General features: G+C 47.0%; 6 protein-coding genes and 2 long non-coding RNA genes across 18 annotated transcripts in view; 3 read left to right on the top strand and 5 right to left on the bottom strand.

Moving 5' to 3' along the window:
* Window positions 1-22,161, bottom strand: part of LOC125740264 (uncharacterized) — a 38,236-nt gene extending 16,075 nt beyond the window's left edge. Inside the window, exons 1-3 of one of the 2 annotated variants that reach the window (XR_007397492.1) lie at window positions 22,017-22,161; window positions 21,528-21,587; window positions 6,453-6,627 (exon numbers count right to left, since the gene is read on the bottom strand). This is a non-coding gene — a long non-coding RNA (uncharacterized LOC125740264). Of the gene's footprint in view, window positions 1-6,452; window positions 6,628-7,104; window positions 7,797-21,527; window positions 21,588-22,016 lie in introns of those variants that run through there. The other variant, XR_007397491.1, reaches the window with a different exon arrangement.
* Window positions 7,801-12,896, top strand: LOC125740266 (uncharacterized). Its single transcript, XR_007397493.1, has 3 exons — window positions 7,801-8,045; window positions 8,441-9,451; window positions 11,332-12,896. It is a non-coding gene; the product is annotated as an uncharacterized LOC125740266 (long non-coding RNA).
* Window positions 22,162-45,744: 23,583 nt separating the features above from the next.
* Window positions 45,745-48,230, top strand: LOC125740260 (frizzled-8-like). The gene has a single exon (XM_049011172.1). It carries the CDS (start codon window positions 46,183-46,185, stop codon window positions 47,920-47,922), a length of 1,740 nt encoding a protein of 579 aa, XP_048867129.1. The 5' UTR covers window positions 45,745-46,182; the 3' UTR covers window positions 47,923-48,230.
* A 3,146-nt stretch (window positions 48,231-51,376) lies between these two features.
* LOC125739802 (gap junction delta-4 protein-like) lies at window positions 51,377-53,613 on the bottom strand. The gene is made up of 2 exons (XM_049010261.1): window positions 53,136-53,613; window positions 51,377-52,395 (listed from the first exon to the last, which is right to left on the bottom strand). Exons 1-2 carry the CDS (start codon window positions 53,197-53,199, stop codon window positions 51,377-51,379), a joined length of 1,083 nt encoding a protein of 360 aa, XP_048866218.1. The 5' UTR covers window positions 53,200-53,613.
* Window positions 53,614-56,559: 2,946 nt separating this feature from the next.
* On the bottom strand, window positions 56,560-81,225 carry LOC125740262 (cyclin-Y-like). 2 transcript variants are annotated; one of them, XM_049011175.1, is made up of 11 exons: window positions 80,227-81,225; window positions 66,633-66,707; window positions 65,786-65,820; window positions 65,469-65,492; window positions 64,598-64,692; window positions 64,267-64,302; window positions 64,126-64,183; window positions 63,918-64,037; window positions 62,008-62,174; window positions 61,025-61,187; window positions 56,560-58,452 (listed from the first exon to the last, which is right to left on the bottom strand). In XM_049011175.1, exons 1-11 carry the CDS (start codon window positions 80,378-80,380, stop codon window positions 58,336-58,338), a joined length of 1,044 nt encoding a protein of 347 aa, XP_048867132.1. In that variant the 5' UTR covers window positions 80,381-81,225; the 3' UTR covers window positions 56,560-58,335. The 2 variants fall into 2 exon arrangements, with proteins under 2 accessions (XP_048867132.1, XP_048867133.1); XM_049011176.1 differs by lacking the exon at window positions 65,469-65,492 and having other exon boundaries at window positions 80,227-81,224.
* Window positions 81,226-83,149: 1,924 nt separating this feature from the next.
* LOC125740263 (cAMP-responsive element modulator-like) lies at window positions 83,150-97,235 on the bottom strand. 3 transcript variants are annotated; one of them, XM_049011177.1, is made up of 8 exons: window positions 96,169-97,235; window positions 92,653-92,770; window positions 91,528-91,674; window positions 91,139-91,236; window positions 89,278-89,417; window positions 88,795-88,983; window positions 85,236-85,395; window positions 83,150-84,708 (listed from the first exon to the last, which is right to left on the bottom strand). In XM_049011177.1, exons 2-8 carry the CDS (start codon window positions 92,758-92,760, stop codon window positions 84,564-84,566), a joined length of 987 nt encoding a protein of 328 aa, XP_048867134.1. In that variant the 5' UTR covers window positions 92,761-92,770; window positions 96,169-97,235; the 3' UTR covers window positions 83,150-84,563. The 3 variants fall into 3 exon arrangements, with proteins under 3 accessions (XP_048867134.1, XP_048867136.1, XP_048867135.1); XM_049011179.1 differs by lacking the exons at window positions 88,795-88,983; window positions 89,278-89,417; window positions 91,139-91,236; ... (1 more) ...; window positions 92,653-92,770; window positions 96,169-97,235 and adding an exon at window positions 86,849-87,312; XM_049011178.1 differs by lacking the exons at window positions 88,795-88,983; window positions 89,278-89,417; window positions 91,139-91,236; ... (1 more) ...; window positions 92,653-92,770; window positions 96,169-97,235 and adding an exon at window positions 86,845-87,301.
* A 16,702-nt stretch (window positions 97,236-113,937) lies between these two features.
* LOC125740259 (partitioning defective 3 homolog) lies at window positions 113,938-282,220 on the top strand. 4 transcript variants are annotated; one of them, XM_049011168.1, is made up of 24 exons: window positions 113,938-114,419; window positions 150,178-150,279; window positions 173,506-173,641; window positions 180,563-180,744; window positions 182,261-182,404; window positions 187,088-187,179; window positions 187,572-187,655; window positions 188,402-188,527; window positions 190,052-190,494; window positions 192,132-192,271; window positions 192,644-192,778; window positions 196,438-196,473; window positions 204,140-204,328; window positions 205,231-205,401; window positions 209,807-209,960; window positions 214,297-214,486; window positions 219,423-219,580; window positions 223,912-224,139; window positions 226,945-227,170; window positions 236,356-236,463; window positions 240,253-240,471; window positions 274,273-274,393; window positions 276,755-276,882; window positions 280,390-282,220. In XM_049011168.1, the coding sequence occupies exons 1-24, from the start codon at window positions 114,300-114,302 to the stop codon at window positions 280,796-280,798; spliced, it is 4,041 nt and encodes a 1,346-aa protein (XP_048867125.1). In that variant the 5' UTR covers window positions 113,938-114,299; the 3' UTR covers window positions 280,799-282,220. The 4 variants fall into 4 exon arrangements, with proteins under 4 accessions (XP_048867125.1, XP_048867127.1, XP_048867126.1 ...); XM_049011170.1 differs by lacking the exon at window positions 182,261-182,404; XM_049011169.1 differs by lacking the exon at window positions 196,438-196,473.
* On the bottom strand, window positions 196,483-199,307 carry LOC125740261 (uncharacterized). 4 transcript variants are annotated; one of them, XM_049011174.1, is made up of 5 exons: window positions 197,982-199,307; window positions 197,639-197,838; window positions 197,389-197,563; window positions 197,196-197,245; window positions 196,483-196,895 (listed from the first exon to the last, which is right to left on the bottom strand). In XM_049011174.1, exons 1-5 carry the CDS (start codon window positions 198,462-198,464, stop codon window positions 196,847-196,849), a joined length of 957 nt encoding a protein of 318 aa, XP_048867131.1. In that variant the 5' UTR covers window positions 198,465-199,307; the 3' UTR covers window positions 196,483-196,846. The 4 variants fall into 4 exon arrangements, 1 of the variants encoding a protein (XP_048867131.1); XR_007397488.1 differs by having other exon boundaries at window positions 196,483-197,245; window positions 197,539-197,838; XR_007397489.1 differs by lacking the exon at window positions 197,196-197,245 and having other exon boundaries at window positions 196,483-197,020; window positions 197,539-197,838.
* Window positions 282,221-288,358: the final 6,138 nt, after the last annotated feature.

Below are 288,358 nucleotides of genomic sequence, written 5' to 3'. Positions count from 1 at the left end.
CCTCATGCAGTCCTCTTCTCCAGCCCTCTTCTCCAGCCCTCTTCTCCGACCACAGGCTAATCTGCACCCTTGCTTATACTCCACCAATGCACAATACTGACCATACCAACAGCGGTTAAAGGAAATTAAGAATATAGCGGCGAGAGAACATTTTGGAGTGAAACCTCCTTTGCTGGGACCCTGGGTATTTATTTTGGTCTCCCGTGCATATCTTGTAAAGGTTCCAGGAAGTTTGCAGAAGCTTTCCCGTTGACTTCATGATATCCATGTCCTGGAAAAATATTAGCTACCCCTGAATCCAGGATAACCAAAATACCAAATCTCTCCAAACGCTCCTGCAAATGACTATCACAGAAACAGGTTCCGGAATCGGCACAGATCACTTCAGTGGCTCTGCTTTGCCATCATAATGAGCCACTTCGGAAATCAATCTATAACGTGATTAAGCATTGATCAGTTACAACTTTCCTTATTCGTTTCCTAAGAGTGGAAATGCAATATGTATGTGTTCTCATGCAGGACCGTAATCTATACCCCTGGACTCAAACAATAACATTCCAGGTCAGTCCGCCTTGACTGAACTCAGAATCTCCGAATTCTGAACGATATCCTAGAACTTAAAGGCGTTTTGCTTGGAAATCCTCCAGAGTAATTGTAAATTATAGGTTATATAAATCTGTTAAAAAAATTATTTTATCATAAAATTATGGCACATGTATAGTATTTCAAAATATGACCAGTGCAATATGATCGATGATTCCATTACCTGTATAATGCCTGTTCACACATTAATAAACACTAGACAAATTGGAGAACCTTTCCAAAATGTTATCACTACAAGTAAAACGAAGTACACCGTCTGTCCACCCATTCATAATTTTCCATAGTAACTTATCCGGCACATTATCATTATTAATCCATTTTCTATCCCGTGCGGCAAGCCTGGATCCTATCCTGGGAACCACAGGGCACACCCGGAATGGGATGCCTTTCCATCGCAGAGCATGTAATCATATACTACAGGCAGTTTTAGAGACACAAACTCTCCTAGCTGTTTTTGAACTATAGGAGGTGACCCACGCTAACATGGAGAGAACAGGCCCTGCAAAGCTTACTTTTATATTTAGTTTTTACATATTTGACACTGCAGGGCAAATCTGGACAAGAAACAAGAACTTAGGCTGGGGTGAAGGGATACCGAACGTCAGAGTAATGCTGCGATACCATCAGTTCCGAGCCTGGTGACCCGGTTACCGTACACAGACCCCCCCCGTCACCGGTCTACCTGTCAGGGCATGTAACAGCGTGTCACTCTCTGCACAGGGAGGCCGGAAAGTCTCTGTAGGCCAGTATATGTAGGGAAACTCCATCGGGCCGCAGGGCGTTTATTCCGTAAGCTGTATGTTTTGCCACCAGTCAGGACTGAAGTCTGAAATTGCACCCCTCATGACAAACTAAAATACTAAACAAACTCTGAAGAGCTCATTCAGGGTCCGCAGGAGGCCTGGAAGCAGAAAGCATAAGGCGACGTCCTGGATGGGAGGCCAATCCATCACTGAAACCAGGATTATGTTTGTATAACAAAATAAAACCTAGTGTTTCTTGTCCTTAGGGCAGCGTTTCCCAATCTGGCCCTCTTTATGGGAAATGTGGATAAAAATTAGCGCAGAGAAGCATATTTTCATCCTGCGAAGCATCTACATAATCAGAGGGTACAGCATGCGTCAGACATCCTAAATCTAAGTGGAAACACAGTGTTATCGATTTAAAACAAAAAATAAACCTGTGTAAATTGTAATAGGAAGAACTCCATTACCAGTTTGGAGTTTTTCATTAATATATAACAACTCACAGAGTGCAATCTAGTGTCTTATTGTTTAAATTTCACACCCTGTCCCCATCTGCCCGTTTTAGTACTGAAGTCAATAAATCAAGTGAAAATAGCTGATTATCAAAGCGGAATATCCAAACAGGAGCAGGACGGACAGAGACAGTGGGAAATGTGCATGTCTTTAATCTTCTCGCATTCGTGTCCGTCAACACGGAAATGTAATTATGATTTAATTCAGTCCGGCGCTGGTATCTTCATACTGCACTTGCATGAAAATAAGAAATTAGAGCATAAATTCGGATGGTTGCAGTATGTTTAATCTGTCAGGCCGCAAGCCCCATGCTGACTGATCACCAGATGCGACCAGCTTCCCTCAGCGGGACCGTGGAAGCTGATTTGGCGAGTGTGAGCCCCGACTCGCCTGTCAGTCGACCCCGAGATGTGTGGCCTGGACCGCTTGCTTATATAAATTTTCCTTGTGGGAGGAAAGCGGACATGTTTGCACATCGGCTGAAAGCAGCTCTTTAGGGCGTGAATTGTCAGGGAAGCCTAGTAGAGCTAGTTTGTCAGCAATGTGTGAACTTACTTTTCTACAGAAATCCCTTAGACGGTCACCAGCAGCCATCGTTTGCATTGATATTTTGAATGATCAGCAATCCTCCGTGGGCAAAAGTAATAACGCAGAACAATGAAAAAGAAAAGAAAAACTAGTATTTATATTTGCATTTAACACAGGATTGATTTATTTTATTTCCCACGCTTACTGGGAATTCCTTGTTCATGGGGCGGCATGGTGGTGCAGTGGTTAGCACTGCTGCCTCACACCTCTGGGACCCGGGTTCGAGTCTCCGCCTGGGTCACATGTGTGTGGAGTTTGCATGTTCCCCCCATGTAGTCCTGGGGTTTCCTCCAGGTACTCCGGTTTCCCCCCACAGTCCAAAAATATGCTGAGGCTAATTGGACTTGTTAAATTGCCTGTAGGTGTGCGTGTGTGAGTGAATGGTGTACGAGTGTGCCCTGCGATGGGCTGCCCCCCCATACTGGGTTGTTCCCTGCCTCATACCCATTGCTTCTGGGATAGGCTCCGGACCCCCCGCGACCCAGTAGGATAAGCGGTTTGGAAAATGGATGGATGGATGGATGGTTTGTTTTATTTTTATTTCATATGCATACAGTTTGTGACTTTTTTGATCATATATTATACATATAATTTATTTGGCATATAAGGTGTCGTAATCATTTGTAAGACTGACAAAAAAGATTGAAAATAGTGATCTATCTTTAAAATGATTTTGAATAGTTTAATCTACCCGGTAATTTTTTCATCTACCCATCCATGCTTGCTAACTTCTTATCTAATGCTGGGTGACCGTGAGCTTGGGGCCTAAACTCCGGACACCGTGGATGAGATGCCTGTCCAATGTAAACCATCAAGCACTTCATTGTTCTGAAAGAGTAAAAATGGTGAAGAAAGTCACTAGATGTGGAAGACTGATTCGTTTACATTACACATAGGCATTACATGTGCTTACAAACACTCCTCTTTTCCCAGTATGGCTATACCGCATGAGTCCACAATGTCAAAGCTGTAACGCTCTGCCACTTTTTTCCTCCCAAACACGGGCTCTTTGTTGTTTAGCTGTCGAAGTCTGTCCCCGAAAGTCTTGTAATTAAATCTCCCTGCTCTCATTATAACGCAGCTGCCCCGCAGTCGAGTCTCGGAGCCTGGCCTAAGCGCACGTACATTCCCGCCTCATACCACGAGCTGACACGCTCCGCGGGCCAACTACCCTGCCAGGACCGAGGTCCGCAAAAGAACAGTGGAGAATTACACATGAAAATAGCTCAAGAATTATATCATTAACACTTAGTCTGTTCACAGGTCCCTCGGAGACACAGAGGCAGGGTATTTATTCGGAATGAACTTTACGGGGAGAAGGCCAAGAGATTTGTAGGATTCCCTTTCATATTCTCACTTAATTGCTTGCATACGGCCAGATGAGGACGCGGTGCGTATCCGCTCCTCATTTTACGCGGATCTGCCAACTGAATCTGCTTCATGATCCAAGCTGAGGGGAAATCACAGTAGCGGTCGCTTGACCGACAGCGTTAGCACACAGTGTGCCCTGCCCCTAACTAATAGCTAGCTCGGGCAGGCAGCAGAACCAAACCGCTGATTTCCTGCCAGCCGCTCTCTAGATGAACCTCTTGGAGCCGACCGTAAACTACAGCATTCCCCTCTCATTTGTTTGGACGGACACACCACGGCATCTTAAGTAAAAATTACATACGACAGCGCATGCATGCAGTACATTGGATAAATCAAAACTCCACGAGATTGGGGCAGCTAAATTTATCATTGGCTGAGCTGCTCCAAGGCCACGCTGTGCTTCTGGCTTGTAAACTGCACTTGTAATTGGGTTACTAAGCCCAACTGTTGTTTTATATTTAGTTATGGAATTGTACTGTAGATGCTTAGTGTTTAGCAAGCTTGTTACCTGTATCCCAGCTGTATGTTTCACTAAAAGCATCCGTTCACCTTTACTTTGTTGATGCTTTTCTCCATAATGACATTCTGGTGAGGATCAGGGAGCCTCAGCTAACAGGGAACGTGCCCAGAACTTTAACCAACATTATGTGAAGGTCCTTTCAATGTTGGCAGAGAATGTTCTTGCTGCAACGTTAATGGCACATCATTTCCACGTTTAACATTTTAAACAAAAGTTCTGTCAGTGCCAGCTTGATAACATTATTACCGCAGCATCCTTTTAACACAATTGTTGTCGGTAAAATATAGTTTTATAATAGTGCCCTATTTGTATACTGCAAACACAGCACACAACCTTGGGTCCATGACCTTTGAGATGTAAAACAACAGTGACCCTCTGTTCTACCAGGCCCTTCCGCTATTACTTCATTATTACTCTTAGTTATAGCAGTGTGATAACATTCTGGGAACGTCAGGACGACTGGGCAGTTTGAACGTTTCCATACCTTAATTGTAACGTTCGGTATACATTCATAAAACAAAAAACATTATCAGCGGGGCCAGGCTTAGCAGGCGCCTTGGAGCTGTTGGGATTAAGACTCTTGCTCACGGACCCAGAAGTAATATGACAGGCTTTGAAGCCATGATGTTATGGTTCCTTAACCTGTTGATTCACACATCACTCCCGAGAGTGAGACACCTCTGCGGCCCGAGAGTGAGACAGCCCTGCTTCTGTACCTGCTGTATCTCTAAGATGACACTTCCTGATTTTACTTGCATATCTCGCATTCCCCCCCCCCCCCCCCCCCCATGCACAATCTCTCCTGCATCTGTGCAGATCCCTCTAGCAGCCTCGCTTATCTCTGCTCCAGGTATCTCGACACGTCTAGAAGTAAGAAACTTCACCCAACGAGAAACTTTGCGATCGTAGCCAGCAGGAGCCGACTGCGCGAGTGCCGGCCTCCGGGAGCTGCTCTGCACCAAGTCTTTCGCTTTGTCACCAACTGTACAGTTTGACAGCTTGCTTCAATTAACCTGCATAGATGATTTTACCATTTTAATCTTTAACAGCTTTTTAAATCTATTGTTTTCACTGTTATTTCACTGTTGTCCTGGCGTATAACTATCAGCCCAGCACTGATTTCCTAAAAGTAAAGAGCATTTGAACCCTAAAATATAATCTATCGGGACAGTGATTTATTTGAGTCTTGAGAATAACTTGGCTGAATGCGATATAACAGCACATCTAATTTTATCCATTTTAACATATTGCATTTTCCACTGAAATAAATGTGTGTGTGCGTGTGTGTGTGTGTGTGTGTGTTTCTACTTGTGCAGAAGGGTGGGGACCTTAAGTTAATATTTCATTTAATATTTGCAAATCTCCCCAAAGAGGAAAGGGTCACATGACATAAGGTCACATGACATGGCAAAGCTCCAATAGGGGGGAGAACTAATTATCCTTTTGATATTGCTCAGCTGCTCAAGGCCAGGAATCCCGCTGGAAAACAAAGCTTGGAAAATGAGCCTCTCTCCTATAGATTACAGTGCAAAAAAATATCAGGGCTAGGTGGAGCGAAATGGGCAGGGAGAAACAGCTGCGACATAAAGAAACAGTTAGCAGTGGAGGCAATATGTATGTATTAATATGTTCGGTATCATTCATTCGTGCTTGGCCAAGAAAACACTCAAGAAGCGGCTTAAGCTACGCTAACTGATGCGCTAATCTTACACATGAACGGCCCATGGATGCCATCATGTTGTATGAGATCCTGGGAAAATTAGTGACTCACGGGTGCATTGTTGCAGGCTAGTTAGCGTATAAATGCAAAGGTTTGGCTTGGAGCTAAAAGCAATTGAAAGGCACGACAGGAACCTGTTGCATCAGGATTAGTGATCTGTCAGCCAGGAAACGCCAAGGGTAACATGATAATCAGCAGCCCTGGAGTCCACAGGGCTTGGAGGGGGGAGCAGAGGGATAGGGGAGTTTGGCGTGTCTGATCGCAGTTGGTCTTTAATTTCACGGTCAAGCCGCTCTCGACAGCCAGCGCGGCTCGCATTCCCCCCCACCCCGGCCCGCTAAGCACGAGACCCAGAGGAGGTCGCGGCCCCCTGGATGAGACGCCCCATTACCTCAGCGAGCGTGCCGGCGGTCCACACGGAGCAGCCCCCGCCAAGCTCTGCAGCTGTCCCCCGCCCAGCTGGGAGGGCGTCCACCGGCGCCGAGGCTGCGAGACGGAGCCGCGGAGAATCACACGAGCGGGCCGACCTGCAGCTCGAGCGAGGGTCCCGTGAAACGCACCGATACCTGGAACATTGAGGCGATTTTGCAGGTGGCATCGTTCCAATATGGGACGCCCAGTAACTGAATCCCTCCTAGGCCATGCAGTAGAAGGAGGGCTCTGTGTGTTAGTTCATTACATGTAAAACTGTGATTTACACTAGTATCTGGGCATTCACTGGACGCTCAGCCAAGCTACACTTATGCTCAGTTGATTTCTTTGACAGCACATATATTTGTAATGTGTTGTGTTACACCTGGTATTGGACAAAAGCTTCTAGAGAATGAAAGTAATGTAAACATAGTATAAATTTCGCCGCATCACCTGAAGACACAGGAGAGCCAAGCAGACATAGTCGTATCATAATCATCAGAACTTTTGAGTTCATCGCGAGATTCATTTGAACTCATTGCTCCCCGGTTCACAGGTGCACTTCTTTAACTAAAATCTTGCCCCCCTCCCTGCATTGCCCATGTCCAAACCAGCAGTTGAGCTTCACCTACCGCCTCGGATTATTTTTAGAAGCAAAGATCGTCGTTTCCACGATTGCCCAAGTTGAAATTTCTGTGGGCCAGTTCAGTGCCATCCAAAGTCGCCCAAATGGGCATTACTGTTTTGTGGGAGGGCTGGAGTGATTTAAAAAAAACTAGCCCCAGCCCCCATCATCCCTGGTTCACACTTTCCACAAAGAGGCTTGTGTTCTGTACGCTTGGCTGAGCCGGCCTACCTGCACTCCAGCCACCCAGGGGAAGCATTTAATCACAGCTCCTCCGAGCATGGAGCGATAGGGGTTAAACTGTTTGAACTTGTCTTTTATCAACGTTTGCTTCTGTGAGGCCTTTCGCCCCAACACCGAGAACGAAGAAACAGCGCGACGGAACGAGATTAAATAAATATTTGCTGTTATGTCTCCGTCGGCTCACTGCTTCTAGCGTGACATGCGATGGGTGACCCCAGGAGGGGGGGGGCTGAGGTGCGTGTTTGTCTTTGCGAAATGCTTTGCTGACACACCGCTGTTGACATGTCCGCGTAAATATTTTTAAAACTGGATCCCGATTGGCTGAAAGTGGCACGAATCCTCTTGTTTGGATTGAGGTGATTTCCTCCCTCCGCCAGACACAATCGATACGTTATCTCGTTTCCGGAAACTTCCGGCAGAGCTGAAACGGAGCTGCCAAGTGGCGAAGAATAGGGGAATGGATACGATTCAGCATCTGGGTGGTGACATCATGATCCCTCAGCTTGTCAAATCCTGAAAAGAGCATGTTACCAGGGGAAAAGAGGGGGGGGTATAAGACACAATGGGATAGTTCCTTTTTACTGGCAATAAAAACAGTGAGTGATTTGTTGTTATAGATCCATTTATACGGAACAAATACTTCACTGCTAGCATAGTGCTCAAGGACTTGGACTTGTCACTCGTCGGGATCCCAGGAGAAGCCTGGTAACTGTACCCTTGTGAAATCTTTAAGCTTATGCAAATGAGCTGGTTAACTGGATACTGTGTAAAATCCTACCCTCTTGTATGTCACTAAGGATTGTTACAATTTCTTTCTTAACCTTGATTAAGTCAGAAAAAAATTAATTCAGAGCAGCATATAGCGAGATTATTTATGGGTGATAACTTCAAGATAACTTCAAGATAACTTCAAGGATACAGTCGGCGCTAAGATATCCGGATTTGCTTTTACGTGGCGTCGAAAAAGCAGGGTGGTTATCGCATGCAGCAGTATGTACTTCTGCAGTTTACTGAAACCAGAGATTTATTTCATCCTCCAGTATGGAAACAGAAGCACACGGCGGGTGAATTTATGGTTTGTTTATGTTGTTTTCTTCTAGGCTTTAAGGCTTTTTCCAGATTGTGAAAGCAAAAGGGAGCATGCGCCGCCCTGGTGGCGAACGGTGTAATTCCCCAACTCCATCGCTCAAACAAAATGTACGGTAATTCCAGCCTGTCACTCCTCTGCTACAGTTTGTACCTCAGCCCAGACAAAAACGACAGGAGCCTCCGTGTTATTTTCATATTTCCCCGTCTGTTCATCCCTTGGGAAAAGAACGACAGACACTCGGGTTGGGATTATTACACTAAATGCCCCATTGGTTGCCTTTCAAACAGAGAGACAAGACGCTAAAACGAAAAAAAAAAATATTTATGCAGGGAAATGTGCTATCTGGTTCGCCTGGTATCCTAGGAGGGTTTATAACAAATAAAAATGAGGAAAAATTTAAGAAGAATGTTTATCCTGTAAAAATGTTTTTGTTGATGACGTCGTTCTGTCGCCTGCAGCCTTCTTGGAGCTGCAGTAATTACATCTGTGTTTTTTTTAGCAGTTTATGGGATTGACGGACAGCTGTGGTCGCAGTGGATGCATGTAACTGCGGAGTTCAGGCTCCTGTTCGCCTCCATCTGCCGTGACTAAGAGCTGACTCCTCACGCCCCACACTTAGCCGCTTAGCATTTGTGTTTCATCAAAGACGTTCTGCAGTTAAAAATGTCCCTCTGTCTGTTCTCATGCCGTTTTCGCCGAGGTTAAAACCGTTTAGGAAACTGCCGTCTCGATGTGATGTCTGCTGGGTGTCCCTAACGTTGTCGGCGAGCGGACAGGGCCCGAAGATGATGGGGGCCGCTCGTAAAACGCTCCGGCAGCTGGCCGCAAACATCGCTTGGATCGGCGCTCATAGGACGCTCCACCCCAGACATGACATTCCCCCCTCCCTCTCCCCTCTTCCCAGCAGCCGTGTGGCTTTCAGAGCCAACTGGCCTGGAACAGGCTGAGCTTACCGGTAAAAATGGAAGCGAGGGCCAAAGTCAACACCCTCCCTTTCCTGTGAGACGGACGCAGCGGATTGGTACGCAGGACGATGCTGTTTACTTAGTGTCGCCTGAAGCCACGGTACACCCCCAGCTCCGGGGCCCGCCTGTGCAGGGGGGGGGGGGGGGGGGGGCGAGGAGGGAGCTTGGGGAAGCTAGTGCCGGGAGGCACAGGACGTCCGGTGAGCCTGCAACCTGTTAATTCTTCCTCATCCAGTACAGAGTTGTTTTTAGACAACTTTGCGGGCTACGGTCTACAGCATTGGTTGGCTGACAGGATGTGACATCATCGGAAGGTGCGCTGGAACATCAGGGGCCAAACAGAGTAACTTCCGTGTTCAGGATCTTTCCACAGAGTTTTGTAAATGAATCATAAACCCTCCGTCCATTTCTAGAGTTCCTTACCCACTATATTCTTGGCTTCTCGTTAATAAATAGTTTCATAAAATCTAACGTAAAAGCATGTACCTGATCAAATTAGTGGTGTGTGGTTCAGCAGGTTAGGATGCTGTGCGTATGACCAGAAGGTTGTTGGTTTGTGTCCTATAGCTGTCAGACTGATTTCTCTGTCAGGCCCTTGACTGTGACCCTTAACCCCAATTGGTGCATGGACTGCCTGACTGCCTCCCTACGTGGCTTTGGACAAAAATATCCACTAAATTAAATGTAAAAGATGTAAGACAAAGTAGTTAATAGCTCTGAAATGCTTCATACATATAGACTGAGGCTTTAATATACAGACACCTGTGCTTGACTAGTTTCCCAGCATCTTCCTCTATGCTACACACTTGTGTTTTGTGAATATGTTGTAACCCTGCTGGGAATTTTTGTTAGCTCTGTGAGGTTGGCATTCCCATGAGGGTGGGGCCAGCCATCTTCTCTTGCTTTCCCATAATTCTCTTCTTCCCCTCCTGGACCTCAGACTATGTGAGTTTTTTTTGTCTCTAAAATGGTGCCCTTAGACCTGCAATCTTAAACCGGATGACATTAATTAATTGCCATTGGCTGCGTGTAATTTGTCGCCACGTTTAGCTGATTAACTTCATGTCATGTGAAGTGTCCTGAAATAACAACGCTGGTCCTTTATAAAATATTATCTGATATATTTAATGGAACTGAGTGGAACTAAATTAAACCGGAGACCTTGCAATCGAATGGGCGGTTTTTCTTAATCTCTACTTAACCTCTCGCTCACGCTGGCGGAGAGTGGGCTTTACAAAGCAGGAACGCTTGTCTGATTCGGGCTGTTTTGAATTATAGTTAATAGGCTTTTTAATTTACTGTGAAGACGATTTAAGAATGTGGGGTATTAAGGGTCGAGCCGAGGTCTTTCTCGTACCCATGGGAAGAATCGCACATCAGGGTGGACCCCGGGAGGTAAACATTGGTTTAGCTTCATCGCACACCTGTTCCCGAGCGTCCGGCAGATCTGAGCATTACGCTACACGGTTCGGCGTCTCACATGGCTGTGAAATTGGCTCACCGTGCGGATTTGGGTGCCCGGTCCGCTTAGCCAGGAGGAGGTGCACGTATCAGTCTGTCACACCCGTGTTGTTTCAGGCGGAGGAGTGGAAACGCAATCCACAGCCGTAGCTGTACGGGGTGGTTTTTGTTTAAAATAAATTTCCAGGAGATCTGTTTCTAATTGGTTATTAATCAGAAATAACGATGATGAAGATGTTTTCCAAGGATATGAAAAATATCGAAAGCCTGCGGAGCTTCTTGGTTATGCGAAGTTGAAGCTATGCTTCCACTGTTATTATGACTCTTGACTCTGCTTTTTGCATTTAATAGCTATTTTATGCGCGTGTTTGATGGTGTAGAAATTTCAGTGCATTTATTTGGAGGTTTATCCTTCATCAAAGGGCTGAGCAGCTGTGGAAAATTAATTTGCTATCGGGTTTAATATTTCTAACAGGCAGCCCCCCGGCCAGCCGAGGTCCTTGAAGGGGAGCAATGGTTTCCTGCCACTCTGTTCTCCTGCATCCCAGTGCTTCCATGAATGAGATTTACTGCTCCTGTCAAAACTTCTGACGGATCCTTCAGGAGAAACAACCTTCTCGTGGATTCGCTCTTGTCACTCCTGGGGGGCTGTGCTTCCCACCGGCCCAGTAACATCTGCATCGCCACGAGATCACATCTCACTTTAACATCTTCCTGTCCGACTTCTTTAGCCTCCGTTGTAATAGCGGATGGGCCCTGATTGAATTTGTTTTTATTGTGTTGTCACTAATAAGTAGTATGTTCTGTGCATCTTGAAACACTGCTGGCCAGTTGCTCCAGTTAGATATAAGACTGACACTGGAAAAGCCCAAAGACACAGATGCATTTTCTGAAAAGATAAAGCGAAAACTACAAAAGAGGGTAAAATATTCCCCTCGGGTCCCAAAGAAATTCAGTCTTCTCGAAATCTCTGTGCACATCAGAAGTTTTCGGTAGTCAGATCGGATGTTCGTTTTAATGCCGCATTCTTTCAGCAAGTGGAGACCTGTTGGTCTTGGTTGCTTTTGGGCTGTTCAGCCTTCTCCTCCGAACGGTTTCATCGAACATCTGTTTATGGACTAAGTTCAGGAAATTAAGGCCCTTTCAGCAGTTCTCCTCGGCTCTGTGAAAATATAATATTGGGGCGAGGGCATTTATCTTGTAAGCGCTGAATATAGAAATAGTATTAATAAATCGATAGTAAGGGGCCGTGTAAAGACAGTTTTCGTGCTCCCTTGCAGCTGACCTCAGTGCAACTCGGAAGATTTATTGCTGAGGTTTTCGCGCCAAGTAAACGCTGCATTGGAGAGGACCGAAATTCTTGGAAAACTTGAAGGTGAATGAGGAAGAGGAGTCGCCGGCAGTAAGATGGACACTCAATCATCTCAACAATGGATATGCTATTGGGATGGCTGGAGACCCCAACAGGAAACAGGACATTGTGTCTTCTGCATGGTCACCAAGAGTCCGCGTTGACTTGACAGCCCTTAACACTAATAATAAAGGTTCATAGACAGGAACATAATTCCAGGATAAACAAGGATCCTGAAATGAGATCTATGGTTCCGTGGAACTGAAATGGAGTTCTGTGGCCACACAGTTATTTTCATTTCAGGAAACAAGATGGGTTCTGCTTGTTTGTTTGGGTCCGGCCAGCTGCTGTAACGGAAGACCCAAACATTCAGAGATGAAATCGGTTAATTACAGAGGAAGGGCTATAATCTAAGAGTTACTCAGTGCTTACGGAGGATCCCACTTTAGACTGTCCACTCTGCAGTGCAGTTTGGGAAAGGCTGATGCGTCATTTGTACCTTGGAATTTTCCAGAATGGTCCGGTTCCCCTTTGCCTTTGGTGAATGGGGAACAATCCTCACATGTAGTGAGTCATCTTTTCAACATGTACAAGCCACTTTGGTCCACTCGTTTAGTAAAATCATGAATATATGTGAAAAATTTCCATGGACTGTAGTGGATTAAGATTTCAATAGCAAGCTGCAAATTCCATTCACTCATACACAGTGGGTGGTGGGGGGCTGCAGCCTGTCATTATTATTATTATTATCATCATGATTATTATTATTATTTTATTATTATTATTATTGTAGTTGTTGTTACATTTCTATTCTACTATTGAAAGACTTTCACAAAAACAGACCAAATACTATGATGGGATCAGTTTTGGACACAGTTAACTTAAATGTTACCTTCGATAACTGCCAATCTGCTAACCAAGTTCAATTCATTAATGCTAAAACGATAAACCACAAAATTTGTTTTGCCAAAGCTAACGATGACCGCTAACCCATCCATCCATTTTCCAAGCCGCTTATCCTACTGGGTCGCGGGGGTCCAGAGCCTATCCCAGAAGCAATGGGCACGAGGCAGGGAACAACCCAGGATGGGGGGCCAGCCCATCGCAGGGCACATTCACACACCATGCACTCACACATGCACTCCTACGGGCAATTTAGCAAGTCCAATTAGCCTCAGCATGTCTTTGTACTGTGGGGGGAAACCGGAGTACCCGGAGGAAACCCAACAACGACATGGGGAGAACATGCAAACTCCACACACATGTGACCCAGGCGGAGTCTCAAACCCGGGTCCCAGAGGAGTGAGGCAACAGTGCTAACCACTGCACCACCATGCTGCCTCTGATTGCTAATCACTAACTCTTATTTAAATGAATTTTACCTCAGTTTTGGTTTGGGCTCTGAAACCCTTAAACAAATACCAAGTGAGCTAAAATTCTACTGTATTTTAGCAATTTAGCAGTTCCGCAGGGCTGGAGTGATTACCTGGGGATATGTAGGAATTGCACAGTTGGGGATAGTTGGATTCTGTCCAGATAACTTGTCATATTTAAGGTAGTCTGTGCTAAATGTAAATTAAAGATAATTTAAACTAAGGTACCTGAAGTCTGACAAGTTATCTGGCTAAGTAGGAAATACAGCTTTGTTGTACAGGCCCCATATTCTTTATTCACTTGCATTCAGCCCAGGCTACCTTAAATACGACGAGTTACCGACCAATCACATCTTGTGTTTACACGTAGTCAGCCAACAGCGTGCTAGATAGACTATTGCAGACATGCCCAGAACAGAAGAAATATGTGATTTAGAATTTAGAAATGTTTTTGACCATTAAACTTTCTTTACTTTACCTGTGAAAAAAATGTTTACAGTGTACAGTTAGTGGAACTGAATTTAGCGGAAACTGATTGGTCTGCAAAGTTGCTGAAAATGCTAATCTTCTAACGAAAAAGTTAGCTTCGCTAATTAGTGGATTAGCGGAACCCTGCCTACTGGTCACTTGATGAGACTCTGCTGAAATGATACCTTTCATGGACCATTTACACCATTTTTCTGGTCTCAACCTCTGCTCTCCTGTTTCCACTCTGGTCTCATCAGCGGGAGCAATTTTGGTGAATTTATGATCTTCTGAGGAGACTAATGCAACCAACCAGAATCATGTCTCAGATAAGTTACTTTCATGAACAAATCAACAAAAAAACACTGAGAATGTAATTTGGCTTTTTAAATATTTTGGTTGGTTTTTAATGGCTGAAGTCTGCTGAGGGATAGACAACACAATTTTTTTATCCTCAAAACAGACCACACATCATGGACAGAAGATGTGGACCACACAGCATGGACAGAAGATGTGGACCACACAGCATGGACCACACAAAGTGGACACGTAATATAGTCGAAAAAATTCCAAAAGGTGAAAAAGAGCATCTTCACAGCATCCTCTCAAATGGTGACTAATTCACAAGTCAAACACAAGGGAAGGTAACCGAGACGACAACCAGAATGTACTAATGGTGATTTCTTAAAGATTAAAAAAAGACACACGTTCATATGCTTGCTAGATTTGTTATCCGAGAAAATCAAACAAGCTTTTTTTCTTAGTTTTTTGGCTAAAAATCGACCAAAATTGTAAGCTACTCTGAAATACGAAAAATATTATACATATAATATCCTTTCATTTGAAATCAGTCTATTGCATGATTATGTATCTATCTTCCAATCACAGCCCAGTGTCTATCACAGGCTTTATGGAGCATGAGAAAAGGAAATGATTGGACAGAATGCCACCACATCTACCCAATAGACAATCCAATGGCATTAATTAGCCTAACCACTTGTGTTTCGATAATTGAAGAGAGTAAGAGTACCCAGGGGTAAGCCGTTCCATCCATGGGGACACGAAAGCACATAAAGGTACCATATTCCCATATATCTTCTGCAGAATTACGAGTGGGTATACTCACTCACTTCCCCATCCCCCCATGAGATGGAAAGGATAATAGTGGAGATAATTCATCCATCCATCCATTTTCCAAACCACTTATCTACTGGGTCGCGGGGGGTCCGGAGCCTATCCCGGAAGCAATGGGCACGAGGCAGGGAACAACCCAGGATGGGGGGCCAGCCCATCGCATGGCACATTCACACACCATTCACTCACCTCACACATGCACTCCTATGGACAGTTCTGTAACTCCAATTAGCCTCAGCATGTTTTTGGACTGTGGCGGGAAACCAGAGTACCCGGAGGAAACCCTACGACGACATGGGGAGAACATGCAAACTCCGCACACATGTGACCCAGGCGGAGACTCGAACCCGGGTCCCAGAGGTATGAGGCAACAGTGCTAACCACTGCACCACCATGCTGCCCCTAATAGTGGAGATAATCGTTCCATTATATTTAATATTTATATTAAGGTATTATTTATATTATTGACAACTGCATATTTATATGTGTTGTTTTCAAGAAGATCATGTCAAGAACATGACAATAAGAGACAACGTTTGTGTTTCCGTAATGGTAAATTTTTATTTCCTTTTGACAGGTTTTATTATCGGTGTCTGTTAGTTTAGGGGAGTTTTAATGCAGAACTTTTAAAGCAGAACACTGGCAAATGAAATGTCGTTGTTTGGGTGGTACCACTTTGCCACTTGCAAATGATAGTAACTCATTAATAAAAAGAAAACTGTGTTATAACTTGTTTAAAATTATCTATTAATAATTTACAAAGTGTTATAACCTAATTAATAACCTGCTTATAAACCATTCATAAAGCCTTTATATGGGTAGCCTTATTGTAAAGTGGCACCCTTTGGGTCGCCTTGGATCGGGTACGGGTTCTGCTGAGTACAGTTTGTTTTGATTTGATACACTCTGTGTGGGATGTAAAGGCTATGGGCTAGTGCCAGGTCTTAAATGGCACTGCTGAGGGCTGGGATCAGACCCACGGCACTAGCTTAATCAAAACAGGTTGAGCATATTTACTAACAATCTAAAAACCATCACAAACCAAGAGAGGCATTTCAAAACATGATCGTGGCTAATTTCAGGATATGCCCAGTGACTGAAATGCCATGTTTACTAGCCTACACCACTCCACGTTGCCTGAAATCTCTCAGGGTTTGTCTCCAGGGTTTGTCTCCGTATTTGATTATTCGTCATACTGAGTTCTTGCTTTGAAAGATGCTGTGTAGCTCTCGCTCCAATACTGCTTACATTTGTCACTGGATGTCAAAAAGCCAAAGCATCTTCATTGTCATCTACAGCTATAAAATTTATGGGTCACACACTGAGATAAAATTTTGATATCATGGGTCGTAGATGAAGAATAAATAGAATATATACAGTACATAGGACGTATTTAAACGTGACTTTTTGAAACATTGACATAAAACCTTAAACACTGTGTTTTTAACAGTATTTTTGTCTTATTTCATGTTCATGTCTGAATATGTCAATCTAGTGCAATATTTTCTATCTATCTATCTTTCTATCTATCTATCTATCTATCTATCTATCTATCTATCTAGCCATACTTAAGCCTTAAATGTGACGTCTATCTCTTTCTGGCGTGTCTTCTCAGCACCTACTCATCCAGTCAGGGTCACAGTCACATTCCAGAGGAGGTTAGCCGCTTAGCGACATATATTTGGGTTGTGGTAGGAAGCACGTGTCTGAAGGGGAGACTGTCAAAACTCCGCAAAGGGGGAAGAGACGGGAATGGATGTGAACCCACAACCCTGACTTTCTGCTGTGACAAGTTTACCCGCTGAGCTGCTGCAGTTTGTTTCATTCTCACTGTCAGCCCATCAGACATGGGAGTCCAGATGGAAAACGATCCAGAAGATGCTGTGAACAATGGTAGAGTGTTAATAATAATCAGTGCTCTCTGGTCTCACGCAGCGACTGTAAGATACACGCTCTGCCCCTGACACTCGTAATCTCACTCCAACATTTTGTTGAAACTTGAGAGCCCTGAGTATAATTTTAAATTTAATAACCGTGACATTTTTGGGGGTGGATGAAGCCATGCAAGCTGTGTTTATGAAAACTCCTACCCAATTAAACATATTATGTGTGTTTTCAGGTACAGTACGTTTGTCGGATATAAAATAAACTTTATTTAACTTTTATTTAACACAAACAATTCAGCAAAGCTACAAAAATCATTACACGTGCTACCTACATTTTGTTTGCTCAGTTTCATCGATTTGAATTTCGTTTCATTTCATCTTTAAATTGACATGGAAGGAATGTTCACAGTTGATTTCATTTCAATTGCTACCTGCCCCTTTGAAATCACTTTAAATCGGATGGATGCCCCATTGTTTTTGATTGTCATTATCCTCCTGCATCGGACACATGGACCGAAATGAAAACAAACAGCACAAAGTGGCTTTTCGCAAGAAGCTAATTATGATAAGTGCTTTAAAAGTAGGCCAGGTCTGCAGCTGGTTATTTGGTCTAGTCAGTCTTTTATGTTCAAGGTGACTTACGCAGCCTATAATTTTAAGTTGGATACTAAGGTATGGTATTTGTACTGAAGCAGTTCAGACGAATCTAGCACCAACCCATGACAGTAGGACCTCCTGGTATGATTTGAGACAAGTATGCACACACCATTTTATACCTGTAAATAAATTACCACTGTTTTCACAGGAAGTTAATAATGGGGGTAGTGTCTGAAAATGAGGTCTGAATGAATTACTCATTGCTTTAAAATCCTCCTTTGGACATTGTGGATTTCCGAGGTGACGGCTGACAGCATTTGGGGTAATTAGGAGTTAAGAATTCACTCTAAATGTAAATAAGTTGGTCTTTTATTGGGGGAGGTTTATTTGCCCTCCCGCTTAAACGCTGAGGGGGACGTGGGGTCGCACTCGTCATTAACCCTGCCCGCTTTCTCTGCCCATTTACGCGCTGGGAGTCGGGACCCCGGTAAGTCGGCGGAAGTGTGCCGAGGCAGCTGGGATTATCAGTTTGGCGCTCTATAATAAAGGTTCTGTTACAGATAGGGCGGGGTTTGGGGGCACGTGGCGAATCGGGCATCTCAAACGTGACGCACATATTTCACACGACTGCCTCTGAATGGCTCCGTGGGGGGGTGGAGGACCCCCTTGTAACTTGACAAGCAGTTACAAAAAATGGATGGATATATATATACAGTACAGGCCAAAAGTTTGGGCACACCTTCTCGTTCAATGTGTTGTCTTTATTTTCGTGACTGAAGGCATCAAAACTATGAATGAACACATGTGGAGTTATGTACTGCTTTGCACACTTGCTAAACACCTCTGGGAACTCCTTCAAGACTGTTGGAAAACCATTTCAGGTGACTACCTCTTGAAGCTCATCGGGAGAATGCCAAGAGTGTGCAAAGCAGTAATCAGAGCAAAGGGTGGCTATTTTGAAGAAACTAGAATATAAAATATGTTTTCAGTTATGTCACCTTTTTTTGTTAAGTACATAACTCCACTTGTGTTCATTCATAGTTTTGATGCCTTCAGTGAGAATCTACCAATGTAAATGGTCATGAAAATAAAGACAACACATTGAATGAGAAGGTGTGTCCAAACTTTTGGCCTGTACTATATATATATATATATATATATATATATATATATATATATATATATATATATATATATATATAAAAACATACACACAGCCTCACAAAGAATCTGACAGACAGATACACCCATACGGTACCAAGATGTCACACAACTCTGGAAAATTTCCACAATTTGACTTTCTGATAGAGTGGGGAATTCAGAAGCAGAACCCATAAAAGGTTGCACCTTTATGCTTCTGAAGGTCAAAAGTAATCTCCAGAACGATCTAGAGCCACATAACGTGTATCTTTTACCTGAGTATTAATCCATCATTCCATCTTCTACCCACTTATAGTGGTTCGCGTCACGGTGGGGCAGGGGTGGGGGGGGGGGGGGGCGTGGCACAGGGCATAAGGGAGGGGCACACCCTGCATGAGATGCCAGTCAAGCATCAATGATCGCTGCAATTCAGCGTACAAAGAGTTAAATTCCAGGATAATGAGAAATGCAGACATATCTCTGACACACAAAGTATCACTGCTTAAACTGAATGGCACGAGAAATATGTCTGCATTATTACCTGGGATAAATCTGAGCGCTTCTAACGCTTGTCAGAAACGTCATGCAGTGGATATGAAGCTAAGCTTATGCAGACGGCGCCAACTCAGGGTCCAAGACCTCAGACAAGTCCCGTCTGGGAGATAGCTATGTGACTTCCCTTATCTCCTCACCATCACGATTTTCCCATCAGGCATCCGAGGACATGAACCCGCTCGAGTCGAGGTGTTCATCACCATGAAATCCGGGTTTTGCTTTGCACAGCGAGCTTCCCAGTACAGCTGGGTTCCATCCTCTGTTGCTGATACTCGTAGTCTACTGAAAGCTGCATGCTATTTTTACTTTTTTTGTTTATGAAGGATGAATTTATTTTTAGTGTGTTAGGCTAAGTGCCTCAGCAGTAGATGGATGATTTACCAGCATCTTAAGGGCTCGAAGTCGTTGTGAACATTATTATTTTCCTTGAATGTTAGAAACTGCCCCTTTAATAACACCCCCCCCCCTCCCCAAGGGCTGAAAAGCCATTTTTCTCCGTAACTCTGAGGGGCTGGATGATCTGCTGTTGCCCTCGGGGGACCTTGTCTCCTCTGGTGAGGGAAGTCTTAACAAACCCTGCCAGGATTTGCATGTCCTTGCTTCCACTACAGCTGCAGCGCCAGCGGTGAGCGAGCGGGCCCGTGTTTCCGGACGAGGGCGCGGTGCGTGGGGCCAAGGTGTCTGAGATACCAGATCTGCTCATGTCGGCTCAGCTCAGCTTTGTTTATCTTTGAACAGCGATTCTCACATGGAATCTACAGCTGTACAGTACAAATGATTTGCAGAAATAAGAAATTAAAATACAGTTAAAAACATATGCACCCAAATGACCTGGACAGGAAACATATTGGCTAAAACAAAAAGGAATCGGTAGGACATATTTCTGAGGACCCCGAAGGCTGGCCTGGCTGTGCCTGTGCCAATCATGTCATAAATCATATATGATTCAATGTTTAGAGGCTCTTCATTGATAGAAGCGAGAGATAGATTGATAGAACTCATAGCACACAAAACAATGTTTATTAGAGATGTTTACTACCTGTATTCAGTCACAGGGCTTGAGCAGCACTGACTCTCCCTCCTGGAGCGTCCTGGGTTGTGTAGCCGCAACAGCCCTGTTAGCATGAGCCCCAGCAGAGCCGCCTCAGACATCGCGTAGTTCCTGCTCCTTCCCTTCTCATAAAGCCCCATTTAAGCACGCCTCGTTAGCACAGAACAGAACAGGCCCTGACGCCAATTTAAGAATTAAGTGGGGGTGGGGGCAAGGTGGCCGTGAGGCGTATTAAGTGTCCGCCCCGCGCCCCAGACTTCATGTAATCTCCCCCTGCTTTGGCCGCCTCGTCCCCTCAATCAGCAAATGGATGCGTAATCCACAATTTGTCAACGCGGCTGGACAATACCAGGAACCGGGCCTTTGAATGCAAATGGCGCGTACAAGCACACCATTGAGCACGCCAGGTGCTGGATTTAAATCATAACAAAAGGTGGAAGGCCCCCCCCACCCCCACCCCCGCTGCCATTGATTTGATGGCCAGGGTGCCCTTTTAGCGTAATTGCTGTCATCCACATTGAGGGCTGAAGGGTGGGCAGCTTTGTGTGACTTTTGTGTAGAGAAGGTCCTGGTTGGTGCTGTGGTTGGACCACAGTTTTTCAGTTAGAGTGATGTAGCTAAATCCTGGTTCTGCACCCGGAACTGGGTTTTTGTTGATTAACACGTCTTTCTAGCTAATGCTGTTTAGCATTGTGCTACGTTTGTTTACACTAGTAATCAGGCCAGGGGCCACATTGAGCGGCGTGGTGCGACGACAGACGACGACAGCGTCCCCCCCGAACCCCTTCTTCAAACATCAGCAGGTCGTGGGCCCCCGAGCACACAAAACCCTTGGGGTCAAAAGGAACCCCGTCCCGCCTGAAAGGGAGATGGTACCTGTCGGAAAAACTACCCCAACGAATGATTCCCCAAACCCCTTATGGAGTGAGGGTGTGCGTGTGCCAGCGGGCCGGGCCTGCCTGTCAGAGGAGGGGTGAAGGCTACACGCGCCACTACACAGGGTGTAGCGAGCCCTGTCTGTCTGAAACCCATCAGCAGGCACCACCCCACAGACACTGGTACTAAAATCCCAGAGACGGCGAGTTAACTCCACCCAGACCATTAAAAATAGAGACTGACCTTCAGTTTGACCTTGTCCTCGTCATATGATGAGAAATACCTTAATAAATCCAATACATCCTGCAATGGGAAGCAAAACCTTGACAATGTCTATGACACCACATAGACTTCATCCTCTGTTTATTCATTAAGTATTTTATATTTGTTTTTGTACTTAAAGCAGCCATCATAATGCTTTATCATTATAATGCGTTCATAAAGTATTATAAACTTGGCTATAGCTGTTTATAAAAAGGCACAACGCATTATAGCCATGTCTATTATGCATTATAAATGCTCTATGAAGCTCTCATCTATAATGCACTATAGCTACCTTCATAATGCATTATAATGGTCAGTATAAGAATTAAGGATACTTTGTACTGCATTATGAAGATATTTATAGTGCATTATAAATGAGCTTCATAATACATCATGAAGGTATCGTAATGCATTATATATGACCAATTTAATTTAAGTGTTACCATGTTTATTTATGAATTAACTCACCTGACGTCACCCTGAATGTGGTCCACCTGTTGGTATTTCCTGTCTGGGCTCAAAACGGCTTCCTATGGCATCGCAGAGAAGATCCTGGCGAGCTGTGGGCGATCTCAGCGTAGCTACTCTGCGATGGTGGGATGAGGAGGGGGCCAGCAGGGGCTGAACGAGATACAGCCCCCAGTCAGTCCGCTGGGCTACATCAGATCTGGCTGGGGGGGCTGGTTTATAAAAAACGAATGTTTATTTAGAGCTACCGTATGCGCTGCAGTCCGGGCCAAAGATTCTGCATCTGGCCCCACTCTTAAGCCCGCCCCCTCCCACCCCGGATTATTTACACCTCCCAATCAGCAGATGTTGATGCCATTAGGCTGCCAGTTAATTACCTTATCAGGGACGCCTATCTCCCAGGCTCAGGGACATACCAGAGATTCCCAAAGGCGGGCTGGGCTGGATGGAATCTTCCGGCAGGCCTTTGCGTACATGCAGAATGACTTAACCGCAAAACCGCTGTCGAGGCTTAAAGCGCCGGATTGACAAACCGAAGTAGCACAACAGCCCAGAGCGAGAAGCAGATGTTATGCTCTGCGACGGCCAGCAGTCTGAAGGAGCCAGATGTGGGAACGGACCCCAGAATCTGTCAGTCATCGTGCCGGGTCCTCCATTGCCAAAGAAGTGGGGAGCATCCCGTGGACCAGCTGATCAGCATGCCTCGTAACACACTGCGAGATCTGAAACATGCCGCAAATCATTCATACTTAAAAATACATTTATGAGCACAAGTAAGGAGCAATACTACTGATTTATAGCGGGACCAGCAACTGAACACCAGATGTAAATAAACACTGTTTACTATTTGAAACACACACACACACAGCATATATATACAGGATTGCCAACTCTCACTCTCACGCATCTTGCATGACGCTCTTCCAGACTCACACTCAGGCAAGAACTCTTACGGCAAGTCTATGCATACCATCCCATTATAAACCTAAAATTAGCTACAACAGAAGCGTCGGGTAGTTTGCAAACCCTACAGATTATTTACAAGGTACTAAAGCTCTTGCATACATGTAAATGTGTGTACAGACTTTGTCTGAAATTGAAAGTCTCACACCAGCCAGCTGACCAAAGTTGCCAACCCTGTATCTGTGAATGAATATTTATATTTATTGCCATTGAGCATTTTTACAATTTATTTAGCAGATGCTTTGGGTAAAGTGATGTACATTTTTAAGAAAGCAAGGTGCACTGGAGCAATGGGAGTTTCGTACCAGCTCACTGCGCCACATACCGCCCCCCAGGGTCAGGCACCAAATATAACGACACTCCGTCATTGCGTGTCACTGCATGTCACTGCAAATCCCAAACACACACACACACACACTGACTGTAACCTGCTTAATTCCTCCATATTAGTTTAGTAGCTATTCACTTCCCTGTGTTTCCCATAAGTGCTGGTCACAGCAGTGCTGCAGCCTGTGTCACTGAGCAAAGGAAGCGAGTCAGGGGGACCCTTCACAGGCTGTTCCTGAAGACAGAGTGTCCGCTAAAACTTACATACGCCGTGTATAAGCTGTACACATAATGTGCCACATCCAGAATACAGTACAGATACTGTGTATAAGATATATAATGTGCTAGCGTCACAGAAGAGAGAACATACATACCATAATGCAGCATATATACTAAAGCTAAAATAAAAATGAATATAATGTATGACCAGTTGTGAATGCATACATAGGTCTCATTTGTACAAACCTTTCCATATACGATTAAATCTGCCAAATCTCGTTTGATGTAATTAATGAAACTCCCATCGGGAGAGATGGTCTCAGGATGGATGGATGGACGGAAAGAAGATGAGAAAACGTTCATTGCAGATTCCGAGATCGGATTTGAGCAGTGCACGGCCTCCCCACCAACCCACCACTAATGCACCATATGCCAAAATGCTTCTGCCAGCGATTCCAAGTACCAGTCAGCGACTTTCATGCTGCATTTAGCCTGCAAGCGCATGCGGGCGCATAACCCTGCATCTCAGCTTTAATAAGCAGTACGGTCAGTGTAATGCTGCAGAATTACAGCACTAAACTGTCTTCTTCGATTACACCTAATCAGCTCAATTTACGCTAATCCATGCATAAAAATAGTCCTCCAAATTACAGTTGCATTTAATAGAATACGCGATGTTAAATTTTATTTTGACTGATAGTGTTGCATGTACAGTTTTTTTTGGGGGGTAAACGCTGGGTTTGTTGTTTAGCGTCGAATCGACATTAGCAGTGGGTGTCTCAGACCTCATTTTCGTTTGCATTGTAACATGTTGTCGCCGTGCTTTGCTCCATTTGTCACGCTTAAGTAGAACAAATGCGGATGAAAGTGGAAAAACAGATCGATAGTTCGTTCAATAACCCCCCTCCCACCCCCTTTTATGGATCGACGTGCACATTGGGTATTTCAGATTTACCCGCTTTTAGTCTGTTTTGTTTGTTGTTGTCATAGTTTATATTGACTTTACTTGGTTTCTCAAAATACTTTTTCCAAATCACATTCCTGACTGCGAATGAACTTGTAGCACTTCGCCGTCATGTTACATTTACAAAATGTCCTCTGCGAAGCAGTTCACGCATCCGTCTTCGGATAATAACTAGAATCAATTGAAATTATAGGCCTACAAATGCGGAAACACCGGTCACGTTTCTTCGTAGATTTAAATTATGGTGTGTTAGTGTGGCTTTTTGATTTTCCTCTTCCTGTAATAGAATCACGGTTCTTTTACGGCACAGGAAACCACCGATCGCTGCCGGTGGCAGAAAATCCCACAGCATAAAGTTCTTGATGACGGTTGTGGTAGACATGGGTTCAAACCCCGACGACGCTCCAAGCGAAGATCGATGATCGTGACGGCTGGGAAAGCTCTTATGCAAACAGTGCATCAAATTCCTCAAATGCCCGTTTACCCCAAAATAATAAAGGTGTAGGTCATGTCTGTGGGGATTATTCCACTACTCAGCAATCTAATCCCCATGCCACAGTACTTAGGGAAATATTTTGGGAAATAAATGAATTGCAGTGTGCGTGTGACCCGAGCAGTTGTACATTGCTGTACAGTGTCATCTGCAAAAGATGTTTGCCAGTTCTACAGGGGGTTGCTTTGCTGATGTGGGGTGGAGTTTCACAATAAATACCTGGTATGCCAGATCAACCTATCTCTCCTTCATCCACCATCCAGGCGTATAATGTAGAGTGGGGCTGTAATACTCACTCATGATCACCTAGACCTCTTGGCCGCAATGCCCAGGTACCTGGCCCTCTCAAGACCTCTCTCACTGGGTTCCTGTTGGTCCTTCTGCTTTGTGTCTCGTACCAAAAGCCACACTCATGATGCTTGCGGATTATAGAACACCCCCCAGCCTCAGTCTCAGCCCAGGTGGAAAGCCCCCCCCCCCCCCCCCCTCCCCATTTGCGCTGCGGACCGCTTCCATTGGTAACAGCAACGAGCCAGGACCTCCTCGCCAATCGCTGGTGTCAGCCACGCTGGAATTAGTCACTAGGCTGCATTTGGCGCAGGATGCATCTCTGTGTCCCGCTGGAGGTGTGGGACAGGCCAGGTCCTGCTGTGTTTGGAGAATAAAGAACGAGGGGGGATTTAGTGTAATATTTATAATGGACTTGTATTTATAGTGGACTTCACAGCCCTTGTGTGTGGAGTTTGTTCTCATGTTGGCACGTGCTTTCTCTCACAGCTGCCAGTCCGGCTAACCCGTCCCCGCACTTGCTTCCCGGTGCTGCCGCGGACTCCATCCGGTTGGATGGTCGGCAGAGGCATCTTCCCACAGACCGCCGAAGCCTGACTGGAGGGATGGATAAGGAAAGCCGCATTTCTGTACGAGTGCTTTCTGCGTGGATGAAGTTTGCTGCAGTTTTCTGGGCTCATATTCTTACCTTCTGTGAAACACATTACAAGCAGAAGTGATGGTAGTTTTCATTGGATGATGATGCTTCGATTTTAACCGTTGAAATGCCATTATGGACAGCATAGTGGCTGAGTGGGAAACATCCATCCATCCATTTTCCAAACCGCTTATCCTACTGGGTCGCGGGGGGTCCGGAGCCTATCCTGGAAGCAATGGGCACGAGGCAGGGAACAACCCAGGATGGGGGGCCAGCCCATCACAGGGCACACTCACACCCCATTCACTCACACATGCACACATGGGTAACATCATTGCCTTAATAATCCAGTGTTATGGACTTGATGGTCTTGATTCCCACACTGCTCTGTTTGTGTGGAGTGCGTGTGACTTTTCTATTTTGTGTGGGTTCCCTCTGTGCAGTGCACTTGTCCTCTTTGTTCCGTAGGATAAACTCCAGGCTTAACCTACCACAAAATCGATAAGCAAATATCAAGCACTTTCTCAACACACAGGATAACATATCAAGAAAATGTCTGTGGAAATTTGGAAATTTAACAAAAGTTCATTGTCGGATTGCATGAGGACTAAGTGAGTCTTGGCTCCCGATACCATAACACAGCGATGAAGAAGCCTGACTTTAGGTCATTGGCGATCGTGTCTGAGAATCAACAGAAAATGCTGGGAAACTTATGCTCCATTTGTGAAAGATAAACGAAAGCTTGTCCGAGATGCCGTACTGTTATATGCCTTTTTCCGTCTCCGTTTAGAACATTCATTCTTCATCCTGAAGCGGTAAGGAGGGTAGTTGTGGCTGCCCCTCCCCACGTGCCGGTGTGTTCTTGTTATATCTGAGGTCTGTGTGCCCGTCTCCGTCGGCGATATAATGAAAGTTGATTTACAGAGCAAAAGTAAGGCGACAACATTTCAGTTCGAAGGCGATGAAGCTCCTTAAACAGAGAATCCAGACGCTTCATTTTGTCTGTCAACAGTAACCCCGTTTCATTCCAGGAGGTTATCTTGGCTGTGGCTGCTTCCTCTGATTCATGGCGGATTTCGCAGATGACGTGCAACCGAGCGAACGCCTGCTTGTAGCACATCTGGCGATCTGGACTTGGGGTGGGGGTCCCCGGCGGCCCTAGGCAGCCGGTGGCGGCCCGGGGGGTCTTTTCCAAGGAGACTCCTGTGGCCCCCAGGCCGCACGCGGCGCGAGAGCAGCTGCCAGGGCCCCGTGCCGCTCAGCCCGTGCTTAACGAGCACTTCGGGTTCATCGCGTTAAAAGACAGAAGGCGGTCCTGGTCGATCAGAAACGTCCCAGGCCCACAGTCGGGTGAGAGAAGCGCGCATGGGGGTGGTCTGATCACTTAGGCATTTTAACAAACTGCAGAATAATACAGGATCTTTCATTAATTAAAAAAAAACAGATCAATATATTTGCGGTGAGTGCGGTTATAGTGTATTAGTGTTATTTTCCTCGGGTGGTTCAGTTTGGTCCATTCATAGTCTTGGTCGTTTTGTCAAGGTCATGGGAGGTGTGGCTCAGTGAGTCTGTTTGCTGTTTGTGAGTGGAAGGTTGCTGGTTCAAATCCCAGAGATTTTACCGATGTCACTCTCAGCAAAAATAGTAACTCAGTAGCCCCCATTCATTCCAGGGACTGGCTTCTCTCAGAAAGTGTGTCTTGCTATGGGTAAAATTATCCATCCATCCATTATCTGTAATTGCTTGTTCTATCCTAGGTCACAGGGGGTCCAGAGCTTATCCCAGAGGCTATGGGTGCAAGGCAGGATGGGGCACCAACCCATCACAGGGTTGATGAGAAATATCTGTTAATTAAATGGTTGTTAATATCAATCAAGGTGTCCCTGTCGAAGATCACAATGGCAACATTTCACAGCAATGTGGCTTCTGTCCCATAATAACCAGTACCCCTTCATCTGGCTTGCATTTCACATCAGCGGCCCGGTTTCGCTTGGGCTCCATATTGGTCCTGCAGAGGAACAAGCTGAAGCAAACCGCCGGAGAGCCGTGAAGCTGATCGGTTCCTCTCAAACGCCGCAGATCGTTTTCCAATCTGTGCCCAACCACCGGGGAGATTGGAAACAGCCGAGGAGCATAGAAGCTCCTTCAGACCCCCCCTCCCCCCCCCCCCCCAAAGACGTGGCCTGTGGAAGAAGCGGCAACATGTAGGACAGAAGGCTCATCCTACCTGGGAGTGTAGGAGAGGCCAGGTCTGAGCTATCGTCCTCTGTGCCGGGGGCTGGCGTGACAGACAGCTCTGTCACCACGCTCTAGGGCATTTGAATGCCTCCAAACAAGACCCCCCCCCCCCCACACCCCCCAGCCCCGACCCACCCACAGGTCAGAGTGGAAGCCGCCACCTCCGACCCCTGACTTCTTGGCCGGCAAACAATGAAAAGCCGCCCCCCTTTTTTGTCAACTAACGCTAATGGATAAGACAATATTTGGCGAGGGAGGGGGTGGATTTGGGCATGTGGATTTGCATTCAGGGGTTTTGGGGTTACTTTTTACAAAAGACTCCCAGCTATGTAGTGTGTGTTGTTTTTTGTTACTTTAGAAGTATGGGACTGAGGAGGAGGACGGGGACGAGGGAAGGTAATTTATGGCAGGTTTTTTTACATTTGCAATTGATTGTTTAGGAACCTTTTGATAACTTTTAATTATGAAACTTGTATTGGTTTCCCATCAGGGCCTTTTAGTGTGTTTCTATTGGAAGAGGAACCATCCTCTTCACAAGCCTGGAGGGTATAAGTGGAATGGTATATGTGGATGGATGGATGGATGGATGGATGGATGGATGGATGGAAAGAAGTATAGATAGAGGTATGTATGTATGGTTGGATGTATGTATGGTTGGATGGTTGGATGCACGGGTGGATGGATGGACTATGAGAGCAGTATTCCGGGTTGTGTTACATTCATTCCCTTGCATTGTTTGAGCTCTGTCTGGCCACATTGTCCCTCTGCCTTTGTTGCCGTGTGAAACGTAACCCCTCTCGGGGGCCAGATGGGATCATGGAAAGAGCAGCAGTCTCAGGCTTCTGATGCCAAATGTTCCCTTAAAGGGGGCAAGGAACTGGAAAAATACAGAGAGGGAAACCGACAGAAGCCCCTGGTCCTCACAGGGTGTTCTTCCCTCGCTCAGTTCATCAGCAGCTCCAAACCCATCATTTACTGCCACTTATCAGTGAAGCAATTTAATGGGTGAATACAAATGTGTGAGTAATAAAATCCCCTAACACTGTTTGTAAGCTGTCTATTTTGTTTTAGTTTAAAATTCATTTTTGGAAGTTTAGTCAATGCTTGTATTAAGTGTTTTTATCTAGAAGTAACAATTAATCAATTCCAGGGACTGTTGCTATAGAAACATGTTACCATCCACTAATGCCTGCTTCTTAGCCCTGTTACCCTCCACTAAGGTCTGTATATTAGCCCTGTTACCATCCACTGAGGTCTGTATATTAGCCCTGTTACCATCCACTGAGGTCTGTATATTAGCCCTGTTACCATCCGCTGATGCCTGCTTGTCAGTATTGTTACCATCCACTGAGGTCTGTATATTAGCCCTGTTACCATCCACTGAGGTCTGTATATTAGCCCTGTTACCATCCACTGAGGTCTGTATATTAGCCCTGTTACCATCCGCTGATGCCTGCTTGTCAGTCCTGTTACCATCCACGGAGGCCTGCTTGTCAGTCCTGTTACCATCCACTGAGGTTTGTATATTAGCTCCGTTACCATCCACTGAGGCCTGCTTGTCAGTCCTGTTACCATCCACGGAGGCCTGCTCGTTAGCCCAGTTGACATCCAATGACGCCTGGTCATTAGCCCTTGTTGTATCAACTGAGATGCAGTTATTAGCTTCGGCAGAGTCCACTGAGACTGGGTTGCTAGCTGGCTTTTACTAAGCCGATGAATATATTTAATTTAATTCATAATAATTATAAACCAAAGAAAAATGTCATTATTCATGTGGAAAATAACTTCCAAGTTCTAACAAGTTCAGTTGTCTTTTACATGATATGCTTTAAATACATGATATGAATTAATTATGTGAAGTGTATTCATTACACAATTAATTAAAATTTACAAGGAAAGGGACTTAAAAGTATCCACCAAGCTCATAATCCCTTAAAGTAAGACATGGGGCTTCCTTTTAATTAGCATTCTTGCCAAACGCGTAATACGAAACTTCAGATCTGCCTAAGTTTGCAAAGAACCCCAGAAATACATTTCATGAAGCACATAGCCTCTGGGTAGCAGCAGACTGGTTCATACCAATTGTTTTGCTTCGCTGGCTTGTAAATGCACTATAATCAACTTGAATTAAACTGACTCCCACTTATTTGGCAATGTATCTGCTGGCTTCGTAAGTGTGTTGTGGTAGGGTGTCACACCGAGGTGTAATTTTAAGGATGGCAGGCAGGGGGCAGTGTGGCATTTACCTGACAGGTTAGCAGGGTCCTGTTCCTCTTCCCTTTAAGAAAGAGCAAGACACCAACTACCATTAGCTTCATGTCTGGGACTCTATTAAATTAAACTGCAGTGCTGGCTTCTTTGTCGTCTGCTTGTCATCATAGGCGTCTGCTAGCATTAGCTTATTGTCAGGACCTCAATTAAACTGTTTGGCAGCACTGCCGATGTCTTCAGTGTTCGTGATGCCTTTACACTATATAAATAAATGGACAAAATGGCGAGAGAAAACAAGGAAACAGCAAAGAATCCCTGTTTCCACAGAGCCGGTGCAAGGCCAAACGTCAACATAGTTCTCGCCCCGAGCCATATTGACTCCTAGGGGCCGGAAAGCAGCATATGGCTTCAGGCAATACCGTGGTCTGCCCGTCCGTGGCAAGGTTGAGGTAAGGAAGCCTAAAGCAGAAAGATAGGCTTCACGGCTTGGTTTGCACGAGGCAGGAACCTAGAGCATCCACTGGGGATCGGATGGGATCGGAGCGTGTTAGATTCTTTCAGCTCGCAGGCACTCTGGTCTATCTCTGCGTGCATTAAAATTTATCAATGAAGCGGGGTATCGGCTGGCTGATGGTGAGGCCGACTTTGCCCTGTCCCTCTCAGGATTTCTGCTAGCTGTCGGTGAGTCGAACTTTGCCCGGCCCCCGTGCAGAGTTTGTGCTGACTGTCGGAGGGTCAGACTTTGAACATTCCTGTGATAATTCCCAATTCTAAAACATGGGGCGAGCCTGTCACAGTTACCCTCATTCAGATCGCCGGGCCATCAGTGCATTTTGCTTCTGAAGCATGGGATGTTTATTATGCTTAAATTCTGGCAGTTATTTTAGGCTTATATCCACTGGCACCCAAGCATTCTTAACATGTGAACCATTCAGTTAAAGATCACTTGAAAAAAAAAAATATATATATATATTGTCTAGGCTCGATTCTGTGGTGGCTTCAGATTAAGTACGAAGCTCAGTCATTATCCGGGGTATCATTGTGTTTGATAACTGTGCAGATCTCTCTTTATTATCCTGTCGTTGCCATGGCAGAGTGACCCTTGGTCACAGTCCTCTATCTCGGACCACCTCCATCGATGCAGGTGCTACTGCGGTAATATTTAACACAACTGTATCATCCAAGTGAGGAGTGCTTATTTCTTTACAAGCTCCATACACAACCAATAAAAGGACTTTTGAGAGCCAGGAGATACACGAGAAATGTCAAGTGATAAATATGAGTATATGCAAGAGATACGCTCCTGAAATAAAACCCAGGAGACCCAGTTCATCCGAAAGTGGCACTCAAGGTATACAAAAAGCAAGTTTAAAAAACATAAAGAATGCAATATTCTCTTCCCTGAGGCTGAATATTTGACAGCATAGTTAAGAAGGTAACTTAATGTCCCCCATATTGACTGTCTGTATTAATATTTAACCAAGCACCCGGGACTTTGGCTGAGCTCTCTGGAGTGGATTTTTTTGCATGACGAATTGGTGAGGAGCCTAAAGCGAGGCGTTCGTGAACTGGCCCGGAGAGCACGGGGGCCTGGGTCTTGCTCGTGGGATATTTACTTTTATTCTTCCAAGGCTGACTCCTGTCTCAGCCTTTCCTAGCTTTTGTTAGTTGATTCAGAAATTACCCTGAGTGCATGAAGCATTCTTAAAGCACACAAATGTTATTAAATGTACTTATATATGGGTCATTATTTTAATTATACATCTGGTTTAGCAGGTCTTATTGACAGCAGCCTGCACGGAGCACCTGTATATAGAGTTGAACTTTGCCTGCAGGGGAGATCTAGGTAGGCTGGTTGCTCAGCAATAGTCAGCCTCTGATCTTTAACTCAGCGGTGTACTGTACCCTGTTTAAATAAGTAAAGCAATAAAAAATTAGAATGCATGAGGGTGCAGCCTGACTCTGTGCGTGAGGAGGAGGGTCTGTAAGCTCGCAGTCACAATCCCATGATGCCTTGGTGCTCCATAATTCCTGGGATTGGACGCGGATTCTGGCCAACCTGATTGGATTAGCAAGAAATGGAAAGATAGATGGAAAACCGAACATACCTGTATGCAAGTTGTGTTGAACACATGTTGATGCCTGCGGGGTGAAAATGGGATCAGAATTCCCCGGGAAATCGGTCCATAAAGGATTTTCTGTGTGTTTTTTCATTTTATTTGTTTTTTTTGTATCATTTCTAAACATTGTATCAGTTCAGTCAATGGCAGGGAATAAGCCCACTTGTATGCCGGAGAACCATGGCTGGGATCCAGTGACCTGGGCTTGTACATGGACTCTGCTGGTCGTGAGAGTTACAGGAGGCATCAGCCATAGTATTTCTGCTGCTGTAAACCTCATGCTGGCTTGAGTTTATTAGGGAGCTAAAAAGCAGGGCTTACAAATGAACTGCAGCAGGTTGTTGCACCCTTGTGCAGTACTTATATCGAACTGCTTATGTGACCGTCGAGCTGTGTAAGTAAGCAAGGTGAGTCACTCTGGCAGGGAAAAAACATGATGGCCAGTCAAAAGTTTCACATGATTCTTAAAGAAGTATATACTGTGTTTGAAACCACCTACTGTATACATTAACCAGTATATACTACAGTATATGATGTGTACTGTTATTCGTTGCAGTATCTAGTATTCATCGTGTTAATTTTGTAGCATGCTACATTGTCACATGACCTACTTGTGAGCTTTTTAACTATCAGAGAATACCATTTCGGACAGACAGTGTATAATTTAATAATTTAATTTGCACCACACGAAAATGTCTTACTTTTCATTAGTACACAATGAGGCACAGGCGACGAGGAGGAGAAAAGCTTCCATGTGAAACGTTTTTGGCTTCATTTGTGAATATGAAACAACTGTGAGTAAACAAGAGTCAATGGTTACTTTAGTTAAAGCATCGCATCTATTAAGCCGCGTTTGCATTGAAAGGACAGGTACATTGTTGAGGTGTGTAATTATTTACATGACTGAACAGAATTACAAAGGCGATCAGGGAAAACAACAAATTGCGAATAATGTTATATTTAAATAAATGCTTGCATGTCATACTATACGTACAATAAATAACATAACATGTACAACAGTATATACAGAAATAAGTACAAACAACTACACTCTACGCCGTCAAGTTTGCTACGTTTTCCAGTCAGGATGAGGTTGTGACATGCTTCCATGCTGCTTCACGGAATGCAGTAGGCAAGGTAGACCGGTGATATTCAGTATGACATCCAGGTATCTTTGATATACTGTAAATTTCATATTTTTCACATACTGCATAAAACATACAATTTCTTGGTCCAAATCAGTATATACTACTTATGTAGTATGTGGTTTCAAAAACAGCTGTAGTGTCATAGGAGCTGGGTGCGTGATAGGGGAAGCAAGGATTTGGGGGTGGTTTTTTTTCTTTGTGAGGGGGTGGCCATTGGGGGTGGGTCAGCAAGTGTCCGGAGGCGCGGGGGGGGGGGCAGCCCAGTATTCAGTGTTAATGGAAAAAGTATGTGCTGGGGAAATCTGCTTACATTAGGCCACATTAGCAGGACAAAGGCAGGGGGCGGCAGGGATGAATCAGGCCTGCCTGTTTGTCAACACACATCTGCTAATTATTTGCACAAGAGACTCTCCTAACAATCCCCGTCACCTGCACTTACGGGAGGAAACGTCGTCAAGCCTCCTTAAGGTAAAGAAGAAAGCAGCTAATTGGCCAAATCCCCTTCTGCCGCTCCACACAAAAAAACGCTACAGCCTGCAGCCAGCATCATTAACACCCCGTGTTACGCAACGAGCTCCAGTCACCTTCAGGGTGGGCTTCGATGTCAGACGGCCCTGAATTCACCGATTGTAAGACCCATCTTGGAAAGACCCTCGCCCACAACTCCCCCCTCCCCGTCCACCACTAAGAACCTCGGCTGTCAGTAAAACCGTGGGAGGTATTCAAATTTACTAATATTTAGAGCAGCTGTTTATGTACCGTACTGTGTTACACTGTTAGGGGGGCGGGCGTCTATGCCTATTTAAAAATATTGACGTAAAAGGAATCGCAGCACGATCCGTCATGTGAAGCCGGCAGTGCCTGAGTATGTAACTAACAAAACACATGTGTGTAATACAAGTGAGAAGATATAATCCATAGTTTATAGAGACATCCAGCCCCAAAGGACAACAAAGTGTGCTCCTGGTCAGCATTTCGTTTAAACGCCCGGGAGAGGGGCAAGCCATTGTGAGCATCTTGTACACTGAGACTGAGACTGATTCAGTTCACCCGCGGTAAGCAAATTAACGTCTGAATGGCAGCTTACCCATAAATTAATCCCCGGGGCTCCATTCAGTTTGCCGGACGCCACGCTTGTTACCCGCGAGATTGTTGGGAGTGTGCGTCAAGAGCTGAAGTGTGCGCGGGGCCGGCGTGTCGGTGAATGGCTGAAGCCGGCATTTCAATTTCCACATGTATGGGCCTGAAACCGTGACGACAATGTGCCCTCGAGATCGGAAAATAAGAACGAGGGGGAAAATTCCCCCCTGCGATCACCCGAAAGAAATTCAACGATGGAGAGGGAATCAGCCGTGAAGGCTAACTCTACATGATCCTGTGAGCGTATGCCAAAGATCACTAAATCCCAGCCAATGGTTCCTGGATTAGATGTAAAACTGAAGGTGCAAGGGTTAGTCTGACTGTACTTTTCTACCTCTACATAAATATCAAAGAGGGATATTGAGTCCTGAAATTTGTTTCTTTTTTTCCACTGTGACTGGATAAATCCCGTCCAAACACGGACATCTTGAAGGCAGCATGTCATCCAGAGCATGTCTTCAGAAGGACCATTCGACGTTTAATCCCTTTCACAAACCAAATGATTGTAACTCATTAATTTATTCATTCTTGTACAATCCTGGTCACTTCCTGTTTTCCACTGTACTTTGTGTTCCACTCTATGTTAATCTATTTTAAGGTAAAAAGGTATATAAAGATATAAATGTAAGATATATGTATATATTATTTATATATAATATATTATATTTAAATATAATATATGTATATATTTATATATATATATATATATATATATGATGCATGCAGTATAAGATAAATATATTTCATTATTATTATTTATACAATAATCATAGTCGATAGACAACCTTTCTTGTATTGAAGAAAATTTTACTAAAACTTAGTCTAAATTAATACTAAACATTAGTCTAAATTGTAATATGGAATTGAACAGAAACTGAATTTTTGAAGATTACATTTTTTGTTAAAGATTTTCACAATTTTTGCTGCTCTGTTTTTCATCATTTCTGTTTGATGTTTTGGAGAATCCTAAAGAGGAGTGAATATCCTGCAAAAGTCCCGGTCTGTGATAAACTGAACCCAAAATGATGCAGGAAGTGAATATGTTGAATGGAAAATCTCTTCCACTGGTGGAGGGTTAAGGGAGCTCTGCTTGTAGCCCTCGAGTCTGTAACAAAGGCTGGACTTCCTTCAGCCTATTCAGCCCTGAATCCTAAACACGTCCCCTCGATTAATCACCCTATTCTAAGCCCCACTAATTAGCCCGTGCATGCAGTGCATGCAGTGCACCCTGTGTTACTGTAAGACTGAAGGAAACACAGCTACAGCTCAGCTGCAAACCTTGTGCTGAAATTCTGAGAAGGACAGAGCAAAGGTTGTCATAGTTAGCATTAGCATGAGCGGGCCCACATAGGTATACCCTACATGTGTGTGTGTGTGTGTGTGTGTGTGTGTGTGTGTGTGTGTGTGTGTGTGCCCTACGATGGGTTGGTGCCCCATCCCGAGTTGTTCCAGGACATGCGGTTACAGAAAATGGATGGATGGATGGGTGGATGGATGGATATTCAAAGTTTCTTAACCAGATGCTAGAGGAAAAAAGAAAGATAAACACAGGGATGGATGGATGGATGGAGAAATGGAGATGTACGACTTGGGCACTAAGGTTTATAGACCCAAAGAGTGACATTGCAGCCCTAGGGGTTGGGGTGTGGACTCCTTGTGGTGGGAAGGTACAAAGAGAGGACCAGGAATGGGGGGGTGGGCTTCACTTCAGTGGTCTGCAGCACTCATAGACACCTAGACATGTGAGCTGCCTGCTGCAGCCCCTGCTGGGTCTCCTTCAGAAGGTTTGGTAGCTTCTGAGTTTTGCTGGCTGGAGTGAGCCATTCGTGACCCTGATTCCCTCCCCCTGTCATGTTCCCTCAATGCCGCTTCTGCGCTTTAGGATTGAGTTCAGTTACACGCCTGTCAATCCCCTCTCTCTGCTTCTACAGGGGTGGGGGGGGGGGGTGTGGTGAATACCACGGGTGCCCCGACAGGAAATCTCTCCAGGGAAGCAAATCCCCAGTCCATTACCGTCCATCAGGACCCTGTAGTCCATCCTTTTCATAAACACCCATCTCTGGAAGCCCTTTGTCTCCTAGAGCCCCCGCTTGACACAGGTTGCAACCTGGGGCCAGTTCTCTCCGGGCCGGTGTGATCAAATTTCCAGCAGTGGGAAGGGGTGGAGGTAGGCGTAGGTGTGCCCTCAGCCCCCCTCCCATCTCCTAAACCCACCACTGCTTACATCTGGCCACACATAAACTGAAATCCCCAGAACACCACATCCTTCCCCCCTCCCTCACTAAAACTTTAAAATAATTGCGTGGCGGGTGCTTGACTTGGGGGTCACACGGCCTTCCCAAGAAGGCAGCAGGTATTGAGGAGAGGGATGAATTAGTGGCATCCCGAAACCTCCGTGCTGAACACGTAGGAACATTTTTAAACAGACCTCCCGGCTAAACACGTTAAACACCAGTTCGTACACCAGAGACCATGCCACCCAAGATGAGAAACGCTCAGAGATCAACTTAAGCTCTCGGTGGCGGAAAAAAGCTCTGGGAGACTCTGTGTTTTGAGCGATTCCTTCTCTCATGTTCTCCAAGCAACCATTTTAACACAACACCCAAAAAAAAACATTTTTATGGAGATACGCAATCAGCAAGTCAAATTTATGAAAGACAAAATCGAGCAAACAAAAGAGGTGTGAGCACCATGGTAATGTGTAAGGGTGGGATGACACAGACCTCCGGCGATTACATGCATTTCGAACAGGGAGCCCAGCCTGCGAGGATGCAGGAAATGCGACGCCAGCAATGCGTCGATGCATCTCCAGCCCACTGACACATTGCTCCCGCATCAGTATTCAGCGTCCTCAGGAAATGCTGCATCGACACATTTCAAAGCCTCTCACGGCGGAGGTGATATTTTATTCAGCGTCGCAACCGAGCCACATCCTTGGACGGACTCTCCCGGATCGTGCCGTACCACTGACAACTGCGGATTCCTCCAGCAAGACTTTCCAGACTTCAGCTCACTGCAAGATTTGCTTTCACTGCTTCATACGGCTGAATAGCGTCTTAAATGTCAGGACTTAAGCTCTGATCCTGCGGTGAGACACCAGATGGAAAATCACCTGTCTTTGCATACAGGTAAAATATGAAACGGTGACCAGTGGATTTTATTGTGAAATATCTGTGCTCTTCTGTACTGCCTCCCAAAGAATAACCATGGTTGCTATGTAGCTATAGGGCTGGACTCCCAGACTCCCAACTCTTTTTGTGTTCCTTTTGTGCTCATAAATGTGCCCTAACCCCACAGTCCAAAGGCAATTAGGTCAGACAAATGTGTAATTCAGAATGTCCCTTAATCCCCGAATGTATGCATGTGCCCTGAAGTCCAGCATAGGGTGAAATAGAGTCAGTCCTCTGTATCCACAAGGCTTTGGTTCCAGGATCCCCCTGCTGATACCAGAATCCACACATGTCTTATACGCTTATATAAAAAAGCGTAGTATTTGCATATAACCTATGCACATCCTCCCTTATACTTTTAATCATCTCTAAATTAAGGGATGTAGATACATGTTTTTCTGTATTGTTGGGAATAATGACAAGGAAAAAGTCCAGAAGGAACCATCACAGTATATCACAGTAAAATATAACTACAAATCAGAAAATATAAATTCAAAAATAAATTAAATTCTCTCTCTCTCTCTCTCTCTCTCTCTCTCTCTCTCTCACACACACACACACACACACACACACACACACACACACACAGGTAATTATGTCTTTGTGGGGACTCTCCATTCATTTCTATGGGGAGAGCTCTAATCCCAACATGGCGACCTTAACCCTACCCAGCCCTAACCGTAACCATAAGTAACCAAACAAAATACGAGACTTTTGGCATTTTTACTTTTTCGATTGCATTCTCAGATCCTTACAGGGGACCTGAAATATGGTCCCTACAACATCAAAAGGAGATGTTTTTATTATAATGTGCAGAACGTTTGGTCCCCACAATGTAATATAAACATAATGCACACACACACACACACAGTGTTAACTCTGACACCCAACAACCCTTCACCTCACTGGAGTGGACGCAGTGTACTGCTTGATACATGGAAAATTCGAGTTTTGCTTTTTAGACCTTTCTGGATTCTTTTTTCTAACGTTTCCGGTAGAGCGGGCTGACAGTACACTTCTCTCTCCGCAGGAATCTTGCCGCCGTTCACTGCTCCATGTCTCCGTCAGCCTCCCCCAATGGATGCTGCTCGTGAGGATCACGCAGTAAAAGCAGGACAGTGAATGGGCTCCGGGTTCTCCACTGTGCAGCACGGCTTTGGTCTGTAAACGCAGCGTAAATAACCAGCGTTAGGTTTCTCGGTGTAGGAGTGAGGATGGTCCTTCACTGATCCACTGTGACCTTTATGCATCCATCCACATAAATGGGTAAACACTCTGTGATGCTGATTTTCTGACTGCCATTACAAGTCATACAATTGTAGCACTTTTGGATCCTAATTCAAACTCTTCTGGCACTAAGCCAGAGGCTATTTAACTTCCACACACACACTTTTTTACTTCTTGCCTTTTCTGTGTGGTACGAGAACGGACTCTATGCCGTGGGCCTCGGACATCTGCCTTGATGCACAGTTCGTGCTGCCCATGTGCCCTGGAGGAACTGAACAGCTCGGCGTTTTGGAATAACTTTGATTCAGAACATGATTGTAAAGATGCTTGGAGGTTCTTTGCCACATGTGACTGGCAGGGTGTTTGTTCGGGGTGTCTAGGGTCAGCACACCACCTCAGCTTGCTACAGTCTTTGTTTCAACCGCTTAAGACTGGTTCATACCTACTGCAGACGTGCCACCACAGGTGTGGCTGCTGTGACGTAATTTTAGACATGAAAGATGGGAGCAAGGACGACATTGGGAGGCCATGCACTGCTCGAAAATCAGAATAACGCGGATGGTCCGTTCCAAGATGCGAATGCACCTTAATCGTTCATTGGCCAGGGGGTGAATAGCAGAAAGGAAGGAAGGAGATTGTAAACAAAGATTGTATACGAACACCTTTTCTATCCTCTCTGAACAAGCTGAACACAAACATGGCTAGCGGACTCAAAGAATGCTATGCTATGTCATATACCTGTCCGTGTCCTTGCATACTATTCGTACCCGATGCACGGTTAGTTTCAGTAAAGTACTTATTTTAGATGCAGAAATACTCTGGTTAAGAACATGCAACTTAATGGACAAGTTATACTTACGAACAGATTATTATAAAGCCTATTATATAAAAAATGTAGGTTATATACAATGACTCATAACAACAAATGCACACACCGCTTTGAGACGTGAAAACATTAAGCATCGAATTGATTTAATTGACACTTTTTATTGATCCCCGTAGGGAAATTGTCTTTACGCCTCCCACAACTTGCTCTTTTTTCATAGAGGAAGTTGTCTGCGAAGGGCTGCCACCTGTAGCGGCGCCCAGGGAGCTGGGGGTTAAGGGCCTTGCTCAAGGACCCACAGGCTGAGGCTGGGTTTGAACCTGCGACCTTCTGATTACAGGCACACAGGCTTAGCCCACTGAGCCACACGCTGCCCCACATCTGCACTAGTTTGTCAGCCCGAGGTACAATACAGTACTGTGGGTAGCTACTTTTATTATCATTGCCTGTCCCCAGGTCACGACCTTGCATGCCACGTAGAAAAAACGAGCGGCTTTGCCCTTCAGCACTACCCCAGGCCTGCCGTCACAGTCTGTGAGTACAAGCACCCAGGAACGTGGACTGTCCGGCACTGGGGGGGGGGGCGCGGTGTGGCGCGACCGAATCGGCAAAAAGCACGAACCAGACCTTACTCAATTGCCTGTGTACTTACGACGTATTAAAGATCAGCTCTCACGATGTGCAGCTCATACATCATAATTCCAGACAGCTGAGAGCACTTAGCAGCTGCGAAGACGATTACGACACCAGAAAGGGGGGGGAAAGCCCTGTGTTTATTTATTTCCAAGTTCATTACGGCTGAGACCCTTTTTTCTCACACCGCCCATTCATTTCATTCCAAATCATAACCTCTGCAGTTTCTCCTGTCTGTCCAATTTCAGTTTGATGTAGAGTGTTTGAGTACTTCTGGCTGCTGGGTCCGTTTCCTGCGAGGTGTCGGAGTTCCTCTGATGCCAGCGTTTCTGTCTGAGTGATCGTGTTTACCTTGGCGGAAAGATCATTAAAACGACCGGGAGGAACGTAATTATAAACACGTCACGAATGTTTCCAGCCTGCACTGTGGAAATATCTCCTTCCATGGCAGTTTGTTAAGTTTGTTAACATTCAGAGAACAAGTAGCAATTCAGAGCGTAAACATAACACTCGACTCACTTCCAAAAATAAATTACAGAATGATAACAAGAACAGGCACGACTTCCTGTTTTACGGGGGGGGGAAGCCAGTGCATGACAGGGGCTTCTGGGATTTATGTCAAAGTCAGATATTTCAACCTTCCAAGAAAAACTCTGGGCAAATTGCTTGGAGAGAAACGCTGGAAATGCACTACACCTTAGTTTAATGTCAGCTTAATGTTTGTGTGCTTGTTAAATACAACCAACTCATCTAGATAAACCATCTATTATACAAACTTTACCTCTGACTAAACACAATGTCACAGAATGTCACAAAGCCTCCTATCTGGCATCTAGCTGTGACGAGCCAGCAGCACACAGCCGTGACAGCTTAGCGCTGCATTAGCGCCCAGTCGGGGGTCCACTTAGGCCACGCGCAGTGCACAGCTCACACTGACAAAGGTCCCCTAGAGTGTCCCCCCCCCCCAGTAGATTACTGGGGCGGGGGCCTGTTTGTCAAGGCAACGAGGTTGAGCTGAGGTAATTAAGGGGGGGGCTGGCGTCCCAGACGTCACCTGAAACTGATTATTAGCAGATTGATGGGGAATAAAAAAGGGGGGGGGGGGTGGCCTTGCAGTTTTTGGTGAGAACAAGGGCAGGAGTGAAGGATGGGATGGGGAGGGAACTTCAGGTAGAGTGTGACTCCGGTTGGAGGTGCAGTATAGAGTATGAACTGCAGTTGGTGGTGTAATGTAGAGTATGAACTGCAATTGGAGGTGTAATGTAGAGTATGAACTGCAGTTGGTGGTGTAATGTAGAGTATGAACTGCAATTGGAGGTGCAGTATAAAGTATGAACTGCAGTTGGAGGTGTAATGTAGAGTATGAACTCCAATTGGAGGTGCAATATAGAGTATGAACTGCAGTTGGTGCTGTAATATACAGTATGAACTCCAATTGGAGGTGCAGTATAGAGTATGAACTGCAATTGGAGGTGCAATATAGAGTATGAACTGCAATTGGAGGTGCAATATAGAGTATGAACTGCAGTTGGAGGTGTAATGTAGAGTATGAACTCCAATTGGAGGTGCAATATAGAGTATGAACTGCAGTTGGTGCTGTAATATACAGTATGAACTCCAATTGGAGGTGCAGTATAGAGTATGAACTGCAATTGGAGGTGCAATATAGAGTATGAACTGCAATTGGAGGTGCAATATAGAGTATGAACTGCAGTTGGTGCTGTAATATACAGTATGAACTCCAATTGGAGGTGCAGTATAGAGTATGAACTGCAATTGGAGGTGCAATATAGAGTATGAACTGCAATTGGAGGTGCAATATAGAGTATGAACTGCAGTTGGTGCTGTAATATACAGTATGAACTCCAATTGGAGGTGTAATGTAGAGTATGAACTGCAATTGGAGGTGCAATATAGAGTATGAACTGCAATTGGAGGTGCAATATAGAGTATGAACTGCAGTTGGTGCTGTAATATACAGTATGAACTCCAATTGGAGGTGCAGTATAGAGTATGAACTCCAAAATTAAAAATATGGATAGGAACATCTTCAGAAGTACGAGGATTGAATTTTTTTATTGACGTTGTGCTACAATAACAAACATCATGTTACTGACTCCCCAATCACAAACACTGAGTAAACAACATATAAACAAGTAAACTATATATAAAAGTAAACAAAATACATATAAAAGTAGTAAAACCTAAGAAAATTAATTAATTAAGAAGAGACAGAGTATGGCAAAGAATAATATATAATAGAGGGGTGACAAGTGACAATTTCTCAGAGCTTACTGCACATCAGACAGCCAGTTCCATAACACTGCAACATCCACCTATTGTACTGTAAGCAGGGTCACCGGAAAGGGGGGGAGGTGGGGGGGGGGGGGGGGGTCAGGAAGATTCCAATAGTCCCTGACTGACGGGTGCCTTAAAAATTTTCAAACATAATTGGATTGGTCTGGATTGGGGGCCTGAAATGAGACACTTTCATGGGGCCCAAGATCTCTAGCAGCGCCCACGACTACAAGTACAGGTAGCTATAAGAACTTAAATCCTCTGACTCGAACCTTCTATTAGTCTTTAGAGATCCTGTTCAGTCTTTTGTGTCGTTTTCAGAAAATGGTTCTATTTATACCTGCGGGAGTTTCCGGCTGCACGTTATTTAATAATCGATACTTGATATCAAACGGCTACGCGTCCCACACTTCTGCGTGCCTGTGGGAACTGCAGGGCAGGTGTGCAGGAGGCCGCATTCCTGCCGCGATTAAGGGCGTGTCAGCCACCGTGTAGCCAGCTGAAGGTAAACATCCTGATATGACACCTGGCCTTATCTCTGGCTATAAATCAGGCCTAATTACTCTGACCTCAATACACATACCGTTTCACACTGGGGGGTGGTTTAAGGCTAGTTTGCTATTTCATGCAGGTATTTCTCAAAAAAACCCATTTTGAAAGAATTTTGTTCTTAATATTATGTAATAATACAACAAACAGAAAAGACTTGCTTAAACATGATCTGATGATGACTCCCAGGTTAAGGGAATTAATGTAGCCTTAACCACCGGCGTCCTTAGGTCCGATCACTTGGGGCTGCAGCGCCGATTATTTTAAACTGAGCCCCGAGTATTTTAGCTCCGATGCCAAAACTTGACTTGAGCCTGTGATATTTTCAACAGCTAGAAAATCCCTTGACTACACGTAACAACAGATGTAGCAGCGATAAAATTATGAGGTTATTCTCTTCTGGCTGTGAATGTGTAACTGTCACTGCTGTTGTATCCTGTTGAATTCTGGGTATTTTTCTGCTATCATAATACAGCCGTTCATACTCTGTTAGTGGACCTTCTGGTAGATCGTCAGGTGTCTGCCATGGGGGTGGGCAAGGAGCATAAATGCCGTAGGTTTAAAATTTAGCATTACAGATGGAGCCGGTGGGGGCCTCCCCCGAGCCAGAAGCAGGAGTCCCACAGTACTTACGATAAACCAGCGCAGCCCGCAAACACCAGGAAAGGTCTGTTTTAGCCTCCAGTAAACCTGGGAAACGCCATTAAAAGAAATAAAATAATGAGCAATTAATTAAAAGTGGCATTTATGAAACCCCCACCACCAGCAAAGGAGAGCTACATACTAGCTAAACTCCGCGTTAATCCCATTTATTCATGTGCTTAAAAGTAACAAACCGTTAAGATCATGGGCTTCTTTAGGTCGGATCATTCAGCGCTATTGTCCCGAGTATTTTAGCCCTGATTGAAAACTTCGTTCTTTTTTTAAAAAAATAAAAAAATAAACATTTTTTAAAGTCAAACCTCAAGTAAACTTGACTCCCCTGGTCTTTTCAATATCTAGAAACTCCCCTTGGTACCTGCTACGTGTCCCCTGGTTCTGATACTGCAGGAGTCAGTCACATAGAAAACGCGCTGTAGTCTTAAACAGACAGTTGTAAATTACATTATTTTATAATAGACGGCATTAAGCATTAATAAGATTTTTTAAGAAGTAGCATCTGATATGTTCTGGTTTGGAGAGCCGATAACTGAAGCCGACACACGTCTCACACGTCGGAGACTCCAAGGAGGGGGGTGCAGTATGGGAGCAGATTTTTGCACAGATGCCGTAATTCCATTAGCGTCCTTTCGGAGTGGGAATGTCGGGGCTTCATGCAACCCGACTCCAAGAGATCTCAGCCATGAGGACAGTTGGCGACCGTAGGAGAGACGTATCACTCCGTTAATCAATACGTTTATACTGGCGGAGCGCTGGACGTCTGTCTGTTTGCCCGTGGCCCCGTGACCGGACACCTGTTCACTTTTCCACCTGGGAATTGGGAGTTGCAGGCGGGGTTTTTTTTTGTGTGGGGATGGGGGGTGTCAAACGACCCCTGTTGTGTAGCAATGGGCCAGTAAATAAACATTATTTTATAGAAATGCGTGCTTTGTGTGTGACTGTGAATGTAAGCCAGTCCCAGTATCTTTGTAGCATAGTTATCGATTAGGACTCACAGATAAAATTTCTGTCCGAAATTCTTATAGGATTTCCCCCCGGTATCCCAAACAGTATTAAAAATCCACTCAAACTCGCTACTAGAAGACAACAAACTTAACTGGCCACTCGCTGTCACTCCCCGTACTGAATGAAATATTTTTAAAGGCGGGGGCGTTTCTTTCTTTCTTTTTTTAACAAACTTCTTGTTTATGCACTGCAGTAATTACTCCCCCTACGTGAATCCCAATGCCCCGCGTTAAATGGATCATCAGCACCTCAATTAAAACAAACAGACCATTCTTAGGCAGACACAACCCCCACCATGTGCTAAACACAAAAAAATAACCGGCCGGGGGGGCTCCCTCCTCCCGATTGTTAAAAAAGGAGCATTTGGGCTTTAAATTCTGCAGATACAATTTATGCGTAAAGTATTTTAAGCTCGCTTGTAAACAGTGACTTTGCATACTTTTGGATACTCTAGTATCCAAAAAAATAATTGGTGATAATATTTCTGAAGGTGCCAAAGGACCCCCACGGTTCGTCGATAATTTTGAACACTGCAAAACGTTTAACTTAATTAGTTAAAGATTAGCGAATAGCCACAAAACAAACAAAGCCAAAGGAAACACCTTCCCGAGACACTTGGTTTGAGTTGCGTACCACGCCTCTCCGCTTCGCTGAGCCGGGAAGGGGGAGTGTTATCGCCGCCTCTTTTATAAATATTCAAACTACCGTCCTTCTTCAGTTTCACGCATGCTGTGGTCGGTGGTAGTGGCTGCGAATACGGCTGGTAAGACACAGGCAAAGCTGATGCGCGTACAGGCACCTGATCGCCTCTGAATTGTCCGCAAGCCGGCCAGAAGATGATCCCAGCTCGGAGTCCTCAGCCATTTTGACTGCACGTCTGTAGATCACGGTTTTGTTAGGCTGCCCTGCAACAAACTACACGCCGTGAGTAAACTGCTCGCAGATCCAAGCCGGAGAGAGATGTGTTTGCAAAGCGAAGCGTGAAGGGAGCCGGTTGACGCTTACCGTCGTTTAACCAGCGGACTGGAGATAGTATAAAGCATTGAAAGCATGGGGTATTACCTGTTTGGGATCTACCTGCTTCTTGTGCTGGCCATTTTACAAAGATCGATTTGGACCACAGCGAAGGAGATCACTTGCCAAGAAATATCTGTACCCCTGTGCAAAGGAATCGGTTACAACTACACCTACATGCCCAACCAGTTTAATCACGACACGCAAGATGAAGCCGGTCTGGAAGTGCACCAGTTCTGGCCTCTTGTGGAAATCCAGTGTTCTCCGGACCTGAAGTTCTTCCTTTGCAGCATGTATACGCCGATTTGTTTGGAGGACTACAAAAAACCTCTGCCGCCTTGCAGAAGCGTGTGCGAAAGAGCCCGGGCGGGGTGCGCACCGCTAATGAGGCAGTACGGCTTCCCCTGGCCGGACAGGATGAGATGCGACCTGCTGCCGGTGCAGGGCAATCCGGACAAGTTGTGCATGGACTACAACAGGAGCGAGACCACCACGGCGTCGCCGGTCGCGTCGAAGCCGACCAACTATCCGGCGAGACCGCTTAACCCCCGCAAAAACAAGCATGGACCAGGTCGACCCGGCGATAAGCTAAAAAGTCCGGTATCAGCCTGCCAGCCAGGGTGCCAGTGTCGCGCGCCTATGGTATCGTTGAGCAACGATCGCCATCCCCTTTACAGCCGCGTAAAGACTGGGGGGATCCCCAACTGTGCAATGCCTTGCCAAAATCCATATTTTACCCAGGAGGAGAGAACTTTCACTGCGTTTTGGATAGGATTGTGGTCAGTGCTGTGCTTTATTTCCACCTTCGCGACCGTCGCTACCTTTCTGATCGACATGGAGCGCTTCAAGTACCCGGAGAGACCCATCATATTCCTGTCTGCTTGCTACATGTTTGTGTCAGTCGGATATATCGTGCGGCTGATCGCCGGCCACGACCGAGTGGCGTGCGACCGGGACGGGGGCTTGGAGCACATCCTCTACGAGAGCACCGGCCCCGCACTCTGCACCGTCGTCTTTCTGCTGATCTATTTCTTCGGAATGGCCAGCTCGATCTGGTGGGTTATCCTGTCCCTCACTTGGTTCCTGGCCGCCGGCATGAAGTGGGGCAACGAGGCCATCGCTGGATACTCGCAATATTTCCACCTCGCTGCCTGGCTCGTACCGAGCATGAAGTCCATCGCTGTTCTGGCCCTGAGCTCAGTAGACGGGGACCCGGTGGCCGGTGTCTGTTATGTAGGCAATCAAAATCTGGATAACTTAAGGGGCTTCGTTCTGGCGCCGCTGGTCATATATTTATTTATTGGAACGATGTTCCTGTTGGCAGGATTTGTGTCTTTGTTTAGAATCCGGAGCGTTATTAAACAGGGAGGAACGAAAACGGACAAGCTGGAGAAGTTGATGATCCGGATAGGGGTTTTCACGGTGCTTTACACCGTACCGGCCACTGTTATAGTTGCATGTTACTTTTACGAGCAGCACAACCGCCTGAGCTGGGAGGTCAGCCACAACTGCTCCTGCCTGCCGGAGCAGAAGCCGCACTACGCCGTCTTCATGCTCAAGTATTTCATGTGCCTGCTGGTGGGAATCACGTCGGGGGCCTGGGTCTGGTCCGGAAAGACGCTGGAATCCTGGCGCAGTTTCTGCACCGGCTGCTGCTGGGGGAGCAAAGGCACCGGCGGCTCCATGTACAGCGATGTCAGTACGGGACTGACTTGGCGCTCGGGCACCGCGAGCTCCGTGTCCTTTCCCAAACAGATGCCCTTATCTCGGGTTTGACGAGAGCCACGTGCACAGACTTTTAAACACAAAGTGTGTTTTATTGCACCAAAAGTTTGGTGTCACTTTTCTTGGAGGATGCGCACATCTTTCTCTTTCGGACAAATGCGCACATTAATTTACGCAGACTGCTCTCAACGCGAATGATTCAAGCCAGCCTTAATGTCTTATACGGGTTTAATTCCAGATGTATTTATACGGGTCATGTATAAAATTGTATATTGTGTGAATATGGAAAATAACTGTACATTTGTATAAACCTTTTGTTAGGAAAACATTTTATTTTGAGAATAAAAGGCACACTATGAGTTGAGTTTTATGTCATTAATTACTATGCGTAAAACAATTACCGAGATTCTTGCTAAACAATCTTATGCCTGTAACTTGTGGGCCCGGTGTACTTACTCGATGTCTCGAAATACAAACTCCTTTAATGCCTTGACCTTTCACAAAAGAAACTAACGCCACTCTGAAGTTTACTGTCTGTTGAGAGAAAAGACTTAAGGTAGATCACAAAGTGCGGTTTTTCGTGGAAAGAGGGGAGGAGATGGGAGAGCGTCGGTGGCATTTCTGATTTTTGTGGGAACTAGGGAATGGTCAGAATATTGTGGTGCCACTTAGTCCCACAGACGTGGCCCATTTTTCTAATGGCCCATCTATGTCATAAAAGGATTTTTAGGACCAATAGGATATACTTATCTTTTGCTCACTCACACGTTAAAGATAAGTAGAAAGTTAACGCAGAAAGGACTAAGGTACCGTCAAAGTGCATCTATCAATTTTGATAACTGCAGTTTTAAATACGATTTATTACGGCTTTGGATTCTGAGGCTGAATTGCAGTCTCTTTTGGGGCAATGTATGTTATTGATTATCGAAAGACATGGGCGAAATCTGGTTGTGCTGTTGCCCGTTGATTTTTAAAACTGATGCGTTTTCCCCGTCCATGAAATTGATCATTTCTGGCCAATTTAAGGTACTCGTATAAAACGTGGGCGTTAAATTGATGTCCGTCCATCTATTTTCCAAACCGCTTATCCTACTGGGTCGCGGGGGGTCCGGAGCCTATACATGTTGAATCAGTCCGACACAATTCGGCAAAGTGTTTATAATTAAGACGTCGTTGCAAGGATATTGACTCTTCTACCTCCAGTTTATTGGTATTGATCAGTTTAATATGCAAACAAATGTTTAGAGTCAAGTGTCGCGTTTGCTTAGGTTGGACACTATTAGCCGATTGATTTATTCGGGATAGCGGTTAAACTAACTGGGCATCATAGTGGAAATTTTATACTCTACAAACTAGGCTGTTTTTTATCATATGAGTGATACTGGTTCTCGTCTTCACTGAAGTTTCATCTGGACGAAGATTTTTAAGAGAAAGGAATCATGCCCGCAGTCATACTGCCACCTAGCGGCAAAGGAGGATATTGCCACTAATTGTGCATAATTTAAAGTCTTCGGTGAGCATTTACCCAACAAACATGTGATATTGTTTTGGGGGTGGAATCCACTTACGTAGTAGCATTGGGACGTATTCGACTATCAAGCGAAAACTACTGTACAGAAAAACAATACATACGTTACAATCTCACCTCTAGTTCAGAATTTTATTTTATTGTAAACACTATGAAATACCAGTGAAAGTAACCGACTACTGCAACTCTTGTCGTTTCTGAGTTTGTGGCTGTGACTTTTTAATCGTTTATTCTTTGGACGAATCTTTTATTGGATTAATACCATTAAAAATAGAGAAATTGACATTAAGGAGAGAATGCGGTCGATTTTCGTCATTTTTGAAAGTGGGGAAGATTTCCAGTAAGTAATATGCTCTTCGGTTAGTAAGTCTTGCAGAATTGAACTTGAGGGTGATTTAACTATCCTGACCGGAAAGGTTGAACAGAAATGGCTTCCTCCGATCGTGCATCCTAAACCCGTTAATTTTCAGGGCAGCTTGTCAGCGTTGTGTCATGGCTGTACATCCAACAAGGCAGCTGGATACCTTCTGTGAAATCACCAAATTCAAGAAGTGAATCTGTGTTGTTACTGCACATAATCGGGGGGGGGAACTATTCTCATTCTGCACGTACTCTACGGGATGTTTAATCACTCCTATAGGGATGTAAATGAGAATGTTGCTATGATCAAACGGCAAGGTCTGTGCAACTTTCGGTCGGGAGTCCGAGTCACAGTAAGTAAAAAAAAAAAACAAGAGCACTCGGTGATCTTTAACAATGATTTATTCTGTAAAATATACTTAAACGGAATACAAAATTTGGAGTTGGAATATTCACGTTGTTTACAAACGGCGCATTATTATTAAGTAGAGCAGCAAGTATCCTAAAGATTACTAAACTTATCGTATGGGTAACTAAAACTGATAGGGCCTGCAACAAATGGGTAGGCGTGACATAGTCTGGTAACGTGTCGCATTTTTACGCAGCCTGTAAATGCAATATAAAACTGTGTAGTACGTTTTGCTCAGTGGACGTCCACGTAATTTGTTAGTTTTACGGAGTTTAGGGTAATTAAGAAATTTCCGCAACTCGTCTGACTGCGTCTTTGGGAGTGAAAATTCGGCACTGTCATTTACTGCTGAAATAATAAACGGGCGCAGTCATAGCAGATTCCAGCAATTTAAATGGTTTCCAGCGGAAACTATAATAGTACTTCAGCAAGAAGGAGGTTCAAAGTATGTTTGCAGTTGGGGGAAAAAAAAGCACTCCGTAAAACACTTGCAGCCATATTTGAATTAACATGGATACTGATCCGCATGGCGAAGTGAAATTTCATCACTTCGTGTATTAACGTGTCTGCTGGGTTCAGTCTTTATGTCACTGCATCTTCTGGGTTTTAATGACAAAAACCTGTTTTGTAAATGGCAACTGTATGCACTGATGGGATGACGCTCGTATAATTGGGCATCGCTGGTGTTCGTGCCCCAAACTGGGCGGTCTTTGGTGCCCTTGGTTTGGCTATAGTCAGTGTGCTTGATCCTTGAAAATACCTCCATGGTGTCATCAGCTTGGGGCAGTATCACATTCGATAACTCATTTGATGAGTATTTTAGGAAAGTAGAAAGAATGTGTGTGTAACGGATACTGTTCGGTGGTAGATGGACGGGGAACATAACCATGAGCTTCAGCCGACACACTTCTTCAGCCTCTGGGAACCTTACAGCTGTTCAGAGTCACTCTCAGAGCTTGTGTCTCTTCCATTTTACACAGCACTCTCAAGAATTTACTCTCTTAATCGTGACGCCACCTAGTGCTTGTATGTGACCTGCATCATAACCCATATTCCGGGTATGTGAATGTTACTGTCCACAGTAAGTCTGTTGCATTGTCATTTTAAGATATCAGGTGAATATGACTCCGGTTTGCCGACACCACACACGGTGAGTACACAAAGTCCAGGATCTTCATTGGTACACTGTGTTCTGCTCCCACTCTACCTCAAACCCAGGCTCTTCTCCCTGGTTTCTCACTGTTCTCTGACTTCAGGTCGTCCAACCGGTTGCCATGGAGCAGTCCGGAGCTGTCGGCTCCCCCTGGTGGCTGCCTTGTTAGTTTCAGGGGCAGCGGAGACCTCAGGTGTGGAGAGCACGCACGTTGCAGAGGCGGGGGCTCGACGCGGTTTCTGGAACAAAGTCTGACAGTGCTGCTGTCTCGCTCCGCCCCATCTTCTTCCAAGACGTGGATGTCTTGCTGGATGTCACTGTTGGCCAAGCTGGGCAAACTGTGGGAGATGGGTGAGATGTGGAGTTCCTCCAGGCACAAGGAGGCTCCCTCCTCCATGCTGTCGGAGCTGGCTACTGTCTCAGCCCCGCGCTGGAGGCTCACCAGCCACCTAATGGCGCAGATGAGGTCGGCGGCGGTCACGAGGAGGCACAGTGCGCTGACGGCCAGCATGAAGTTCAGCATGACGGTCTTCTCCGTGGGCTTGGAAACGTAGCACTCCACCATGGAGGTGCAGGGGCCCTCATGGCACAGGAAGCTTTTCGGGATGGAGAGACCGAACAGGAAATAGTGGCCCACACCAAAGGCCGCCTCCAGGGCGATCCGGGTCGACACGTGGATGGTGTACGCCAAGGTGAGAGCGCGGCACCTCCTTCCACCTGCCACCAGGGCGGCGCCATTTTCTGGCATGACTTTCTGGAAGATCTCCCGATTGACCCTGAACGACCGGGTCTCGCCGTCTTCCCCCGGAGTGTTGCTTGCGGAAGTGAGGCCTGACACCACCCTGTGAATGACGAAGACCACGTACAGGGCGTACGGTAGGCAGAGCGCGAGAACCTGCAGCAGCCAGAAGCGGAGCAGGGAAAGGGGGGCGAAGGCATCATAGCAGGCGGTGGAGCAGCCAGGCTGGATGGTGTTGCAGGCGAAGCTCTCGCGCTCGTCCTCGTACAGCGGGAAGCCGGTGAGCAGCAGCGTCAGGCCCCTCAGCAGGACCATCACCATCAGCCAGATCTTACCTGCAAGCCGACCCCAACACATTACAGCACATGGAGCACGTGAACATCCAGCTTCAGGGCTGGGACATGAGCTGCTTAACCTAACAGTGCTCAGCATTTCTATGGGTCTGGAGAGCTCAGTGTTTCACTCAAGTCAGTCAGTTAGGGTTATACTGCCCCACGAAGGCGAGATACAGTAACTGCATATTTTGTCAACATTTTGTCGTAACCGAAATCCAGTCTTTCAGCCTCTGTTTTATCTTATGACAAAATATCTTAGTTCAACTTAGGGGATTTTGTGCTTTTTTCCCCCCAAAACTATCACTTACCAACCTACTACACATACGGGTGGACAGTCGAAAAGCTTTGAAGTCTCTTTTCCCAGTTTCAGGCATCTTGCTTTGTGTGTTTGGTTTTCTAGATCAGTATAAGCATTGCTGAAGAGAGCCCACACAGCACATCGTAACCAATGAGGCAGCGGACAGTTTTCATCAGGTCAACAGTGAGGGCCTCGGACTCATATGTTAGAGTCGCTGGCACCGAGAGTGTCGTCCTATTGAATCAAACTGGCACTATTTATGAAAATGTCCAGTTTTCTGGATCAAAGTGTTCGCCAAACCATGAATTATTGTTGATGTCTTCGGCAGTTGATCTTTTTCTATTCATGCATTCTATCAGAGCGTGAGAATTACTGTATTCTGAAGTACCGATTGAGTGTAGCTTACAGTTCTGGAGTCAGGTTAGCTGCGTGTGACACCCACCTGCCAGAGAGACGTTGTGATTCAGCGCGATGAAGACCAACTCCACCGCGTTCCCCCTCCCCATCGCTGCGACGCACTTCCTCACCAAGAGAGGGGAACCAGGAGGACACCCACGTTGGCTCAGAGACGGAAGACCTGTGCTCACGTGTGGGGCGACAGTCCAGTACCAGACAGCCCGGCCCCCTGTCCCAATGTGAGCAGAGCAGCCCCTAGCATTGCTCCCCCCACCCCCCACCTTCCTCGAGGAACAACTGTTGTCAGACAACAGACATCAGCAGGAGGTGTGAGCTTCATTGTGTGCTATTCTTGCCTGGGGAGGCGCTGACAGGGAACATGCAGGTTGCCTTGGCATTGCTGGGATGTTTGAGTTGGCATCTTCTCACCCCCGCCCCTGTCATCTGTGCCAGGTGGGGATCAGCCCAGACCTGTAGCTTCATCACTTGGATGCTTCCAAGTTAAAAAGAAAATCTTTTGTCCAAGAAACTTGCAGAAAAAATTAGTACGTTGAGGAATAATGGTGTATAAGAAGTAGCAGCTGGTGTTTGGATTAATTATGTGCAATAGTGGGGGTCCTCAAGGGGGGCTGCTGCCTGTATTCTAATGCAGGTTGAAAACAGTATGGGTTAGAATGAAAACATTCTGGTGGGGGAGTGCCAGGTATAGGATTGAGAACCACTGCCTTAGAGTGATGAATTATTAGAGGTTGGTATTTCAGGTTCAGAAAGTACAAATCCAGACCAAGGTTTTGTTTCAACTGACCAGTTGAGTATAAAGGTTGGTTGAAACAAAACCTTGGTCTGGATTTTCACTGTGGACCTGAACTACCCATCCATCTTCCAAACTGCTTATCCCACTGGGTCGGGGGGGGGTCCCGGAGCCTATCCCGGAAGCAATGGGCATGAGTCAGGAAACAACCCAGGATGGAGGGCCAGCCCATCGCAGGGCACACTCACACACCATTCACGCACACCTACAGGCAATTTAGCAACTCCAATTAGTTTGCATGGGGAGAACATGGTGAGAGTCGAACCCGGGTCCCAGAGGTGTGACGCAATAGTGCTAACCACTGCACCACCATGCCACCCCCCTGAACCACCCATCTCTACAGATTAAGTGACTTGATGCTCATAATGAGGGGTGAGGCTGCAGTCAGCCTTTGTAATTACTGTAGACGATGCGGGGCGTTTGAAGTCAGAATAAAACTGACTTTCGATTAAAACACAAATGCCACAACACCTGTGCAAAATTTGGAAAATATTTTATTAAAATGTCATTTAGCATTCTTTCCCCTCAACCACATATCTGTTAAATCTCTGTCAGCGATGAGAGACACCTCCGACAAAACGGTCCCACTTGTACTTCGGTTGCGTGATGTTGCGGAACGCGGTACGTGAAACAGGAACGCTTCCCACGGAACACATGCGATTGCGAGTGGAGACAGAAGAGAGAATGAACAGACAGAAATACAAGTCACTGTACACAGTCAGTTATTCAATAAGAAAAGCTCAGTTTCTTGATTAAAATGTTTATTTCTTCTGCACGTTTGTGGACATTGTCTTGTGGGACGATCTGTAAAGTTGACGGGACATGCACTCCAGGTCTGAGAAAGAATGTAACTGGAACCATAGTCCATTCAACAGAAATAATGACCCCAAAAGCTGTTGAACTGTGTTTGGCAAGATGAACATATCCCAACTGCATCAGCAATCAAGGTAATCATATAAAAATTAACAAAAATTATTATAATAAACTATAGAATTTACATGTACAGCAGTCTCATTGACACAGGAAAGAACCAACACAACCAACAGTTAAACAGCCCCCCCCTTTCCCCCCACCCCCACCAAAACGCAATTCATTAAAAAATTCTTAAAAGAAAACTATTCAGAGGTAGAATCCAGTGCACAATTACAGCCCGACACTGGCAATGCAAGACTGTAAGACAGGGTTTATAATCTGAACATAAATAATATACATCTTCCTCCATGACTGGCATAGTGGCTCAGTGGGAGACCCCAGGGTGTTGTACTCTCCGGAAGAGAGTCCCATCCCTGCCTCAGCTTTGCGTCTGCAGTGCACATGCCTCCCGTCATCTTACGGGTTTCTTCTCTCCATGGCCTTTAGCTAGATGCCCTCCATTTTTGCCTTCAGTGTGTGTGACCGTGTTAGTGCGCCCACTGACGGCCTGACGTCCCATTCAGGGTGTCCGCCCCCCTCCCCGTACCCTGGGGCAGGCTGCAGACACGCCACCGTCCTGCGCTGGATACGCGCTTTTGGAGGGAGATGGATAGAACGACGCTTTCCTGCAGGCCACGTGCATCCATCTGTTGCTATAGTTACCTGTGAGCTACATCAATCGAGCCACTCATGCTTCGTATCATCATTCAATCAGCACCGGAATGACCAATTAGAGTAAATGCCAGTCGAGTTCCACCGTGGGGCAATAATATTGGGAAGGTCACAATACAACATGAAAAGACAGGACTGTTGACTCTGCAAAGGATGGTCAGGCCCCAAGCCTTTTGCAAATATCACCCCTGCTTGGATATTAAGACCGTTTCCCCAGTGTTCTGGCCTAGTCAGTCACTATATGGGAGTTTAAGCAGAAAGCTCCAGGAAGCTCAACTCTCAGTCCAACATCCTGCCCCTACCATTCCAACACTTGTCACTTCACACGTCAGTCAGTTAGCCACATGTGCTTTAAATAGACAGGGGAACCTCTATCTAACAGCACATCATAATACTGCTGTCATGATCGTTAAAATATCCATGTCGGCACAACACAAGCATGACCAGACTGTGATGCTAAGTAACCAGACATTAAGCTCATGGGAGTTTTACGTACACAAAAATATTCTGAGGGCACGAGGAAAAATGATTGGTTCAGAGAGGTAACTAATCAGATTATAGAGGTTTGTGGGTCCTAGCAACTAGAGGGCCGAGACATCTCATTGGTTGGACCCACCTCCTCTACAATCTGATTGGTCATCTCTCTGAGCCAATCATTTTCCTTCTGCCCTCAGAACAGTTTTGTGCAAGCAAAACTCAAATGACTATACACTTTGTATCAATATGATTAGGGAATGCTGAGAATCCACCTCCTTTGTGAATATTTTGATTATGATGTTTTGATACACTCATGAGAACTAGTTTGGTCTTTATGCATTTGATTCATGCTTTGTGACTCACTAAATGAAAAGAAACCAAAAATGACGAAGATGAAGCACAAACATATAAAATCGGAAACAGCTGTGGGAACCTATAAAAGGTTAATGTATTATTATAACAAAGCAGAAAATAGTTTTTCGAATTGCTAACTCGTTCTTAATTACCAAAATTTTCAATTATTTTTACAAATTTAAAATTGTTTGGTTTAAACATCGAGGAATATGTAACAGAATAGTTGCATCAGAGAACCAGATAATGATTTTCTTTAAATATTTAATAAATTAATATTTAACTTAATGTCCTTCAGAGCATTTCATATTTCATCACTTGGTACAAAACGAAGGCATTGCTTCTTATTTTTTTACAAACGGATGATGTTAATGCAGAAACCTGTTCAAACTCACGGGAACTCATGGTTGGCCCCTGACGTACTGATCGCCTGTCTGCATTTGTCCTTAAACTGGCTCAGTACTTAAGACCTTCACCAGCAAACGGCACTACAGTCTGTTTTTGTCTAGAAACATGTCTTTTGAACATACCTTTAGGCATCAGAAAACTCCCACACGTCACACGGAGCGTCTACGCTACGGCTGGCGTGGTATGGTCACATGATCAGCAACATGCACAATGATTGGCTCGAACCTCAGCTGCTACAGGTATTTCAGTGGCTTCACAACAGTTACTACTACAACCCAACTCAGGTCTTGAGGCTCCATATATTCTGTGGGTGGCTGTCCTGCCCATTTCTACACAGTTTAACTCCTACTTTTCCACCCATAAATAAACACATAGAGATTGCAGGCTGGGTTCTGGGTCACACATACAGTGCCCCCCCCCCCCCCCCCCACATGGGAGTGAACGGTGAGGAAGGCAATGTTTGACATTGACATGGTAACGGTGGTACTCTGTAAGCATGTGACGTGGACACAGGCAGCTGTTACGCGCCTCATTTTCACACAGTCCATGATCCCCAACCTCAAACCGCAATAAAAGAATGAAAACTGATGATAGATATGAAGTTTTGGCACCGTTTCTTTACTCTTTTCGCCATAGTAAAACCAGTCTGCAGTTATCAGAAGGACACATGACCGCAAATGCATGTCTGTTGGTGGAACAGGAATGTAAGGAATGTGTGTGTGGGGGGGGGGGTAATGTAGGTAATAATCTGCTGGCTGGAGATGCATGTGTCTACTGGTTCGATGAGGGATATCGCCACACTCGCACACAGAAGTGCATTATGGTCCACGAAGAAAGTCACCATAGACTGGCATCCTAGTCTTTGTCAGGGGCACTTAATGGAGGGTCTCCCTGGTGAAACTTGCCATGGAAACAGGAATAAAAGTCCAAAGGTTCCCCAGATAGTGGCCATTACCTGACAAGAACATCCAATCACCTCACTGGGATCAAACATCCATAACTTAAAGGGAAATAACTGAAAAGCTATAGGAAAAAGATTTTGAAAGCACCTTGAAATGCTTAGACCGCTTCATTTTAAAGAGGAACAATTCAGTTTGAAAAATGGTATCAGAGACTAAAATAGACCTTTTGTTGTTTAAAAGAAGGCGGGGGGGGGGGGGGGGGGGGAGGGACAAGCACTGGGACACCTGGAAAGACCCGCCCCTTCCTGTGCTTATGAGGGAAGTGGCTCAGACGAGCCAATCAAAACTCACGGGACCCGACCAGACAACCCTATTCATTGCTTCATCATTGGTAGCATTCTTTGTCCAATTTGCACATTCACTCAAAGTAACGGCAAGACATGGCGACCCAGGGAGGGGGGACGTAAGAAACAGAGTCAGAAAGAAACACACAATGACCCCACTTCTCTTCAGTGTCTTGTCTCTTCCAGGATCGTTGTAAGTTCCAAAAAGATCCTGGTAAGATCCCAGTAAGATCCCAGGTGGGACCAAACAGAGGCACTGTGGAGGCATCGACCCCAGACATTGAAAAAGGTGACCTGGGCAGGTCGTATGGGTCCGGTGGCTTCGGGGTGGGGTGGGGGGCGGGGACAGCCCCCCCCATCTTGGCACTGTTAGGATATGATGGCGGGGGCCCATCGGACGACGCTGAGGTGGTCTGCGCTCATTGACCTCTTCTTTGCCGCTTTCCGAGAGTCCCTGTACTTATCATCAGACAGCCGGGATATCGCCTAATGAAATACCGGTAAAATGACAAAAGAACACCAGCCTTAATGACACACAGTGGACAGATTTAAGTGACTTATATTTGCCACTAAAATATCTGGGAGATACACCTACCAATGACAAATTTATCAGAGTCAATCATCATATTCTACCTTATGGTAGGTCCAGAGTTGTCCCTCTGGAATCTACTAACCATCGCCATCTCATGCCCGTCCCGATAACTGGCCCCTTCCTTACTTTCATCCAATAACTGTTTCCTCTGCCTTCCTCTTTGTCTTTTTCCCAGCATCCTTCCGTCTTTCAGCAATCCCTCCCCCCTCAAAATTTGTCCCACCCATTTCCTCCGCCTCGTCTTCATTTCGTCGATCGACACTCTTTCCTCTCCTACCACATCAAAGACTTCATCATTTACCCTCCCATGCAGCCAACTTACTTTTCCTAATCCAGGGCAAACCCGCATCTCGAACGCTTCCAGTCTTTTAATATCTCCGCCCCTTAAAGTCCAAGTTTCACGCCCATACAAGAGTACGACGATTTTATCAAAATGATCCAAGATGAAAAATTTCATTAATCATGTTCCCAGCTTCTGCCATCTATACTGAACAAAAATATAAACGCAACACTCTTGTTTCTGCTCCCATTTTTCATGAGATGGACTTAAAGACCTACAATTCATTCCAGATACACAATATTACCATTTCTCTCAAACATTTCTCACAAATCAGTCTAAATGTGTGATAGTGAGCACTTCTGCTTTGCTGAGATAATCCATCCCACCTCACAGGTGTGCCACATCAAGATGCTGATCTGACATCATGGGTAGTGCACAGGTGTACCTTATACTGCCCACAATAAAAGGCCACCCTGGAATGTGCAGTTTTTTGCTTTATTGGGGGTCTGGGGACTCAGAACCGGTCAGTATCTGGTGTGACCACCATTTGCCTCATGCAATGCAACACATCTTCTTCGCATAGAGTTTATCAGATTGTCAATTGTGGCCTGTGGAATGTTGGTCCACTCCTCTTCAATGGCTGTGCGAAGTTGTTGGATATTAGTGGGAACTGGTACACGCTGTCGTATACGCCGGTCAAGCACATCCCAAACATGCTCAACGGGTGACATGTCCGGTGAGTATGCTGGCCATGCAAGAACTGGGACATTTTCAGCTTCCAAGAACTGTGTACAGATCCTTGCAACATGGGGCCGTGCATTATCTGTCTGAGTGGCTGGTCTCAGACGATCTTGGAGGTGAACCTGCTGGATGTGGAGGTCCTGGGCTGGTGTGGTTACACGTGGTCTGCGGTTGTGAGGCCGGTTGGATGTACTGCCATATTCTCTGAAACGCCTTTGGAGACGGCTTATGGTTGAGAAATGAACATTCAATGCACGAGCAACAGATCTGGTTGACATTCCTGCTGTCAGCATGCCAATTGCACGCTCCCTCAATGCTTGTGGCATCTGTGGCATTTTGCTGTGAGACAAAACTGCACATTCCAGGGTGGCCTTTTATTGTGGGCAGTATAAGGTACACCTGTGCACTACCCATGATGTCAGATCAGCATCTTGATGTGGCACACCTGTGAGGTGGGATGGATTATCTCAGCAAAGCAGAAGTGCTCACTATCACACATTTAGACTGATTTGTGAGAAATGTTTGAGAGAAATGGTAATATTGTGTATCTGGAATGAATTGTAGATCTTTAAGTCCATCTCATGAAAAATGGGAGCAAAAACAAAAGTGTTGCGTTTATATTTTTGTTCAGTGTATATGCTGAGTGTTTGGTTATAGTGGTGTTAAATAGTGTTATTATTTACATGTATCAATCTGCCATCAGTTATTGTTTTATTATATTATTTACTGTATTATGTACCAAAACTAGTTATTGTAATCTAAAGGGAACGTGGAAGTGAAAATTGCATTGTCAAATAGACATGGCAATAAAAGTTTGTAACTTGGGAAGGGGGACTAGCTTAAAGGCTTTGACAGGTTAATAAATTCCATGTGCAGTGTGTGCCTCACAGCCGGCTTGACCCCACGGGTCCTAAATGAGATCCTGACCTATGGACCCCTCATTCATCCAGAATCCACAGGCCTTGGCATGTGGACATTGCAGACATTTCTCCGGCTGCAGACACACGCAGCAACTGAGGCAACAAAGATAGCATGAGGGCGTATAATTACAGGGGTCAAGGGCACTGGAGGACGTGGGGCCAGCGCCGCACTTAGGAATGATAAACAGATACTGATCCAGTCACATGACTGGTCACGTGACATTTGTGTATGCATGTCTCACGTATGACTGCCACATGTTACATACTTCCCACTAATAAGAAGTGTGGGATGGTTAGAATCTTCCCTTCAAATACATGGATATCCCAAACTGGGAGCGTGAAAACCCATAGAGGGTTGTCATGGTGACACCTGTGCCAAGGTTTGTGTTCCTAAACCTCTCATTAACAACTTACATGGTTGGAACCATTCAGATGCTTTTGGGAAACGTAGCCCCTTAGGAAGCTTGAGAATAGAATGACCAATGACAGCAGACAGTGGAGCAAAGTGACAGCGGATTGGCTCACCTCCAGCTTCTGGGCCCTGTCCCGACTGAGTGGCTCCAAGGGGAAGCCCAGGTTGTTGGCTTCGGACAGCGAGCGCAGGTCAAAGTAATACTTGGCGTAGACGCTGGACGGGACGTTGATGTTGAACTGCAGCAGCTCCAGAAACTGCCGCTCCAGTTCATTCCTGGCGAGACGTTACCAGAGAAACAAGCGAAGAAACCTCTGGTGAAGCAAACTGACGATGGCTTTTAGATATTAATGCGTTAAATGGCAAATGCTGATAAAGGGTGTGGCTCACTGCCTTCTGCGGCAGAGTGATGCATCCGTGTATTAATGTATTAATGCAGGTATAAGTACACTAAGAAGCATGACGTGGTTTTCGACGGTCACCCGGCAAAACTGTGATGGCTCTTGGTCGATGTGGTTTGAAGACCTTGAGGATAGCTCTGCACTCAGCGAGGGGTTCAAGTGGGAAACAGGCCAGCTAAATTTGGATCCCAGCACGGGTCGACTAAACGCCTAGTCACTACTCACCCCCCCACACCAACGAGTTTGATCATGTGCCCCTGGACTGGATCTGCCCGATATTTCGGTGAGGTGTGAATTCCAATATCGCGCCATTTTAACACACACCTGTCTCCATGAGAGAGAGTAAACCTAGATTCCTAGTTTGAATCAATTTTTACTTTTTTTGATGTTTTTGTAATTAAAACAGAATTTATCTCTTCCTATCGAATAATCAACGAATGTAGGACAAAATGTCCTGCTGAACTGAGACTGATGGTTGGACACAGCATAGCAACCCTGCAACTAGAGTCATGTGACCTACACCAGCTGCGGACACCAGGAAAACACCAGCGTGTCCTTATGTGGTGAAAATTACGGTAACCCAGAATTGGAAAACAGCACAGCGATGGCACGCTGTCCAATGAGGGGTCTTTGGAATGATCTCCTTCAGCCGAGCCTCCTGGGGTTAATGGGCGGGGGTGGAGAGAGGGACCCACATGTCCTCCACGGTGATGTCCTTCAGGATCTGGCAGTAGTCCACGTTCCACACTGCCTGGTCGTCCCACACCTTGGAGGCCAGCAGGATGGCCCCCAGCACGATGCGTTTCCAGCTCCCGGGGCAGATGTCCATCTCTGCGTACGTCAGCAACCTCTCCAGGTAGACCTGGGCCGAGGGGGGGGAGAAACGGAGATCTCACTGCCACTGTGTCTCCACTAGAGCTGGGTAATTCAGGTCCAGAGAGTAAAAGTCCAGTCCGGGATTTTGTGTCAACCAACCAGTTGAATACTCTGTGACTGTGACTCTTTATGCGCGATTGGTTGGTTGAACTGGACAGGCTGCTGAGGGTCCTACTATCTGCACCTGATGTCAGCGACTCCAGCTCCATGCCCACCACAGAGCTAGCTTTCCTCACCAGCCTGTCCAGTCGGCCAGCATCCCTCTTCCTAGTGCTGCCTCCCTAACATACCACAGCATAGAAAAGGACACTGGCCATGACAGACTGGTAGAACATAAGCAGGAGTTTGCTGCAGACATTGACGGACCCCAGCCTCCTAAGGAAGTAGAGCCTGCTCTGCCCTTTCTTGTAAAGCGCTTCAGTATTATGTCTGTGTTGGTAAAAGTACAATATGATGTCAAAGTGCGTCAGCTTAGCAATTTCAGAATTTACACAACTTAATAATTAAAATATCAAAGTCTGCTTCTTTTTTTTTTTGGGGGGGGGGGGGGGGGGGGGGGTACACGCCCTCCTTATCCCTCCTGGTCCCTACATGCCTGTACCCAAGCATTTGTTGACTTGAACACTACCCCACCTTGTTTGGCTAATCAACGCATCAAGTTAATTAACCAATTAAGTTAATTAATTATGTGACCTGGTGGTAAAACTTAACAACAACATGGAACGGCTGAGGTGCCCCTGAGGAGAGGTTTGGGAACTGAAGCTGTGTTCATCTAGCCGTCCAACAAGGTATTTGATTTATTCATTTCTCATTTGATCCTTTTTTTATCATTTCTTCTTTTTACATATAAATTTGGTTTTTAAATAAATTCTTAATAACAATATGTGTGTCAATCGCCTGTATGCACTTTGAATAGCTTGAAATTGTTTGAAAGCAGCTATAGCTCTCTCTCTTTCTCTCTCTATCTCTCTCTCTTTCTCTCTCTCTCTATCTATATATAGATTGATTGATTGATTGATTGATTGAATTATCTGTACATATTCTGATGGTAAATATTGTTTAACTGGGCGAGTTACTGTGGACACACCACACTTTGCGATTTGCTTTTGCTTCTCAGTGTGTCAGCATCATACAAGATATCCTCATCTGGGCCAATCATACTGTTACAAGGGGTTTCTTCCTTTACTAATACACAGGTGCTTGGTACACAACCATTCACTCTCACCAGGTATACTGATGGTTTTTAAGACATATGAAGTGAATTGCGGATGGGAGGGCGGAACATCCACATGGACGCACCGATGTGACCCCCTACAATCAATACGCCCGGCTGCAGTGAAATAGCACGTTACACGCAATGGCACAATCACCCCCTAGTGGTTGAAGTTAACACAGTCACTTGTGATAGAAGCCATGGATTCAGGTCCGAGGCTATTTCAATACAACGTTGCATAATCAAAATGATGAATGGAGGGAAGATAACTTTACTGGCCAATACAGAGGGAGGCATTCTTTAAAATAACATAAAATTAAGTCTGCAAACTGTCAAGAAGAACTAAAACACTATAGTGTTTAATTTATAGCAGCTTTAATTCCAACCATAACTATCGGAGCAGTTTATTGGTATGTTTTCTGTTCTCTTTTGTGTTAATTGATCCAGAAATACGCTTGGCACAAACTAAATGAAGATATGACAGAGAAACAAGCCCCCGCCCCCCCGCCCGCTCACCAGGGTAACGATGGCGCATTCTGCCGTCAGCTGAGCCGAGCTGAACAGGGTCCGCACGAAGCGGTAAATCTGCTTCTGCTCCGGGTCGTGCTTGTCATAATCCGACGGCACTTCCGACTTCTGCAGGCGGAGATCCACATGAGTGCAGTACACTCCTATTAAGCGGTACCGATCCGCAGATGGGGGGGGGGGGGGCAGGGATAGTTACCGAGAGGGGGTGCAGTTTCTCGTCAAAGATGTCTAGCAGCGTCCTGTCGTCGGTATCTCTGGAAAAATAAGAAAAAAACACTGATGTGGTGCCATTGGAATTTCCAGAACACTGCACAGTGTGAGGGGGCGTCCATCTTACCTGTTCTTTATATGGTAATAAATCGCCAGTGCTACGCTGTAAAGAGACAAGCCCATTAGTGAGGATGGTTTACCTGGTCAGTGTTTACTTTCTTTTCAGTCAGTTAATCAGGGAGCATCTGTCGTTCGTGAGGCCGCATTCAAAAAGTAACGTCTGGGCCGTCAGCCTCGTCTAGTGTAGTAACGGCTTGTGGCCAGGAGGGGGCTCCACACAAATGCATGAGCACTGTCAGTGTTCTGAACCCTGGTCATCCTGCACAATTTTTTTCGAAACTAAACAGAAATAACGAGGTCAGGGTGTAGTTCCACATGCAGGAATGCACGGCACTCACCATTTAATAGTGTGTTTCAGGTTGGGCTGACTGACGGTGTTGTCATCCAGGAATATGGTGGAGCAGGAGCTGTATTTCCGTCTCGCTCGGCCGTGCTGCAGCGACAGAGACGCGCGTCAGTTTCGGATCCGGCTCCTACACTCAGCCAGGGTCCGGCCCACTTTGGTCAGGACGGACAAACCTCTCGCCACTCGTCACGGGAAGCGAGGTGGACCGGCTTCTGCCACTCTCCTCCTCTTTGTATTTCCTTTCCCTTTAGGAATAATAAGCCCCACCCCCCTCCCCCGGTGATGGCATGCTGTGGGGTACAAACATGTCTCAGGGGCCCAATGGAATGGCTCAGGGACAGGACTATCGATAGAGAGCTTTCCAACCCCTGCTAACTCGTGGGCCGGCACAGATGACGAGGGATGTAGATGTAAGAAAGGCGCATTTGGAGGTGGGGGAGGTGTTACTGTTTTTGATTTTCGCTCTATTGGGGTGACAGGGGGATAAGTGAGAGTCTGGTTTACAAACGAGCCCTTTAAGTTCTGCAGTGACAAGCCTCTGAGCACAAGGTTCCAGTCACGTGGGCCGTCACAACCCCCCTTCCATGGTCCCACCCGTTATTCAAACTCTTTCTTGTAGATCAGAGCTTCTCAACCTGGTCCTTGGGGACTCCCAGACAGTCCATGTTTTTGATCTACCAGGAGCTGGGAAGGAGCAAAGATGTAGAGTGCCTGGCGGGGAGGTGGGAGGGAACGAAAATGTGAACCAACTGGGGGTCCCCAAGGACTGGACTGAGAAACACTGTCATGGATCATCGAGATGTAAAATGATATAATTATGAGTCACACAAATGAAAAAGTAAATGTCATCTGTCGTACGTTACCTTAGCTTCCAAAATATGTGTTAACTGGCAAAACAATAAAGGATATAAAAAATGTACAGATCAGGGAATAGTTTTGTTTTTTTACATTTGAATATCAGATACGAAGTGCCTTGAAAAATGTAACCTTCAGGAGGGATAAAAATCTCTCATTATTGCTATAATTTAAGTGAGAAGAACACAAATAAACTATATAATAAATATAATACTATAAATAAAAGATACAAATCTATAGTTTGAAATAACTCAAACTATTGAAATTAACAGAACAGAATGTTAGTGATGAAATACTGTCGGGCTGAATCCAATCCTGCACTTACGTGATTCATGAAGAGACTTTTCCGCTTTTCCCGCACTGTAACAAGAGTAAAAACATGTCAGTTTTGCTAGATTTGGGGCCTGTATCACTAAGCGGGATTCATTGCGTAGTCAGATAACTTTAAAGTAATCTGGGCTAAATGTAAGTAAGCGGAGATAAAGTCCATTTATACTGCGGTGCCTTAAATCCAAGAAGTTATCTGGCCAACCAACAAATCCAACAAATGCTGCTGTGTGATACAGGACCCTGCTGGGGTGAAACGGTTACTATTTATGGCACTACATTTCCCAGAAGGCCACTGTATGAACTGAATCACTTGAGTAACAACTGACCAATCAGGGGACAGATCAGAAAGACAAGATCCAGGGCATCTGACTACATCCTGCTGAGTTCAGGGGTGAGTTTCCCGACCCCTTCTTAATGCTACGTCGTTCGCGAGTTCTGTGTTAAAATGTTCTACGTTAAGAAGGCTTTGGGAAACTCCAGAGCACTCTGCACAGTATGGGTACATTCTAAAATGACTTAAACAGGAAAACCAGAGGCCCATATCACAGCCATGATATGAAGTAAACCTACCTCACCAGTTTGGTTTCCTGGGAATGTAAGAACGTCAACGTCACAGCTTACCTTAGATCCTTGTGAGCAAAGAATTCCGTTCAGTATTCAGGTCACACCACCCTGACCACGCTGACACCCCGGCAGTTACTTACAGACTGCAAGTAACTGCCTACACGTTCTGTGTTTCTGTACCTCTCCTGTGTCCACTTTGGATAGAACAGGTTTGCGGGTTTCATGGAGCTGGGGGGGGAGGGGGATCCTGAAATGTTCCTAAAGTGTGACATACTCACCGTCCGTCTGCGACTTGCTGAGAAACAGGGTGCTGGCTCGTGGGTGGTCCGAAGGGTTGTACTCCATGTTCAGATCTGAGCAAAAAAACAAAGAGATGAATCCGTTTGCCTTCTAACTCTTACTTTGATCACCAACAAAACAAGAGAGCAACATTTCCTATCCGTGCATTTTTCGTTGCTGCTGAGACCGCCAATGGCCCTGGGGGCGGCATGTGGCTCAGTGAGTTCAGCATCTGTGGCTGTGATCAGAAGGTTGTGGGTTCAAGCCCGGCCAAACCAAATAGCCATGTGTCTTTGGGTCCGTGAGCAAGGCCCTTAATCTCGCCCCCCCCCCCCCCCTCAGCTCCATGGGTGCTGCTGCAGGTGGCTGACCCTCCCTGCCAAGCTTGCTTTCACCTACATCCATGTGTCATGAACGCAAGATGGCGTTGGTAAGAAGAGGATTTCCCCATGAAAATCAATGAAGTGTCATTATTATTATTATTATTATTATTATTATTAACATCAAGCTTCCTCATTACATTAATGGGAACTAAAACTCACTCAGCCCTCTTGTAACCCAGTGTAGAACTTTTATTGAATTTTCAAAACTCACTAACTCCATAGAAATTTCCTAAGTACATTTTGGAAGTTTGCTCTTCAGTTACTTTTAGGTTAATCCAGGCCTGTGGACACAGGCCACCATTATAATTGCAGTTCCTCAGTTCCACCACAAGGTAGCATATGTACTTTTTAAGAAAAATCCTTTTAAAAGAATGTATTTATACCATTTGGGACCTGTTGCATGACTGAAAGATACAATGCAAAATAGTTTCTACATCCCGTCTTGTGTGTGTGTGTATTGTTATGCAAACAATCAGCAGAACTGGGGAGTCCTATTGGACAAAATAAATTTTGGTAATGAGCATTCCTATTGGAAAAAATAAGTATACAGTACATAAAGAGCATCCCTATTGGACAAAATAAGTTCACATAAAGAGCATTCCTATTGGACAAAATAAGTTCACATAAAGAGCATTCCTATTGGACAATCATGACTTCTAGCTTAAGGTAACCCAGCTAACTAAGGTAAGGTAAATTAAGGTGATGTGCTACTCTGCTGTGCCAACACACAGGCAGGTCAAGAACCACTTCCGCTCAGACCCTCCCACTCACTGTGGTCCGTCACCACGGCAACGTGGGCCACTGGCTGCCACTGTCCAGGAAATGAAAGCACGCCTTGCTAGAAAGCCAACCTGGGTCTCACGTTCAGCTTCCGAGTTGGGGTTAGGATGGGACACGGTCGTCCACACTATGTCTATAAATAACACAGGGTCACACTGTGGTGAACACCTGGTGAACCATGTATGCACAGGCAAGACACATGGCCACACACAGAGAGCCCGGATATATACCCAAAACTATGACGACATAAGCCCTACTGTGGAGAAGCCCAAGGAAGTGTAATTACTACAGTTCATTTGCATTACAATGTAAATGAGCAGCTTGGCCCTCATGCCCGCCCTGGCCCGTGATGCAGAGATTTGCGTTTTCCCTCAGGCTGCGGGTGCGATGAGCCGAGTATCATCACAACCAGCCCAGGGTTTAGTGTGAAAACGTCAGCGAGGGATAAACCCGACAACCATCTGGCCACAGGGTGCTTGCTGCACAGTTTTTTTAGTCTGGGAAGGTTCACAATGTAAAGTAATTAGTGTTAATGACTGTCAGCGTGACCTCAATCCCCACCTGACAGCACGTCCGGTAGGGACCGGTACGTCGCTGTGAAGCGGATCTCAAGCCCGGCCACTAAGTCCCAGGACGCGAATTTGGAAAGCAGGTCTGACTATCCGAGTGGGAAATAAGATGGGAGCAGGGAGGAACACAAGCACTTATCTTTTTTTTTATGACAATGGGCAATAAAAGGATGACTTGGGGTTTCCCTACTGGGCGGCGGCAGGTGGGTAATTAGAAGCCGCTGCAAACAGCTGAATGTTCACCAGCACCGTTTAAGTGGGCAGTCAGGTCAGAGAGGCTAGTGTGTAAAACCAAGCCGAGGTCATTGCTGAAATGACGGCTTTAGTGGAGCTCGCTGAATTCCAATAGAAATCTTTCTGGATGATCTTCCACGGGACAGAGCTGATTGATCTGAGCTATCTAAGAATCAATGACCTGAACGAGTCTGACGTACACTAGGGCAGTGTGTGGCTCACTGTGCCTGTGATCAGAACATTATTGGTTCAAATCCCATGGCTGGCAGAAGGATGCCACAAGGCCCTTAATCCCAGTAACTCCAGGGACTGCCTGACCCTACTTTCTCAACTCTATGTCGCTTTAGATAAAAGCATTTGCTAAGTAAATGATAATGTATCGCATAAATGATAATGTATTGCATACCGTTCCTTAGCCACGTCCATTTGGTTCATTACAACCTTCATTTTTGGAATTCCAAACCTCAGTAACAGGCCAGCTATACTTTCAGAGTAACAATCCTTTGGACAGCTGCCATTTCCCCTGATCAGGTACCAGAGTCCACACAAAGTAGTCTTGCCATAGATCTTTAAATACATTCATCTTCCTTTTATCATTATTTAGGCTATATACTATTGCCTAGGTTTGTGTAAGGAAACACAATGACAAAATCGCCTGACAATGCATTTCTCAAGCGATGCAGGAGCATATTATGCAAACGCACTTTATAATATTTACGTCATTGATGCTACACAAAACATGTAATGTTGCTGAAATCCGGTTGGTTTAATCTTGTTGTTGTATAAGACATTCACCCGAAAAGCAAATCGCTGCTAGTGACTTCAGACCATCCGCTCACCCACGGCTTCACCGCCCATCAATCAACAGCTTTTACGGTCACCTAGGGCTGGACAGCGTATCCAATTTTCGCGGCATATCGACAAACGCGAAAGGAGATATAGGAAGACGCCACGCCGATTCATTCGTGAGGTGGCGCAGACCCACAAAACACAGCTACAATCAGACGTAACTTGGCTTAATGTCAGCAATGGTGGCTTAATGGTCATGGAATCGCACTTGTAATTGAAAGAACGCTGGTTCGAATCCCCGACCAACGAGGCACCACTGAGGTACCCTGAGCAAAGCACGGCTCCCCGGGTGCTGAATTAGCTGCCCCCTGCTATGTCACGACGTCACATACGGGTTAAATGCAGAGGACACATCACTAAATTCCTATTCTAAGCCTTTCAGGAGGTAGCTGACAGAGGTGAGGAGTAACTGCTACCCGTCTCATGTCATTTTAAAACATTAGCGAGTGGCTCACATGTTAAAATCATCATAATTTTCAATACTTGCTTTATTTTGTTGAAGGGACAGGTTTGCATTCACGCTGCATTTTATTTACCCAATTTTTTAAATAGACCTTCAAGAGTTTCTGAAGAGGATGTTTGAAAAAGACTATAAACTAGATCATTTGAAAGACTTTGATGGAGTTTTTACATTATCTATAATGTAATGCATCATACAAAGGCTATTAAGAGGTAAAAAAAACAGCCTAAATAGGTGGAACTGTCTCCTGCTGTCTCTCACATATAGATGTTATTCTGCACACATACAGATGACTGCATAATTCTCTTTGGAACAGCAATCGTATGCTTTTTATTTACTAATGTTGGCATAAGGTAGTGATTTCTGCATGCATTTTAATATGGGCTCATTTCACCTTAAAATCAAACTTTATGCATCAATTACTAATTAAAAAAAAAATTCCCTCCCCAATTTTTAAAAATATTTCCTACACTGCCTAGATGGAATGTATTTTACCAAAGATGGATCAGTCTTCTGTCTAGTCCATGACATTTCGATGATATACCTCCGCGTTCTTGACATGCTCCCCAAAGGTGGAGGAGGCAGATGAAGAGACAGCCCTGGATAGCAGGAGCTGCTACTGTAAAATGGGTTGGCGGGGGTCAAGGAGAACCCTGCTGAGTGTCTTGTTCTGTCATTTAAATGGATGACCAGCTAAACTCCCCGCTTTTGCCCAAAATTCAGTCTATACTACAGTTGGCATAAAAAGACAAAACTGAAGCTAAATACTTTCTACGATTATTGATCCATGTCGGGCTGAGACCCACATGCCGCTACGTGCAGTGCAGTTGGGCTGAGACCCGGACATGGCTACACGCAGTGCAGTCGGGCTGAGACCCACACGCCGCTACGTGCAGTGCAGTTGGGCTGAGACCCGGACATGGCTACACGCAGTGCAGTCGGGCTGAGACCCACACGCAGCTACGCGCAGTGCAGTCGGGCTGAGACCCACATGCGGCTACGCGCAATCCAATCACACCACTAGGAAAACTTTCACAGCAGAGCCATGTGATTTTACATCTTTCATCTTTCATCTTTGTGAGTTCACAGCAGGAGCGTCAAAAGGGGGGGGGGGCTAGGCCTTCATCAAGGAGGTCTGATGGAAAGGGCCCACATTATTTAAACTATCCATCCATCCATCCATCCATTTTCCAAACCACTTATCCTACTGGGTCGCGGGGGGTCCGGAGCCTATCTCGGAAGCAACCCAGGGAACAACCCAGGATGGGGGGCTAGCCCATTGCAGGGCACTTATTTAAACTAATTAATGTACATTTATTTGGGAAGGCTAAAAAACATTTTAGGTGGGGGGCTAAAGCCCTCCCAAAACATGCCTAACGGCTGCGGTTCACAGTGTGAATATGCAGTAATAATTTAATGACTAATGACGCTCTCGATTCCTGGCAGCAGACACATTGTCGCTCGCACTTTCAAAATCACTTTTTTCGTTCGTAATCCCCTGTGTAAGGCAACGTCTCAGCGCCTAATAACACAAACCATAGCGAATGCACCAGTAAGTGGAAACGCCGGCTTCTGCCCCGAAACGGCTGATTCTCGGAGAGAGACACGCTGTGCCTGTGAACTAGGGCAGGAGGGCGCGTGAACAGCCATGGGGGGTGGGGACAGACCCCAGATAGCTGCTGCGGTCAGATGTGAGCCGATACCAGCGCGGAAGAAAATTCACATTTGGCAGTAAAGGGAGGATCAGAGAGCAGGGTCAGCCAGTCACTGGAGCAGTTAGGGTTGAAGCCTTTGCTCAATGACATCAGTCTGCCTGCCACAGGACTCGAACCAGCAACCTTCCGATCAAGTTCTAACCCACAGAATCACACACCATCCCCATGCAATGCAGCTCTATCCCAACTTTCATCATGCTAATAAATATTTTTATTAGAGTAGATGTGTCCCATAATCCAAAATGGACCCCCCCCCCCCCCAAACAAAAAAATTGGATATTTCAGGACAAAGTTTCATAAACTCATCTCTGTACTGTCACAGAAGTGACACCCTAATTACTGTAGATGATCAATTAATTAACGCTCCGTTGCCTGATGGACCTGTCATAGAGTCCCTCCTGGATTCACTAGGAGGCGCTGTTTCCCATCGAAGGTCAATCTGGGTCGGCTGAAGACGTCCAAACATCATCATTATGGGCGATGCTGGATCTCCGGCGCTATGGCAACGAACGGTGAGTAATGGAGCCAGTGATGGCACACATGCATGCAGCTGCTTAATTTGGGACACCCGTATGCATTTTCTGCGTCCTACTCCACTTTGCGGTTTTATTTATTTTTTGGGGGGGGAGGGGGGGGCTAAATGCCCTAAATTCACACATTTGTTATTAGCAGAGAAAGTCTTTGGGGCAACAGGTTAAAATGTGGCTGCACATCTGCCCCCCCGCCGCCCCCATTGTCACGCGGGTGTCTGATACGGCAGCGAGTCACAGCTCAGGTCAAAGGTCACATTGCAGTGTGTTACTGTGCAAGTGGCGGGGGAGGGGGGCATTAACAGACATGCTTTCAAAGTGTGTGGTTAGTAAATCATTTACTATAAACCCCAATGTTAAAAGGGGGGGGGGGTAGAAACTGGGGCAGGGGGCACGGATGATGAGAGGCCTGCCTTCGCACCCGGGGAGAGTGTAGAGACCTATGGGAACCCGGCGATCCGGAAAGCCTGTGCTGAAGAGGCAGCTCGAATAACAGCGTGCCGAGCCAAGCTCCTGGACTGGAGAACGAGGTCATGCGATACAGGAAGCGGTCTGCTACGAGGGACGGTTTGAGGAACGGAGTAAGGGGAAACAGCAGACAAGTACACAGGTAAACAACAGTCACGGGTAAGGGGGCGGAGTCAAGGGTGGGGATCAGCTCTGATTGGCCAGAAGAAGAGGACACTTGAAGGGAGCAACTTCACTGAAGCTCTATAAATAAGCCAGTTAGCAATGTGAGCTTCACAGAGGTACGAACATCCTTTCAGGACCCGGGTGTGGCGGGGAAATAGTTACTGGGAAATGTTGGCATCTCACCTCAGACACCATCCTGTGTAAATTCTTGGTAAAGCAAAGCAGGGATACGGTGTTTCCAATGTGGCTAAATACAGTAACGTCTGTAACTGACAAACTGTCAACCACAACAGCATCGCTACACCCAGGCCCCTCCACATCCGCTATTCCCACGGCAACCGCCTCCCCACACATGACAATAAAGACCGCATCAACAGCATCAGTCTGAATGCCAGCGCAGCTTGAAAAAGGGACAATTACAAGCATGACAGTGACAACTTTACGCTGTGACTGTCGTCGTCTTAAGTACAAAAATAATGGTGTGCTGAGAGTGGGCGAATCACATGGAAAGATGGGAATAGCAGATTTTTATGCCTTAAAATAGCAGCTCAATGCCATTTAAACATTATCTGCTGTTCCGTAATGTTGAACTGTACCCGAAGAAAGGCTTTAGACATCCCTCAGAAGTTGATTCCCAGATCTGTCAGTCGTAGCTCTTTGGAGTTAGGAGGTCATTTCTAACCTTCCACTGCTGGTCATATAGATTCTGCAGAAGGAAGCTCATACCACAAGTCATTTGCTGTATGTGCGCAGTAAGGGAAGGATCTATGCGGAATCGGGCCTTATCTACCACGGAAGATCTCGCAGGTCCCAATACTCAGGACCAAAGGGTGCTATAGAAATGGTACAATCAGAGAGACAGTGAGCCATCTGTCTCTTTGACAGGATGATAGGTGCCTTTACTGATGTCATTCTACACAGAGACAAGTCACCAATAAAGACACCAAATCTGTCGCTTACTGGTAATCAGTCCATCCGTCCATCCATCCATCAGCACTTATTCAGTACACAGTGCCAGACAGACTCGATTCACTCCCAAGTATGGCCTTTTATGTATGTCAGTAAGTGGACCATTGTCAAGGTGTGTTAATCTAAGCATGTATCTACTCTTCTGGTACCAAGCAAGGAGTTTGAAACTGTGGTATTAGTGCTCTGTAGAAGTGGAAATGTCAGATCCAGAAAGTAAAAATCCAGGCCGCAATTTAGTTTGTTCAGCATAATCAGTCACAGTCACAGAACGCTCGACTTGTTGGTTGGAGCAAAATCACGGTCTGGATTTTTACTTTCTGGCTGTGAAATTTCCACCTCTGGTGTTCTGCAGACGCAGACAATAAAGAAATAAACCGGATTGCCACTCTTAAAATTTAGAGAAGCAGTTTTTGGCCCCAGAACTCTGATCTTGAAACTGCCCCTGATTAAATTACCACCCACCCCACCCCAAAATGAGAAGCACTGCAAACCGAGCATAGAGGCAGGGCGAGGCTGTCATCCGGGGAGCCCCCCCGCACTGACGCTGTTTAACATGCATGGTCGAAGTGGCGACAGATGTGAGGGAGACACTGGAGACGGGGGGTACCTCTCCCCAGGGGGAGGGGCACATGAAAGAGAAGGAGGGGGGCGTCCCAAATTGAGGAGATTTCAGCTGATGCCGCCTGAAATCCGGCATGGAAATCGGGGAGAGAGGCTGCTTTGTGGGGGAGGGATGCCAGTTCTGGGCTTAGAGGCGGCCAACAGAAAATAAATAAAACATTAAAATGTGCTGAAATCAGGCTGGAGGGGGACGGATGAGCTAATGAGGGCCCCAGTGCTAAAGGCTAGAGACCGACCCGCATGGCACGAGGATAGAGGAAGGGCGGTTCTGTGGCAGGCCACCCCGTTCACGCCCTCACTCTTTGTTCTCGCGTTTTACAGGATCCTGCTTACCTATCAGAGACCCCGCTGCTGGCTCTACTGCGGCTTCCCCTACACAGGGCAGGATATGACGTCACCTCTGACTCTGTTTGCGAGCCCGAGGCCGCATCCTCTGGCATGCCGCCCCTCCTGGAGGACGTCGCTGGCCAAATTAAGGGACAATGGCTTGTAGCATGCAGCACGCACCAGCTCCTTTCCTGTCCGGACCGCCAGACTGCGGAACAGCACAGCGGGCGAACCAGGACTATAGCAATGAGGAACAGGGATAGCTTTATATTTGTTACAGTTACAGTTGCTACAATTTAGCAACTCCTGCCCCACTCTGTTTATTCACACACACACACATTTATATTCACATCTTTGTGTGGACTGTCCATTCATTTCTGTGGGAAAAACCCTAATCCCAACAATGACGCCAACCCTTAACCCCAACCCAGGCCGAACCTTAACCATAAGTAACTTAACAAAATACAAGACTTTTGGCATTTTTACTTTCTTGATTGCCCCCCCCCCCCCCCCCCCCCACACACACACACACACACACAGTATCAGTATCTTTGTGGGAACCACATTCAATCTAAGCAAATTCGGGCCTTGTTTTCAGGATCTCATTTGAGCTGCTTAGACTCCATCTGAGAGCTGCTCAGAAACCAGCCATTTCCACAAATCGCTCGACAAACTGCTCACGCGTGCTGCGTGCCGCTGATAAGGTAATAACCTGCACCTCCACATCCCCCCTGACCTCCTCACACTCCTCCACCTGCAAGGAGGTCGGCTTTATCAAATCCCCCAACCTGAAAGGCCGGCCCCCCCGGTCCTTGCCTCATCCTGAACCGTCGTGTAGATTCAATCCCCTTACAAGTTTAACACCGTGCAGAACCTGACCTGCTGAAAGAGCAGAACATGCTGAAGCATAGCTGGGTGTCTCTCAAGCTCAGCGGCGCTGCCCTCGACTCCCCCTTACTCACTGAAACATCACATGACTGTGACAGTCCTGTCACGTGACTGGTGTGGGCCTGTGACTTTCGCACTTAAAATCAAGAACAGGAGACCTTTGGAACATAGTTTTCTTGTGGTTTGTCCCTGGTACACTTTGCAAAATGATGGTTTTCGTGCTCATTTGAGATGAAAAGACTAACACACAGGCCCTGCTCTCCTGGTAGACAAAGTCAGACACCCCCACTGTACACCCGCTCTCACACACTCACCCCCGCCATACCCTCAAACACTAACTCATTCCAAATAAAACGGACCGACTTCAAATACCTACAATGAGCAATAGTCTGCGCACAATCAGTCTATCTTCGCTTATCAAATCACGTAACTTCGCTAATCAAATCACGTACAGGCTGGCAGTGTAGCGGGGGCCTTATTGAGCACCTGGCTCCGTTCTCCACTGGTACAAATACGAAAACGACACAGTCGCTTTCCAGAGAAGGGGCCCCAGGCGAGTTAATGAGAGACGAGCCATACGGAAACCTTCAATTACATGGGGGCGCTGGTTTCAATCTCCTCCAATGCTGAGGCAGGGGGGACTGTTACATAATACATGAGAATGACAGAGCAGTGCATGCTGGGAGACGATCACGCGGGGTGGACGGCGGAACCCCGGGTGGACGAAGCTACACGTTTCCAAGTTAAAATGGGAACTTCTTACTCAGTATCTCATACTCTGGTTGATTTCTTGGGTGGATGGATGGATGGATGGATGGATGGGTACAAGCGGAGTAACAAAAATTTCCTAGCCAAGAAACTTAAGGTACGTCCAGCATCTCCATCCTCTTCTGGCCCTTACCCAGTTTGTAGTCATTCCTGTTGGCTTTGGCCCCAGATTCGGGGTCTTCAGGGGGATCTACCCTCCAGCACCTCACCAGAAATAAACGGCAATACACATGCCATCGGCACGGCACAGTACAGGGTTTTCTGGACCGGCGCTGGGCTGAGAAGAAGCACGAGCCCTCAGTGATCGGGGCTCCGCACATCTTCTGAAAGCCCCGGGTTCGAGGGACCTCCTTCTGGCTTCCTCACACGGCACTCTGTGGAGCCGCGCGGGTAAGCGCATCTTCCAACTGGATGAAGAACCGGCAGCTAATGCGATCATTCAACGGTTGTAAATTAACGACCAAATTAGCAGAGCACTCAAGCGGGCTCGTACGTTTCCCAAACAGCACAAAATCATTTCCAAAGGGGATCCCTCTGCCTGTTCCTCTGGTTACTGTGCACTCGCAGAACCTTCAACGCACATATAGGCATGAGCAGCAGAGGCTGAGCTGTAAAAATCGCTACTCTCTAAACGTTTAGCGCTGGCTAAAGCACGCGAGGGAGAAAGGCCCAGGTGCACCTCAGCCATGAATCATGTTCCCCCAGGTGGGGAGAGACATTCGGCGCACTGACGGCCCCTTTCCACCGAGAGGCGCTCCCAGATCGCCTGATATAATAATATCTCCACACATGCTGGTTATGTTCTGTTTCCTGGTGCTGAGGAGACTAAAGCCAGCAGATCCCAGCCAGATACTCCAGAGAGAAACAAGCTGGGCGTATCCCTTAAAACGTTGGCCAATCAGCTGCCCAGAGCTGAATCCCATGCATGGTGAGGATGTGAGGGGGAGGGGTGATTTAGAAGAGAACAGCAAACATTACTGTTCATCTTTGCTTAATCCCCAGGAAGAGTGTGAGCCGCGCATCTCCCAGAGCGACAGCAAACGTCACATCGCCCCTCAGTCATAATATTTGGTTTTCGGTCCATCTGAATGGCAAACCCCGGCAAATCTGTGCCAATTTATCGACGGTTCCTCCAGCTAAGAGATCGTGGTCGGTCACTGTAACCCGTACAATCAGATACAGGCCAGCGAGAGTGATACAGGACAGATCTTTCCATTCACATAAGAATGTCTGCTGTCCAGTACTGACATACAAAGATCAAGTTGTAAAAATAATGCAAAAAAACACTACAACACAGATTCACTGACGCTCTGACATCCCGCGTTAGTAAGAAGCCAGCCATGTCTGTAAGCCGTATCTAAAGTCGCTTAGTATACTGTGCTACTGATCCGTGTTTCATACGATACTCACTATCAAGAGTCCGTTATAGTGGAGTCCACCATCGTGATTTGCTGTCCGGCCAAGGAAACAAGATCTAAATCTGAGCACTGTTGTGTTCCACAGCCTTTGAGCCAAATCTCCACACCGATTCATCACATGACCTTGGAGACAGATCCCCATGCTGACTGATCACATGGTCCAGCGGTTAAATGTCCTCATCGATTTTTTTCCACATGCTCTTTCCTTGCTCCCGTAAGTTCTTCTTCCATAAGGAAGGTGATTTTTTTCCGTTGTTCTTCGAATGACGCTACAGATAATACTTTCTCTTGTATTCGGGTAGCCGGGCCGTGTACTTACACACACCATGTGTGTGTAGTGAGGGTGTAACCTGTGAGTACTTATGGATGACCTGAGTGTGTGTGTGTAGAAGTCTATGCCTGTGTATGCATGTATACTCAGAGTGACGCCACAGGACCTCAAATCATACAACCATGCAGAGTGAAACCAGTGCTACTCATATAAAACCAGTGCTACTCATATGAAACCAGTGGTACTAAACTACCATCCAGTTTGATGTCTCCATCATACCAATGCAGTGTTTCTCAAACCAGTTCTTGGGACCCCCAGACCCCCAGTTTTTTTTTTTTTTACGTTTTTGCTCCCTGGGACCATGTTGAGTAACACTTTACTAATACATCATAATACTATTGTTACTACATAATATTACATAATACTATTACTATATGATACTACTATTGACAATAATTTTATACAAAGGAGCATTATTAAATTTTTTTGATAACGACTATCTGAAGTGAAACACTCGCACATTGCAGTGCTCAGTGAGGGAGCCTGTTCTTGCTAACCCTAACCCTAACCCTAACCCTAACCCTAATCCTAACCCTAACCCTAACCCTAACCCTAACCCTAACACAGTCACATGGAAGCACTACGACTCTGAGCACCTTTAAGAGCCCCATTTTGCCAGCTGCTCCACTCCAAAAACAAGACAACTTACTTATCGCTTCAAAATGTCAAGATCTGTATGATTTTTCCTGTTTGACCGGCTGAAAGAACATTCTGATATTTCCAAGGGTAACGAGAGCTGATAAGATTGGAGTGACATAAAAACTAATCCCTGATTTGGAACACACACACACACACACACACACATCTGTAATTATATCTTAGTGGAGACCGTCCATTCATTTCTATGGGCAAAACCCTAATCCCCACAATGACACCCTTAACCCCCACCCTGCCCTAACCTTAACCATAAGTAACCAAACAAAATACGATTTTTGGCATTTTTACTTTTTTGATTGAATTCACAGGTCTTTGTGGGGACCTGGAGAATGGTCCCCACAACATCGAAATAGCAGGTTTTTATTACATTGTGGAAGACATTTGGTCCCCACAATGTAATATAAACATAATACACACACACACACACACACACACACACATACACACACGTTGTTGTAATGCAAAAGTCTTGGCATGTAAAGTGTTAAATGACTGGGGTTCCTAAAGTGCATTTGTGTTTTTGTACATCTTGTACATACAAATCTCATAAAAGATATAAGATTCTACCCTGTGATGAAAGCAATGCATTTGACTGTATCCCAAATTACAGTATTTCAAAGGGCACACACGTCAACCTGGATGCCCCTGCTTTCATTTGAAACCTTATCTACTCAAATTCGCTATGAATTTCGGCGAACTTGGCTATGTAATAAGCCTTTTATCACGTCCTGAGGATTAAGTTATTAAGCACAGCTCAAAATAACGAGGATGGTGGGGAGGGAGGGGGGCGCGAAAACCCAAAATCACGCTCTTCAGTTTCTCCATACCCTCTGAAATCACACCCCCAAGGGCGCTTGATCGCCGCGCCGTATAATTTTCAAACCCATGCAGGGCTTTTCCCAGTATACAATCCGGCATTACCTGGGGGGGAGCCATAAACACCATTCACCGAATGACTCCGGTTCACGTTGCCTGCGCTCCCACTCATTTCATAAGGTAATAAATAATTCATCCACATGCGGAGGCGTAGGACAGCTGATACGCCGTACAATAATGCAAAGCAGTGGCTTTATGGTGATGCTAGAGAGGATTCACTGATAACCATCCAAGAAAATTAACATCTCCGTTTGCTAGGTGCATCAAATCCACCCACCAGTTCTTAGATTAAAGTCCAATCACATAGATAGCCGTATTAAGTGAAGCGCATATTTACTGCTGTCCGTTTCAACAGCAGCCTCTACTCTGCGATGCTGACAATAATTGCCATCACTACGCCATGCTGAATGAGAAATAATAACAATTACATGCAAACCATCTTGCAGGAGGCTTAATTGTTGGGGAAATACTGAGCCATCGGGCACGTGCAAAACAGCTGGCAGGACATCTGGACATCACTGGACATTAGTGACAAAGAGAAGTTTTTGATCAGGGACGGCTCAGGGGGTGATCATGCCGCCTTACCATCGATGTTCTCTCTGTCGCTGATGTGCTGGAGGTTGCAGCCCGTATCTTCTCGGCTGAGGTCCGGCTCGGGCTGGTAGGAATCTAGCCGAGAATGAGCGTTTCTCCGGAGCTTGGGGCTCGCCGAAACGCAGCAGGACGCCGTGTTCCCCATTTTCTCCCACTCCCTCCCTCTATCTCTCAGCGTCTCTTCATGTATGTCCCGGATCCCGTCGTATATCTTATCTTCGCCAAAAATAGATTAAAAAATGTATCTAAACCCGTAACAGAACCGCGATGACCTGGGCGGCTATTCTGGAAACGAGAAACCGGAATGCATATATACGATCATTGATATAGCATCTGCCTGCTCCGGATCCAGGCTAAACCCCCCATCTAAGAAGCAGAGTACCTCGCCTTTTCTCTCTTACGGTCGCATTCAGACAAAAACCGAAGTCCCCACAGCCCACGCAGTAGCCCGGCTGGTTGTCGTGACAGATCATAATAAATAATAAGCAAACACAATAAGATTCGCTATTGCGCGTCCGTAATTTTCTTTGCTGGTCAATATGCGGATGACAGCAGGAGGCGTTAAATGGACGATGGCGACGCCACCGCCGCTCCTGTCACCGGAGGCTCCGGAGCGCAGAGCCGAGCGGCCCCGAAAGGTTCCGGTTCAAGTGGGTGGAAACCGCTTATAATCAGCCAGCGAGGGCGCTTCTGTCGCCATCGGCCAGTTCAGCACGGCTGTGCGACTGTCAGGGCTTTGCCGATCCAAAGAGAAGACATAAGTCACTTCTTAAGCAGTAAAAAGACATTATTTGCTTCGACTATTGGTTTTTATACTTAAGCAGTAACGAGGTAAACGCCCTTCCCCTTTGGAAACATGCGTGTGCATCTGTAGTGCTTATCTAAGCAAATTAGATGACGGTGTTTGTAGTAGGAAATAATAATTTTAAGATTATAGAAAGTCAAACTGCGATATTCAGGAGCTGGTTGTGTTGTGCTTTTTGGTAGGATATATCGATTAGCCTAAGTATCTGATGAATCGGTATAATGCAAAAACCAGTCGCCTTTCAGGAATGCGAACAACGAAGATTACAGCCGAGTAGTAACCCTGTAAATTGGCGCTTCTCACAATGTCTGATGTTTCTTGCTTTTTATAGGTGCAGTTTATAGTGCATATAAATAAATATGTTCGATTTTCTTCCAAAACAAACGTGATGTAGGACGTACGGCTCGCCTTGGAGTACACGATATACACGTTTTTAGTATAACTTTATCTCACTGGCGTTTTTGTTTTTATTTTAAAATGTTGCTTACAGGGGTAGGCCTATATTTTCCAGAATAAGGGCCACCTAATAAAATATAGCCTACCCCATATTTTACAGTATATGTTAAGCTGTATTAATTCAACAGACAGATGCTAAACGAAGTAGCCATAATCGTTAAATATTTGCCATATGATACACACAATTACTAAATCAATTATGAGTAGGGGGGCTCTTGAGCCCTTAATTGTGAATCAAATCCTGTGATCTCTGCGCAGTTGGTATAAATTACAATCTTGACGCAACCAGAAGTTCCCTTTCCAGCAAAACAGTTGTATCACCAAGAAAGGCTGCTAAGGCAAATCGCTTTTTCGTTTGCAGAAGTGAAAAGGAAGTGAAGACCGAACAGTATTGCTTTAGCGTAAGATTTGCAGCGTATCTATTTTAAATGCGGCTCTTCGGTATAGTGTGACATCCGAACCCCCAGAACATTTTTATTGCACATTTAGACTTTGAACCGTCCCCCCGTTTTCTCAGTCACAGTCACCCTCAACCTGAACTGTGACCCCCGGTGACCCGCCGAGGGTGGCTGGGGGGCTGATCGACCGTGGAAATAGGCTGGTGTACCGGGGCTGACGGCGCGGCGCGCACAGATGCTGACTCTTCTTTTGTCTTTTGCATTTCGTGGCCTGGATGGTCAGGGAATCTCTCTGCCTGCAGCCAGTAATCAATCCCATCGACCCGACGCACTCATTTAAACGGCCTCGCATCAATCATTATTTTCGCTGATATAAGAAAAGCTAGACATTATGCAATGGCAAACAACGATAGGCATTTTGCTTGTTAGACATGTAATTTAATCTGTATTTGAGATTATCAGTATGTTATTTTTTGTGAAATATGGGTTATATAACTAATTCCATGACGTATCTCGATAAAAGAATGCCTAGATAATTTTATGCATATTTTTTTTTAATTATATATTTTTTTGTAGGGAAATACGTAAATAACACATTATCAACGGTAGGAGGTTGTATTGTATCTTTTTAAATCAAATAAGAGGAATCATATAATGAACATGTTCTATGACTATGGTCCAAATGGACTTTAACAGCAGTTTTAAGAAATTGCCACTAGGTGGAGACAAAATACTTAGTCACAAAGATAACGAGGAATTCTTCGTTTTGGAAATTAATGTTTTTGAGAACACGCGTGCAGCAACTGTTTTATTCGGGGATCACTTAGGCGATATATTATATTTAAATAAACACTTTGTCGTAAATATATTGTATAGGTCTACACGATTCTTGTTTACATTTAGGGAGACTTGAAAAACACTGGTCTACTTTTAACTTGTAGGCCTAAGTGGTTACAATTTGTCCAAATAAGGTGTCAGTTCTGATCAGGGTTTTTCTTGAAGAGCATCGAGGTTCGGTATCCAAATATTAGCCTAACTCACCACTTGAGAGCACAACGGTCCGAGGTGGAAATTTCCATGTGTGCCGCAATACTAGACAAATGTAGATGTCGCAACGGTATAGCCTATTTCAAATCAACACTTTTTCCATGATTGCGTAAAATCTTCCTGTATTTTGCAACGAGTTGCCTCGCTAGCGCAATCGATTAACAGTCCGCGGATAGTCCTGTAAAAAGAAAGTTTAGCAGAGAAAATGTTTGAAATATCCAGTTTTATCTTTTATTACATTTATGGCATCGTACAGTTTGTGGTTTGTCCGCATTTAGATGCTTGCTATTCATAAATAAATAATGAATGGTAATAAAAAGAGGATTACAGAAGACAAAAAAACCACAGCGAACAACGTTTTCCTGCCCGGCGGAAATTGTGTGTGTATACGAATCATTACACATACAAGCCGTAGTTTTTGCAGCAACAGAAAGGTATACAGAAAGCTGTATGTAGACGTGAGGCACAGATCTAAGAAATGCCAATGATCAAATGTGCCAATTGAATGTACTTGAGCCGTAATTTATGCATTAATATGAAACTGGTAGCTTCTCTGCGCTGCATTTACACTAGTATTATACAAGTGCATTACGGCGCATTATAATCCCCTTTTAGTATGAGAATGATCAAAGTCTCTCCATTTCAGAAACAAGTTTACATGCTGTAAAAAGAATTATATAATGCTGTAACGTTTGGATGCACGTGTGCGCTGTCGGTTCCGCTACTATATTGTTAATAATAGTGTGAATGACGACGTAAACAAAAGTCATTCACAAAAAAATGTGCTTGTGAAACAAGTATTCCTGATCTGCAGAAGCGTTCATCCATTTTGATATATAAAAATAATTACCTTAATTTATAAATTGATACTTTTTTGACTCGTTCTTCATAACTTATATAAAACTATAAGTTTATAAAGAAGAACCATGCAAATAAGTTTTTAATGGTCAAAAACACTTTTAATAAAAACCTACCACAGGGACATCTGTCATTTACTATATACCTATTCGGGCATTCAAAAAAAGCAATCAATAGCACACAGCTGTTATACAGAAACTGTAAGGCTGGGTTTCACATGACAATCCAAAAATAAAGTCTCTTACAATTCTTTTGCAATAGAAAATAGATCTCTTGGAAAAAAATTAACTCTGACAAATTGATAAAGTGTTGTTGTGGGACGGCATTGCGAACTCCCAGTTCCATTCTTATTCTGTTTGGTTTAAATGGGAGTTATGGGAAAATTTACAGGTAGTAAGATCATTGTGTATGAGAGTTGGGACTCAAAGCACTCGGAGGACGGCGGACACGGACGGGGTACGCGCACTGTGCCTGCGTCCCATCCGGATGTGCCCAGTTCATCCTCTTCCTGTAGATATCCCACCAGCTATAACCTCGGGGACACCAGCGTGGAACGGTTGGATTTCCAGGCTTTCGCAGTTTCCCTGCAGGAAGCATAAGCAAAGGGGGCAGCACACGTTCATACACGGGTGGTTGGCAGGGTCCGGGGCTCCGCTAACGCCCCCACCATGCCCGGGAGCGGTGCGGCGGATTTTCAGTCCTATGGAGACACTCGCTCCCACCACCCCGGAGGTCTATCTGCCTGCACGCCCAGCCCAGAGTCGCTACTCTGCTTTATGGCAATAGATGTCCTTTAAGGCCTTGAGCTCCTCAATGAGAGTCTTGTTTTGGTTTTCCAGCACTGCCACCCGGTTCTCCAGACATTTAACGTACTCCTTCTTCTTCCTGCGGCACTCCCGCGCAGCCTCCCTACGAACAGACGCAGAAACGGCTCCCGTAAACGGCGGCGATCGGTGGACCACACACAAACAGCCTAGTTAATCTCTAAGTTAATCACCATACTCCAAGACAAAAAGCCTATCCTGTCAAAATGGACATTGTAAAACTTTATCAAGTAATAAATCAGTACAGATTAAATTGTTGAGTGATTTCAAGAAATATCAGCACCTCTCCCAAAGCACAGTGTGCAGGTCGCTATTATGTGTGTGTGTGTGTGTGTGTGTGTGTGTGTGTGTGTGTGTGTGTGACCAGCAAATGAGCCCACTACATAAATGCACCTGCAACCTGGGCAACGACACACCAATGTATTCTGCCAGGAGTTTTTCAATTGACACAGGCAGCCACAGAGAGTAAAACATTCTCACTACAAACAGGGTAAAAAAAGTTCGCTATGAAGGAGCATGTTAAAAAGTGTGTAATGTGGTTTACATGACACCTCTGTGGAGGGTAATACGAAGGTAGAGTGTGCAGGCACCGCCAGCCACAGCGCCCCCTACCTGTTCTTCATGAGACGGACCTCCCTTTTGCGTGTGGCCTCCTCAGTGTGCTGCGGCTGAGGGCTGTGTAGGGCGCCGGGAGAAGCGGCCATCACAACGTTCTGGGCTAGGCTGGAGACCGGCGTGCGGATCTGATAGGCTGGCATGTCCCCAGTGGCAGCTACGGGAAGTGCAGGAGAGCCAAGAGGCGGTCAGGATGCACAATGACGCAACCAAGGACCGTGAACTTCCACAAATGATAACTTTGTGTGGGCAAAAATTAAGAAAAGTCACAACCAAACACTACAGCCAGACACCTCGATCCCAACAAACGGTTTTTTCTTTATCTCACGATTTTCTTTAAGAACCAAGACAAGGTGCCTTTCAAATACCACCTGATGGAAGACAGCTTTTAAAAAATTCCATTGAAGACCGACTCTAGGATCTATAAAGTTTCCACTTGCTGAAATCTGAATATTTATATATAAATAAATATATAAAATATATAAAATAAAATATATTAAATATATGTCATTTCTTCTTTTTTTGCCTCTTTCCAAAGAAGTTAAAAAAAAGATATGAAACCAGGAAAGTTATTAAGAAACCAGGAGGAAGTCGAATGGTACAATGAGAACAGTACGTACTAGCACTGATCTTCATCAGCATTATAAAAACACCGCTTTCTTTTACGTGAAATATCTTTTGTTATAAATGTTTAGTTGCTCAGGGGAGAAGCAGGACCGCCGCCCTCCTCCTGACCTTGAGCCTGGCTCTGCGTTTGATACGTAAATAAAATAACTCTCAGGCACTGACACTGAAGGCCAATGACTAACACAGCAAAGCGCTGGATGGTCTCAGTGTTCATAATACAGACGAACCGAGAACGTACTAATAATCAATTACTCAATATTAATGAGCATAAATTAATTTTTAAAAACTGAGTTCACTCCTGTCTGACGTCAACCGCAAAGGAAAGCATCACAAGTCCCCAGATATCCCCCAGCGCTCCCTTAGTCAGCCATAAAAGGTCCCTTTGCGACTTTCAATAACCGTCTGCCTTAATTACGGTGCGAGCAAATGATTAAACTGGCAAGTCTCAGCCGCCAGAAGCGCGGCGCTGAATCGCGATTGACGTCAATATGCGTCTCGCTTGCTGTAAAGCACATGCGGTTCCTCGCTGGCGGCTCCTTCCAGGAAGCGCAGGCGGCTGGCAGGACGCAGCGCTGTACGGGCTGCCGGGCGGACCCGCTGAACCGGCTGATCGCAGCTCGCAGCCCCATTACGCGGAAAAGCGCCCTCCCCCTGCTATAATACTAAGGTTTCGCTCCGTGTTGCTCTACAATACAGAAATCGGTGGGGGAGAAACCTGCCCCAAAGCTTTTAAATCAACATTTTTTTTTCGTGCAGTTCTGAGTCTTTCTTCCACGTAAAAAAATCAACTTTTAAGAGTTAACGTCATTATAGTTCCAAGTGCTTTGCCGATTCCATTAAAAGTAATTTACCAGATTACGATTAACAATGAATCGAGAAGCATTACACATACAGTCGTTTTAATTGCTTTGTATAGTAACACACAATTGTGATTTTAAAAAACCGAGAGAACTGAAAAGTATAGAGAAACTCATCATACCTGCCTCAGTCTCATCACCAGTAACAGCCATGTTAGTGTTTAATAATCCAAGAGAAAGTCTCTACTGCCTTCCACTGGAAGTGGTCCCCAATTAACCACAGTATGCGTAGGACAACAATTAGGGGAATTGGCGTCACAATGACGCCACTCGCTCGCTAAGGTCAATAACAGTGCCGGCTCGCGGAGCCCTCCCACTCCTCCTGGCCCCGCCCCCTGTTTTGGCAGCTCGGCAGACGTGGGTCTGGAGGGGTGTGGTGCCTCTATCTTTAGATCTTTGACGCAATTTGGCTTCTACATTAGAGCTGCGCAGCAGACAGGAGAATATCCTACCTGTAAGGGTTACATTCATGCAACTAATATTACAAATTGGAGGTTTTCAGTTACATAGACATTTCCTGCTATTTGTGCTCCAGCTTTCAAAAACAACACTGTCCCTTGTCAAAGTGACAGTCAGCTGAGCACTAAAGTCATTATGCTAGAAAGCAACCATAACATGACAAAAACACACACACACACACACACACACACACACACACACACACACACACACACACACACACCTGACAGGAAATGCACCAGCAGTATTTGTAAAATGACACAATTCCATATAATCTCAGAACTGAATAGGACATTTTCTCTTGGTACTCAGTTTCATATGTGACACCCTGGTAACATACACTCGATACACTTAGCAATCCCGTAGTAAAAAGGATAAAAGCAGAAAAATCAGAGTCCGTTTTAAACTCAACCTTCTAACCATCTGCGCCAACCCAAGACAAAATGATCTGCCTCCAGGCCCTGAACCGAAATCTACTGCCAATATCATAATATTAATCAGTTTCCTCCAGGTATAATAAATGATTTCTGATTCCGATGACAGTCAGCACATATCCAGTAAGCGCCGCCAACGTCACATTATCTGAGACTCCATGAGGCAAGAGGCAGCTACAGAAATGACGTGGTCCTAGGTGAAGTCCAAGGTACGTATTTTGTAACTTTCGTTCTGATTCATCGATATGGGTGATATAGCAGTTTCCTAATTTAAATTAGGTACACAGCTTGGCATTAGCCTACAGCTCATTACTGTGCCATACTCTGCAACAGGATCCACGGTCCTTTCCTTCCATTGTTTAAAAGCCCAAAAGCAGTAAAGCAACAAACAATACCAAGCTAGCAACAACAGCTTAAAAAATACAACAACAATAATAATAATAATAATTAACACCTTATTGAAGTGTTTATCGCATATTCATATGTAGGGTGGTTGTTTTTTTAATTCTGTGTATGCGTATGATTATTAAATAACATAATATAATATGTCACTGAACAACGGGCCACATGCATGGCAGTGATCCCATAAGATAATAATGGAGCTGAAAAATTCCTAGCTATGACGCCTCCTCACCTACTGACGTCGTAGCCATAGCGACGTCACAGCACACGGCATTACTCACGCGTTTGTGGCGATTCGGGTGTAAACAAACCTACTGCACTGCCAGTCATATACCAGTACAGCACACACAGCTATGTACAGCAGATAATACTAAACAACTATGTTACTAGGTTATGTATTAACTACACTGTACTTGTGTTTATTGTTGTTTAGGCTACACCGTATAGCCTAGCTGTGTAGCAGGTTACGCCATCGAGGTTGGTGCACACTTTATGATGTGTGTAAAACAACAAATTCACTTAACGATGCATTTCTCAGAACATATTCCTGCCGTCAAGCAATGCATGAATGTATATTAAGATATTATATTATATGCTATCAACAAATGGCAGATCATGGTCAGTGGGACCTTCAGTTCAATAACCTGCTGGATGAATTTCAAGCTTAAAACCCAGTTCGTAACTGCAATGCCAATCAAAGAAATCCCACTAAGCAGCAGCATCTGGAGGACGACGTACTTGGGGCACCTGCCCCACAGGAGGGAGGGGCGCTGTTACCTTGCACGACGACCTGACTGCCCGGCACAAAGAGATGAGGGGTCCCGTCTCCTGCCTGAGCCGCATACTGCACTATTGTGGCGCCAGGTGGGGGCGCCGTTGAGTTGGACATGGTGAGGTTCTGCAGGCCTTGGAGCCCGTCGGTGCCTGGTCCAGCGATCTGGATCGCCCCTCCCTGAGTGATGGCGACTGCAGGAGAGAAACTAGACCGTCACTGTGAAGTCACAGGGTGTAGAGCTGCTGAAAATGACACTGTAACGATACCATGACCTCCGACACTAAAACTGGTTCCCACACAAAACATCCATCCATCCATCCATAAATTAGTCCATCCTTCCAGTACAGGGCCCTGTAGTGCTCCCCAAAACAATCCACATTTAAAAGCAAAAATCAACCGCTAACATATTCTTAAATCTAGATTTCTCAACAGCATGATTCTGCAGTGATACTGTGAAAACCCACGTCACTTCCTGCGGGACTCACTGTACTGTCCGGAGCTGGTCTGGTAGATGGAGGCCGCGGCCGGTACTTGGGGAGCACCGGGGGAAGCTCTGTCCTCCTCTGGATTCTCCTCGATCTTCGGGACGGCCGACGCGTCCGACGACAGATCATTGAGTATCCTCCTGCGAAGGGCGATACCCAAAATCCCAGGGCACGGTTACCGAGCCGCGGCGGGCCGGGACACGCGCTGTGCGGCGACCCGTGTACGCTTCCCGATGCTGCAGGAGGCGCAGGTCATGTGACCGGCTAGCCCTACCCAAAAGTGTGATGCGTAACACACCCAACCATTGCTCCGAAGAAGTAAAACTGAAACATCTTCTAAAGATGAGACGCTGTCAGATGTTTACACATGTGCAAATAGCGCACGGTGGGTGTACGACCTCGGCGGCTTACGATACGGTTGGAAAGTCCAACAGGTGCTACCAGCCACATCCTGTATCTGAAGCTGATCTCTGCACCTTACTGCGAGCTACCTTTGTGCACATGGGGTTTATGCGCTGACTGTCCAGCAAAGCTAGTAACTGTGCTACTGTTTGGCTTTCATTTTTTTTTTCCTGAACAAAGTATAATTCAGCTGTATCCTTTGTTTCCTTCACAGCCTCTCATCCTGCCTGTCTGGTCTCTGGCCTTTGGCTATGTAAATCTCATCTTCCTGACACCGACACCGGCCGGAATCAGAGCACTGCGCTATCACTGGAAATCTCCTTACCCCTGGCAGTGCATCTCTTCCCTGTACATTTACATTCTCTGGCAGAGGCTTTTGCCCAAAGTGATTTCCGAGTGAGACAAACGGCAGACCGCAGACATATGGCTGTCAGTGAATGCTCAGGTACGCAAGCAGTGTAAGCAGCAATGGGGTGAGAGCCACACAAACGAAGCAAGAACCTAACAAGACGATATTAAAACCAGCAAACGGAGTAGAACACTAAGAGCATCAGGGGAAAGCGGAGTGGCGTAATCTAGGACGATGTTCCCCAGCCCAGTCATTGAGGACCCCACAGACGGTCCATGTTTTTGCCCTGGACTGTCTAAGGGTCCCCAAGGAGCAGTTTGGGAAACACTAAGCTAGTAGATTCACTAAGACATCAATAGTACCATCTTTGCAAACAAGAACGCTTCCTATTGGACAGCAGCTGTTATCGAGTCCTGAAGATCTGCACCCTAGGGAAATACCCCTCTAAGCTTTCGACTTAGCGGCTGGACTTTGACATGCTCATCCTTCACCTAAACTTTGCAGCTCCCTCCTAACTGGCTTATTTCTCCCTACATCAAACTTCTCCAAGTCATGCGGACAGCGATGAAGATGTCAACTGCAACATAGATCGTAATTTCTGCCTTTCCCCTTCTGATGCCAAACTCAAGACCTTGATATACTAGGGAGTCCAGGACAGAACAGCAACATCCACCAGGTCTTGCCAAGCCCTAAACCACAACAAAAAACCCTCTCCTTATGTTCTTCATCATAGAATCATCTGTCACAGTACTGAAAGGTCAGAAATCATGATGTCATAGGTCTCCTGTCTACTGGACCATCTTCAAGCTCTACTCAACCCTAATACCTGTGACAACCCTCCTGCTCTCGGCCCTGAACCATTGACCATTCGAACTGCATTCTGAAGACCCCTAAATCCCGTACAGATTCATGCATATGAGCTTGGGAGCAGTTAAATACAACTTCAGTTGACTTTCTGTTGACTCCGTATCTCTGGAGACGTCCTTTGATTAATGTACTTCTCTGCACTGGCTAAACTGCCTTGGCAAAATCTCTCAAATAAATAAATACATAGTTTTCTTCACTATTTTCGGGTGACTTATATGCGTTTTAAGGCTGAGCTCGTCCCACCTATAAGACGGACGCCTTGTAAGAATCTCTCTCCTCTTCTGCGTGTCTGTCGCCACCTCTGCTGTCTCCCCATCCTCAGACGCCGCCACTGCAGCCACCTGTGCAGGAGAAACGTCGCAGCGGCTGCGGCGTGAGTCACGCCCGACGGGCTGGTGACCTGGTCATGACATCATCGTCGGGCACGCGACCCGAAACCCTCCTGAAGAGGGCGCTGAAGACGACAGAGCGAACCCAAGGTGTGAAGGTTAAACTGATGAGCTTAGAGACAAATCCCTTCCAATCCGATCAAGGTTCTCATCGCTGTTTTGACCCACACAGGTAAGGCTTCTGCAGGCCCTGAAAGCTGTGGATGGGCTTCGCGTCAGGTGGGAGACTAAAGAATGCCATACCTGCATGCTCTGGATGTGGGGGGACTGTATGACAGAAGCCTGGGGGGCCTGGATGACACCCTGGACGTGCAGTGTCTGTCCGCCCGACAGTTGCAACACAGTGACGGCAGAGGGCGCTCCTGTTCCTCCTTCCCCACCTACAGTGGTCTTCAGATAAAGACTGTCGTTATTACCAATGGCAACTTCGGCCACCAATCCAAGCAGGATCAGGGAGGAACAGTGGGAAATGCCGACAGATTTTTAACCTGGAACTGTTTCAATGCAAGACGCCAATGCTACCCAACAAGACCCCATGCCATTCTATTAGTCATTAATTACCCAAACTTGATACACATAATCACCTATACTGCCAAAATTTCACCCGAAGAAGGTACCCTAATTAAAGACACAAATCAGTGCTCTGCTGAAGAACAGAATCCTCCATATTAATTTCATGCCAAGTTCTACAAATCTGGACCTCGATTCCAAATCCAGGCCGTGTTTTCAGTTCTCCCAGCCAGTTAGTTTAATAATTCCTGATTCTGATTGGCCAGATGCTTCACACCTGGTTCACAAGTAGAGCAAGGCTGGAAAACCAGCAGTGCCCTGACCTTTAGGAGCCCTGTTCTAGACCATACCCATAATCTACCATCTTAAAGCTGAAAACACGTCAGATAATATTTACAGATCTGTGAAAATTATACAAAGACTGCAGTGAAGATGTGATTCAGGCAAGGTGAGAATGACTGCCAATATATAAGTTTTACATTTAAAATTACGGAGCACCACTCCCACAAAACAGACATCCTATGTGTAATATCTACACAACTGCAGATAGAAAGCAATACATGGATCTCCAGTTGAACTTTTTCCCCGTGCACACAAACAGCACATGAAAGGGGCCCTTGGAATCATCCTAACCCACTCAACTCTCCCCCCCCCCCCCCCCCCTTTACGGCACCCCCTGTTCATGGAATATAACCCACAATCCGTATTGTCATTCTGCTCCAGTTAAGAAAAGGGAATAAGGTTTATTTTGATATGCATTCTGAGGCTATAAAGGGGACTGGAACCAACAGCCACCTGGCCAAGGCGACTGACGGAAAGGCCTCCTGCTTCGACCCCACGTGGCCCTGGACCCTTTACCTGTGCCAGCGAGGACAAGCCGGACTCATTCTTAATCCGAATCACTTCTCTGTCAGACAAAGAGTCGTTCGCACTTGCATCCTGCTGAGAGGCAACCATGGTTTCCATGGCCTTCCGTCTGGAAAGAGCACAGAAAACACACACGTCGCTAATTGCTTTCGCTCCCCCCCCCTCACCAGGAGGAACAGCGCACAGGTCAAATTCTCACCCGCATCGAATGTCCATACATACATTCATAATTCTGGCAACTTCTTTAAGGGATCTCAGGCCGGGTCCTGGAGGAATAGTGAGCGGCCTGCTGTTCACGACACTGAACGAGCGCTTCATAGCAATAAAAGGATACGCCTGGCATTCTAAGACACAAACACTATCAGTAAAACATAACTAGATTCTTGTACTTCAAATGTGCAGCTTCATTTTCACTGGATTCAGTCCATTTTAGTCTCTCATCTAATTGCACCTACTAGCATTCACTTTAATTGCTTTAGGCATTTAATTGATATCAAGCAATTAATCACAAACATAACTAACATTGAATTTTAAAAACCGAAAATATGGGATATTATTTCTTTTATAACCAAATACAAGTGTTTTGTAATTTGAAACAAAGTTGAGCATAACTATCAGGTCCAGAAAGCAAAAATCCAGACCAGGATTTTCTTTCAACCAACCAGTTGAGTATAAAGAGTCACAGTCTCAGAGCGCTCAGCTGGTTGGTTGAAACAAAATCACGGTCTGGATTTTTACTTTCTGGACCTGAAATTTACGTCTGCCTAATTAACCCTGAAACCAGTGTGTAAAAAAAAAAAAAAAAAAAACTAAACTAAAAAATCACTTAAGCATAACTGCTGAACGGATTTTGTGATGTTGGCATGTATTTTTATATGTACAAAGTAAAATTTAATAAATAGCCAAAACTGAAAGATACATTCATGCACTGGCTCACATTCCACTTATAAGCAATACAGACATGACACACGAGTCAAGAGCAGCAAAGATAAATGATTAAATCCCCCACATTCACTGTTTCAGCTTGGACATTTTTATTTGCGTAGAAGGTTACAGCACAAACACAAAGGAAAAACGGCAAAACTTCACTCCATTTCTTTACATTTTTGTAAGTGCATTATAAGGAAAACTGTTTTTATTATGATTTCAGGGAGGGGAAATATGAAAAGGATGATATATAACCAACACACATAAGATGTAACGTTAAATTCACCTCTTTGTCTGGTGCAAATTGATACATAGTATAAGGTTAAAAGTGAAAAAAAAACTTGGAATGATCACCTGGAAATACTCAAGGTGAATGATGTAATGAGACGTAGGTCATTGTTTCCGTTTTGCTCATTCGTTGTATGACACTACATTAAACGTCATTGAGGAGACTGAAAGGTCATTTGCCTTGTGAGTATATCAATAAAAAGTTCTTTGAACAGGCAAAAAGAAATAAGATCTTAGGCACAGTACGAATGTGCAAGCAGATGTGAGCCATACAATGAAAACGGGTAGGCCTGCAAATTAGCTTTTTTTATTTTTAAAGTTTGATATTATGTCAGTCCAACGGTTAATACCGCTAAAGATTAAGTAACATTCATAAGACAGTAGAAAGCAGCCAAGATATGTTCAATAACTTACAAATTTTAAACAAGATGTTGACTTAAATCGGAGACTTTCAGAATTTTTTTAAAAATTATTATTAAGGGTTGTGATCTCCCGCAATTTTTTTAATGCACATAATTAAAATTGTATCACTTAAGTTTCTAAATTGTAAATCACAAATGCTCAAAAATATTCAAAAGCCCCATACATTTCAAAATAAATACATGTTTTGTTGACGTTAACAGCAATTCCAATGATAAAAACATCGACGTATAATTAAGATAAAACTTAAAAGAGAAATAACCCAAGAAGAAAATGTTTAAATTCTTTTGTAGCTTTTTGCTCCAGTTGATCGTTTTAAAGGTACAAGCAAGACTGGGGAGTTTAATCCTGCGTTTTCTCTCACGTAAGGGTCCGACATGCGGCGACTTGCCACGAAATATCAGGAGGGGGGGTTGTGTGTGAAAACCAGCCTGACTACATGAAAAAGTATAACGCCAGCCACAGGGCGTTGTCGATTTCGGAGTAAAGGGGGGGGACGCGTTTGTGCGCCATTTCTAGAACCTTCTAAACAACTGACGCCATTTTAAATGACAATTTTTAAAAAGTCGGCTTTCTAAAACTTCACTAATTAGGGTTATAACATTAAGGCACGCTGCGCTACTCCACCTAATAGGAACCCCTTTTCTGTAGATGGTCTCGTTAATTATTAAATAATCGACACGATCCCGATCCGTCTACTTGTTTTGACTGTCCGTCCTGCTAGAAACTTTTTTAACACGGAAATGTTGAAGCAAGACCAACTTTGATTTACATGTAGGCTATTCAAATTACATGAAAGAAACTTTACATGGGTGCAGATGTACTGTATTTAATACGCAACTAAATACTTTAATAATAAAAATCTGGAATTTGATACGATTACGTCTGAAATCGTGCGATATCAAGTTATGGTTTAATACAGCCCTGCACACATCAATGCATATGACCGTCCGCCGCCTGTTACTCTCATTTTAACAGACTAGCACTGTGTAGTTTCAGCAAACCCTGGTTAGCGGTAGTTTGGTACACCGATCCCGGGTCCCTGGTGCCCCATCCCGGCGTCGCCGGTGATCCTCGCAACACAGCCGCTCCAACCACTTCTAACAGCCACCGAATCGTTAAAAAAAACTCAAGCCCCTCTCTTCCAACACCCCCTGCAGCGATCCATGCCGCATCACAGATTAGCCGATATTATTAGCGATCGCTATAATTATAGCGGATCGAGTCGCAATGTTACAAAATCGTAATGTTACAACCACAGAACCGCGGACGGAAACTGCAAATAAACTGCAGCAGGCGCGCAATCTGTCGCGGAGCAAAAGTGCCGCTTGCCTTTTTTTAAAACTCCCTAAAAGTCCTCATATTTCCTGTTGATTTCAAACAGTGGGCAAACAGAGTGTTTAAAATGCGTAATTAATGCGAATACCTAATTATTATATGACGAAAGTTATTATAAGCTACAGTGTCTGGGGTTTATTCCAAGGGGTGGTGCGAATGTATAAAATAATTATTCTTGCATTGCATTATTGTTAACCTAGCCAGCTACCCTGTAAAGCTACAAATCTAATTACTTATCTTTAGCGACAGCTAATAAGCACCAAGTTGTGAAATAATGCTTAAAGCACATTATGCAAGGAGTCGGTTTGAAGCACCCGACAATAAATCTATTTATTAAATTCACTGCTGACAGTTGTTATTTGACCAGCTAAACGTTTTATCCCGCTATTAATAATTTGTCATCCAGTTAATCGGCTAAATATATTGGTCAGATCTGATAGGCCAGTCGCCACTAGAGAGCTTTCCCGTGTTTTCTCTGTATTTCCCCCCTTAAGAGCGTCTCTCTTGTTCTCGGGAATGAGCGCAATAACTTACCGAGGTTTTTTTACGTAGTGGGGCTCGTCACTGATTACGGTAGGGGTGGATGGCCCGATCCGCTGCACACGTAGTCCCCACGTCAGCTCTGATGATGGCGTCTAAAAATGTCGGCGAGCTTCTCCCGCGGCTCTGCCTAACATAGCGCTCCGCCGGGCAAACGTCCCACACCGGGGCGGGGCTCCCACGGCGGCCGCTTTAAAACGCATCGCAAGGGACTTCGAAACCGCAGCATCGAATCGGTAGTACCAACACTAAAGCAAGTATTTCCATTTGCTATACGCATGGTTAGAAAATACCATTACAACTGAATAGGTTGGTATGTACTTTCTCAGATTTTTTTTCCTTTTGTAGTTTTCGGTTTCCCTGGGTTACAGCTGGCTTTTACGCATTTTTAAAGGTACTTTCGTCGTTTAACTATAACTAAGATCGGGTAAAAGATAGACTAAAATATAAGGACGACCGCAAGCGACAGTTGATTTAAAAGGCAGCGCCGTGACCCCATGAAAGCCTTTCACTTTCAGTGTACGGTTGGTGTTAGTGGAATTGCGATGTCATTTAACGGAATGCATATAAATTCACCTGCCAACTCCTCTCAATAACGTGGCAGTATTCTCAGTATAGCAACATTGCCATCTGCTTTTTAAAGATCAACGTAAAATAGTGCTAGTTCCCAGTTCGTACAGGTGACGGTGTGGTGATCTTCCTGGAACAAGTCATCCAGCCTTGCTTGTCAGCTGTACCATCCAGAAGACGGCGATTTTTCACATGGCAGCAGCAGATGTGTAATAAATCCTATGACACACCTCAATATGCACTTTGTTCACATTACTTTGTAGGATTCAGTATGCGGGTTTGCCTGTGACCGTCTTCATTTGCCTACAGCGGACAGTCGCAGGGCCCCAACGTGGGTACATGTCTCAGTAAGACCAGCTAGGCATGTACAGTGGTCTGAGGAAACCTCACCAGTGGAGCTGATGATAGCCTAAGCCTGCAGAGTAATCGTTGAGGCACCGTGAGTGCATGACCTGTTGCACAACAGAAATGTAATCAATGACAAATCATGTAATAATGAATTAGAGGTGAGTAACATCAGGGACCCTCTATGCAAACCTAAAAGGTATTTTTATGCACACGCTGTGGAATTAACATGTGAAATCACGTTTCCACCCATTTCAACTGGACATGGCCAAATACTAAACATATCTGCCCATTGCAAGTTAAAAATGCATTTTTAAAAGATAAAAAAACAAGATTCTTGCAAATGTTTTTTTAATTAATAACAAGACTGATAAAACCAACTACTTACGACTCAATTAAATAATCACGTTGCAGAATGTTTTTTGAAAGTTCTGTATTTTGTTTGGTTTAATAATTGGGCCAAAAAGCGGAGTGGCACCTTACCTTCGCAAGTATGACTGTGCTGTATCAATTTGCCGGTTTGTGAATGAGCAGATCTTGCACCCAGCCACTGCTAGGGATGTATAACATTAAACTGATGTAAAGGGTATGCACCCACTTTAAAAACGTGATAAATTACAATGTCCGAGTATGTGAGTGGAGGTAGTGCATCGGGGTATGTAATCCAATCTTGGGTTGCCAAGTCATACGGATCTATGTTAGTTATGGTTAACAGTCTGTCCAAATACCGTTGCTTGGCATCAGGATTTAATTTCTCCCGGTAGGGTACCTTTTCTTTACCCTTCCTCTTCTCCATTACTATTCCACCAGATCTGTTTTATACCAATATTTAGCAAAAAAAAAAAAAAAAACGGGTTTGCGGTTAACCACCGTAGCAAGCACACTTTAACAAAGAGCGCTCCTCACATGAGGGTGCTCCAGTCCCAACTTCTAACAGGGCGTGACGTGACGTACGGCGTGACGTATATACATTTTCTATATGTGTAAAATGATTTTACCTTTACATTTACTCTTATTCAAATATTAAACACATTCAAGCTTCATGTTTCTATTTAGTTTGCCATTTGGTCCGGAAATCCATGAATTTCATTGATATATACGATTATCTATTTCACTGGATATCTGCTAAGGCAGATTAATCTTTGGCCTTCAAAGCCCGGGTTTTCAGCTTTCACGTCCGTATCTATTGCCACAAAATAGTTCGTAGTTCAAGAAATATTAATGATGTAGTTGCGGTTTACACACCATGCACTAATAACACCGCAATTAAACCCTTTGTCAATTAGAACCGAATATGGGTTAACTTAAAATATAATATTTATATTATATTGTAACAGTTGCAATTGAATGACTAAAGAGTCAAAAATAATTAAGTGTTACCTGCATGTTTAAGTCTGCATTTTGTTTGTCTTTTTTCCTCGCCGTCTCGCCCTTGTAGGGTATGTCTGAGCGTGTTTATGGTGACCTCTAGTGGTATGTCTGGAACCTTTTTTTTTAACTAACTATAGTGGAGCTAATGAGAACAATAACAATATAATTAGTTCATTTGAAATTATGCTTCACATCACCTATACATCAATAGCATAGTAATAATTGTGATATTTACGCCAATCTTGACATAGTTAAACATTGTAAGAGAATCAGATGATCTGCATGTCCAATATGCATGTATCCATTCAAAATGTATCCAGTATCTCGGGTTTGTCGGGTATGAAAATCACCCAATTTGGGTCAGAGAAATTTCAGTTTTCTTAACTATTTTGTTAGATGCTGACAGATGCAATTTCCACCAGATGTTTTAAAGGGCTTCTCTTGTGCTCTGTTTTGATAACGTCGTGGCTAGATAGCTAGTGGAACACACTGTACTGGCGAACCAAAATATGTCCTTCTATTTCATATTTTCAAAGCTTGTAAAGCCAGGTGTTACTGTAAGCTACAATGGACTTTCATTTTAAGGATATCCATATTTGGTAAGCAACTTAATTGAAATAATAAACGAACGTTTATTTGAGCGAGCAGCAGAGTATGACAGAACGGCGCTCTGTGATAACCTGTCTGCATCACTAATGGTCCACAAAGCTAACTACTAAACGTTACGTTTCGATAACGTTCCGCTTGCGATCCAGTTCGTATAATCAGCTACTTATCTGGGAAATTTGGATAGCCAATACCATGACGCACACAACCGCTGCAGTTTTGATTGCTGATGATTATGATGACAATTGATTTTTTTCCCCCTCTATGACAATAAATAAGATGATAGGGTCACAAATGGATTTGCTGTGAGATAGTTTAGTCATTTTGATTAAAAGCAACAGCTGGAAAACACAAAAACGGCAGCAGTCAGTTCGGCCATGGTGGGTATAGCTGAGTGATTATTGCCATGTGTGGTGCATGGACCCAGACTGCGACCCTGGGTCACTCTACCCCCTTGTGACATATGGACCCAGACTGCGACCCTGGGTCACTCTACCCCCTTGTGACATCAAACGCGTGCCAGAGTCTTGGGAGACATTTTTCAGATGCCACCTGCTCTGCTGGCAGTAACGTCCTGGATCTGACAGAGCGGACAGCTGATCCATAGCCGCCTTAATCAAATTCTCTGCTAAATATCTCAAGTACTGAGTTTTTCCCTCCTAAAGAATGAAAGGGATCGAGACGTGTTCACGCTCACTTATTCTCAAATGTCCTTCCCCTCAAAATGCCAGGAACGGCGCAGTGATCGCAACCGGATGTAGTGCCAGTCATTATCTTATTGGAAATCATGCTTCCCAGAGTACGCTTGTTCTCTTTCCTGTTTGCAGCTATAGGTAATAATAATAATAATTAATAAATTTTATTTCTAGTGCCTTTTAAAACACTCAATAACCCCATACAATTACATTAAGCAACAGTCACGGTATAAAATAAATTAAAATAAAACACAAGATTGAATTAATATATTATACAGAATAAGAAAGCTTAAAAAAAGCACGTGTGGGTAAAATTCCTACAGAGAAGGTAATGCACAGCGAGGGACTAATACCACCATCCGCTCGCTGGTTTGTGTCGGATAGAACGGCATGAAGTTTCCTCAGACGGACAAAAACAAGTGAAACAAAGTTTTCTTTTAACTGGTTCCTTTTATTTTGCAGGTTTAATTTGTGTAAAGTGAAGCCATTACACTTGTTAACTTTGTGAGTTTGTACTTGGTTTAGTGTCACATAGATATTTGCCATGTTTTTCCTGTAACACGCAATCCATCCTTCTGCCAAATTCCGAAATACTTATCTTGGTAATGATCTGGGGGGCACAAGGCAGGGTGAAACTTTTTTGTTTGTCAGTTTTAGCTAGTTTTAGTTTTAGTTAGTCAGTTTTAGCTGTCAGTTTTAGCTGTTTTGATTTTAGTTGGAAATATGTTTGGCATCATTAATGCCGTCAGTATGAAAAGTCAGCATTTCAGGACGGACGATAATACAAACGTATGTCTGTCTGTCTGCGCAGGTGTACCATGTTTTGTACCCGTCTGCTTCCCCTTTTTTTGTTTTTAAAGCTTTAGTAGGAAGCCCATTTATGATCAAAACAATATTGTAACTGATGACTTGAATTATGATTTTCAGTTGACAGGAAGCCTACCCGGGAAGTGTGGCGTGTTTTGCCGACGTGGGTGTGGCCTTGTTAAGGACTGAGGTCTGTTCTGTGTGTGGGCGTGGTCTGTGTAGGGGGCGTGGTCTTGATTTTTCGTATGGCCTATGTGCAACAGATAAGTCGTTGTCACAGGAAGTTGTGAGAAAGAAAATTGCAATATTTCCTGTTATGACACTAGAGAACCTGATCATAAATGTGAAGAAGCACTACTCACTGAGGTTTTTGTGTGTGTGTGTGTGACCTGAAATAACCCCTTATCCAAAACTTTGATACTCCTTGAGGTAGATCAGCTTATACTAAGGATATTTTTCATTCCGATGAAAAATATTCTTTGCCTCATTCTGTCACTTAGAGATCATTCCTAGTTGTCATTTGTTTTATTAAACAGAGCTGAACCTTTCTTTTGCCCAAATGGTGACCCAGAGTTGCAGGTTATGTTTGCAGGTCATGGTAATGCAGGGCAAGTTTGTTTATGTAGCGTAATACAAATGCAAGGCAATTTCAAAGTACTTTACAAAATCAGAAGGATACATTTAAATAAAAAAAAAAATAAAGTCACAAAAGACCAAAAAGCCTAAAAGCCAAACAAGCAAATAAATATTCAACTAACAATTCACATTGTGGTGACAGTGTATGAATAAACTGATTTAATTTATTGAAAAACTGCAGCAAACAGTAACGTTTTAAGCCCTGATTATAATGAGCTGACAGTGTTAGCAGACCTCTGGTCTTCAGGAAGCTTGTTCCACAGACAGGGAGCATAGAGACTAAAAGCTGCTTCAGCCTGCTTGGTCTTCATTCTGGGACACTGAGTAAACTTTTGCCAGATTACTTCAGGGGTCTGGATGCTTCATAATGTTCAAGGAAATCAGAAAAGTATTTGGGCCAGAGACCATTTGGTACTTTGTGCACAAGTACTAGTATTTTAAAATCAATCTTGTAATGCCCAGGAAGCCAGTGCAGTGATTTAAGGTGTGATATGCTCCACTTCCTTGGTGTTAGTGAGGACGCCGGCGGCTGCATTCTGGATGAGCTGCAGCTGTCTGACTGATTTATTACCAAGACCTGTGAAGACACCATTTCAATAGTCTAGCCTGTGAAAATAAACACATGAACAAGCTTTTCCGTATCTGGTTTAGAGAGAAATTCTTTAATTCTTGCTATGCTTTTAAGGTGGTGGGAGGCTGATTTTGTAATCGTCTTTATGTGGCTGTTGCAATTAAGGTCAGAGTCCAGAACTACACACAGATTTCTGACTTGATTTGTGGGCTTTATTGTCCTGGATTTAAGGTGAGTGATGATTTTCAGTCTTTCTTTTTTTTTTTGGGGGGGGGGGGGGGGGGGGGCAGAAAGAGTCATTTCAGTTTTTTCCGTGTTGAATTGTAGAACATTCCGTCATGTATGATGTGATTTAACTTGTTCAATGCACATATTCAGCGAGTGTAAGGGACTATGGTCATGTGGTGACACTGTAATGTAGAGTCGTGGTGTCATCTGCACAATTATGGTCAGAGATGTTATACTGTTCCGTAATCTGAACGAGGGGGGGCATGTAGATGTTGAACAGAAGAGGCCCAAGAATGGACCCTTGAGGAACTCCACATGTGATTATTTGCTCAGATTAATTTAATTATCTATTGACACAAAGTAGTCCGTATCCTGTAAGGATGATTCAAACCAATTCTCAGCTACTTTTCTAGTCTGTCTAGCAGTATCCTATAGTCAACCATGTCAAACACAGCAATGAGATCCAGTAATACCAAAACTAACATCTTTGATTCATCACTGATTAGACAAATTCGAGACCACAATAAGTGCAGTCTTGGTGCTTTGATGTAGGTATAGCAGAAAACATTAATTGTTTTGCATCATGAAAGAACCATGTTGCTGAAAAGTCACCTTTTCAATGATCTTTTGCGTAAAAGTAGGTTTGATGTAGGACTATAGTTACTTATTACTGAGGCATGTAAGCTGGACTTTCTAAAGAGAGGCTTGATAATGATGTGGTCTTCAGGGCCCTTGGAAAAGGCCTGACTGAAAACTTTCGATGCTATACAGTTAGAAACATCCTTAAAGAACCTTGTAGGCAGAGTGTCGAGGCAGCAGGTAGGAGGCCTAAGGTGTTGAACAGTTTCTCTCAAGGTTGTACGATATAGGATTTGAAAAATGTGCCAAGTTAACTGAAGTTGTGACATTGGAATTTTGCCCAAGATGGAGTTACAGACTAAATGGTAGAAAGTCTCTCAGTACTGTTAACTTGTCGTTTCATGTTAGTCAACAGGGCAATCCGAATCAATCAGTTTTTTTTCCCAAATCATAATAGTGCTTTTTTCTATTGAATAGTTAAGTTATTAAATACAAAATCATTTAGATTTTACTACCGTTTCTCTACTAAAGTCAGTTGAATGTTATTTTACCAGCAGGTGGCGACAGTGAGGCATTTAGCAAAAATAAATTAGCATAAGCTTTTAATATAGTATTGTCGTAATGATTAATTTGGGGAGGTGCTGTGACTCAGTGAGTGGTTTTAATTGCATTGATTTAAATTACAGCTTAATACCAATGTATTTTTTTTGCTATTTAATATCTTTTATTAGACTTTGAACTCGGTGGTCAACGACGAAGAGGCAAAGTCTATCTGCAAATCCCATGAACTGTGCTGAGAACCTGGATGCACCTTAGGAGCAGCAGACGTCAGCTCAACTCAAATGGGCACCATTCTCAGGTTTTGTACTGGTCTCATGGGTAAAACCCTGGGTTTTTCTTTTCTTTTTCTTTCAGCTGAAAGCTCGCCAAGTACTGTGATAACCTGCCGTAAAAGTGGGCCAGGGAAAAGTTGGAGAACAGGCTGACGAACAAGCTCTCCCTGCTTCATCGCTGTGTTCAAGTACATCAGCGAGATGGATGTTTCTAGGAGGTTTGCCGACTGCTCCTTGAGCGTGAGGGCTAAAGTAGTGACTAACATGGTGACAGTCCCCTGGTGTGAATTCAGGCCCGATAATTTGAATGTTTTGCCTTGTTAGCCACATGTAGTAGCCAACAGAAACAGAGTAATAGCTGCTTCTGTGAGCAGCATTTGATGAGGTGAATTTGATTGACGGGAAAATCTGCTACTGGAAGTGAGCTTCACAATTTCACAGTATTGAAATGTATATGGCTCAGTAAGACGGGCTTTTTTTCATTTTTTAAGGGAACAGTAGCAGTTCCGCTTGAGATTTGGAAGCTGTCTTGGTGTCAGTAAGCTACCTAATTAAGGAAGGGAACTAGTTAAGATGCTAATTTATGGTTTTCTTCATCCACGGACTTAACTGAACTTGAGAATTTTTACTTGCGCAAAGTATTCTGAGGCCAGAATGAAAAATGATTGGTCCAGAGTGATAACCAATCAGATTGTAGAGGAGGTGGGCCCAAACAACTAAACTCCTCTAGTTGTTTAGGCCCACCTCCTCTACAATCTAATTGGTTATCACTCTGGACCAATCATTTTTCATTCTGCCCTCAGAACACTTTTGTGTATGTACCCGATCTTTGTACCCTACGCTACCTGGGATCTGCTTCAGGACTCCCACCATGATGAGTGGGCCCCATGGGGTATTAATTATGGACTAAATGACGCCTCATTAACCATTTGCTGTATTTTTTGAGCCCTCTAGACGGTGTTTTTCGGTTTGCTTTGGGGCATGCCTTGTGTCATTTTTTTCAACCGAGAGCATCATCTAGTGATGTCAAAAAAAAAACAGCAAATGGTTCATGAATTGTCATTTTGTCCATTACTGGCTAGCACTATCTGAGCAGGCCTCGAGTTTATATACCAAGGCAGAAACATCCAAACTTTATCTCCTGGGTTTATTCTTATGCATGGAAGAGGCATTTATCTCCAGGCAGATGCCATCTGTTTCTGCTGCTCCCTCGTCATACAGCTGATAAATGAATCATTATGTTCATGACCCAAAACAGACTTCTGGCTCCCAAATTAAAGCCTTAGTTATATGTTGATTTATATCTGCATATGTGTGTCGATGTGTTAGCATGTCCGTTAGAACATGTCTGTGTTACACTATATGTACAGTACTATGCAAAAATCTTGGGCAGGAAATGTTTAAAGCTACTTATCTGGATGGAAAATGTATATTCCCTCAAAACGCAATTTAACATTGGGATGTATGCAAATTAACAGCAACTCAACAAAAAACAAACAGGAATTTGTTTTGATCTCCAAAAAGTTACTGATATCTAGCTGGAAGGGCTAGACGAAAACCGCTTCAGTGGCCAAACCTCTCCTCAGCGGCACCTCAGCCGTTCCATGGATTCGTTGCATTTCTTCACCAGCTCTCTTAATTAATAAATGTAATTAGTTTAAAAAGTCAATGAGGTATTGATTAGCTATTCAAGGTAGGCTAGTGGCCGAGTCAAAAAATACAAGTGAATTAAGTGAATTAGTCCGTGACGTACTGATTAGCCATATGAGGTGGGGTAGGGGTGAAGTCAAAGAGTACATGGCTTTATCGGATATACTGGGGTGACTTTCCCAGAGGATTTGAACTGGCTAAGCTGACACACTTTGACAGACAAAATATCATAGTTTTTTTTTCACCAACTTGAAGATCATTTAAATGTCCCTTTCTATGACCTCTGCACAGTACCGTATAGGTACTTACATATGTGTGTATGTGAGTGCGTATCTTGCATGTCTTGATGGGAAGGGGTTTCCATAGTAACGGCCTTCATGATAGCGGCTTGTCTGCAGGTCCACCTCACACAGATCCACACCTTCACCTCCTCCACCCACCAGGGGCTGGGGAACAGCTTGCAGATGGTGAGTCTGTCACCGTGACAGCGGGGGCGCTCCTGGGGCATCTGTGGTTAGAGGGGGGTATGGGGTAAACGGGACATTTAGCTGACAGCCATTTGCTGCAGTCAGGTGACCGGTCTTTGATTACTTCGGAGCAGCGTTTATTAGTGCCGTTTGACACACAGTAAGACTTTAACAGTCCACCTGTTACAGTGCCTTGGAAACCATGATTCTGGATGCATGAAAGCACCATCCCCCCCCCCCCCCCCCCCCCCCCCGCTCCAGCTCTTCTCCCAGAGAGTAACAGGCCACTGCCATCCAGAAGCTACACTGGTACACTGTTTTTATAGTAAATGCTCGATCTGAAAAGGCTGCCGGTATGGATGGTGGTCTGACATCTGCGGCAGACTCTGCAGGATCCGAGCTGATCAGCAGCAGGACGTCAGCTTAGGAAGCCAGTCTGGCTGCACATTCTCTGCACAGCTATGTGGGCGTTGGCCACTGCTAACAGCCAGCTGTCGCCAGGTCCTGTCGAGCAACCATGGGGGCGGAGCCTTCATGACATGTGACCCCCAGAGGCCACACCCACTTCAGCAATCCTGTTCACTGCTCCTAGTACATTATCCTGACCAGCCAGCTGAGCTGGGCAGGCCATTTTAGATATATATATGTCTGATGAAGAAAGCATGTATCGATGTGCTTACAGTACCAGATTAGTTAAACGTGGTCAGGCTAACAATCAGCTAAACATGTTTGTTTACATAATTAGCATAACGCGCTGACGTTTCTTAAACGCTGAGCTACAGCATACATGGACTGTGTACCTGCTGACCTGATGCATCATCAATAGGTATAACTAGAGTTTTGTTAACCTCTGTTAACTATTTGTATATTTACAAATAGGTCTGTACTGAAACTCAGGTCTGGTTCTCAAGGTCCAGAGGTTAGAGAAGTGTCTGCTAAATATATAAATGTGAATTATTCCAACCTGCAGGCAAAATCAGCCCGTGACCTCAAACCAAGACAGTTTAATAATCACATGAAAGGGATACATTCAACGGGAGAGAGTAAGAGGGGAGCGCATTTGGAAATGGTGGCCATGACGAGCTTTGCAGATCAGTGGAAGGAAAGAGGAAAAGATGGACGTTCCAGTGTCAACATGAGGGAAATCTAGCTAAGTGGACATCAGGTCGCGGTGGAGAGAAAGAAGAGCTGGGCGATAGCAAAAAAAATAATATGAGCTATTGTACTTCAACATTCAACACCACCCCCTCCCCAACACAAGCATATGGCACTGAAGGAGGCACTGCAGATTAGCGATGTTGATCATCATGTTTTACGCTCTGTGGATAACAATCGATTATTACAGTTTAAAAACATGTTACGGACTGTCTAAAATGGGCTAAAGCAGTGGTTCGCGAAACTTATGGTACCGCGAGTATATCCGATGCTTACGTACGTTGATACTTTCACGTGACATACGAGGAATTAAAAAAAAACAATAGCGATGCGTGTGGCGTTGTCACCTCTGATTTATTTCAACCGAGACACTGTTTTGTCTGCACGCACCTTCGTCTGCTGCTGTCGTTTTCTACGTCAAATACAACTTTTTTTCTTTAATGAGTAAATATATATTGTCTAATTGTGATCTATTATAAAATCTAACCCTAATATGTCTGAAGGTGTAGGGAGTAGCTATGAAAACATTATTATACGTATTTATGATAAATTATGCACAACCTTTTAAATGAATGACTTTGGACAACCTGACACTGGCATTTCTCACCTCGTTTCCATGTGCATTTCTCATCCCTTTGTGCCGCCTGCAGCAGTCCCTGCTGTCCCTCGATGAATGCTTTAAACTCCGAGCATGATCATTTAAAGACGTTTGTTTGTTTGCATTTTTGTATTTGGTTAATATAAAACTGCTACTTTGTATTTTTATGATTTTCCAGCGCTGCTTTTCCTCCGTATTTAACTGAAAATTTGAATGGACAGAAAAGGTGGAGAACGGGGAGGGGGTGGGTATTCCACAAAGCAATCTTTCTTCATTAGCTGGATAACTTAAGTCAAATATAAGGACTGTCCAAAAGGCAGGTCACTTACCTTTCCTCCTATTGGACAATTTTCATGTTTGGCTTAAGTTATCTAGCAAGTTCTAATTCGTGTAATATCCCCCAAGTTTACTTGGTTGTGCCTGATCCATTCAGGCAAGTTTTATCTTTTCATCCCCTGTGAGTTGTAGGTTGTGAATCGCTTTTTCTTTGACGTGGCAGATCGACAGCCCGAGCAGTAACTAGGTAATAAGGTAAGCTTCCTATTTCTGCTACCAATCAAACTGAAGTATAGACAAGGCCAATCGTCTCTGCGTTTTACCCATTTTAAACCATTTACTGACGCAGGATTGTATGTTTAAACATGACCAGGAAGAAAAAAGAATAGGAGTGGAAGGAAACCAAATGAGGTTTCTTTTGAAACTACAAAATTATAAATTAGAGGTACATTTTAACAAAAATTCATGTCCCGGGAAAAAAAAAATATTTTCCGGGACAGTCGCTCAGAAAAGAGAACAATCCTGGGAGAACCGGAACAGGTGGCAACCCTAAATGTGTGCGTATTTTTAACTACATCAGAAATGTAGGCTAGAAGGCTGAATTGTCACCTTGCATTACGTGCAGCCCACTTCCCCTACGACGGTGGTAATCAGAGTTTTTTTTTTTTAACTGTCAGAGGTTGACAACAGGTTACTTGTCTGATAATACTGTCATATCGCCAAGCGTCAGCAAGGTAATTATAATCCATACTTCATTAATCAATTATCTTTTTACATCTCAACTTGTTATTAGTAGAGTAAGCTGTAGAGCTGTAGGGCCGCAATGGGCAGCCACCTGTTGGAGCCCAGGGACAACACAAGCACAGATGAAATGAACAAACACACTTGTCACATGACCTTTTCCCCATCCTAAGTCGGATCTACCTTTTCAGTGACCCTATAAGCAAAGCTTTACTCGGGCAGTCGGGGGGCTCTACCAAGAAAACTGATAATCATTTCACTTGACAGCACAGGTAATTCAAGGGCACTACGCAACTGTGCTGCCTATAGTAATAGCCGGCATCGCCTCCAATCATAGCATCTCAAATTCTGATTTTTTTTCCTGTCATTCATTTTGAAATGGAATGCAGTGGTCGCTGAGAGATGACATCATCATGCAGGATGACAATCTGATTTGGTCCTCCAACCGGCTTGTTACAATTACACCTAAATTTAATTAAACGTATACAAGTGAAACAACTGTGAAATGAATCACAGAGGAAGAGCTAGGTGCCATTTCACAGCAGCTCCTTATATTTGCCGAGGCGGTGCCTTTGCGAGTGGAGTTTTAACATTGTGTAGAAGCCGTGGAACTGGAGGGGGTGGAGGTTTTCCAGCTGGTGGCTGGGAACCATTTCAAGAATGTTCCAGAAGCCTTTTTATTGCAGAACGTCTTGGGGTGGAGACGGCCTTCCAGGCGAGGTGTCAGGCTGTTCACGTGGAGTTGGCGCTCAAGTTTAACGTACGTGAGCGTCTGGAGGTGGATCTGCTTGGACGCTCGTTTACCGTGTCACTGAGACAATGTCACAACAAAAATTACGCACTCAGTCTGTGAAAAGGAACTTACAGGCTGTTCCGTTGGTGGTTCAGCACAATGTTACAGACTTTAGATGTTAGTTAATTTGCAAAAATCACTCTGCAACGTGTGATGTGAATGTGAAAAATCACTTTCGATAATTGTATTCTGTTTTATACGCGTTAAAAAAACATGGTATTACACTAGTGGCCAAAATTGAGGAAACACATCGTATTTTTGGCATCATGTTTTAAAAATTACTACACGAATATTGGCAGTAATGTTTATAAACAATAAAAGAATGTTACAAATATCATACTGGAGTAGCTGGATAAAGTTCTGCAATCTCTAAAAATTGGAAGTGTTTCCACAATTTTGGCCACTAGTGTATGCAGTTCGAATTTAACACACCCATAAATAAGGTTAGTTTGGGGGGGGGGGGTCGCGGCTTAATTTATTCTCTCTAAATTGGACCATTTCTTCTTCACATTGAGGTTGTGTTAAGGAGAAAATCTCCCCTCAGTCGTGCCGTTTTCGGGTTTTTACTGCAAAAACAACCGCATATTTAAAGGCATGTTTTGAATTTTTATTTGCAGAGGTGCAGCCATTTGTATATAAAAAAAAGGATCAGCAGAAGATTATGCAAATAGAAAGCGCTGCTGTTTCTGACTAACTTCACAGGCTGAATGGGTATTTTTCCCCAGGGCAAAATTTTTGTTTTGTGCGGCTGCAGCCTGAAACTCCTGGACAAACTGCTTTTGCATCTCCGTCTCAGTAGCAGGTCATTGGCCGCTCAGAAGCCTGATTCAGCCCCAGCATTGACGTGATAAAGAAGGCGTTTATTAAAGTTTGAGACAAAGCAGAGGCCAGCAGCGGGAAATCGCCCTCCGGGGTGCTGGGCAGCCCTACAACCAGTCCGAGATTTTCTGCTCTTACAGCATTACCAGTGACAGGCCAAGCGCATCCCAGCCATTGAATGTAGCTACCCGAGTGAATGAAGAAGAATTTAAATTCTTACACTGAAAAGAAACGGACGGTGGATCTTTTATCTTTTTTATTCGTTTTTGATGCATCGAAATAAGAAAACATATGAAATAAAGCTACTGCTGTTTTATTGTTTTGTTGTATTTTTCTTTTAAAAACGCTCTTGCATGTCAAGACCATTGATATTTTTTGAGATGTTTCCTAAAATGTAAATGTATTATTGATACGGTCTCTTTGATGTACCTTTAAGACTATGACGTGTCCTTTGAATCCACTGATATATTGTTCTATAGACACGAACCAACATTTGGAAGCACAATTGGTACCTGACTGTAGAGGGAATATCACCATATGATCCGCGCAAGATCCGTGTGGGACGCCAGTCTGTCGTAGAGCATAACACACACGTTCATACATCACGAGCAAATTAGATATGAAAATGAACCTAGCCTTGAAACCAAAGAATGAAGTGAAGAGCCATGAAACATGAGGAGACCATGAGAACTCTAAACTTGTGGAGACGGAAATCAGACTCCAGTGTCAGCAGTCCTATCTCCCCATCCTGGAGAATGAAAGCTTAAATATATGCTACTCCCAAGATCACCACTAGGTGGCAAGCATTATCCTGTCAATATAGGGGCTGATTATAGTTTGTATTTAATGTTGTGATTTAAGACAGTTCGTTTGGTTTACCTCGTATTTTTCACGTTTCTGTGTAAAATCATGAAAAATTGTTGAAAAGGTTTTGATTATTTTTGTCTCGTGCCTTCTATACTTTTGTTTGTAAAGCACCTTCCCTTTATATATATAATGGTTGTGACAGCAAGTGGTGGTGTGGCTAGGAACGAGTCACGCGACCAAAACGCTACAGGCCACACAGCAGGGCTGCGAAAAAAAAAAAAAACCTAAAACGACTCATAAGATGACACATCGAGTGATGCTTTTCGGCTAAGCAGAAATTCAATTACTGCCTCGTTAAGCGTATTAGCTATTCTGCCAGCAGTCTGTTAGCTGTTGGGGGGTGGGGGGGGGGGGGGGGGGGTTCTCGGCCTCTGGTCCTGGCCTGGGGGGTGGCTGCCAGTGGGATCTGTTTGGGCTGCAGAACCGTGGCAGGGAAGTGCAGTTCACCACAGGGATGTCAGCCCAATTGCTGCCTGGGAATATTTCCTGGTTGGTGAAATTTGCCGAGGGAGCATCCTCTTCCTCCCCCCACCAATAAGTCACCCACATGGTAAATAATGGATAACTGGGCCTTGTGCTTGGACAAGTGGAGAAACCCCGTGGTGAACGACATCCTGTAGGCGCGGATATGGACTCTCTACCAACTGGTCCAGATTAACCAGTGAGGAGGTCCTGAGCCGTGTGCCGCTGGTCTGTGTCTTATCCCGACCATGCCATCAGAAGTAGCTGCCCCCCTCCACTGCAAACCTTGCAGTGTCTGAAGGTCTCCTCCGCCATTTGGCTCGGCTCTACTGACGGCTTTTGGACCAAGAGCCGTGGGATGAGGAATGACAGCCCGGTAAAATCGATGCCGCCAACTCAGAGAGTGCTCGCCTGAGTGTGCGTCCTCATCAGAGTTCAAACGACCCTGCTCAGGGTTGGCTTATGTTCCGACGGGCAGCTTTGTAGGATATTACTCTGGAGATGAGATTTGGGGGCCACAACGCCCTCTGAGTGGGATTTCATTATCGGAGCAGCAGCCAAGGAGCTCATGCCAGACGCTAACCCGGTGCTTCCGGGATCGTGTAGTAATCTGGAGACCCATATTTTGTCTCCCTCCCAGATCCCGGTATAGGGAGCTGCACTCTCAGAAAAAAGAACACCAATTTATACCTTTGCTTGTCACTGAGGCTGTACCCTCAAGAGTCTGCCAATTGTCCCCTAGCTGTAAACAAATCTACCTTTTATTCTAATTTAAAGTACATAAATGGACTCTGAGGAGCATCCCAAACGTACAAACAACATTAATATACCCCCAATGGTACAGAAATGTTCCTCATATAGTTCAATTCTGTGCCTTAAAAGTTACAATTACCTACAGCTAAAGGTACTTGAGGGTATAGCCCCAGTGACAAGGAAAGGTACAAATACTCTTTTTTTGACAGTGTGAGAGGAAGCAAAAATGTGGACTGCCACATTTTGCTCCCTACCATGGTGCTGGTAGGGAGCAAAAAAATGGACCATCAGTAGGTCACTGAGGACCATGTTGGGAAGCACTGCCCTAACTAATAAGCCCTTTTAATTTCACATTTGACACGGTTCCTCAGGGGGAAAAAAAACAGAGAAACTATGAACCCAGAAGCATAAATCACAGTAATAACTACCATTGTCCTTGCTGTGCTGAGAAATTCTCAAGCAGCGTTTAATTAAGGTACATTTACTGGAAGACTGGATATTATGTACGCCATGTCTTCCTCAAGTTTTCTTCTCCAAAGAAAGAATGGTCATTTACAAAGTCCATAAAAGAAAAAAAATAAATAAGAAATATTTTTAAAAGTAGCCCTGTCATTGTTATGTTTAATTTCCCGTGTTGTTCCCTCTCCATAGAAAGTGTCCCTGGGAGTGACGGATACATTTGGAGGTTTTGTGCGCATTTTGATTAACTCTTCGTGTCTGATGAATCGTTTACGTCATTGCGGTGTGTCTCACGTGCCTTTGTCACTGATGGAGAGCATCCACCCAACAATCCAGGCGCCGACAGAATATCTGGAAGTTGGCCCGGTCTAACGTGGGCCAGTCTTTCTTCCCCAACGCCGCCATAATATGATATAACCTATATGATTGCAGTCGACAAAATACACCAAGCCGCCCCGCCCCCAGGGTCAACGGCAAAATATACCAAGTGGGACCACCCCCCTCTCTCGGTCAGCAGCACGTGACTGGCAAATTTCCTGGCTGATTTTTTGTAGCCAGTCCGCCACTACAACAAACTTAAGCGACTTGTCATTTTCACTGAAGGAGAGAATCGATGGAATTTATACAATAATGTGCCAGAACGTGTACAGCCTGCCTTAATTGAATCTGAGGATCTGAAGATCCCCGAATCACATTTTATCTGACTCGTGTTCAGCTGAGCTTACACCAAACCATTCTGACCGTTTAAGGTTACTGTGCAATAGTTACAGCTGAGAATGACAAAAACCGACACAGATGAGCAGTTCGTTTGTTTACACGTGATTTACGGCACAGACGAACGCTCTATTTATCACAGTAACGCGGTGCCTGGGGACCTGGGCTATAACAGGATTGATTCAGCATTCATTCCTTTTAACGCGATGCCTGATCTTAATTGATCGGTGGGTATGCATATATACATATGAATAAGACGGCGATCTACATCTCAAATCAGGTTAGAAACGGGCACTGTGGAAAAAGCACTGACGTGCACTATAGTCACAGGAGGCGAGTTCGACAGAAAATCTAGATGATTTGCATTAAACTCTACATTTGAACTTGACGAAAAAAAATGCTTATATTAGACCGTCATCCACTTGAAGGGACTTGCTATTTTAGATTACTGGTTCCCACCCTCCTCTCCGATTCACTACCTAACCTCATGCTACAGTTAACTGAAAATAACTTTTAATTATGTATTTTGTTATACTACACCCAGCTAGTGATAAACAAACCTCACACATATCAGCTCCTGTACCGATTTTTGACGCAGCCTCTTTTTTTTTTATAAAAGCCGAACACCAGCAGACACATCCTCGCGGCAGGTCGCGGTGCCTGTGCAGATTTTATTAATTGTCAGTCATGATTTTCGCCTGTTAGCGTCTGAAGAGACCCCTTCACCCCCCCCCCCTTCCCTCCTCCATCCCCACCCCACCCCCGCTCTGGAGCTCGGCGGCACAGGCTCGCCTTCCCTCTCCGAGCTGAAGTTGCGGAGCTCCGACTCCCCCAGTCAGACCTCGTGGTGTCCAGAGCTGGGGAGGCGCTTTCTCCACACTCAATGGCGTGCAGTCTACGGAAAAATACACACTGGATCTGACTCCCAGAAAAAGAAACTTAAACAGGTGGTCAAAACACGTCTCCAGGCCGTCCACGATGTGGAAAGATGAAGCATCTTGGTTTTGCTTTTTCTTCTCGGAGTACAGTCCTGGAGCGGGAAATTAATGGCAATCGGGGCTGTAAAAAGTAACACTGCACCTTAATTTTTTGCCTTTGGATTTTGGAAAAATACATCGGGGATATTAAGTATGAAAGTGACAGTTTGTTTTGGAAGGACCAGGGTGGTGGTCCCGTGTGGAGATGGGAATATTAAAGTGCACTGTCTTATTCAGCAAGCCGTCATGAGATACAAAAAGGCGATTGCAAAGGTAAGATGTGTTTATAATGTATTGCTCTGTTGTTGCCTGCAAATATTCAGATACAGTGTTGCAATCCTAAGACCGGTGCGGCTGGCAATATGGCGCTTTTTAGGAGAAAGCAAAAAAGAGACAAGCGAAGGGGTAATCCCACACTACAGTCTCCTCTTAATCAAATATCTGAGATGGCTGAAGGTTACTGTGATGTTGCTGCTACTTTTCTGTGCCTTTTCTTGAAATTTGCACGCGTTTTTTGGCTTTACTCCAGTGTTTTCTCTCTTTTTTTCCCGAGCTGTGATTGCGGCAGTACCCGGCTGTAAGCCCGCAAAAACTTAATAAGGGACAGATTTCACCCCTGTCCCGTTTAGGGCGGACAGCAAATACATCTGAGGGTTTAACCCCGGATTTCTTTACTTTAATGAAAGCAATCTTAATCGGTACACTTAGGTTTCATGGCTGTTAATCAGCCAAGTAGGCTAGTTGCATGTATCCGATGTGATTATCATAAACTGGCTTTATTCACACGACTAAGTAGTGAGTTTATAAAATTCTAGTCCGTGCTTCAAAAAAAAAAAAAAAACTTTTACAAATGTCAAAGCTTTGAGGTGTTTTTATTCCAGAAATTTGGTAAAAGTGACTTTATGGAACTAGAGTACGCATCTTATCACATGAACCGTAAGTCGTACAATGAAAGGAAATGTGTAATTTTCACAGCTGGTTATGACGGATACTTTAGTAGGATGTTGGTCCATGAGGGAATAGAGCTTAATTCAGCTCCAGGCTTCATCGCATGTCAGGGCCAGGGAGGAAAGGCACAGAATGGCACTTTCTCTCCCTTTTTTAAAAGGGCTGTTATCTGGCCTGATGAGTTTCTGAGTCCGTAAGAAGCGGCCCTCTCTCCAGCCTAGATTCATTGCAGCGTCCCTGCACTGCAGCCCGTGATACTTTTGATAACGTTTAAAAAAGCAAGTTCGATAGTGATACACAAGACTAGTTAAAACGCTCCTGCTAGAGCCTGAGAGCATGAAGGTAGTGGTCATATTCACCCAGAACACGGCTGTGTGCTTTCTGCATTAAAGACGGGCATGTTAAAAGCGTAAAAGTGTTGGTTTATGTGACAGAATGATAAACGCCGTGCGCACGTCAGCTTCGTAAATGTATCGCGGTCACGATGACAGTCTAAGCGGAGTAGCTCTCGCGTTTAAAAAACGGTGTAAATAATATTGATTTCAATCGTTTGCCATATAAGGTACGTTTAGCTTATCAGTGTGTACTTCACGGTGAATTGATTTTTTATACTCGCACAGTCGCGTTCCTATGGCTGCTATTCCCAGTGGTGCTTGCAGAAAAATTCGATTGGGGTGGCCGTTAGGGGCCAGTTATATTTAGAAAATAAAATAATCCACATTTCCTTTTCATTACCTTGATGTAGGGTAGTATCAAGGATGGCCACGTATTTACTAAGGGCGGTTATAGCCAACTCTGAGACTTCTGACTTCCTGAAGCTTTATTCTTTCGTACTGATTGCCCTTTTGTATTGAAATATTTAAACCAGGGGTCCTCAGAGGGGGACAGGATTTATATATTTTAATTAGTACCAGAGTCACACTTCAAAGACCAGGTGAGGTGACTTACAGTAGTTTACTGCAGTGAGCCGTAAGATGTGAGGTGTAGTGGAAACCGGGGAGCACTGTGCCCCCGTGTGTCTAGTTTTTCCTTCAGCGAATTCCTAAGGAGTTACTTGGAAGGGGAAAAAATGCTTAAAAACTTGACAGACGATATGGTCTCCTTTGCTATGTAGTGGAGAGCATCAATAAATCTGTAACCGCGGAACCATTCAGGTTATTGGGCAAAATCCAAGAACAAAAAAAAAGCTTAAACCAGCAGTACCCTTTGCGTTTAATATGACGTTTCATGAGTGGTCTTATTTTAAAACCGGATCTCGCTCCCTTTTGTTCTGTCAAGACACATGAGCTCACATCTACGGTGAAATCCATTTTTCAGCGAAGCCTGGGCACATACTACATTCACATACTGTTATGAGTTACAGATGCCGTTTTGTCCTGGATCAGCAGAAGCCGAGGGCTGTTTCTCTGTTCATTGGCCGCTTCCCAATAGGGGCGGTCTTTAGGGAATGACAGAAATGCTATATTGTGAGGGAAAAGCCCTTCTTTCCGCGCCCCCTGAGACTCCTCAGAGCCAATCGGTGGCCTGCCTGCCTGTAGGTGGGTTTAACCTGGACTCAGGGACAGATTATGGACCGGGCCAGCGGGGCCGCTGCCCAGGGGCCCTTGGGGTGCAGGGGGCCCGTGGGGGCCCTAGCCCAAAACAATTTGCAACGCTTATCAACAATGTATTTTCGTTTGTCTATTTTAGAGGGCCTACATTCTTTGATCCTCTGCCTACAAGGGCCCCTGACCCTATAGGGAGGGCGTTTGGCTGCCAAGGGTCCTTGAATTGTGGTGGTTGTGGTGGTGGTCCTGGTGGTGGTGGTGGGGGACCTCGCAAACGTTTTGCCCAGGGGCCCACACAACCCATAATCCGTCCCTGCCTGGACTGCTGTGTAAATTATAAGAGTGATAGCCTGCCTTGGCCAACAAGTTAAAAGAAACAAAAAGCTTTATTCTAGCAGTGTTCCTTAAGGTGTACCTTAAGATTGTGGCATTAGCCCCTGCAGAGTTACTGTCATTTACTTGTTGCATGAGATCGCACTTAGGCTCCCCCAACTTTTTTTTAGGGTCACCCAAATTCTGCGTCGGTATGAGAAAGCTGTAATGTTCACGTGGCCTCATTGGTTCCGGTGAACATCACAGTCATTTCTCCCTCGACGTGTTACTGTGATCGTATACTTCTGATAGATATGCCCTAAGGTAACTGAGCATTCAAAGACAGAACTCCTGCATAATTCCAAACCCCTGAATTTGATGGTGAATTATCAAACAGGCTAACCAGCTGTAAACGTAGCCTTAGAGGTTTGCGAAGTTCTGCAAATTAGCACAAACCAGGACATTGAAATCAAAGCTTTGCTTAGGTTTGAGTTAAACCTACTTACATAAATTTTTTTCCTCTTTTATCTCTTACTTTTTTAAGGTGAGCATAGGTTATTAGAACATTATTTACAAATCTGTAGTCGAGAGGTAGAGATTTCAGGTCCAGAAAGTACAAATCCAGATCGGGATTTTGTTTCAACCAACCAGTTGAGTCCTCTGTGACTCTTTATGCTCAACTGCTTGGTTGGACCTGAAGTCTCCACCTCTGCTGTGTTCCGATAGTTTCTGTAATTATTTGGGTTTAAACCTTCAGTGACAGGCTTCTGGTTTGCAGAGCTGAAAAAAAATCCCACCTGGGGAGGGACATGGCCACTGGTTTGTCCCTTGAGAACTGGTCGTTTGGAGTCACTCCATGTCTTAAACGCATGCAGCCTAACTTGTATATTCATGTTAAATGCACACAATAGATTCCTGTGAGGTGTGGTCCGGACACGTTTGGGAGCGAACAGCATGAGGTTGAGTCTTTCGGTGGCATGTTGGTGTCATGATGAGCTCTGGGGGAGCTTACTGTCATTATGCCATAATAATGAAGGTTGTAGGGCTGCGTCCTGTTTCAGGAATCCTGTAAGAAGAATTTGACAGGGAACTGTTTATGTCAGGGTTAATGCATAGCAACATCTTCATTAGACTTTAAAATGCATGGCTGCTGAGGTATGTGTATGTGTATATATATATTTATATATATATATATATAAACCATTGTTTTCTTAATTCAGATTCACATACCTCTTGGTATTAAGTTATGTAATGGGTAAAACCTTACTTATTTACCGTTTACTTTGCTTATTAAATCCAGACTTGTATACCAACTTGCTTAAGCAGGTCACGCATGACTGTAACTCATTCTGGTATTTAATCACTGACCACAGGTTTTGCTCCTCAGCTCGAAGCCTCGTCTAAGTGATCTGTGACAATACTTCTGCTTTTATAGGTTCCATAAAGTAACTAGTTACAGTTAAAGATTATAGTCGTGCATTGATGTATGACTGTGAATCACCTGGCTGGCACTATGTGTGCAGTCCTAGAAGATTAATCGACGCTCTTCTGACCAATCAGATTCAAGAAGTCAACAGTGCCTTGGTATGAGAAAGAATATCGGTGTTTCCATGGGTTGTGCATTGAAATAGCTTCCACTGTCTGTTAATCGTTTATTAGACATTTTATTGGATCAAAATAAAGGTGATTGACGCCGTTTTCTTTCTGTTCTAGGGCTTATTTAACACTCCTCAGTTTCAAATGTTGAATTGTAGCCTCACACAGCAGTTACACAACAGTTACTACAACTGTTACTGCACAACTAGTGCTACGCTGTGTAGTGTGGTCGGTGCCTCGGATTTTAGTTTTTCTATGCCGTTATTGTGCTCTTTCAGAAGAAAGAACTTCCCTCGAACGTAGGGATGATCGGCGGATCACTCTGAGGTCAGACGCGCTCTTTGTGAAGGAGCTTCCGTCCGGCAGGTGGGTGTTTCACGCGGCCCGTCATCGCAGAGGAATTCGTCATGAAAAGAGCAGCACAGTGTTCCACTCATAACGCTCACGTTATGGACTCTGCCGTGCTCGAGGGAGTGGCTTTGAATAGGCCCAAGGTGCAACCCTATAGCTCTTCTCATTTTAGTATTTTTCTTGAGTATCGGGTGGGGGAGGGGTCACATTCAGCTAGAGCAGAGGTAACCACGCCGGGGTTTCAGCGGCTGGCTTATGCACGTATCCACGGCCGTGCGGGGTCTGCCCTGGAGCCTGCTCACACCTACAAGGTCACCAGTTAGATGTCCCAGCTGTGCATGCATATGGATGTTGCATGTCCTCCCTGCTTTTCTGCTTCCACTGGCTTTTCCCAGTAAAAGCATCTGTTAGGTGAACTGGTGTCTCTGAATTTCCCGTAGGGTGTTAGTGCGAACTCTGCAACGGACAGCAGTCCTGTCCAAGTGGTCCCCTGCCTTATAGCCTGTGCTTCCTGTCACAGGGGTGGATTTAAGGGGTTGCCAGGAGTGCCTATCCCCCCCCCCACCCAATAAATAAATGGCCACCCCAGTTGCTACCCCTTCACCAAAAAATAAACATGATATATGGAACATGTAAATCCATATCTTGATCGTGCCGTGCATCCGACTCCATTGTGAGATTATTAATGGATAATGCTCACCATTGGCAAAATGTTCATGCCCCCCAGTCAGCAAAATACACCAAGGGCCCTCTTGGTTAGGAAAATACTACCCCATTGCCACTACAGTAAAATCACAGGGTCTAATCCATCCACCCTGTTGTACAAAGTCTGGCTTTGTCTCTGCTCTGGGATCATCTCCAGAGTCACAGCGACCTTACACTGCGTAAGCGGTTATGGGAAATGCATGACTGCTTATAGAAACTGTTTTACTGGAACAACATGCTAGCAGGTTGTTTTGATGCTATATTTACGGTTCTTGGGTGTTTGGTGAGCGGTATCCCTCAGGGATCTATCTGTGATGTGAGACGCAGAACTGTGGTGAGGCCATCGTGGAACTCGGGCAGCTTAGCTTCATCCCCCTGTTACTTGTGGTCCTCCATGTTCTCCATGTGGTGAACAGCTCTCTCATTCCGTTCCTCGTGTAGAGAGAAACCTGCTTTTTTTAAACTACAGCACGGCATTCTGGGCGAGAGTTTCATGTCTAACTCCTCTGGAGATGTACTGGGAGAACAGGGTGGGTGGGGGCCGTGGGTGTGCACAGCCGCCTGTCGTTAACAGAACACAGCTCCGGTCCATGCGGGGGGGGTGGGGTGGGGGGGGTGGTCCAGCGCCCTCGTATGTCATTACTGACACGGCCAGATGTTTGCAGAGAATTTCAAAGGGGGCATGATGCTCTGTTTTTGCGGATTAAATAAGAATCCAGACGCGAGGTGGGAAGGGGGACAGGGATGGACTGAGCTGAGCATCAGGAATGGGGGGGGTCAGGGAGCTGCAAAAGCCCCCAAGGGGGGAGGGAAGATGGCGCAGAGCGGATCTTCAGAGGACATTACGTAACGCAGGCTCATTACGCGTGTATATGTGAGCTGGTGTCTGTCATTTGTATGGTAATTCCTTTCGGAGCAGATCTGCTGAGTCCTGCTTAGAACGTTCTTTTAGCTGACGGGAGCATTTTACTCTTCCAGCAAGACGTTTCGGACCGATGAAGACCTGTTCTTCTTAATTTTAGCTGAACCCCTGTCTGGGGTCACTGGGTTCATTTATTCTGCTGAAGCTTTTTCTCAGGAAGCCCCCTGACCCCACAGAGTCTCTCTTTAATGTGGCGGAATTTGTTTTTATTTAATTTTTTTTTGCAAAGTTCTGGTTACTTGATAAGCTGACAGGGAGAAGCTCCGGAAAGATGTTTGGCTCTCAGCTGTGGCCCTGGCTGCAGGTTCTGGGGATTTCGTCACCTTTGTCATTTCCAGGAGTTGCATGATGTGGGAGATTGTTTAAGAGGGAAACGATGAGGCAGGAGTGATTTATCGTGGAGGGGGGGGGGCGGATGTAGGGTTGCTTGTGGATGGTGGTGGGGGGGGGGTGAGTTTATAAGAACCCAGATGATTGGCTTCTGCGGGTTTTTGAACAACGGGGAGACTTGCATGATTTTTTTTTCTACGTCGTTTACATGAAATGGTTGATGGAGCAGACGCCCGAGGGAGGGTAACTTACTTCGCTGTTCTTCTTTAATAGCAGGGGGGGCGGCGCAGGGGCTCAGTGGGTGGCATTTGTGCTGAACACTCCGGGGTTTGGGAGTCCGAATCCGACTCTCTGTGTGGAGTTTGCTTGCTCTCTTCATACTATGTAGTCTTCCTCTCGCCCCTTCAGTCTTCTCCGGCCCAGTGACATACCGCTAAGCCGACTAGCGTCTCTAAATTGCCTGTAGTGCGGGACCGTGTGCCTGAGTCTCCCCGTGGTCTGCAGGGGACCCTCACGCATGGCAGCTACATGGGATCTCATCATAAATCCTTTTAATTAGGTGGCCTGTCGCCAGTGCGGGAGCAGAATCGCCACCATCATCGGTGCGCAGGGATGAGCTGCGTCTACGCTCTGATCGGCTGAGTCAGGCCTTGAAGTGAAAGCCCATGTCCTTTGCAGAGAGGGAGGTGCCATGCTGTGTAGAGAAGCAGAGCGACCCGCTTAGCCACTGTGGCCTGTACGGTAACTACAGTAGCATCCAGCAGCTGATCGTCTCCTGGGTGATTTTCTCGGCCACTAGACATCGGTCATTTCTGATTGGTTCGCTTTCTTGCCTCTTCCTTCACCCGCAAGGGAGGCTTTATTTGAAACTGCACATTTCTCCCACGTCAGCGAAGCAAACATAATACCTGAGTAATGATCTTTTTTTCTCTTTGTGATTTTTGCGTTGACTTGTTTAAAAGAAGTGTTTTGGAGGCCGGCATCGTAATGAAAGTGCAACACTCGTAACTCTGCCTGGGTCAGCTTACCCGTGGGTCGTAGTGGAGGCCGGTCATGTGACCTGGCATGATGACATGCGGGCGAGGATTAAAGGGCGGTGATGTTAGCTCTGGGGTGATGTTAGCTCTGCTTTTAAAATGGCGTGGTGATTAAGCAGCTGCTCAGGGGTGCTGCGGTAAACACGTTCGTAGGATTGTCGCTCAGATTTTATACGCCCCCCTTGTGTGACTGCACGCTGGGGTCTCTGCCATAAATGTGCCGGATTGTTCTGGAAGGGGGGACTGGGGGCCGTGCCTCTCTCTCTCACTGGCTGCCAGGCTCCCTCTTCTGGTTTTTCCATAAACACAGGAAGTGCCCCAGCATAAACTGGATATAAAAAGCACCCCCACGTTTATTTTGAGAGCTGTTTTTTCTTGGGGTGGCGGCAGCTATTCCGGAACACTGTGCGCCTGTCACCCCATCTCCCGGCGCTGATGATGTCTGTGGACAGCAGTCTTCCATCCTGAATCCGGATCCTGGGTGAAGAAAAGCCGGTCTATGGAAAGGCCCGTACGTTTCACGGACACGTGTGCTTAACTGGAGGGCGTTTGGAGGGTCCAGGGACCTTCCCCCGCCTGCTGTCCCGTGTTCTGTGGCTCCCAGAATGAGGCTTCGGAACATTCCTGAGCCCATAGGTGGTCCCGCCTGATTCCCTTTCACTCAGCCCTTGAATTCTCATTAGGTTGCTTGATATTCCATGTAGTATTAAAGTTCACTGAGCTGTTAATGTATCTCAGTGATGCAGCTATTTTCTCGCATTCAGCTTAAGTCTGAAGGGATAATAAGCAACGCTGTTCTTAGTTGCAGAGATTTGGGTGGGGGGCAGGTAAAAATCAGGGAAAATGCATGGCAAAGATGTCCTGTCAGTGGGGGCAGAGTGGGTTTGTTCCTCTAGGAGCTGCTTTGCACACTAGTAGAACTTTTCCCTGTAAAGCACAGACGTCACTCAACAGTGGGCGACACCCTCGTTTCTTGTTTTGTTGACCATTGTCATGCCTGTCCCCTCTGTTTGCTTTCTCTTCCTTTCGTTTCGATCGGCTCTGATTGGCCGTTGTCATGCCTGTCCCCTCCGTTTGGTTTCTCTTCCTTTCGTTTCGATCGGCTCTGATTGGCCGTTGTCATGCCTGTCCCCTCCGTTTGGTTTCTCTTCCTTTCGTTTCGATCGGCTCTGATTGGCCGTTGTCATGCCTGTCCCCTCCGTTTGGTTTCTCTTCCTTTCGTTTCGATCGGCTCTGATTGGCCGTTGTCATGCCTGTCCCCTCCGTTTGGTTTCTCTTTCTTTCTGCAGCGAAATTCATGTGTCCTGGCATTTATGGGCACTTTCTAATTGCTGCCATGGAGTCGATCTCCTCCCCCCTCTCACCCTGTGGAGATTTGTCCGCTATAAATACCCCCGTCTCCTCCCTCCGGCCTTCGCCACGTGTGTGACTGTGGGCCCCGCTGGCAGCGGCCAGGTCAGGATGAATCGTTTAGACAAAAGCTCAGCTCCCTGGAGACCGGCTCTAATAATAGTCTGGATGCATTTGTGAGCAGTGGTACTCCTGCCCCCTACCCCAGCCTCCCGTTATAGCTTTCTCTGACCAGCCAGTTAGTACTGGTGGTCTCAACTGGAAGAAATACTACCTGGTTACCCCCCCCAAACTTTTTGTGAATGCTGGTACCTCAGCCCCCACCCCTCCCACTAACATCCTGTCTTAAGGCTGATTTATGCTTCTGTGTAGAATCTAGGCCATAGGTAATGGCATAGCTATGCACCCTACTCCATACCCTGACGCCTATAGTTACATTTCTGGGGAGGTGTGTGTCCGGCTATGGCACAAGGCTCCGAGGCTACCTATGGCATAGATACTACACAAAAGGTTAAATCGACCTTTAGTCATTCCTGACCAACCAGATGGTGCTGGTGTTCTCCCCTGCAGATTTCAGCGCTAATCTCTCGGTAAAGCATTGGGTCCGCTAGTTTCCCGTGATCGGCGGCTGCCCTGTCGATGTCTTTGCTTGCCGATTGGCGAGCAGGGTGCATGGACCAGTTTTGGTTCATCGTGAATCCAGGGAATGGGGGGTGTTTAAGATACCTTGCAATGCATTCAGACAGGTTTTAGGTAATTTGTTTTAATCAGCTATTGGTTTACACCTAAAATGTCAGATGAGGTAAATGACTCCATGAATAATTACTTAATATGTAACCATCAGAGTGTACAGGCTGACAGGGTGTGTAGCTCTTTCCTCCCAGGATGGGCGGCCATCTTTGTTGTTATGCGACTGGTTTAGCATGCGGCTGCTCGGGTTTGTGTCAGGAAACCTAGAGAAGTGGCCCGCCTCTGGTCCAGATCTGGCCGGGCTGGTGGCGCTGAGCCCGCAGGGCCTGTCTGCGCTCAGACACGGTGTAGGGACGGTCCCCTCCGGGAAATGAAAAAAAAAAAGAGTGTGTCAGGTTCCTCGGGCCTTGCTTGAGGAGGGACGCGGCTCAGGATCGCGTGGCGTCTGTGGTGTTTGGCAGCTGGTGTCCGTCCCGGCTGAGGGAATGTCAGGCGTTCTTAGCATGGTATGAGCAACTGAGGACACATCAATTTCCAGAACGTTATGAGCTTTAGCGCTCTCCCGATGGCCAGAAAAGGAGCTGGTGGTGCTGGAGATAAGGCAGCGGAGCTACACTGTCTGATGCCGTGCCAGCATGTGAGCGCTAGCTTCTGCTGCCGGCGACTGAAGTGCATGCTGGGTAGTTTAATGATGTCGTGTGGAATGTCTCTGCGAGCGGCTTCAGGATGAGCTGTCCTCACTAGAGTCTGTAAACTTTTAACTTCCCGCACAAACGATCTCTGTGTTGGAGTATTTAAGCCTCTTCTGTGTGTTTGTCGTCTTCTCCGATTGTCTCCCTGTTACTGCACACCCATGTCTTTCAGAGGCACTCTGTGTTTACCGGAAACCCCAGTGATTTTTCTGACCTTTCTGCTATTCTCTGTTAAAACTCACACCCTTTGATCTCTTGTAGGGGGTGTTACCAAAGCCAGGTGAGTCATTAAATGCAGTTTGATGCATTTTTTGCTGGCTTCTCCTGTAAAGGGAAGTGAGGACTCCTTTTTTGTTTTTTTACTTTGTAAACCCCTCAGCTAAGATAAGGCTGTTTGTTTTGTTTATCTCTCTTTGATTCTGTCCTTGGTTCCCACTCTTGTTCTACAGATATGTATTTAGTCTCATTGGGGTTCTGCACATTGGCTGCTGCGGTAACAAAGAGGCCCATTCACACAGTGCCACAAACTGCACATGGATACAGTCATAGGTGACCTCTGACTCTCAGAGACGTTCAGACTACATTCAGGTCTCTTCACTGACAGGGTGGAATCCTGTTAAACATTCAGTGTTTGTCAAATTGTACAATTCCCCTGTGAGTGCACACTTTTGTGAGGAACGGAAATTGTGTTTTATCTCCACAGTTTTCTCTTTTAATTGATGGGAGATGTTTCTAGAACATTTCTAGTCATGCTGGTGGAATTGTTGGTTTTGGCTTCATTCATATAAGAAGTGAGCTGTTGTTCATTTCTGTTATAACTTTCTCTTTTGCTAGTAGTGCTTTGTTCCCATTAGCTTTCGGCTTGTGCTTCGCTCCCATTAGCTTTCGGCCAAATAAGAAACATGTTCTTAATCTGTCTTGCCTGGTTAAATAAAGGTAAATAAAAATAAAAATTGTGCTTTGCTCCCATTAGCTTTCGGCTTGTGCTTCGCTCCCATTAGCTTTTAGCCAGCGCTTTGTTTCTGTTAGCTTTTGACTAGCTCTTCGATCCCGTTAGCTTTCAACTAGCGCTTCATTCCTGTTGGCTTTCGACTAGCGCTTCATTCCTGTTGGCTTTCGACTAGCGCTTCATTTGTTAGCTTTCGATTAGCACTCTGTTTCAGTTAGCTTTCGGCTAGCACTTCTATCTGGTTAGCTTTCTGTTAGCGCTTCTATCTGGTTAGCTTTCGGCTAGCGCTTCGATTCCGTTAGCTTTAGGCTAGCGCTTCATTCCTATTGGCTTTTCGACTAGCGCGTCATTTGTTCGCTTTTGGTTAGCACTTCTATCCGGTTAGCTTTCAGCTAGTGCTTCGATCCCATTAGCTTTCGACTAGCGCCCCGATCCCGTTAGCCTTCGGCTAGCACTTTGCAGCACGCTTTCTCTCTGTCCTCATGTCGTATAATTTCCTTACACTCCCTCCTTTTTTATGCTCTCCCTGGTTGACCAGACGGGGGGAACAAATTATTCTCTAACCATGGCCCAGATGAGGTCTGAGCTCATTCATGTCTTCCTGCCAGCGGTTTGACTATTGCTCTCCTCGTCAGTCCGACACACAACATTCATTCTGTTGTCTTCTCTGGGGTCTGTGCGCTTTTTAATTAAGGGAAGCTTGTTGGTATAACTGCAGTGGCGTCTTAAGTATCACGGCTGACCAGAGTGCAGCTGAGACTGAGGCAGGGGCTCTTCTGAAAGCTCGGCCGTCCTCCACACAATCCACGGTGGGAGGCAGCAAGCCAGACATAATGAACACTGGGGGTGCCGTTGCAGGAACTTGTGCGCTCGTGGTGGTGCGTTAAATCGCAACGGCGTGTGGTCTCTCTTGATGTTATTCAAGCTGACAAGCTGCACAGACAACGTGGAGTGATGCTGTCTCTTTTATACGGCTCTACACCCAAGGTCCGTGTGACCCAAAATGATCTCTGCATACCCCGAAGCCTCGCTGGGTTTTTTTTTCATCTTTTGGCAGTGAGTGTTTTTTTGTTTTTCTTTTGGTTCTCTGCCTTTCAGAGGGAACATTTCACTCCGATGTGTTGTTTTTGTCAAACTGGTTGACAGCTGCTCTAACAGGTAACTCTGGATGCAGTTTCACTGGAAAATCTGATCATGTCAGTCACAGTTTATTTCACAACTATAATTTATTATTGTTGTTTGTCAAGGGGTTGTCTGTTGTCTTTTGTCAGGGAGAATTCAAGATGCATCTTCCCATTGGCTGCCCCCCCCATGGCAAAATGAGTCACTGATGCCTTTTTGTTTATTCTGAGAATCCCGTGCATCCCTTAGCATGTCTCAGAGCACTTGAAGTGGATGAGAAATCAGACCTTGCTTCTACACCTTCCCATTCCTTTTGGAGTTGGTTGGTCAAACGGGAACGTTTGTCAGGTAATGGCCAAAATGTAGACCTTATGTGCAGCGTAGGTCAGTCGGGAAATGTGACTGAGGTCTGGACTTGTCTACCTGGCGTACTCTATTTCGCCGCTGTTCATCCTCAAGGGTGTCCCACGGGGCAGCTCCTAAATGCCTGTCCTTCTACGCCTGGCTCCAACTCCACTTAATAAAGAAACTCCTGCTCCTGCGTTCCTCATGCACTGTAATTACACCCGCCGCCCTGCTCATTAGTGGGGAACGCGATTATGAGCTCGCTGGCGAGTCTCTGAAGTCCTCCGATGGCACGCTCCATGTTATTTCCCCCCCCCCCCCCCCCTTTGATGTATAATCATGAATGTCAGGCCCAGAAATGATCAGTAAATCCATGTGGGACAACGAACGTTCCGGGTCTGTGGGTTGTTTAGGGCTCCTGATGGTTCTGACCAATGGCGGGAGACTTGTGGTTAATGGCATCTTTGTTCCTTACTGAGGAACAATGCGACCTTGGGAATTTCATCATTATTAAATCCTACGGCTATATGATATATTAATGCCTGACTCCAGCTGGAAATGTATCAATACAGACCACAGTCTGGGTGTGGAAATAAGTCATTTCCAGGCAGGGTGTATGACCAGATACGATAAAGGAATGTAAACACGACTGAACTGTTACGCTAATATTAGAGCCTAATTCAACTTCATAACTGACCTAGTGAATTTCATTCATCATTATTGTAGTTTAGGTTGCATGCTTGCGTACAGGTTTCACATTCAAGTGCTGTGATTTAATATAAACAAACTTATGTATTACAGAAGGTCACTGGAGGCATCAGTAACAATGTAACAAGTCACATTGTAATAATTCCGGAGCTGACAATCAACAATATATTTATCGAATGTAAAGACTGACTAGGAATAATCAAATGTTATGAACACTATGGAAGAGACTTAACAAAGTACATATGGCGGTAGAGAATATGGGAATTCAGTGTGAGAATTTGGGGGAAAAAATGTGCTCACTATTTGCTGTGAATTAACGATCATATACTGCTGCAGGCAAAGGTTTGGGGATGCATGGCCTCACAACATTATTTGTTAGAAAAGTTAACGCAGCATCGGCAACAAACAAACTGTAAAATTTTAACGCGGTTGCTGTTTATTTGCTGAATTTCACAGAGTGGGGAGAAAAAAAAAGTTTAAAAAAAATGTGGCATGTGTGAGAGTTCTGATTGGTACTTAGGAATGCCTGGTTTGGCGCAAATTATGGCCCCCGAACTTCTCTTATTCCAATTAAGAGTATCTCTATTCTCCTTTATTCTTGGAGCTTTTCGTTTTCCCTCGCTCAGCCTTGCAGACGGGTTCTTGTCCAGAAGTATTCCTGGGTCATTGCTGCAGGTCCACTGGCACACATCTGATAATATTTGCATCTGTCATAGGGCTGCATGTTACTGTCTGATCTACGTGTACGACACCTCTGACTGTTCTGCACATGCCCACTGCAGAACGTTAGCCCGCCTGAGTAGTGCTGGGGAATTAATCAAATTTTAATTCGTTATGATTTTGGCTTCCGATGATTATCAAAACGGGGCGGGATGGTGGTGCAGTGGTTAGCACTGTTGCCTCACACCTCTGGGACCCGGGTTCGAGTCTCCGCCTGGGTCACATGTGTGTGGAGTTTGCATGTTCTCCTCATGTCGTCATGGGGTTTCCTCCGGGTACTCCGGTTTCCCCCCACAGTCCAAAAACATGTGAGGCTAATTGGACTTGCTAAATTGCCCGTAGGTGTGCATGTGTGAGTGAATGGTGTGTGAATGTGCCCAGCGATGGGCTGGCCTCCCATCCTGGGTTGTTCCCTGCCTCGTGCCTTTTGCTTCCAGGATAGGCTCCAGACTTTCCGCGACCCAGTAGGATAAGCGGTTTGGAAAATGGATGGATGGATGATTATCAAAACAAAATAATTCGTTTCACTATGATACTCCTGTTGTGTCCTGTGGTATAAATCCAGTGCACCCCCACCCCTTTTTCAGCCCCTTTTTACTTACTATTTATTTGAATTGAATTTTTGTTACTTCAAGGAAATTCACTGTGGAAAAAGACAAGATTTAAAAAAAAGTTTAATAAACATATTGCACGATATGTCCAGTGCCGTTGATTAATCTTGTTAAGTAATCGTGATTATTGATCAAAATAACCGTAGTTATGATTTTTGCCGTAATCGAGCAGCCCCAATCCTGGGCTGTCTGAAGGCGTCTGAGTGGGGACATTTTCATTTAGCAAGCAAGCTATGACCTTTCCTGAGGGGAGGAGGCTGATTGTTCTTTGAAGTTTAAACTAGGTCTGACCCCAGATCAGCTTGCGGAAATAACTTCTAGATTCCATACATTGCAGTATGTCGTCTGTATTGTTGTACTTTGAGAATCATTTGTGGGCAGCTGTGTTTATTTTTGGCTGTGGGTTCGAGGCCACGCCGGTGTGTCCCACTCCAACTGCGGTCTGGTTGCTACAGAGCTCTTAGTACCTGGTTGCTGCCTGCAACTCACTGCCGGTCCCAGATTTGTGTTCTCACTGCCGACTTTGTGCTGTTTATAAAGGCCTGTTTCTGCTGGGGGTTTCTCCCTGTGGCAGCGAAGTCGCATGACGGCGTCCCACGTAAACAACCCACGTGTCCTATGTCAATTAGTGCACAGTGATTATTCTAACAGGACTGAGGTTTCTGCAATTCTGGGAAGCTATAGTCATAGAACTCATGTTGGTGTTGTATTGGTCGTGGAAACGGATCAAGATGCTGCTTCAAATCACAGAAAGGGGGATATTGGATGGCATATTCAACCTAAATGGCTTCATAAATGTCTGTATATGTGTAATAGGTATTATTGATAAATACCTGATATTTATTACATTGAGCATCATCTTTAAATCAATTCAATTATTAGTTCAGCAATGTGGTGTAATACTCCCAGATTAATCCTTTTATCCTTACGGTTTGTCCCCCCCCCCCCCGTTGGGCTGAGAAAGGAAGTGACACCCCCCCCACCCGCCCCTCTCATTATCATTATGGGTTCATGCCTGAGGTTTACACTGGTTAACGATGATTACGTCAACGTAAAGCGCTTGTATGAAAGTGCACTCACTTTGCAGGTTGTAACGGAGGGGCAGGCTGTAATCCTACTAATTATGTCACAATTGCCCTTCCAGAGACGGACTTGGCTGTCTGCTGTCACCGACTGGATGTAATCTGCATGGCCTCCAGTGATACATGTATCTGTAATACGCTCATTTTGAAGTGCAGCGCTAATTTTTTTTTAGCTTGTTAGCCAGGCTTTACCTATTCCGGATGGGAGTTTATTTCCGCTCTGAAGACCACAGATGCAGTGTTAGTATTTCTGTGCGAGTAGAGCCAATTCGGGCACAAGCAGCGCTGTATATTTTTACTCCAAATTGTATTTCGCTCGGTTGTCTTTACTGTCGAAATCTCTCCATGACAGCTGTCTGCCTGTCCTGCTGCTTTTTAAGGTTGTGCGGTTTCCAAGCTCCTGGTTGTTACCGTGACGACATACGACAAGTCCCTGTCTTTAGGAATGCTGGTCAGAGTTACTTGAAGGGTCGTGCCCGATATTCATGTCTAATATCGGAGCACCCTGAATGTTGGGGGGGGGCTTGGACTGCTGTCCAGCCCTCAAGGTTTCACGGAGGGCTGTTAGAGTTTGCGTTGGGGTGATCCAGTCCTCAGAGTTAACAGTTAGGGAGAAAATGCTGGTTAAGTCCCACACATCCACATCCACACACACCCACACACATCCACACACACCAACATATCCACACACATCCACACACACACCTACACACACACACCACACGCACACACACACACACACGGTACAATTCTGAGTTCCAACTTCATCGCCTGTCCTTGGACTGTGTGAGGAACCCAGAGTACTGGGATGAAACACAAGAACAGACTTAAAAAAAAAGAAACACTCCCTGGACTGAGCAGAGACTGGACTTAAACCCGGGGGCTCTTGGGCCACGATGCTAACTGAACCTCACCGAAGAAGAATGAGCTACTGAAGGAACTTTGCGAATGATATATGATGCAGAGTGCCAGCGATCAATATTCATGCAAGAGCATCAGCTAAATTAGATGCTGTGTTTAATTACTGCAACGTAGCGATCGACAGGGCCTTGTGAAACGTCTGACAACGTCTGTCTCTCAAAAAGGAGAGGATGTACATTTATAAAACTTGTATTGTGGGTTTTTCTGCCAGCTGGCCGCACATCTCCATGCTTGGCCGAATGCCACTTAAGTCTTCATCCGCTGAATTTCTCTTCATGCTTGTTTTTGATTCGCCTGCTCGTTCCTTGGCAGGGTATGCGTCTAATCCTGCAATTCTCATCTCTCTGGATGCTGTCGCTTATGAAGAATTGGTTGCAGGGCTGGAGGGGGGCGGGTCTTTGTACCTCATTGGATGTCTTCCCAGGGATTTGACACCGGCGGAGAGGGACGATTGGCTTTTCTGATGTGGCAGAAGCAGCCCAGCAGTCCCCGCTATGGGTGACGACCTCTGCCCACCAGTTTCCCTGCTTGACAGAGCGCCCCATGTTACTGGCCCGGGTTCGAAATCCCTCAACTTGAAGCTAGTAATTATCATGATTGTTGAAACCCGGCCCATGGGACCCTGGCACTGTTCCCGCCGAGCACTGTCACGAACTCCGGGAATGTTGGCGAGGTTAATTCCCATGCAAACGCCGTGCCCCAGGCCGACCCCACCTCCTGGGATACGGGTCAAAAAATCCCTGGGAGGGGATGCTGGAGCATCCAGTGAAGGTAGCCTTGAGCGGTTAGCATGTTAGCTGCGGAGGCTAAAAGAGGTGTATCAATGAAAGTCATCGTACGGGTTTCGTTCTCAGGAAGAGTGTCGCCAATTTGCCCTCTAGTGAGAGACTTCGCCATGCTGGTTCTATGCAAGATTTTATAGATAAACACTGCTTTGTAATCTACCTGCATAGTGTCAAAGCCTGTGAACCTGGCAACACTTGACGCGTGACGCCCGCTGCCCGTGGTGTTCTCTCCGTCTCCATCCTGTCTGGTGATTGGAGGGGGTGGGGGTTCCCGCAAGCTGGGGCACAATCCACCTGGGGAGCAACCTCGGGAGGGAAGAAGCAGCCGACGTTGTGAGAGGACTTTCCTGCAGAGGAGCAACGCTCGTGTTTTTAAGGCACGAAGTGGGAAGAATCGCGTGAAGTTGAACAACGTGCCGCGACGTGACAGCCAGTTCTCTGCTACGTTCTTGCAGTTGTTTTTCTATCAGATCAAGTAACTGCATCATGGTCGTGTTTATTTAACTACGAGGCCCCATTAGCTGCACTAAATGAGTCTATAAATCTTGATTATTCTGTGATGAAGGTCACAGATGACTTATCTTGATAGACGAAGTTTCTAGACTTGAGCCTGTGATGCTTCAGTCAGTTTTGTCCTGCCAAGGCTGTTATTGCAACGGTATCTAGCTTTTGTAGGTTGGCCTCGGTTATTCTTGTGTGAACTTTCACCGAGATGCTTTTGCTTTTATGTGTTTGGTTTATTTTTATTTATGTGTTATGAAGATTTCCTGGCTTAGTTCCTCCATTTCTGCTTGCATAGTAAAGGAAGAAGGAATAAAGGGAACGATTTTCATGGGATCCATCTTCGTCCCCTTCACCATCCTCGTGCTCATGCAAAGCCATCAAGCTCATTTCCCCTTATTAGGTGCTGCCCCCCCCCTCCCCCGGAAATGACATGGCAGCGAAGGACTGAGCTCTAAGAGAGCTGGGGTGAAGCTAAAGGCAGACGTGGAGCCGCGGCCCTGGGAATCAAGCCAGCGAAGTGCAGTTTCTCTAGGCCCAAAGCATCATTAATGATGTTTAATTAAATCCATAATTGCTGAATACACTGAGGCTTCAAACGTGTGGTATTAATTTGCTTAGTATGGAGTGATTGAGTCAGCATGAATTTATCACGGATAGTTTCCTTCTGCCTGGTTCTGTTTGGACCGGCACCATGTGAGCGATTCTTAATATGCTAGATCTGAAGCATCTGAAATCCGCTTGTTCAGTTTTGAACCAGTGTTGGGTCATGGATCAGTGGTCATGAGGGCGGCGATGCAATGTGCTGAGATTTTCAGCTTTCATGCTTTGCGGTTGTGTGGAACAAAGTTGTATTTGATTGTTTTTGTTTTCACTATACTCGCTGCTTAAAGATCACAAAACCGATCTTCTCTGAAGCCCATATGATTGCAGCTACGAAATATTTGATGTTAAGAATCAGGCAAGACACCCAAAGCCTGTAGAAGTTGTAGAGATGGTTTGGTTTTTATTTCCTGATTTCATCATACGGAGTGTTACCGCTCAGCAATGTTTGAGTGTTGCCTGAGGGTATCTACGGGGCTCCGTTGGACCAGCGATGGTCAGATCATGCATTCCCTGAGTATGGCCTTGTCAAAGAACATTTCCATGACATAGGGATGACCCAGCAGAAAGAAAGCTTGTCTGATCTCCACAGTCCTTGATCCTGGGACGACCCACTTTCTGTCCATGGAGGGTTGATCCTTCAGGCTAGTTTGCTCAATGAGACTTACTGGGTGTTGCTCTCCCCCGTGGCACAGGAGTGATTGGAACTTCTGGAGGTTGCTAGTGAAAGACATCCCAGTGTTGCCTGAACACTGAGTCAGTGTCTCTGTAATGGGATTATTCATTAAGCTGTTAAGAAAACATAGAAGGGAAATATGCTGAGTGAATTTAATGGTTCAGTTTTATCACAACGTGTCCATTAGAGGAGCTCGATGTATATAGAAGCATTTATGGGGATTTTACCGGAGCAGCGACACAGGTGGTGCCCCGCTGGCGGCTCGAACCCGCCCCCATTGTCCGTCGCATCACCACGAAGCCTCTGCTGCCAGCCTCGGGTCCTAAGTTGTGGTTTTGGCTCTTGACGCATCTTGTCACGGCGTAGGCAGGATTGCGGCCTTCGTTGCCCCAGGGGTGTTTTGAGAAGGTGGTAAAACGAACGTAGCTGACAGTGATCTGGGAGGATTAACCAAGTCCTCCAGTTTCAGATGTTTTCGTTCTTTAGCTCGTTGCAGTTGCGGTGTTTTCTTTTGGAAGAAGCGTGACTCCAAGGCTGCTGGCTGCAGAACGGCCTTCGCGCGGAGGAGCAGCGAGGTTTGCGTTCGTATCGGTCTTTGTGCCACTGCTGTGTTCTCGCATGACAAATTGTGCAGATCAACATGGTCTACAATTAGTGTCAGTCTGATTTCAGTTTTTTCATCAATGAGTCTTTCTTTTTTTTTGTAGGCCTGGTATTTTGAGCTGTCGCATATGTACAGAGGACACTCAAGATTTACGATTTTGTTCAAAGACAATTAAATTTGATTTTTTTTTTTTCATTGTCCCTCATGTAGACAATTCATGATGCCATTATCTCAAACCTCAAACAGTTTTCTTTAGCCATGAATTGGATGTAACTGCTGTAACACTCATATATTACTCATTTTAGTTGGGTTCTCCCCAAACGAGCTAGATGGGCCGATTGGCCTCCACTCGTTTTGTAAATTTATGTTCTTATGATCTTCAGCATATTACTGATATAACTGATATATATCAGTTGTCCCTAATGTCTCGTACACGGAGTATATTTGATGTTGGGAGTATATGGGAGGTCTATTAGCAGCTATAAACTGTTTTTTTAAGGTGGAGTTGTCAATTACAAACACATTATTAGGAATTTTGATTGTGCGCGGCTGTGTTTATCAGGATGTTATGTATGAATGATCTCTTACAAGCTTAGGCTCCTCTCTGCTTTTACTGGGCTCCGTAATCATAAATCAAGAAGTTTCACTCTGAGGTTTCCTTTCAAACACGCACACCCGTGCCACCTTGAACCACCCAGCCCTGCGTTCAGCCAAACCGACGGCGGGTATTTAGAGAGAGTGGGAAATCTTAATCCTCATAGCGGAAGACATGGCGGTCCATGGAGGTGCAGATTTTCCTGTCCCGGGCATCTGGCTTGCCTCTCCCTCTCTCGTTTGATTTGCGTCCCACTTGGCGAGATTAATTTTCATCTATTTGAGGCCCGCATTATCTTTGATGTTTGCAGATTTACTGGGTGACTGTGCTCTCATGTGAAGCTATTATTCCTTAGATTTTTTGCTTTGTTGAGCGTCAGATGTTCAGACTTGTACGTCCTGGCTGATCCCCAGTGAGGCTTGCAGGCAGCCGTTACAGAAATGGGATTTCATCCACACCAACCCTCCCCTCCCCCGCCCATCCCCCCACCCAACCACCCCCCCCCCCCCCCAGCTGCGAATTTCTTTCCGCACCATCATCGCCGATCGACCAGGTATGGCGTCGTCACCGGCAAGGAGACCTTGAGGGACACTTGGGAAGTTTACATTCTTCTTGTTTCGAAAATAGCTTTCGGAGAAGTTGCCCCCTAACAGAATCCCACTCAGTTATTCATTAATAATGGTCCACCCTGGTCATATCAAGTGCAGAATGTCTAACGTACCTTTTCACCATTTATCTAACGGAGGAAACCGTCTGCTTCTAAGTACTGAGGCCGAGTTTAGAGTGTGAGGCCTCACTGTTTATACCGACACTTTTCAGGGTGTTTGTTCTTATGCTTTGGATCCTGAGTTTCCGTTGTCATGACTAAATGACTGGCCCATGACGATGTCTTTGCCCTCCCTCGTTTTAAAGGGCTGTAAAGATCGCTTAGCTTTTGTTGGGCACTTAAAAGAAAGTTTGCCCACTCTTTTTGGGGCACTGACACCGGGGCTGGTGGTGTTTGTGATCTTTTTGAGTAGTTTAGTGGATTAGGGGGCTGGGGATTTTTAGTGGAGATGAGGCGATTCAATGCACATTATTGTGATTGCATTTCTCATCTCAGTTTAATTACTGAAACAAAAACAGACCTAAAAGACAGAAACGGACATTTTGTCTACAAACGGTGGTGATACTATTGTGAAGTTTTCATCATGCTGAGGAACATTTGTTACTTTTGTGCCTCTTTTTAAAAGATGTGACGTAGATGATAAAAAAAAAAACATTTCCTGCCTACACAGGAATAATAATAGTGGTGATAATAATATGATTCTGGCTGCAATTCATCTTGGAGACAATGCCACACATCTTAATCAATTTACAGTCAAGAACCTGGACCAGGGTGCCGACTGTACACTGTTGACATGGTAACGCACCATTTAACCAAGGATGAACTGTGACATCAGAACTGCTCATTTAACTATTGGCTCTGTTACCTTCTAGAATTTAACAGCCTCGATTCTGTCACCTGTTTTTGGCTAACTGTCCTCCCTGATCTCTTTTTATTTTCTCGTTTTTATTATTGTAACTGTGCTATGAAAATCCTCTTTACCTTCCCCGAGTTATTAAATATTACACTAAAATACCCTGCAGTCTATAAGCACCCTTTTGCTTTCAGTGTATCCTCTGCTGGGATTATCTGTCTGAGGTTTTTCCTGATTTGACATCTGTCTACATCTGTAGATTCAGGCCGAAACCTCGCCTGAGCTACAGTATGTCACGCTCTTTCTGTCCTAACAGTGAGATTTCTGTCTGTACTTGACTGCTGTGACTCCATATAATTATATGTTATGTATGTTCTGCTCTGCTCCATCAAGACTTCCTCTTAAATTAACCTCAGATTGTTTTAATTATCTTGTTTTGGCTTGATGACGTGATGTTTGAATTGGGGGTGTGGTTTGTGGATGTCACAAAGGGGTGTGTCTCTTGTAGGTATTGCAATATATTACTTTGTCTTTGTTGGTAATGCCAGCCTGACGCTACTTTGAATAGGCAGCGTTGGTTTCTGTTTAATTGACGGGTTATTGTGTGTGTTTGGTATTTTTATGTCTAATTCAGTCTACTTAGTTCTAATCAGTTTATGTTCAGCCCGTTCTGGTCCTGTGTATAAGTTTTGGTTTCTAGTTTAATTTATGTTTGGCTAGCAGAGGACAGGGGACATGAAGGGAGAATGGAAGATATGGCATTTATTGTGTAAATGTTAAAATAGAGGGTGTTATTTGTGATGTCATGAAAGGGAGCTGCCCTGATAGTTTATGGGGACGTGGCCTGTGATATCTGAATGGGGTGTGGCTTGATAGTGTGGTATGTGTGATGCGTGAATGGAGAGCATAGCCGAATTGCACGGTTGGTGATGTGGTCTGTGATGTGGATGAGGCAGTAGTTTTGATGTGCGAATGTAGGGCGTGGCTTGCGGTTGTCTGAACTGAGTGCAAGGTGAGTCAGTGGAGGGTATGGCTTGTGTTGTTCGGTGCTGAAGTGCAGTGTGCTATTTGTGATGTCACAAAAGGAAGGTGTGGCTTGATAGTAAAATGATGGTGTGGTTGACTGGATGGTATTACGAGATTGTGTGGGGTTGATTGTGTGGTCAGTGATGTGGTATTTATGGTGTGGTCTGTGTGATGTTGGGGATTGTCAAGTAGTTGAATGGGTTAGTATGTATGAATTCAGAGTGCAGCTAAATTGCATGGCTGACGATGTGTAGGGATGGGTCCAGTACCACGTTCATGCTCTGGGACTCTGCCAGTGCCTTTAACTGACACCATGTAACGATGTCTCAGTGATGTCATTACAGAGCAATATAAACACTGCAAAATATCTGCAGTGTGGGAACAATGAAATCCAGAGCAGAGCAGACTGCAAACTGTGCTCTACTAAACTATCAAGAGGAGTTACGAATTCAGGTTCAGCACCAGGTTCTCGATGTTTAATTAGATTACTAAACATAAGACAGAATACGACATAATTGCCACAACACCAGCACTGCGAGAGAAAATGTCAAACGATAAACCTCGTGCAGTGAAAATAACAGAAGCTCTGACTCAGCACGGATCAGGCAACTCCTAATGGTGATGAGTGGAGAGTGTAAAACGTTCTGATGTGGTATGAGGTGTAAAAGTTTAGTGAACCACCAGAGGTTTTAGAGTGACATGTTTTTAAATCATAATCGACCAACAGAGACTCCAACTCAATGATCAGCAAGGTGACAAATCTTAACGCCTAATGTTTAGCAGGCTGTCTGTATTCATTCTGTTATGGCTTTCATACATGTTTGCAGGAAAAAAAAAAGTTAACTGGCCCACTTGGTGCTGTGGTGAAGGGGAGGATTTCAGTATTATTGTATATCCCATCACTTTAAAATTAAAATATCGCTTGCTATTTTCCAGACGTTTCGCAGCTCTAATTGGAATCGGTGAATCCGAGCGTCGGTACTTGTTCTGAAAAACAAGGTATTGGTGCATCCTTAGTGATGGTGATTCATGACATGGTCTTTGTCACAGATGGCACAGTTGTATTGATGTGTGAATTGGCCTCTGATATGTGATGTTTCTAAAGGGGGGGGGGGAGGGGGGAGTGGAGGTGAAAAATTGAGGGTGTTTTTACATGGATGAGGGACGTGGTTTGGTGATATTTCAATTAGAAGGAGTCGCTACATGTGAATGGAGGGAGTGGCTTGATGGCTTTAACACGAGGATGTGGTCTGTGGTCTCTGGTAGGGTCTGCGACGTCACTTATGATGCGAGTTCTGACGTGCGAGTGCAGGGTGTGCACGTCTCACTGTGATTCCACGAATGGGAGGTCTTGGCCTTAATCCTGATCTAACAAACGGAATGGGGCCTGTGATGGTGCAAATGGAGGATGTCGACTTTTATTATTACCAAAGATTATGGAGTGTGGCTTGATTTTAGGCTCTTGGTGTCTTTGGGAGTGGTTGTCCTGTGATGTTTGAATATATGGTATGGTTTGAAGGTCTGAATTTTGGGTGTGGTTTGAAAGTTCACGACAAGGCAGTAGTCATGGAGTCAACATGGGGGGTCAAGGCCATAGTTACAATATACATTGGGGGAGGGGGCATCATGAGCCTTTGACCTTGGACATTATGGCCATTATTGGTTTGTGATGTCACTAATGGGTGTGGCTTGTTACCCTAATCATATTAACTTCACATTTAATCACTAAATGGTTAAGCGAGCCATGTGCTTGGTTGGGTACGGTTGACACATGTGACACGTGCATGTATCACTCTTGTGTCAGTCTACAAGAATGTTCTCTGAACGTGTTTAATGTGTTGCCTTGCACCACATTTCTGTTTTCTGTAACTAAAGAGAGGTTTTTCGAAATCATCTTTGCCAGTTTTGTACTCTGACACCAGCGACACGTCATTTTTTTTCCCCCCGCAAGTGTAACGTTTTGTGCCTTGTTGCATTACTGGTTGCTGCTGGAATCTGAGTTGCTCAATTCAAGTGCATCTGAGCGCAGACGACTGGTCGACCTCAACACTGCAACACTGCTAGCTATACCTAACCGCGATCCTCAAGTTAATTCTTTATTTGCAGATAACATTTTATCTCTAGCATTTATTCTACAAAACACTCCAGCCTAATTTTACTCAAGAATACAATGCACGTGAAGGGAAATTAATGGTCCTAGTTAGACTTTATTCCAGTGGGTGCCGATTATGTAACATGAAACAGGTTTAGACATATGCCTGACTGGGGACATCCATTTGTAGGATTGTAGTTCTCCACACCCCCCAAGCGAGTAAGATGAGTTGAAGCAGTCAAAGTGCCACTTGGGCAAGTAGATAACATGTCCAGGCCTGTGTTTCGCTATTGGCAGGAATTCACTGTATTTTCAAAACATCTCTCAGAACCTGTGCGGGGAATTGGCCGCTCGGGATCACACCAATCGGAAATGCTGGCAGCCAAGGGCTGAGCGGCGCAGAAAATAGTCTTGAGACGAAACAGGAAAAATGTCAGAAACAAGAGGTGCCATTTAAAATGTTTTTATATGCGTTTAAAGAGCACTGACCTTTTAAAAAGCGAATTTCAGCCGTAGATTAGAGCAGAGAACCTTATTTAGGTGGTTACTTAAGAGGAGCTTTTAGGAAAACTGTCTGTTTGGGAGGCACAGCGGTTTTAATGAGCAGCGATCTTGCCCCACATGGGTGGCTGCAGCTGAACGCCTGTATGAACTGTGCATATCCTCGGCATTTAGCCTGCATGTTTTTTTTTTTTTATCTCGTTATTTCTGCAACAGAAACACAAAACGAGGAGCAGGGCTGCATGATTCTGGGTGCAGTATTGTAGCGAGCATTCAGGAACATGATGGTCCAGTGTTTAGAATACAACAACTTTTTGAGAAGCGTGTTTTTATTTCATAATCAATGCACACAAGCTAGGCGTCATAGCGCTAACGGGGAGGGGACCTGAATACGAGACACGATCACGTTCGACAACCGACCCTTAGGGTTGACAATATGTCTTTATTGTTGTGTTTCATTACGTGTTGCCTTTTATGAAGGAACCAACAATATGTGGTGATGCATGATATAGCCTATCGGTTGACATACCGATATTGCCGGCTGCAAAGCACCATGGGAAGGTCAGGTGATTCCAAAGGGCCGCTGAGTTATAGAGGCTCTAAAAACATTTGGAACTTAATTGGATTGATCTGGGTTGGAGGTCCAACATGATATGCTTTGATGTGGCCCTGAATCTCCAGTGAAGGGGTTCTTAACCCGGGGTCCATAGACCCCGCCAAGAGAGTCCGTGATGGTCAGATTAAAAATGAACAATATCTTTGTGAGTCTGGCTTTTCAGCACTTGTTTCTACCCAGAGGCAAAGCCGAAATCGATTGGTTGTCAAATACGATACGTAAGTTGGCGTCACAACAATTGCATACTTTTATCTTCTTTTTGCAGGAAAACAACGACCTTCTCATTGAAATGAACATTTGCGTAGAATTTGCATTCTGTTTAAATTGCACGAGATTATGGCATTTAAATTTTGCATGGATTGGGTGTTAATTTTGCAAGAAAAAGTGAGAAACATATTTTTGTTCAGATTATTCATATTTTGTGTATGTCATGCTTTGTATGAGCATATGAGACAAAGTTCAATAAATTATATTAATTGGATTCAAAATGCATGAGTTTATGTGCTTATTTGCATGTTTTCGGAAGGAGGTCTGAAGCTTCCACCAGATTGGAAAAGGGGTCCATGACTCAAAAAAGGTTACGATCCACTGCCCTAGTGGTACCCCTGGCTGGCCAGTATTTAAATTATTAATATTCAACGTTAGCAGCACCAGAGCTAAAGACACCACTGCTGAAATAATGGTGACAACTGCATTAGACAATCAGTGATTTGCCATAATGGGGTACAAAGGATTTTCATTGGCTCATTCATTTTGTCTCAACAGACCTGGCCTGCGACCAGTTTTAATTTTGGCAAGAAATTTTTATGTAATTTTAGTCTCTTACTGAAAATTCGTAGTTGAATTAAACTCACATTTTTGTCTTTTCTTTTTGTTTTAATGAAGATTTAGTTAATGGACTCAGGTTTAATTTGTGTCTAATTTTAGTAAAAAAAATTGTCATAATTTTCTCACACAGGTTCATGATACTGAAATGGATTTTGCTGAAGGTTATTTCTTTTTATTTAATTAAATTCCCTTTAGAAGCAAGTGTACATTATACATAAGCTTAGTAACTATGATCCTTAGTTATCTAGGTTGGGAATGTGTGACTTACTTAATGTACTTTTTATATATAAAAATTAATGCCTAATGCCTAATGTTTGTTAGTAAAAGTGCAGTACAATCATATTTCCTTCACAGGTCATATTTATTTTCTGCATATATCAACAGGACATACTAATATTTTTGTCCTGTTTCATTTTTGTTATTAGGGCATTAAAACACCCATCAAATTGAACTGCATGCCCATTTTATACTGTAATAATTTTTGTTATTAGGGCATCAAAACAACTATCAAACATGCATTTAACTGTGTGTAAAACTTGTCCTCACAGCTTGCAATAACCCTTCTTCAAAAACACAAAGTGCATACATTTTTGCTGAAAGGGGATGTTAGTGTGGCATTTAGGACTAAGCATTAATTGTATGTGTCTTTCCTTCTGTGTACTAGATACACTTATCTTGGTTTAGTTTCAGAAAGGCACTTCTCTCCAAGATTTCCCCTGTGCATGTGTGTGTGTGTGTGTGTGTGTGTGTGTGTGTACGTACCTGTATCATTGAACACTAAGAACAGTTCGTGAACAAACTGAACTTTTTACACCTTTCTAACTTCCTCTCTCGGGTTTCGCCTTACCCCCATCGGCGACTCCATCAGGTTGTGTTGTAAAAAGTTCACACATAGCGATCAAGCAGTAATTTACACCGATTTGCCTCCGATCTGGGGGTTTTGCCGGCAATTTCCAAAAAATGTTGGCGAGCGGAAAAACGGGGCCACGTACAGTGAACTTTAGCATTAGTTATACCGAAACACTTACAGTCAAAATTTCCGTTAACAAAATGATCTGCGATATGTTTATAGTTCATTATCGGTTCTTTTAATAAATTAAATCTGGCCTGTAGGTCAGTTTTTCGTTTTCCACTGAATTAGAAAATAATGCGACGTGCATGCAACCATCCATCCATTTTCTATACCCACTTCTCACCCCGCCGCCTGTCAAGCTCGGCAAGTTTCACAGTTGGACGACTCGAGAGCCAATGAACATTCACCATGACATCAGAACTGACAACAAGAAAGTGGTAGGAGAAAAAGTCATTAATTAGTAGGCTGGCGGGCGAGCGTCAAACCTATGAGGTGAAAGGTGAGTGTGTGAGTGTGTGTGTGTGTGCGCACGCACCTGTGGGGCGGGGGGGGGGTTCCTCTGAGATCTCTTGTTTCCTCTCACAGTCCAAAGACTGTTAGGCAGATTAGTGTCTTGGTGATGGACTGTGATGGGCTGTGTGTTGACCCCCAGTCACCCTGACCAGGGGAAGTGCTTATAAGATAAATGAATGATGCCCCCCCTCCCCTTCGATGTGGACAGGGACCGTAATACTTATGGCTTAGTGTCGTGCATCAGTATATTTTGCCCCCCTGATTGGTTGAATATACGGGGGGGGAGGGGGAATCAGATCAGCGAAATGTACCGTTGCGATTCAGTGGGTATCCACAGTATTTCTTTGTAATAATATCGTCGCTGTAAAAAGGTCGAGACTGCTGGTTCATGGCAGCTGTATGCAATGGTCCAGCTTACCGTGGAAAAGTTCATTCACGGGAACAAAAGTGTCTTTAAACTCTTCACTTATGTATGTATTTCACTGTATGTGACGGTTCTGTCAGATTTTGAATAAAATTGCAGCATTTTTGTGTCTGCATGCATGCACCACTTATGTAAAAAAAAGGCTTTTAACTACCCATATTATATTGTTTTAAGAAAGGGTTAAAGGGGATGTTTTTTACCAAAATGATATCATTTGGCATGTACCAGAAGGGACTAACAGAGTAATGTGTACGTTCACTTTGTGTTGAGGGCAGTTTCATATAAATATGTCGCCGCGTAACACAGCCAAGTTAGGTCCATAACGTTCTATTCTATTTAATTCAATTCGGTTCAATTTTTATAGCGCGTTTTCACAGCATTACGTTGTGTCAAAGCGCTTTACAGCATCCCCGCCCAAAGCCCCCAGTGAGCAAGTCAGAGGGGACAGTGGCAAGGAAAAACTCCCTAGAAGGAAGAAACCTTGGGAGGACCCAGACTGAGAGGACAGGTTTATGGTGCACAAGCTGCATTCATACAATGGTGTCCAAACTTTATGTGTAAACTTTATGTGTAAAGCTAACTTGTGTTAATCTTAAGTAGGGTGACCACCTAATCCATGTCAAGTGGGATCTGCTTCAAATGTTACAAACTGTTTTATAACCGAAAGGCCCCCGAGCTCGGCTAAATTGTTTGGTTCTACTTGTACTTCTGCTGCTTTGTTTCCCTGATTGAAAGACTCATCCGGCTCTTTCCGTGACTCATGCATGATTATATGAGACCGACCAATCAGCACACAGCAAGAACTCGGCGACAAAGCGAAATCCAGGTCCTTGTAATTGAAACGGTAGTTTACAAAACCTGTCCTGGCTCACAGTGTCCATCCTGACGTGGATTAGGTAGTCACCCTAATCTTAAGTATGATTTAAAAAAAATATACTGCAACATTTCGAGTGTTTTGAGTGATTTGCCGGATTTCATCTTGATGCAGGGGCAAAACTGGGAGTTCAGTGATCGTACACATCATCACAAATACGAGGTCAACGTTAAAAAAACCAATCAAATCCGCATATTAATACCCTCCCTGCAATCGATTATGTTTTCAAGCAACGATGGCAGTACGAGGAAAGGATTCACGTCACGGCGTCGCAGAAATCTCTGTGGTGTGCTTGTTGTTCTAATATCTTCCAGCCTAAAGGAAGAAGCTACCGCTAAATTTAATAGCCATCATTCCTGTCTCACCTCAGATCAGCCACGTCTTTAACCAAAGCAGTTTAAACGTCATCTGACAATATATGAGTTATAGTGCTGCTGTCAGAAATTACTGTTGTAATAGTGAATTATTGCTCAGGCATAATGACTTTAGACAAAAGAATATTTATATGCTTAACACGAATATTTTATAGGGCTCTTATGCAACTATACTTTTTGTTAATTACTATTTTGGTTGTTTTAAATTAAAATTAACCATAAAATGTGTGGTTTCTATAATTTTTGTTGGACTGGTTTAGTCCTATAATGACAGTATTTTCTTTAATTTTTCTCTAAAGACTATTTTGAAATATAGCCTTTTTTTTTAATATTCACTCAAGCTTCATGTTATACACGTGCTTTTCTGCAGTTGTCATTAAAATTCAGAGTAAGTAGAAAACCTGCCCCCCTAAAAGTCTGCCGGTTTGATGTTGATGCATAACACTGATAAAATGTATGTATTTCTAACACGTTAATATACGAAAGACGCCAAACTTGTCTGCACTCTGAGGCATTCTGTTTGCCGCTATGAGTCTAAATGTCACATCCATAATTCTGCAATTATCTTTTAAATAAATATATTTAAAGCTTTAATAATGTACTCGGAAGTCTGTTGGCCTTTTGTGCAATAGTATCGCTTTCACTGCTGAGTAAAATGTACAAATGTGTTTTTAGTTCCTCGAGGCTGGTGAAATCAGGAAGCTAATTCATACACTGTTCTCCAGCTAACGTCTGAGGACAACCAATCAGCGAGGCTTCGATTCTGCATACCTTCCCATGTGCAAGAACATGGTTACTAAGTTTAAGTCAGTCTTGTGTGTGTGTGGGGGGTTCTCGTGCAAACGCCTAGTCAAATTCCTTGCGATTGTGACCGAACTTGGCCAACAAAAGCTGATTCTGATTGTAATGAACGCTTGCTTAATCGCACATGCCATCATCTGCTTCATGAGTCGGTCCATTACCCCGTTCCGGTGGTTCTGATTCCATCCCCTTCCTGTCTCGCCAGAGCTGCTGTCCCCTGTACCTCCCCCCCCCCCGTCTCAGTGGAGTGTTTCCTGGTTTTTCTCCGCCGCTTTGACACAGGACCTCCGGATGTCAGAGCTATGGGGTGGTTGGGTCATTAAGTTGCCTTCTTTTGTTACTGACTCTGACTACAGTGGGGTACTTCGATGGCGCTCGATACTCTGCGCACTGTTCTCGCAGGATACACCTGCTCTCTGCGGCGCAGTGCTTGGAAGTCGCTCTGGTTGAGAACGCGTAACGAGTAAATAAACGATTATGTTTGTTGTGGTAGAGAGTAACCCAGTAGAGTCTGTACGGATGAGACCAAACTGAAGCTCATTGCCACAAAAGTCCCAGGAAGGGAATTTCCCTTGTACCTTTTAGCGGTTTTTGGCTTAACAGCTACAGATTTGAGAATCCAGTTGTCTGCATAATTGAAGTATACAGTTATAAGTTGTCAGTGTTACTCGGGCAGGCGGGGGGCTTCTTGATATATAAATAAATATTGTGATGTAATGATCACAAGCCACAGCCAGGTTTCCTTTGAGTTCAGCGGAGCAGAGAATGGACTTGTTTGCTTTTCCTTTGCGTGTCTGAAGCACTCATGTCATCATGGTCCAAGTGACAGGTTTTGTCAATCAGCCGGATGTATGTTGCCACAGCTGAGAGCTGCATTATAGCGGAGCATGAGGCTGAAGCCTTTCTTCGCGTGTGTTTATAAAACTGTCTGAGGCAAAGTGCTGTTAGAGATGGTTTGGGGAAACAGCACATGCATGCATTCAGAGAGACCAGAGCTGCTGATGCGGTTGCGGTCCCAGGATGAAAACAGCTCTATGACCCTGTGCTGTGCCTGACAGGAGCTCTCTCTCTCTCCCTCTTTCTCTCCCTCTCTCGCTCCCTCTCTCTCCCTCCCCCTCCCCAATCCTTCACACCCGCTTGAACAAGAACCTTTTCCTGGTTTATTATCTGCCTTTTTTTGTAACCAAACGGTAGATAATAGGTAACATCTGATAAGCAGGTCCCGAAGACCCCATTAAGTTTCACTTTGGTGATGCGTAACCCTGCTTACATTCCTTTAACTTACCTCTTTAATGCCAGGTGTCGTTTAACCGGCGGTTTTTGCCAGGGAAATTCACACATTTATTTACACACTCTGATTTGGCTTTGTGCTGAATAAGCGATGTTAATAATAATATTTTTTTATATATTAGCGCTGAGAGCAGCTGTTCTGTTACTTAACTGATCTAGGATATCTTATGGATGGTACCCAGGCATGCAGGGAGCTGGTCGTGGTCTGTTGTATGCTGTAAACGCAGGCAGTGGAGCCAAGGTGATGTCCCATAAACAGGCAACTCTTACTTTTAAAGAAGGAGGTGGTGCAGTATGAGGTTAATGCCGGTGCATTTAACAAGCCTGTGAAACGTTGGGCGTGAACTTGAACCTCTAATGAGCTTGTGGAGGGTGGGAGGTTGTACTTGTGCTCTTAATGAGCTATTCGGGTTTCTTGCTGTTGGTTGACTGGAGCTGGTCTACAGACTGGGGCTGGACAACTTTGGAGCTGCTCTGGTGACTGGGCCTGAGAGCTCTGGAGCTGCTTTGGTGACTGAGCCTGGAGAGCTCTGGAGATGCTCTGGTAGCTGGGCCTGAGAACTCTGGAGAGCTCTGGTGACTGGGCCTGAGAGCTCTGGAGCTGCTCTGGTGACTGGGCCTGAGAGCTCTGGAGCTGCTCTGGTGACTGGGCCGGAGAGCTCTGGAGCTGCTCTGGTGACTGGGCCTGAGAGCTCTGGAGCTGCTCTGGTGACTGGGCCTGGAGAGATCTGGAGCTTCTCTGGTGACTGGGCCTGGAGAGCTTTGAGGTTGATCTGGTGACTGGGCCTGAGAGTTATGGAGCTCCTCTGGTGACTGGGCCTGGAGAGCTTTGAGGTTGCTCTGGTGACTGGGCCTGAGAGTTATGGAGCTGCTCTGGTGACTGGGCCTGAGAGCTCTGGAGCTGCTCTGGTGACTGGGCCTGAGAGCTCTGGAGCTGCTCTGGTGACTGGATAATTTGTGTAAGGACTGTTTTCTCTGCCACACTGTTTAATTAATATACCGAGTCAATGACAGTACTATTAACTTTTCAGTGCCAAGAGAGTGAATCACTGCTGGTGTCACACGACCCGATGACCCGTCGTCCTGTGTAACTTGTGTGTGCGACCCTGGCTGTCCCGAATCCTCTGCTGTCCTGCTGGGGATCACTTGGTGCCTCTGCAGTCTGGTTTGTCATGACATTCATTAGCGAACGGTTGGTTCGATGGCTTCAGCCCCACTGCTGCTAAACACTTTCTCTCTTGTGTTTGTGCTCAGCCACTGTTGGTATAAACATGATGACGCTTAGTGACCCAATGTGAAAATGCATAGACTTCAGTCTACCTGTGTGTGCTTGTTATTAAGTTCACCTGATCCTCTGAGTGTTTAGTATATGGTGTCTTCAGCTCCTGGGGGTGTGTTTTGTTTGTACCATCCTGCCAGTATCCAGGGTATCTGTGTGTGTCTGTGTCTGTTCTGCTACTTCTGTATGAGATAATATATCTGTCTCTGAGTGTGGGAAGGGGTTTCTGAAATTCGTCTTGCTGTAGTATCACAAACAAAAATAAAATTACACATTTTGAAAGCAATATTCAGCTGAAGCTCTCAGTACAAAACAGCAAGATTAATGTACATTTTGAATGACAACCCAATTTTTTCATTGCTTTGTCTGTGTGACCACTGTTCCCAGTTTGGACTTCTGCAGAGTGGCTGCTGCTGGTCGAGAGGCAGTGGGCAGTTTGCTCCTCTTTCAGTAAATCACCTGTTTTCCGTTAAGTATGAGCTGCAATGCGTGGCTGGGATTCAGGGGAGGTATCCCTCCTCTGTCCCCTCGCGACCACATGTACCTCATTCATACACTACAACGTAGACACTCTCATTACTTACTCTCTCACGACACATACTTTTAGGGCCTTGGGGGTGGGCACACAGAATGGCATCCAGAGGGCAGTCTGTTCATTCAGCCTTACCTCTGGTGCCAGGGCCCACATCTCAATTTTAATTGCACATAGACACTGAGGGATCTGGGGAGGGGCCGAGCTAACACCAACTGTTGTTCGGCAGGGGGTGGTTAGCGTCATGCCCTTCACCTGTTTTAAAAGCACTTTAGAACAACACGCACCAACACCACATCTGAGCGGGCGAAGGGGGGCATGGGGTCTTTTCACACCCCCGTTCTCTGTTCGCCATTTGGAGCTGGGGGCTGAGAGAGGAAGAGCTGGCCGTCTGGTCGGGGTCTGGGCTGGTGGGCTTCTCGGCTGCTGCGGGGTCCGGGGTGGTCTTCTGGTCTCCTTGCCAGAGGGAAAAAATGGGGTCCACATAGAGTATATATGGGGAGTGAGAGTATGCGTTCATTTCTGTGTGTCTCTATGTTGGGTGAATGTGTAAATATTTGTTTATGTGTGCATGAGGGTGGGAACGTATGCTTGTATATGTGTGTGCCTGTTTGTCTATATGCATGTGTCAGGTTGGGTCCTAGACTCCACCCGAAATAACATCTCGGGCTCTATTCCCCCTGCCACACTCCCTGCCGGTGGATGGGGCCCCCGGCCGCTGGTGCGTTGGTGGTTCTCGATGTCGGGGGCTGGGTGCTCGGGTGGGTGCTGGCTCGCCCTCGGCGGTTGCCTGGCGGGGTCTGGCCCTCCTGGCTTTGTTGGGCCCTTGCTGGGGGTGGGGGGGGCCTTGGATCTCTGGGCCCGGGGCCCGGTCTGCCCTGGTGGGGCCGGCCGCCGGCGGAGCCTGCGGGCTCGTCGCCACGGCCCCCTGGGGCTCCTGCACTGTGGCTGCCGGATGGCCTCCCTCCGGAGCTCTCCTCTGCCCTTTTCTGGGTGAGGGGCTGCTATTCTCCCTGCGGCGGTCCTCCAGGGGCTCCTATGCCCTGGGGGGCCTCTGGATGTCTGGGGTCCGGGCCTCCTCCGTGTCTGCTTCATGTCCTGAGGGATGGGGCTGTGGCTCCCCACACACACTACTAGACATTTAAATGGAGAAACCTTTTGAACACCAGCGCGCTCACACACACAGGTGTGCACACAGGGGTACAAACAGGTACTCACAGACACAAACAGGAGTACAAACAGGTTCTCACAGACACACACTGTCTGGATCGGCTGTTGCTCCTTAACATGCTCATACATACAACTCGTACAGATGTTGGTTGTTGTTTTCTCTCATCAGCAGGTATTGAAGCTGATTATCTGTGGTTCTCTTTCTTCTTTTTTTTCTCTTCCCTCGCTCTCTCTCTATTTCCCTTCTTCTCCGTTTTCGTCCTTCTGTCCCTCTCTCTCTCTCCCTCTCCCTCTCTTGAGGAAATAAATAAAAATAAATAAATAAATAGAAATAAAGTAGTCCTCCGCAGAGGGGGGGTGGTGGAGGGAATATATAAAAAAAAAAAAAAAAAAAAAAGTATGAGCTGCAATGTGAACAGTGATACACGTTACGAGTTTCTCTTTGTGTTGAATCTCTGAAGACCGGGTAGCTTTTTAAGGCGGCGAAAGTTACGACGTCGGCTTACAGTCAGTCGCTTCCTCAAGGTGTCCTGCTGTGTTATGATCAAAGTGTTTAAAACTGCGAGAGCTTCATAGGAAGTCATGCTAAGTAAAAACGGTTTACAAGGCCTCCAAAGATTCCGAGTTGGTTTCCTAGCTTGCTGATGTTGCGTTTCCTTGACGCATGTGTTTACACCTCCTTGTCTCCTTCTCCAGGACCCTGGCTACTGGTTGCAGGTACACCGCTTGGAGCACGGCGATGGGGGCATCCTGGACCTGGACGACGTGCTATGTGACGTGGCGGATGACAAGGATCGGGTGAGTTTCTCTGAAGACTCCTGTTTCATGAATCTTTCGAGTTGTAATATGCCAGACAAATGTGCTTTTCAAATCTCCCATACAAGTTTTTAACCAGTCTGCATTGTGTTGTGTGATTGGCCAGTAAAGCCCTACTGGTCATGTGACCCGTGTCTTTCTTGAACATATCAAAGACCCTTTGCTTTGGATCTCTTGGGCACCTTCCTGCACCTAAGAGGCGGCCCTAGTCTGGCTGGCAGCAAGATGGCAAATTACAACAGTACAGCTCAGTATTTTGAAATCTTAGCAACGTAATCATAAGCCAGGATCCCTCCAGTCACATACTCTGTAGACTAACTCCAGTGCTGCCAAGTCACTAGACCCACCCCTCCCCCCAGCAAGACTTCAAAAATGCAGGAAAAGTGTTGCTTTTGGAAATTCCATCAAAATATGATATACCACAGTAAAAATTACAATGGTTAGCAAGCTAACTATGGTGGAAACAGTGGATCTGGTTCCTATGCCACTCAAATAGAGGTTCTCTGTCCTGTGTAAAGATTTAATTACAACAGTGACTTAAAAAAATATTATGATGTTTTTTTAAATAAAGCATTTGCACGTTTCTTTAGAAAGTGTTTTGGCCCAACTAATCTATTTGTTAATTGCCTCATCACATGATTTATTGATTATTATTGCAGCCCTCATTCCCTGTATGCTATCATGAGTAGGAATGAGGTTTGGAGGTTTGGGAGGGGGCAAATTTGTTCTCCAAATGGTGTTGGGCTTTCAACTGAGTGACCAAAGTGTTCTGTTAGGGCCATTTGTCCTTGGTTGTTTCAGATTTTCATAGTCATGATCTCAAGGGCATCAGCATTGCTGAAATACTTGAGTAAAAAGGGGGTGAATGAATGAGATTGTGAAGAGATGAGTGTATGAAACGGTTGTGGTGATGTCACTCAACAGACAGGCATACTCACTCAGGTCCTGTAGGGAGTTGGTGTTAGCATGCCGCTAATGTTAACACAAGCCCGTTTGTGTACGTGCGTGAGGTGCTGTCAGTTTGGAAATGACCTTTTCACTGGGTAACAATTTGTCCTGGGGGAGCACGTGGGTATATTTTCATGTGCCTCGGGGTCATGCTCTTGTTTCCCTGGCCCAACATTTGACCTTGGTGGGATTCCTCCCTGAACCCAGCAAACGACTTAGCAGCTATCGATACCCATTTGAATTTGCTGGACCGAGGTGGTGGTGGTGGATTGGTTGGGGGCGGTGGCCCGGTGACCTCTTTGACATGTGACCTCTCGCGTGTGCCGACCGCATCGCATGCGGCCAGTACTGTACAGGCCATCTGTCGTCACTGACTTAGCATGGCTGATGAAATTCTTTTCTTGGATTTGGGTGAAGGGTACAGTGTGATGAAGGTATGTGAGGGGTTTATATCAGGCTGGGGAGGTAAAATGAGACATGAGATCGGGTATCGGGCGATTTTGAGTGACATTCTGTAGCTTGGTCCAAGTGCTATTCAGATCCTGGCTGGTGGTTTGAGTCCTCTAGGTTTGTCTCCTTTCCCTGTGGCGGCGTGTCCTAGGAACATGTCGTACTGTGGTATTCAGCCGAAAATGTGCCGGTTTCCCTCGGAGCTCTTAATATGTCCCCTATGTCGCTATTAGTATATCAGTATAGTACCACTGCAAGTACCAATGATCTCAGACGTTCAGGTACCTCATGGAGCTGTGCTTGTCCTTGTTGTGTGGGCTTGTCTTTCTTTTATAGAATAAAATGGCTGTTTTAGCGGTGAGTACGGCACAAATCAGATTCTGGGCCGGCAGCTTCTTCTTGCTAATTGGAGCCTTGGAAGATTCCAACACCTAGGATGTAGGAATCCAACCCTAAATGTTGCCTTGAGTCTACTGTTGGTCCAGGGCGGGGAAAACCCTGTAAGTCTAATTTAGCTGCATAGATCTAAATGGGAGGAATGTAGCTGGTCAGGTTTGGGAGATGAAGAGTCAAGAATAAATGCCCCGGCCCTCCTTGCTGGGAGGTCCGAGACAGAAGCCGCAAATGGACCGTGTTTACGCCACCATGCCTGCCCTTTGGTGGATTTGTGAGCGAGGTGCCTCACGCTCTGTGTTTTTGTGTCCTGGTTGATGTCGGCGTTGCCCCTGCTTCACAAAGACAGAAGTTAGCAGGCTATTGTCTCTGCTGTAGCATTTGTGTGTCGCTATTTAAAGGCATTCGTTTGAAAGTAACACTTTTTAACGTTTGTATCCATGGAGACATTGCGCAGGACTGCAGTGTGAGCGCCCCCACCCTCCCTCCCCACCACTGAACGCATGCCTACTTTGAAGAAATAGTCCGCTAGGAGGGCATTCCTCGTACCCGTCTCCAGCCCTGCTGACCTGACTGTTCCGTCTACAGCAGGCCTGCTGTTGAATCCTGAGGCTCCTTAGACAACATCCTTGTTTTCTTGGAAACTTAGGCCTACCGAGTCATTTCGGGCATTACTGTCCAGTGCCTGAGTAAGCAGCTCCTGTTCACGAGTGTACACGTGCGTGGAACCCGTCGCTGGATTCGCGATCTGTTTTCCCCACCACCACTAGGGGTCTCTGTTGTGCCTCACGCAAGGACAGGAGAATTTGATGGAAAGTCATTGGGATTGGTGAGCGTTTGTGTGTATGTGTGAGAGAGTTTGTGAGTGTGTATGAGTGAGTGTGTGTTTGTTGTGTGCATGTGTAATGTTTCCGAGACCAAATGTCTCCACAACATGATCAGTACCTGTTTTGTATCCTTTTCCTGGTCCCTATAAGGGAAAATTCCATTTTCGAAAAATCCGTGACTGCAAACTTAAAAACAAACAAACCCCCCCCCCCCCAAAACTCTTGGATTTTGTTTGGTTACTTATGGTTTAGGTTAGGGGTTAAGGTTCTCATAGTTAGCATTAGCATTTTCCCCATAGAAATGAATGACTGGTCCCTACAAAGATATGATTACAGGTGTGTGTGCGTGTGCATGTGTGTATGTTAGAGCCCCTTTCCTGGTCCTCTACCTGGCCTACATCGAGCCCCCTATCACGCTACTTTCATCTCTTGTTTCACATACAGTCTGTGAATTTCCCACAGCACTTTCGTCTGTGAACGTTTCGTTCCAACGTGCAGAAAGTGCTGGTTCACTGACTTCACTCGTCATTTCTTAATCACATCCCTTTAGTGAATGTTTCATGAGTGTGTGCTGCGAAGTGGGCCTTTGCGTGACTCGGTTGTGTCTTTTTGTCCCATTTTCCTTTAAACGCTCTCTGTGGAAGCTGGAAATTCACCCTAGAGACTGGGACACTTCAGGAGAAATGAGCTGGGATGGCTTTAAGTGCTTTGAAGCTTGTGTCCGGGCCGTTTTTCTCTTATTTCACACACACACACACACACACACACACACACACACACACACACACACACACACACACACACAAACATTATATATGTGTAATATTTCTGGACACTGATTTCTGTGAACGGATTTCTGAGGTTTGACTGCCCCCTTGTGGTGAGACTCAGAGACAACCCAAGGTTCAGTTGTAGGGAATGCTGCGATCGGTCTTGCATACTGCAGCCCCAAATAGGTCACCCCGGTAGGTCTGACAAAAGACCATTTTACAGCAGCTGTCTGTTTATTGAACTTTATTTATACCCATAATTGTTTTTTAATTTTCAAAACACATCTAGACAGGATGTCTCTCGCCACAGAGGTGTTGCGACGGTAATTTCATGGCAGTGTTTTCTTTCTCTTGATAAATTTGATATAGTTATGAAACACTAACATTACATCTGAGAGAGATCAAAGCTGTTTTTTTTTTCTCCCTGGGGGTGTTTGTTGTAATTTTGTTTGCTACAGGTCTTTTTAAGTGGAGCTACTTTGTAGGGCCCTAAACGGTGCCGTTTGTCAGAGGACGCAAATATTTATCATGTGGGCTGCAGGAAGCCTCTTGGGCAGGAGTTTCAGCATCACGAGCTGGAAAGTGGAGAACAGATTCAGAGTCGGTAAGGGAATTTAATTAGCGTAGGTGGGGGCAGTCATTGAAAGTCGTAAAAAACGGCGTGAAGGATGGTGTGATCTGAGCAATGGAGGGTCGTTACCATCTCAGTATCTCATGTGTATTAGACTGCAGCCTGAAGCGGTGCTTCTCTCCTTCGGCCCTTGTTGCCATGGTTCGTTTCTAGCCCTGCCCACTCTTCTCTTATTGAGAACTGGCTGATGAAAGTCAGTCTTCAGGCCGGCTTGCTCTTCTCACGTGCGTGAGAGACCCGGAAAGGTTTCTCCTGCACCGTCAGGGAGTGGTTCCCCCTGCTGGGGTTTTCTGAGGGGTGACATTTGGTCCAAGTCCTCAATCCTTCCAGAGACCAGGGGTCACGATGCCCTCTTGGCAGGCCTTCGGGGATTTCCCGGGTGACCGCAGTGTTGGGTAGATCGTTTGTGGGCGAGCCGCTTGACATTCGGCTGGGAAGTTACACCGATGAGAGCCCCGTCATAAACTTGCGGCTGAGTCCTTGTCCTGCCCTCTCAGAAGCTCTCCTGACAAGCCTCCCTGAGGTTCTCTGCTCAGCCCTGCCAGCCATCTAAGGTTTTTTTTCCTCCACTTGTGTGAAACTCTAGCTGAGGGGTAGCAGGTGCCGCAAGACCATTGACTGAAGAGCTACTGGTTCTGAGGGTTGTCAAGCCCAATGCTGCAGAGATTCTGCTCCATGTGCTAAACACATTTTCATTTTAATTACCTGATTATTGATTCTTGATGACATTTTCCACAGCCTGCTTAGCGCGAGTGATTGGCTGGAGCCTAGTGATGGGGGGGGCTATCTGCGCATGTTGGTGAGCCCGACCTGAGGTAGCCTGAATCCCAGCCGACTATCCAAATCTGTGGCAGAGCTCAGGCTTGGCAGACCCTGCCACTTGTGTCAGAATTGTTTTTTACGGTGCCCCCTTGTGGGGGTGAAGCTCAGTGGATCATTGGTCGAGAGACTCTCCGCTTTTTAAAACGTTCTTATGCTGTTAATGTGTTAAAGCACACACCGCCGAGTCCACTAGGGGGAGCCTTGACTGACTTGCTGGTGTCCTCATTACTTTATGCAAGGAAATATTGCCTCAATTGCACCTATGTAATAGTGAAACATTTTGACTGAAACGTTTAATGTAAATTTAAAATGCAATGAAAGCTCTAATAATTTTAACATAGAAGACCCATTGATGCCACTGTTGAGGTGTACCTTAGGGTGACGTGCTTGTAGCTGGACATATGGTCTGATATTCAACAGAATTAAAAATGCGTAGTTCAGTTTATGCTCAAATGTTTATTGTGTTCTTTGTTTCCTTGGCAATGAGTGGGCTTGTGTAAAAACATACCAATCATACCTGGGGCCTGTACTGTGAAGCGGGTTATTGGCTTATCGGAGTAAATTGTCGGATTTAAGGTAGTCTGGGCAAAATGTAAGTGAACGAAATACGAAGTCCATTTAAACTGTGGTACCTTAAATCTGAGAAGTTACCCGGATAAGCCAGTAACCCCGCTTCGTAGTACAGGCCACTGGACATTGATGACAAAATCTGTTGCTGACTTGCAGCCACTAGAGGGCGCCATAGGCCTTTTCGTTTGCCCTGCTGCTTTTAATGGCTCTAATTCTTGCCGTCTCTATATGAAACATTGGTAAGGTTATGTTATTTTCGGTTTTTTTCCTTCCTGATTTTCTGTATTCTTGTGAGCAAGTGTCTTGTATGTTTCACACCCGAAATTCAACAGTCTTAGCTGATTGCTTTTCTGTTTGTGTTCTGGAAACAAAACGCATATCCTCTCATTGTTAGCTGAGACGGCTGCTCCATCTTTCTGTTCTGCGCAGTTTGTAGATCAAAGCCAGATATCAGGCCATAAATGAGGCTTTTTTGCAGGCTGAGCATGGTAAACACTGGATTGCTGCTTGTGGATCATGGTGGTCCATTACACTTACTGTTTATATTCCGTCTCGGAGTCTAATAATGTCTCCCACTCTGTGGGGGCCCCTCCCTCACGGCCGACTCCGTCTCTCAGCAGGCCCATTTGGACAGCGGTCAAGTCCTTTTCCCAAATCCCCAGCATTACACAGGAGACGCGACTTACTGGTATCAGGGCCGCTGAAGCTTCCTGTGTCCTCCTGGGTGAATCGAAGACCTCAAGGCAGAGTGGCAGTGGCAGCAGAACCTCAGCTGTGTTGTGTGTTATGGCTGTGTTATAATAATCTGAAATCCCTGTATAATGTTCTTGTGAAACATGGGGGGCAGTAATCACGTTAATGAGTAGACCTCACAGACCTCACCGAGCTCACAGACCTCACCGAGCTCACAGACCTCACCGAGCTCACAGACCTCACAGTGAAAGCAGAAGCGCCACACCCACAGGCTTCGTAAGACAGGTCCCCTAATTAACACAACCCTCTCCGCTCGGGAATGGACCTCTGTGTTCTCCTCTCTCATTGGTGATTCTCTCTCTGTCGCATATCTCAGAATGGCTTTTGGGATTGTCTGTCTCTTTGGTAGTTGTCTCTCGTTTTGGAGATTGTCTTTTGCTTTTGAAATTCTCATCTCCTCTCTCTGTCTCGGGGAATTGTCTTCTCCTCTCTCTGTCTCGGGGAATTGTCCCCTTCTCCTCTCCCCGTCTCGGGGTATTGTCTCCTCCTCTCTCTGTCTCGGGGAATTGTCTCCTCCTCTCTCTGTCTCAGGGAATTGTCTCCTCCTCTCTCTGTCTCGAGGAATTGTCTCCTCCTCTCTCTGTCTCGGGGAATTGTCTCCTCCTCTCTCTGTCTCGGGGAATTGTCTCCTCCTCTCTCTGTCTCTGGGAATTGTCTCCTTCTCCCTCTGTCTCGGGGAATTGTCTTCTGCTCTCTCCGCCTCGGGGAATTGTCTCCTCCTCTCTCTGTCTTGGGGAATTGTCTCCTCCTCTCTCTGTCTTGGGGAATTGTCTCCTCCTCTCTCTGTCTCTGGGAATTGTCTCCTTCTCCCTCTGTCTCGGGGAATTGTCTTCTGCTCTCTCCGTCTCGGGGAATTGTCTCCTGCTCTCTCCGCCTCGGGGAATTGTCTCCTCCTCTCTCCGTCTTGGGGAATTGTCTCCTCCTCTCTCTGTCTCTGGGAATTGTCTCCTTCTCCCTCTGTCTCGGGGAATTGTCTCCTGCTCTCTCCGTCTCGGGGAATTGTCTCCTCCTCTCTCCGTCTCGGGGAATTGTCTCCTGCTCCCTCTGTCTCGGGGAATTGTCTCCTTCTCCCTCTGTCTCGGGGAATTGTCTTCTCCTCTCTCCGTCTCGGGGAATTGTCTTCTCCTCTCTCCGTCTCGGAGAATTGTCTCCTGCTCCCTCTGTCTCGGGGAATTGTCTCCTCCTCTCTCCGTCTCGGGGAATTGTCCCCTTCTCCCTCTGTCTCGGGGAATTGTTTCCTCCTCTCTCCGTCTCGGGGAATTGTCTTCTGCTCTCTCTGTCTCGGGGAATTGTCTCCTCCTCCCTCTGTCTCTGGGAATTGTCTTCTGCTCTCTCTGTCTCGGGGAATTGTCTCCTCCTCTCTCTGTCTCGGGGAATTGTCTCCTCCTCTCTCTTTCTCGGAGAATTGTCTTCTTCTCTCAGTCTCTGGGAATTGTCTCCTCCTCTCTCTGTCTCGGGGAATTGTCTCCTGCTCTCTCCGTCTCGGAGAATTGTCTCCTGCTCCCTCTGTCTCGGGGAATTGTCTCCTCCTCTCTCCGTCTCGGGGAATTGTCCCCTTCTCCCTCTGTCTCGGGGAATTGTTTCCTCCTCTCTCCGTCTCGGGGAATTGTCTTCTGCTCTCTCTGTCTCGGGGAATTGTCTCCTCCTCCCTCTGTCTCTGGGAATTGTCTTCTCCTCTCTCCGTCTCGGGGAATTGTCTTCTCCTCTCTCCGTCTCGGAGAATTGTCTCCTGCTCCCTCTGTCTCGGGGAATTGTCTCCTCCTCTCTCCGTCTCGGGGAATTGTCCCCTTCTCCCTCTGTCTCGGGGAATTGTTTCCTCCTCTCTCCGTCTCGGGGAATTGTCTTCTGCTCTCTCTGTCTCGGGGAATTGTCTCCTCCTCCCTCTGTCTCTGGGAATTGTCTTCTGCTCTCTCTGTCTCGGGGAATTGTCTCCTCCTCTCTCTGTCTCGGGGAATTGTCTCCTCCTCTCTCTTTCTCGGAGAATTGTCTTCTTCTCTCAGTCTCTGGGAATTGTCTCCTCCTCTCTCTGTCTCGGGGAATTGTCTCCTGCTCTCTCCGTCTCGGGGAATTGTCTCCTCCTCTCTCTGTCTCGGGGAATTGTCCCCTTCTCCTCTCTCTGTCTCGGGGAATTGTCTTCTCCTCTCTCTGTCTCGGGGAATTGTCCCCTTCTCCTCTCTCCGTCTCGGGGAATTGTCTCCCCCTCTCTCTGGTCTCTTTGGGAGACAGATTGTAGGAGATGCTTCTGGAGGTGTGGATCCTCGGTTACCAGCTGTCTCCTCCTGCTGCCCCATACTGTACACGCCTGCTCCTCCCTTCCAGCACGGCAGGTTCATGGTTGTGCCATCGGCTGCTAATTACCGAGAGCTTTCCAGCGAACAAATGTGCCTAATCCACAGCCTCACACGTCCCACTGCATTCGTTACAGTGCTGCGACAGTAGCCCAGATTTACAGATGGGAGGGCCTCACATCTTCACAGCGATCGCATTAATTGCGTGCTGATTAGAGTGTGTAGCGGAGCGCTGTGTGTGCTGGGTGAAAGGTGAACGCGCGTAGCTCTGAGATGAAACCTTAGGCGGTGCCTCACTATGCGGGCATGAGCCTGCCTTCCTGCCCGTTCTTTGAAAGGTGCCTTTGAAATCCATGAGGGGAGTTGGGGGAAGGCAAAGGAAAAAATAAAAATAAAAAAATGACTCCATGATGTACCATATCACCGAGCGCTCCGGAGTTCCGACTTGCTTTACGGGCCAATCAGCGCAAGTGTGGCAGCACCTCCCACGTTGGGATTTCTCCAGCGGGCCCCGAAAGGTGAGCCGGGGCAGTGAGTGGGTGTCCAGAAAGATTACTAACTGCCCCCCAATCCCAGCCTCCCTCACTCCACCCTCTGCCCCCAGCCTTGCATCCTGCTGTCTGTCCCTCATAATCTCCCATTGTACCGTCGGCCTTTCTGCACTGGCCACCTGCACGAAAGTCGTCTGGACGCTGGCCTGCAGAGCTGCTGTGCGCTAAGTGTGTCTGTAGGTTGAGGGCAGAGTCTGTTTTTTTTTTTATTTATTTCGGGCTCCACTGTTCTCCTGGCCCCCCCAGGGGTAGCATAGTGTAATAATAGCCAGACGGCCTGCAGTCTGACACGGACCCCACTCTGCTGGGGCCCTGGAACGTGCGATTCTGCCCTGGATACGGGCGGCAAGCTAAATTAACTGCACCGTACTCTGCCACACCGACAGTCTGGTCCAGGGGAAGAACCTTGCTAATTAGCTTCACCTGCTGGAAGGAAAGCCCCCCCCCCCCCCCCATCTACACCCCTCCCCAACTCTCAGCTCGGCCTCAGTTCTGCGGTCCCGGTTGGCATCCTCGTCCTCGTCGACGGGAAATCGCAGAGTAAACTGATCCGGCGTTACGTTCCTGCTGTTTGGATTCCGCCCTAAGGATGAGCGGGAATAAGGCACCAGCATGAGGACCCCCCCCCCGAGCGTCCCTGTTTTCCTGCTGTCATCCTCCCTGGCTAGTCCCTGTCTCCGCCCCATTAGCGTGAAATCCGGTCGTGACTGATTGACCGAGGAACAATGTGGCTCCCGGTGTCGAGGCGATCGAGAAGCTCCGCCGCGGATGGCATGTATGTGGGACAGACGCCGCGCAGCGCTGGGAGCGTCACACACATGTGGTTTCTGACTCGCACGGGAACAACACGGATGAAACCCTGAGGATGTCTCGTTAGCTCGGCCTCCTGGGAGCTGATGTTCAGCGGCGCATGTGAAGTTTTGCAGGCGTGGATTATGAAAATGGTTATAAATGGGAGCTGCTGGGCCGCTGTTTTTACAAGAAGAGCATTCCTCAGGTGGGGGAGGGGGTGGGGGTCATCTTAAGGGCCATAACCATTTACAATGTAACAGTGGCGGCCGAGTATTTGGGATATTTGGGTCTGTGTGTGAGGTCTGAACACTATGGTTCTTCACACAGGAACTCGTCGGACCGCTTTGTTGTTTCTCCGTTAGTTTTGGGAAACGCCTTCAGTGGAAATAATGCAGTTTGTTGGCTTCTAAGTGCTCCAGTCACCCGGCCATCCAGGGACTGCCTGGCCAGATGGTTTAGCAGCTGGGAATTTTCATTAAATGGGACTTGAAGCTACCTTCCCCTTTTCTTTCAATCCACCAATGTTATGCACCTGAGTGAGGTTTAAATCTCCCCATGTGCCACTTCACCTGGCTTTTTGCCGCATTGTACATTGTTTAAATTCTCAACATTAGCGCATGAATGCTCATTATTGTCATAATTACCATTATACTTGTAACGATCTGAGAGGACTTCGCAAATGCTGATTTTACATATATATATCTCACACACACACACACACACACACACAAGTTAAAGACCAGGCTTCGGGCCTTATGTTCTGGTGTCTGTCTAACAGGAACAAGCTGACCTGTAATCCCAGGCTGCCTCACCCACCCCCCCCCCCTCCATTTTTCCACCAGAGGAATTGTGGGAAGCAGATGAATCATGGGACCTCCGCCTGGCTCGAGGAGCGCGTCGCCTCGGCCGCATCTCGCTTGGGGGTTTGCGGCCCGGCGTGCCAAGGAGAGCAGATTTCCGACACTACCCTGCTTACTCCCCACCATCCTGCTGCTTCTCCTCTCCTGTCCTCTCCTCCTGAGAAAGGGAGGCGCGAACTCCCTTTCTCAGGACCGGGTTTCCGCTTGTTTTTCCTCATCGGTCTTTTTAACCTGATTTATTTGTCGTTCTGGTTTTTGTGTCAGGGATATTCGGTTCGGTCTTCCTAAAGCTTAAGTAAATAGCCGGGACCTGCAGTTCTTCTGAGGTAGGGATTTGCGGGCAGATTTACGCTAAGAGCAGTCATCCCAGAGTGCGGACAGGACCGGATCCAGGCCCGCCGCTGTTTCATGGTACTTCTCTTCTCTGTTGGTTGCCCTCCTGCCCCTGCTGGGTCCAGGGACTTTTGTCTGAGGCTAGGAGATGTTTAGAAACCGCCAGCGATTTGCAAGGGAACTCCCCTGCGGAGCAGGAAATGGTGACCCTCTCCCCCTTTCAGTGACCCCGCTCACATACGAGCAAAATTACCCCACAATACAAATAAGCCGCGAGTCCTGGGGGGGCCATCGGGCGGAACATTAGCGCTAGTGCGGGCTGGACACCAGAGGGTTTCTCTGTAACTCATGTCACGCATTTTCTCACTAGTTATCCACAGGTGCTTGGAGACACATTTTGCTGGGGGGGGGGGGGGGGGGGCATGTTCTGAGATGCTCTTAGAGATCTGGGGATGGGGACTCTTCGCCATTATTCCTTCAGGCTGAAAGGTGAGGTAGGCAGCCATTTTCGAGGCCTGCTGCCCCCGTTAAGGAAACAGTAACCAAGTTTTTCGTTAATGTATGATTTTATACCCCTGTCTGCTTCAGCAGAGCCTGGCAAACGGCGCCCGGACTCCTTCCGAGGGCTTGCCGGCTTCCTGGGAACTAAGCAGTACATAAACCCAATTAACACGCGCTGGAGCAGACATGCCTTCATTGTTTTCCCCGTTTCTCCTGCGTTCTTGTCTCTGTTCCACGGTGGGCGTAAGATGAAGCGCCGCAGAACCGGCAGGGCTAATTAAACGAGGCCTTCCGTGCCGGTTTCGCTCCTGGCGCGATATCGCCCCGGCTGCCTGACGAACAAGGACGTTTAAGGCCCGTTATGGTGCTGCTGTAGCAGGGTGGGGGTGGGGGGGGGGTGCTTGGTGTGTTGGCTGGCTCGTGCTCCTCAGCCCCATCGCCGTTGTACTGGCGGAGTCTTGGGACCCCCGCGCTTGTAGGCCTTGGTGTAAGAAACCCTGTTTTTAATAAAATCGAAACGCGTGCCCTTAATGGTCCATGCAGCCATAGCAACATCACAGCATGGGTCTCCAGGGGCATTTCGGTTTTACCCAATTCTACAGCCACATGCTTAACTGAACCGCTTCAGTAGAACCCCCGTTTTGAGGGTACAACAGCAATTACCCTTGTGGGAATTCCTGACCACCAGGCTCATCTGTTTCTTGTCCCCAAGCATTTTTGGCACGGTGACATTATGTATCTTAGGTAACCTATTTGCGATGGACTTTGGACTTTGTAAGACTCCCTGTGCAAACACAGCCTCTATTACAGGGTGTCTGGTATTGATAGCAGAGCACATAATAGCCTATTAAAAGCATCCGTGTCACTCAGGATGGTTTCCAGGGTAAATGTAAATCCTCCGGCGGATTTATTCAGTATTTTCGTCTTGCTCTCGCCTGACAGTGCTGGCTGTTGGCTTGGTAACAATGCCGGCGTTTCTTCGTTTAGGATGGGCGCTGCCATGCTCTGTTCTTGTGGCACCCACTGTATCCATGGAACACAAGGGATGTGGGGAGCCTATCGCCTTCATTGTCGTCACCGTCACCGTCACCGGTACCCATCACCGGGCAGGATTGCGACCTCGACAGCCTCAGAGAGCCCTGCTGGTTTGGCCGACGATTCGCAGATGGACTGACACCTCGTTCCAGGGTGTCTCTGTGCCTTGTACCCTATGGTGCCAGGCTCCCCATTAACTCCAGGCTCCCCATTAACCTGTACTGTATAAGCAACTGGATTGATGGATGGATGGAGGGATGGAGGGACGATAGGATGGCCCATCCTTTAGGGTATTTACAGAGATGATCTGTGAGGGGGGGTCTCTAATGAGCTGTGCGGTAGAAGACGTGTCAGCGTTGCATCGCCGCCCTAGAGGTTACCAGTTGCTGTGCATGAGAGAGCGCTATGGAGTGGCACAGCCATACTCTGTGCCAAGCAAAACTGGGGTCAGAGAAGAGAAGAGGGGTTCAAAAACAGGCGCAGCTGGACCCCCCCCAGACCTCGAGGTGCCGCTGTCCGGGTGATCTTCAGAATGGTGCTGCATACAGCGCTGTATTGTGCCGTTCCTCACTCAGACCGTGAGAACCTACAAACTGACCTTCTACAAACTGACCTTCTGAGTCGGGATCATCTGGATAAGAAAAACATTATTACTATCAAAGCACATCCAGATTCCCACAGATTTATGCAGGCAACAGAAAGTGGCTTCTGATATTTGTATGGCCAGTCTCTTCGTCGCTTCCCTACATATGTGATGGTGTCTGTTTAGTTCCCATATAAAGTCCTAATGGATTTCTTTCCCTTTCGGCCGCGTTCTCAGTTCCATCGAAACCTCTCGTTACCCAGAAGTCTCCGTCACGACGTGCGGCCGCCGGGGGTTGCTTGGAAACCACCGTTGCTGGCTTTCTCGAGGACTCGAAGTCTCAGTTGTTGTCACAGTGGGATCGCGAAGTCGGCCGGACGTAGGAGGGAGCCAGGCTGCTCGTTGGGCGTCGCTTATGGATCCCAGCGGCCCCCCCACCCGCTGCCCCGGTGGCCTCCACCTCCTCCGTACGTGCCTCCGTCGGCGTCTCGATCATTACCACGTCTTTCGGGCCTTTTATTAAACCTTGCTAAAGCCTTCAGGTGGAGGAAGTTTTGAGCGTCCGTTTTTTTTGCGGGAGTAGGCTTGTGACAAGAAGCACTGCGACGGCAGGACCGGCCCAGCAGGGGGCGCTCCGCTACGTGCCGCCGCATCCCTTTGGGCTTTGCTGTCGCCGAGCCGCCTTTCCCCCAGCTTTCGTGCACGTTTGCGCGGATGCAACGTGTGATCACTACCATTTCCCCGGCAGTACTGTCGCGAGTCGTGTTTGCAGCATCTTCCTGGATACGGGAGAAATACACACAGCCTGCGATTTACTCATCTGCCCGTGACTGCCCGTGCGATGCAGGGCCGCAGGGATATCGCAGCCTCTCCCACAGGAAGGGGATGTTCTGCAAGACATGCCAGTCCATCGCAGGCACACTTGCACACGCCGTCGCACACTCAAAGCAAATTAGAGGCCCTGATTCACAGGACCGAACCCCCAGCCCTGGAGGTGTCATATGTGTATCTCAGGGGGGAAAATAGCCTCTATTTACCTTTTGCTTTTGTGTTGTACTAAGCAATATATTTCCAAAAGTGAGGACGTGGTGCCTGGATGGTGCTGGATGGCAAAGGGCATGAGAGACTGCTCCACCGCCCCCACTGCCTGATTAGGGTGACCTGCACCTGATGAGGGGGCTGCTGCCGTCACATGGCTTCGGGGGAAAGGGGGGGAGGGGGGTCAGTGATTAAAGAACAGAAGTTGAAAAACATGGGGAAGGAGAAACATCCTTCCACATACCTGGCAACAGTCACTGTACCGTGTGGGTCCTTAGTGCATCCGCTGGGGAGGGGGGCGTGCCCAGCTCCCTGCTGGGGGTACGGGGCTCTCTTCCTCCATCCCATTGTCTGTGGGTCCAGAGCACAGCTGCTAAATCCATCTAAAGACCCGGCTCTTCCTGCCCTCCTCCCAGCCTGGGGCCTATTGGCCTATGCCCCTCTGCCCCTGAGTGGCGGGAGAGAACGGCGGCGTGCGACGGGAGGAGCCCCCGGATCAGAATGGGGGGGGGGGGGCCGGTAAGATGTAGGAAACCACAGGGGCGGCGTGCGAAGTGCACTGTGTTTATGGAAATTAGATATTTCAAAAGTCGGTCAAGGAGGCCGCAATTAAAAGATTAAGCACTGGATAGAATGAGGAGGGAATGGATGCTGCAGTGCTGTCTGTGTGTGTGTGTAAACTTGTACGTAAGGCGTGTTCGTATCAGTGTGTCTTACATGTGCCAAGATGTCTGCCTACATGGTAAAATAACAGTGTGATATTCATCTCGCCGAGCTGACATTTATCTTCTGCGTCCTGGCCCACCGCAGTGCCACGTTCCTTTTCACTCCGTCTGATTGCTTTGTGAGTTTGGCCTTGCAGCCGTTACTCTCGGAACGGCGGGGGGGGGGGGGGGGGGTTCTCTCAGTGAACACGTGCTGTAGGCATTCGAATTCTCACTGGTATTTAAGGTTTGAGAAGTTCCAGTAGTTTAATGCATAGTTACTGCTGACTCTACCCTCTCTTACATGCATGTGCTGTGTTTTAGATGAAGGTTTAGGGTTTTTTTGTGTAATTTTAATTTTGTGTGTTTCATAGGGTTTGGCCTTGGTCAGTCGTGGTGCTACTTGGACGAAAAGGCAGGGTTGCATGTGTTTGTTTTCTGAGTCTATAATCAACAGCGGTTCCCAGTGCTGTCTTCCAGGAGTTTATCCCAGTAAGGGGCTTGGGGTTGGGGATTTTGGACTCTGTCCCAGGGAGCATAGGACACGAGGAAGGGGTACACCCTGGCCGGGATGCCAGCCCATAGCAGGGCACAAAGACAGGATATGTACATTTTTTTTTAACCCAGCCCTGTTTAGTTTACATTGTATGAATCTTTGCCCGCCATCCTTTCCCACCTCCCTGAATATTGTGACCGGGGCTTTGTATCCGAGACGGGATGGCGTTCTGAGTCCCTCACATGGTTTTTACATTTCCTCGCCGGTCAGGAGGGTTAGGTAAACAGTATCTGTTTACCCGTCCGAGAGAAAGTGTAATAAACACCGGCATGCTTTCATGGTCCTACACCAACTACCTTGTTTTCGGAGCTGGTTTTACGAGGACAGGTCTTGTGGGCAGCAGAACCTGAGCACTTTGGCCCTGTCTGCTCTGCCGTGTCTGACATCTGTTGAATGATCCAAGCATAGAACCGAAAGTGTCCAGTTAGAACCGTCCTCATATCCTCCGGAGTGTGTTCTGGTGACCCTGTGACCCCTGGCCTGCGCGGCGGACACACGCCCCCCCCCCCCCCGCAGTCACCGTGCTGCTCTGGTGTTAACTGCTGACCGCAGTTTGGCCCCAAGTCGGGTATTGAGATCTTTCCTGCCTTACGGTAATAAAAACGAATAAGGTTGCATTCGCAAAGGTTTAAAATGTCGACGGAGTAGCGAGCGCGGGGGAGATGTAAAGTGCACTTCTCATTTCACATTCTTCTTCTTTATTACTTTTGATGCTGAGATTAGAAGCTCAGTTGTCCACTGGCTGGGCCGCCCTACACTCAGTGTTGTTATTAATCTAATGTGCAAATCAAGAGTTGAATTTTGCCCTCCAGGTTTTGCGTGTGGTTTCTGGTCACCTCACGCCCGGCGACGGTGGTTTTCTTTTTCTCTGTCCTCTTGTTGCCCTTTTGTGTGATTTATTAGAAAGGGTTGTTTTGTTTTAAGTTTAGGAGTTCAGCGTGTGACCCTAGGAGCCCGACCCACCTCACCCTGAAATGGACTCCTTGAAATAAACCTTTTCTATTTCACGGTCTGGGTCAGCGCGACAGGATTGTGTGGCACGCTCGGTGCAGGCTGGGTGGGGCCGCTGACGCGTGCATGGGCCCCATGGGTGAGGGCTGCGCCGGTACTGGGTTGGTTTCTGGCCCGTTGGGATTACTCTGCAACGATGGGCACCAGTGGAGCACGGTGACCGTGAGGAGAATAATGGCCACTTCTGGCTCACTGAGATGGTCCTGCTCAGATGCTGTGTCCTGGATGATGACTGAATTGTCATGGCTGGGAGGAAAGGATTCTCGACACAGCCAGCTTCAGCTAACCTCTCGTCATCAGCAAATGATGAACAGTCAAATTTCACTCTGTTTTCTCATAATTCCTCACTTGATACATGTTTTCTGGAATTGGTGTAAGGCAATGTTTCTCAAACTGGTCCTCGGGGTCTCGCAGATGGGAGGGGGGGGGGTAAGGACTGGTTTGAGAAACACTGGTGTAATTAACTAATTAGTAATTGAAAATCCTGACCAAAAATTAGAAAATGAACCGGTTGTGGTTATTCCTTTTTTTTGGGGGGGGGGGGGGGGGGGCGTTTCCCTCAGTTTATTATGACAGGAATACGGCACGGCGGGATTGGAAGATCATCCACGAGTCGTCAAACTGCGCGTTTGCCGTAACCTGATTTGCATTGTGGAAGCCGCATAATCAACAGCTCTGTCGAGCCTAATTAAGTGCTCAGCTGGTTTGCAGAGCAGCGCGCTGCTGCATTTCTCTGGGTGTGGAGTGTCCAAGGTGCATCTCAGCGACGTGATTGGCTGCCTTTTGTACCCCGGTACAGCTATGGGAGAATTGCATCATATCAAAGTGATTCGAATGCACTGAATTAAGGAGACTTGATGCTCAGTTTCTGATCTGAGATGTTAGTGGACAGTGATACCAGAGAGGCATTCTCCCAGAAAAATGAGCATGTCCATCACGAACACCATCACCATCACACATGCATTACCTGCCCACTGGATTGACTTTCAGAATGTCCCATCCCCCCAGCCCCAATGTGCGTCGTCGAGGGAACACCTACAAAGATCCACTAGAAGTCCAATTTTGGCACGTCGGTGTCCTACTACACTGCTTTGGAGTTTGGTTTCAGACAGTCCGCAAAGTCAATGCACTTAAACACCTCCGGCTAATCGGAAAATCGTGAATTTCCACTGAGACCAGAGGAGGACAAAGTATTCCTGCAGCCAATTCAGAGGACTAGTAATAAAAAGCCACAGCTGTGATGGTTATTTTTGTTGGAAGAGTTCATTCCTTTGTGCCGCTGGGGCAGCTGCAAAGCCTTATATATTATAATATTATACTTTTTGGATAGTACCATTTAGTCTGCACAGCGAAATTTGCATTTCCATCATAATCCTCCAAGATAATGCTGTTTTATCTGCCCATTTGGGGCAGATAAACCCAAAATCTATAATCTTGGATTTGGTGAAAATGGATCGTCTGGGTGTTTCCCACGCGGACTGGCAGCAGCCGGAATCCTAACGATAGGTCTTCCTGTTTTGTACTGTGGAGGTAATGTCTCAGGCATGCATCTGTTTTTCCCCCTGCTGTTTTATTTCATGATTTCTCAGTGGTTGCTTAATTTTGAGCCATTCGCCGTTCTTCACGTTTTGGAATGATTTGTGACGATTAATTTAATGACGCGAATTCGTCTCCGGACTGGCGATGTTTCGCACCAAATTACAGTCTCCTTGCCCATGCAGCTCACAGGGTGGAACCTCACTCGTTCTAAAAATGCTTCTCTCAGACTCCAGGTTTTTCTTGGGTGGGGGCGGTGGGTGGGGGTAAAGATGACCACTAGGGGGCGCTGTTGGGACAGGATTTGCAATAGAAGGTAGGCCGTGCCGTGAAAGAGCAGAGGAGGGCCGCAGGCAGCATAGACCCTCTTGTTGTTGAGGAGAGGTTGTGGCACAGTGGAAAGAGGTGCCCTTTCCTTCCGGGTGCTAATAAGCTTGTAAAATGTGTTTGGATGGAGGGGTCAGTTGTCAGTGTATCTTGTCTCCCGTCTAACATGGAGAATGATGACTTTAAGTTTGTACTTTACAGCCGGTCCCGCAAGGCTGTGTATAGTACAGTCCAAACACTCCCAAAAAATACATGCAGTCAAAATGTACCTGGCAACAACAGAGAGCCTGCATCCAAGTTTGGCCTAGCCAGAGGAGTGCCTGTACCATCACGTGAAAATGAGGTCGACCAAGCTTTGGTCCCAGGGCTGATGAATAGCCTCGTTCTCAGTCTGCTCGGCTCCGATATTTTAAAGAACTGGCAGGTTTTTCCCAGATAACACGGCACCGGACACATCGCAGCGGTGCCTTGTTTAAACTTTGTGGGGTGTGTACTGCGGCAAGCAGGGTTGGATTGGTAAGGTCTGTGTTGCTGCTTCGTCAGTGTTTCTCCAGTACAGACCTATTCATTTTAGCAGTTGCACAGATCGCCCTCCACACGATTCCCCGGAATCCCTATAATCCGTACAAGTATTGCTCAGTCTGGTAATGGGGTACCGCACATCAGATAGCATGGTGTATGCTGCAGTCTTTGTGTATTTTGTGTGTCTGGGAATTCGGTGAGTTTTCTTTCTTTTGGAGGACAAAATGAATGAAGCGAGGAGTAGGTACGTGTTTAGCTTTTCACCATGCCTGCCGTTGTGTATCTGAGCGGCATTGTTACTGTGTGGTTCTCCAGGCTTTTTGGCAGTCATGGGAGTTTTGCTTACTCAATAATGTTCTGAGGGCAGAATGAAAAATTATTGGTTCAGAGCGATAACCATTCAGGTTGTAGCAGAGGTGGGTCCAAGCAACTAGAGGAGGCGGCACCTGACATCTGATTAGTTGGTCCCGCCTCCTCTAGTTGCTTGGACCGACCTCTGCTACAATCTGATTGGTTATCACTATGAACCAATAATTTTTAATTCTGCCCTCATAACATTTTTCTGAGAGCAAAACTCCCATGCCTTTTAGCCTAGGTCTGGATATGGCCATACCCAGACAGTAGGAGGCGTAGTGCTTAAGGAACAGTACGTAATTATCACTAAAGGGTCATGGTTTCTGAGCCTGGGTGGCAGATAAACCTCCCTCTAGGGCACCAGTAAGTAAAATTGCTTCTGTAAATATCACAGGCTGGTACTGCATGCGTGGGTCGATATTATTCGCTGTTTGTAAGCGAATAAATAATGCAGGAATGCGTTTACGATAAACTGCGCCGCAGCGCAGTGACAGAGGGCTCCCAGGAGAACGGCCGCCGAAAGCGCTGAGTGCTCGCGCAGGCGGCTATAGACGGGAAGCGCGTGCATCGCTGCCGCCCGCGTGGGACTACAGCGGGGGCACCGTGCAGCAGGGAAAGCTGCCAGGCTACTGGAATTTAGACCTCTCTGAACTGGTGATAATGGGGGTATGTCCCGAAGGGGAAGGGCCCTCCAACCCACTCTGGAGGAGTCTGGTATTGAACAATGACATAACCATCAATAGCAGTAATAATAAAAGTAATAACAATTATTTTATTATCATAATTATTAATGTTCTGGGCTCTCTGGAATAGATTCAGGCTCCTGCCATTCAGTACTGAATAAGCATTTATGGTAGACAAATTATCATTATTATTATTAATCTAATCTAATAATAATACATTTAATCCGATAATAATCTTCTAGCTGCTAAATCCAGTACAGTGGATAAAAATAATAATAATAATAAATAAAAAAAAAAAACGGATGATGATCCTTGCAGCTGCATCATTAATTAGTCTGATGTGTGCTGCTTAGCGACACCCCACCCGACACACACACACACACACACACACACGCACTCTACCCAGCCTTTGTACCCTGACCGTTCTGCTTAACCTGCACAGCACCTGCTTATTTAACGGGACCTGGGCACCTTATCCGGCGTGAACGGCTCCAGTCTGTTTCGCGTCGCTTATTATAGCCGCGCCCCCACAGGCTGCTCGGGATTAAAGCCCCAGAGGCGGGGAAGAGCCGTTGGCATCTGCCCGCACCCTCTGTTGTCGTGGCGACCCGGCCCTCTTGCTGCGGCGCTGACCGGTACGCGGCGGGTGCTGACGCTCACGCGCGGTTAGCGCGCTCACGCGGGGTTAGCGCGTCGCTGACCGGCGCCACGCCTCGTATCGCTGTGAGACGAGTCCCCGCAGGGCGGAAACGCTAAGCTGTGCTTCACTCTCCACCTGCTCCATCCCCGGGTACCGGTTTTAATCAGCGACTTTAATAGCTTTTATGCATATGAACTGAGGGACTCTCTCTATCTGTCAGAGCTGCCGTTTTCACGCTCAGTCTTCACCCCCCTCCCCTGTTTTTCGGAGGGATATCGATACTAGCCCTGCCTGCCGTCGCAGAGATAAGGCGCGTTTGAAAATGAAAACGGCCCCAAAATCCAATCTAATAAAAGGGGTAGATTTTTAATACACTTTGTTTCTTAGTTACTGGTCCTCATGCTGCCCTTTATAGCAACACCGGCTGTTTCAACACCCAAAGCAAAAGGATGGCCAGGTTAATCTCGTCTGGACATTATGACAGACACTGGTTACCCCTGGCCACGCCTACTGTTCGGCTCTACGAGCTGATTGGTCACTGTCCTCTCCTTGTAACCTGTGGGTGATGTGGACTTTTTAACATCTGTTTTGCTCTGGTTCATGGTGTCTGAAGTAAGACAATAAATCTAATCAAACATGGCAAAGGCAGTGGATTATATTAAAAAAACATTCCTCATTCCTGTTTTTTTTTTTTTTTTTTTTGGGTGGGGTCACACTGATAATCTTCCATCTGTTTGGAAGATGTGTCCCCGGGTAGCAGGGGTGGGGTGGGGGGGGACACGACAGATTCTGTGTGCGAAGGTCAGAAATGGTCATTTCCACGGTTTGTGGTGGGGGTGGGCCGGGTCTCTTGTCTTCTTTTTTTGTTCCCAAATAGCCACGCTCTGGCGTTTACGGCCCGTCGTGTTCGTGGGTTGGCTGTGTCCTATCCAAAAACCTTGCATGTGGGGGGGGGGGGTCATATATGTCTGCGGGGGTGTGGCATTCTTTGAGTTACAGCTCATGCTACAGGATGCCTTCCATAATGAGTCGTCCATCTTAGTCACGTGCTGACTGTAGAAACAGCCGGAATGTTTACAAACGATACAGTTAATCCGCAGTGTCACGTTTAAAGCAAGCTTTATAGCAGTAAGCTTTTACCAAAAAGTAGCAGGGCTAAGTTTGTTAGATACTGTTCATTTTAAAATGTTTTATTTCACACAATAGTCATAAATTCAGTCCAGATCTTAATGGAACATAGATCTTTTTGATGGGTTATTTAAAAATTTCCTGTAATTGTTGTATGTTCTCTAGAATAATTAAATACTTTTCAGAAGGTGCAATGAAAATGCTAGTTTAATGCAATCTATCCATCTGCACCTCACCCCAGAGGAGCATTTTCTGATGTTAGACTCCCATAAGCTTCATATTAAAGGAAATTCTGCTTCCAGTGGTCTTATTTTGGCACGGCGCGATGTTATTTTGCAACATGTCAGGCTGATTGCTCAGGAGCTGAGTGAGGCTGCTATTACCCAGCTCCCCTATCAGGGGCTCCTTTCCGTACACAAAGGAAAAGTGATTAATGAGTGAAGGCTTTCTGTAGCATCACTACTCAGAAAAAGCACGGCTAAGTGTGGCAGCTTTGTCTGAATGTGATCTTGGAGAGCGAGAGAAAATCACTATATTTCTGTATGCTTGATGTGTCTGGAAATGATGAGCAGTGGTGTGGAAGCCTGGTGTAGAAATTTAAACAGTGACCAGAGCATTTTCTGGGGTGGCGCTGCACTAGGATATGCCTGGGTTTAGCCATGTTTAACTGGAATTGTTTGGGTGAGGATCGGGTTGTTTGGAAGGCTGAGGAGTGACTCAGCTTCATCACCGTCCTGCATAATGGGATGTAGTCTTGACCTTGAAATCTTGGTGCCTTGACCTCTGGGCAGTCATGGGACGTGGGTTTCAGGATGAGGGCACGTGGGTTTCAGTGGAGACCCCCTCTGTCAGTTCTCTCCAGCTTAAAGCACCGGGAAACGATCGGCTTTACATTTTATTGACTCCCAGCCAACGGGGGGGACTTTCGCTCTCATAGCAGTGCTGGGCATGACTGCTGCTATCGGAGTCGCATTAGAACTGGCCATCTTCATGTGTTTAAGATGTATCCTGGTCAAAGATTCTAAAAGACGGTCTGCGAGGTCATTAGGCAATGGGCTGCCCTCCCCTGAAGAGATGTGCTGCTCTGTAAACTCTTGTGTTTCTGGTTGCTGTCTATTACTGTTCAGTCCAGTTAAGCCTGGTTCATGCTTTTGCAGAACAAGACTGTTAAAATGCAAGTGAAATGCTTTTGGGTTGCAGCAAGATTAACTGACCTGGTTTACAGCTTAATAAATAGTGAGATGAAAAGACCCAATCTGAATTTCCCCTTCCCCACTTTTGCTAAGTGACTCCCCCCCCCCAACACAAATGAATGACCCTTCGGATGGGATGGACACCGTACCAGTGGCATTACTGCCCCACCCGCAATTTTCTGGCGATGTGACTGAGGTCGTCCATGTAAAATTGAGATCGTAGCTTGTCTGTCACAGCAGCAGATTGCAGGTAATGGCGCAGGAGAGTAGAGCGTGGCAGGAGTCTGGGAGTTAGTGTGCTTGTTCGAACAATAGCAGGAGCTCGTGTCAGTAATCCCCCTGCGTGATTAGCTTGCCTCGAAAAATGGCAGATTAAGCGATGTGTATCTGCACTTCTCTCCCTGGCCAGCTGGTGGCAGTGTATGAGGAACAGGACCCCCATCATGGAGGCGATGGGACCAGCACCAGCTCCACTGGCACCCAGAGCCCCGACCCCTATCAGGCGACCAGCGAGATAGAGGTCACCTCATCTGTCCTTCGAACAAGTAAGTCCTGTCACGTTGACTAATCGGTTGATTGTCCTAGCTGCTTCCCTGGTGGTTTCCTTGTTTCTCCCGGTTGCCTAGTAACCTGATGACTCATTTTGGAGACGAGCCATCACCGTACGCCAGTTTGCTGTACACCTAAGCAATTTGCCGCTCCTCCAAGCCTCCTGCTCTGTTCTGCCAGCACACCCAAGCCTGTCCTTTAGCGCCACGTCTTCAGAAGGCTTATTCCGTCTGAAAGCAGCCAATTTAAAAAACCCAGATGAGACCGACCAACGGGCAAATGGAACCACATAGTTTGACCTAGCCGGCGTGCACACCCCCCAACCCCAATCCAGCATCAGGTGTAAGGATATCAGTGGTCAGCGCCAGTGATGGATAACGAGAGCGGGGGCGAGGATAACATAAACATTAACTCACGTATTTATGCCGGTGAATTCAGTGGGAAAGGGTAAGAGAAGAAGCCCAAGCTTTCCAATGAGACATGATGGTATCATTCACCTTTCACTTGAAATGCATTTCTAAAAGAGAGCTTTCTGAGGCTCCTGTTGATGCACCGTGATCTTAGAGGGCTCCTCTCCTCAAATAAACAAACATACGAGAGCTTTTAAGGAGCAATAAGGGATAATAAAGCTTTCAGTTACTCTTGGGGCGGCGTTTTAAACAGCTTATCGTCCCTAGTGTAATGGGTGCTGTTTGATATAAATACTGGTGTGTTGGTTGCCAGGGTAGAGCTGTCCTTCCCTCTGTCTTTCAGAGATCCTTCTCCAGGGCGCGAGTGGGCATTTAAACACCAGAACAAAAGGTGTATTATTTTCCCATGTTTACATTTGAGTTGTGATTTTAGCCCCGCTAATTGACCGCTCTGGGACCACTGAGGGAAATAAACATCTTAAGTGTCATATTGCACTTTACTGAGGCGGGACTTGTAGCTCTGCGACTGAATGTGTCTGTGTCATCCTTCCATCCATCCATCCATCCATCCATCCATCCATCCATCCATCCATCCATCCATCCATCCATCCATGCCACCCATTTTCTATAATCACTTTGGCAGGGAGTTTTATCCTTTTCGTTTTAAATGTTTTATCTTTTGTTCCTCGTTTTTTCCAGTTTCGACTGGATGGCGACGTCTCTTCCCTGTGTTGTTATTGTCTCTATCTCGTGAAAGATAATTGACTGCTGTTAACAGTAAATACGCGGGAGAAGGTGCTTTTATATTTGCTTATGTGACACACTTTTATCCAAAGTAACGTATACAAGGGAGGATCAAAGAGCGGGGTCAAACGGTCCCCAGAGCAGTTGGCGTTAAGGTGCCAACATTATTATTATACATTTTACATAGTCAGGGGCCCCTGTAAAGTGCTGGGCCCCCTAAATCTGTACCCACGCCCTTACTGCGCCCCTGTCCCGTTCACAGCAGACGTCAGCCGTCACGACGGGACCCAGCCAGGCGCCCCTCGGTCTCACAGAGCGCGGATGGTTATTTATTATTTACTATTTATTTCCCCGGCGGCTGGTCTCATTCGGGGCGGCATGTTCCGAACACAAAGCGGGATGCTTCTCACATCCTGTCAGCAGGGAGACGCTGCTAACTGTCACGCCTCTGTCTGGCATGGTGCCTCTGGCAAGTGAGACCCGAAACTGCATCCCTTCCAGCTCTGGGGCAGGAGAAATTACCCAGAATTCTGTCAGTAAACTCGGTTAATTGTATATAACGGCAAACCGCCAAAGTCACTTTTGAGAAAAGGCTAGCTAAGAAAATCTGCTAGATCTCAGACATGCGGACGGTCAGATTTGTGGGCGTGTTCATTCTAGGGAATCTGGGGGCCCTAGGCAAACAACTGCATGGGCCCCTCCAACTCCCCCTCCCCCAGTGTGGTAAAATTTATTACCTTTTACTGTGAAGTATAAATTAATAATCTTCACTTTTGTAAAAACCTGAATACCCAAATATAGCAGATTTGTCATTACAATGTGCTATGTAATTGGCCCCCTCGGGGCCCCCTTCCCAGCCCGGGGTTCCAGGTCATTGCCTGCCCTGCCGGTCCCGTCACTGCACCTCTGCTTAGGACAGCTGGAGGACCTGCTGTGGATTTTGAGTGTATCGGTTCCTTCATTCATCCTTTCTCTTAATACGATTCTGCAGCCAAAGTGTTTTTTCCGTTAACCCATTTTGTGGGCCGGAGTGTTCCAGGACTGTTTTGACTGCAGACTGCAGTGTTGGTCACATCCGATGGTCTGCTTGCGGTCACTTGAGTAGCAAAGCTAAGCAAAGGTCATGAAAACTGTCATTCGCTCTCTCTTGGTATCTCTGACTGAAGGCTTCTGTCTGTAAACAGACGCCCCCTATTTCCCACTTAAGTAAAAATGTTTCATCCGCTCTCGGTATCCCATGATGCACCGCCGTTCATCGCCCACTTTTCCTCCCTTTTGCGCTCCCATAGTGAAGCCTCCTCTGTGTGTGAATGAAAACCTTATGGCTGACTGCAGCGTTTATGTTGCTCAAGGAGGAAAAAGAGCAAAGAGCCGCCAGGCCCTTGGGCCCCTGGGGGTTGCAGCATAACTGCTGCTTCCCAGCCTCCATGTCGGTTGGGGCTGCCTGACCCCGCACCCCCCCTCCCCCCCATCGCATTCCCTCAGCAGAGATGACAGCGGGAGCTGACAGACCACTGCTCTCCCACGGATCTTTCGCAAGAGCTCTGGGCCGTGGGGTCGACACGTCACCGCTTCCAAGAGGGATTAAGAACTGACATGGACACGATTCCGGCCGCGTCAGTGTGAAGCTAGGAGCTCCTCAGCCGCAGACGGACACGTCCCCCCACCCCCACAGCCGGGTGCCATTTCTCCCATGGGATCTATGGCCCAAATGCTTTTATAACCACCAGCAAGTATAACAGGTTTTCTTCACATTTCCCATCCTGCTCTCCTATGAGACACACAAACATATAGAGGTGTGAGTGACGCATGAAGTGGTAGCACAGAGTTGGCGAATTATCCCATGCCCCTTGGAGCAGTTAGGGTTAAAGGCCTTGCTCTAGTGCACAGTAAGACGTGACTATGAGATCTGAACCAGCAACCTTCTGATGGGCACAGAGTCCGATCCTGCAGAGGCGCACATACTGCCGCATATAAACCATCGAAAGGTAAACAAGCCTTGTCCTTCGTACTTCTTATGCTTCTCTCCATGAGTTCCTTTCTGTACTTGCCTGTGTGGATGGAGCAGCCAGGAGGTGCATCCAGGAGGTGCAGCCAGGAGGTGCAGCCAGGAGGAGCAGCCAGGAGGTGCAGCCAGGAGGTGCAGCCAGGAGGTGCAGGGGGCTCATTGAGCTTTTGTGCGCTGTGCCCACTGCGAGGAGCAGCTGAACGTGACTCTCAGCCTTCTTCCCTGAAATGAACCTTCATCGCACACGCGGTCACCCCCATCCCAAAAAGAAACCCCCCTCTGGGGTTTGGTCGGTGTTTGACGTAGTTGGGGTGCACCTGAACAACCTTCTGTGGCCAATAAAATGCTTCCCTTTCCTCCCTGAGGTCACTTCCCATTTTCCGCAGCACATACACACTTCCTTTTCCTTTCGAGCGTGCCTTCCCGTATCCCTAAAGGAGACCCCTTTCTCCCTAGAGTGCGCTTCCTCCTGTTCTCCTGCTCCTCTGGGACACCCCCCCCCCCCCCCCGCCCCTCCACTATTGTTTGTCCTCTGTGTGCGTGACTCAATCAGCCGGCCCCTCTGAGCCTGTCCGCATTTGCATTTTACATCTCTGTGTTCTTACCGCTGAGCACATGTAGCCATCAGCTTTGTTTCTAAAGTGCCCCCCCCACCCCCCCCCACCCCCCCCCCATCCCGCAGCCTCTTTCAGTCTTTCTGGGATCAGCTGTTTTGTTTTTTTGGCTAAAACCATGTGTTATACTTTCAGATAAAAATAGTGCAGCTTTGGGAAGCCAAGTTGCCTCCCTTTTAGGATTGGGCTTGATTGCTGTCGCCAGGCCCCCCCCCCCCCTCTACCACCCCCCCCCCCTTCCTGAACCTCATGCCCCTGCAGAATTTATACTAAGTATCAAAATCCTGTTGTTTCGTTCTCAGGAAAGCATATGGTCTGAACCCAGTATTTAAAAAGGCTAATTGTTATTCTGAGATTATTCTGATGCATCCAAGATTCTGGTCATTTAGACAGCGTTCCTAAAAAAAAAAAAGACACTCTGTGTGGGCAGTTACTCGCTTAATGTTCCAGAACATTCTCCCCAACTCCTTTGTCGGCCATTGAAAGAGATTTATTGAGGCTTCTGGTCCTTTCCTGCAGTAAACATGAGCAATCGCAGTCAGGAGTCTGCGGGTCTTCAAAACGTCTCCACCCACAAAGACCGTGGACTCTGTCCGATGGCTTAGACACTCATAACTCAATCCAACCACGGTGTGTAGAGGTGACTCTCTGCAGCCCGAATGTCTGAGGCCTAACCAGATCTTTAACGTGCAGCTCCGCGGCCCAAACAGAACATTTCCCACACGCACGCATGAGAGACCATTTCCAGACTCATCGTACAGAACAACAAAGGGCATAAGTGCAGCTGCATCCCCTCATTGGCGGTCGCCTGCTATTTTACACCGCACAGACTTACTCTGTATCTGCTCAGCATAGAGACCCCTCTCAACTAGAGGTCAGCTTATACAAGATCCATCCCTAATCACTCATGAGGATATTTAAGTAAATAATTTACACAATACAGCATACTCTAAAAGAGCTGGTCCTTAATTGCTAATGTCCTCCTTCATGCTGTACTCTGGAAGTTACATGAGACCTACCACCCTCAAACATCACGTGACTTTTACGGAGCCCTTTTCTGTGCTTCCAAGACATGCTGCCCGAACATCCCTACTTTGTTCTTTGTAAGTTTTTGCTCTCTAAACATGAGCGATTAGACCGCATCATACTCCTCTACTTTCCAGCTGGCCCTGCGATCGTCATATTTGTACAGGGAAAAGTTAAATTGCTCTGCGATGATAAACATTATTTAAAATCATGTCGCCATTCGGCATTAAGATTAAGCACGCACGTTTTAAACGCCATTTACCGCACTCCACCTCCAATGTTTATTTTATTGCCTCTTTGTTTCAGATAGTTACTCAAGACTGACTTCTATCGGCCGTAAACATTTAACACGTAACATATGCTGCGTCGTCATTAGCAAGCACTCAACAGCCATTAAATTATGGGAGTGTTTTATTACGAGAGCAGAGACCCGCTTCTATAGCTCAGACTCCATCTTTGGTTAGACCGGTGTCATCTGGCACTTGTAATGCCCCAGTTTCTGGTGCTGGAACATGACCAGTACGTTTTCGCTGGGGCCCACATCGCCTCAGCTGGTCGGGCACTTCTCGTGGGCCTCTGGTGAAGCCTCTGTGTCCTGGGCTGTCAGCAGTGAGGAATGTGGCGCGCCCCTGCTCAGCAGGAACAGTGTATCTCTCCTGTAGAGTGCATCGTCTTCTCTGCCGGGGCTACAGGGAACATGCATCTTTTTCGGTAACCTTGTCTGTCTGGTCATGATGAATATGTATAAATATCGCATGAGAAAATAAGGCCGCTTTCCCTTTCTTCCCCCATCACCATGGTGACTCGGCTTGTCCGTTCAATATTTGCAACGTTTCGCAATGTCGTTTGATTCTGCAACGGGCTGAGCTCTTCCAGAACTCCAATCAGTTCCAGAACTGGTCTGGGCATTACATACCCAGCAGTTCTTGTGTTCTGGTGTCGCCTCGTCATGGATCAGAGCTCTTGTCAATGAGCTTCTCGTTAAAGCTGTTCTTGTTACTCATTTTCACCTGGAATGAAAATGTGATTTCGATTTCCCAAGGTCTTTATTCCCAGAAATTCTCATGGCTCTCAGTAACATGATCCTGACATGAATGCGTAACGCAATAAATTTAGGCCTTGTCCTTGCTTGCGCAAGGGTTTTTACTCCTTCCATGTTGTCCCGAGAGATCATCGCAGATGGGATGAAAGTTACAGCGATTCTTTGAACCTGCTCAAAAACTCTCAACTGAGCAAGTACTCTTGCAAAGCTGGGAAGTGTATTAAAAACTTCATGATTATGCTTGTTTAAAAATGCTGTTGTGTTTTCATCATTGTTTTTAAGTTAGGCTTATTAAACATTGAAAGTCAATGGTATTTTTTTTAATCTGTAATGCATAAACACTTCATTCGGTCTGAAAAATCACGTTACTGTGACAACCAGGTAAGTATGAGTGATGACTTTAGCTGGATTTGTTACTAGTCACGGCCCTTGTCTCCCCCTTTACTACTCCTGTCTAATAATAAAGACACGGTCCTCCAGCACAGGACTGTCCTGGAAAGTTTTACAATTCATGGTATAGATACAGACGCTCCCCGATTACGATGGTCTGTCTTACGATATTTCGACTTTACAGTGGGTATGATTATTCCCCAAATTTCACGAGATATTGAGCACTTTATTATAAAATAGGCTTTGTGTTAATGATTTGGCCCAACTGTAGGCTAATGTAAGTGTTCCGAGCATATTTCTAAGGTAGGCTGGGCTTTGACGTTTGTTAGGGTAGGTGTACTGTATTAAAATGCATTTTCACTTTATGATATTTTCACCGTACAACAGGTTTATCTTAACTTAACTTCGTTGTGACCTGGGGAGCGTCTGTATTTGGACTGGGAGTCGATGTTTTCAAGAGAATTCTTTGCAGCTGAATTGACACAGGAATGGGTTACTCCAGTGTGGTGTTGGTTCTAGGTTCGTGTACTTGATTTAGCTGTGCACGTGTCACATGTGAGTGTTTCTGGGTCACCTGACCAGATGGGTGTTTCCCGTCTGTTTGATGCCGACTCAGACACGTGTGAGCCACCGACCTTGCCGTGTGTCTCATCTAACGCCTCCCCCGACCCTTCCTCCACCAGACATGCCCCTGCAGGTGCGGCGGAGCAGCGACCCCGCCCTCGCCGTCCTCAGCGCCTCCTTCCGTGACTCCCGGCCTGTGCGAGGCGAGCCTTCCCGCCAGCAGCCTGCGCGTTGGTCCACCACGGTCGGATTCCTCAAGCCGCGCACATCTCCCGGAGCGACCGACAGCCTGGACTGCAGGGTAACGACTCCTGGCGCCTTATGTCAAGCTTCGTCCCATAGTGGTCATGTGATCGATGTCATATGCATGCAGTGAACACAGGTATCTAATATCAAAACGAGGGAGTATGATGGGTAACGGAACCAAAACTGCTTAGTGGCTCAACACTTGGTTGTCATCCAGATGGTTTTAATTTTTCCCATAATCTAGGAATTAAAAACCCATAGGACCTGCACCTGTCGTATGTAACACGTCTCGAATAGCAGTGTGCTGAATTATATGAGAAGAGACTAACGACACTAAAGATGCAACGTCACTAATGACACCATGTAAGTGACAGACATGTTTATGTGTCTAAAGCAACAGGAGGAATTCTGTGAAGTGGGCTTATTCTTAGATTTTCTTCATTGTTACCTTTAAGAAGGCCTTTTTCTTTAGTGCTGGAATCTTCCATGTTATTATTCATGTGTGAAATGACACTAGGCTGGGAAGCTGCTCGCCTTGACTTCTTGGCGGTACGCAAATGAAAAAGGACCCAATTAACCCATCAAAATGGCTACCCCCTGATATCGATGGCAAGCCTTCGGCGCTATGGCAACGACATCATTCCCACCAGTCACTGAAGGGAACATGGCAGTGCACTGATTCATTTGCCGATTGCTGTATAACTACACAACTGCACATATCATGTTGTTGTTTTAACCACATTGTTTTTTTTTTTGTTAGGGAAAGAAGATGTTATTTTCAGAATTATTCATTAATGATACTAGTGACCTCTTAAAGATATGAAGGGAAAAATTGCCTTATTTGACTTTATATTTTTATTTTACGTTTCATTTCTTTTATTTCTTTCATTCTGTGAAAAGAATCACGGCTGCATAGCACTGTAAAACTGTCGAAATTTGTAGAATGCAATCCCTGTAAAATGATTCCTTTTCTTCTCCGCTAAAACAGCCATGCCCAAACAAACCGAGATCTTTAACAGAGCATGTAATAAAATCATGTAGTCCGACTAAAAATATGCTTGCCATCTCTAGAGGAAATACAGAAAGAATTAGTCAATTCTCTTCCTTTTACGGGGTTGCCCTCAACAAAGCATTGATGTTCCCGGTCCCCTGTTCCCTGATTAATAACCTGGGCTTGTGTATTTTTTCGTTACTGCATGACCGATGTTGCTAATGCTGATTTGACTGGATGTAAATTGTCACGCTGTGAGTTCTGGGAGAGTAAGCGCCCCGTGGAATGGAACTACAACGGTGTAACCTGCCTCTCATTTTTGGGTGTTACTGAGTTCAGTCCAAGAACATGTTCCTGTAGGTTTATGGGTGTTTAGCCAGAACATGGCATAGCGGGCTCTGCTCCCCGAGAACATAGGAGTTATTTAGTGTTGCCGCGTATAATCCCAGCATTCGTCGCAATGTCTGAATGGGAGGAAGGTGGCAGATTGCCATCTCACTGTGAAACTCCACTGAAGTTCTCCATCGGTCCTAAAAAACGAAGAGTCACCGGTCTCGTCATGGAGTCGTCTCGTTGGCAGGGCCGTGCCCTGGAAACATATCGCAGCCTGCCCCGGGATGCTGGGTCCTGGGTATCCCAGAGGGCCTTTCAGAGGGACAACGCCCGCTCTTCTGTCAGCACCAGCCACGCCGTGGTGGACCCCTGGGTGGAGCGCAAGGAGCAGGTAGACCATACGCCTGCCCTGCATGCACCCGGCGTCTCTAGAGAAACGGTGCATCACTCCAGCCTGTTTTCACTCTGCCATGGTGCCAAGATGGGGTTTGGAAGGTTAGCATAATACTGGGAAACTTTCAGATTGAAATGGTCCAAAGTTATTGCCTGTTAGCATTGCGTGCTAACCACCCCAAATATAGTATATGCTATTTATCTGCCAGTTTTCTAGTTGCTTCTTCTGAGCAAAGCAGGCTGGTTTGCTGCTCTAGGGCAGTATTTCCCAATCCGGTCCTTGGGAATCCACAGCCGATCCACGTTTTTGCTAGCTCTGAGCTCTCTGTCAGACAGTCCACATTTTTGCTCCCTAGCTGGGAGGGAGCAAAAACGTGGACTGTCTGCTGGTCCCTGAGGACCGGATTGAGAAACACTGCTCTAAGTGCAAAATCTGTCCTCTGAAAGTTGAGGATGGAGCCTGAAGCTGCAAGTCTCCGATCCACTCTCATCGCTCTCGACACGCTCGGCCACTTCTCTGCACGTTGAGCCAAACAGCCCGCAGAGGCTTTTCTGTGATAGGCCGGCTGGTCGCCGTTAGCGACAAGACTGGAATCCCGGCCCCACGCGGCCCTTAAACAGGCTGTGGCTGGTTATGCCGTAAGGTTTAGGGTTATTTTGGGCTCTGTCATGGGGCTGTCTGGTCAGACTAGCTTGCTGTTCTGTAGCTGTGTAGAAGTAGTTACTAATGTTGACCAATATGTCGTTTCCTATGAAGTCGCCTAGTTTCTCTCTCCATGGGAACTGTCTGAAATCTTTCTGCTGTAAAGGAAATAGCTCTGTATAAAGCCCTTCACAATGACTCGGTGTAACTTATTGGAGACGTTTCCGTGGCTATCTAATGTTTACCATTTATCGTGACAGTCATAGACTCCTGTTCTGCTTTAAATATTTATAATGTAATCATTATGACACTTTAACATTTTTCCCTTCCTGTGTATTTTACATTATGGAGAATGCATGTAGGCCTCGGAGAGTGTTGGGGTTCAGGGAATGGCCAGGGAACCATGGGAAAGAGGACGAGGTCATACATTAGTCTGTGTGCCCGGCAGAGCCATGTGACGTGGGAAGGAAGGGGTTTATTTATAAAAACAAAAAATAAAAATCATAGCAGAGGGACCGGGGACAGGGTAGGGCTGAGCTAACATGACACAAATGGGAACAGGGGCCTGACTTCACAGATGGGAAAGTTAAAGAAAAAATAAACTCAAAGCAGGGCTGAGCTGGGTGAGTGATCACAGGGATGAAGATTAGAGGAGTTGGGCAGCCTGTCATTCGATATCTGGGTTTCTCGGGTGGAGTGAAACACCACACAAAAATACTGACATATTGATGTGAATTAGGGACAGGCAGATCAGTTCAGTGGGATTAATTCCAATCATCTGACTCCCCCTTAAAAAATGTATCATGTTAGTCCTCAAACATTGAATATATCCTGCTTTTCATATATGATAGAAACCAGTACTGGCCCTTAGATGTGTGGAATTCTGGGGGAATGTTCTAGTTCACATCCTGATGGCGGTCTTCGGCACTGTGTCCTTGTGCAGCAAACCGCTGACCGGTGTGTTGTCCTTCCCACAGTCACTGTCTTTTTGGATTAAACCGAAAGGGCATTTTCGGCAGGCGCACGAGGGCCCCCCCAAGACTTCAGGGAGATATCTCTCCGCCCCACCCCCCCCCACACACACACACACACACACACACACACACACACACACACACACACACACACAGAAGGGCGCACGCATCTGTCTGAAATTCATTCCCTTTATTCTACTTCATCCACTTTACCTTGGCTGTGTTCTTTTATTTTACAGCCGTAACATGAAATATTCAACACGCATCTGTCTTTATTTTCTCCGGGTGACATTTTATAAATGGTGCTTAAGAGCATCTCATTCAGTCGCCGCGGTTTCCTCCCCGCGGCCCCTTATTTACTTCCCTGTGAAGTTTGCCGTGGTGATTCTAAAAATAAAGGCCGAGGGCTGGAGCGCGCGGTGCGGTGCGGGTCATCACACCACCCCCAAGGGAATGGGAATCGGAATAGCCCATGTTTACGCTCCGCACACTGAGGTTGACATTTCCCTCAAAGGCCTGTCAGTGGAAGTGTATTTTGGGAGCTGCGCTCGCTTTACCGTGCCTGCAGATTGTGCTGTGATAGTGTGGGGGAGGCATGAATTAGTCCTGTCGTCACGTGGCTTGTTGGTGTGGGGGTTGGCGGGTTTTTATTTTCTGATATACATGCCTCTTTTCCCTATTGCCACTGAACTCCGAGGTCATGCATTATTTCTCATTTCGTCGTATATTCTGTGCATAATAATTATGCATGTGTGTCTGTGCACACATGTATGCATGTGTGCGTTAAGTGGTTAATGTTAAGTGGGCCACTCCTCTTGTTTTCGTTTTTATACCTGACGGCCTGTTTAAATAAGTCTGGCTGGAGTCGACGGGGACCATATCCTGGTAGCAGTGAGTGGCTGTTATTTTAGTAAAGGTCAGCTTCCCCGGCTCTTCACTCTGTCCGTAACAATGCTGTGAATTCTGGCCGCCCGCTTCCTGCGTGCCAGAGTTTCCTGCTTTTAATCGGCCTGAGTTTTAATTAGGACTGAAGCCAGCGCTGGCGCTGCGGCCTCGCGAGTCAGGGGGTGCTTCTCTCAAAGTGTTTTCTTTGCTGCGTTTGCGTGTGCAAGGAAAAGCCAGTGAAGAGGCTAATTAAACTGCTTGTTTGCCGCAGTAAGCCCACGATGTCAGTGTTTGGGGGGGGGGGGGGTTGTTATCTGTGATCTGCGGTCCTGCTGTGCTTTGTCTGGCAGCATCCATCCATCCATCCATCCATCTATCCATCTGTCTATCCGTCTGTCTGTCTGTCTGTCTATCTATCTATCTATCTATCTATCTGTCTGTCTGTCTGTCTGTCTGTCTGTCCGCTTCATGCCAGGCAGAGGTACACATCACACCTCTCGTGTGAGTTTATTTTGTTCCTCTTGAGTTTCAGAAAGCTATTTATTAAATGGCAGAATTACTGAAGTACAGGGCTCCATGATTGGCAGTTTTATTAATAATGGAATAAACTTTAAGGGAATTACTTTAGGGGTGTTCTTTGCTGTGGCTGAGGTGTTCTCCTCCACTCACGTTCACCTGACAGATCTCCTCCCTCCTCGCTAGATTGAACCACTCTCAGAGGGGGGTTCTGGAACAGTCCACATCATGTCGGGGCTAACCTCAAGCGCAACGAAGGTCGATCTCCTGGCACGTGTGCTAAACAGCTAGGAACTGTCAAGAACAGGAATTCCTCCGCCAGCCTTTGACTGGTTGGCTGGAATGGCAACATTCCCTGTGCTGGGTACAGCGTGGTTGTTGCAGAGTTCCTTAGGCGAGTCTGATGGGAGGGGGTTGGACCAGGCAAAGGTTTTCCTGGCAAAAAAAAAAAAAACGGCTGTTTCCTTATAAATGATTTACTCCGACTATGTGACTGAATTTTGGTTCCCAGCCTCTGTACCTTTTCCATGGGAAGCCGGTCGACCAGATACTGAAACGTGCCAAGAGGCCTAACTATAGCATTATTATTTTCTTGTCAAAGTGGTCTAATTTTTTCCCTCCTTCTGAAAAATAAATATGAATAAATAACTTCATATTTACTGTGGCTTACCTCAGATATCTGGCAGCCTTACAGATATGCGTGCAGTAATTTTCTTTATTTTTAGCAGGGATTTGTTGAATGATAGATGGAGGGAGGTGGCGCGTGGCGCAGTGAGCAACACCGTAACCTCACACCAAGTCCGGCTTCTCGCCTGTCTGTTCATTTTTCTTTTTGAGCACTCATGAAGAATAACGTTCATCCCACGCTCTTTGTTCATGTTTTTTTTTTTTTCCGGTAAAATGGAGATGTATTCAGTCAGAAACAAACCTACCCCAAGCGTCCTTAATCAGACCTAAAAATCTGGTGCGTGTCCGAATCTGTAGCGCGTGACCATTCATGCTCGGCTGCGTGGCCTGAGAGGTCTTCTTCTCCCAGGTTATTGTAAATGACCTGAATGACTCGTAATTAATCTCGGCGTGGCGAAAAGGATTAGCCGTCGCAGTCATGCCTTGGAGTAACGTTGAGATGGATCGTGACAAATGTGGCTTCCGTCGTACGTAACCATGGAAGCCCTCCCCATTTCAGCTCTTAAACTCGGAAAGCATAGCCTCCACAGTCTCTTCAGAGCAGCAAAGAAAGCCGATTTCTATCCCACAGCTGTCGGAAAGAGGGAAATGTATATCCTCAATGTTTTTTAAACCCTTCCTTTGAACAAGGTCTAATGCACTCAGTAAAGCCCATTGAACCTGATTGCTCTTCTCTCATGTTGTGCGCATTATAATCCTTAAATGTATAGACTAAACAATTTAAGGTAACTTGATTTGGTTTAATCCAAACCCTTCACAACTTTTGTATCCAGCTTTTTCTCAGTGATACAGGTTGCAGCTGTTAAGTTGCAGGTATTCAGCTTAACACCTGGCCAATGATGCCCCAATAGTCTTCCCTCTTTTCGGTCCTCTAACCAGGAACACACCTGCAGGACGTGCCCCCTGCTGGGGTCTTTGACTATGGCCGTGGGGTTCCCCTCTTCACAAACACCCCCTACTACCTTTTGTTTTCTAGGATGAGAATGTGAGGGAGAGAGAGAATGGCCGAATCGAGCCATTGGGACGTGCTGATTCTGGTCTGGATCACATGCCGGTTCAGTCCCTCGAGTAAGTACAAGCATATACTCATGGCCCGCTGATGAAGTTCATTTCACGAATGACGAGAATCTTGATCCAATTTGAGAGGAAAATTGTGCAGATCTTCTCCGATGATTACCTTTCTCCAAAGGTAGTCACTATTTGTTTAAAATGATATGCGAGCTACCTGTGATTGGCTGGGTTCGTCCCCCCCACCCCCACCCACATTTACTTTATCCTTTCCTTTAAAATATAGAGCCATTTTAGCCCTCGAGGACTGGAATGGTTTGACCTCCCCGCTGAGACATCTGTCATTATTATTTTTATTTTTTTGCATTTTTCATTTTGTTCCTGTCCCCTTCCTCACCCCCCCCCTCCCCACTCCCCACTCCTGCCACCACCCACTCATCATTGTCTCGCAGTGAGATTGTAAAGCTGGTGGAGGTATCCAATGATGGCGGCCCTCTGGGAATCCACGTCGTGCCTTTCAGTGTACGCGAGCGCAGGTAAACCGCCTAGCGGGCAGCGCGGATGACCCCGGCGCCGTGCGGCGGCTTTTCTCGCGGTGTGCGTCCCGTACTTCTAGGCCTCACGCTTGCGTCCCCTCCCTTTGCCGGGTGAATATCACCCCACACCCACCTTGTCTGTCTTCATTCCTCTCCATCTCAGCTGTCATTCAACTCCATTCTAACTGGCTCACCGTGATAAGCTGTTGGCTTGTTGCTTATTCATGTACGTTTGCATATAAATCAGTGTGCAACACTTTTCCCTGTGGGCTGAAGTCCAACCTGATTTTCCTCACTTGATGCTATCCAGGTAAATTAGCTGTTAGCTGAGATTTAAGCAGGAAGGACAGGTGTTATTAAGTAAGAAGTGGAATTAAATTGCCAGGCTTTACTCATAGATCGTATCGTGTGTGCAGAAAACCAAACGCAAAGCGTTGTGATGTTGACTCGTAACTTTGAATCGGATGCTGTCACACTAGCTCTCCGCTCTCTCTCTCTCTCTCTCTCTCCCTCCCCTTCCATCAACTTTCTGCCCCTTGCATCTTCTGTGCTGACGCCTGGCTTTATGTCTTCGCGATTCGTATCGGCTGTGTGCGATGCGTTTGGCGGCCACTGAAACGGACTAGCTACGCTTTCTGAGCTTTGCAGCATCGCTGGGGTGGTAAAAAAAAAAAATCACAGATACTATGTGATGTGACTGTTCCAGCTAGCATAGCGTAGGTCACATGTGGTCTGGCTCTTCTCAGGACCCTGGGACTCTTAGTGAAGCGTCTGGAACGAGGAGGCAAAGCTGAGGAACAGAGTCTGTTCCAGGAGAATGACTGTATCGTACGGATTAATAACGGAGACCTGCGCAACGTTCGATTCGAACAGTAAGACTCCTACCCTGTGTGGGCTTGCCCATCGTCTTTCTGCGTCATGTGCCTTTGCTTCCCCCTCTCGCCCAGTGACTAACATCCAATCAGATTCTGCCTGTGAAATTCCTTTGACAGCTTCCTGGCCCACCTTGGCTCCAAGCGGCACAGTGGTTCGACACTTCCTAGATGCTGCTGTGATGAACCAATAGCAAGCCCCGCACCCCATCTTAATTTGCAGCATTTCGGTTCTTGGTCTGGTTTTTCCCCACTGCAATATCGCTCGCTGTGTTTCCTAAAAAATGTCAGTTTAATGATACAGGTCATATAATTATAAATATTTGAGCTTGCTAGCATTTTTTTGCATGATTACACATTCAGAGGTCGTTAATCTAAGTCAAGCCAGAGTCCTGTAATGTAATAATTCATTCTCCGATCGGATCGGACCCAGGCCCTGTGATTACTGGGCTGTCACCGCTCTCTTCGGGAGTGGCGTTCACTTTAATTTCAACAATTAGAGTAAGAACAAGATGGATTCTGCAAGGCTCGTTTTGCCCGGCGGAACTCCGCGTGAGGCATCTTGTTTACTTTAGCGGTGGCCAATCAGCGACTGTCAGTGATGTATTCAGACGGCTTCGGCGTGCTGTCGTGTGTGTCGTAATGAAGGGCGAAGCACAGGGATGTTAACACGCGTCGGATGGTTCCCATCATTTATCGTCTCAGACCGCAGGCTGAGTTGTTTCTCGGCACGGCCATCTATATGCTAAATGCCTTATGTATTAAGACCATCATGGATTCAGAAGCTTCAAGGGGTTTTTATCCAATTTTCCAGCTCCCAAAGCCTGCTTCATTCGGCCTTTTGGTCTAGGTTTGCCTCTTCTGCTTTGTCTGTTCATGTAGCAGAGGTTTGATGGCGTGTTCCTTCATGCCGACAGGCCCCGCTACATGCCAAGTATTACACCTCACCAATGAAAGCAGCATCCTTGCTCCTTAATACCCTTTTCACCAATAGGAATTGACGGATGTTTGGCGTCCTCTCCCTTTTCATCCAGTCAGAGAGGGCGTGTCATTCACCTGTTAGCCAATGAGCATTCATTATATATCTGATGTATGTATTAAACATTTTGTATATTTAAAAGTTTTTCCTAATACTATACAGACTGAACCTATATGATGAATTTAGTTTATGACCCTCCCATTCAAGCATTAAGATCCTTCCTCCTGTTATCTGCAGTTCCTTATCAGTAACTCTGGCCAAGCGGACTGCGGCCGTGTTCTACAGTAGATAATATTCCCCAAGGACTTGCAGTTAATTCTGCCCTGGCCTGATAAAATCTCTTATTTTCTAGCTAATGCCATGCTTTTCGGTAATCTCCACACTCCTTGCCGTTTATTAATTGCTCAAGTTAAAGTCAGCCTGTCGTCAGCTCTCCGCGTTTCCGAATTTCCACAAAGCGCGGTAGCTGTTGTGTCAGAGAGTCTGACGTGTTCCGCTCGTGGTCTTAATTAGTTTTTGTCTGCATCACTGTCCCAACCCAACAGAGCCCAGCAGATGTTCCGGCAGGCGCTGCGGACCCCTGTCATCCTTTTCCACGTGGTTCCTGCAGCACACAAGCCCCAGTACGAGTGGCTCTCTCAGAGCGAGAGGAGTCCCGCTTGCTCCCCGGGTCCATTCTCCAGCAGTTCCTGGGCCGGTGAAAGAAGCAGCCTGGTGGTGAGGCCCGACCGCACCCCGCACAGGATGTCTCAGGCCGGCCCACGGACCCAGCCACCAGCCAACATGCAGCAGGAGAAGGTCAGCTTCTGCTCCACGCTGCCTCACGCCACCGGTCCCGCGGGGAAGCCTCCTCTGGGTCCGCCTCTTTCCCCTCAGCGGCCGAGGAGCACCACGCCCTCTACAGGCCAGCCGACAGCAGCGGGCTCCACCCCAAATATGGGCTATGCCAAGAAGGTTGGCCGGAGACTTGACATCCACCTCAAGAAAGGTCAGACTATTGTCATACTGTTGCCACTATGCCCTTGTTCTTGTTCCTCTAGCGCCACACTCAAAGGTCCGCAGGTTAATGTTATTTTTTGGTTTATCGTGTATGTCAGTCGTCGACTGTTTTAGCCAAATGGAACTGCACTGTGATTAACTCCCCCCCCGCCCCCCCCCCCCCCCCACCACTCCTACTGGGGGGTTTGGAAACCTCATTTCTCGTATTGTCTGCCTCGTTTTTCGAGGTACACTCAGAAATCAACACCATAGTTAGATCACAAAGGCAGAGCGAAATCCAGCTGATCGCCCGCGTGTCAGTCGGCATCCGTCAGTGTCATTGTGCCGTGTGCAGAATGCCGCGCGCCGCCGAGGGCCTGAATGGAGAGTGACAATAGCTCATTCTGAAGGAGGGGCACCAGGTGCGCCACTGTGTGAATAAATAAATGAAATCCTTTTGCCGGCGCGCGATGCCCCGGCGCTAAATGATTCATGGCGCCTTCTCCGCGTTCTCTGGGAAGACGAGTCTTCGTTGGGGAGCCTGGAATTTGGGAGAGCAATAAACAAGCTCAGCCGTTGGGAGATCACCCCACAAACATCGTTCGGCAGCCCCCGGGTGCAGAACAGCGGATCGCCTCAGTGGTTAACCCCATGCTGTTAGGGGTTAATCACTCTGTTTGTCAAGGTGATGTGAGCGGCATGTATTCAGCTTAAACTTGGGAAAGTGGAATGCGAATTAGAGACCTTCCTGACTTGCCTGTCATTTAAGAGAGCAATGAAGACGTCACTGTTATATATCAGGTAGCACGTGTCAAACCCAGAGGCCTAAGACACGTTTACGGACTTCTGTCTTCAAGGATTCCGATATTCGACCTTTCGCTGGCATTCATCCCAAGCTGGGGGAGTCTTTCCATGCTGCTCATTTATTGATCTGTTCATGTCTTTCAATGGGTATGTTTGCTGTCTGGAGGATTCTGAGGTCATAGTAGAAGTTAAAGGGTGTTTTCCTTACAGGGACACAAACAAGAGCCCTGTTGGGCTAATTGTGCCTCAAGCACCTTGTGTTTGGATGTGGAAATAGTTGCACGCATGATTGGGGGCTGTTTCCCTTCCAGTGGAGTCTCAATCGGCTGATTTTATGCTGTGGGCTTGGTTTTGATTGGGATATTTTTGTATTTAACCTGCATAAGTCAGTAATGATGTAAAAGTTTTGCATTTATGTTACTTGTGCAGTCTTGTGAGTCGTAGGACATTCAGTCTGATCACTGGGAGTCTGAAGTTCTGTGTTGTGTGGTGAAAGTACCCCTGGGTCACCAAAAAGGGGTCCCTGTCTGTGCCCTCAGCACGTCCTACTCTATTTCTGCATCTTGCATGACGCTATCTGGCACTGATAGGGCATCCTCGGCATGGGTGGAATGGCAGAATTTAGGTCACGTCTAAATCAGACCTTTCCAAGAGTACAGGTGGCCAGTGACAGATGAATGGAGCAGCATATTATAAAATATGTACCAGAAGGTAGTAAAATGTACAAACACCAAAGAAGCCATTCAAGTCAGAGGTCACAACATGCTATGAGGAAACGGATGTAAATAAACTGATTGAACTGTCCAGCGCAAACCTGGCTTCTTCATTCTTGTGTCTGTCCAGGACCAGAGGGACTTGGCTTCAGCATTACGTCTCGGGACGTCCCTCTTGGAGGTTCTGCACCCATTTATGTGAAGAACATCCTCCCCCGAGGGGCTGCTATCCAAGATGGCCGACTGAAGGCGGGAGACCGCCTGCTGGAGGTGAGTGACATTCACCTTTGTGTCACTCGTCCATTCGCACTAATTTTTTTTGCATTTCAGCGAATCACATATCAAGGGTGTGTCTGCTGTGACTTTTTAGCTCATGGGAACTTTATTTACACAAAAATGTTCTGATGGCAGAAAGAAAAATAATGAGTTCAGGGAGATAATAACCAATCTGATTGTAGAGGAGGTGGGTCCAAGCAACCAGGGGATGTGGTTGGTCTCGCCTCCTCTAGTTGCTTGGCCCTACATCCTCTACAATCTGATTGGTTCAGAGAGATAACCAATCATTTTTTTCTTCTGCCCTCAGAACACTTATGTGTAGGTAAAACTCCCACAAGTGACTCCTTATCCCCGCCCCCCCCACAGGTGAATGGCGTGGACGTGAATGGAAGAACTCAGGAGCAGATTGTGGGCCTTCTGCGGGCCACACCTCTGGGGGGCTCTGTCACTTTGGTAGTTCTGCGACAGGAGCAAGAAGATGCTGTACAACCACGGGAAGGGGTGAGCACCTACCTACCGCCGTCCATCGTGCCTCGATACCCCCCTTGTTTACCCCCCTCCCCCCCATGAACTTGCGCAATCTCTGTTTTTTCTCGAGAGGGAATGTGAACCTCATTAAACCACCAAGCAAAAAAAAAAAAAAAAAAATGCACTTAATGGCCTGCTTAGCTTCTATGTCGTCGGGACTGTTAAGAGTGCTGGAGTCAGCAGCCCATAAGTAACAGTGAGAAAGGAATAAATGAGAGCCAATCATAAAGTAAAAAGTCTCCCTCGGTTGGATTCTTCCGGATCCCGCATTGATTCATTAGAAATGGGGTTTATTTTAGGCGGCTATGGGTTACTCATTACGATTCTGGGTTGCAGCCGGTACTGAGAAACTCCATTTTTCTGCTCGGCGAGATCAGAAGGTTGAATAATTTAAACTTTGCCTGGTCCTCCTCCTGAGTGCTCTCACACTAAGCGGTCCAGCAGCTTAAATCACCTCCAGGACCCATCCCTGCTCTCCCTAATTAGTCATATGCAGGATCTCATCATAGGTCACGGTTTCTTCTAACGCACAGCTGATTACAGTGCGCCCGTACATTCGGCCCGTCGTGACCCAAGATCGAGTAAGTGGGATAATTGGAATATAAGGATGGACGTCCTCCCATTTGTAAATGAGTCATCTGCTCCCCGTTTGTGCCGCCTGGTCTTGGAGGAACAGCCAGGAACGCAGGTTGGAAAAAAGTCTTCGTGGAGTTTCCTGGACCTCAGCCTAGAAATGGCAAGTGTCAGGTGCGTCAGGAAAGTTTTTTTTTTTCCGGAATTTACCTTCCTTCATGAGTATGGTGCCGCAGTGGGCATGTGGTCACCGACATGGTACATGGGAGTGCCATCTTGAAAGAGGTATTTAGGATTAAGATGGATTTCGCCCTGCATTCTTTGGCATTCGTGTGCGACCAGGGATACAGACGAACCCAAGTTTTTCTTGTTGCCATAGCAGCAAATGGGTTTGGCTCCTCCTCTTGGACTTAGTTATTGATTCTGAGTTATTGTCGTATATTGAGGCTATGTAGTCATGGCCTTGGAATTCGTACCAGCCTGACACTGAACCACATGATTCAAATGATTGTTTTGACCGAATCTAAGTAACTCCGTTTCTGATCTCTTAATCATGTAATGGAACTTGGAAGATTTCCTAGAATCCATGTTGCAGTACCATAATTGAGTATCGCAGAGGTAAACGAGGAATACTTCTCGCTGTAGCCTTAGGCCTTGTTGTTTGCGGTTTAAAATCCCCCAGAGTTTGAACTGTGTGTGTCATATATATATATATATATATATATATATATACACACATATATGTATGTTGTATGGGTTTCCTCCATATTCCTCAGACAGGCCAAGAACATGAGGTTAGATGAACTGCTCTCTTTGAATTCCCCGCAGTGGCTGCCATGTGCTGCCTGCGATACGCTCCAGGCTCATCGTGCCCTGTGCTGGATCAGCAGTTATGGAAGCCTGCTTGAAGCATGATGTAAAGGAGCTGTCATTGAATGGTGGTGGTGGGTGGCGGGGTTATGTGATGTTTGGACAAGTAGGGGCGGAGTCTGGTTGAAGCCACTAAGTTCTCTTCGGCTCTTGATTTAGTTATAAATCTAGACTCGTATTACAGTGAAGAGCTCACAGAATGAGCAGCTGTCATCTGCGTGACAGGCTGTGGTCGTGATCTGAGCGAGACAGGCAGCCGGGAGATGGGCTTGTAAATCTTTGTGCGGATCATGCCAGGGTGTTTAGCATCAGGATTCATTCTGCACAGTGTCAATGTTTGCAGACACGGGTCTGTGTTTCCTCTTCGTCGGACAGCTGCAACGCGCCACTGACAAATGTTTGTACATTTGCCCCTCCCATTAAGTAGGCTGGAGACATGGCTCACGTATGGCTGCAGCTATCGGAAGCTGTTCGTTACCGCGATTTCGCTCCCGGGGCGTCTGCGCTCTCACGTTTTCTCCTGGTCGTAGCGAATGGGTGGAGAGGTCTGGCAGACATAGCCAAACGGACCCGGAGAAGGTCACGGCTGTTAGCGGAGCTCTTGTCAGCTTTGGACTGGGCGTGCCCTGACTTGTTCAGTGTGCTGTTTTGTATTCGTGAGGTTGCGTTCCATCTCCGTTGTTGAATCGAGACTGTAATCCGTCCCACTCCTTCCCATGAACCGTCTAGCGAAGCTCCTCTCGGTCATTCGCGCTTGTCTGCATTCTTCAGGAGAGCATTTTGTGCGTGTTGTTTTGAGAGCGGCAGCAGCGGAGACGCTCGTGGGGTGGGAGGGAGGTGGGGGGGCAGTGGGTTCGAATGGCCCCGGGTTTCTGCGTGTATCCGAGAGCCACGTGAGTGAGTGATCAGCCTCTTACCGTGGAGAATACACCCGGGACCCTGTTAAGTGCCCCCTCCCTCATGTCCTCCCTGTTCGGGGCTGAAAACAACTGTGAGCGTAACTAGATAAGTGGGCTATTGAAAAGAGATGGACGGACTGCCTGTATTAAAAAGACATTTACGAAGTATCAGGCATCGGTCGAGGAGATGATGTTGTGGATGTTTTTTGTTCATGAGGGAATGGGCGTGTGCCGGGGTGGCAGAGGCAGAAAGGTAAATGGGGGGGGGGGAACGGTGACTGGGGGGCTCAATATTGGGGGAGTCAGATGAACAAAGGAAAGGGAAGCTTAAATGTGACAAGAATGCCAGACAGCGGTGGAAGCAATGATGATAATATGGCAGGCTGGAGGCGAACGCCTGACAAAACCTTCCCTCTCGTCCTGCATACATAAGTAACGGGGCTTTGAATAATTCATCAGCCTCCGCATCACCACAGGTAAAGAAAAAAAAATACATAAAAAAAAAACACTGCCAAGGAAGAGGGGAGCAGCAGCAGCCAGCGCTAGCTTAGCAACACGCTAGCCGGCGCTCTCTGACGTCTCTTTCGCTTCTCGTCACGTTTATGTTCCTCCCGCTGAGTGCCGGTGATGTCGTACGTACCCGGCGGGTTCCAGATGCCTCTGTCGGGCCACACCGGGTCAGACGGGGTTCTGTCACACCCCGAGGAATGCGCATTGTCCTTTTGTGCTGGCCGGTTCTGGAGGAACCACGAGATGCCAGAGGAAAAGCATCAGACGCTGCATTTAAATGGCCAAAGGTTTTATCTGTTGTGTCCATACGCCCACGCAGATTCCATGTAGCAGCTGAATGACTCAGGCTCTTGACCCAGAAGGTCTGTTTTATTACCCGCTGACTGTTGAACAGAATCAAATTGTGGAAATCGTTGTGTAAACCAAAGGGACACGTACTAAAAAAAAAAAAAACTAATTGTGAATAATTAAGGCTAATTAACTTGTAATTAAGAAAAATCCTTAGACTGGGCCAGTTATTGATTTCTTTAAGCTGTAGATGGTGTACCAAATGTCACGTCGTTTGTTTCACTGCTGTTGTAAGCTACTGGTTTTACTTGTTGTCGACCAACTGGTGAATGGGTGCAGTCTCCGCGCTTGGGCCCTGCTGAGCCGTGGGTCAGGCCAAAGGTTGGCCCATGTTGTGTTGCAGCCTTGCCTGTTTTGTGTTGATTTGAGTCCTATTGTTTTGGTTCGCGACTCCAGGTTTTTTCTTAACTCTTCACCCTTTACCTCTTCTAGAACACCCAGCCTCGGATGCAGAGTCCCAGAGATTTGGTAAGAGTCTACCAGTACTAACCTGTTCTATTGTCTCAAAGGAAGACCTGTACATCAGGCAACTATACTCTCGCTGTGTCACTAAACCAGTACTAACCGGTCCTATTGTCTCAAGGGAAGACCTGTACATCAGGCAACTATATTCCCGCTATGTTACTAAACCAGTACTAACCTGTTCTATTGTCTCAAGGGAAGACCTGTACATCAGGCAACTATACTCCCGCTCTATCACTAAACCAATACTAACCGCTCCTATTGTCTCAAGGGAAGACCTGTACATCAAGCAACTATACTCCCGCTCTGTCACTAAACCAGTACTAACCTGTTCTATTGTCTCAAGGGAAGACCTGTACATCAGGCAACTATACTCCCGCTATGTCACTAAACCAATACTAACCGCTCCTATTGTCTCAAGGGAAGACCTGTACATCAAGCAACTATACTCCCGCTCTGTCACTAAACCAGTACTAACCTGTTCTATTGTCTCAAGGGAAGACCTGTACATCAGGCAACTATACTCCCGCTCTGTCACTAAACCAGTACTAACCTGTTCTATTGTCTCAAAGGAAGACCTATACATCAGGCAGCTATACTCCCGCTCTGTGACTAAACCAGTACTAACCGCTCCTATTGTCTCAAGGGAAGACCTGTACATCAGGCAACTATACTCCCGCTCTGTCACTAAACCAGTACTAACCTGTTCTATTGTCTCAAGGGAAGACCTGTACATCAGGCAACTATACTCCCGCTCTGTCACTAAACCAGTACTAACCTGTTCTATTGTCTCAAAGGAAGACCTATACATCAGGCAACTATACTCCCGCTCTGTGACTAAACCAGTACTAACCGCTCCTCAAGGGAAGACCTTTACATCAGGCACCTATACTCCCGCTATGTCACTAAACCAGTACTAACCTGTTCTATTGTCTCAAGGGAAGACCTGTACATCAGGCAACTATACTCCCGCTCTATCACTAAACCAATACTAACCGCTCCTATTGTCTCAAGGGAAGACCTGTACATCAAGCAACTATACTCCCGCTCTGTCACTAAACCAGTACTAACCTGTTCTATTGTCTCAAGGGAAGACCTGTACATCAGGCAACTATACTCCCGCTATGTCACTAAACCAATACTAACCGCTCCTATTGTCTCAAGGGAAGACCTGTACATCAGGCAACTATACTCCCGCTCTGTCACTAAACCAGTACTATCCTGTTCTATTGTCTCAAAGGAAGACCTATACATCAGGCAGCTATACTCCCGCTCTGTGACTAAACCAGTACTAACCGCTCCTATTGTCTCAAGGGAAGACCTGTACATCAGGCAACTATACTCCCGCTCTGTCACTAAACCAGTACTAACCTGTTCTATTGTCTCAAAGGAAGACCTATACATCAGGCAACTATACTCCCGCTCTGTGACTAAACCAGTACTAACCGCTCCTCAAGGGAAGACCTGTACATCAGGCACCTATACTCCCGCTATGTCACTAAACCAGTACTAACCTGTTCTATTGTCTCAAGGGAAGACCTGTACATCAGGCAACTATACTCCCGCTCTGTCACTAAACCAGTACTAACCTGTTCTATTGTCTCAAAGGAAGACCTATACATCAGGCAGCTATACTCCCGCTCTGTGACTAAACCAGTACTAACCGCTCCTATTGTCTCAAGGGAAGACCTGTACATCAGGCAACTATACTCCCGCTCTGTCACTAAACCAGTACTAACCTGTTCTATTGTCTCAAGGGAAGACCTGTACATCAGGCACCTATACTCCCGCTCTGGCACTAAACCAGTACTAACCGGTCCTATTATCTCAAGGGAAGACCTGTACATCAGGCACCTATACTCCCGCTCTGTCACTAAACCAGTACTAACCGGTCCTATTATCTCAAGGGAAGACCTGTACATCTGGCAACTATACTCCCGCTCTGTCACTAAACCAGTACTAACCGGTCCTATTATCTCAAGGGAAGACCTGTACATCTGGCAACTATACTCCCGCTATGTCACTAAACCATTACTAACCGCTCCTATTGTCTCAAGGGAAGACCTGTACATCTGGCAACTATACTCCCGCTCTGTCACTAAAACAGTACTAACCGGTCCCCATAATGTCTGCTGTGACTTCATCTGTGGTGCTCTGGCTTACTTTCAAGCTTGTGCTATATCTTACGGTTGACTTCTGGAATTTTCTGTGTATATCTTCATCGGTGTTCCCTGGGGAATTGCTGTTATGGTGTGTGTACTCATACTGGTTGCACTGCAAGCCAGTATTTCATGGTGCCTCTAACAGTGGTTTAAGGTCATATCACTGTCCGAGTTTAATATCAGATTTATTTCACCCATTCCCACTGTATAATGGCTTTCTTCAAGGAAAAGTGTAGACTTCCCATCCTGTCTCCGATTGCTTTTCGCTGAGGAAAATATTTCTATATAAAACACCGGCAAGCATGTTTACCGTGCTACATTTTCAAAAGCCATCCATTCTTCTCATAATTATATTGGCGTGTGCGGATTGATTGTGAGCCGTCTCTTTAAATCCGCTTCTCGCCGGAGGGATGTAATTTTAATCCCGGCCGCTTCTTTAGAATTGCAGTTTACGGTCGTTTGGTCCGATAACATTCATGCGTGACTCCCGTGCTAATGCGTGGCGGGAACACGCTGGTGTTGCCTGACTAAGTAGCATTGTGATGCAGGAAAGGCTCCGAACGAGAAAATAAACTATTTCGACGAGGCCCAAAGTTCCGCTTTTCAGTGGAGTCTGATGGAAATGGCGCGATGAATTCCCCTTTGTGATCATATCTGCCGTTTTCAGGGGTTCCGCGACGAGCCCGTATCTGTCAAGCGTCGCACGTCTTAATTGTGTAATTAACTCGAGCCTCAGTGTCTACTTGACAGCTGGGTGTATGTTTCCTCTTGAAAGACATGAGGCAAAATGAAAAACAGTGTCAGTTGTAATTACAACTGGCAAATCATTTCATCTGGGCGCTGGCCTGGTAATTCAGCCATTGACTGTTCAGTGTGGTCCCTTTCTCAATAATATAATTAGAAACTATTATGCAATTTTTGCATTCGGGATCGAGTCGTCGTAAGTGCTCGACATATTTTCGCAAGACTTCTCTCCCCTCCCCCTCTGCTGAAATTCCTGAGACTAAGGCCATGTACTTTGAATAAAGGCAATTAAGTTTGATTCCAGAAACTGTAAGCTAAATATATGCTATCGTTCTCTTTTGTTATTCCACAGATCTGGCAGTGAACCTTCTCCTCGCATTTCGGCTCTAATGGGTACAATTATTCGTAGCAGATGTCGATCTTTTGTTTTAATCTACATGCTAAACAGCGGGGACAAATCGCCGTCTCTCACGGTGCCAGCAGAACTCTAACTTTGGTTATAAGCAGCGCTCGTTGACTCGGCGAATTAAAAACCTTTTAGCGCAATAGTCAGGGACATGCGATAGGAATTTTTTGGGGGAAATACGGAAGGGTGCCGGGCTCCAAACAAAAGCGATGCAACAAGCCTCGCCATTGTTGAGGGGCTAATTATCCGGGTCTTTCTCTGGAGGCGAAGGCGCTGGTGACGGGACTGACAGCGACGCGGCCCATTTGCCGAAACGTGCCAAAATAAGACAGCCTCGTTATCAAGTCCTAGAAACTCTTTTGCCCCTTTTCAGGGTGCTGTGGCATCGGCACTCTGGCACATCGGGGAGGTGAGCGAGCTGGAAAGGATGGATCTCTGATTCGTTTCAGAGTGACGCGCGCGGTAGAGGTGATGGTGCACGTAGGCACGCCCTCGCCTCCGTGGGGGGTGTTCAGGTGCTTCCCACTGACGTTGAGTCCTCGAGGACTGGGCTTATTGCTTTGCTGTTCCCTCAGTTGCACTCTGGGAGGTTTGTGGGGGGCGGGGGCTGTCACTGGCAGATTGAGGTAATCACAACACTCTCTCCTGGCCCTGTTTTACCACCCCCCCCCCCTTTCGTGGTACAGCCCTCGCGTTCCCATCATGCTTTGGCTGTTTGATATCCAGACAGTAACCTTTGCCGCCCTGACGCTGTCTGCGGGTTTGAGGAATCACATTCATCCGTCCGGGGATTCGACACCAAAGCGACGCCGGGCGGAATCTTGATATTAAGGTCGCTCTTGACATTTTGACCTCAAAAAGGCGCTTGCCTGGTGCCACTGCCGTATTCGCTCTTCGCAGGGGCTGTGCTGAAAGGTGCTGTGATGGGTGGGGTGAGATGCTGAGGATGCAGGAGGGGGGCGCAGTGTCTCAGCGTGAGGTGGGAATGAGGGCTCGCCTCGGGGGAGCGCGTGCCGCCATGCGAGGTGTGTGGAAGAGCTCGAGCAGATCCACGGGATGCGGGAATTGGAGGATGGGATGGGGATGCTTTTTGGCACCCCTGGAATATAAGCCACACACGATGAAGCCACTTACAGAAATAAGTTTACTCTGTGACCGAACTTAACAATAACTTCTGGCATGAAAACTGGACCAAGTTTTAGTGATGGGTTACAGGTCAGTAAAGGGAATTGTCTCCTAACCCCTGAGTTATACAGGCCTTCTGCTGTTCTCTAATGCTCTTCCCTTCCCATTTTCCTGTGATGGCGATGCCAGAACTATGGAATGTTCTAGAACAGTGTTTCTGAACCGGGTCCTCAGGGACCAACTAGACGGCATATATTTTTGCTCAGGGAGCTGGGAGGGAGCAAAAATGTGGACTGTCTGCGGGTCCCGAGGACTGGACTGGGAAACACTGCCCTAGAGTAGCTCACAGCTTTTCGCGGCTCTCGGAGTAAATGCTCCCTTTTCCAGTGACGCGGTCATATTCGTTACTGCGAATCGTTTGTGCGGGGCCTGGCTTTGTTTTAATGGCAGCGCGAGTGCCAATTATAGCCCGGAACAATGTGCTCGCATAATTAAACGTATGCCGAGAAGCGGCAGAAGCCAGCGCTGCCTCGTTAATCGGCTCCGAAAGCGCGTGGGTCTGCCACCTGCTTTTGATTAGTAAACGAGAAGAGTAGAGGCTGCTTATGGGGTCCAACCTGTTGTTTCTCAAATGAAAGCAAATCCCGGAACTACTTCCTTTATTCTCCGTACGGTATGTGATAGCTTAGGGTGGGCCTCTCTGATCCAGGATCTTTTCAGATGACTGAACTCCCTCCCTTGTGGGCCCTTTCTGACAGTCACCCAATAAAACTCAGGAAAACAATTCTTGAGCCCTATTGGTTAATTGTGTAACCGGTAGAGTGCAGAATTGGACCGTGCTGGGCTGTGAGGTCACTGTCTGTCTTTGTGGTCTCCCGAGAACTCCCTCCGGCCTTCCTATGAATTTTCACCTCTGCCGGGGCCCCCATCGCCGGGGGTCTTTGTATGCGGGCCCACACAGTGCAGGACTGTGGGACGAGGCGGCGAGGCACTTTGGTATTCTGGCGGCTCTGCTCGCCATCACCCAGGAACAATGCTCATCAAGCGTGTCACTCCTCTCCCAATTATACCCTTCATTGCTCCCTTTGTCACTCCTCTCCCAATTATACCCTTCATTGCTCCCTTTTAGGCTTCTTAAACTCATCACCGGTGTGACCAAATCAAGGCATTTGTGGAAAGTTTCCCGCTAATCGTCCCGGGTGACGCTTTGCCTGAAAGATGTGATTGGACGTGGTGGTGGTGGTGGGGGGGGGGGGGGGGGGGTGAAATATGGAGAAATGTAATGTGAATGCTGCCGTTTGACTGAGATCACTCTCCACTGTGCCTAACCTCCATTAATTTCACTTCTCCCTGCATAATGTGATTCCACCCTGGTCTATAAACAGCTAGTGTTAATTACCATATGACATGGCTTGATTGTAAATTAATTAATTATTCAGGTACGTGAATGACTGTATACCTGGTGAGGTCTGTGTAATGGATGTAATGGATTGTAGGCTGCTGTTCAAGGGCATCGAAGAGACATGTCTGTATAAAACCTTTATTTTAAACCAGTTTGAATGGGGTGAAACATGTTCATCTCATTTCCCATTTATTTTGCAGTGTCCTCTATATATAGGTAAATATGGTAATGATTCGTAGCGTCATTTGTTTTTTTTTAGCCAGGGTGGAATAAAATTTCGAGCTTTAGTAAGAAGTTCAGTGCTGGAATAAGTTTGTTCTCACATTAAGTGAAGTGCTAGTGTTGTGATTTGCAAATGAAAGCCGCTGTTTTTCTGCAGTCTTGTAATGGCTTGTTGAACAGAGATCTGGGCTCTTCTTACATCTGTTAACATGATCTCTCTCTTCCAAACCGTGGGTTTATGGCCAATGATTCCGGGAAAAATCTGTCTCTCTGACACTGTTCTGCCAGCAAATAAAAAAAAAGAAAACAAAATAGATCCCGTCAATGTTGGCGAAGTCGTCTTTTAATGTATATTGTGATGGCTTCCGCAACGCCAAGTTTTTCTCCCGATGCAAACTTGCATGCTTTCTTTGTTTTTTTTGCCATTTGATGCATGTCGTATAGAGTGTGTCTAATCTTCCGTTGCGGCCTTTGGCTTCTGGGGAACATGTTTCCCTCTTGCTGTCAGTGAGGGGACCGTCAGCACTCCTGCACAAACAAACAGGACACCAGTATTTCCTGCCTCCCCTGATATTGAGAGCTGTGATGTGGGATTTGACCACAGGGGGCACATTAGGGGGCCCCTCCCTGTTCTGTAGCTCCCCCCCCCCCCCAGGCACACAGGTGTGTTAAAATAACCGGGGGGTCTTTGACTAACGGGCCTTTCAGCCGGTCTCCCGCGTGCCGTGGAGTTCTCCCAGAGGGCACGGCTGGAAAGGACACAGCAAACCCATGTCTCCGTTGCGTTCCAGCCTCGTTGCACAATTAATACTAATTAATTGCACGTGGGACGCTTGGGCCGCTCGCACGGTCCGCTGACTGCGCCTCGTGTTCTCCTGAGCTGGAGCCATGCGCATTATTTATGTGACAGAAATGCCCCCCCCCCCCCCTTCGCACCCCACACGGCTGATTAGGATGCAGGAGAGGCTGCCGGAAAGGTTCTCCACATGCCTGCCCCCCTTCCCTGCTCTCTCCGTGGCAGGCAGCCGCGCACCGCCAGCCGGTAGTGCCCTGCCCTGCGCCGTCGTAGCCGCCATGAATCCCCAGCTCCTGGTGATCCTCCCTTATTTCCGATAGACAAGCAAGCGTCCCCTTTAAGTGACAGAATTTATCATGCATGGCTTTGGAAGATCGGCCGCTTTGTTTTGACACTCCTTCCCCGTAGCCTGCTCGCGTTCGGGTGGGGTGGTGGGGGAAATGTGATTTTGGCGAGCGCTTGATTGAATGTGTTTCTGGCGGAGGTTTAATCAGGTTTCGCTCATGTCTGCAGCCTGAAGCGGGGGGCTCATTTAAATTTCAGAATGACCTCAGATGGAGAAGACAATGTCGCAGAGGTGCTACTCTTCATTAAGGGGTTGGTGGGGGAGGGGGGCCGGGGCGAGACAACCAAACACACAAGAACGTCAAACTCTTCCTGATTGTTCTGGCTGATTGTTGCTGGTCTGAAATGTGGAATATTTTCTGAGTAATAATTGCTATCATCGCAGCTAACAGGGTGCATTTCAAAGCTTCTTGCTAATATGGAGCCCATTATGGAATTTGCACAATTTGCACGCTCCGTCTCTCCCATAGAAATCCGAGGATGACGACCTAGTTCTGACACCTGATGGAACCCGGGAGTTCCACACCTTCGAGATCCCGCTCAATGACTCGGGTTCTGCTGGCCTGGGGGTCAGCGTCAAGGGCAACAGGTCCAAGGAGAACCACGCCGATCTGGGCATCTTCGTGAAGTCCATCATCCATGGTGGAGCAGCGTGCAAGGCAAGGCCGGGCCGTCCTCACCACGTCCATCCCTTAACCACCCACACGCTTCATCCTCTCAGCCTTTCCCTCTCCATGTAGCCTCAGTGATAATGATCTTGACCTGTAGCCCAAACACGCTCGGTGGAGTACTTGTACAAAAACGAGATAACCAATCAGATTGTAGATGAGGTGGGTCCAAGAAACTAGAGGAGGCGGTGATCGAAACATCTGATTGGTTGGTCCCGCCTCCTCTAGTTGCTTGGACCCACCTCCCCTGCAATCTGATTGGTTATCTCTCTGAACCAATTATTTATCTTTTTGCCCTCAGAATATTTGTGTGTAACTAAAACTCCCACGAAACCCCAAACATCTGCAGCTCAGATGCCAAGGGATCACCTGCTGTTGTAGCTCTGAGCCAAGTAGTTAACCCAACAGACTTCAGTTAACAATAAATAAATAAAAATCCAGCAGTCTTAAAGGACAAGGTGTGAAAGATATAACTAAATTAAACAAGTAACTCCACCTCTCCAAGCCTCCCAGACACGCCTTCCTCGGTCCTCTCGCCCTCAGATCATTAATTTTCTCCTGTGCCGGCTGTGACACCCTCGGTAATATTAATGTTCACCTCAGAAGATTAAACGAGTCTCCTTCTGCATAAGAAGCCAAAGTGCAGTAATACAGGAGCACGGAAAATCAATACTTCCTGAGTAGATGTTTACTCTCTGCTTGGCTCGTGTCGTGCATCGTCAGTGAGATGAAGTGCTATGTTCTTAATGAAATACTGCAGCGGTGTCACACAAAGGGGAATTGCTTATCGCCTTTGTTGATGGTGAATGTGTATGTGGAACGTTCCAGATGAGGTTCATTTAAATAGCAGATTTATCGCCCTTTGTTTTTGGTTTGTTTGTTTTTTTTTTTAGGATGGGAAGCTTAGAGTCAACGACCAGTTAATCGCGGTGAACGGGGAGTCGTTGCTGGGCAAGACGAACCAGGACGCCATGGAACGGCTCCGCAAATCTATGTCCACCGAGGGCAACAAGCGTGGCATGATCCAGCTCATCGTTGCCAGGAGGGTCGCCAAGCGGAACGAGGTAATGAGAGATGATTAAAAAATTTCATTTCTGCTCTGTTTATTATTTCGGTAAAGATCATCACATTTTTACAGGCCACAGGAAAATTAGGAATGTTGACAGATTCCCCCCCCCCCCCCCCCGCCCCAAAATATTAAAATCAGGAGGAGGAGGCTGTGACCCCCCCTCCAAATATATTCCAGACAACATGTGTAATATGTCTATGCACATTACTCGTCTACAGATGCTCTTGTGACACGCTCACCTTAGTGCTGAGACGAAAGCTCGACAGTGTCATGTGTGGCTCATGATTACTCAGAGATGACATTTATAGGCTGTAGGTTTGAATCTCAAATGGGGGGGGGGGGTTGCCATACCTGAGTTCAGCTAAGCTGTCCTCCTCTGCCGAGTGTTGAGACAGTTAGCCGATTCCTTAGTATAATGAAGTGTTAAGTGGCGAATTAGTGTCAGTGATGATGGGGGTGAAGAGTGCCCTGGATGGTGAGTGGGAGGAGCAGATGCCGGCTCGTCATACGCCGGGTTGAGAAGCATGCAGCGGTGGGGGCCTGGAGCTGAGGCTGCTCTCCCACGTCCCGCAAGGCCGGAGTCACGTCCGCACGCGAGCACTCCTGCTTATCTCCCTTTCAGCACGTGCTAATGTTGTTTACTCAAAGTCCCATATTCTATGACCGATTCCAGTAAGAAGAAGAAAAAAAAAACTACTCTTTATCTGGAAGGTCTGTCTGGGCTGCAAAGGGAGTAACTGTTCTTGTTTAGTAAATGTGAATTGTGTGGAGGTGCCGGCGGAGCTGTATGACAAGGACCTCCTCCTGTGGCATCTCAAGAGGTTCCTCCTGTCTCCATGTTGGTCCTGATGAATGCCTGTTCCCTCCTCCCCAAAATAAGGGTGTTTATCACTGGGACAGGAGAGCTGAAGGAGTCTCTGCCCCTCCTTCATCTCCTCCTCCCTCATGTCCTCCTTCCAGCCGGGATGCACCGGCGGATCGTTAACAGAGAGTCCTACCCGAATGGCGGCAACAGTTGTCCACTCCTGCGTCAGACGGCGGCGGCTGCGAGCGGCAGCCATTTCTGATGAGATGGATGTCAGCCCGCGTCCGGCCGGTGAATGGGGAGTGCGTCTGCGTCCCGCATCTCAGTCGGAGGGTTAACGTCTCATTCGCGTTGCCGGGAACCTCCAGGCCGCGTCTGTCGGCCGCCTCGGTCTTTGGCTGACCGGCCCGGAGGCGTGTGAGCGGTCGCATGCGCGCTCGCCGTGTCTGCATTTCACACCCCCGCTCTCTCCGGGTCCTCCTTGGCCTAAAAAGGGGCTCGTTTTGTTTTCATGCTCAGTGACCGTGAGAGTTTCAGTGGCCGTCTTTGGAGGGAAGCCACAGTGTGTAATGGTGGATTCACTCGGCTCGTTGTCACGGCAGGGAAAGGTCCCGGCCCAGCAAACAGAGAAGAAAGTGGCCTTTTCCTGAAGGTCCCAGGCTCTGTGCAGGGTTTGTGCTCTGTGCTACCGATGCCTACTGACCACCTATGAACATTTCTCAATATGGTTTATATATATATATATATATATATATATATATATATATATATATATATATATATATATATATATATATATATATATATATATAGATATAGATATATATATATAGATATAGATATATATATAGATATGTATATCGGTTTTCTATACATGTCATAAATATTTCTTTATGTAATCTGTTTAGTTATTTGAGGTTTAAAACATTCAGGATGCAAGTCTTAGTTCTCTGGTCATTAAAAGTACACTTTATCTTCTAAAGTGTGGTTGAGTTTGCTTCCTCCAAGATGGCTGCCTTTCATGAAGGAAAGTGACATTTCAGTTGCCAAAGTGCCCATTTCGAGCTGTAATAACAATAAAAACACCCCAGAAAGCCGGCATTAGGTCTGACGCCGCCTTTGAAAAGCTCGGCTGATCGGAACCGGGGAGTCGTCACTCTGGTGAATGCTCCGGATTTAGCGAGTTATGGGACTTGGGGGGCCACAGCACCTACGGAATGATTGCCGCGGCTTCATGGGGGAGGGGGGTGCCGCGGGCTGTCCGGGAATCCCGCCGTGCTGGGGTCGGGGTGCTTTAAAAGTCAATTTGCATCTTCTCCTAGTTGGCAGGGCTGCTATTACAGGCACTAGGGCTGCTTTCGGCTCCTTTAAAGGACTGTATTTACGATCTCTTAAGTGCATCGAGGAGGGTCCTTTTAATGGGGAACAGAGTGAATGTTCACGTGTTCGAACCTGAGGCAGGAAAACCGCATCCGGCTCTGTGTTTTTCCTCTTAACTTCAGCGATTGCCCGCCTGAAAGTGTCTGCCAAAAGCACATCCAGGGTATGCAAAGTTTACAGGCTAATAAAGGCCTTGTATCAATGAAACTTACTAATAGCCGGTATGTAAGTTTGTAAAAATAAAAGCTGACTCTCGTTAAAAATATCATCCCGTTTTCCAGAACCTGCTTCTCCAGCACACGGCTGCGGTGAGCCTAAGGGGTGTCCCAGGGCGTGAGATACCCTATATGGGCCGATTAACGGCACCAATCCACTTAAACCCCATGTTTTTTGGGCTGTGGGAGGAAATTCATGCCGACAGAAGGGAAAATATATGAAATTCCACACGCACGGAGTAGGGGGGCAGCAATCGAATCCACAACCCTGGGGCTTTGCGGCTACGTTGCTACCCAGAGAGACTCCGCAACACCCTACAGTTAAAATAAAACCTGGTTTAAAAAGCCCATACTAGTAAATCTTCCCCGTTTACTGCGCTAATAAACTTAGAAGTGCATTACGCTAATATACCTTACATATGAACCTAGGCTGGATTTTCGTGTGAGATGTAATTTACCGGGTGACCTTTGGATGGCGCTTCAGGGCACAGGAGAGACTGTGATTCCCCCCCCCCCCCCCCCCCCCCCCCCCAGACATGTGTGAGTGACGGACGTGCGGCTGGAAGGCGGCTCACGGTGACAGATTGAGGGGGGATGTGAGGAGGCAACGTGCAGCTGCTCTGCCGCTATGCTGATTTTAAAGGCCTCAGACCATCATTTGCACCTGACAGATGGGACAGACATCACCAACGTTTTTGACAGCAGGGGGCGCTCTATACTTGTTGCCCATCACAAGTAAACAGATACAAAGGATTTCATATATCTGATGTCTGCTTTCCGCCTGCTTTCAATGTGCTTCCCGGCTTTCCACATCTCCCACGGACCGTCTTAATCGATCTGTTCCATCCCGATCCTTGTGCTGTATGTCGGCACTGTTATGCTCTGGAAGTCCACCGAGGAACCTGGATCGGTAACTTGTCCTAAATTCCTCTCTCTCCACCTAGTTTAGTAATGACCGCTTTTTAATGTCACCCGGTCACGTGACTCTACACAGAACTAACGGCTTCACTGCTGGGCTTGTGTCTCCTTGACTGCCAATACACACCAGGAGTTTGAAGCTGGAAAAAACGGCTTCCACTTTGAGCTGCGTGAGCTTTTTCTGTGTCTGTCGATGCCGGTGGCTCTCATTGTAATTGGGTTGGCCCCTTTGTGCATCACTCCTGTTTTTACACCAGCTGTCTCTTGCTATCAGGCCTGCTTAGACTAACGCTCCGCTCCCACCGAAACTTGCCGTCTTTCGTACCAGATGGACGGCAGGTTTTCCTCGGAACCGTGAAAGGCTTCGGTCGCCGGGGGTAACCGGAACGACAGCGCATCCGGGGTTTTTTTCCCCCCCCCGCGTGGCGGGGCGCAGGCACGATGATGGACGACCCCGACGTTTTTCTCCGAGGGCTGTCCGAGGGGGTCCTTTTTGTCTCCCGGCGATGCAGCCGCCCCTGCCTTAGCGCCATGCGGCTCCTAGAGGACGTCGGACGCTTTGCCGTCAGAGCTGTCCCGCTACCTGGCTGGCGTGTCTTTCTGTCTGCTGGTTGACGATCCCTGTTTGTAAGGCAACGAGTGCATGTCCAGTCAACACAAAAAAAAACACGTGAAAATACCTGGTCACCTGCTGATGGAAAAAAGCAGCTTATTTGACTATTAATGGAAATCCTGGCATGTTTGTCCTTGCACTGAATGCCAGCTCAGACCGCCCCCCCAAACCCCCACCTCCCCCCCCGCTGACTGATATCCGGCACTACCAGCTGCGGTGGGGCAGTAGCTCTGCCTCTCCTGCCCCCATGCCGGTGTCCCTCGTTAGCCAGGATGGCAGGTTTGGCATGGAGGTCAGTTTGCCTGGGGTGGGCCTGGATGGGGGCTGTGGTATGGAATACTAAGCATCTGCTAACCATTAAATGTGTAGTAAAATGGTAATAACCGAATAAAAATGGTGTTGGTAATGCGCTCCATCCTGTTCTGATTAAGGTTCATGTCTTGACCATTTCTGCCCCTCTGTGTTGCAGCTGGAGGCCCAGGGAAGCCCCTCAGGGTCTGAGTTGCACCTCAGCCCCCTGCTGGATGACCGGGAGCGGCGCATCTCCCACTCGCTGTACGGGGCCCTGGAGGAGCTGGACGTCAGCCTGTCGCCGCGAGCGTCCGCCGCACGCAGGATGATGGGTGAGGCCGGCTGCCGCTGTCGCCCGCTGGGCTCATTCGGTCCCTGCACTCCTGTATGCTCTTCCCCACTTATCCCCCAGAACCAGCCAATCAGAAGCTGGCCCAGAAGCATCGGCGGTCAATGGCAGAAGTTGAACGCGTCGGGGCACGCCCCTCCCAGTGACTCCCCTGCTTGGAGAATTCCAGAACATCGCAGCAGGAAGTGAAATGACAAAGGGTTGGCGGCCTTAGACTCAGACAGGAAATATCCGATTGGTGGATGGTCACCGGGGAATATTTGTCTTTTCCTCTCCCAGTTCCCAGCAGTAATTATGTGCCTCCAGCCCTACCAGGGTAGAGACAGTTTACCTCGACTCAAGGCTCTGTCTCAAAAGAAAATCTGTTTTTATTCAGTGAGTCAGTGTTTCAAGTAATTTTTTTTTGCGGCAAACCTTTTCACGTGCATCTTTTTAGGTGTGCCGCCCCCCCCCCCCCCCCACCCCATTAATATTTATTTGGTATTCTTAGTGTTTAAAAATCAGCCCTGCATGGAGATTTCATTTACCACGCCACAAAAGAGCTTCAAATGGCCTGTGCCTGTGGGATCTGGTCCAGCACCTGGGGTTGCCATAGCGATGATGGGATATTGGCATCTCTGTCAAAAGAGGGACCTTTAGCGGGAGGTAGACAATTTAATGAGCCGGCCTCTCTCGCGTCTCCAGGTTCGAACTGGGTGTTCGGGATGCCACGCAGTCCAGGGTAACCCTCTTTGGAGGGGTTAATGGACCTTTGCATTCATTGAGCCAGTGTGGCAGCTTATTAATCGGGGGAAGAATACTTTATTGTGCTCTTTTGTGTTGAAAATGAGTTGAATGCCTTACACTTTCAGCTTTTGTGGGTTTTATTAGCTTTTATATGGCTTATTAATTTTTTTTAAATAAAATATGAATATAGTTTCGTGTTCCAGATGAACATGCCATTAATTCTGAATAGCAGGTTAATTACTTCTAACGCATTTATAAATCACTCTTTCAAAATCAGCGCCGCCTTTTCCGGTACGTAAAACACAAGTGTAAAGGACTGTAATGAGGTGGAAAGTGCAATTACGCACTGTGGGTAGGTTAGGCGTGTAACTGGCGTGGGCCTGTGGAATGTTCCACACCATCTTCCCGGGACTGGTTGGGAAGCGCTGGGAATGGAAGGCTTTGGGTGCAGGCTGGTGGTCCAGCCTCCCAGCTCCCCGACAGCAAACACTCTTCCTGAAGCTTGCAAGCGTGCCAGAGTGATCTGGCCTCTGTGTTCGGTCGGTGATTAATTATTAAGAATTTATGTGTCCTGGAAATTTCTGATCTTTGGTCAAATGATCCCAAGAGAACGAGCGAAGGATAAAAAACAAAAAGATCCTCCATAACGGACGTGTGATAGTTCTCATTAGCTCCATCACCGTATGCAGTAGCCGTCGGGCCCTACGGCCTTCAGCATGGTTAACTTGACTCATGGTTACTGACTGAAGCGTGCTGGTGATCTGTTGTGAATGTGTGTGTGTAAGGAGCAGAGGAGTGTAGGGGTGCCTGTAAGTGTGTCTGCATGTGCGTAGTTGTGCAAGAAGGAATTATTGGAAAAATTGAGAGCTGATGCACAAATTTGGCAAGTGAGCATAATGGATGCAAATTGATGGAAGTGACTTTTTATTTTAGGTTGGTTCATTCCGTTCTGAAACGTTCCCAAATGTTGCTCGAGATGCTGTAGATAAACTTGAGAATCTAGGGATCAGAAGTCAAATGAAATAATCAGTGTTTCTAGAGCTTGAGCCGACTGATGAAGAGCTACCTAAACAAACCAGTTAGAAGACTGAACCATTGTCCTTGTCTTAGCCACCCAGTGTTTAACACCTGTAGTACAAGGCTGGTCACCTGAGGCAGGTTCTCCTTTGGGGGACCTCATGATGCTTGGTTGTTATCACGGCTCCTGTTTCTCCTCGGTAGCTGTAATGCCTTCTGTCTCGCTCTGTCCCACACTTGCCATTTCTGTTGCATGGCTTTTCCATAACGTGGTGTAGCATTTAAATAGGAAATGCATTTTTGACCCCTAACTGGGCCAATGCAGAGTACAGGTGTCACTGGTGAATATCCTGTGGCAGCAATTAAAGCTCAACTTGCATCGTATCACCAAACTGTTAGCCGCAGAAATCATGCCCCCCCCCCCCACCACCACCCACGCTGGGATGCAGGCTGTTAGCAGGCCTATCAGTTAGGCCTGGAGCTGCTGTTTTGTTCCGCTGCTAGAACGCTGGAGGTCTGCTACCTTCCGTCAGGCTGGGCTTTACTTCATTCTTACGTTTCCGCATGTACTGCAAGCCGCAAGTTTATGTTTTTGTTCATTCCGTTTGTTTTCCCAACGAGCGCATCGTTTCAGACATTCCGCATCGGCCCCCGCCGCCAGCCATCCGCCTCGTCGCATCAAATCCCGCTCCGCTGCAGGCTCTGCTTCTTGGACTCCTTCAGGCCCGTCTCCCGCCTCGCTCCTGTCTGCCGGCATTCTCGTCGATGGCGTTCCCGCTCGCATGGTGCATGGATATATCGCATCCCGCTTGTCAGGACTCGCTCTTTAGGTGTTTCGTCAAAAAAAAAAAGACAAAAAAAAACTGGAAAGTTTGGGAAGAGGTTCCGGTTCTGCTTGGTCCTGCTTCCTCCTGGAGGTGGACTCCTAGAGAACGATGTGCCCCGCCCACTTCACTCTTCTACGTTTTGATTGGTCCCAGCAGTCAGCTGTAAATGCGCAGAAGACGCTGCACACCCACGCTGAGCGACTGCGCCGTTGCCACCTCTGGAGTGCAGCACCTGCAGCTTTCTGCGGAGGAACCCGCCATGACAGGGAAAAGTCATTAATACTGAAAATGTAATTCTGTCATAGCAGTACTGTCAGAAGTAATACTGCTTTATTTTAGTTGCTGGAAAAAAAAAAAACTCTTGTTTTTCGAGGGGGATAAAGTGAAGCTATACTCACTTGTAGCATGCCAGGAAATGTTGTGTTTGCTCTGGTAATAATTACAGCTGTACTGGTGCAGCTCAGCAACGAAATCGGCGGAATTCCTGCAGTCTGTGGAAAGCGATCATTACAGGGAACTGAACCGAAACCTTAATGGAAAATATGTTTGATTGTTACTTATTTTGCTTGCTTGTTTTAGGGGGTTTTTTTCCCCCCTCCCATGTCATTCAGCGATTGCCTGCATTACGCTGAAATGCAGGCCTGCGTTGTTATGCCCAGAATGCTCAGCTGACTAATGGTTGCTCTGACATCAGCCTGTGAGATCAGTATAAAAGAAACAGGCCTTGTGAACAGGAACTGGGAGATGTTATAAATATGTGTAAGCATGGCTGGCCTCCGTGTGTATTTATCTGAAATGAGTCCGGCCGCTGTCATGTTATGAAAGGACGTCAGGTGACCACGATGATCTGTGATAGCTTGGGCTCACCTGCTCGCGTCCCTCGTGCAGATATACGCCTCTTTGTGTTTTTATCTACTCGCCCCCATCTCCTGCAGCGGTGTCCCAACACTGGCTACAGACAGCTTGTTTTCCGTTGCTCTCTGTTGATCCGCATGACTTTCGCATGGCGTCAGTTTCGCTCTCTGTTTGGTTGCCGTCCCTTTAAAAAAAAAAAAAATAAATTAACAAAGTAAAGATCCCCACCCTGCAGCCCTGTCACATGGTTCTGCTCGCCAGCCTGAAGATGTTCGCGTAGCGTATTTATGTATTAGCCTGGGGGGATGTAAACACATAGGAGCAGCCAGAAGCCAGTTTACAGAAAACAGAGCCGTGACTTGTTCTGTTCTCCGTGATTCATATTTCATTAACATACGTATCTGTACCACATATATGTTTATTCCAAGCTTGCTGCATTAATATGGATGGACACAGTGTAACAATATCCTATTCATTAATCTTGTAAGCTATTATCCTCGTGGAGGTCTTGCAGTCCCTGGATGCACTGGGAACAAGCAAGGGAGCCCCAAGGATGGGAGGAATATGTTTATTTAAGCTGCTCTTCAATGGTAGATACGCTACCTGTGTAAATTTTATACTGGATAGGTGGATAAAACGCTTAATCCTTAATCTCTTCAGCAAACGGACGATTATAAACGCAGATCTAAATGTCAAGAACATGAACTAGATCCAAGACTGACATGCGCCGCATTAGCTGGTTGCTAAAACACTCAGTGGCTCATTATCGTTAACGATTAGGTATGGCTAACTGACCCTGGGAAAGTGGAGGAGGATGCGGGCCTTGTTGTTATTTGTGATACCGTTCTTCTCGCAGACTGACTCCCACTCCTTCCGCTCTCCCGCTCCACTCAGGTCACTACCAGCTGTCTCCCACCGTGAACATGCCCCAAGACGACACCATCATCATCGAAGATGACAGGCCCCCCGCGTTGCCCGCCCCTCAGCTCTCCGACCACTCGTCCTCCAGTTCTCACGACGACACGGGCTTCGCCGCCGAGTCCCCCGACTCCTGTACCAAAGAGATTCACACGCAAGCTGAACGGTGAGCCGGTCCAGCGCCGGTCTGTTTATACCTGTTTCAGGTCATTTTCCCTGCATCTGTCTGGGCAGCGCTGACGTGTTTATCAGCTACGGTACGTAAGCGTGAGAAGTCTGCTGTCTGCTTTCCACGCCATGCGATATCTCCTGGCTTTATTCTTTGAGGAGAAATGTAGGGAGGCAGATGCGATCGCGACAGCAACCGTGAATCCCGCGCTGTCGATTCAGATTCCCTAGCTTTCGGTGGCGATGATGGCGGTAGCTAATGACCGAGGTTTCGTAACGTGCTAAGCAAGCTGCAGGCTCCTCCATAGGTGTTTTATCCCAAATCTCTCAAACCAGGCGGAGCACCTGAAGAATGCTGGTTCAGATCCAGGAATCCCTCGGCATATACACTCACTGTTTACACACGCAGATATAGACAGAGAGCCTAACAAAATTGCTGTGTGGCTCCTGGGTCAAGAGAGGAGCAGCTTGTTTTATTGCGTTCGTCTGACTTGACCGTGCTCCCATTTAATAAATGGCGGTCCCCAAACTTTAGATTGCTTTTGCTCTTTGGATGCCTCTGTGGTAGATGATGACGGTGGAGGTTCCGAGGTCACATGACCTGTTGACACGTGACCCAGTTTCTGCTTGACACTGTCGGCTGGGGTCCGCCACCAGTTCCTGTCCAGGTGGAAGATGAATGGCCGCTCCGGTGGCAAAGCGTCGCCCACATGCGACCCATTAACACGGCAACCTAGTTTTGCGCATTAAATGCAGTTTCGTCACATGTGCCATTCACATCAGCGACCCGGGCCGAACGCTCTTTTAAAAATCATTTATTTCTGTTTTAGACAGTCGGTTCCCAAAGAGCACCCACAATTCTTGTGAAAGAGGCACTTTGTTTGTGAATGACTGCAGATGTTTTATGTGAAGTTTTGTTTTATTTTTTATTTATTTAATTTATTTTACCGGAGAAGGACAGCGGGTCAATGCTTCTGTTTATCTGTGCGCCTCCTATTTTTATGAATTACTTCGGCCCTCAAATCGCAGAGAGTGGCTTATTTTCGGTTTGGCGCTTTCCTTAAAAACATTAGCTAAGTAACTATATAACGCAGCAAAAGAATGAGGGCGAGCTGTTGGCGTCGGTGGTTTTGCACAAAGGCGTCAGCTCCATGGCTAAATAAATGTCAATTATGCGGTGTAACTTCTTGGCTGAGCAGTGGGGACACAAACGCGGTGTTGTTCGCAGCGGGCTTTGTTATCTACGCCGCCTGCTGCTTCAGCGGACGTCGGGGGCGCGGGACGCCACCTGAGGCAGCGGGGGGCCGAGGAGGCTCCTCAGTGAGCTAGTCCAGGCGCCAGAAAGAAAGAGAGAGAGAGAGAGAGAGTCCTCCGGTTCATCACTGGCCCCACGAAAGAAAAGCGTATCTTGAACGTGAGCCACATACAAATCCCTTTGCCCGGCGGTCCAAGCGAGCATATGGCAGCTTGTGGCGAAGCCAGCCAGCGTGGCTGCAGAGATTAAGGTTGAGGCGCCTGTGGGGCGGCGCCCCCCGGTGGACGGACAGAGAACAAGGCGGCGGATCCGGAATGACTATGCATTAACTTGGCTGGGCTAATGCGGATCAGCACATGCTGGCAGCATAAATCATACGCTCACCTATCCCCGCATCATCGTCAGGGGGGATGTGGGGAGGCTGCGACTTCATCTTAAATATACAAAAGTGTACCTGAAGCTTCTCTCCATGGCATTTGGTTGGATTTTCACTGCTGCCCAAAGACAGAGTTTTTTTTTTTTCCGCTAGACCTCAGCTGTCAGGCTGTGACATGAGTATGTTTCCCGTATCGGCTGCTCCGACGAGCTCTCGCGAAGATTTAAGAAGGGAGAAAATAAAATGCAGGACTGCTTCCTGAGTATCACCCCGAGGACTCTCGCCGCGCTCCAGTGACTGAGGGCCGTTAATGCTGATTGGATCGACGGCACCGCTCTGTTGCGATCGCATTAGTCCGAGCGCAGCGGGGAGCCGGACGCAAACCGCCAATTCCTTGAGGCACCGGGAAAGGAGGCCTTGCAGATTGGATTGGCCGGAGGCCACTCACCGGGAGAGCGTGGATGGGCTTGCCAGGCACACTCGGAAGACGGCGACTCTCCGAAAGCGCTTCGGGCACAGTGGGTATTGATGGGGATCCGGTCAGGCTTGTGTATTACGCATCTCGAGAGCCTCTATTTATAGATTTACTAAAGAAAAATAAAGTGGCATGCACTCGACCCGATGGAAAAGAGAATGAAAATACAAAAGGCGTTGGGGTCAGCATAAGGTTATTTGTTGGAACTTAGGAATTCTGGGATGTTTTATGTTGATGTGATCGATATTGAAATGCACAAATACATACCAGCAAATATCTATAGAGGTTGAATGACAAACTTGAATGAAATGGTCCTTTATTTGGCATTTGCCACTAAATATGTAGCCCCTCCCCCTTTTTTGTTATGCTGCAAATGGCCCCTCCTTTTTGTTGTGGCCACACCCCTTCCATTTATAACCAGGTGTGACTCCACCTTCCAATCTCTACTTTGGAATGCTTTAGTTATTGCATATCCCGTCTTGCTCTCCTTTAAGGAAAACATTTTTCAAAGAATTAAGGTGCTTATTGAAGTGCCCAGTGGAGATGCGTCAATTCTATCAAGGACGGGAGTCAAACCCGCAACAGTCCTTACCCGTTGACCCAACTCAACCCCACCTTTTTATGTCGATACAATAATCATTTCCACTGTGGACCGTGAAGCAGGTGGAGGGTGTGGAAGTTCAGGGAGCACGCCCCTCTGTTCGCCTGTACCGAAATGAATGTAAGTAGAGTTCACTGTGTTTGTTAGGAAAGAGAGCAGGAGCCAGGCTCTCGTGTGTGATTTCTGTTTTGACCTGCCCATGTTGCTCAGTTTGCCTTTTCTATGCGTCTTGAGGGTGCCAGTCAAATCGTCCTGCCCCATCCTGCAAATCCCCCTGTCCTCTGGGTCTGGTTGCCGTGACGAGTCCAGTTTTTCCCCACGCACGCTTGCTCTCGTGCCAAATAATTCAGCTGTACTTTTACCTTTTTACTTTTTACTTTTACTTTTACAGAATCATAATACCGGCCGTGGAGCCTCGGAATATCAATGGGCTCGACGCTGCCGCGGCTCGATAGCAAGGGCGTCGGCAGCCTGCCCGTCTGAAAGGCGTGACGTTATACTTAAATGTACAAGAACTCCATAAATAATAATTGGAGGTCAGGGCCTGGAGCAGCCAGTGCAGGAAACTGCGACTCTTATCATTTGTAATTTGGAAAAAAAATATCGTCTGTGCATGCATAAACGGCATGAAAAGTCAAACAAAATGCTTCTCTTCCGGCAGATGGCTAGAGGCTAGGGGGAGTTTAAGAGCAGACGGATGCATGGAGTTCCTCTATCCCCCTCTAAGGCCAGAGTTGATCTGTAATGACTGAAAGTGGTGTGAAGGAGTTCTTCATAGGATAATGGTGGATTTGATGTATTGGACGAGACTGGATTTGGGTCAAAATATCAAAAAAAAAAAATTTCCCTGCATTGTGTGTGTATATAGAGTAAATGGCTTGTTACCGTCTGCCAGTAACATTTAGCCTGTAAAAAAACTTGACTCAGGAAGACCTGGTTCTTTGTAGGATCAAGGTCACGATTATTCAACGCTGGATGAGAAACAGTCATGGAAAATAAGTAATGCTTCTCTAGTCAGTGTGAGACTCTGCCTTCCTGCCAGATCGCGTTTGACCCTGTTTGATCTCAGCCTGCAAGGTCCATAACTGGCCCTTGTTTTTAGGGTAACATTCATCCTCAGAGAAGAAAACCATCGCCTGTTGTCAGATGCAGGGGACAGAGTGCCCGCTGAGCTGCTACAGGAAGTGACATCAGCCAGAGTCGTTTTGACAGTGCCTTGTGTCAAAGTTGCATCCTTTGCTGTCAGGGACAGCTCGTCTAGGTGGACTGGTCTTTTGGAGTTTGGAGACTGGTGCTGGTTCTGAAGTCCTGCAGGTCAGTAGCGGGAGGTCAGCAGTCCAGACACCTGAACAATGGACTCCCGGTGACGTGTTGGGGGCGTGAGAACGCCTCTTCCCCCCCTCCCGCCTCCAAGAAAAACAGGATGCGGTGTGGCACTGCCCACTAAGCTGTCGCAGCCTGACTTTACGCCCGGGTGTGTAGTTAGTGTGAAGGTGAATGTCTGCTGTTCAGGGATGGGGAAGGACATCATTTCAGCATGACTTGCTTCCACCTGCTAGTGAAGAACCTCTGCTTTTGCTCATAAGCGTCTCCTTGTGTCTCATATTCAGTTCAGGTGGAAGGTAGGCAGGGGGTGGTTGATGTAATTTAGGAGTCATTTTTTAAATCATAAAATGTCGTCTTTATAGTCAGGTAACTGCATCATGGGATGCCTGAGGGTTTCCGTTCCTAGTCGAGTTCTGCTCACTCTAGAAGGACTCGTTCTGATACTTACTGGCACAGCCAGCAGCGTAGCATCTACGGGGACTCGAGCTCGAATTGGTGGGGGTGTGAAGTCCCAGAAGAGCATCCTGCTTGATGTTGCTTTGAACAAAGTACTTAACCTGAACTGCTTTGGAAAAAGTTCAACTTTTTAAACATTTTCTGCTAAGTAATTAAACGAGAAAGCACCGGAGGCTATGTGTGTAATAAAGCTAGTTGCTGAAACTATACAAAAGCAATTAAGAGTTTGTTATAAGTGGCATTGGCTTGTGGCATCTTCCTTTGTCCTTAACTTCATAGCCCCTCCCCCTGGCTCACTGCCCCTCCCCCCCCGCTCAGTTCCCCTCCCCTTTTAATTATGCGGCAAATAGCTCCTCCCACTTGTTGTTGTGGCCCCACCACTTCCATTTATAAGCAGGTGTGACTCCACCTCCCAGTCTTTAATCTCCTCTGTTGACTCCCACAGCCTAGAGCAGGACCTGGACCAGGAGCTAGACCCCGATGATGCCTTTCAGAGGGAGGGCTTCGGCCGGCAGAGTATGTCAGAGAAGCGGACGAAGCAGTACGGAGATGCTGCCCAGATGGAGGTTGTCAAGGCGCGCAAGTCCAAGAGCATGGATCTAGGTACCACCCGGGGCAGCCTGTCCCTCGCCTCCCCCCTGTCTCCACCTTAGATCTCCTCTTCGGTAACCTCCTGGGCTGTGTGACTGCCTTTAAGTGGTGCCTCCACTGCTCGGAGTCATTGGGGATGCACATTTTTGAGGGCTTTACATTAATAGGCAAACACTGCATGACCCTGTTAGTATGGAGGGCATCCCAGAGGTGTGTCTGGCACAGCTCTGTTTTCTTAAACAGTAAAACAGGATGACATTCAGGCTGACCGTGGTAAGATCTGACAATGCCATACACTGAATGGTAATACGTCATAGTTTATGTATGTCACATGACACATCACATGATCTCCAAGAAGAAGTTGAAGGATCCACATCCGCATGGCTAGTGAAGGAGCAGCGTGTGCTGTGGGCCGTTGGACAGGGGTCCTAAAACGCTAAGTAAGCCCCCTTCTCCCTGCCACACTGGCTCAGGAATTTTTTTTTAACGTTTGGAACAAACCCCCCCCCCCCCCCAGCCTCCAAGAAAAATTTTATCAGGGCCCAGTGGACCTTGGCCTTGTGCTTTGTATTGCTGATGGAATTTGGACCTCGGGGAATATTTGAGTGCCCCTGCCATAAGCAATGGGAAGAGCGCTTGAAGTTTAAACATGACCTTACTTGCCTCAGTGAATATCGAAGTGGGTAAGGTCTAGAATCAAGAAATGGTGTCTGTCCCCCAGGGTGAAGCTGTGTACAAGTTTGTGGTATGTGCTTGTTGACTAAACATTAGCCGATAAAGCACACGCAGAATTGCAGCCTACACCAATAGGTCTGCCCTTTTAATGAGACCTCCTCTGTGGATATAATTTCCGAATCTTGTCAAGGGTTTTTTTTTTATTTTTTCCTTGCGCCTCTCATCTTGAACCTTTTCATCAAAACCTCTTCTTTCCTGGAGTGTGAATCTTTCAGTCGTGTCTCCTGGTCTTTCTGAAGCTGAATTGGCAGCTGAAATTGGTGAATTTGATACTTATAATCATGAAATTATGGCTAACTGCCGTTGAAGTTTTGGGTTTATTCTACAGTGGAGGGGATCAAGACTAAGTCAGAAATAAGTGTATAAATGTAACCCTGTGCCGTAGCAGAGGGTGTAGCAGGGTAACTTGCCCGCTTCTGACTGTCTTGCAACTGCACCCAGTTTAATGTTTTTGCATCCCTTGCTGGTTTCCCCCCATTGACTGGCAACCTTTCCCCCTTCTTTGACTATGATTTGCATGCGTTCTGATTAGGCTTGCAAAGGGGCAGAAAATTTCTGGTAAACGTCCTGAAACTTTCCATGGGAAGTTAAGCTGGGGAATTTTGGAAATATTAAACTCCATGGAACTGTGCGGGAACTGTCAGGTACTGCAAAGAAAGCAAACTGTATGAATAATACAACCTAGAATATGACTTATAAGCCGTGCATTTTGATGCGGTTGCTTATTTTGGTTGTTTTATGCTCACATACTCACAAGCCCTTGGTTGCACCGTGACATAACTGATATCTGCAGTTTTGCAAATTTCCAGTCTGTTCCTGTTATTTCCCATATATTCCTGTTAATTCCCGGCGGAAAGTTTCCAACTTTCCAGAATTTTTCAACCCTAGTTCTGATTCGCATGGTAAACTTCAGGGGGCGGCGCCACTAACCAAATCCTGCTGTCCGTACTTTTAACAGTAGCTGGTGATATTAACCTCACTGCTCAACTAGAAGAGCTGGAAGGTAAGGAGTTCCCGAAGACGAATGTGCTTGCATTCCCCTGGCCCCCGGCCTCATCTGCTGACATCACTCCATCTTCATAAATAGTGACAGCCTTGGTCATCCTCCCCTCAGAGATCGCTCATAGTGTTTCGCCAGCCATTTCTGTGCTCCTCCATCAAAAAACCTGGGGATAAGTGCCCATATTGTCTTGCAAGCAAAGACGAAAAAGTCCCACAAATATATATACACATATACGATATATATATATATTTTTATGCATCTGGTTTTTGCAACTGATATTTAACATGGTGAAAATGGTGGCTTATTATTGTAAATGGGGTGCATAGCGCTTTTGTTTCACGTCTCCTTCGGTTGTGGGTTCGAATACCACCCGTGTATATGACCTTGTTTCCTGTGGGCCCTCCAGACAGAGGTGAAGTGGTAAATTATCCATAGTGTGTGCATGAGGATGTGCAGCCCTGTGCCCTCTGGTGGACTGTCAGCCCATCCAGGGTGTAACCCTGCCTGATGGTGCCTGAGATAGGATCCAGGCCCATGACCCTAACCCATCTAAGCAGCTGGAAGATGGATGGATGGACGGTTATCCCAAATGGGGTGGAAAATCAGTTTGCGTGCGGTTAAGCCTGAATGGATTGTATCAGAGCAGTCTCTGAAATAGGAGGTGTCCTTGACCTTCTTCAACCCATCTCCCTCCCAGAATGCATTGCTCAGGATGCAAATTTTCACTGTTTAGTCGATTCTCATACTGAAATAGACTTGAATGTCCACACATCCTGGCCCACCCAGAAACCTCGGTAGCATCAGTGTACATCCCTTTGCTGTCAGATGTGGGGGCGTATTCCCAAAACTGAGTAAAGACCTCTACAAACAGCACCCCAAGCGGACTCTCGCCGTCTGTTTTGAATCACCGTAGCCTGTTATAAACACCATGATCCTAAAGTTATTCCGGAACAGTATTCCTGGTAAATTCTGCAGTGGAAGCACAAACCAGCCTCCACCCAACAGCAAGTAGGAGGGGCGGTTCCCATCAGCGGCGGGTGGAAGGGGTGTAAATTCCAGCCTGCTTCATGTGCATGTGCCCATAAACGCAACTCCTGCTGATCAGAGCATGATGGCAGCTGCTGATTGGACCTGCAGAAGGTCTGGGGCACCCTGGTGGGCTGCTGACCAGCATCCACTGCCACCCTGGCTGCGTTTCTTCATGCGCCACAAAAACCTTAATCACCTTTTATTTATAATAAAGCTTCAGTAAAGGTTAGAGTCACAGGCTCTACATCCGTCTTGTCACTGTATGTTTTTCTCCCCCCCCCCCCCACATTTAACCACCCACGAATCACATGATTCTGCTTTCGTGCCAGGAGTCCCTCTGATTGGCCCGTTTCTCATGGCCCACTGCTGAGGTAGCTACTCAGAGAGCTAAACTTGGGATTGGATTTCCATGGGATCTGTTGAAACAAATCGTCATTTAAAAATGTATCTCCACTAGGAATATTTTGCAGTATAAGCAGCATAAAATTTAAGGCTCTTCTCTAAACTGTGAATTGAAATCCACGTTTACGTGGATTAATTTGATGGACACTTTCACCCAAAGCGACCCTGGAGCGATTTGGGTTAGGGGCTTTAGCTCAAGGGTCCTATGTTGACATTGCTTTGCTGTCTGTGGGATTTGAACCTTTATGGCACAAGACGAGCAAATAAATACTCGACGACGACTGCAGTGATGGCGTCCCAGATGCCATGATAACTCTCACACCCTGTTTGGCCTTTTTTCGAGGGATGTTGCTAATCTGCTAGCAGCCTCCACCAAAAACGTGCCTTATGCAGATCTTTACTACGGTTTTTTGCCGAATCGCCGCCCCCCTCGGACTGTGGATTACCGTTTCCTCTCCTCGCCGTCCACTCGCATTCCAGGCTTAGATCTTCTTAAGACCGTTGAAGTGAGGCTTAGCGCTTGTTAGTGGCAATTGAGGGGCTTAATCTCTGGTAGAGCCCATGGTGTCATGGATGTCTTATGTGGGTTTTGGGGGGATGCAAATTGATGTCCACCCTCTTCTATTGCCTCCCCCGTTGCCCCCTTTCCTTTTTCCTTCTGCGCCCCGATGATGTCATGTCCTCTTGAAACAGAGCAGTCCGCCATTACATACATTTCCCCATTGAGAGGCTGCCTGACTTCAGCTACCTCTCCTCTCAGACCCACCACAGGAGTGCTTTCCATCTCTCCTCACCATTCGTCCGCACGCTCCCTTTCTTCCCCCTCTGTCTATCTCATCTCTTTCAAGCAGCCTGTTCTTCAGAGCAGTCTGCGTTTCTCTGCGCCTGCTGGGAAAAAGGGAGAGTTCTCAGCTCCTCAAGACCCCCCTCACCAAGTTATTGTCAAGATGCATTGAAATTCAGAGCCAGTTACTGAAAGTGCTCTGATTAAGGGCGGTAGCGGTTGTTTAATGCTTGGAAATGATTTTTGTCTCTGTGAAAATTAGTTTTTTTATTTTTTATTTTTAAGGAAATGGCAATTTCATTGTTAGGATAACCACCGCACCTCATTACCAAGGATGTCGAAACTCATTACCTTCTGCTGTTCACTGTGCTTTTTGTTTTGCTTAAAAAGGGTCTTCGACACCAGACGTGGGACCTTCCCTAGGCCTCAAGAAGTCCAGCTCTTTGGAGAGTTTACAGACTGCTGTTGCCGAGGCAACCCTGAACGGGGACCTCCCCTTCCACCGGCCACGCCCACGGATAATAAGGGGGCGGGGCTGTAACGAGAGCTTCCGGGCTGCCATCGACAAATCCTACGATAAGATGCCCCCCGAAGAGGACGACGAGGGTATGGAGACTTGTGAGTTCCCCGTAGTCGCAGTACCTTCCAGAAGCCCAAAGGCACATGCACGAAGGTGCTTATTTTTAACCACAGAACAAATAAAGAGCCCAGGAGCTACAGCTGTCTTGGAGCGTGTGCTGGAAATAACTCCGCCCATATGTTTGGTCCATGTTTCTTAGCGAGAAACCATTAGAAGTGTTCTGTTCTCAGAGGGTCTGCCTGCAAAACAAATAGGCAGCCAAGGTCACTCTGCATGGTGGGACTGATTTGCTTAGCGCTCCGAACGTGGGATATAAATTCATATCAAAGCAGATGTTTTGAACAAAATATAAAAAATCCCTTTTATCTTTTTATACAATGTGATAAACACCGATTACTGCCGCCTTCACTATTTGAATAAGAAAACGATGCTGCTGTCCTCTTTAACGTTACCATTTGGTACTCAGATATCGTATGCAAATAGATCTCTGTTTTGGTTTTGTTTTTCTTCTCCAAGATCTGCTTTATTACCCCGAGGCCATTTTACCAGCATTAAGATTAAGAAGCAGAGTCCCGCGACTTTATCTAAGTGGAGTGGGATTTGCCGGCTAATTGCGGTCCGTGTTTTGACAGGGACGCTGTTGGCTTTGCCGTGTCTGTCATAGCACGCAGTTGTTTTTTAATTCCCACTCAGCCTTTCCATTTCTGCTTATGGGGCTGTAAGAGCCAGTCAGAGAAGGGGGTTGGTATTCCACAGCGGTCCGCTTTTCTCTCGGTGCAACCCGGACACGGTGCCTGGCAGTAATGAATGCGGCTCGCGTTAGCGCGCCTCCGGAATCCCTGGAAAGGCCGCACTCTCTGCCGCGTTATCTTTCTGCGAGATGAACGCCACGGCCTTATCTCCACAGGCTTTTAATTCGCCCGCACAAACACCGCAGCTCTGTGAGATAAACACTCTCCAAAATGACTGATAACGACAGCTTCACGTCTTATAGTTTTGCCAGCTGAAAATAGTTGTCGTTAAATTGCGTAACAGAAAGGGTCTTGCCGCATAAGTCAGCTTTATGGTCAGTTCTTGGTGTGATTTTATGCCGGTCCCTCTGAAAGGGAGTGTGAGAGAAGGGCCCTCCCCTTTTAGCCGTTAGCTGCCTGATACAGGCCTGCTTGTCCTCTTGTGGGATAGTAATTCCCGGGTTTTAATGATGCTTTATGAACTGTCTAGACGTTGAGCAGAGCTGTGAAGAGCCCGTCGGTGGTGTTTTTCTTCCTCGAGACTCGTTCGCTTGGTCATGTTCGCTCTTATCTGGCGCCGACTTCTTTGAAAGTACACTCGAGTGGTGTGAGCCTGTTTAAATTCTGCACGGTCGTCGCCAGGACACTTCCTTTCGCTGCGATTACTCAGGGTCAGTCTGGGACGTAAGGCGGCCCTTAAGAGGTTTCCACAAGCAGTTATTCTTTTGCGTGGAAAGTTTCCCGCCTCAATATAGTCATTCCTCCCCCGGCTCCTAGCAAAATGTCAGTTTCTTTCGCCTCAGTCCTTATCTGTGGAAGATAAGCATCTTCTGAGTGAGCTTTGGTATCCACCTGCCATGGATGTGAAGAAAATAGCTGTAAAAAGCAGCCGGCCCACATTTCCTGCACATTTCAAAGACGGCGCAGTTGTGATTGTGGTATGCTTGACATATACGAGTTCCTTGAGGAACATTTCCATACAGGATATTATATGAATAGAGACTTAGGGGAAGATCTATGGATTACAGGAGTTATGGGCCTATAAAATAATAAAACCTATTTAACCATCTTTAGTATCTTCCGAACCATAAATTATAATGATTAATAAAAGATCCGCAGTCTGCTAAACAAACAAATCTGTGTGAAAGATGTCTGCTTCCTAATAGCTACCTTTTGTCACTCAAAGTGTCAGACCAAAAGTGCTTTATTGACGTAGACACCGCCAAGACAGTGTTGTTAAAACATGAATTAGGCTAACTACACTCTCAAAGATGTGAGTTTCTGCTCGTTCCGTTCCACGGATCAATGGAAATCAATTGAAAGTAGGGCTGTTGAAACATTTTGCCTGATTGCCTGTGAATTGGGTTGGGGGCAATCAATTAAAAACAGCAGGGCTCCCTTTGACTTTTATTAGAAAGTTCTGTCAGTGGAATCTTTTAGTCTTCTGCTTGATGTGTGAAAAGCAGAGTTAAGACATCGAGTGGCAGTCATGACGTTGGAGGGACTGGAGATACAACAAAGGCCAGTAAGGAGTTCAGCCAGGAACACAGACCACCAATACTATTTAACCATCAAATGCAGAGGTGGAAAGTTCAGCTCCAGCAAGTACAAATCCAGACCAAGATTTTGGTTCAACCAACCACTTGAGTACTCTATGAATGTAACTCTTTATGCTCAACTGGTTGGTTGAAACAAAGTTTTGGTCTGGGTTTGTATTCTCCGAGCATGGACTACCCACCTCTGATCAAAAGTACTTGGCAATCCGATGAATGTATTAAACACACTTATGATGAAATTCATCTCAGAAGAACCTTCAAATATGTTATTGCCAAATATAGTAATTGATAATAAAGTGTTTCTGATGATCAGACGAATGCTGCAGTCGATTTTATCAGTTGTCAGATGTGCTAGATGCTGCAATTCAGGCCAGATGTAATTTTGCATGCAGCACGTCAGCCAGCCATGTAACCTTGACAGCCTTCCTCCTTTGTTCCAGTATCTCTCCTGACAATCACTATTCTCCCCTGACCATCCCTTATTCCTTCTGGTGGTTCTGTTTGTCCATTCGCCTGATAAAGCATCAATGTGTCTACCCCCTCCCCCCCCCCCAAGTGGAGGATGACACCGAGGAGAGCTCCCGCTCGGGCCGAGAATCCGTGTCCACCGTGGCCGAACTCACCCCGCCGCCCGGGGGGGTGGCCCCCACAGAGAGGCAGGTCAACGGCAGCCAACGGATCAAGGAGGACAAGAAGAAGGAGAAGGGAGCCAAAGAGAAGAAGAAGACCGACAAGGGGAAGACGAAGATGGGCGTGCTGAAGGGTCTCGGCGACATGTTCAGGTGAGACCCGCACCTTGACGTGTTCCCTGTGTTTACAGCATGTCTGCTCCGCCCGGGTCTGACGCTCTTCACTCTTATCCAGTCACCGTGGCTGAAAAGTTGAATTTCCATTCACACATTCTGTCAACCCATCCAAGGGTGCAGAGATGAGCAACTTGTTTTCTAGTTCTTTATTGACTACGCCTCTTGCTGCCCAGAAATGAACAGTCCATTGTATATAATATAATAATGAGTATTAAACATGCTGAATGAGGTGCTTAACCCCCCCATCCACCCCCCATAGTATTAATATTAATGAGTAACCTTGATCCTGAACTTTGGCAGCTTCAGGGTAGATCTTGACACCTCAGTGCTTAAAAGCTTATTATTTTTAATAAGTCGGACATATGTGCCATTGTGTACACTTTATTAATATTCCCCGCACACTGTCTCCACCAAAATGCATTAAGCTTATTTAAGCATATTTAAAAACGAGTGACACGTACAAACAACTGTGCTGTTAGGCAATAAGGAAGGCGCCCCCCAAGCCAGATTACAGCCGCGCCGACAGCTGTTCCGCGCACAGAGCCAGCGCCAAGGGGGCGCCACTGAGACTGCAGTTGGCAGGCCGGCGGAGCTGGCAGAACACGTCGCGTGGAAATGTACTGATGGCGCTCGCAAAGTGCCAAATTGGTTTTTGGGTCGGGTGGGGTGGGGGGGGGGGGGGGGGGGGGGCAGTGGGCCGGAAGATTCGCGTTACTGCGAGACGCCGTCCAGGCAGGATGACAATGGGGGCGGGGGCTTTCTCTGTGGCCTGTAGCGGAGGAACGAAAACAAAAGAATCATTTAGGCATCAGCACAAAGAGAAACACAGGGAACCTAAACAGGTGTTTGGTCTCTGAAAGAGATGCAGTGGAATGTAAGGTCATGTATTAGGGTTTGGGCTTTCGGGGACAAGGGAACAGATAGAACTCACTGCTATGTGATAGTGGCTAGTGATACGACACAGGTAAAGGTAGGGAATGTGCTTGATTGGCCCACAAGAACGTTAACCCCGCCCACATTAAAGTGAAAGTACTTTTCTTTATGCTGTCATAGGGCTCGGTAGGTTATGAATCTGTCTGGAAGGTCATCGGTTCAAAACCTGTGTCCAGCAGATTGATATGTGTGACTGTGTGTCATAGAACAGCAAGATGGGATGTGTCCCTATACTGGAGTGTGGAATATGTCCCTACACTGGAGGATGGGATGTGTCCCTACATTGGAGGATGGGATGTGTCCCTACACTGGAGGATGGGATGTGTCCCTACACTGGAGGATGGGATGTGTCCCTACATTGCACTTTGTGTGAATGGCATAGAATCATTACACAGTTTCTCAATCTGTCCAGTAATTAAACCAACATTTTTTTGTGTGTTTTGTTTTTAACTTTTTGTCTGTCCACCATCATGTTGTGTCCACTCTCTCAGACCGACTTGAGGGACCTTCCTGGGAATGTGGAGGGGGGGGTGCCAGTTAATACTGGAATAATTAAACACAAGCTGCAATTAATCATTTTGATTAGCGGTCGGAATGGATTGCCGGCTGTATCCTCCATTCCGCAACGTGCAGCTGAGACAATGGCATGTGTGACACGGTAGTTACTCTTATATAGCGGTTTATACATGAAGGAACCCACTGAAGATGTCATGCGCTGAAATAACCTTTGCGTGCTGGTGTTGTCTCCCCTGGCTGGTCTGTAATTTAGCCTAACAGGCCCTGGGGACAGGCGGGGCAGAGAGCTGACAGTGAGACTCACAGCCAGGTGGTGCTCTGGTATCCCGGTGTGTTCAAATCTCAGATAACTGACAGGTATAATTACTGCTAATTACCAAGCCAATCGCGTCTTCCAGAAAAAGGGCACGGCGGCAGAGAATCTGCAGCTCCGGGGCCAGGCTGCCTCTGTCAGACGCGGAGGCGATAAACACCAGCCTGATCGACAGCTCTCTTTGTTCTCCTGGATTTATCAGGACCTGGATTGGGGCGGGGGGAGGGGTGTCCTAAGTGAAAGGGGGGGGCTTCTGCTCCCTGGATCCCTCAGCTTGAAGTTCACTGCACTGGCGGTGTGTGAGGGTGTGTGCGTGTGTGTCTGCGCGTGAGTGTGTATGGGCACGCGTGTGCCTGCCTGCCTGCCTACGTGCGTGCGTGCGTGTTTGTGCATACCTGAGGTGCGGGCCGGGTGGGAGATGGAGCCGAAAGGACCAAAAAGGGCAAATAGGAGCTTATTTCACAGCCAGGGAAATCGAGTGTGAGTGTGTGCTGTCGCCAGGCACCTTATAGGTCACACCTTCAAATAGGGGCCAGCGGGGGGCAACGGAGTGATGAACTGGAGCTGTCAAATTGAAAAGATGAAGATGCTCAGTGTAGCAGGTGCTCCTGAAGAAGCAAGTAGAATCTGAACGCACATATACAAAAAAAAGCCAAAGCATGCCGAAGCGTGCGCTGCATATTATATTTTGCAGGTTGTGTATTGTGCACTGCTGTAATGTGCTTTATTATTGTAAGACACAATGGAGGCAGTCAGGTGAAAGGTTTACAAGTGCACAAGTTATTGGAGTGAATTCAAGGCACAAGATGCAGCAAAAAATATCTTGAAGGTATAATATCCTGCTGTTCAGCGAGATTCTCACTGCACTGGGATAAATGAGCAGCGCATCTGGGTGGGGGGGAGAATAGGGAGGTGGTGCAGGGCGAAGAGGCACCTTAGAAATGGAGAGACGAGGCTGGTGCAGAGAGGGGAGATGCTTTAAAATAGGAGAAACAAGGGTGGTGCAGAGAGGGGAGACGCCTTTATATGGGAGAGACCGTGGTGGTGCAGAGAGGGGAGAGACTGGGGTGGTGCAGAGAGGGGAGAGACTGGGGTGGTGCATAGAGGAGAGATGCCTTAAAATGTGAGAAACAAGGGTGGTGCAGAGAGGGGAGACACCTTTAAATGGGAGAGACCAGGGTGGTGCAGAGAGGGGAGACGCCTTTAAATGGGAGATACCGGGATGGTGCAGAGAGGGGAGACGCCTTTAAATGGGAGAGACCGGGGTGGTGCAGAGAGGGGAGACGCCTTTAAATGGGAGATACCGGGATGGTGCAGAGAGGGGAGACGCCTTTAAATGGGAGAGACCGGGGTGGTGCAGAGAGGGGAGATGCCTTAAAATAGGAGAAACAAGGGTGCTGCAGAGAGGGGAGACGCCTTTATATGGGAGAGACCGTGGTGGTGCAGAGAGGGGAGAGACTGGGGTGGTGCAGAGAGGGGAGATGCTTTAAAATAGGAGAAACAAGGGTGGTGCAGAGAGGGGAGACGCCTTTATATGGGAGAGACCGGGGTGGTGCAGAGAGGGGAGAGTCTGGGGTGGTGCAGAGAGGGGAGACGCCTTTAAATGGGAGAGACCGGGGTGGTGCAGAGAGGGGAGACACCTTTAAATGGGAGATACCGGGATGGTGCAGAGAGGGGAGACCCCTTTAAATGGGAGAGACCGGGGTGGTGCAGAGAGGGGAGACGCCTTTAAATGGGAGAGACCGGGGTAATGCAGAGAGGGGAGACCCCTTTAAATGGGAGAGACCGGGGTGGTGCAGAGAGGGGAGACCCCTTTAAATGGGAGAGACCGGGGTGGTGCAGAGAGAGAAAATGCCTTTAAATGGGAGAGACCGGGGTGGTGCAGAGAGGGGAGACCCCTTTAAATGGGAGATACCGGGGTGGTGCAGAGAGGGGAGACACCTTTAAATGGGAGAGACCTGGGTGGTACAGAGGGGAGACGCCTTAAAATGGGAGAGACCGGAGTGGTGCAGAGAGGGGAGACGACTTTAAATGGGAGAGACCTGGGTGGTGCAGAGTGAGGAGACGCCTTAAAATAGGAGAAACAAGGCTGGTGCAGAGGAAAATGTTGGAGGAAGGCATCATGTCTAAGTGAGTTTGTTGAGGAGCATCAGGAGAGAGGCGGAGCCTGAATGGTGATGGACTCTGCTAGGGGAGTTTGGCCAAGAGGAACCTGCTGGGCTGAGTGGGATCTGCAGCAATCTTTCCAGCTCCTGGCAATGAAGCGGTCTTTTATAGCCAGTAGCTGACAGCAAATGATCTTCTCGATGGGGAGAACCTCCTACTGTGGCCTCCTCTTGTAGGGGGGCAAGCCGGAGGGGAAGCGGGCGGTGACCGAGCCAGCCAGCACATGAAGGCTGAGTAGAAGTTCATCTGGATGGGGTGTGAGATGTTAGAGATTCCTTAGCTGGTGTAGGAAGAACCATCTCTGCTGGACTGTCCTAATGATGGAGGGGATGTTAATGTCCTGCCTCAAGGGGCTGCTGATGGTGGTCCCCAGAATTTTAAATTCAAGTGAAACGGCAAAATGCGTATAAAACTTAAACTATCCTGAGGAATAATAGATGTACAGCACACACCCACTAGTGGTCTCTTCCTCCTTGCTATCTGTGTTGTATCATTGATAAACTCTCATTGCATTGGCTGTAGCAAGGAGACTGGACCTACTGTGGTTTTGGCAGGAGATTATATTCCGAAAGGCTGTCATTAAGAACCAAACTGTAGCGGCTATTAGGCACATTGGCTATCAAAAACTCTGAGAAACGGGTTGAGTCTGATGATGTGTTCAGTGACTGCTTTATCCTTAATGCTGAGCACTCAGCGCTCTTATTGTGTTACCAGCCGCTGAACCCTTCCCATCATGCTCCTCTCCGACATCGATTTTTAACTCCCCTTCTTAAATTTTTATTACACATTAGACTTTCTAAAGTCTTTAAAAATTTCCCATTCAGATGCTGAACTGCCTTTGTCCCCAAGTTCTCAGGGAGTTTAAAGGGAGTCATGCATAAAGAGCCCATTTAAAAAAAAAAAAAAAAGTTTTTCATTATTGCATTAAGATAAGAGTGTCTATGGGAGCCTTTCTGGAGCTGCAGAGCTGGGGGTTCTAGGTGGGGAGTCTCAGCCAATCAGTGGCTGGCGTCCTCACCTCACACCTCCGGGGTTGCGGGTTCAAATCCAGCCCCAGCCCCGCAGTTTGTGTGGAGTTTGCTCCTCTCACAACTTCGTGAGTCTCCTGCGGTCGGCGCTGTGGGTGTTTGTGACACCCATGTGCCGAACTGCTGGGCTACGAAACACGGCAATCCTGACCAGGCAGAGTGACTCTCAGAAACACCTTGGATTAAACCAAGGTTCATTCCGTGTTTGGGTTTTGTTTTACAAACTGTAAACTGGCAGAATCCTAGTTTAAGTTCTTTCGAAAACATTTGTGTTTTCTGTTAAAATGGTAAACCGGTGAATTTAAGGGGGTAAAGCAATCGAGCCGCTCCCTCCATTCCTGAAGTGGGAGTTTCTGTAACTTAGTTTTAATTGGATTTATAGATTTATATAAAGCAGCCCTTTTTTGTTATTTCTTTTCAATTTTCTGACAGACTTTGTAAACTCACAGAAAAGAGTAAAACGTTAAAAATATCTTTCATGCCGTCGTTATAAAACATGCCAGCATGCACACGTGTGGGGGATGAATGTATGGTGATACTGGGCTGAACGTGGTCCCTTTGGTTAATTTCACATTGTTCCCAAGCTGAGGTTAGTCCAACGGCAGATCTGCAGATAGCAGTGAGGCTTGTCGCTGTTTCAGACCGGGAATAGGTGGGCTGAAAGGACAACTTCGGAAAACGAGCGCTGTTCACTGGACTGCCGTTTGCCTGAGCACCTTTGGGGGATGTAGATATGCTATCAATGGACCTACAACGACGACTGCATGCAGCAATGAATTATGAGGGGGGGACTCGACGTTGTGGCATTCTGTTCTGTCTGGCTGCTGATTGGTGTCAGAGATAGTTTTGTAGTTTGCCCACCCCCCCCCCCCCCCCAATACCTCAGATAAAACCGATCACAGAGGTCATGTTTATGCAGCACTCTATTCATAGAACTAGGCCAAGAATGTTTTTTTTTTCTGTCAAGAACGTATTAATGCACTAGTCCCCCCCCCACTGTATGATTTAAATTTGTATTTTCTTATATGCAGTCCTTTCGTTTTACAGGTGTACTGTGCGTTTTTCATAGCTTAAGGAGAATGTTTGATTTCCTTTTCTTTATTTCCAGGGAAAGAAAGCTCATTTTTCCCCCCTTTTTATATTATAATTGGGCCTTTGGATGGTAAATTGCATGGAAATCTCCAGCCATGCAAAAAGAAAGGCTTTCGAAGGCCTATAGCCCCCGGGGGCGACTTCGCCGCGGTCGGTATCCGGCACAGAGCCTCCTGCCGCACACCTTAATCTCCGGCCGACGCGGGAACGCTGACCGACGGCTGAATTTCCTGGATAACGAGGTCCGTGGGGAGAGACGCTTCCAGCAGGGAGCCCGTGGACAGGGTCAGCGGAAGCTCGCGGGCAGTCCCGGGAAAACCGCGCGTGGCGCTGCAGGGTCAGATCTTCAGGCATGTCCCTGTGGGTAAAATTCACGGACACACACTGGCTGGCTTGACGTCCCTGTGGGTAAAATTCGCGGACACACACTGGCTGGCTTGATTAGAAATGGTGAAAAGGCCGGAATCACAGGGCTTCCTGTTGTTAAATCCTTTTAAATGAAGCTGTTTGTGATGTAATTAATTCGCACGCTATTTGGTCTTATTAGGAATGTTACTGTGGGGAATGGGATGTTTTGACGGCCATGGATTCCAATTAATTATGTATTTTCTAAAGCAACATTTTAAAACCATTTTATAAAATTTTATGTTTTCTGAAAGGCATTCATTTTGGGAATCTTACTCGGGGGGTAACACCCTAAGGGTTTGAGGTCTGTGTCTATCATGCTCCCATCTTGGCAGAAGCCTTAAGTGCGATTTGGCCCGTTTTCCGGGAAGGTGAATGTTTACTGGAATGAGCTGAGTTTCAGACTTCCCTGCAGGGATCTCCACCTGAAATTGTGTCTGCTTGCTTGGAACATCAACACGATACGATATGCCTGGACCATTTAACGTTTCTAGCGTTCACAGAGCAATTCAACAAATGCTAAATAATTTAGACGAGCAACGACACGCCACAAATAAAAATCGTTAGTATACGTGTGCATCTAATGTTTTTCCACAAAAAGCAGCCTGCATAAACAAAGTGTCTATTCTTTTGCCAAAGCCTGACCCCCCACACCCCCTGACAACAACAAAAAAAAACACCCAGGTTTCATTTTCACTGAATAAGCATATCGTTTTTCACACATAATCAACATAGTGCTCTCTTAAAGCATTTCAGAGGCTTGTGAGGACAAATTTTTCATGTAGCAAAAATGGTCAGTTTTATGTAGGCCGGAAGATCGAAGAAATACGACTGAGTCATGGTGAACGTTGCTCCTCTGTCCAATTACAATAGTAGTGCCGAAACACGGGAAGACGTGAGACTTCAGGAACCCGTTTGAAGCGGTCGATATTAAAAATGAATAAAAAGCCAGGAGTAAAAATTACATGTCAGTACTACGGTACTCAAATGCACTGTGGAAAGGCTTTATTGTTCGACCTGTCACGCCTGTGTGTGTTTCAGCTGGTAGGTATAATCAAAAGAGCATGAGACATACATATATATGGCATAAAAGTGGCACAGAAATTCGGGTCTCGGGAATCTTGCTTCGGAAAACATTGTTATATCTGGAGAGGATTGTTATAAAGGTTTCAGCACTCATTATAAGATGTCTGACTTTATTTTTTATTTTTCTGAAGACATTATTCTGTGAAAGTCTTTTATTTAAGGTGCCTCTCAAACTTCGGATACTCCTGAAAGGGCAGAAATGTTAGAGGGATGCTGCAAATGTTGCCGCAAATAAACGGTTCTGCAGTGCGGCGTAGTTTCTTGACGTTTAATCCGACCTGCACCAAGCCACCTCTCCTGTAGTTTTGTTCAGATGCTTCGGTCGTTTCTTCGTCATTGACATCTTCACACTGTGCCAGCTGCAGTGCCAACATGGCTCCTCTGCAGTGGTCCTTCGACTAAGCCGGGGGTTGACCGATACAGATGCCTGAGAGCACATTTTTCTGCAGGTGAAAGGGAACACGTTTTTAATTACTGCTTGACACACCAGCTGAGGTAATTTGCCGTCCAAATAATCACTTCAATGAAGCAATTAAGTGCTGAGGTACAGTGAAAACCCATGCATGCCACGTGACTCGAGGGGTTTGCTGTTGGCCACAGAAGAGTGGAGCAAGAGTCCAAACCCGTCTGGCATTTGGAGAGGCTACGAGGGGGGTGTGATGTGTTATTCTACAGCACGCTGTCAAATGAGCTCTCAGTGTCAGTTTTGCAAATGTGCTCCGCCTGGGGTTACGCCGGGCAAATGCTGCTGGACTTGGATTTTGAGAGCGAACATCGACGTGCCGGCTCGCTAATTCCGCATGGCAAGCGAGCAATTTTAAATCTTTAGCAAGAGTCTTTGTTTTGAGGATGGGATAATGCGGTGCGAAAGGCAGTGCCAACGTAAGGAACATAACCCCCGCCTAACGCGTCCCAGAAAGATGAGCAGATGGGGGGGTGGGGGGGGGGGGGTGGTATAAACAGGCCTAATGAACGTGTAGCTGCTTGGGTCCGCAGAAATCGATCCTGAAGCTTGGCGAGATTGAGATGCTATTATTCCGGAGTGAAGACTTTGGGCTCCATGCCGACATTTAACGGAAAGCTCCGGAATGCGCCGGAGAGCTGCCACTCGGACCGGTGATGGATGACAACACGCCACACTACCGACGCCAGGCCTGTGCCACACCTGGGTCGGCTCTTGATTAATTAGCCAGCGGATGTATCTCCGTCCCCTGCTAGGGGCTTCAGTTTTTCCGTCTGCTTCCTGCCAGTGCTGCGGAAGTCCGGAAGCATACCTACGGATAATGCGTCCAGTCGGGAATCGGCATCATTGGCTCTCCCGGAATTGCTCTCTTTGGGTAACTTGGTTTGTATTCAGGCTGAGGGGTGAGCATAGATGTGAGATGGAGTAGGCTGCAAATAGAATCGGACGAAACGCAGGTGCAACCGGCCAGACCGATGAAAATTATGGGATGTATCGCATCCGCTTGCCTTAAGCTGTAAATGAATAAGCAAGAGAGGCCTTGTGATGGTAAATGGTGAGCCCAGGGGAGGTGAAGGCCGCCTCGGTAGCTCGGCCTCCCTCGAGAAGTGCGCGCGTCCCGAATGGCTGAAACCGATCCTTCTTGTGGGGCTTTCTGCAGATTCGGCAAGAACCGGAAGGATGAGAAGCCAGGAGACAGATCTGAACGCCAGGGGGCCCAACAGGCGTCGGACGAGGAGATGCTGCGGATGAAGCAAGAACAGGAGAGGTGAGAGTCATGGATTCTGGGTCTTCATGGAAAGGTTGCCTAGACTCTCCATACCATTTGAAGTTAATTTTGGGTATGTAATTGCGGTGAAAGTGGTCTTACCACCTATGTTTCGATAAATAAATAGATTTTTAAACTTGTTTCTCATTATTGTATGCAATATCCCCTCCTGGTATGATCACTGCCACACCTTGAGTTTATCAGTATTATTGATCTTGGTTTGGTTCAGTCTACTGCAGACTGTTCGGCGGACGGCATGAGGTCACTTCCTGTGGTGCGGGGATATCCTTGTTGAACCCAGGTGTTGGGGAATCTTCATTGGGGTGTTTTCTATAATAGAGTCACATCGTGATACTTCTCTAGACTGGTAGTGCCAAGGCCCCTCCCCTCTTGAGTCCCCCCACCCCATCTAAGTGTGTCAGGTGCGTTTGTTTGTCTCCATTCCACATGCCCCGGCCTGCGCCATCTGCATTGCAAATGAGGTCTGCTTTAGACACACTCGCACACTCGAGTGCTCTCTCCCTCTTCCTGATGAGGATGATAAGCCAACCTGCAAGTGTGCCGACTGTCTGGGATGTGCGGCACCGTTTCCCGTTTTAGTAATTAGCACTGCACGGTCGCTGCGGGTGCAGCGTGGGGGGGGGGCATGAGGGAGTGAGGGTCTAGGCTTACGGCCAGACGGCTGAGCGTACAATGGGCACTGCACCCCAGAGCTTTCAATTATCTTGATTGACTTCGGTAAAATAGCCATATGTAAATCTGGGATCAAGTGCAAGACCATAACCTGCATTACTAACTATACGAGGTTATGGATACAAATAGCTAAATCATAAAAAAAAATACACCCAGATGCATTGCTTCAGTGAGCACATGACAATTAGCGCTGAGTCCTAATACGCTTGGTCATGTGGTTGGAGGTCAGAGTTCAGTTAGCATTAGCTTTGCAGATTCCCAGCCCACCACCTTGGAGCTTAAGGTATCTGCATTGTTATGGATGCGCAAATCCTGCTCACGGTACCCAGGTCATCACAAGCCCTGCCTGTCAGAGCTGTAGCCAGAGACCTGTGTATAGTTCTGCAGCTGCCTTTTGGCCTGTGGGAGGTACCACGTTTTGTCTGTCTGTAACTGCAGGCTTGTGACAACCAGGGGGCAGTGATGTTATCTCGCAAATATTTATAAGGCGTCATCCTTTTCTGGTGCGCAGTGAGAGCTGCACCCCAAACCCCAAAATTGCTGGCACCCTGCAAAATTAAATTGGCAGTTTGGCATTATTGGTGTTAATCAGAGAGTCACCCGTCACCATGATAAGCTGATCTGGGACAGAGACACTGTCCAATTAGCAACCTTTGCTATCAGATGTGCTGCAAATCTCTTCAGCCTCCGGCTCTTCATTATTTCATTTTAGTTTTTTTCATAAGGCAGTGAGTTGGTGTTATCTACCTCTACAGACCTAAATTGGGTAAAATTACACAGCAGAAAAGGGAAAACGCACAAACGCAACCCAAGCTGTTCATATTTAAAACAAAAAAGGTCTTAGTTTTTAGATATAGGTTTGGTTTGTTGAGTCAGGAGTCTAGTCTGTTGTTTCATATGAAGAGGTCATCCAAAGTATGGGGGGCCCTGCTTGTTCATAAAATGGTGTCCTGTGTTGTGCAACATTTGTGCAAGAAAACTGCAGGAGTCAGCAGCTGTCAGATAACAGGAAGGAACTGAAATTCTCAGCCGGTTTAGAGCTGCAGATCGGACACTGTAAACTGGACTGACGGCTGATCTACGCGAGTGCAAATGGAGAACGTTGATATTTGAAAATAAACAGATCTTCCCTGTCGTAGTGTATCTTAGCTGGTCACGTGACCCGGCGCCCCACTTGCAATGCTGAGCCACAGACAGAAGGTCCTTGTGAAAGTGCCCTGAGGGCTGAAGGAAATGCCTTTGCCCTGCCCTTTGAGCCAGGAGATAAAAAAGAAGCTCTAGAGTCATGATTCGCTGTGTTCTTCTCGTTCCAGTGTCTATTAATCTGAGCTGTTTTAGGCTTGCTGCTCGGAATTTCCTGACCTCTAAATGACCTTTTGTAGCCTGAACCGTATGGCAGTGAGTACCTTGCAGGTAGTAGCACCCACCCCCACTGTGAAGTCATGTAGAGAAGGCGGGTCTTGCCAGTACCCACTACACTGCATACAGTGTCATCCACTGTACTCGTTAGACAGTTACCCTTACAAGTTACTCTTCCCTTTGCTTGCCACAGATAGGAGGTCAGGACCAGTGACCGTTACTGCTGTAAGGATGCTCTGTCTAGACTTGGGTTGCCTAAGGCCTTGGAAGTTCATCTGGTAATGATGTCATATTAATCGCGGCCAATGGCCGGTGAGGGTTGGACGGAAAGGCAGCCGGTTAAAGGCGAGGTTCCGATACCCCGCAGCGAGGGGATTCAGAGCTCTCCAGGGACGCGGACTCCACGCAGCACGAGGATCTGTCTCAGTCTGCTCCTTCTCATTTGCTTTGTCGTCCATCACAATGAACGTCAAGCGGACAGTGTGGTGCCTTCAGTCTGAGGCAATTCTAGATGATTTACAGTTTTTTTTAATTTAATTTAAATGAGAAGCTTTCAGCTTCATACTCACCGCAGAACTGCTTTTATGCAGAGGATGCATGGAAAAGAATGGTTTTGATCAATTACGCCACCTTCGTCTGTTATTATTTATTTATGGACACCGGGCATAAGATTTGAATTCCATCTAATTCATTTAAAATCTTGTTGTAATATAAACAAGTATCATATAGGAGAAATTACGGTTTGGAACTCTTGGATGATTTACAGCGGAACTGTGAATTTGATCTGCGGGCGCGTGTGTATGTATGTGTGTGTGTCTGTGCGCGTGCGTGTGTGATTAGCTTGTCAATATGCTCAGGCATTCTGCAGGAGAGCTGGAAGTGATGTCATTGCTTCTAGAAGCACTGATAGAGGGGGCCTCAGTGGGAAAGTCTGCACTGGCCTGTGGGCCTCTGCATCCTGTGTCTTCTTACAGTCCAACTTGTAGCATTGAAAATCTCGACTTAGCACGGGGCAGCGGGCCATTGGCTCCGCTGAGAAGTCCAGGACAGATGGAAGAGACCCTAATGAGAAAGTCACCTTCCTGCATGAGCCCCCTGGAATTTGGTCCTTCCGTTGTGCAAACAGGGCTGTGATACACCGGCAGAGACTGCCTACACATCGCTATCGCGCTGCTCCCTTTTTAACAGAATCTCAAGGGGACAAAATAATGTAACAAATGTAATTCAATGTAGCGTTTGTTTGGAATGTTTTAATGAGCCATAGACTGCCTTGGATAGGCTCCAGGGTTCCCTTGACCCTGATTTGTGATTGGTTTGCTGACGAAGTGTAGCGACCTGATTTGCCTCGCTAAATGGCCTTTGCGGGTTGGGTGACTGATGCTATTTTGAGTCTTGTCATAGATCGAAGGTGGGCAGTCTTACAAGTTGGAAGTTAGCCCTGTACTGTGCTTCCCGATGTGAATACTTTGTTTGAAGGTCTCGCTTAAGTTCGACACGAGGATGGGTGGTGGTCTTCAGCAGGAGGAGGCAGCTTGCCTTAACTAGTAGGCTAAATAAGGTGGTTTGGCCTGTTGGTGATGTTTGGGCTTGCTGCCTTCATCACTTAGGTTTGAGTCGCCGAATAATCCAGAGCAGACTGTAGATTTTATCTCCATTTCCACAGCCCTCGTTGCTTTTTGTGTGCCGTTTTGATCGAACACAGACCGCTCAGGCACCGATTTCTGCCTTGTCGTTCAGAATTCAAGCGAAAACCAGGGAGATCCGGGAGAAGCAAGCCCGGGAGAGAGATTACAGTGAGATCCTGGAGGCCGGCCGACCATTCGGGTCCGAGGAGGAGCACGGAGCGAGTGTGGGCCAGCGGCGGCTTCAGGCCCCAAAGGAGGACCAGCAGCCACTGGAGGCGCTATACACACACGTCAGTCTGTCGCGCAATGGTCGACCTCCCTCTACTGACAGGTACAGCATACGGCTTTATTCTCCTGTTTACGAAGTGAAACATATTCAGTGGTACGACAGAAGCTTCCCATCTGACTTGAACCAGCTGGTTCGTCCAGGACTCTTATCCTCACAGGATGTGATGTCGTTCTCTGCTGCTGCTTTTGTGTCTACAGGCATAGGGTTTGCCACAAGGTTTTAAAAAAAAAAGTATGAATATATACTAGTCATACTTTTGTGTTATTCAGGTAAAGAGTGTAACCAAAGTTCATCTCCTTCCTACCTTTTGCTGCAGTACAACCTGTCACATCTTGCTGAGTGAGTTACAAACAAACCAGTCTACGGGTTCCGGCATGCATGTGCGGAACAGTATTTGGGCCGCGTTCCATAATAGGTTCCATGATCTACCCCACTGATCTTCATTATTATGTGACATGGCCGTCGTCTTGGTCTCTTTCGTTGGCTAAGAACATGACATTCCTGCCTTACCCTGTGCTATCGGCTGTTGGATGTCTACGCTGAACCTAGTGGCAGTGACCACCCCCCCCCCTTTAGTGCTTGGTGAACTGGTGGGATGAGATGCAGAAGTGATCTCTGCAGGACGGGCATATTCATCTCTGCCATTTTTTTCCTCTCTTTTCTTATACTGTCCTCCTTGCTTACGATGAAGGCCTGAGAAGCGACATGCAAACTTTCTCTCTTTCTGAAAAATACTTCATGTTTATGCCTCAAATTAACAGGGAGGGACAATAAGGCGATTAATCATAACTGGATTCAACAGCACACTTTTTTTTTTTTTGGAAGCACTCTGTGGGGGGGCCACCTGTCCATCATGGCTGCCTGTGGGGGTGGCATATCGCCTCGGCTGCCCATCTGTGTCATTACGGAACCGCTGTCGCTAATGAGCCGGGGGCTGGGTGAGGTGGCACTGATGATCCGTCAAGGTCACCTGGCATCAGGCGCGTGGCTGGGTGCCCCTAATCCCTGCCTGGAAAGGGACCGGAGCGGGGGCGTGTGGTCCGGAGAGCTCAGCGCCACCTGTACACCACCTGACCCCCACGCATGAGGTACATAAGAGGGGATTATGAGACCAGAAGTCAGGCTGTACCTGAGTGTGCTGGCCGTGGGTTCGAGCAAGGGTCTGATTTGGACCTTTGAGGAAGGTACTCATCAGAAGAATGTCAGAATTGTATGGTTAGGTTATTATGAAATGTCAAATAGAAAATTGTATTTATTATTATTATTATTATTATTTAATTATTATTGCTTTGTACATGCTTTTATGGGAGTTTTTCCCTGTGAAGAGTGTTCATTATTCTTGTTTGTGTGTGGAAGGTCCAGGAGCGTCAGCTGAAGCCGCCTTTACCATGGCAGGCATCATTAAAAAATAATTAGCGTCCGTTCCATCTGGTGCAGTCGTGACTGGAGTTTTGTGCTTTGATTTCAGAAATCAAAAGTAAAAACGGGCTCCCACATTGGATGCCGGCTGTCCATACTGGGAGCCCGGCTGGGTCATACACTTCGGGTTTGCGATTTGTTGTGCGGTAGCATTTTCTGCAGGCTGTTGCCATATTTATAGCTGTGTCAGGGAAGTTGTGTCAAAGCGTTTTTTTTTTTTTCTTTGTCCACCTGGAACATTTAACCCGGTCTGGTGATAAATGAGTCTTCTGGAAGCTGGTACATTTCTGTGTCTTATAATCGCTCGTGTCCAGCAAAGTGCTGCAGGAGCAAATATGGAAGATATCTGAAGGTAAACGCTAAGTTATCTCTTATCGACCATGTGGGATTTAAACATTTTTTTTTTTTTGCTCAACTTCAGAAAGTTCCCTTCATGTTCTTCAGATGCCATTGCTTGCCTGGATAGGGATTATGTCATTGGCTGGATAGGGATGATGTCATTGGCTGGATGGGGATGATGTCATTGGGGTTGCCCACATTGCTGAAGGGGGCGGTGTCCCTGGGCCCGGTGCTGTCCCCTAGTGGCAGCTGTCGTAATTCACTGGGCTGTCTCGCAGGGAAGTGGCAGTGTCACTGGGGAATCTCCCTGCCCCTGATACTAGTGAGCCAGCAATGTGGGGGCTGTGGGCATCTATTTCTCATGCTGCTCCACCACCCCCCTCATATACGGTGGGAGTAGAGTCCTGAGATGAGAAGATTGTAATCTCCGATGACGTATCCCTCCTGATTGCATGACAATGCCTGAAAAACCCCACGTTATTGAATGCTTTTATTCAATTAGCCTTATCATTATTGATGGTTAGCCTACTTCTCTACTATTTTTAATTAAGTATAATAACTGTCTTATTACTACCTATCATTTTACGTTGATTGTCAATTCTAAGAAAACCCATAATAAAGTGCATTAATAATGATATAATTTTTGGTAAGTGTTTTGGAGGCCATTGTACTTTTCCTAAAATTATATAAAGTTTTTCCTTATATTCTTTAACCTAGTACTGACTGTCAGATTTGGTTTTCCATTTGTGAAATCATTCGGTCCATTATCAGGTCCATTTGGACTTTTGTGATGTGGTTTTGCACATATGTATTGTCTTCTGGGAAATAAAAAAGAAAGCCCCCCCCCCCCCCCCCAAAAAAAAAAAAAAAAAAAAAACTACTTAAGATCTGTAGACTTTTGCCTCAGTTAAGAACATATAAAAATCCCTCTGAAGAGATAATGGGGCCCTTCTCAAAAACATTGGAAGGGGAAAAGATTTTGTCGTCAAAGGAAAATACAGCAGCCTGGGGAGCGTTGTGATTTCCAAATGTCTTTGGAAAACTTTGTCAGACAATAGTCAGTGGTTGAAGTGAAATGCAGGAAGTCAGAAATCGCAACCCATTTTGTTCTGGATAAGCACAGTTCTGCTTTGTCTGTGTAATTGCATTTGGGGTTCCCCTTTGTCTAGAGCTTTGCCAGTTACCATATTCCTCTCCTGTCACATTTTACCTAAATGGCTGTTCTTGAGTCTTCAGTATGTTTTCCTCCAGAACTAATCGAATTTTCCAGTCCTTTCATAGTTTACTTCAGCCCATCTGCGTTTTTGTTCTGGGGCAAAGATGAAGACGGTCTTGTGGCAGTGTGTTAAAGGTCGAGGCGCGAGGTGTCTCTAGAATTCTCTGACGCGTCGCCGGAGTTCTACACGCCCCGGCCATCACCCTCACTCTGTCGCTGTCCTCATTCGTGTGACTGCACCAAGGCGTCTGGAAACGAGGCCACCTGCCTCAGGCAGCAGCAGGCAGAGAATCCCTCCACTCTCTATAGCCACAGATTAGGTCGTCGCCTCCCACTGTCACGCAGTTCGCTTTAGAGGCGCCGTGATCAGTAATATTCTATCCCCACTTCCAATTCGAAAGGGCATTGTTTGCCCCTGCCCTCTGGAGACTTCTGGCGAGACCTCCGCGGAGCCGTGTGCCCCATACACCACTGCTGCTTGTTAATGAGAAGAAAGTTGGTGGGTTTTTTTCTGCGTTGCGTGCTGAAGAGCGCTGAAATTCACCTTCTCCCTATTTTAGTTTGCAGAAATCCAATTAAGACCAAATAAATGGGGTGTCTTGTTCAGGCGAGGCAAGAATTCAAAGCAGACTGTTGAGTACTAAGAGATGTTCAACAATGTGAAAACATGAATGCCATTCTAGGTATACACACATAATGCCAATAAACCTGATGTCGGGTGTTTGCAACTGGAATAAGATGTTTGCTGCTGCTGTCACTTCCGGAATCTCCTTTCCTCTGTTCTCTGCCTCTGTTCTCTGCCTCTGTTCTCTGCCTCTGCTCTCTGCCTCTGTTCTCTGCCCCTGCTCTCTGCCTCTGCTCTCTGCCTCTGCTCTCTGCCTCTGTTCTCTGCCTCTGTTCTCTGCCTCTGTTCTCTGCCTCTGACCTCACCCTATTCTTTAAAAACATTATTCTATCATGTGTCAGAGTAAATATATTAATAAATATATATTTGTAGATGTTATAGTGTCTTATACAGCTTGTTTACCACTGTCATAATAATTGTAATAAGGTGTAAAGACTGTGTGTGTGTGTGTGTGTGTTTGTGTATCTTCTTAGCTTTCCCTGTTTCTTTGTGAGGTGCCACAGCAGAGCTACAGGGCCATTTTGTGGAAATACGTTTAAGGGAGCTTTGATAACAGAAGACCTATAATAACAGATTTATCATTTTTCACACATAGATACATGCATGGGGGAAAAAACAGCACAGCCTTGCAGCTGCATAAATATATTGTGGAATTTGTTCTCTAATTGCCTTGGCTTTTAATAAATCCAGAATCAACATTTTAATTTAGCTATAATTCAGTTTAACCACCGGGGGTTTGAAAAGCCGCTCCAATCTGACTAATATTACCTCAGCTAAGAGCCTCAAACGTGTCCCGTCGCGTTATTTGAAATCTTGCAAGACGGATCCAGAAAATAAGAACATGATTTTTCAATATTATTACAGCTCAGGGCCATTTACTTGCATTTTCCATTTGGAAAAAAGTAAGCGGAGTATGGTTAATTGACTTCCCGGGCCGGCCTCATTGTTTTTATTTCCTAAACGCAGAAACACGGCCGCCGACGCAGGGCCCCGAAACGCCGTCCCTGGCCCCCGGCCCCCGGCTCCCTGTAAAAAGGTCATACTGTGTTTACGCGGCTAAACAAGTTAATTGACTATCGTGTCCATTACTGCCGTGAGGAGACTTTGGCACTTATTACCTGCCTGGATGGGTTCTGGTCTGCGTCTCTCATTGGCCGGGGGGGGGGGGGGGGGGGGGGCTGGTATCTGCAGAGCCAGTCGGGTGGGAGCCCGGAGAGCCTGAAACATAAGACACGAAGGAGAGAGAAAAACAGGCCGAGCCTGGCAGCCATCACCTCTCTTCCCCTCCCCGAGCCTCTGATTTCAATGCTTTAGTGTCCCGAATGCTCTCAGCTCTTTATTAGCGTAGCCCTGTTATATATACAATTAGTGTTTACAGAAATCTGCTCTTGTTAATGCGTTGATGTTTATGCTGTATTTTTCTCATAAGGAGACACTGGATTACAATAAATAAATATGTATTTATGTTTAGCCCTGATAATTATTAATTGCGACACTAATGATCAGAAGGACGTGCTTGCATTCTTCCCGGTGGAGTGCAAACTTAATCTCCCGTGTCATCAAGCCCACGGCAATGAAAACAATACGTCCTCTAAGCAGTAAATATGTCATCTAAATGGGGCTTTACTTAAATTCTCTTAATTGCAGACCGCTAATGCTAACAAATTATCTTCGATTTTATTCATTACCTACTGCGGCGTCGTCTGTTCTCCTGCATTGTCGTAATATGACGGCCAGGATGCTGTCGCTTAGTCTCGTGTGCCTTGTCATTCTGCCAAACCCAATAAGGGCTCGGCTTCGTGCTTATTCCTGCAACCTCCCAGCCCCCCCACCCCCTCTCCATCCACCCCAGTGATTCTGTGACACTCTGTAACATCTCAGCTTGCTCTAGGCTTCTGTTAAAGTTTGACGTATTTAACAGGTCCCCGGTGAGTTTGCCAGCTATTAAAAAAAAAAAAAAAAAATATATATATATATATATATATATATATATATATATATATATATATATATATATATATATAAAATCTTGAAAAAAAAGATCATCTTGGACTTTGCCTGCATTGGGGATGGAACCACCTTTGAACAACAGCTAACCATCAGCTTCTTGTTTTAATCACTTAGTTAATGCCTTTGACTAAGTGAATTATTTAGATGAATGAATATTTTCCTGGAGTAGCTCAGGCTCACAGAAGCTCACTACCGATGGGGTACAACATAAGGAACTGGAATCAGTAACTTTCAGCCCTGAAGTGATTCAGCTGCTTGTTACTGTGGAGCTTCGCGCGTGCTGGGGGTGGTCTGTGGCGCAGTGGGCCGTGCCTTTGTTCAGAAGGTCACCAGTTCTCATCCCCTGGTCGGAAGGTCGCCAGATCTAATTCCCTGGTGAGCAAGGCTCTAAACTGTGCACTGTAGGGACTCTATGACCCTGCATTCTCAACTGTACATTGCTTCAGATAAAAGCAGCTGCAGTTAAATATATGTAAACAAATAAACACTGGCAAGCCATATCCCTCCGAGATTTCACACGTGTGACGGCCTCCTCTCCCAGTTTATCCAGTAATCTCCTAAACGAAAGCGACGTCACTATCATTCCACGCTACCTTTCACATCCATTCCTCCAGTAATGGATTTTCACAATGACGTCGACATGGTGTGGGAAGCGGATCGGCGGACGTGCGTTCGCGCCGGCGAACACGCACTGGAAAAAAGTTTCAGTCACGGTTTGTCATCTCCAGTGAATTTTTTTCTGAATCTGTGTCCTTCGGTACCGGCCCGGGAGACTTAATGAAATCCATCAGCTCATGAAAGGGATCTTGGCCGGGATCCATGGGCATAGTTCCTCAGATAAAGAGGGATCCCTCGTGAATTCAGCCTAGTCAAAAAAAACGTGCAGAGTGTGGCACCAGAGCACGATTAATTCCGCACATTCGGCTGGAGTAAATAGGGTCTTAATCCTTTTCCAATGCAGTGAGCTTTGAGAAACTAAGCCGTCCCCTAAAGGAGTAATTCATTAGCCCATAATGAAGTGACAGCCACAGAGGCTGCTTTAACGTAATGTTGATGAGGGCTTGGCGAAACCATAAATTGTGGTGGAACAGAGAGTGTCACGAGAATAAAGGGCGGAATGGGGAGAGATTGTCAGATGATTATCCAGTGTTTTGTACCTCAGAGGCAGGGGTGAGCAGTCGCTTCCAAAGCCGTGTGTCACTGTGTCACCTCCCCTCCGCCCACACATCGCCTCGCAGAAGCTCTCCACGGAGCTGGCGCGCATTCTTGCCCGCGTTATCCTGTTTGGTGGCATCCAGGCCGCGGAAGCGCTCAAACTCACCGGTGCCGGTTCACGGTCCAGGAAGGCTTTGCTGTTTTACCCTTGAAGCGAGGTGCTTCATGTCTGTTGAAACACCAGCACGAGGTCCGGCGTAAAATGAGCTGCAGTTTTAGACAAGAATTCAACTATCCGGTAATTATTATTGCTGGTGTTGAGATTATAGCAGTACATGTGAAATAAAAGGAACAGCCCACTAGCGTTACCATTGACTTTGAGCTTCTGCATTTTATAGTCCCAAGGTCTAGGGGTTGGAGCAGTTCAGGATAGGTGTTGGTGGTATCTCTGTGGGGTCCAGGTTTTGCATCCCCGACCGGGTGTAGGGCTGAGGTCGCTCACATCCTTCACGGGGTTCCAAACGTGCGCCAGCGTGGATCAGAATGGCAGAAATGCCGGGTTAGTCAAGCGAAGGGATCCGAAGACGGATGAAGCGGTCTGTGCGTACCTGTGTGTAGCCTGACAAGGCGTGAATGCTGGCCTTGCAGCTTCCGCTGACGGCCGTGCCGTCCCCCACGGAGACTCAACAGCAGCCGGCCTGTTGAGCAATGTGACTCACAGATGCTGTCTCAAACTGCGGGAAGCAAACATGCCGATTTCACAAAAGAGGTTCAAGTTCAAGTCGAAGTTAGTCAAGCAGCAAGAGTCCCTGGCAAACAAAGAGATGTAATTTTGACTCCCTTCTCATTTGTCTGCTATTTCTGTGGATCATTTCAGCTGTGTATTTGTAGGCTTTTTTTCTGGGTAGCGTTTAGTAATTTCGAAAAGCTGTTTTTGAGTACCCAGCAAAATTACAAGGCTTTTTAGGCAATTCTTCCACATTTCCACTAAGGTGTAAATTTAAAGGTGTAGATGAACAGTATGGGTTCGTTGCAAATTCACGTTTAAGCCTGAATTGTCCAGTTTTGTTGGTAGCTTAGGAAATTAAAGAAAACGACAATGCATTTCTTTCTCCTCTGTTTTGCCATGAATGCGGTGAGCTCTGTCATGAAAAAAAATCATCAATTTTGATCACTCTGGAGTATAGATGTTGATTAGCCACAGGGGAGAGTAGAGGAGATTATCAGACCTGAGGTTTCAAGAAATAGTAATCAGAAGTGCCTTCAACTCTGAAATTGCATCAATCGCTTGTTAAAGTTACATTATTGGTTAGTGACAAGATAATGACATCCCTGTGCTATCGACTGTGCAGCGGAGATGATTTCATACGTGTGTATATATGCACATCAGGACACCATGATTTTTTTTGCTAAACTGCTTTTGAGGAGGCCTCAGAGATGTTCCTCATTGCTTCTGGGAAGTTAACCACCTTCCCTGGCCCATTTTTCGAGTTCCGCCTGTTAGTATTCAACTTGCTGCGATGGCAGCAGAGCTCAGCTAAGCTCTGCATATGTCCCTTTCATAGATATAGGCCAAAGCTGGTGTTGCGGAACTGCTGTGTGGCTTAATGGCATGTAGCTATTTATTGACTACATTTACCACCTTAGGAGGTGGGGGTGACTTTGATGGTATTAGAGCAGAAAGTACCAAGTAAATCTGAAAGGAGGAAACCAAAAAGGAGAAACAAAAAGGCCTTATCTGCGAAATGTAATGCGCATCTACTTTAAAGCCGGTTGATGCTGTTTAATACTATTATACTTCAGGGGAGCTGAGGTGTCTGTTGTGGGATTATGGCTTTTTCTGAAGAAGAGCCTTGAGGAAAATTGCCAACCAAATAAATAAGAAATTGCAGGTTGGCTATGCCCGTGCCCTGCATAAATTCCCCGCCTGATATCCTCATTTTGCAATTAGACGGGCTGCTTATTAAGGACAGGATTGCACTTTGGGTCCATCTGCTCTGCATGTGCACAGCTAGTTCCCCAGCACTTTAATTCTGTTTCCTTCATTGTTATTGCCATTCTGACACCTCATGTTTCTGCTTTGGTGGAGTGGCTACACTGAGGTTATGGACTGGGATGCCTACAGTAAATCTCATGAGCTAGCAGGGATTGCAAATGTGTTCTGTGTCTAACGGCGCATTTCGTGGGCCCGCACCTGCCCCATACCACGAACCGACGCTCTTCCACTGCCACCAAGAATCGGGCCGCACCCGCCCCATACCACGAACTGACGCTATTCCACTGCCACCAAGAACCGGCCCGCACCCGCCCCATACCACGAACTGACACTCTTCCACTGCCACCAAGAACCGGCCCGCACCCGCCCCATACCACGAACTGGCGCTCTTCCACTGCCACCAAGAATCGGGCCGCACCCGTCCCATACCACGAACTGACACTCTTCCACTGCCACCAAGAACCGGCCCGCACCCGCCCCATACCACGAACTGACGCTCTTCCACTGCCACCAAGAACCGGCCCGCACCCGCCCCATACCACGAACTGACACTCCTCCACTGCCACCAAGAACCGGCCCGCACCCGCCCCATACCACGAACTGACGCTCTTCCACTGCCACCAAGAACCGGCCCGCACCCGCCCCATACCACGAACTGACGCTCTTCCACTGCCACCAAGAACCGGCCCGCACCCGCCCCATACCACGAACTGACGCTCTTCCACTGCCACCAAGAACCGGGCCGCACCCGCCCCATACCACGAACTGACGCTTTTCTACCGCCACCAAGAACCGGCCCGCACCCGCCCCATACCACGAACTGACGCTCTTCCACTGCCATCAAGAATCGGGCCGCACCCATCCCATACCACGAACTGACGCTCTTCCACTGCCACCAAGAACCGGCCCGCACCCGCCCCATACCACGAACTGACGCTCTTCCACTGCCACCAAGAACCGGCCCGCACCCGCCCCATACCATGAACTGACACTGTTCCACTGCCACCAAGAATCGGGCCGCACCCGTCCCATACCACGAACTGACGCTCTTCCACTGCCACCAAGAATCGGGCCACACCCGCCCCATACCACGAACTGACGCTCTTCCACTGCCACCAAGAATCGGGCCACACCCGCCCCATACCACGAACTGACGCTCTTCCACTGCCACCAAGAATCGGGCCGCACCCGCCCCATACCACGAACTGACGCTCTTCCACTGCCACCAAGATCCGGCCCGCACCCGCCCCATACCACGAACTGACGCTCTTCCACTGCCACCAAGAACCGGCCCGCACCCGCCCCATACCACGAACTGACGCTCTTCCACTGCCACCAAGAACCGGCCCGCACCCGCCCCATACCACGAACTGACGCTCTTCCACTGCCACCAAGAACCGGCCCGCACCCGCCCCATACCACGAACTGACGCTCTTCCACTGCCACCAAGAACCGGCCCGCACCCGCCCCATACCACGAACTGACGCTCTTCCACTGCCACCAAGAATCGGGCCACACCCGCCCCATACCACGAACTGACACTGTTCGACTGCCACCAAGAATCGGGCCGCACCCGTCCCATACCACGAACTGACGCTCTTCCACTGCCACCAAGAACCGGCCCACACCCGCCCCATACCACAAACTGACGCTCTTCCACTACCACCAAGAACCGGCCCGCACCCGCCCCATACTACGAACTGACGCTCTTCCACTACCACCAAGAACCGGCCCACACCCGCCCCATACCACAAACTGACGCTCTTCCACTACCACCAAGAACCGGCCCACACCCGCCCCATACCACGAACTGACGCTCTTCCACTGCCACCAAGAACCGGCCCACACCCGCCCCATACCACGAACTGACGCTCTTCCACTGCCACCAAGAATCGGGCCACACCCGCCCCATACCACAAACTGACGCTCTTCCACTGCCACCAAGAATCGGGCCGCACCCGCCCCATACCACGAACTGACGCTCTTCCACTGCCACCAAGAACCGGCCCGCACCCGCCCCATACCACGAACTGACGCTCTTCCACTGCCACCAAGAACCGGCCCGCACCCGCCCCATACCACGAACTGACGCTCTTCCACTGCCACCAAGAACCGGCCCGCACCCGCCCCATACCACGAACTGACGCTCTTCCACTGCCACCAAGAACCGGCCCGCACCCGCCCCATACCACAAACTGACGCTCTTCCACTGCCACCAAGAATCGGGCCGCACCCGCCCCATAGCACGAACTGACGCTCTTCCACTGCCATCAAGAATCGGGCCGCACCCGCCCCATACCACAGACTGACACTCTTCCACTGCCACCAAGAACCGGCCCGCACCGGCCCCATACCACGAACTAACGCTCTTCCACTGCCACCAAGAATCGGGCCACACACGTCCCATACCACGAACTGACGCTCTTCCACTGCCACCAAGAACCGGCCCACACCCGCCCCATACCACAAACTGACGCTCTTCCACTGCCACCAAGAACCGGCCCGCACCCGCCCCATACCACGAACTGACGCTCTTCCACTGCCACCAAGAACCGGCCCACACCCGCCCCATACCACGAACTGACGCTCTTCCACTGCCACCAAGAATCGGGCCACACCCGCCCCATACCACGAACTGATGCTCTTCCACTGCCACCAAGAACCGGCCCGCACCCGCCCCATACCACGAACTGACGCTCTTCCACTGCCACCAAGAACCGGCCCGCACCCGCCCCATACCACGAACTGACGCTCTTCCACTGCCACCAAGAACCGGCCCTGACCCGCCCCATACCACGAACTGACGCTCTTCCACTGCCACCAAGAACCGGCCCGCACCCGCCCCATACCACGAACTGACGCTCTTCCACTGCCACCAAGAACCGGCCCACACCCGCCCCATACCACGAACTGACGCTCTTCCACTGCCACCAAGAATCGGGCCACACCCGACCCATACCACGAACTGACACTGTTCGACTGCCACCGAGAATCGGGCCGCACCCGTCCCATACCACGAACTGACGCTTTTCTACCGCCACCAAGAACCGGCCCGCACCCGCCCCATACCACGAACTGACGCTCTTCCACTGCCACCAAGAATCGGGCCGCACCCGCCCCATACCACAAACTGACGCTCTTCCACTGCCACCAAGAATCGGGCCGCACCCGCCCCATAGCACGAACTGACGCTCTTCCACTGCCATCAAGAATCGGGCCGCACCCGCCCCATACCACAAACTGACACTCTTCCACTGCCACCAAGAACCGGCCCGCACCCGCCTCATACCACGAACTGACGCTCTTCCACTGCCACCAAGAATCGGGCCACACACGTCCCATACCACGAACTGACGCTCTTCCACTGCCACCAAGAACCGGCCCACACCCGCCCCATACCACAAACTGACGCTCTTCCACTGCCACCAAGAACCGGCCCGCACCCGCCCCATACCACGAACTGACGCTCTTCCACTGCCACCAAGAATCGGGCCGCACCCGTCCCATACCACGAACTGACGCTTTTCTACCGCCACTAAGAACTGGCCCGCACCCGCCCCATACCACGAACTGACGCTCTTCCACTGCCACCAAGAATCGGGCCGCACCCGCCCCATACCACAAACTGACGCTCTTCCACTGCCACCAAGAATCGGGCCGCACCCGCCCCATAGCACGAACTGACGCTCTTCCACTGCCATCAAGAATCGGGCCGCACCCGCCCCATACCACAGACTGACACTCTTCCACTGCCACCAAGAACCGGCCCGCACCGGCCCCATACCACGAACTAACGCTCTTCCACTGCCACCAAGAATCGGGCCACACACGTCCCATACCATGAACTGACGCTCTTCCACTGCCACCAAGAACCGGCCCGCACCCGCCCCATACCACAAACTGACGCTCTTCCACTGCCACCAAGAACCGGCCCGCACCCGCCCCATACCCCGAACTGACGCTCTTCCACTGCCACCAAGAACCGGCCCACACCCGCCCCATACCACGAACTGACGCTCTTCCACTGCCACCAAGAATCGGGCCACACCCGCCCCATACCACGAACTGACGCTCTTCCACTGCCACCAAGAATCGGGCCGCACCCGCCCCATACCACGAACTGACGCTCTTCCACTGCCACCAAGATCCGGCCCGCACCCGCCCCATACCACGAACTGACGCTCTTCCACTGCCACCAAGAACCGGCCCGCACCCGCCCCATACCACGAACTGACGCTCTTCCACTGCCACCAAGAATCGGGCCACACCCGCCCCATACCACGAACTGACACTGTTCGACTGCCACCGAGAATCGGGCCGCACCCGTCCCATACCACGAACTGACGCTTTTCTACCGCCACCAAGAACCGGCCCGCACCCGCCCCATACCACGAACTGACGCTCTTCCACTGCCACCAAGAATCGGGCCGCACCCGCCCCATACCACAAACTGACGCTCTTCCACTGCCACCAAGAATCGGGCCGCACCCGCCCCATAGCACGAACTGACGCTCTTCCACTGCCATCAAGAATCGGGCCGCACCCGCCCCATACCACAAACTGACACTCTTCCACTGCCACCAAGAACCGGCCCGCACCCGCCACATACCACGAACTGACGCTCTTCCACTGCCACCAAGAATCGGGCCACACACGTCCCATACCACAAACTGACGCTCTTCCACTGCCACCAAGAACCGGCCCGCACCCGCCCCATACCACGAACTGACGCTCTTCCACTGCCACCAAGAACCGGCCCACACCCGCCCCATACCACGAACTGACGCTCTTCCACTGCCACCAAGAATCGGGCCGCACCCGCCCCATACCACGAACTGACGCTCTTCCACTGCCACCAAGAATCGGGCCGCACCCGCCCCATACCACGAACTGACGCTCTTCCACTGCCACCAAGAATCAGGCCGCACCCGTCCCATACCACGAACTGACGCTTTTCTACCGCCACCAAGAACCGGCCCGCACCCGTCCCATACCACGAACTGACCCTCTTCCACTGCCACCAAGAACCGGCCCGCACCCGCCCCATACCACGAACTGACCCTCTTCCACTGCCACCAAGAATTGGGCCGCACCTGCCCCATACCACAAACTGACGCTCTTCCACTGCCACCAAGAATTGGGCCGCACCCGCCCCATAGCACGAACTGACGCTCTTCCACTGCCATCAAGAATCGGGCCGCACCCGCCCCATACCACAAACTGACGCTCTTCCACTGCCACCAAGAACCGGCCCGCACCCGTCCCATATCACGAACTGACGCTCTTCCACTGCCACCAAGAACCGGCCCGCACCCACCCCATACTACGAACTGACGCTCTTCCACTGCCACCAAGAACCGGGCCGCACCCGCCACATACCACAAACTGACGCGCTTCCACTGCCACCAAGAACCGGCCCGCACCCGCCACATACCACAAACTGGCGCTCTTCCACTGCCACCAAGAACTGGCCCGCACCAACCCCATAACACGAACTGGCGCTTTTCCACTGCCACCAAGAACCGGCCCACACCCGCCCCATACCACAAACTGACGCTCTTCCACTGCCACCAAGAACCGGCCCGCACCCGCCACATACCACAAACTGGCGCTCTTCCACTGCCACCAAGAACTGGCCCGCACCAACCCCATAACACGAACTGGCGCTTTTCCACTGCCACCAAGAACCGGCCCGCACCTGTCCCATACCATGAACTGGCGCTTTTCCATTATAAAGTATGCAAGCTGTACCCAAACCATACCCAAACTGACGTGGCTCTGCGTAATGGAACAATGCCCAAAAGCGTGACCAAACCGGGGTGGTTATGTCGCCACAATTTGATTGGTCGAGATGCATGGAGATAGCAGTGTCCTGCGCATGGATTATCTAAAGATGCATTGATTCATTCCCGGTAACTGTAACTAATCTCTCTGTGGTATGACTCGGATACGGGTCGGTTCCTGTATGTCAGTGGAAAAGCACCATTACTTATTGTGCAGTTCTTTGTTTTTCTGCTGTGGAAGGATACCCCTGCAACACTGGGAGAATATGCAAGCCTCGCATCTGCAGAATGCAGCCAGGATTTTGAATCCTGTTATCCTAGGGGCTACCGTTTGAGATCCATCGACTTTCCATAAATATGTAAATATCAACTCCATTTTAAGCTGAGCATGTGAACTCGGGGGCACGATTTTTGGCCTCGATCGCACAGGAGCAGCAGTCTCTTTGTCATTAACAAGCTGCTTACACTGACTGCTCACCGTGAAGAAACTGTCCATCCCAGTGCAGAGCCGCTCACGTCTTTGATATTCTGTATTCTGCAGCCGTCAGTCAAGGAGTAAATAAATGATGAAGCAACTCTGGGCGCGGTGGTGGTGCTGCTGGTAGGAGGGGTGAACTCGTGATTTTTCTCGACTCTGTCGCTCCCTCCTACAACGTTACTGTTTGCCCTCGAGGCCCAAAACTGCTTCTGGGAGCATGGGATGGGCTGTCATTTGTGTCCAAAGCGAACCATGCTTCCCGCTGGATGCACACGCCATGCAAAGTGCTAAATGAATGCATCGCTGGGCGTGGCCCTACTCTGATTGGCTCTCATTTTTCATTTCATCAGGTCTGGCTTGAGTGTCTGGACCCAGAACAGGCTGTAATGAGCCTGCCCAACACTACATTAATTCTCAAAGATCTTTTGGATGCCGCTGGATAGAAAGTACTGGGATTATTTTTTAAGACAGTTTTAGCAGATGGTAGAGGGGTTAAAAAAAAAATCAGTGATTCTGCGAAGGTCGGAGTTTGGGCTTTTATTCAGAGGGCGCTGAGGTGTTGAAAATAAATCCAGCCCCCTGTACTGGAGAGAATCTGCAGGAGAAGCTCCTTTGCGAGGACCTCAGCCGATTAGTCAAATGTGAACCTTCCGGCTTGAGACTCGGATCCTCAAAACCCCAAATTTCCCCAGACCTGACGGAGCTCAGATCCTCAGGGTGTGGGGGTGGGGGGCATTATTCCTTTTTTTTAAGGGGGTGGTTAGGGTGTGTGTGTATGTGGTGGGGGGGGGATTCTGTTTACCCTAAACACTTATAACAAAGATGAACTGCCTTGAGAAGGACAGACAGACCTCAAAAGCAGTGGCCTCTCTTGTGGTGTTTATGTAGCATCTTAATCAGCCTTACAGCTGTATATAGCGAGACTGAGCTCTTTGTGTCCAGCAGTTCTTAACCTTTGTTGGAAACATCCATCCATCCATCCATCCATCCATTTTCCAAACCACTTATTCTACTGCGTCGCGGGGGGTCCAGAGCCTATCCCGGAAGCAATGGGCACGAGGCAGGAAACAACCCAGGATGGGGGGCCAGCCCATCGCAGTTGTTGGAAACAAAGATTACATTTTCCATTTAACCAATCAAAATGCAGACTATTTCAAGAGGCATGAATGTATTCAGTTTAACTCAACATTTTATGTAATTTGTGCCATTCACAGTCAAGTCGAGCATCTCCACTGTCTTTGTCCTTATTTGTCCTTATTGGAGTTTAGAACCTTTCCATTGTCATTCAGAATAAATCTGTGGATAAATATTCATTTTGGGGGCCATTTCATGGATTGCTGGTTATGAATTGTGATTATTAAGGGTGTCAGAGATGGACTCAGTCATTCGTTCAAGTGCCAAAGCACCAGAGCAGGCAGACAAAGCCACAGAAATAATACAGCGTCCATCAGCGCGTTGGCTACCTGCTGACCTTTGACCCCCGGAAGGTAAACTCACCCAGACAGGCAGGACCCACGGTTCCCTGATCTCCGAGCCAGCAGAGGGAGCCGTTCAAAGTGCACTGACTCAAGCTTGGAAACCGTCTCTCCATCAGCTCCGTCCATCTGTCGACGAGCCATGACCTCCTAAAAAAAATTCCAGCCGACGCTGTCAGAACTGGTTCGGATCTTGTTTTTTTTTGGAGATCGTTATGTTTCTGTGAGCCATGCACGTCCTCCAGAAAACAGGGCTGCTTCTGGGAGGAGGTGGACAGGCTGATAAAACCTGGTGATTTAAGGCGTGCGGACCCCTAACTCCAGCCGTGTGCTGAAGCACGCCGACCTAAGAACTTCCTTTGATCACCTTTGTCCAGAAGTGTTTCCAGGGGATGTCTGGAACCCATCAGGGAAAGCATTTAAAGAGGACTGAGGAGTAAATATGAGATGCCTTAGGGGGGGAGGGGGGCGGTGGGTTGGGGGCATTTCTGACTCCGAGTTTTCCTGAGGAATCCGTGGAATCTGCCTTTAAACCACTGTGGAGTTCCCCGGGTGTCCATTCACTTGCAAATAAACCAGCCTTACGGCAGAGCCCGCTGTCCAGTGTGAAACCTGGGAATTATAGGTTTGGGGTTATTGGCGTGGAGAAGCTGCACCCGGTATATTACACCAAATGTACGAGTCATGAGTCAGATCTCAGACTAACATCAAAGCCGGGCTTGGAAAGCCAACAGCTAAAGAATCTAGGCTGGACGAGGACAGTCTTACATGTTAAAGGGCTCCTAATACCTTTAAGCGTATCCGCCTTTGGAGTCGCACCAGGAATGTACATTGGCGCCATATTTTTTTCTACCTTTAACATTACTCTGTGCAGGTGTGTTTCCTTTATCCCCGGTAGTCTAACATAAAGCTTTTAAGAAACATCATCTCTGTTCCCATGGCAATGTGATCCCATGAATGGGGGAAGCGACTCTGAAATCAGACATCACATCCGCACATATCTGTCAGCCCACAGACGTACGTCTTCATCGTTGTTGCTATTTTAGAAACCGCCGCATTTCTGGTTTCTCTGTTTCCGTTAAGAGGCAAGAAGGGTTTATGTTCCCAAATTATTAGACAGGGGGCCCTCAACTCCCCAAGAAAATAAAGCACCACCTGAAAGTCAGAGTCCGGCATCATGTTTTGGGAGATGCCCCTGAAGAGCGTAGAGGTTTTGTGGCAATGAGAAAGACTAACAGGCTTTGCTTATTACATTTTGACCCTCAAGACATTGGGGGACGGCAGGCCTAAATGACTCATGGCTAAAGAAAAGATATTGAATGGATGTGTCTCTGAAGAGGGAATGGGAAGCTTGACCGAATCAAAACATCAGGCTTCTTCCAAGTGTGACTTCTAGTAATGGGGGAAACGATGGATCAGACCCTGGGGTTGTCAGATTCTCAGGGCTTGTATACTGCAAACACGAAACATATTTCGTTTTGGACTCTGCGTCCCGCAGGACAAATGTGTGCAGACACAGATTACACCACTGCTGCTCTAATGTTTCGGTTGTGTAATATTTACTGAGAACCGCTGTTCTGAAGAGGAAATTTAATAAACCCTGACACTGCTTGACTCTGTGACGATGCAGCGTTTAGGCTGTAGCAGGAACGGCCCGATATACCTGGCTGTGGTGGGTGGGACTTCATTATAGCTAAGGTGGCAACAGCAACGCCAGGCTTTTCTGGTGGCTTGGTGAGTCTTAACTGTGAGGGAGTGGAGAGGAAACCGGAATTATGCTTTGCAGCTGTGCTTTGCAATTTTCTTTGTCTGGGGGCCCTCTAATAAACATTGGCCAAGTCTCATGACCCTTTTGGATACAATAAAATTCCATTAGTGGGGGTTTAGGAGGGGAAAGCAAAATTACTGCTAATCATTCCTGTTGAATAATTGTCCATTGATCCGTTAACGATGACATTTAAATGTCGTGTTAGGGCATGTTAAGTGTTCCAATATGGTGTATTGAACCCCAAGCAGTGTAGTGACTTGTCTTAAAGGTATATGAGCCTTGGAGGTCATGTGATCACCAACAGCCAATGGGGTGCCAAGAGGGCGTAGAAGTGAAATGCCTTAATTAGACAGTTGCTGGTGATAATGGAGTGCAGCTGGGCGTCACCTTTTCCCACCAGAGACTGTCAGGCGGGAAAGTTACGACCCTGGCAGGCTGCGAGAGCAGCATGGTGCCGCATTCGGGAGAGAGAGTGGAAACGGAGCCCCCCCCCCCCCACCCCAAGGATATGCTCTCCTATTGGTCGGCCTTCAGCCAATGGGGAGGAAACAGGCCGGCTGGGTAAAAACTGTCGCCGAGCTAATTTTCTGCTACCGAGAGAGCGGCATCGTCGTCCCGTGCTTCACTGGCTTGTGTAATTCCCCAGTTTATCTGTGAAGGCCTGCGACAGGAGCCCCAAATGCCTGCGTCTTCCCTGAAAAACAATTGCGTAAATACAGCTGTAGCATCATTTCAGATTTGTTTTCAGCGTCCCTCTTATCTACAGATATGTATTTTATTTCGTTTTATTACTTATTTTTCCCTGCCAGGTGCAGTTTTCCACATTTAAAAGTACCCCTATTACAGATATTACACCCGGCATTGTTTTAATATTTAAGGCTGAGAGAATGTTCCAGTTGCAGTTATTTGTTACAGTAACTGAAGTTCGCAGTGCCTAAAAAAAATGAAACTCTTATGTAAATCAGGGACTCCGATGACAGATTAATCTAGCCAGAATTATTGCTTTTTGTTCAATGGGCTTTTAGACAGTTAGTATAGATAGAAGCAATGGTTTAAATGTAGTTAAACCAAAAGTGCAGTGAAGACAATAGATGACGGAATAGGACGCGTATGCTGGTTTTAAGTCTGAATTAAAGAGTGATGTTTTACTTAAATTGGATTTTCTAAAGGAATGCGGCTTCTTTGTACTTATTTAAATAAGTGAATATTCAGAACATTCAGGCTCCTACGTGTGTATCAAAGTATTACACATAAAAAAATCTGACATTCAATTAAGCCACAAGATTTCCATTTTGAACTTAACATGTATTAATAATTAACACAGGTATGATATATATGCAGTGTTATGGTTATTATTGCATGCGCTAATGAAAATACTGGTTTGTTTATGAAATTATCATTACAATTGATGATGCAGTGGTGATACAGTGATTATGTGAATGTTTAGCTTGAGACGGAGACAGGGGAAATAATGAAAATATATACAAATGCGTCCCTTTTAAAATTGGAATAATTTGTTATTCTGGATGGAATGTGACTCCCAGGTCTTGCTCGACATGTTTGCCTAAATTAATTCCACATTTGTGATGCTAGATAAAGGAATCTTGTCTGGATTAGAGAGTTTTCTGCAAACACAATTTAGATGTGTTTTGAAAACGTTCCTTTCTCTGGACTCAAATCGATGTCGGTAATGGCTTAATGAGTACAAAAAAAAACCCCTCGGTGTTTGTTGTTTGTTTGGACACTGCGTAGAGCATATCAAACACACATTTGCCTGCTTGCTTGCTTGTTTCTGGATCGGATCGGCATGTTTGGGGGTCTTAACCAGGACACATCGAGCACAGATCTGTCTGGGGGTTTCTCTTTTGACGTTTCGCCCTCTAGGTGAACCTTGCGACACCATGTGTCCAAAGTGCCCTTAGGAGATGGTTTTGGGGGGGGGCGGGGTGGCATTTCTGGAACAGTTGCTAAACACCGCTAGACAGCGAGATTGGGCAGTCGTTTGGGTGCATTATCTGACGGTAGCAATAGGCGGCTTTTCCAGCCTTCTGGAAGCTTCTGGGTGGACATGGTTTGGGAAGGCGCGCGTGAGAGTGTGTGCAGCCGGTGGGTAGAATGCAGCAGCTCGGGGGGATAAGGACACACCCTGTTGGGTGACAGAGCCCAGCCAGCCTGACAGGAGCCCGTTCATAGCCTCGGGGCTTGTGATAACCATCCTCTGTTTGTGTCAGCGCCTCCCAGCTGAGCGACACTCTCACTCGGCTACCTAGCCTCTCCCTCTTGTGCTGTTTGGACGTGCGAGTCCAGTAAGCCAAGTCAAGGCAGAGGTTATATGTTCCAGAAAAATGACATGAGATCCTGAACGTTAGTATCACAGTTTCGGTCTCAGATTGAGAACAGTTACGCCATTAGATATCATGGTATCGCACTCTCCCCACCCCCCCGATTCTGTGTTAATGGTGTCTCGCTAAGTGTTTCTGGTGCTCTTCTCTGTTGTCGTGGCCACTTGCCGTTTCTGCAACCCGTGGGTCAGGTTCAGCCGCACCGCCGGTTTCAGAAGCGGCCCGGGGCTGCTTGTTCCTAAGGGGAGGGACAGATAATTGGGCAGGGGATGGGCACGGGGTTAAGGGCCTGGCTCCAAGAAGGTGACAGGGTGACACCCTACTGCTACAGCAGAGCAGGGGGAGGGGGGGTGAGATTGAGCTCCATCTGTCTCACATCTGTGAGATGCTCTTTCGAACCCGTTTCACGTGACCCCATTATGTGTTTACACACCCGTAACCGAGAGATGTGCATGTTCACACCGTGCTCTCCCAGTCAATGGGCTGCACATACGGACTACACACAAGTGCCCCATGCCACCCATCCCCCTGCACTGCCCTCCCCCGGGCCACCTCGCCCCCCTCACTGCCTAGCCCCCTGCGTCCCCTGTGCCACCTGACCCCCTGCACCGCCATGCCTCCCACACTGCCTCACCCCCCCCCCCGCACTGCCTGGCTCACTGCACCGCCTCGCCCCCCACGCCTCTGTCCTCTCTCGGAGGATATTATCACCAGTGATGCTTCGCTCTCATGCTGCATCCATCACTGTCTCAGCTAATGGCCCCGCGGTGGGGGGAAATAATGGTTATTTTTCCTAAACCCCCAGTAGCTCACCGCGCACTCATAACTTGAGTCATTGCGGCCATTTTTGCTATAGAATCATAAATGGGAAACGGATGGCCGTCATTTCAAATGGAAGCGCCGGGGAGTTACCCACCGATACCGGGAGACAGATGTTTACAGCTGTCGCTGCATGGGCTCTATCCTGGGCGGGGGGGGGGGGGGCCTCGTCCCCATCACTAGGAAGCATTTTGAGTTTGTTAGCGGGAGAGGTGCTCCGCGATAAGAGAGACAGTCGCGGTTCTCGCTTTGCCCATTTCTTGGAGCTTCCAGAAGGAGCTTCAGGAGGGACTCAGATGCTATAAGCCCTGTTTGTTTACTCCGGCATTTGCGTCGTAACAGAACACGAATGTAGCGAAGCACATCACTGGCAAAAACTTCTGCGATTCTTCAACAAATAAAAAAAAGACTGTCATTTTTACAGGTGAACTCAACTTCCATCCCCCCCACAATATATTTTGCCCCAAGCACAGTACTGTATTTTTTATTGTATTATATATTTTTTTGTTTTTATAGAATGCATACAGACTTGGCATCTTATGGGTGGCGCCATCCAGTGGTCAGTAGCGGCCACAGCTAATTGATAAGCATTCCTGCCCCCTGTGTAGCTGTAGCTGGGTGGTAATGATTGCTGCTGACTGTGAGGCTGACTGGTCAGGAACACTCGGTAACTGAATAGCTAATTAGCATGAGTGCGTCGGTCGGTTTTGGGGGGCGGGTGAGCAGCTGACGCCGGGATGAAAATGAGCCAGCTGGGCTGCCAAGGGGAGCCAGGGACACGCCGGTCGCGTGGCTGGCAGGGGGCCGCGGTCTGTGCATCTGTACGTCGGCGGCCTATCGGAGCTGACGGGAGGCCAGGGCAGAGATGGAGAGCAAGGCGAGGGGCGGCTCTTTGACAGCTCCTTACACGGCCGTCTCAGAGCGGACGGGGTCAGTCTGAACGAGCTTTGTTATCCTACATTGATTTTTATGGTTTGTGACATAGGGTGCTAGGAACCAGAGAAACAGTTTGCTTTATAAAGAGGGAAATGCTGCTGGGGGGGCAGGAAGAGTATGAGGAATGAGGCTTTTGCGTGGGCACTGCCTCTCAAGGGGGGGGTCATCGTATATACCCATTCAGGAAACGTTTTATAAAAGGTGAGGTAACCCCCCCAGCACCCCCCCCCCCCCCCACCACCACCCAGTGTCACAGTGCTGAGAACGTGAAGAAAACGTGCAACCTAGAATGACACTGAACCCAGATCAGTGCTCCTTGCCACACTCTTTATCAAAATGCCACACTCTGTTAGTACAAATCTGTCAGATCTGTCCCCCCCTTCTGACATTCATCTCGCTGTCGTCACTCCCATGCTTCTGTGTCTCCTTGGGTCAGACGCGCATACATGACAAAGCCGGTGCTGCCTGTGATTCTCCTGTGTCACATGGGCACAGTTGCCACAGAAGCCCTTCCTCTCGGCCACTTTCAGGCCTTGGATGGACGGCATCCTTCATTTTCCCGACAAGACTGACTGTGAGATGAATGAATACTCCAAGCCTGTCCAGCCTGCAGATATCATGCGTGCCAAGCGGCCGATAGTAGCCGGGGTACATTTGTAGATGTGACCTTGTTTGACATGGGTGTGTCACACAGACATTAAATCGGTATGATATTTCCGGCTGGTTGGTACGACAGCACAGATCCCTTCTTCACCCGCGCTGATAAAACGCTCATTAGGATGTGCACAGCCTGATAGCATCTACGACTGGAAGGAGTTTACATGCAACCTTTCATCTCACCTGCAACACCCGCTTATCTACATGGGTAGCATAGAGATCGTTCTGTCCTTATTTTTAAAAGATGCATCTTAGGCCACCGTGGGGCCTCTTCCAATCAATGTGACAGGAGCATCATGCTTCCTGTGCCACATGGACACACACACACACACACACACACACACACACATACACTCTGGTCTGGGCCGCGTCTCATTTTCCGAATGCCTGTTTTTGCTGCGATATTGTAGCCGAGGCTCCGGTGACATTATGGGGATTCCGGGTGGCAGGCACCTCGTCTGATTGGCTGAACCCAAAGGCAATGCATCACAATAAGCTGGGGTGTCAGTCTGGGTGTGAAGCACCACCACACACCCCCAGCCCCAGTAATCCCCGAAAAGGAATTTATATGTATAAGAAATAGGGGCCCCCTACTCGGCCAGACACAAATTACTTTCCTGTACGCTTCCATTTGTGTGCGCGTGTGTGGGGTGTGCATACTCCCACACTTCCTTATAGTGCAAAGCTTCCATCAGCATGAAAGCCCAACTTAGGTCATGAGGGATATTAGTGCTTCCTGTGAGGTCACTTCCTCTTCCTCCTCCAGATCATTAATGGCGGTTGAATGACAGGATGGCGATGGGTCATCCTGTCGGAGTAGAGGTCGCTAGTGCTCCCAGGGGCCCTGCGGGATTCTGTTTGTATTGGGTGGGGGTTGCGGAGTCTGTGGGTTTTGAGATCTCTGGATCGGGGGGGGGAGGCGGGGGAGCATGCCGTCGTTAGAGATGCGGGGCAGGACGCGGGAGGGGGGTCACTTCAGCACACAGCATGCCCACCTCATGTAACATGAGCAGCACGCCGCTGTTGGTGTGAACTTTAACATTGCAAGGGGAGTAGAGAGCCCCCTAATTCACTGACTGTGCCCATTTTATGGCCCCCACAAGCGACGCCTGGGGGTCTTTTATGGGAATAGGATCCTGAATGTCACGGCATGGATTCTCCAGAAAGACAATGCAGAACCAATAAAAAAGACTTTAATTTGTGTACCTTACTGTCCATTAGCTTCTCTTTCATCACACCCTGAAAAAAACCAGAATGTCTTTGGTAAATAGAATTAGATTTTTTAACCTTTAATAATCGACTCTTGACCTTTACCTTCCTAGCCTTAATTTGATTTAAAAGGATTCCAATGGTCACCCCTCTCCTAGTTTTTCGACTGAATTTTGTTCCAACGACCAGGTCATTAAACTAAATGGTCACTAAGTGAAAATCACGGTAACCTAGGTGTGTCCCCCCGCACTGCAAAGATCATTGGTTACTGCCGTCCCATTCAGATAAAGTTCTGGTTTAGCTACACCAGTGTCACTCTCACATTGGCATGCATTGTCAGATGTACGAAAAATCTGGTCGTAAAATGCACACATTGGCCGGAAATGAACTTTTTATTTTTTATTGCGATCATATTTTTTTTATTTGCCGTCATATTTACAAATGCTAGCTAATCCTGGTGTCGCTAAATCAGGAGAGGGTGTATTTCGTTACCATGCATCTAGGTCTCTGAACCTCCTGTCCCCCCCCCCCCCCCCCCACTTACACCATTCGTAGAAGGCATTTAAATTAATAAAGCAAACAGGAAGCAGTTTCCTCATTGTTAGTGTTCTGGCATCTGTTCCCTGGCTGTGTGGTACCATCAAGGGCTTCAGAGAGACGAATTTCATGTCAGCCATACTGGTGCCAAGCTAATGGTCCAGAACGTTTGGTGTCGGTATTGGTGTTGTCGGGTCCAAATTCAATATTCCCGGCTCATATTTTACCCTGTCTGGATGGAGTTAATTGCGTGGGATGTTGACGGTGACCTGAGGGCCCGAGTTCCCAATTTCAGGCCTTTTGCTGCTCCTGACTTCGTCACACTTGTAAACAAAGCACTGGCATAATGATTTCATGGGTGAATTCAGTCAGGAACAGTAGTGCATCCCCCCCTCCCCCTCCCTCATCGCAGCCTCGTAAATTTTTATGCCGGTCATAAAACGTGAAACACGACACGCCGCTACAACCGGCTAAATGCGTGTGGCTCGGGTTCAAACGGCGGGATCTCAACAGCCGCCGCTGGTTCATGTTTGCTCGATGGGGCAGTAACCACGCTGGGGTCTGCGCGGGCTCGCGTTTCACGACACGTGATACGCTCATCTAAACGGTCAGGTCGCCGCCTGCCTCCGCGGTCGGGGGGGCGCCGAACGTGTCGACTTGGGCCCTGGAAAGGCGAGACCTGAATGCAAGACACTGTTTTGGCCCCATACAACAGAGAGAACCCCTATGAACCTTTTACATTTATTCATTATGCAGATGCTTTTCTCGAGAGAGAGGCAGATAGTTCATTACAAACATGTGGCTGTCTAGGTACCAACTAGGCAGCGAGGCTGAGCTTCGAAAGAGGGACCAGTGACAAATGCTAGTTAGCATTGGGCCGGGAGATATACAATATGCAACAAACATAGCAAGAACCTAATTAGAGAGCCACTTAATCAAAGATAAGGGTACAAATGCACGAGTGTCCAAGATGCACCCGAAACCAGCTGAGGAATTATAGATTGAGACAGAGCAGGTCAGTGGTTGGACGTCTAGTTTTCTTTGTAGAGTTTTCTTCGACTATATGGTTCCTGGGGCATTTCTTGAAGGCTGAGAGATTCTGATGACCATGCCATGCTGTGTAATGGGGGTGTCTGTTGCATTGTGGGTACTGTTGGTTCCCCCAAATTTACCCAACTCCTGCCTTGCCGACTCCACATATGAACAATGAACAATGATGATTCGGTTGTTTTGTCCTTTTTTTGTGTGATCTTGGGGGGCAGACCTCTCAGAGTAATTATGCATTAGATCATGTAAATAATGATATGTCAGTGACCCCCCCCCCCCCCCCTCCGGCGTTCCGGGGAGCAAGATTAAATCGCAAAATGGGGGTCGCAGTAGTACTGCAGAAGTGTCATCAGTCTTGCTGTTTTGATGTTCGGATTCAATTTTCCGGAGAAGCCGCTTTGCGTGGGGACGAGCTGTCTGTCGAGAGCAGTTCTCCTCGCATGTGTACACGTGTTTGTTTGTCTGCGCGAGTGCTAGTTTTCCACCTTAACACCATGAGCATTTCAGCAATAAACATTGCACCCTGCAGGGAAGAGGTCGCCGGTGCTGGAAATGAGTGATAAATGTGATGTCTATTGCAGCCATTAATTTGACTTGTCTACACGTAAGGCAAAGATGTCGGTGAGAAAACGCCTGTTAGCCCTCTGGAATTACGTGGGTTTCTGCACGAATGGCTGCAAAATGTAATCTGATTATGAAGTCTTAATGATAAATATAGACCGTCTTATTTAACAGACGATACTGCTATATGCGTATGAAGGACGGTATATTATGTGAGAGTGGATTTATTCCAGAAACTTCATCCATAGCCTCGCTGTCACAGCCGATTACATAACATGGGTCTGGCACAGTCGCATACCTGCCAGCCGGAGCAGAGACTCGCCCAGGCGGATCTTGCCGGGGAAGATGTCAGGAATCATCAGGTTACTGGTAAAGGGCAGGATAATGAGACGCTCAGCCCGCTTCCGAGAAGTCGCGAGCGCATGAGAGAGTCGTGTCCGGGCATGAGGTGCACAGGAGTGTAGTGAAAGAAGACCTTCGCGTGGTACCGCGGGGCTTCAGAACCGCAGGATCGCCGCGCCTGCCGCTGACGCCACCTCCTCAGAGGAAACTCTCCCGCCTCCGTGTCGCTGCTTAGCTATTAGCCATTGTGCTTCTCTGGCGGCCATTTTTTTTCTTCTGAATAAGCGCTTTCATTAAATGAATAAAAGTTGATAATACGGTGCTGGGAGCTGGACCAATTTAGTCCGGCAGCCCCCAGACAAAAAAGCCGCTATTCTTGCGCTAGAATATATATAATCTCCGAACGCTGAGCTCATTCGCACACCGTTTATGGTTTGAGACACAAAAGGCCCGGATAGACGCCTGGCAAAAGCATGTAGCACAAAGGAGGTGGGATTTGCCCTGAATTATAAACATGCGAGCGGGCAGGCTTCCTGCGGATACTCCCTGACAGCGTTATTCCCTGCAGGGCCTTTGTCTGCAGAAAGTGCCGCTTCGGTCCGACAGCTGCTTTTTAATTTTAGTGTTCGCTCTGCTGAGGTCAGTAATGCTGGGATTGAAACTGAGTGAATGAGGTTAATTAAACACATATATATATATATATGTACAGGTAAGTCGTTTAACTCATTCAAGAGAGATGGAGGCAGAGTTTACGCCTCCTGCCGTTCTCGTTCTCGGGGTCTTCCTTTGTTCCTCGTGTTAGCGACACTAAAAGGCTTCTAGAAGGTTCTCTTTAATAAATCTTGCCAGCATTGTGAAACTTCAGCGGGTCCGGTTATGAAACACTGAGCCCTATCTTGGCCACTTCCTTGTTTGCCGTCAGTGATTAAAAAGTAAAAAAAAATCTCTTGAAATATTCTGCGTATTTGAAAGTTTGATCCGTTCTTTAAAGGAGTGCAGATTTAATGTAGTTTCTTACTGTACATGTAGAATGAGCTTTGCAGTGTGTGTTTCTGGTCTAAAATGCCAAATATTACTGCCAAGTGTTTCCCATATCTGTACTCATGCGTTAGGGCAGTGTTTCGTAATCTCATTCTCGGGGACCCACAGCCGGTCCACATTTTTGCTCCCTCCCAGCTCCGTAATGAGCAAAAACATGGACTGTCTGCGGGTCTCCAAGAATTGGATTGGGAAACACTGGGTTAGGGGGACCCTTGCAGGAACACAGGAAGTTGCATACAGGAAGTGGGTCCTATCATTGGGTAGTTATCATGAATGATCTGTCCCCTTTCCTGCATGGGTTCCCTGATACCAATCTAGCTTTCAAAGTTATGGTCCAGAACCCACAAGAAGCCCACAGGAAGAAATCAGTTATCATTAGCGGCGATGGCATCTTCAAATTATGTCCGATTCAGAGTTAGCACTCAAATTATACGCTAGGTTGGCTATAGACTATATCAGTTGCAGTTAACCGTTGCAGCGAACATCAGCGATTGAGACACAGGAAGGTTTGTCTATGATTCTGGTGTCCTGAACTCCGGACGGCCCGTGAACCAGCTGTGTTCCGTTCCTTCGCTCTTCATGCTCCCGCTAATGAGTATGACTAACATATAGGCTGTGCACTTCTAGGTAGAATATTATCAGTTACTGTTGAGATTAATTAACCTGTTCTTCTTAAGTTTGGGTCTACTCTGGTCCATTTTCTCTCATCCATTTCATTTTCAAGATCCATCCATCTTCCGTGGGCAGCTTATCCAAAAGAGTCACCATGCTACTCTGGGCCCTAGGCAGTGGACACTCTGGACAGGTTGCCAGTCCTTCCCTCAGTGAAACCTTGACTCATTTACAGCGAGAGAACATTTTGTTTATTTAGCAAGCTGCAAATGCTCGCTGAGACATTCCCTCATAAACCTACTGCTGCCTTCACAGACAGTGTATTGCGCAGTAAATTTCCTGCCGTCTGAGGCTCTCTCTGACATTAACTCCATCCTGACATGGCTGCTCTGGCGCTCTGCTGATCCCAGGGCCTCGGAGATGAAGGTGTCTCGACACGTTTCCGCTTTCATTCCCCTCTTGTCAAACATTAGGCCTCGTGCAGGTTCTGAGGCTGGGCTGTCTTGGATCTCTGACAGCACCGCGTAACTCCTTTCTAGACTGTTCTCCAAAGTGACTTGTCACGGACGGTTTCATTTTAAAAGAAGCCTGGGTGTTAAAACGTCGAGCAAGCTCGGCACCAGCCTTCTTTACATTATAGCTCCTTAGTCACTCTGCCCCCTACTGTCCTGTCTGAGCAGAGCAAGTGTGAAGGCTTTGCAGGGTTCCTTCCCTCCGCCGCATGGGCAGCCCCCCCCATCCCCCTCAGCACATCTAGCGCCGCGGTGGGCTTTAATTGCGATGCCTTTGTTGTGCCCCCCGCCTTGTCTTTTCTGCAGTGCCGGGCCCATTCACAAACCGACGTGCTTCCTGGCTCTAAATTGCCAGCCCGTAACTGATGGAGGCTCCGCGAAAATAAAATAAAATAAAAAAAAAAAAACGAGAGAAAAAGATCAGAACCAATTCGTTCCAGGCGCTAACATCTTAATGGACTGAATCTCGTTCCCATTGTAGCCGGCGACTTAAGAACATGTCACTTCAGACCCGGGGAAGGGGAGCAGGGAGCGGATTCAAAGAACGCGCTGTCAGTGAGACCAAGCGGCTGGGCTTGCTGTTTGCGAACCGCGTCTCCTCATTTATTCTCGCTTGTCCTGTAATTTGTGCCTGAAAGCTGACAGCTCCCTGGCTCAGCGGCAGGCAGAGGGAGAGGCAGCGAGAGAGAGCAAAGGGCTGCTTTGGGGTGTTTTATTTTTTTTTAATTATTCTTTTTTACTTTTTGCTGTTGCCTTGACAAGGTTGCTGCTTTCTCCTGTGTGCGTGCGCTCGTGTGTGCCTCAGGTTAGGGCTAAACTGAACCTTATTCTTGCCTGCAAATTTGGCTGTTCAGTGTTGGGGTTGGGGGACAGGGGAAAACCCCTCCTCTTTGGCAGTACCTGTGGGATGATGGGGTACATTGGGCCTCCCTGGAGGCGTAGGCACAGTCCCCACACTGGGCCGGTGGTTTTGCGGCCGTCCTGCGGGGTATCCCGGGGTAGGGGGGCCGTCCCGTCCCCTTCCGTCAGCTGCGGCCGTCCATCAGCCCCCGCCCTACCACGCCCAGTGAGAGCGAGTGATGTAATCCTGCTGCAAACCGCTCTCCCAGGCCGGGGAGGCACGCGTGACGGCGGCTGCCTCCTCACCGCTGACGGCTGCTGCAGTGCCTTCGCTGGGTGGGGGTGGGTGGTGCAGATAGTCAGATAGACTTCAAAGCAGCAGTACTGCGTTATCTCAGCCATATCTGGCGATATGAATAAATGTGACTTTATGTAAAAGTACCGTCGTAGCCCGGAGGATGGCACAGGCCAAGATAACGTCTCAAAGATCTTGAAATCCGCTTTGATGTCGTCCATCTTGTGTTTTGTTTTTTGTTGTTTGTTTATGTCCGTACAACGAAAGAAAAGCGAGGGCATCACATGAAAAAGTACAGGTGACCTGACCGGCTCGCGAGTCTCATTCCGGCACTGAATCATCTCCTAGGTCACATCCTGTTTCACGGCTGCTTTATGCCCCCCCCCCCCCCCCCCGTTAAAAAGAAGGGGCACCCTTAAAGCCCCACCATAGAGCCAGACTAAGCACCGTGTCAGAATGTGGTATGTGAACAACCTGGGAGGGACGCGACCTTCCAGACTGACGTCAGAACGGCATAGTCGCAGTGACGCAATCCTGCACATCAGGGTCTTTGTTTATTAAGGGTCTGGCATTAATATCTTGGGGTCTGTGTGTGGCTCAGCAGGTTCGATGTCTGTGCCTGTAATCAGAGGGGCGCCAGTTCAAATCCCAGGATGTGAAGAGTGATCCCAATTGGCCCAAAAGCTGTCTGATCCTGCTTTCTCTATTGTCCATCACTTTGGATAAAAGCATTTGCTAAATAAATAAAATGTGAATATCATGAACTAAAACTTTTGGAGAGAGAGGGACAGAGACAGGCTAAATGGACGTCTTCCGGATGGACGGGTCTCGACCACAACTGCCCTGCCGGCTCAGACTTGGCCGTGCCGAGACCCACATCCCTGTTGAGGGCTTGTTGGTGAAATGCAGCGAGATTTCATATTGCACCTCTCCGCATAACCGCTTTTTTTTGGCGGGACATTTCCACCCTCCACCCCCCCACCATATCTCTACAAAGGCAGGCGGGTGCTTTGAAGTTGTGATAAAGCGTGTGAAATCGGAGCCCCGAGAGCAGCCACATGCGCACACAGACATACACACGCATACAGACATACACACACACACATATACACACGTACACACATGCACACAAACACGCACACATACATGCACACAGACATACACGCACACCACACACATACACGCACACATACACACACAAACACGCACACATACGCGCACATACGTGCACACAGACATACACGCACACCACACACATACACGCACACATACGCACACATACATGCACACAGACATACACGCACACAGACATACACACGCACACATACACACATATACATGCACACAGGCATAGACATACACACACACACAGATATACACGCACGTACAGACACACACATGCAGGCACACGTATGCACACATATAAGTGTACGAGCCAACACATGCCCATATGCACACAGACATACACACACATGCACACATACACACAGGCATACACACACACATGCACACATACACACAGACATACACACACACATGCACAGCAGCATGGCAACTGACCTTTCCAAGAGGACAGACAAGGACTATAGTTACCAATTATTCATAATTATGGTTTGTCACATCGCCACCCCATTGTGTGTAAGATAATGCCTGTGCTAATAGTAGGGATCTGCTAGACGTCTCGGTCACCAGCAGATAACATGGTCTGTTCCATTCGGTGCCGTAGGACACATACAGCCTCCGCAGGCTGGAGACCCCGATTTAATGGTAATAATAATGATTTGTCATTTGTACCAGCACATAGGAACTCTGTAGGTTTCACCTGTGCCATTTTGCTCTTCTGTGAGTAGCAGTTCTTCGGCTTAAGGGCCTTGCTCAAGGCCCTAAAGGTGGTATGATTACTCTGATAGCTACGGGATTCAAACTAGTGACCTACTGGACACCGACTCCTGAGTCACAGAGCCACAAACAAGCCCAAGGTTTCGAGCGAGTATAGAGGAAGACTGGAAAACAGCAGAAAATGATTGTAAAAACAGCACGTAATTTCAAAGCCCATATCATGCTTTAAATACTCATTTTTTTAAACCCTTGAGCTGTCAAGAGCTGCTGTGGTTGTATAGCAGGAGTATAAGATTGGAGCGTCTCCTTTGTGGGATCACGTTAGGAAAAAAATAAAGTGGCGAAACGATTCGCGAAACGTCGACGCGTTAGAGGAACGAGACTGCAGCTGTGAACAGAGGGACATGTGTGGCAGTGAGTGGGCACTTCCTGCAGGAGGGAGCAGAAAAATGTCAAAAAAGTGAGTTTTTGTTATTATTTCATCATTCGGATGGTACTCTGAATATGTGGAAGCTGTGCAGATGCTTACCAGGAAGGTTATCCGTCAGCATGTCACGACATTAAATGCGTTATAACTTTTCAAATCGCAGGCTGTAGTTTTCCGTAAGAGATTAGTGGGTAATTAGGTAGTGTTTGACTTTCCTGGCTGATTAGGAAGCCCGTGGCAGTCTGGTGACTACCCTTAATGGACGTCTGTAATGTGATAGCCCCGCCCTATGAACAGAGATCCCATCCAGCGCAGCCTTGTTAAACGGTCATTTCTGTTGCCGTTTCATAGCAGGAAACCTGACACCGTTTGTACCGAAATGCCGCAGCCACTGTGCCGAGTGAATGACAAGGCATGGCTAAAGTGATTGAGGGTTGGGAGACTGTGCCCTAATGTGTCCCATTGAAGACGCAGTGTGGTTATTACTGATCAAGTCAACTGCCCTTTGTTCACTCTGGTTACTGCCGCTGAATCTTATGCATTCTGCATCACCCACGAGGTCATTTGATGGTTATGGAACTATCCTAATGAAGCAGCTCAAATCCTGTGATGGGAGATTCTGGTATTCCTTTGAATCAAGGCATGCGCCCTTTGAAAGATGTAGATACAGAAATGAGTGGTGCGTGTTGTTCTGACTTTAGGGACCATGTTTTGCCTGGAAGACCTGAAAACAAAGCTGGAACACTGAAGCTAGATTGAATATTGAAGCAGAAAATCCATCCATCCATCCATCCATCCCACTTATCACGTACAAGATCATGGTTACATGATTGTCCATGTTAATAATACACCTATGTTTATACTGGACATGCACTAGGGATAAAATGAGATTTGTGTGTTCTTGCCTAGTGGTCTCTTCGACTTCTGTGGCTTGTGTGGCAAGTTTAAGTCCTCCTATAACAGAGGCGATGACATCATAGCATGTTTGCCAGGAAGCTGGGCTGCTCCGCTGGGATTGGGGGGGGGGGGGGGATTAACGGAGGGTAACGTATCGATCGCTATCGACGGCTCCCTCAAAGTCATTAGTGAGATACATGCTGACGGCTCCCAAGAATAGAATGTCAGCAAGAGGCCGGGCCGCTAAGGCCCAGTAGAACCTAGGAATGGAGGGGAGAGATTCGGACTCGCCTAAAGCATGAACACCTTTCCATAACTGGCTTTCCAGTTACGCTGTAGCCTGCGTATTCATAACTGCTCACCATCTTGTGTCTTTGTACTTCTTGTGGTCTACAATGGATTGGAATCTTTTCGATGACACATGAGCAAAATTAGGAGTTGGAGGTTTGGGGTCATCCCCCTTCGGCCTCTGACCTCAACCAATCACATTAAAGTAATCATCCTAGATGTCCCTCATGAGATGGCTTACATTTGCTGTCCCTCACCCTTTCAGTCCCTCACACGGCAGGCCCCGGCCTCTCCGTGAGGAACGCCGGTGCGCGATATCCAGGGAGGGAAAAAGGAGACTCCTCATGTTTGTATCCCCATCTTCCCTTTCCCCCGCAGCAACCGGCTGGCTCCTAGCAACCATGACCGGATACGGAGGCTGCGGCACGAGTTCCAGCAGGCCAAGCAGGACGACGACGACGATGAGCGCCGGCGTACCTACAGCCTCGAGCAGCCATGGGTCAGTTTCTCCAAAAGCTTTCTGGTCGACAGTCTTAGCTACACCCTCACTACATGCCAAACCTACTGTCTAATAATATATCAGTCATTAAAAAAAAATTAATAAATTGACAGTTCTGTCCTCTGGTAAGAGCTGCTGTGCAAACAGGAAACCGGCAAAGTTGAATGTTGTTTTCACGTTAAAAGTCTGATTCAGATCTGATTCATCTCCTGTTTAATCCAGTCTGATCCACATCAGGCCTCGTTATCGAGCCCCTACGAGACAGGACAACAAAATATGGAATTAATAACGCCAGTGGTTTCCTCACAAGGCAAAAAACAACCGTCAGACATGGAATGTCTCCTTTATGCTCTCGGCGGAAACCTCTGTCGTCTCCAAACTGTTTGTTCCCTCGCTGGCCTGCTTCCGAGCCGGGTTTGGAGCCAGCCGTCGATCGTTAGAGTGACACAGTCAGGTTTTGCTCCTTCCACAGGAACAATGGTGCGGAATCTCCTCAGGATTAAGCCACAAATGTTTTTCTTTTCAGCACCTGCTGCCTCTTGAATTTTGAGGGCGACTTCTTCGGTGGCCGTGTTACTGCGGCGTCCGGAGAGGCTGGTCACCGTTCGTCTGTCCGTGTTTAATAGTCGCCCGTTTCGCAGTGCCATGTTGGCCGGAGTTCCGGGTGACGAGCCCAGGGGGCCTCGTTTAGCTAAGAGCCAGCAAATCCCCCCCTGGCTGTCTGTGTCTGGTAACTGGCTTTCCAGTTACGCTGCAGCCTGCCAGGGCGTACACATCCCCGCAGCTGCACTCGGCATCACTTCGCCTGAGGACAGGGGTGGCCCATTAGAACAGATAAGGTATTGAGGGAAAAGTGTGGTCTGTCTGTTCCACATCTCCTGAGTATTTAGCTAAACATATCCCACATCTGTCAGAACCCTCTGCCAGTCCTGTCAAGAAAGACTTGATTCCCGCTTCGGGGTCTGCGGACGAAGAGAAGCCACTTGAATCTCTGAAGCCCACGTCGATTCCAGAAGGTTCTTAATGGGCAGTAGATGTGTTTTTTTTCCCCCAGTTATTAACGTAATAGAAGCTTGTTCTCAGATCACATTTTCTCCTTTTGATGCATAAGCTGTGAAGCCAGTGTTCTGGTAAACAATTTGTTTTTTTTAACAGTCAGCTGTTAACCAGGCTATATAATTAAATTGATATAATTTGATATAATTATAGTATAATTAATCGAAGTTACATTATGCAGTACTAATTAGGTAGTGTAATAATTATTATATTAAAAAATAATGTAATAGTATACTATAATGTAATTAAACTAATTTGCATTTTAGGTTATACTGCACTCAGTTAACCTTAAATGGAGCTTTATGCTGGTTGTATTTTGATCTGTTTTCACATAAAACATGTATAAAAGGTTCAATTCCCCCTTCGTTTTTGGCCCAGACCCTCTGTCCTGCTGGACGTGGATCACTTGCAGAATCGGCTGTGTTTTTGCCGTGTTCCACATGGTATCTGCTACTCATTAAAGCAGGAGTCCTGGCCAGAAGCCTCTCTTATCTGTACAGGCCCGAAACCGCGTCATCGGCACATAACAAAGACGTAACTGACCTGCCCGTTCCTCCCGTGCTGACCCCGGGTTCGACCCGTTACCCGCAGAGCAGACTGGCTATTCCTGGGGCTCCAAACTCCCCCCTTTTCTGTAATTATTCTGTCCTTGATATGGTTCGTTTTTTTTTTTTTTCTCTCAGTTGCAAATTCCTGATTTTTTTCCTATTTCACGGCGTCTTTTTTTCCCCCATGTCAGGGTTAAAGGTGACAAGTAATGAAGCAGTATTTTCTGCGTGTTTAATGCCATGTTTTCTCGAGCTTTGTTTTATGGCTGATCAGGGGGAACTAACTTGATTCCCCTGTGAGTGCCCCCCCCTCCCCCCACAACACTGTCTGCCTGCTGCCCTATTTTAGTGGGAAAGTGAAAGTTTAGATTTATCGGTCTGTTTTGGTAATTAAATTCAAGCAATATTTAAGATTTGTTGTCTTTTTTGTCAGATGCATTTAAGCCCCTGAGGTTCCCCAATCTTGATGTACTCACATGGTGTTTTAGCAGAGGGGGCTAACAAAAGGCCACAGCTGCCCCTTTGAAGCCCCCCCAGGTTGGGCTGCGTGGCACGGACAGCCACTCATGCTGTACCAAGCCATGCTAACATCTATTAGATTTTCCACTCCATCACCTCCAGTATATGTGCTTGGGCAGCGGGTAGTTCAGCGTGATTTAAGCGCCCGTGAGGGAGGACGACGTCCTGGCCGGCACCCCTGGGCACCTCTCTGGACACAGATTAACAGGAGCGTCCCGCGTGCGCTGCTGTCTTCCAGGGCGGTTCGGGGTCGTATGCTCCCACGGGACGCCACTCGGTCTCTGTGGAGCTTCAGCTGCAGAGACAGAGGCAGGACGAAAGGGAAGCATTCGCACAGACCCAGAGGAAGTACAGCTCTCTGCCACGGTGAGTCTGTCCATCTATCTGCCTACCTCTCTGTCTGTCTGTCTGTCCTCCTCTGGCTATGTCCGTCTGTCTGTCTGTCCTCCTCTGGCTATGTCCGTCTGTCTGTCTGTCCTCCTCTGGCTATGTCCGTCTGTCTGTGTGTCCTCCTCTGGCTATGTCTGTCTGTCTGTCTGTCTTCCTCTGGCTATGTCTGTCTGTCTGTCTGTCCTCTCTCTCTCATACCCTCATGTCTCACAGACCTAATCAGTGGAGCACATCAAAAAAAGCCCATCTTCACTATGGGGAGATCAATTACACACTGCAAACACTCATACTCTGGTTGACCAGATCTCTCTGAAAATCAATTATTCACATTTATATGGGTTTTTTGGGGGGATTTGATTGTGGCGCAGTGGCTCAATGAGCAGCACTGTGACGGGAGCTTCCTGGAACGGACTCCAGACCACCACCCTGTTCTGGATAAGGAGTATGGAAAATGAACGGATCTGTGGGACTTTTCAGGGGGGGGAGGGGGGGTGACCCCGAAGGCAGAGCCCTTGGGTTCCTCAGGCCTCAAAGATTCTTCTTACGTAATCTGTATAACTAATTGATTATTAATGTTCAAAGCCCTTTTGCTCCCCATTTAGTCGTAAGTCTAGGTTATTTCACAGAGGGTTGGCTTGTTCTAAGAAAGTCATGGATGCCAGTTCCAATCTCGCTAACCCAGATGAGACATTCTTCCGGAATAAGAGCAAACAGTTTTACATACACTGTGGATGGCATTGCTGGATTTTTGGAAAGTTCCTTTAGTGATAATGTGTGGGACTTTCTGTATGGTGCCCGTCTATTGTACGTGGCCTGGAGTGATTAAAGTCAGCGACATCCTTAGATTTTAACTAGTACAGTATTTAACATTATTGAGAATAAATTTGTAAATGAAAGCATATTTGTTAGGAAGTGTATGAGTAATTTATTGAGGTATGTACAGAGATTTTAAACAGGGACAAACATTCAGAGTGATTATTCCTCCTGGTCTGGGGGGTTGAAATGGGAACCTACAGGTGTAAATTGGGCGTGTAATGAGCTGCCAGTGTGCGACAGTGTCAACGTCCTCGTGGAGTTGGCTGAGGACTAGCATGCCCAGGTCACTGTGATGCCAGCAAGCGGGCGATCCCGGAGAGATTAGGGTGACACCACCGGTAGGGTAACTGCTGTTGACCTTTCGTCAAAGTGTTTAATGGTTTAGTAAAATATCCCGCTGCTGTGTAAATGAGCAAATGAGAGGGAAAATGTCTTATGAATAAATAACGTAGAGTATTTTTAAACCCACCAGCAGTTATAGTCTCCCGAGCAGTGGGCGGGGAAGAGGCGACTGCAGCTAACCTGATTGGTCAGTGACTCTCAGGGTAAGAGCGGATGGTTAATGAGCTTTATGCTGCTTCAGCTCTCTTCAATAAGCCCTGAGCTGCTCCCCGGTCCAGGGAGGAAACGCTGCCAGTAGACCAGACGCAGGTTCTACCCCAGAAACCATCCGGCGAGTTCCTCAGTGGGTGAACTAAAAGCTGAAACCTTCCTCCAAAATTCCTAAACTGTCGATTCGTGCAGCTCATGTCTCCCCTCTGAGCAAAGCAGGAAGTGCTTGGGATTAGAGAGCACGTAGCCGAAAATATAATAATGCGACGGCAACACATCTTGCACCTGCGAGCTGCATGCTTTACGGTTCACGCCGCCGTCTCTGGGGCACATGAGGTATAACAATGTGAGAATTCACGCCAACCCCACTGAGATTTTTAAACTTCAGCTTCCTTGGCACGCCTGGGTGCCGGCCCATGACGCTTGTGACAGGGGAGCAGTGGCAGTGATGTTCTCACCCCCCCACCCCCTGCAGCTGTATGTTTTCCCCCCACATGACTGGCTCCACGTACGTGCTTCATATTACACCATGAAAAACAGCTGATCCTGCAGGTATATAAAGTCCACCGCTACTTAGCGGCCCTTTTAATTTTACCACACGTACAGCAGCTGGTGTGGCGTAGAAGTGTGTCTGAGATGAAGTATGTGGGTGTTTAAGCCAGAATAATGGCGTCAAGGATTTTATTTTTAATTTTATTGTTATTCAGCAGTTCTGTTACACATCTGCTGTGTCTTTGATTTCCGTACACATTTGATGCGTCTGGTTTCCCGCAGCTGTTGTGACTCTAGCCTGTCGTGCACAGTCTGTGTGTAGAAAGCTAAGAACTGGATGTGCAATAATGTCTGCTGGGCTATGGAAATAAAGACCCCCCCCCCCTTGCTGGAGGGCACTGGTTCAGTCGAGGCACGTGGCACATTGTGTGAGGTCCCGGAGGTGTGTGTATGTGTGTGTGAGTGTATGTTAGCGTGTTACAGCTGCCGTGTAGCTCTGTAGTCTACAGGTCAAAGAGACAGTCCTACCCAGGCTGAACAAGACTAAACCAAACTGTACTTTGACCTTTCTGGGTCGCCTGTTTCTACCTCCTGCTGCAAAGTCACATGGAATCTTACTGGAGAACTGGTTATATTTCATCACATGCAGTACCAGCCAAATGTTTGGTGCTGCTTCACATGACCTGGCCACCTGACGTAAGCACAGTAGAAATGGCTTTGGAGGAGGTTGACCAGAGAGTGAAGGAAAAGCGGCCAATGAGAGTTCAGCATTTATGTGGGACCTTCTACAGGACAGCTGGAGAAGCATCTCAGGAGGCCACCTCATGGAACTGGCATAGTAGGGTCAGCCAGTCCCTGGGGTAATTAGGGTTAGGGGCCTTGCTCAGGACCACCTTGCCAACCCTTTTTTTTGGTCATTGCATAATTTCATATGCGTTATTTTATAGTTTTGGTGTCTATAATTATTCTAAAACATAGAGAATAGTACAGATATATCTAATGGTAAGTGAATCCAAACTTTTGACTGGACCTGTACATTCTATAAAATTATATAGCAGTATGTTACATCACTATTCACAATAGAAACTTACAGTATGGCATGTCACATTATATGATGTGTGCATTGTGCTACAATGATTTATTACAATACATTATACTGCACATTATTACATCATGGTGCAGTGTGATGTAATTTACTGTATTTTAGTATAATGTAACATTACATCACAATGCATTGTAGTTTGTTACAATATATCAGTCACAATGCATTGTAGTTTGTTACAGTCTATCGATCAAATGCATTGTAGTTTGTTACAGTATATCAATCTCAGTGCATTGTAGTTTGTTTTATATCAATCACAGTACATTGTAGTTTGTTACAGTATATCACATCACATCACTTATGTCCTAAAAGCTTCACTTGACTCTGGTCACCATTTGTTCCAGTTTGTTTTCCTGCGGCCCCTTGTACGATCGACCATGCCTTCTGAAACACTTTTGGCCCTGTTCACTCAGCGCACCGAGCTCCTCCCAGCTCTGTCATTGGCTGGACACGCCACATGCTCAGAGTCCTGTCAGCGCTTCTTATTTATTTTTATATGCATTCTCTCCCCCCCTCCCCAGGCAACCCCGCAAGAACCCCAGCACGGTGTCCCAGGACTCTTGGGATAAGGTGTATCCGCCAGGCGAGGGCTTCCATACCGCCAAGTCGGACCCACGCTACGCCAGCTACCAGGGCCCCCGCAACGGCCTTCCAGGGGCGGGCGGGGCCACACTGATGGGTGGGGGGGGCTTCAACGCACGCGTGCTGCTGGAGGCGCAGGAGCTGCTAAGGCAGGAGCAGCGGCGCCGTGAGCAGGAGGCCAAGACCAAGACTCTCCCCCAGCAGAGCTACGAATCCTATACCCCCCAGGAGGACTCGGCCTCTCCTCCCAAAGGGCCCTACAGGCACGATGTGCCCCCCTCCCCATCCCAGCTCGCCAGGCTCAACAGGCTGCAGGGGCCAGAGAGAGGCCACCCCTTCTATTCCTGAGGGAGGGGGTCACGGGGGCAGATTCTGGGGCAGGAGCGCTGAATGGGGAGGCAGATGGCCCTGAACACTTCTGAACATAACAAAACAGGATGTCATCCGTATGTGTCAAAGCCGCCCGGTCGTGGGTTGCCAGACATTACACATCATTCCCCCCAACTGTTAACCCTTAAACATGGCATTTCGGTTTCAGTACCAGGCTAACCGACCTTTGATTGGCTAACATGGTCACGTGTGTGATACCAGGATCTCCTCAGTATCTCCAGCCCTGTGAGGGACCACCCCCTGCCTCTCGACTGCGATAACCCACGTCTGTCCCCGCAGTCTGCCATTCCCCCAGAGTCTGACACTGTTTTATTCATTTTTTTCATTGTTTTATTCAGTATGAGGTTGGTTAGTAGCCATCTTGTATGGTTCTCCTTGTTCCCTGCGACCCTCTGCTGAATGCCTTAGTGGAGGCAGTGGGCGTCAGAGCGGGGTGTTATGTTGGTGTCCCGTTCATCTTGGAGTCATTGGTTAAGGAGGAGGATTTGGCTGGGGCCCAAACTGTGGCCACACACACACACACACACACACACACACACACACACACACACACACACACACACACACGTTCTCCTCCCATCCGCTGGCTCACGCCCCAGGAACTGACCATACTGTCCACTGAGTTTTAGGAAGGTGGCCGACTGTACCGTAAGCAGCAAGAGCAGGAGGCTGCGGTTGACCATGTGACCTTACATAACGTCTGTGAAGCAATCAGCGATCGGGTTGCCGTCGCGACTGTTACCGGTGAAACAGGGCGGCTGACAGATCCGGTTCGTCGGGCTAAATGGAGCCTCTGATCCTACTCTGGTCCTCTGGTGTCTGCGGCAAGACGCTGGCTGACCTTGTCGGTAGAGCAGGAAGAAGTAAAACTTTGCCAAGACTTTGCTGGGGACTCGTCATAAATACCTGTCTGGGCTGGATTGCCTGACTCTCTCTGGACAACAGCGTGTTTGGAATCGCACTCTGGTCCGTCACCTCACTAAGTGCCTGAGACCCACTGAGACCCACAGCCGGGGGGATCCTGGCCACATCAGTCCATTGCTGCTCTGCTGGGGGCCTGGTTCTCACACCCCTCCACCGCATCCTTGGACTCGGCTGGGATATCCTCTTTCCGTCGCCCCCCCCCCCCCCCTGTTCCTCATCACGCCTTTTTCAGAGAAGAAGATATTGAATTTCGTGCGAGTTATCGGTGTATTTTTATCCTCGTTTGTCATCGCTTTTATAATATTTACTATGGTGTTAAATACATGATTGATGCAAGCACAGTGCAATCGGTTTATCGGACTTTTACATTATCTATTTTAAACTGTACATGGCTGCCTTTCCTGTACATATCGAATTTAGAAATAAAGGAAGGCCCTTTTGTCTTGTTTACAAGTATTCCTGAGGCACGCTTGCATTTCTCTGACCGCATCTGGCTCTTGTTTCACACACAGTGATAGAACTTGCACTACAGTCATTGTGGAAGACCTTATCCGTTGTAGAGCAGCACGGTGGCTCAGTGGTTAGCACTACAGCCAGCAGTTGTGTGTATGTATACTGGTACCAGGTATGGGTTTTTGCGAGACTTTTCTCCTGCAGGATACACACATGTGAATTAATGTCTAATCATTGTGTGCTCTCCGCAGTAGTCTAGTGTTTTTTCTAGTGTCTCATACTTTGTGTCCTCTGATTCCTAGGATAGACTTTCTGTGACATAAGTAATACACTATAGTATTGGGTCACTCCTCTAAATCATTGAATTCAGGTGCTCCAATCACTTCCATAGTATAAAACAAAGCACCTAGGCATGCAGACTGCTTCTGCAAACATTTGCGAAAGATTGGGTCACTCAAGAGTTCAGTGAATTTAAGCATGGTTCTGTGATAGGATGCCACCTGTGTGATAAGTCCATCTGTGAAATTTTCTCGCTACTAAATATTCCACAGTCAACTGTTAGTGGTATTATAACAAAGTGGAAGCAACTGGGAACAACAGCAACTCAGCCACGAAGTGGTAGGTCACGTAAAATCACAGAGCGGGGACAACGCATGCTGAGGCACAGTGTGCAGAAGTCGCCTACTGTCTGCAGTCAGTAGCTACAGACCTCCAGACTTTGTGTGGTGTAAAGCACACCGCCACCAGATCATAGAGCAGTGGAGTCGTGTTCTCTGCAGTGACCAATCACGCTTCTCTGGCTGGTTTAGGAGTCTGGGTTTGGCGGTTGCCAGGAGAACGGTACTTGCCTGATTGCATTGTGTAAAGTTTGGTGGAGGGGGGATTATGGTGTTGGGTTGTTTTTCAGGGATTGGGCTTGGCCCCTTAGTTCCAGTGAAAGGAACTCTTAATGCTGCAGCATTCGAAGCCATTTTGGACAATTTCATGCTCCCAGCTTTGTGGGATCAGTTAGGAGATGGACCCTTCCTGTTCCAACATGACTGAGCACCAGTGCACAAAGCAAGGTCCATAAGGACATGGGTGAGTGAGTCATGTGTGGAGGAACTTGACTGGCCTGCAGAGAGCCTTAACCTCAACCCGATAGAACACCTTTGGGATGAATTAGACCACAGACTGTGAGCCAGACCTTCTCATCCAACATCACTGCCTGCCCTCACAAATGCTCTCCTGGAAGAATGGTCAAAAATTCCCATAAACACACTCCTAAACCTCATGGACAGCCTTGCCAGGAGTTGAAGCTCTTATAGCTGCAAAGGGTGAGCCAACTCCATATTAAATACTATGTATTAAGAATGGGATGTCGTTAAAGTTCATGTGTGTGTAAAGGCAGGTGTCCCAATACTTTTGGCAATACAGTGTATATTTAAATGACGTATATAATACTATTTTATGAAAGCGTCTTAAACTGACAAAAGGAGCTGTCCGCTTTGCTGCTGCACCATTGAAAACAAACGCTTTATGGAAAAAGTAAAGCTCGTTGTGGTCCCACTCAGCCTGGAAGAAGCGTATATCACTCGCCGTCCCTGTTACCGCTCTCATAGTCTCTGCTGTGACATCCGCGTATCGCGCCTTTCCGCTGCTCGTCTTCAGCTAACGTGACGATCGGAGAATTAGCCAGCGCTGCTGCGAAGACGACGAGCGGTTCGATCTCCGCATTTATCACGTCTGGAGCAGACTCTAACCCCGAATGACAAATTAGATTACGTCTCCTGTCAAAAAAGCGCAGAGGCAGCAAATAAGAGAACTAACCATCATCTACTCGCTCTGATAAAAAGCTCACATCGCTCCAGGCACATCTCTCATAGCGACGGACCTTGCCGTTCTGTGGCATGTCAATATTTTAATTCTTATAATTCTTATCAGCCTCGGAGCAGATGGGCTGCAGTAGGCTTGCTAAACTTTTAACTTCTTTGTGACTCCATCAGCCGTGTCCTTGTCAGAGATATATATAAAAAATTGTGTTTATCAACTTGGGTCCTGTCACTCACAAGGAAGTTTTCGAATATATAATAAATGTCAGCATATATATCGCATTTCAGGCACATGGAAAAAACAAAACCTCTGATAAAAGACATGAAACGTCACCTTGTCACTTACTGTTCAGGAAAGCCCTCAATCCATTGCTGTACCACTGAGGAAAGACTTCAAACTAGCATCCTAACCGATGCCTCAATCCCGTACCTTATTTTCAAGAAGGCACATTGAATTGCCAGTGTCTTAGATTATATCTGAGGGAAAAGACCCCCATCATGCCCTTTCTGACACTTTTTTGCTCTTCTAAGATTGCAGTTCTGTTTCTACATTATTGCAGTCTTGTGTATTGACCAAAGCCCCGCAGGCTCTACAGAACTCTTTCATCGGCTGACCTCATTTTGCTCTTCCTTCATTGTGAATGATGTCAGCACGATGGAGGTTCCATCACGGATCACCGCGGTTACCGCAGCCGCCTTGTAACACTCCCTGAACAAGCGGCAGTGTGACACTGGTGAATTCGGTGTCTATAACTCCTGCTATGGGAGTCACTAATGTGTGTTAAACTCATTTTAAAATTAATTTCCTGTCCCTCTTTTCTCAACATAGTTGCCTGAGGAATCTTAAAAAACTGAGCAAAGTTCGCGCATCAACATCGTTGCAAAGTAATGAAAGTCTGACCGAGAAAAGCCTGAAATGTTGGGTCATGGTGGGTGAGGTACTTTTCTATGCTTGAGGGGGAACCTTTTGGACAGGGAGAACAACGTCTTACAGCCCAGATGGACTGAATGCCTCGGTTCTCGCTGGACTCTCCAGACCATCGCTACCAGCGGACTGAGAAGATCCTCTTTGAGGATATCAGTCCCTGAATACCTAACCGTGTTAGGGCGACCCTGCCGTGACCTCGAGTTGTGAGGGGAGGGGGCCACTGGGTCGCGACCTCTCGAGGTGAAAGAGGAACTTTGTCCTGACTTTCGCTAAGTTCACTTTCTGAGCCCGGCGAGGCCTTGTGCTTTTGAGCCATTCGCTTTCCCAGCTTAGGCCCGTATCTGGCTATTAACCGGGGATTTTAAATGGATTATCCGGCAGATCATAAAACGCTCTCAATAATGTTGACCTTTAGGACTATAATAAAATGGTAACAAACAAATTACAGGGGACTTAATTACCTTGACATCAAAGTAGATCCAGCGGACCCACATTAATCCTTTATTTGATGTCGCTCTGCTTCTTCCTCTAGGCTCGTTCCGACTCGCAGTCACATCTGATGGAAAAGCGAAACTGCCGGTGGCCCTTTCATTACTCATCGTAAATCGGCTTTGCTGCCGGCTTGACGTTCCCTCCCTGACCTCACCAGGGCACGGTGTCAAGCTGCAATAAGGAGGAAATGTACATCTCTCATCTTCCCCTCTGCTTGGCTTGGCTGGGGTCATTCGACTTGACCCACAGCCTCTATTTTTTGGGGTAATCTAGATGGTCTCTTTCTGTGAATTAAAAATATGGCTGATACTACAAGCTGAGCGTAGAGGAGGCTGGTCCGTGATTCCGGGCTTTCCCTGCTCTGCCGTGCCACCTGTTCTCTTTGGGCCTGCCGGCGCGGGTCAGCGGCGTCTCCTCCGCCAGCGCTGGGAATTCCGAAGGAGGAACTCGAGGCTGTCAGGGCAGTAAATCAGGAGGCAGATGGGAAAGACCCTTATCTGCCTCTGCACCGTGGAACATCTGGCCTCTTCTTGAGTGGCGGATATCGGGCGCCTCACAGAACGGAGCAGAGAAATGCACATTAGCAACCATAAACATGTGAGGATGAAGAGGTTAAATATAATCATCGACCATGGCTGCGTGCCTTTTGAAAGATTTTTCACTACCTGTAAGGAACTGGAACTGACTTAATAACATACTTAACCCAGAAAACTCAAATTAGGGGAAATTTATGGACATTTACAGTTACATAAAGCCACATGAATCACTTTTTTAAAATGCAATAGATTATGCAGTGGTTTGAAAGTTAAGTTAGTGAGGAAGAATTTTAATCCATAAAGACAGGTTTTGCCCGCTGCGTATAACCCTGAGCCACGGACAACGCTGCAATCCTCAAAGTTCTCTGTATCCTGCGCTTAATCCCAGCGCAAAGATGGATTCCTGGGTGTTGAAAGCCGAGGAATTGTGATCTCCATTCTCCAGCCTCTTTTCCATATAAAAGTTTTATTTATTAGCCAGCAAGAAGTCTGTCAGTCGATCGGACCCATATGCTACTAAATATTTGTTAGAAGAAAGAATCTTTTCCCGATAGGAAAACAAAAAGGAGTTTGACACATTTTATTTGGCAAAACCTAGAGCTGATTAAAGATGCCATTTTCTCTCTGTTGGAGTTCCGTAAGGTGTAAGAGGGGGTAGGGATAGGTCTTTATCAGTCTGTCTGTAAGGTTCTCCTGGAAACGTGTGATTCTGGTTCCTACACACCTTCATGTGTTAATCCTCATGTACTGCAGCTTCTTTTTCTATTCTTTCAAAGTACAGTGAACCAGAGGCTAAATCGACTTTTCTAAAGGCGTGAATTAAATTAATATCTGACAGGTGATATTTGTATGTTTTTTTTCCAAGATCGAGAGGGAGTTCTAATCTATGGCAATATAAAATATTGACATAAACTATGGGTTACTGACGTGTGGCGACACAGAGAGTTCTAAATCAGGACATCTGTGAACCATCGTATAAAGGATTTGACACTTATCTATTGCTCAATTATCACACTTTTCTGCTCGCATGCAATTACTGGTCAGTTCAATATTTTATTTCTACATTTATCTGAGGAATCGCAGCACACGCACTTATGACAAAATGAACTATGCCATCTGAAAATATCCTTAGTTTTCTTACAGCTTTTACGCCGCACGTAGATGTGCTTTGCTGCTTGTTCCTGAAAATGTGTTTCGTATCGTATTCAGGCGGGGTCGAAATATCTTCAGTTCCAGTCAAAATATCTGGGGGGGTTTATCCATTGCTGTTGGAAAAAGTCTGTGGCAAAAATGTTAGGTATTTATGTCACGCGGCTTAAAACGTACAGCGTGTACATTTTCCTGTGCTACATTTGATCCTGTGAGGTATTAACCGCAAAAATGATATACAACCGATAAAGATCTTTAGAAGCCTCTGATGCACGGTTCTTATTTGTAGGTGATGAGCTGCTTCAGAATTGTTATAGATTGTATCAAATATAAATGATGGGTGATACAAGGGGCTAATCTCTGTAGCTGGTGTTTGAAGCGTTAGATCAGGTTTGTTGTTGCAGTGTTTGCTTTACCTCGAGGCATGTGGCTCTTTGTATGTGCGTATGTCTCCCTGCTCGCACTGTGAATCGTAATGTCTTTGTGAGGCAAAGATTCCTCACACCCGGTGCTGATTATCTGTCCCCTGCAGTCCTTAGTGGGGGCCTCTTGAAACGTGGCTTCCATTGTCGCCCCCGTTGAAAACTTCTGTCAGAGATTAAATTCGGCCGTAACAGCGCAAACCAGAATAAAGAGTGTTTACCATATGATAAAATCTTTCAATTTTCTGTCCTGGGAACGGGGAAAAACTTTCTTCCTAGGTGACCGGAGCTTCAAGAGGAGATGGAGGAGTCCAAAAAGGAGACACACAACAGCCCCCGCCGATAATTTCTGTCTAATACGGCAGGTGAGAACCTCAGAATGATGTATGATCTACAGAGAGCCATGTGAAAGTCACGGTAACTAAGTTATCATGAACTACACCAGTGTTTGCCAACCCAGTCCTCGGGGAACCCCCGACAATCCACGTTTTTGCTTCCTCTCAGCTCCCAGCGCACCTGCATCAGTTATTCTGTGTTTGTGATTGGCTGGGAGCTGGAAGGGAGCAAAAACGTGGACTGTCGGGGGTTCCCTGAGGACTGGGTTGGCAAACACTGAACTACACTTATAGATCTGACTTAATATGCTGTAGGAGGTCCACAGAGTGAGCTGAAGGCATGCATCGAACTGGACCTCTACACGGAAGTAAGAGCTTCATGTTGATGCAGGTCCAGATATTCATTGTGCCACCAGCAAAGATCTTCCTGAAATCCAATCAGAACGTTTGTTCCCATGAACAGCTGGG

This window comes from Brienomyrus brachyistius, chromosome 4 (assembly GCF_023856365.1).
Source record: "Brienomyrus brachyistius isolate T26 chromosome 4, BBRACH_0.4, whole genome shotgun sequence".
NCBI lineage: Eukaryota > Metazoa > Chordata > Actinopteri > Osteoglossiformes > Mormyridae > Brienomyrus > Brienomyrus brachyistius.
Note: the sequence above shows the minus strand (reverse complement) of the source record. Positions and strands in the feature narration are given on the sequence as shown.

What these genes read in the sequence shown, in the direction of transcription:
- LOC125740261 (XM_049011174.1), bottom strand. Translation starts at nt 198,464, where the DNA reads ATGTACAGGTCTTCCCTTGAGATAATAGGACCGGTTAGTACTGGTTTA. An exon ending in TATAGTTGCCTGATGTACAG is followed by an intron (nt 197,564 to 197,638) that starts GTCTTCCCTTGA and finishes CCTGATGTACAG; the next exon opens with GTCTTCCCTTGAGACAATAG. An exon ending in TATAGTTGCCTGATGTACAG is followed by an intron (nt 196,896 to 197,195) that starts GTCTTCCCTTGA and finishes CTTGATGTACAG; the next exon opens with GTCTTCCCTTGAGACAATAG.
- LOC125740259 (XM_049011168.1), top strand. Translation starts at nt 114,300, where the DNA reads ATGAAAGTGACAGTTTGTTTTGGAAGGACCAGGGTGGTGGTCCCGTGT. An exon ending in CGACGAGGGTATGGAGACTT is followed by an intron (nt 224,140 to 226,944) that starts GTGAGTTCCCCG and finishes CCCCCCCCCAAG; the next exon opens with TGGAGGATGACACCGAGGAG. An exon ending in ATGAAGCAAGAACAGGAGAG is followed by an intron (nt 236,464 to 240,252) that starts GTGAGAGTCATG and finishes CTTGTCGTTCAG; the next exon opens with AATTCAAGCGAAAACCAGGG.
- LOC125739802 (XM_049010261.1), bottom strand. Translation starts at nt 53,199, where the DNA reads ATGGGGAGGGGGAACGCGGTGGAGTTGGTCTTCATCGCGCTGAATCAC. An exon ending in TCACAACGTCTCTCTGGCAG is followed by an intron (nt 52,396 to 53,135) that starts GTGGGTGTCACA and finishes GTCGGCTTGCAG; the next exon opens with GTAAGATCTGGCTGATGGTG.
- LOC125740260 (XM_049011172.1), top strand. Translation starts at nt 46,183, where the DNA reads ATGGGGTATTACCTGTTTGGGATCTACCTGCTTCTTGTGCTGGCCATT.
- LOC125740262 (XM_049011175.1), bottom strand. Translation starts at nt 80,380, where the DNA reads ATGGGGAACACGGCGTCCTGCTGCGTTTCGGCGAGCCCCAAGCTCCGG. An exon ending in AAAGTCTCTTCATGAATCAC is followed by an intron (nt 65,493 to 65,785) that starts GTAAGTGCAGGA and finishes TTGTTTTGCCAG; the next exon opens with TTAACACATATTTTGGAAGC. An exon ending in CACATATTTTGGAAGCTAAG is followed by an intron (nt 64,693 to 65,468) that starts GTAACGTACGAC and finishes CTGTCGCTGCAG; the next exon opens with CACGGCCGAGCGAGACGGAA.
- LOC125740263 (XM_049011177.1), bottom strand. Translation starts at nt 92,760, where the DNA reads ATGGAAACCATGGTTGCCTCTCAGCAGGATGCAAGTGCGAACGACTCT. An exon ending in CAGTCAGGTCGTCGTGCAAG is followed by an intron (nt 85,396 to 88,794) that starts GTAACAGCGCCC and finishes CACTTCCCGTAG; the next exon opens with CTGCCACTGGGGACATGCCA. An exon ending in GTCCGTCTCATGAAGAACAG is followed by an intron (nt 84,709 to 85,235) that starts GTAGGGGGCGCT and finishes GTCTGTTCGTAG; the next exon opens with GGAGGCTGCGCGGGAGTGCC.